Source organism: Ranitomeya imitator, chromosome 3 (assembly GCF_032444005.1).
Source record: "Ranitomeya imitator isolate aRanImi1 chromosome 3, aRanImi1.pri, whole genome shotgun sequence".
NCBI classification, from domain to species: Eukaryota; Metazoa; Chordata; class Amphibia; order Anura; family Dendrobatidae; genus Ranitomeya; species Ranitomeya imitator.
In genome coordinates this window covers 184,878,241-185,151,346 of record NC_091284.1, presented here as the reverse complement: position 1 = coordinate 185,151,346, position 273,106 = coordinate 184,878,241, and the positions used below count along the sequence as shown (strand labels likewise).

General features: G+C 43.7%; 4 protein-coding genes across 7 annotated transcripts in view; 1 reads left to right on the top strand and 3 right to left on the bottom strand.

The window, feature by feature from the left end:
- Window positions 1-41,006: 41,006 nt before the first annotated feature.
- On the bottom strand, window positions 41,007-169,192 carry LOC138673093 (ras and Rab interactor 3-like). Of its 4 annotated transcripts, none has more exons than XM_069761693.1 (6): window positions 169,129-169,192; window positions 132,272-132,549; window positions 104,079-104,864; window positions 62,443-62,754; window positions 62,212-62,340; window positions 41,007-46,033 (listed from the first exon to the last, which is right to left on the bottom strand). In XM_069761693.1, exons 2-6 carry the CDS (start codon window positions 132,498-132,500, stop codon window positions 45,858-45,860), a joined length of 1,632 nt encoding a protein of 543 aa, XP_069617794.1. In that variant the 5' UTR covers window positions 132,501-132,549; window positions 169,129-169,192; the 3' UTR covers window positions 41,007-45,857. The 4 variants fall into 4 exon arrangements, with proteins under 4 accessions (XP_069617794.1, XP_069617795.1, XP_069617793.1 ...); XM_069761694.1 differs by lacking the exon at window positions 169,129-169,192 and adding an exon at window positions 158,140-158,183 and having other exon boundaries at window positions 45,217-46,033; XM_069761692.1 differs by lacking the exon at window positions 169,129-169,192 and adding an exon at window positions 142,949-143,115 and having other exon boundaries at window positions 45,217-46,033.
- A 1,714-nt stretch (window positions 169,193-170,906) lies between these two features.
- Window positions 170,907-216,206, bottom strand: SIRT2 (sirtuin 2). Its single transcript, XM_069761691.1, has 16 exons — window positions 216,073-216,206; window positions 212,754-212,800; window positions 212,269-212,308; window positions 209,954-210,064; window positions 209,494-209,535; window positions 208,525-208,631; window positions 208,049-208,105; window positions 207,252-207,320; window positions 207,051-207,180; window positions 203,987-204,046; window positions 202,333-202,388; window positions 199,305-199,381; window positions 188,083-188,134; window positions 187,919-187,986; window positions 187,575-187,641; window positions 170,907-173,918 (listed from the first exon to the last, which is right to left on the bottom strand). Exons 1-16 carry the CDS (start codon window positions 216,080-216,082, stop codon window positions 173,796-173,798), a joined length of 1,116 nt encoding a protein of 371 aa, XP_069617792.1. The 5' UTR covers window positions 216,083-216,206; the 3' UTR covers window positions 170,907-173,795.
- An 83-nt stretch (window positions 216,207-216,289) lies between these two features.
- On the top strand, window positions 216,290-235,908 carry GPR161 (G protein-coupled receptor 161). The gene is made up of 6 exons (XM_069761690.1): window positions 216,290-216,384; window positions 219,110-219,512; window positions 229,856-230,577; window positions 230,690-230,794; window positions 232,255-232,371; window positions 235,541-235,908. Exons 2-6 carry the CDS (start codon window positions 219,151-219,153, stop codon window positions 235,783-235,785), a joined length of 1,551 nt encoding a protein of 516 aa, XP_069617791.1. The 5' UTR covers window positions 216,290-216,384; window positions 219,110-219,150; the 3' UTR covers window positions 235,786-235,908.
- Window positions 235,909-259,839: 23,931 nt separating this feature from the next.
- Window positions 259,840-273,106, bottom strand: part of DPT (dermatopontin) — a 143,608-nt gene continuing 130,341 nt past the window's right edge. The window contains exon 4 of the mRNA XM_069761688.1: window positions 259,840-260,538. Within this exon, the coding sequence (XP_069617789.1) occupies window positions 260,472-260,538 (67 nt within the window). The 3' untranslated portion in view covers window positions 259,840-260,471. The remainder of the gene's footprint in view (window positions 260,539-273,106) is intronic.

Genomic DNA, 273,106 nt, shown 5'->3' with positions numbered 1-273,106 from the left:
GAAAAACCAGAGCCAGGGCTATCAGAGTCCATGTGTCGCATCAGTGAGACAGCTACCGGTACCTGGGAAAAGCAGAACAGTTTGCGTCCTTCTCAGGTGCTAAAGACCGCTCGGATCATTGTTGCCTGGTCTCCCTGAGATCAGACCGAACAGGCAACAGTGATGGGAGTTATATTCACCTTCTGTGTACATCGTGCTTAACCCTGCTGTTGTCTTCGGTCAAAAATGACCGACCTTGAACTTCAATATTCTTTAAAATATTCAAGATGCGGCTCTGAAACCCGTGGACAGGATCATAGAGAGGTTAAAAGGACCCTCCCACCTCCACCCTCCAATGTATTTTCAAAGTACCACCGAAGGATGGAAATAAATGGTCTAAATGTGCCCTTACAAACACGTGTATAATAAACCATTTAATGGCTTCATCTTAATTTCGAGCCATGGTGACCCAAAGGATGAACGATCTGCCGGTAGATTAATCCCGTGCAAGCCTAAAAAGAGAAACATAAGGGAGGGAACTATGGGTGCTATCCTGAGGGACTACTTGGAAACTGAATTACCAGTAGGTCTAATTCCCTTTTTCCATTACGTCCCTCAGGACAGCACCATGGAGAATACCAAAGCAACTCTCCCAGGGTGGGTACAGAAGCCCAGGAATCAAAGTCCCAGGCAAAAACCAGACTAGATATATAAATGATATGAAAGATTGGAAAAAAACATATCTAAAGAGATCCGCAAAGAAAATCACCGTAGTGAGTGTCTGATATACATCTATAATGGACAATTTCAGTATGAATGTGGTAAACGAAATAAGCATCAGAAGCAGAGAGTGAAATACTCCCATTGTACTCCAATACCAATAATGAACCGCAGCAAGTTATTTATTGTGATAGATACTTATAGACATCACCGCCCCAGAATAGGGTTAGAAAACCTTATTGCCCAGCAAAATATGGTGAAAGACACAGCCACCACACAATGAGGACTGTACCGACCAATAATAAGCTGATACATAAGAAGAGACTGAAAGCGCACTCACCGGTATATGAACAATCAAAGCGGTTTATTCACATGAGATCATGCGGTGCAAGGAGGGTATGTGAATACAAAAGAGGATGACAGCTGTTTCGTGCTAGGTGAGCACTTCAACAGATCCAATTGGATAAACCGCTTTGATTGTTCATATACCGGTGAGTGTGCTTTCAGTCTCTTCTTATGTATCAGCTTATTATTGGTCGGTACAGTCCTCATTGTGTGGTGGCTGTGTCTTTCACCATATTTTGCTGGGCAATAAGGTTTTCTAACCCTATTCTGGGGCGGTGATGTCTATAAGTATCTATCACAATAAATAACTTGCTGCGGTTCATTATTGGTATTGGAGTACAATGGGAGTATTTCACTCTCTGCTTCTCCAATTGGATCTGTTGAAGTGCTCACCTAGCACGAAACAGCTGTCATCCTCTTTTGTATTCACATACCCTCCTTGCACCGCATGATCTCATGTGAATAAACCGCTTTGATTGTTCATATACCGGTGAGTGTGCTTTCAGTCTCTTCTTATGTATCATGTTGGATCTGTTTTTCTTAAGCAGCACCAAGGTATAATCTTTTTTTAGCGTTTTTTTTGTTTAGTTTGTTTTCTGACAAAAGGCTTTAATAATGCATTTTTCTGCCCCTGGAGCAGTAAGGGTCTAGCGTATAGCGGCTGTGCGATTGCATTTTTTTCTCTTTATTCTGGACAATAATAAGCTGCATGTGCTTATAACACAGGACTGTTCCTTCATCGGTCCTTCTGGGCTCAAGTTAAGCCTTGGTTACAGACCAGCTTACCATTCTACTAGGAGACCTGCAGGACAGAAGCCCTGGACTGCGGGAATATCAAACCAATAACAGTTAGTACATGGATAATGGCAGAGCATTGGGATGTAAGCACATTACTCATCCAGGAGATCATGTCTATTCCAAATCCTTAGATGTCTAACCCCAAGTAAGGGTTATATATTATTGAAACTAAGGAATACACCATCCGGCAGGTAATATCCCCGCCATTACCGACGTCGGGCTTCTCATTAGAAGCGCTGAAAGAGAAACGTGGATCATCACTCCTGTTTTACTGATGTTAGGCTAGGTTCATATTGCGTTAGTGCAGTCCGTTCAACGCATACGTTAAATGGACTGCGCTAACGCAAGTGCTGACTTTGGCACAGCGCTAGTGCAGATGGAGCATCTGTTAGCTCCTTCTGCGCTAGCAGTGACGGACCCAGAAATGCTGCAGCCCGCGTCTTGGGTCCGTCACTCAATGATGGCACATCGCTAGCACATGCCCATTGTGGGCGTGCGCTAGCGATGCGTCCAACATTGCAGTCTATGGCAGCGTTAGCGGACTACGTTACACTGAGTTATGCCGCGGTGTAACGTAGTCCGTTAAATGTACCACCATAACGCAATGTGAACCCCAGCCTAAGAGTCTGGACTCTAAATCGATGAAGGTGGTGGTAGTGGTGCTAGTAAAAATCTTCCGACACTTGAAATTATTCGAAACTGCATTTATACGAGTCATTAGCCCAGACATTATAAGTATGTCAACTTATTTGTCCATATATACACATATACGCACATACATATCCCAAGAGGCCAATCTTCTCAGGGATCTTTATACACTCAGACTGCCATTGTAGGAGTAACCATATTCCATGGCTAGAGAAAAAGTAGGTTTCTTCCTCACAGAGGGAGATTATCTACTGTGAGGCAGTGAGACTATGGGGTCTTAAAAAGTAAGAGCCCTGGGTACAGTTTCATTTATCTTAAGAGCCGTGACTGCGGTAAGAGCCGCGAGTATGGGATCCTCTGCCATACAACACAGTGCTGCTGCAGAGTTTGGGAAGGATTAATAATAACGATAATAAATAATAAACTATATAGCGCCTACATATTCCGCAGCGTTTTGACAGTTTCAACACAACAGTCATAAGTAACAACCATATAATAATTAAAACGACCCTGCTCATGAGAGCTTACAATCTACAATGAGGTGGGGGAGATACAATGTACAAGTGTGTTTCAACAATGTTTTATTTACAATGATGGCACAGCCATCTTCAGGGGGTGGGGGATAGATGGAGGTAATAGGCTACACACAAACATAAAATGACTGATTAGGGAACGTGATAGGCCGCTCTGAACAAATTTGTTTTGAGGGAGCACCTAAAACTATGCAAATTGTAGATGGTCCTAGTATCTTAGGGCAAAGCATTCCGAGGCGGAAGGAATACTTCCTTTCAACTCGTGGGATTTTCCGCTCCCAGTACAGAAGTATGTCCTTTTATAGGATGTACCAAAATAACGTAAGTCATCTTTTAAAGCTAATTATGTAATAGACTTGCCTTTAGCACTCAAGGTAGAACCTACCTGAGAGATCTGTTCCAACCAGAAGAAATGCAAATTTTACTAAGCCAATTCAAGCATATCTGTTTGCTTGACTAAGCCTTGTTTAAAGAATGAAGTAAAGGTACCTTCACACATAACGATATCGTTAACGATATCGTTGCTTTTTGTGACGTAGCAACGATATCGTTAAGGGAATCGTTCTGTGTGACAGCGACCAACGATCAGGCCCCTGCTGGGAGATCGTTGGTCGCTGAGGAAAGTCCAGAACTTTATTTCGTCGCTGGACTCCCTGCAGACATCGCTGGATCGGCGTGTGTGACACCGATCCAGCGATGTCTTCACTGGTAACTAGGGTAAACATCGGGTTACTAGGCGCAGGGCCGCGCTTAGTAACCCGATGTTTACCCTGTTTACCAGCGTAAAAGTAAAAAAAAAAAAAAACACTACATACTTGCCTACCGCTGTCTGTCCCCGGCGCTCAGCTTCTCTGCACTCCTTCACTGGCTGTGAGCGTCGGTCAGCCGGAAAGCAGAGCGGTGACGTCACTGCTCTGCTTTCTGGCCGCTGTGCTCACAGTCAGTGCAGGAGGAGTGCAGAGAAGCTGAGTGCCGGGGACAGACAGCGGTAGGTAAGTATGTAGTGTTTGTTTGTTTTTTTACTTTTACGCTGGTAAACAGGGTAAACATCGGGTTACTAAGCGCAGCCCTGCGCTTAGTAACCCGATGTTTACCCTGGTTACCCGGGGACCTCGGGATCGTTGGTCGCTGGAGAGCTGTCTGTGTGACAGCTCTCCAGCGACCAAACAGCGACGCAGCGATCGACATCGTCGGTATCGCTGCAGCGTCGCTGAGTGTGAAGGTACCTTAACAGAAGCTGGATCTGGGTCCAAAAACACAAGGACTCCATGTCCAGAGTTGAGGCCCAAGACAAAATGTGAAGTGGTAGGCCGATGATACAATGTGCGGCCACACAACAAGGCACCAGACAGAAGGTCTAACCCAGTGGCTCACAGCCAGAAGTGAAAAAGGCACCAAGCCCGACACACTAATGATACCCCCTGAGGCGCAGGGCACTGAAACCCTATGATGCATATAGGAACTATGAAGCAATATAAAGCAATATGTCCAAAGGCACTATTAAGTATTCTGATACAATACGTTGCAATATGATGCACAAAGTAACTATGAAGCGCTATGATGCATATAGCAACTATGAAGAAACTAGATGGTGGCCCGATTCTAACGCATCGGGTAGTGCAGAGGCACTCAATATGATGCATAGAAGCAGTATGATGCAGTATTATGCATGGAGGCTCTCGATATGATGCATAGAGGCACTATGATGCACAGTAAAACTAAGCCATGCTTGAAGGTGCCAAACAAGAGGCTAGACTTACACGTTTAAACAAAAGAGGAATCTATCAGAGTTCCAGATAAATCTCCACTCTGAACAGTACATGTCATTTGTCAGACTGACTCCAACCAAGGAGCTAATTAATGAGCCGCAGCTGGAGGGCAGTCTTCATGGAGACAATGTGCTGAATTAACACCTTGTGTCCTCCTATGGATGGAGTAGTTAAGTTGCAAAGAAAAAAGTGAAACACTTGTTTATTGAACCAGAAAATGGAAAGCATGCTTCCAAAAAAAACACTCTGAAGCCCAATCATAAGGCTCTGTGCAGACCAGACCTGCAACTAACTGAAGTCCAGTAATGAGATGTAGCCTGGACATATGGCCCCACCACAGCCTAGAGGTCCAAGGTCTAGCTGCAAATGGGTTACAAGGTACAGCTGTGGTACAAAGGCCTGAGACTACAGTCAGCCCAGGCCATCAATGCAACATTAAACCATGCACTCACCTGTGCTGGCTCCATACCTGCTAGAAGACAGGGAGCTGGTAACGCCGAGAGCCTACTGTGTAAGGAAGCGGCGTCCCGTCAGGAATGCTGCATTACTGTCAATGATTTCCTCTCCTGTGCCCCCTTCCGTGTTCCATCGTGGAATGCACGCTGATCCTATGTGCCGGTGCCCCTCTCTGACGTCACCGGAAGCGCAACAGCCTTCACACGACTTTCAGAAGTAGTGGTCTTTTGCCGGTTGGCGTCCGAGCCGAGAGCCCCCACCGGGAGGAAGCGGCTCTACCCAGGAGCCCATCGCTCGACTGGTCTCTGGGGCTGAGGGACTCCCCACTGGGGAGTTTCCACCCTGGGCTACTTGACAGGGGGAAGGATTGGACCTGCCGCATGATCCCCCTAAGCCCATTGCACAGGCTGACTGTTGGCTGAAGAACCTCTCAAAGAGGAGTCGGCCACGGTCCGTCTGATCGGGGAAAGGGAAGGCTGAGACCCCCGAACTCTAAGTCCATCTGGTACAGCACTGATAGCTGAGGGACCTCTACCCAGTGAGGTGTCTGCCACGGACCACTTGACAGGGGGAAGAGAATCCACAGGCTATCTTCGCTCTAGGAGCAACCTCTCATACAACCGTCCCTGTAGGGACAGGAAAAACACTGGAGGGTGGAGGTGGGAGGGTCCTTTTAACCTCTCTATGATCCTGCCCCGCTATAGGTAAAGGAAGGACGTCCTCCATGGTGCTGTCCTGAGGGACGTAATGGAAAAATGAGTTACCATGTATACTCGAGTATAAGCCGACCCCCTAATTTTGCCACAAAAAACTGGGAAAACGTAATGACTCGAATATAAGCCTAGGGAGGGAAATGCAGCAGCTACCGGTAAATGTCAAAAGTAAAAATAGATACCAATAAAAGTAAAATTAATTGAGACATCAGTAGGTTACGTGTTTTTGAATATCCGTATTGAATCAGGAGCCCCATATAATGCTCCATAAAAATTATGATGGCCCCATAAGATGCTCCATATTAAAATATGCCCCATATAATCCTGCATAAAGGTTAATAATGGCCCCATAAGATGCTCCATAGACACACTTGCCCTATATAATGCTGCACAAATGTTGATTATGGCCCCATAAGATGCTCCGTACAGACACTTGCCCCATATAATGCTCCACAAGCGTTAATTATGGCCCCATAAGATGCTCCATAAAGATATTTGCCCCATATAGTGCTGCACAAACGTTGATTATGGCCTCATACAGACACTTGCCCCATATAGTGCTGCACAAACGTTATGGCCCCACAAGATGCTACATACAGACACTTGCCCCATTTGCTGTTGCTGCAATTAAAAAAAAAATCACATACTCACCTCTCCGTCGCTTAGGCCCCTGGCACTTTCAATATTCACCTGACTTAGTTCCGGCGCCGCTCACATCTTCAGCGTCTTCTGCACTGACGTTCAGGCAGAGGGCGCACACTAACCACGTCACCGCGCCCTCTGACCTGAGCGTCACTGCAGAAGACGCTGAAAACGGAGCGGCGCCCAGAACGGGGAGCAGGTGAATATCGTGCAGCGCTCCCCCTCCCTATTATACTCACCTGCTCCTGGCGTTGTGTAGTCCCTGCTTCCCGGCGCCGCAGCTTCTTGCTGTACTGAGCGGTCACCGTTACCGCTCATTACAGTAATGAATATCCGGCTCCACCCCTACGGGAGGTGGAGCCACATATTCATTACTGTAATGAGCTGTACCATGTTACCGCTCAGTGCAGGAAGAAGCTGGGGCGCCGGGAAGCCAGGGACCGTGCCAGGAGCAGATGAGTATTATTAGACAGCCCCCACTCCCCCTCCCCTGCTTACCACTGGGTATGACTCGAGTATAAGCCGAGAGGGTGACTTTCAGCCCCTAAAAATGGGCTGAAAATCTTGGCTTATACTCGAGTATATACGGTAAGTATAATTTCAAAGGTGTAAAGTGCAGTGCAAAATGATATAGATAATCACTATTATTACGTTTTAGCTTAGAAGTTCATATTATAGATCTATTCAATCCTTATATGCAATATTACCAGCAAGAAAAGTGCATAGTGCGATATAATATACAAATATGACTCGATGATCACTCCCTGACGAAGCAACGTGTGAAACGGGCATTGGAGTGTGGTGTTGGCAGTGCCAGCACATGCAACATGAACTCCGGTAAGTATTATGATTCTAAAAGAGAAAAATATGTACCGCATTTACTGCAACAGATGCACCACACGCGTCCTTCAGGAACAGCTGATTAGTTGCTTAATGTTGCCACAGAGGGATCCGGGTGCTCAATCATGTAAAACAGTGCAGTCCAAAGTAACAAAGAAAGTTGAGAGCACTCACCATCCATAAAATTTTCAATCCTTTATTGTGGCAGTCAGCAGCAGGGAGACAAGGGAGAACGTGTACTGCAATCAGACGATGGCCGTTTTGCGCACCTGCGCTTCAGCGGGTCCTATTGAGCCTGTTGAAGCGCAGGTGCGCGAAATGGCTGTCGTCCGATTGCAGTACATGTTCTCCCTTGTCTCTATGCTGCTGACTTTTATGTCACAATCAAGGATTGAAAATGTTATGGATGGTGAGTGCTCTTAACTTTCTTTGTTACTTTGGACAGTATTATGATTCTGTTCTCTTATTAATCAAGTTATATTTGTGTATTACATCGCAGTATGCACTTTTCTTGCTGGTAATATTGTATATAAGGATTATTGAATAGATCTATAATATGAACTTCTAAGAATACTTGAGTGATTATCTATATAACTGCACTGCACTTTATACCTTTGAAATTATACTTAACTCATTTGTACCGGTACATATTGTGGATCTCAATTTTCCAACATTTTATATAGATACATACTGTTTATAAACAGTGCTGACCTGCTCCCTGTGGTTTTTATTATATGTTCTCCATTTCATCATGTCATGTCAATTGTTTTCAAATATTTTTGTCTTGTTTGGTGTCTCTAATGAAATTTGTGTCAGGGTGGTTTCACACTTGCGTTTTTGTCTGCAGCGTTTTTTTTTTTTTCAAAAAAACGCATGCAGTTTTTTTCCCTATATTTAACATTGAAAATGCATGCGTTTTTTTTGTACGCATTTGGTCGCGTTTTGAAACGCATGCGTTTTTTTACTGCATGCGTTCATTTTCATAAATGCAACTTGTAGTGTTTTTGAGAGGCGTTTTTTGGACCAAAAAAAACGCATGCATTTTCATGCGGTTTTTTTGGGTCAAAAAATACATTGGAGTCAATAGGGACGCATGCATTTTTTTGTGCATGCGTTTTTTTGCGTTAAAAACGCATGCGTTTTTCTATTAAAAAACCAGAAAACACACTGATATGCCACCCCCCAACATAAAGGTGATAAAGGGATCCTAACCCTACCCCTAACCCTAACCTTACCCCTAACCCTAAACCCTAAGGGATCCTAACCCTAACCCTACCCCTAACCCTAAGGGATCCTAACCCTACCCCTAACCCTAATCCCTTTAGGGATAGGGGTAGGGTTAGGGTTAGGATCCCTTAGGGTTAGAGGTAGGGTTAGGGGTAGGGTTAGGGTTAGGATCCCTTAGGGGTAGGGTTAGGGGTAGGGTTAGGGTTAGGATCCCTTAGGGTTAGAGGTAGGGTTAGGGGTAGGGTTAGGGTTAGGATCCCTTAGGGGTAGGGTTAGGGGTAGGGTTAGGGTTAGGATCCCTTAGGGTTAGAGGTAGGGGTAGGGGTAGGGTTAGGGTTAGGATCCCTTAGGGTTAGCGGTAGGGTTAGGGTTAGGATCCCTTTAGGGTTAGGGTTATGATCCCTACCCCTAACTATTTCTGTTTATAGTGGGTTTTTTACTTTATTTTGATGATTGGCAGCTGTCACACATTTCTCAGCATGCGTTTAAAAAACGCAAACGCATGAAAAAACGCATGTAAACGCGTCAAAACGCCGCGTTTTTTTCACCACATGCAAAAACGCATGCGTCAAAAAACGCAGCGTTTGTACGCGTTTACATGTGTTTTTTCACCATGCGTTTTTTTGCGTTTTTACCGCAAAACGCACCCAAAAAAACGCAAATGTGAAACCAGCCTAAATTAGGTTTTTTTTTTCTTATTGACTTCTTGATAAAGTGTTTTTTTTCCTATATTTGTTGTTTTGTCTACTTGAGCCTTATATGATGCACAGGTACATATTTGGGTACAATCCTCTCCTTATTTTTGGTTTACAATATCCCAAGTTTCCCAGGTTATTAATAACAGCTCACAGCTATTTGCTTAACCTTCACTGGTTAGTTTATGGTGGACCCCAGAAACAAAGAAAAATTCCTCGAGTCCCCCTATAAATTCTAACCGGCAAAGGCTAGACAGTTGTGGGCTAATATTAACAGCCTGGGATGGGCTTATCTACGTGTCTGGGTCAGCCTCCACCGAGCCGGGGCATAATGGATGCCAACTGTCATGATGGGCTCGCTGGCCATCCTCAGCAAAATTAAAAGGGGAAACTTGTGGAAGGGATGCAGGATCAGACGGTCTCAGTAAGCAATAGCAAAACAGCCCCTCATGGTGCGATGACCCCAGCTCTTTTCCCGCTGCACATAGCGCTATATGTGCACTAAAACTTCTCCTCTTAGCCTGGACCTTGGCATCCACCGCACCTCAGACTTATAGGAGAGTACCTCAGCTCTCTTCCCACCGCTGACCACTAAGGATCGTGTTAAGACATCCACCCTAACTGGGTTGGGCACTATGTCCCATGTGGCTGCACAGATTTCACTGTAGTCCCGACAACGACCACAGCAAAGGCACTGGCTGTCCTCCTTGATCTCTAGCACCACTCAATCCTCTGTCTTTACAGGGTGACACGTGCACGTATCAATTTCTTGTTTTGAAAGTTGATTCAGTTATGTACACTTGGAATGAATAGGGAGAATATTTTAGTACTGGAGGAGGCTGGATGTAAAGGGTATCTCCCAGCATCTGTGAGGGAGGCTATTATAGTGGTTATTCCGAAGGAGGATAAGGATCTGGGGAAGCCTGAGTCATATCGGCCAATCTCTCTGTTAACCATTGATGTCAAACTCTTGGCCAAGGTGTTAGCTACCCGTCTGTCTAGTGTCATTACTAACCTTGTGCATCCGGATCAGTCTGGTTTTATGCCTGACAGGTCTACAGCGGTTAATCTGCGGAGGCTGCATATGAACCTGCAGCTGAAGTCTGACAATTGTGGCCGAAGGGTTATTGCATCCTTGGACGCCCATAAGGCGTTTGACAGTGTGGAGTGGGGATATCTCTGGCGGGTGTTGAAATGTATGGGTATTGGTCCGCAATTTGTGGCGTGGACTCAACTGTTATATTCACTACCAACAGCTAGAATTAGAGTGAATGGGGAACTTTCTCAGCCTATAAAGCTGGCCAGAGGTACGAGGCAGGGTTGCCCACTGTCGCCCCTTCTGTTTGCCTTAGCTGTGGAGCCATTGGCCGCCAAGATCCGACAGTCGGATGAAGTCCCTGGGTTCAGTTATGGGAGTGTTGAGGAGAAGATTGCGTTATATGCAGACGACATCCTACTGTTCCTAGCGGACCCGGATGAAGCCTTGAATGGGGCTATCGAGATCGTTGGGAAATTTGGAGACTTATCGGGATTGAGGATAAACTGGGATAAATCGGTCCTCTTTGAGGTGGATGGGGTGGAGGAGAGCAGAAGTGAGCCATTGGGAGAGGGGCGGCTTAGGGTAGTGTCCCTTTTCAGATACCTGGGAATATGGATCTCGATGCCAGTTACAGAGTTTCTGTATAGGAATTTGACACCTCTCGTGGGCGCCCTTAAAGCAAAAGTGGATGCATGGAATAAATTGCACTTATCGGTGGTGGGGAGGGTTAATCTAATTAAAATGGTTCTGATGCCCAAATTACTCTACGTCCTACATAACGCGCCAGTTTGGATTCCACGTGGGAAATTCCGGCAGATTAATGCTCTATTTAGAAGTCTGATATGGGGGAGGCGGTACCCACGTATTCGCCTGGAGACGCTTCAGCGACCCAAGGAAGATGGAGGATTGGCTTTACCCAATCCTGAGTTATATTTTCTTGCAGCCCAGAGCCAACATTTGAAGGGCTGGGCACGGGAGGTGTCCTCCAGTGCGGTACAGCACTTGAGGAGAGGGTGACAGACCGACGACCGGTAGCGCAGTGTCTGGAGGATGGTTCCTTGGGAGTATTGGGGAAATTATACCCAACTATGTTTTTGATATATAAATTATGGACCAGACTGCGACAGATTCGGGGGGTTACGGGGCTGACTAAATTTACACCGATATGGTTTAATAATAATTTGGTTGAGTTTGCGGCCCTTGGAGTGCTGGCGGAGTGGAGGGCCAAAGGAATCCACTTGGTGGCTCAGATAGTTCAACAACGAGGATTAAAGTCCTTTTCGCAGCTGCAAGGGGAGTTTGGACTGAGACCGACTGGGGAGTATCAATATGCTCAGATGAAACATGCTTTTAAAGCTCAAAACAGGGGCGGTGGTGTTGAGATCCAAGAGGACATAGTTCTGGAATACGTGTGTGGGGAAGGGTCCACAAGGGGAGTCATTACCACCCTTTATAAGGACCTTCTACATGCATATTTGCTAGACTTCCCTTTAAAAGCGAGAGCGAAATGGGAAAGAGATTTAGGCCCAATGGAGGATGAAACCTGGGAGTCGGTGTTGGAGTCGGTTCCACGAGTGTCGCTGAGCGAGCCGTATAGACTATCGCAGCTGTACATCTTGCACAGAGTCTATAAATCACCGGAAGTGTTGTGCAGAGCGGGGTTGCGTGCTGACTCTGAATGCCCGAGATGTAAGACTGGGAATGCAGGAATATACCACATGATGTGGACATGTCCAAGACTGGTTGCTTTCTGGTTGGTGGTAATGAGCCGTGTGGAAGGGGCGTATAAATGCAGAGTGCCGAGAGATCCGATAGTGTGTATACTAGGACATGTAGAGGAAATTAGAGTGGATAACATCTGGAAGATAGCAATAGCTAGGCTATTATATATGGCAAGGAAGGTAATAGCAAGGAACTGGATCAAGGAGGAACCGCCTACGAGGGGTGAATTCCTGAATTATGTTAAACATGGTCTCAATCTGGAACAGGGGGTCTATAAAAGACGTGGGAAAATAGAAACGTTTGACAAAATGTGGTCTCCGTGGCTCGAGCTGGGATGAGTAGTTATGGGAAATGGGAGAGTGAGAGCCTCTGAAAGGAAGAGAGTGCTAGAGGAACAAGCGAACATAAGTGAGTCAAATGGCTCAAGGAACCATCAATACTGGTAACAAAAGTATAACTGGGAAGGAGCTGTCAGGGGAGGGGGAGGTTTGGGTATGGTTGGGATTGTTGGGGGTTTGGAAAATGTTAAAATTTTTGTAAAATACTGGACAGTGCATAAATTGTATTGTGCATGTTTGCTTTCAATAAAAAACTATTTAAACAAAAAAAAAGAATAGGGAGAATATTTGATACTGCTTCGTGCGTTAGATCTACCTATCCCCATTCCTAAATCATTCCACGTTCCTTGGTTGAACTTGATGAACTTGTGTCCATTCATTTGTACTATGTAACATAAGACGACCTAAATCACTGAGTGCAGTTGACTTTGCTCTAATGTGTGCGTGGGCCTTTCCATATACCAGATTGCATCACAACACTCATTCAGATAAAACCGGATTAGCGGAGATGTATATCGGTGAGACCTGCGGTGTACAAACACAGCCTGCCTACACCTCTTAGTTTTCTTGGAAACCAGCAGTCTCCTATTTCTTGGTTAGCGTTTCAGCCATCTTGCCGGCCCTGGTCCAGTGATTGGTGAATCATTAACTGCCTCTTTATTGTTTTTGTGTTTACAGAGGTATATTACATATTGCAATTTGATGAAATACATGATAAGAGAGGTAATAGACTATGTTTCTAGTATACATTGCAGCAGCAGATCATTATAAAGACCAGTAAAGCATCACTTCCAGCAGCTAATGTCTTTCCTGCCGCACAATGAAGAATGAGCACTGGATGATAACCTTGCAGAAAGTGTTCTATCCAGTCTTGGCCATTATCGGGATCCCGTGTAAGTAAATTAATATTGATTTTTGCCAGGCTGGTTTGGACCTACTACTATTTTGGATCACTAATTAGGTTATTTGTACTTTACTGGACCTTGGTTGCTCATGTATTGAGGATGAGTTTTGAGGCTGGGGCTATATGGCGACATGTCTCACAACATCATGGTGTTGCATCGCGACATTGCCTTTAATGATTTCCTATAGCGTCGCATTGCAACCTACAGCAACTGCGACACGTGTCCAAGTGTGTTGTATTTTCGGCTGCTGGTCACAAATTGCTTGAAACTTATTTGCCATAAACTTCAAGGCAAGACACGTGACTGCAGCTTGTCTGTGATTCTCCATTTCTTTGATGCAAAATCGCAATTCTAATGTAGCGTCACAACATGAACAGTTGATCATCTGTTACCCAGAGGTTTTTTCCCGCGTGACATATGTTGTCATATAACTGCAGCCTCAGGTAGAGACCGCGGATGAAACTAGCAGTAAAGTATTCAATTATCTTAGTGTCATATACAAAACTGAGGCTAGCATTCGGGGGATTTATTCTAACAGGTGCAAGAATGGCCATTTCACTCAAGCGGCACGTTTCTTTGCCCAAATTTTGGTCATAAATCCCAGACAAAATTTCATCACCTGAGTTTGGTCCTTACAATGGCATATAAAAGTTTGGACACCCTTGGTCAAAATTATTGTAATTGTGGACAGTTAAGCAAGTTGAAGATGAAATGACCTCTAAAAAGCCTAATGTTAAAAATTACACATTTCCTTTGTATTTTAGGCAAAATAAATATATTTTCATCTGATACATTTTAAAAACTACAAAAAGGAAAACAGGCTGATGCAAAAGTTTGTGCACCCTGCATGGTTAGTACCCAGTATCACCCACTTTTGAAAGTTTGCAAGCACTTTTTTTTAGCCAAACAAGAGTCTTTCAATTATTGTTAGAGGGATTTTCATCTATTCTTCCTTTTTGGGGATCATTTCATCTTCAACTTGCTTAACTGCTCACAATAACAATAATTTTGACCGGGGGTGTCCAAACTTTTTTGAATGCCCACAGTATATTGGTGGCCAGGATTTGATGCCATAAAGCTGCATCCTGATAACACTCATATTTAATTGATCAACCGGGTAAACCGAACATTAGCACCTAGTTTAAAGAAAAAGTACCCAATCTCTTCCTTTTCATAGATTGAACTAACCCCCAGATTTGTAATAAAACATAGGCATTACCTTATGAGAGTTGATTGGCATATCAATAGTACATGCCATAAATATCAGATTGCTGGTCCCATTTTTAGGACACCCATCCATTAGGGAGATAGTGGTCCCATTCTCCTCCACTTGTAATTCAGAAAGGAAGAGATATTGAATGCTGCTTTCTTTATTCTAATTTATGCAAGAAATTCCAGTGGTTCCCTAAACTACCATGAATGTAGCAGCACTTGTGCATGGCCCCTTCTCCAACTCGTCTACGTCCACACAAGTCATTCCGCCATAATATAATAATAATAATAATAATAATCTTTATTTTTATATAGCGCTAACATATTCCGCAGCGCTTTACAGTTTGCACACATTATCATCACTGTCCCCGATGGGGCTCACAATCTGGAATCCCTATCAGTATGTCTTTGGAATGTGGGAGGAAACCGGAGTGCCCGGAGGAAACCCACGCAAACACGGAGAGAACATACAAACTCTTTGCAGATGTTGTCCTGAGTGGGATTAGAACCCAGGACCCCAGCGCTGCAAGGCTGCTGTGCTAACCACTGCGCCACCATGCTGCCCACTGCGCCACCGTGCGGATCCTAGCACAGTGCACTATTAATACTTAGCCATCCGTTCTCCAGTCCACTTACTGACATGGAAAATGCATGTGAGCATCCACCAGACACTGACAATCATGTTGCCCGTGGCCATAAGTTGTACACCCTGGTCTAAAGAATATATACTGTATAATAACAATTGTTCTCTTTTAAAGATATTGTGTGGCAGATTTATTAAGCTTATTAGAAAGTCTGAAAACACACCAAATTTATCATAGTTGCTCTTGTTGGATGAGAAATTTTGCAAACCTTTAGACCCATTTTGTCATATTTTAAACCTGTCCGCAAAACATGTCCTCTTTCTGTTAAGCCTTGCCCTTTTGATGGCCGAGTCCCAAAAAGTGGGTCAACTTTTTTTTAGTTCTTTTAATAAATGTACCTCATTGTCTTAGTTTCCATTATTATATTTTTGCTTTTGAATTTTGCAGCAAACCTACTAACTATTTTCATTTTCTGGAGAAGAAATTGTGGACTTTCACCCTCTTGTCGTTGTTACATGATGGCAATCGCTGTGGCTGACACAATGGTCCTTGTCCAGATTGTCATTCTTGAGGTAATATTAAAGTACTACACTTTACAGCCCTTCTGGAATCGAAATCCTTGGTGCATGATACGAGATGTCCTAAGCTATGGCGCTTACAACACTTCCGTCTGGCTAGTTGTTTTCTTCACCATTGAACGATTTGTTGCAATCCGAGCTGTTGGTGTCAGACCCAAGATTTGCACTAGAAGATACGCACTCTACCTAATAACAGCAGTCTTTATCTGTTGCCACCTGTTGTCTATTCCCTATTTTTGGTCAAATGAGTCAAAGCCACTTAATGGAACTAATGGATATGTTTGTGTTTACAACGCTCAGCTGTCAAAACTCTACGTGGATTGTTTGGTATGGTTTCAGTACACCCTTGTATACATCATACCATTCATTGTCATCTTTACTCTCAATGGGTTTATTTTAAGGCAGATCTGCCAAAGTAACAAAGTGCACAGTGAAATGCAGCGAAACCGCAAGAGTTTTTCGGCATTTATTATGGTGAAGACTCAGCGGCTAAAATCAATGGTGCTATTAGTGACCATTTCCATGACCTTTTGCTACCTGTGCACCACACGATTTGTTACTCAGATCGTTATCAAAACAATGCACTATGATATAGACAGAGGAGACTACGGCAAAAGCATTAACATTGCTGCAGACATTGGTACCATGCTTGACCTTACCAACTCCGCAGTCAACATGTACCTTTATGCTTGTACACAATCAAGATTTCGAAAGGAAATTATTCAATTCGTGAAATGCTCAATAATTCCTTGTAAAAATGACAAGTTACAACCTAATATTCCTGTTGCAACGATTGAATCACGGACGATGTCTTTTTGATTGAACAGGTAAAATCTGTTGCTGTACATACAATCCGCCAAGAACACACCCAAGTTTGGTGATTTTACAGATTTTATCTGTTATGTTCAATCAAAAAGGCATAGTCCGTGATTCAATTGTGGCAACAGAAGGCATCTCTGATCCTGGTATCCATTTCTGATACTTCCACTGTGGGAAACTCCCGGAAGCGGTTTCCCCTGTCTCTCTGGGAATAGCTGTAGTCTATCACTTTTGAATCCAAACCAAAACGAGACGTGTGCCTCAGGCAGGACAACTATATCAGGTAGGTTCTTTTACAACTCCCCTTTTACAACTTGACATAAACTTACTATGGTTAGATAGCACCACATCTTTTTTCCTCTTTTTGGATATTCCATACAAATAGAAACTAATTTTCCTGTGATATCTCGTATGCTTTCCTAGAACTATGTGCCAAGTCTGGGGCGACCACACAATGTAAATTATCTTTTAAGGCTCTATGCACACAGCATTCGAGCATTCTGAGGTTTACTCTTCTGACATACACCTCCAATATCTTGCCATACCTGGCATTTGACACTAGTATTGGTATGAAGGTTTTTGGATGGTCTTTTTCAAAATTCCAACAGATACTGTATGACACAATCTAGAAAACTAAAGAGTATGTCAATTATAATGATGAGAGGGGTTCTCCACTACTTGGACAAGAGCGTCTTAAATGCGAGCTCCCTAAGTAAAATAAGAAAAATTTACACACCTCCGGGACTGATGTCCACGTTGGGTCTCCCGACACTCACGTGACATTTTTATATCATGGGAGTACTGCAGCCAATCAGCAGTCACTAATCGGCAGCTGCTAATCAATATTCCATCAGAGCATACATCCGTTCCGATAAAATAGTACATTCTGCAGTTGGTTAGCAATCACTGTTTGGCTGCAGTATTCAATGGACATAATGTCACACAAGTATCAGGAGACCCGATGCCGACATCACTGACATGGTGAAATTGAGAAAGGTGAATATAGGTTTTTCTTGTTTTACTTGTGGGACTTGGACATTTGAATATCAATTCTCCAAGTAGTGGAGAACCCTTTTAAAGTTACCCTCTATTGAAAAAAATAACATGTTTTAAACTGGGTGGTTACATTTACCAATTTCTAAAAGCCAGATTTGATTTGAGAGGAGATAAGCCAGTGGCAAAAAGAGTCTGGTAGAGACTTTCTCCCCTCTTTCCATTTAAAATGAGTAAGTCACAACAGACAGTGTTGGCCAATCAAGTGTTTGGCCAACAGCTGTCTCATAAGTAGTGATGAGCGAGTGTACTTGTTGCTCGAGATTTCCTGAGCACGCTAGGGTGACCTCTGAGTATTTGACTGCTTGGAGATTTCGTTTTTGTTGACTCAGCTGCTTGATTTATAGCTGGTAGCCAGCCTAAGTACATGTGGGGATTCCCTAGCAACCAGGCAACCCCCACATGTACTCAGCCTGGCTAGTAGCTGTAAATCATTCAGCTGCCGTGATGAAAACTAAATCTCCGAGCAGTCATAAATACTAGGAGGTCACCCGGGAAATCTCGAGCAACGAGTATACTCGCTCATCACTACTCATAAGTTATAATCCTAAAAGGACAAGGAAGCTTATGCCAAATAAAATAATGCAAACTTTATTGAGACGTACTTTAAACAAGGAAAATTTAGCAGGGATACAAATGCAAAATTAAGCTACATTCATGGGGTGTATACTAATTATAATAGGACCAGTGTCCAAATACAAAGAGTCATTCTAAACCTGTGCACTTAGATGTGAAATGAAGTTATATAGAGACTAATAGTTGAGTAGTGTAAATACAGTGTGTCAACAAGGAGAGGAGTTACATACCCTGAAAGTAGTGAGCGGACTCACAAGAACTACTGAGTCTGGAATAATTTGAATATATGTAAAAGAGACCAAAAAGCTCAAAATCTAATGACCGAGCATGGACATCCACCCAAAAGTATTACAATTGGTATACACCTCATTAATATAGCTCAATTTTGCATTTGTATCTCCGCTAAATTTTACTTGTTTAATATACGTTTCAATAAAGTTTGTATTTTATTTGGCAAAAGCTGAAGAGCCCGGCCTTGCCTGGGCATAGTAAATATCTGTGGTTAGTTATAGCACCTCACTTCTCTTATTTTCCCCCTCACATCTCTCATTTTCTCCCTTACACCTCTCATTTTCTCCCTTACACCTCTCATTTTCCCCCTCACTCCTCTTATTTTCCCCCTCACTCCTCTCATTCCCCCTAACACTTGTCATTTCGACCTCACATCTGTCATTTTCCGATCACTCCACTATTTTCCCTCACTCCTCTCATTTTGCACTCACACCTTTTCATTTTCACCTCACACCCCTCATTTTCACCTCAGTATATACATGTTTGTCATCTCCCTTATATATAGTATACACCTGTATGTCATCTCCTGTATATAGTATATACCCGTATGTCATCTCCCCTGTAAATAGTATATACCTGCTGTATGTCATCTCCTCCGGTATATTGTATATACCTATATGTCATCTCCTCCTGCATATAGTATATACCTGTATGTCATCTCTTCTGTATATACTATATACCTGTATGTAATCTCCTCCTATAGATAGTATATACCTGTATGTCATCTCCTGTATATAGTATATACCTGTATGTCATTTCTCCTGTATATAGTATATACCTGCTGTATGTCATCTCCTCCTGTATATAGTATATACGTGTGTCATCTCCCCTGTATATAGTATATACCTGTTTCATCTCCCCTGTATATAGTATGTACCTGTATGTCATCTCCTCTGTATATAGTATATACCAGTGTGTCATCTCCTCCTGTATATAGTATATATCTGTGTGTCATCTCCTCCTGTATATAGTATATACGTGTCATCTCCCCTGTATATAGTATATACGTGTGTCATCTCCTCCTGTATATACCTGTGTCATCTCCTCCTGTATATAGTATATATCTGTGTATCATCTCCTCCTGTATATAGTATGTACCTGTATGTCATCTCCTCCTGTATATAGTATATACCTGTGTCATCTCTCCTGCATATTGTATATACCTGTGTCATCTCCCCTGTATATAGTATATACCTGTGTCATCTCCCCTGTATATAGTATATACCTGTGTCATCTCCCCTGTATATAGTATGTACCTGTATGTCATCTCCTCTGTATATAGTATATACCAGTGTGTCATCTCCTCCTGTATATAGTATATATCTGTGTCATCTCCTCCTGTATATAGTATATACCTGTGTCATCTCCCCTGTATATAGTATGTACCTGTATGTCATCTCACCCGGAATATAGTATGTACCTGTATGTCATCTCCCCTGTATATAGTATATACCTGTGTCATCTCCCCTGTATATAGTATGTACCTGTATGTCATATCCCCTGTATATAGTATATACCAGTGTGTCATCTCCTCCTGTATATAGCATACTGTATACCTGTATGTCATCTCCTCCTGTATATAGTATATACCTGTGTCATCTCCTGTATATAGTATATGCCTGTGTCATCTCCTCCTGTATATAGTATATAATTGTGTCATCTCTCCTGTATATAGTATATATCTGTCATCTCCCCTGTATATAGTATATACCTGTATGTCATCTCCTCCTGTGTATATATATATATATATATATATATATATGTGTGTGTCATCTCCTCCTGTATATAGTATATAGTATATACATGTGTCATCTCTCCTATATATAGTATATATCTGTGTTTCATCTCCTCCTGTATATAGTATATACCTGTGTCATCTCCCCTGTATATAGTATATACCTGTGTCATCTCCCCTGTATTTAGTATGTACCTGTATGTCATCTCCTCCTGTATTAGACTGCTTTCACACGTTATTCGGTCAGTATTTTTACCTCAGTATTTGTAAGCTAAATTGGCAGCCTGATAAATCCCCAGCCAACAGGAAGCCCTCCCCCTGGCAGTATATATTAGCTCACACACACACATAATAGACAGGTCATGTGACTGACAGCTGCCGTATTTCCTATATGATACATTTGTTGCTTTTGTAGTTTGTCTGCTTATTAATCAGATTTTTATTTTTGAAGGATAATACCAGACTTGTGTGTGTGTTTTAGGGCGAGTTTCATGTGTCAAGTTGTGTGTGTTGAGTTGCGTGTGGCGACATGCATGTAGCGACTTTTGTGTGATGAGTTTTGTGTGGCAACATGCGTGTAGCAACTTTTTGTGTGTCGAGTTGCATGTGACAGGTTAGTGTAGCAAGTGGTATGCAGCAAGTTTTGCTCATGGCTAGTTTGCACGTGGCGAGTTTTATGTGTGGTGCGTTTTGAGTATGTGCAAGTTTTGTGTGAGGCACTTTTTGCATGTGTTGCAACTTTTGTGCATGTGGCAATTTTTCCGCATGTGCAAGTTTTGCGTGTGGCGAGTTTTCCATGAGGTGAGTTTTGCACGTGTGGCGAGTTTTGCGTGAGCCTAGTTTTGCATGTGGCGAGTTTTGTGCGTGGCGAGTTTTGAGTGGCGACTTTTGTGTTTCGACTTTTATGTGGCGAGGTTGGTGTATGTGTGGTGAAATGTGTGCTGAGGGTGGTATATGTGCTCAAGCACGTGGTAGTGTGTGGCACATTTTGTGTGTGTGTTCATATCCCCGTGTGTGGTGAGTACCCCATGTCGGGGCCCCACCTTAGCAACTGTACAGTATATACTCTTTGGCGCCATCGCTCTCACACTTTAAGTCCCCCTTGTTCACATCTGGCAGCTGTCAATTTGCCTCCAACACTTTTCCTTTCACTTTTTCCCCATTATGTAGATAGGGGCAAAATTGTTTTGTGAATTGGAAAGCGCGGGGTTAAAATTTCGCCTCACAACATAGCCTATGACGCTCTCAGGGTCCAGACGTGTGACTGTGCAAAATGTTGTGGCTGTAGCTGCGACGGTACAGATGCCAATCCCGGACATACATACATACATACATACATACATACACACACACATTCAGCTTTATATATTAGATAAGCTTCCTTGTTCTTGTAGGATTATAATGTTGGTGGAAGTGCCATAAACCTAGGCCTCCTATGGGTTTATTCAGCTCTCTCATAGCTATGGATTGTAATAACCCGATATTGCCTCTGCCTTCCATAGACGTAACTTGAAGTTTCTGGATTCCAGTACAAAATTCCTAACAGGGATCTAGCGTCTGCCATGTGACGTTTGTGAAGTTGGTGTCTCTGTAACACAAATGCTGCCTCCACCCTCTTGTGTTATCTATTGGATGCAGCTTGTTCTTTACAGAGAGGTATAGACCAGGAAAATGGCCGTCATCACACACAATTAGTGCAAAAAACAATGAAGCAGAAAGGTTGTGGCAGCGATGTACTTATATATTTCCTTTTATAGTTTTGCTAAGCAATTAGTAGAGCTGGAAACGGAAATAAGCACAAATGAGATGTGTGTACAGAAATTATCTATTCTTACCGTTAGATTTCTACTTTTAGGACCCAGGCTATTATTTTCTCTACATAATCTGTTTGTTTCAATCATTTGTACTAGGAAAATCTCAGACAAATCATTATAGCTTGATTTTGATTGTTCAGTATTTCTATAAAGACATACACTGTCGTTGAAAAGGAAAAAGTCCCCCACCTGTCAGTTCTGTATTCATTCGGGCCTAAAGCCCCCGTCACACAAAGCGAGATCGCTGCTGAGTCACAAGATTTGTGACGCAACAGCAACCTCAGTAGCGATCTCGCTTTGTGTGACACGTAGCAGCGACCAGGCCCCTGCTGTGAGATCGCTGGTCGTGTCGGAATGGCCTGGACCTTTTTTTGATCGTTGAGGTCCCGCTGGGTAGCACACATCGCTGTGTTTGACACCTTACCAACGACCTTGTTGACAGGACGTCCCTCATTGAGGTCTGAATCGTCATGAAATAGCTGCCATGTGACATCGTTCTACAGGTCGCTACAGGTCGCCGCATCGCTGCTGCGTCGTTGGGGAGATCTCACAGTTTGACATCTCACCAGCGACCACATAGCGACGCAGCAACGATCCCTGACAGGTCGTATCGTTGTCGGGATCGCTTTAGCGTCGCTAAGTGTGACGGGGCCTTTAATCACAATTGTTATCACTAACTTCTACATAAGGAATATATAACCTCTGGCAACAAAACAGGTTTTAAAATGTGGTGATTTAAAAAAATTAAAAAAAAACACCACCAAGGAATCAGAATGAAAAAAAACCGAGCAAATATTTATGTTTAGCCTTTTCTATACCTTTTATCTTTTAGTGGCTCAGGTTTATTTGAAGATATGTGTAGGATTGCCTGCTGCATTTCTAATTTTTGACCCACCTTAAAGGAGTTGTCCTCCACTTAAGGTATCTATTTTAAAAATAGGCTCATAGTGGTCTGGAAAGAAAAAAGAAAAAAAAATACATAGTCCCTTACAGGACCTTCTCCCCATTCTGCTGTGGCCCCCACCAATTGTAGTAGTCACATTCTGTCCAAGCCAGACTAGACCGTGATGAGAGAAGGGGCTTTTTCACAGTTCAACACCAAATCTTGAACAACTATCTGAAAGGCTTTCCATTCATTAGCAGGCTGCCTCACTTCACAATTTTGATTTCGAACATCATTCTCCAATTGATTGATTTCTATTAACCTTTTCCAGATTGACCAGCAGCAACCAATACTTGTTCGAGGTCATAGCTGATGTCATAGCTTTTGCTTGCCACAATATAGACATATGCAGAAGTGCTCACAAATATCAAACTGGCCAAAGTTCAGAAGGTATAGTCTGATATAAGTGGTCGCAATACAAATAACAATTGAGCGGCCATGCAAATTGGCTCGGTTTTCTAATTGACTATTTATAGGGTGCCCGGTTTTGCAGATTGATCCTCAATATTGTGCCACTATTAAGAATCATTTACTAATGGCTTTTAAACAACCGATTAGAATACCTGACAGATTTGTAAAGCCGCCCACTTCTGGCTGCTGATTGCGACTAAAACCTTAAATCCACATGGGTAGTAAATTTTGTGAACAAAATCAGTTTGAAACCCGGAACAGAAACCTCACCAGATTCATCTGAATTTGTTGTGGATTTGCCAGAGATTTCACCCTACAATGGTCCTCCTATGGTAATGGTAATATGCATCCGGACCATGTGGCCATAGCCTAATTCAGGTAGTCATAGATTTCAATTTTAAGTTTATGGAGGTTAGTGCAGACCACAAAGTTGTTATTTAAGCATAGAAGGAAGTGTAATCATAAGTTTCAATTCTGTTTGCTATGACGATAAGTCGGAATTTAGGCAATACACTGTATGTCCTCATTACTGAGCGATGCAGTGTTACACTTTGCATGAGTTTAGCAAACTGTTCAGCTTATTGTTTCTCCATATTGCATTGTCAGATATGATGGTGACCAAGAAAATTGACATTTGTTTACAATTTGTGCCACATCTTGTTTCTTTACATTGTGCTGTATTAAGTTGTTCTTTTACATTGTATTGAAATCTACAATTTCCTCTTCCCTTCCCAATAAAGATCGTTTGCTTCCCTTTCCCCCTCTCACTCCCTTTCCATCAACTTCCATTTACCCAGTTATTCCCCTGTTCTACTTATATTTCAGTTAACTGTTTTGAATGTAAAATTTTTGAAAAATTCAATAAAAATAATCTGATAAAATCTACAATTATAAGGGTTTGGGTCACACTGTTCAGTTATCCTGATCAGAGTTTGATCAGAGTTCGATAAACGTGACATCAGCGTTTCTTGGACATGGAGAAAAAAAGCAAAGTTTCTCCACCTTCTCCATTCTGCTACTCTGAAAATTATACTTTTTTCAAAGACCCATAAAATTGCATTGCCAATATTGATCCGACACTGGGCTCAAACTCAGACATGTCTCCGATTTTACTCACGGACCACTCGCACAGTCCCGTGGAATATCATAGGTACGAGTGCTATCCATGAAAACCATGGATAGCACAGGTCTGAGAAAATCGTCCATGTGCACGGGCCCTAAGAGCCAGGTATTTGTAAGCCTGTAGTATTTCTGTGATTATGCTATAATCAAATGTCATATGAAACGTAATAGCGCAGATAAGAAATAGTTAGAAATGAACTATCATACTATGTGAATATTCGAGAAAGGATTTACTTACACTGGATAAAAAATATACATATTTAATTAAGTCTTTATTTTAATTGACTTTCTTATACTCCTATATTTTCTTATTTTGGATAGTCTAAAAGTTACAGATGAATTGTAAATATTGGCTTGTGTTCTAATTGTAAATTTGAAATGTTGAAATAATGTTTCTGTATCATTCCACCAAAATAAAATGTTGTCACAGTGATCTGGTTTTACTTTTTATCTTTTGTTGTATTTATTTACAGTTACCGTAATTAGGCTACATTCACACACTCAGGTTTTTGATGCAGTTTTTGAAGCCAAAAGTAGATTCAAAAGACCGAGATGTCTTTTCTTTACAGATTCTCTCTATTTATCATCTGTTTCTGCTTCTGACTTCAAAAACTGCATGAAAAAGCCTGAATGTGGAGCCCAAGACCAAAAGCCTAAAGGTATCTCCCCACGGCATCTTTAAAGGGCATCTGTCAGCGGATTTTTGCTATAGAATCTGAGAACAGCATGAGGTAGCACCTGAGACACAGATTTTAGGGATGCGTCACTTATTAGACTGAAATTTAAAACAAAATATAAAATAACATGTTATAATACCATATAATAATGGAAAGAACATTACACCCAGCCCCATAACCTGCAAAAGGAAATGAAGCTGCTGCATGTACGTGTATGACCTCTTTTGTTTTTTTTTTGGTGGTTCAGAGCCACTCTTGCCATGTTGTTGCTTATCTAGCTGATACTGATCATAAAAGCTGCACCAACATTTCTAACATAATCATCTGTATATGGAAATTGAAAAAAAATAAGTACACATCTACAATTGAAACATTTTTTAGGGTCATAAAGATAAAAAAACAGGACATATAAAAAATTTGATATTTTTCTGCAAGCAGCTCCTAGGATGGCACAGATCAATAACTTGTATATCATGGATTTTTTAGGGACGTATTCAGAGTAAACGCCCTGACAAATGTTGGCCCAGTTTCCTTCTTGTGCTTGTTGGAGCAGAAGGGGTCACGGACATCCCATGAAACACGCCTGTCCTTGACCAAAACGATCAGTTGCTTGACATCCAGTGGCGTTATCATGGCTTCTGTAGACATTTAAATCTCACGTCAGGATTTGTTTCACCTAACAAATTCCTGGGACAATACCCAGTTCTCTGTGTCATTTCTATACAGAGCCATAAATATTGGATGCTATATGGATGATGCGCATGAGATCCATTTTTTTTTTTTTTGCAGGTCGACAGGTTGATTGGGTGAGTCTCATCCAATATACGGAAGGGAATAGTGCATACTGCAATTTTTTTTTTCACATGGACACTGAGAAAATGCTGTCATCTGAACAGCCCTATTGAATAACTTTGGTCAGTATGCTGTCCGTGAGATATCCGGTTTAAACTCTGACAACACACATCCATATAATCTCATCTAAGAGAGCCCTAAAGATCAGGAGTTTGGACTCTGCTTGATGGATGAGGAAGATATAATCTACTGAATGGATCAGGATGAAATGACAGATTCTATCCATCTATTGGTGTCAGTTTATGTTATGTATGAGTGTCAGTACGGGTTTTGGGATGTAACTAGTGAAGAGCGAATATACTCGTTACTCGAGATTTCCAGAGCACGCTCGGGGGTCCTCCGAGTATTTTTTTAGTGCTCAGAGATTTAGTTTTTCTTGCAGCTGAATGATTTACATCTGCTAGCCAGCATAAGTACATGTGGGGGTTCCCTAGCAACCAGGAAATCTCGAGTAACGAGTATATTTGCTCATCACTAGATGTAACTAAAGTGGGGAATGAAGGAGAAAATTAGATTTAAAGCCGTCTGTCATGCCATACATCAGAATATCGGTTTACAGACTGTTAGCCATTTACCACAGATGAGGGAGATTCTTTTTAGTATGCTAACTTTGACATGACAACATAACTTTGTGTAGTAGCCATAATGATAGCCATATATTGACCATGAATAATCATAAACTGTCCAAGTATTATCAGACCAATAGTATGAATATTTGTTTAAAATTAGAGATGCACAGATCGATCCGCGGAGGATTGAGTTTGAGTCGAATTTCCTGAAATCAGCGGTTTCATGCGAATTTGAACATCTTTTGGATGGTCCCTAACTATTGTATATATAGTGAATGTAAAAAGTCAGCACACCTCTGTTAACATCTTAGTGATCGTTGATACACAATGGCAGCCACGAAGGGTAGTTATTGCTTCAACACCGTTTTAAAACGGCTATAGGGAATAAGACTGTAGCGCTCCCCAAAGTCGGAAAATCTCTGGGGTCTCGGCTACCGGGGGTACCTGAGACCACAGAGAACGTGACCAGGGCCAGATTTTTTGGTGCCCGATCATGTGATCGCCATTATTCAGTGAATAACGGTGATCACAAAAAAAAAAGTGTGCCCGCTGTTTCAATTATTTCTCTCTCTTCTGATATGATATACATGAGGAATGATGCCCTCTGAGGCCCCCTGGTACCTCCACCATCCCCAGGCCCTCCTGAATCGCCGGCCTGGTATCATCTTCCTGGAAAAAAAATGTCTGGTGCCATTTTTCCTATTGGTTCCCTTTGATTACTGTGATAGACCCAATTGCAGTGACCAAAATTTTAAAAAAATTATCAATTACATCCTCCTTTGTCACCACCTTAGTTAAATAGAAAAATATAAAATATTCCTTGCACTTAGGGTTAGGGTTGCGGTTAGGATTGGGTTAGTGTCGGGTTAGGGTTGGGTTTAGGATTGTTTTAGGGTTGGGGTTAGACTTGGGTTTTTTTTTTTCAAAGGTAAAAAAATGACGATATGGCAAGTGTTGAGCGCAAGTGCTCGCTACTAGAGTTTGCATCAGGTGCTTGGGTATGCATGGAGTATCGCGGATCCTTGCATTTTTTTGGGGGTGTCTAACTGCCATGAAGCATGCTGGGCAGGAACTTAAGTATGTCACTTGAGTACCCACGATATTGAGTGCATACCTGAGCACCCGCTGCAAACTGATGACATATTCAATATGACAACCTAATGTTATCAAATTCTGTGTCGTACCTGTGAGTTCAAAATGCTCACTGTACCCCTGGATAAAATCCTTAAGGGGTATGGTTTCCAAATTTTGGGGTCCATTTTCTACTGTTACCCTTGTAAAAAAGTAAAAAAGTTGGGGTCTAAAGTAAATTTTTTGTGAATTTTTTTTTTTTTCCTTCCACGTTACTTCAGTTCCTGTGAAGCATCTGAAGACTTAATAAACTTCTTGAATGTGGTTTTGAGCACTTTGAGGGGTGCAGTTCTTAGAATGGTGTCACATTTGGGCATTTTCTATCATATAGACCCCTCAAAGTCACTTAAAATGTGACGTGGTCCCTAAAAAAACAGTTTTGTACATTTTGTTGAAAAAATGGGAAATCGTTGGTCAACTTTAAACCCTGTTTCAAAAATTGTGCTGATGTAAAGTAGACTGTATAAATATGTGCACTCTTAAACTAATATTTTGTTTAGGAATTTACAGCATGACAGCATTCAGTGTTTTAGCGTTCTAATCTATCAGCAAGAAACTTCTAGGAAAGGCAATCTTTTACCACTTTTCCTTGCAGTAGCTTTCCAAATCTGTCTGATTGGAAGGGCATCTCCTATGTACAGCTCCATCTTCAAGTCAACCCACAGAATTTTAATTGAAATAAGGACTGGGCTCTGGATGGGCCAGTCCAAACCTATGACCTTCTTCTGGTGAATTAGTTTTTTTTCTTGATTTAGAGGTACAGTGGGGCAAAAAAGTATTTAGTCAGTCAGCAATAGTGCAAGTTCCACCACTTAAAAAGATGAGAGGCGTCTGTAATTTACATCATAGGTAGACCTCAACTATGGGAGACAAACTGAGAAAAAAAAATCCAGAAAATCACATTGTCTGTTTTTTTAACATTTTATTTGCATATTATGGTGGAAAATAAGTATTTGGTCAGAAACAAAATTTCATCTCAATACTTTGTAACATATCCTTTGTTGGCAATGACAGAGGTCAAACGTTTTCTGTAAGTCTTCACAAGGTTGCCACACACTGTTGTTGGTATGTTGGCCCATTCCTCCATGCAGATCTCCTCTAGAGCAGTGATGTTTTTGGCTTTTCGCTTGGCAACACGGACTTTCAACTCCCTCCAAAGGTTTTCTATAGGGTTGAGATCTGGAGACTGGCTAGGCCACTCCAGGACCTTGAAATGCTTCTTACGAAGCCACTCCTTCGTTGCCCTGGCGGTGTGCTTTGGATCATTGTCATGTTGAAAGACCCAGCCACGTTTCATCTTCAATGCCCTTGCTGATGGAAGGAGGTTTGCACTCAAAATCTCACGATACATGGCCCCATTCATTCTTTCATGTACCCGGATCAGTCGTCCTGGCCCCTTTGCAGAGAAACAGCCCCAAAGCATGATGTTTCCACCACCATGCTTTACAGTAGGTATGGTGTTTGATGGATGCAACTCAGTATTCTTTTTCCTCCAAACATGACAAGTTGTGTTTCTACCAAACAGTTCCAGTTTGGTTTCATCAGACCATAAGACATTCTCCCAAAACTCCTCTGGATCATCCAAATGCTCTCTAGCAAACTTCAGACGGGCCCGGACATGTACTGGCTTAAGCAGTGGGACACGTCTGGCACTGCAGGATCTGAGTCCATGGTGGCGTAGTGTGTTACTTATGGTAGGCCTTGTTACATTGGTCCCAGCAGGGCTGCCACTAGAAATTTCGGGGCCCCATACTGGCAAAATTTTCGGGGCCCCCTTGAAACTCCGCCCAGGCTCCACCCCAGCCCCGCCTCCAGGCTCCACCCCACGAACTGTCCACAGTCCCACCACTCTCTCTTGGAAAATCTCCACTTCTCACCTATCACACATTAACAGTTCCCATCACCAGATCACACATATAGCCGGCAGCTTTTGTTTTGGCCAAAAGATTTTTTAAGCCGCCACCACAACAAGGTAGACACTTTTGGCCGGGCCCTACTCTAATGTAACCTACTAAATATTTGTTAAAATATGCAATACAATTTAGGTATATTTTTATTTATTTTTCAATTTTTAAAATGACCTATAATACTACATACAAGGAACAAATACCACAGCACTATGACCAGATGACATATTACCACCACAGTGATCGAATAATATAAAATACAAGGAACAAATACCGCTACACCATGACCAGACCACATATTACCTCCACATCATGACCAGACCACATATTACCAACAATGACTGAATACTACAATACTGATCAGTAATACAAAAAAAACCCACAATACTATCACCATCAGTGCCATTATGCACAGGAGATCTGTAATTAGTAAGCAGTGTCTGTGTACAGGTAATACAGTGATCACTGGTGACATTACACACAGGAGCTCTGTATATAATGTATAGATAATACAGTGATCACTGGTGACATTGTACACAGGACCTCTGTATATAGTATACAGTGTATAGTGTAAGTGTATAGGTAACACTGACTCACCAGTGACGTCTCTAGGTGAAGTCCTTCATCTTTCATCCAGCACAGACCGCCATCACTTTATCCAGCCAGGACTCGTCTCTGCAGGAAATAAAACAGTTATCTCGAGTTCCGCTTGTAGAACACATTACTTAATTTTCCCAACTTCTACATTACACCACATGAAGAAGGCAACATAGTATCACTCTACACAGTAACAGGACCGCCCCCCCATTTAAAACAGTATACTCAAAAAATAAAATAAATACATCACTGCAATAATAATATCCCTTAATTAGCCCCTATGGTAATATTCGCCATCCTGGCCACCGTGTGTCTCATTTCAGGCTCCAGCCATATGTTCTCTCATCCTGCCCTCATGAGTATCCATTCTACCCCATATGATCTCCCCATCCTGCCCCATCTGTCTCCATCGTATCCATCCTGCCCCATCTGTTTCCAATCCTGCACCATCTCTGTCCAGCACTCTGCCCCATCTCTGTCCAGCACTCTGCCCCATCTCTGTCCAGCACTCTGCCCCATCTCTGTCCAGCACTCTGCCCCATCTCTGTCCAGCACTCTGCCCCATCTCTGTCCAGCACTCTGCCCAGCACTCTGCCCCATCTCTGTCCAGTACTCTGCCCCATCTCTGTCCAGCACTCTGCCCCATCTCTGTCCAGCACTCTGCCCCATCTCTGTCCAGCACTCTGCCCCATCTCTGTCCGGCACTCTGCCCCATCTCTGTCCAGCACTCTGCCCCATCTCTGTCCAGCTTTCTGCCCCCCATGTGTCCAGCTTTCTGCCCCCCATGTGTCCAGCTCTCTGCCCCCCCCGTGTCCAGCTTTCTGCCCCGCCCCCCCCTGTCCAGCTTTCTGCCCCCCCCCCCGTGTCCAGCTTTCTGCCCCCCCCCCGTGTCCAGCTTTCTGCCCCCCCCCGTGTCCAGCTTTACTGCCCCCTCTGTGTCCAGATTTACTGCCCCCTCTGTGTCCAGATTTACTGCCCCCTCTGTGTCCAGATTTACTGCCCCCTCTGTGTCCAGATTTACTGCCCCCTCTGTGTCCAGATTTACTGCCCCCTCTGTGTCCAGATTTACTGCCCCCTCTGTGTCCAGATTTACTGCCCCCTGTGTCCAGCCTTCTGCCCCCCCGTGTCCAGCCTTCTGCCCCCCCATGTCCAGCTGCCTTCTGCCCCCCCGTGTCCAGCTGCCTTCTGCCCCCCTGTGTCCAGCTGCCTTCTGCCCCCTCTGTGTCCAGCTGCCTTCTGCCCCCCTGTGTCCAGCTGCCTTCTGCCCCCGTGTCCAGCTGCCTTCTGCCCCCTCTGTGTCCAGCTGCCTTCTGCCCCCCTGTGTCCAGCTGCCTTCTGCCCCCCTGTGTCCAGCTGCCTTCTGCCCCCTCTGTGTCCAGCTGCCTTCTGCCCCCTCTGTGTCCAGCTGCCTTCTGCCCCCCTGTGTCCAGCTGCCTTCTGCCCCCCTGTGTCCAGCTGCCTTCTGCCCCCCTGTGTCCAGCTGCCTTCTGCCCCCTCTGTGTCCAGCTTTACTGCCCCCCTGTGTCCAGCTGCCTTCTGCCCCCTCTGTGTCCAGCTTTACTGCCCCCCTGTGTCCAGCTGCCTTCTGCCCCCCTGTGTCCAGCTGCCTTCTGCCCCCCTGTGTCCAGCTGCCTTCTGCCCCCGTGTCCAGCTGCCTTCTGCCCCCTCTGTGTCCAGCTGCCTTCTGCCCCCTCTGTGTCCAGCTGCCTTCTGCCCCCTCTGTGTCCAGCTGCCTTCTGCCCCCTCTGTGTCCAGCTGCCTTCTGCCCCCTCTGTGTCCAGCTGCCTTCTGCCCCCTCTGTGTCCAGCTGCCTTCTGCCCCCTCTGTGTCCAGCTGTCTTCTGCCCCCTCTGTGTCCAGCTGCCTTCTGCCCCCTCTGTGTCCAGCTGCCTTCTGCCCCCTCTGTGTCCAGCTGCCTTCTGCCCCCTCTGTGTCCAGCTGCCTTCTGCCCCCTCTGTGTCCAGCTGCCTTCTGCCCCCCTGTGTCCAGCTGCCTTCTGCCCCCTCTGTGTCCAGCTGCCTTCTGCCCCCTCTGTGTCCAGCTGCCTTCTGCCCCCCTGTGTCCAGCTGCCTTCTGCCCCCTCTGTGTCCAGCTTTACTGCCCCCCTGTGTCCAGCTGCCTTCTGCCCCCTCTGTGTCCAGCTTTACTGCCCCCGTGTCCAGCTGCCTTCTGCCCCCTCTGTGTCCAGCTGCCTTCTGCCCCCGTGTCCAGCTGCCTTCTGCCCCCTCTGTGTCCAGCTGCCTTCTGCCCCCCTGTGTCCAGCTGCCTTCTGCCCCCTCTGTGTCCAGCTGCCTTCTGCCCCCCTGTGTCCAGCTGCCTTCTGCCCCCTCTGTGTCCAGCTTTACTGCCCCCCTGTGTCCAGCTGCCTTCTGCCCCCTCTGTGTCCAGCTGCCTTCTGCCCCCTCTGTGTCCAGCTGCCTTCTGCCCCCCTGTGTCCAGCTGCCTTCTGCCCCCGTGTCCAGCTGCCTTCTGCCCCCCTGTGTCCAGCTGCCTTCTGCCCCCTCTGTGTCCAGCTGCCTTCTGCCCCCTCTGTGTCCAGCTGCCTTCTGCCCCCTCTGTGTCCAGCTGCCTTCTGCCCCCTCTGTGTCCAGCTGCCTTCTGCCCCCTCTGTGTCCAGCTGCCTTCTGCCCCCTCTGTGTCCAGCTGCCTTCTGCCCAAACCTCCCCCCCCCGATCGCCGCTCTCCGCTCTTAATAGAAAAAAAAAAAGTTCTACTTACCTGCCGCGCTCCTGATCTCTCCACGCAGCTGCACTGTGCACTCGCCGGCGACTGACAATGACGTCAGACGCCGGCGACCTGCACGCTGCGGCTGGCGGCTGTTAACTATTGACGTGCGGGCGCGGGCCCGCATGTCAATAGCGTACAGCTGCAGCGCCGGCCGCCGCTAAGGGCCCGGTTCAGCCTGCGGCTGCCGGTAGGGGCCCGGTGAGCAGGTAAGAGGGGGCCCGATGCGGGCCCCCTCTGCTCACCGGGCCCCTTACGCCAGTCACGGCTGTAATGCCCTGATGGCGGCCCTGGGTCCCAGCTCTCTGCAGTTCATTCACTAGGTCCCCCCGCGTGGTTCTGGGATTTTTGCTCACCGTTCTTGTGATCATTCTGACCCCACGGTGTGGGATTTTGCGTGGAGCCCCAGATCGATGGAGATTATCAGTGGTCTTGTATGTCTTCCATTTTCTAATTATTGCTCCCACTGTTGATTTCTTCACTCCAAGCTGGTTGGCTATTGCAGATTCAGCCTTCCCAGCCTGGTGCAGGGCTACAATTTTGTTTCTGGTGTCCTTTGACAGCTCTTTGGTCTTCACCATAGTGGAGTTTGGAGTCAGACTGTTTGAGGGTGTGCACAGGTGTCTTTTTATACTGATAACAAGTTTAAACAGGTGCCATTATTACAGGTAATGAGTGGAGGAAAGAGGAGACTCTTAAAGAAGAAGTTACAGGTCTGTGAGAGCCAGAAATCTTGATTGTTTGTTTCTGACCAAATACTTATTTTCCATCATAAAATGCAAAAAAAATGATAAAAAAACAGACAATGTGATTTTCTGGATTTTTTTTTCTCAGTTTGTCTCCCATAGTTGAGGTCTACCTATGATGTAAATTACAGACGCCTCTCATCTTTTTAAGTGGTGGAACTTGCACTATTGCTGACTGACTAAATACTTTTTTGCCCCACTGTATGTTTAGGTTCATTGTTGTGCTGAAAGGTGAAATTCATCTTCACCTTTTTAGCAAGGCCTGATTTTTTTTGTGTGCAAAATTGACTGTTATTTGAAACTATTCCTAATTGCCTCCACTTTGACAAAAGCTCCAGTTCCTGCAGCCAAGAACAGCCCCAAAGCATAATGCTGCCTCCACTGTAGTTCACTGTTGTATCACATTATTTTGGTAATGCTTTGTATTGGCTTTGCACCAAACATACCTGTCATGATCCCACCACGGGGTCCGTAAGCAGGCGGCATGACACACACAACGGGATGGAAATGGGGAGAGGAAGGCCCTACCAATAGGGAATGATGGACGGAACACCTCCTGAGCTCCAACCTGAGTTTGTCCCTGCACTCCCCTAAAGTCCTAAGCTGGTCATTCCCCCTGCCGCGGTAACGAACCTTGTCCCTCACTGTCACTTCACACTGCCCTGGCTAGTGCACTGGCCGTCAAGGGCGCTAGCCTCACCACTGCAGATGGTATGATACAAGAACCACTCATCTTTCCCAGAAAGGTTGTAATTAGGAGATAAGCCTGGTTCCTACATCTCCCCAGTTCAGTTGAAGTCTGGCCAACCCGGCAGAAGACCCATTCTCAGGTAGGTCTGAACCTACTATGTATAACATTTCCTCATAGAACATAAAATTTGGTGAGTTGTTGTTGCAAAAAGGTCTTTCCTTTTGTCCCACTTCAATATATTTATTTTGGACCAGGACCTACAGTATTGTTCTTATAGACAAAACCTATTACTTACATGAGATTTATCCTCAACTCAGAAGTAATAATACCTACACTGTGTTCCAAATTATTATGCACAAAGAGTTTAGGAGTGATAAGGTTAGAATTTTTTTGTTTGTAATTTAAACTCATTGATGGTGATGTGTGTCAGGGCTCTTTATATCACTGAAAGCAATTGCAGATACCTGTGCAAATTAGTTTGGCAGGTGTGTCCAAATAAAGGCAAGACTACTTAAGAAGGCTGTTCTACATTATTAAGCAGCTTACATTTTTGGCCAAAATGGGAAAGAAAAAGGATGTGTCGGCTGCTGAGAAGCAACAAATTGTGGAGTATTTAGGTGAAGGCATGACTACAATCAACGTTGCCAAGACACTTCATCGTGATCATCGCACAATCAAGAAGTATGTAGCTGATTCCCAGCACACACGTGTGCGTGCTGATAAGCAAAAATTGAGGACTCTTTCCAACAGGCAATTGCGTAAGATTAAAAGAGCAACTGCAAAAATGCCTTGTCATAGCAGCAGACAAGTTTAGAAGCTGCTGGTGCCTCCAACGTGCCCAGAACAATAAGATGCAGGGTCCTTCAGAGGTTTGCAGCTGTGCGTAAGCCATCCTGTCACACTGCACACAAGCAGAAACGGCTCCAGTGGGCCAAACGATACATGAAGACTGACTTCCAAACGGTTTTGTTCACCGATGAGTGCTGTGCAACGCTCGATGGTCCAGATGGATGGAGTGGAGGATGGCTGATTGATGGACACCCCATGAAAACACAGCTAAGGCGCCAACAAGGAGGAGGTGGAGTAATGTTTTGGGCTGGAATCATGGGGAGAGAGATTGTCGGCCCCTTTATGATCCCTGAAGGGGTAAAGATGAACTCCATAATCTATGTGGAGTTTCTAAAACAACACTTCCTGCCATGGTTCATGAGGAAGAACCGTGATTTCCGCAGCAAGATCATTTTCATGCATGATAATGCACCATCTCATGCTGCAAAAAACACATCTGCATCTCTGGCTGCTATGGGCATAAAAGAAGACAAACTTATGGTGTGGCCACCATCTTCCCCTGACCTCAACCCCATTGAGAACCTCTGGAGCATCATCAAAAGGAGTGTCTATGATGGCGGGAGGCAGTTCACATCTAAGCAACAGCTCTGGAAGGGTATTCTATCCACATGCAAAACAATTGAAGCAGAAACCATCCAAAAACTGCAAATTCAATGGACAAGAGAGTTCAGAAGCTTCTTTCAAACAAGGGGTCCTATGTGCAAATGTAACATCACCTAGAATAAAGTTTTCACTTGAAAACTGTTTGATTTCATTTTGTAATAAGCCGATAAAGCTTAGAACTTCACAATTGACCATTTTTTTGTTCAAAATTAAATAAAAAAGTTGAAAACTTTGCTGTGCATAATAATTTGGAACATGCATTTTGAGTGTTTATTATTTTTTTTTTAAAAGATACTGTTTTCATAGGGAGTTTGTTCCAAAACATTGCAGTTATACTAGAATAGTAGATGACTGGAAAATAACAATGACTGCAATTCAGGTAGGTAGTTTAGAGAAAATATGAGGAACTATTATTTGCATAATAATTTGGAACACAGTGTACACTGCAATCTCTAGTGATCCCATATCTAAAATAACAAGGGACATAAAAACCTTTCTTGATGAGTAAATCATATAATAATAGGGACATTGTATCTTACAATCTCATTTTCTGAGGGTTTTATTAGGAATATTCAAGTATACCACAAAAAGAGACGTTTTAATGTTTTTAAGTAACTTAATGTAGGGAGATATCAGTTTAGCAAGCATGAAGTTCCATTTAGTACTCAATATTGCAGCTTTTTTCCCGACTTATGGAAGATCAGTGCATTTTTTGTACTTGAGCTGCGCATGTTTCACAATATTAGTATTCTATTAATGTCTTTCATCACACAGCCTTATTCATTCTGTCTGTAAAAGGCAGCAAAATAAGAGCAATTTGAAAAATGAAATATGTCATAGACCAAAGTTATTGCACCATCCAAGTTACCTGTTACATTAGAACTGGTTTTGGGAAAGTAGAAGATAAAGCATCCCTCCTGAGTGTCTTTCTGTAACCATTATGAATTTAGCATGATTCCTGAAAAGAGCAACTCCTGTATGGAGCTGTTTTTGTGGCAACCAATACTTTATCTACCATTTGATCAGTATTATTTGTACAATGAGCAGTTTGTACAAGCCCTTTATGTATTATTATCTGGATCCCAAAGAATGGAATGAAGAATAAGATGATGGTCATTTATTTTCCAAGTACATACACAGCCATGCACTACACGTGACGGCATTGTGAAAACTGATTGTTACAGCAAAACAAATATTTGCTGTACTCTACATGCTAGGAAAGAATTGTATCTACAATGTAGCTTTATACTGAAATTAGTTCTTTCACCTCTGGCCCACATTCTTGCACAAACATTTCAGAGAGTAACCTACTTGTATATAACCACACATCCAGGGCCGGGGCCCTGTGAAAAAGATTAAAATGGAGCCCCAAATGCTCACATATTGCACCATCACACAGAAACATTTCTGTTGTATTTAGTGGCCTGAGATCAGTGCATCTAAACGAGCGTGATTGACAATATTGAAGTCGTTCGACGCTTGTTTCGCGGCCTCTTTCCAATGGCTGAGGAAGAATGATGGGGACAGTACGATCAATCTAGTAGATCAATCTGTCCCCATACAGTGTCATGTTATCAGCAGCACATCTGCAGTTTTCACTGGTTGATGTGCTGCTGAGAACAATGATTTTTGTTCCAGCATAAACAATCCAATCACTTGATGATTAGGCATTTTGCTTGTTTTGATTAATGCACCCCATAGTCCTCCATATATTATAATGTGCACCACAGTCCTCCATATTGTATAATGCACACCCCATAGTCCTCCATATAGTATAATGCACTCCTCATAGTCCTCTATATAGTATAATACACTCCGCATAGTCCTCCATATAATGTAATACACTCCCCATAGTCCTCCATATAGTATAATAAACTCCCACATATTCCCAATATAGTATAATACACTCCTCATAATCCTCCATATAGCATAATACATTACTCATAGTCCTATATATATTCAAATACACTCCTCAGTCCTCCATATAGTACAATACACTCCCCATAGTCCTCCGCATAGTATAATACACTCCTCATACTCCTCCATATAGCATAATACACTCCTCATAATAGTCCTAGATATATTAAAATACACTCCTCAGTCTTCCATATAGTATAATACACTCCCCATAGTCCTCCGCATAGTACAATACACTACTTATAGTCCTTCATATATTAAAACATACTCCTCAGTCCTCCATATAGTATAATACACTCCTCAGTCCTCCATATAGTATAATGCATCCCCCATATTTCTCCATGTAGTACAATTAATTTCCCATAGCATAATGCACCCCATAGTTCTTCATATAGTATAATGTATTCCCCATAGTCCTCAATACAGTATAACGCAGGTCCCATGTAGTACATATAGTATAAAGCACTGCTCATAGTCCTATAGAGTATATATAATGCAGCCCCCATATAGTATACACGTGGTCAAAATTGTTGGTACTCCTCGTTTAATGACAGAAAAACCCACCATGGTCACAGAAATAACTTGAATCTGACAAAAGTAATAATAAATAAAAGATCTATGAAAATGAACAAATGAAAGTCAGACATTGCTTTTCAACCATGCTTCCACAGATTAAAAAAAAAAATAAAACTCGTTAAATAGGCCTGGACAGAAATGATGGCACCCCTGAAAATATTGTGACAAAAGAGACATGTTAACTCAAGGTGTGTCCACTAACTAGCATCACAGGTGTCTACAATCTTGGAATCAGTGAGTGAGCCTGTGTATAGGGCTATAGGTACCACACTCAACATGGGCCAGAGGAAGCACTATAATGCAGCCCCCTCATAGAATATAATGTAGTCCCCTCATATAGTATAATGCAGTCCCTCCATATAAAATAATGTAGCCCCCTCATATAGTGTAATGCAGCCCCCATAGAATATAATGTAGCCCCCTCATATACAGTAGTATAATGCAGCCCCCCATAGAATACATTGTAGCCCCCTCATAAAGTAGAATGCAGCCCCATAGAATATAATTTAGCCCTCTCATGTAGTATAATGCAGCCCCCATAGAATACATTGTAGCCCCCTCATATAGTAGAATGCAACCCCCTCACAAAACTTGTCTTATCTATTGCCTTCTTTCTCTCTGTGCTGTGTTGTGTATAAGTATGTGATTCTTCAGAATGTGAATTAGTCTTTACCCAATGAAGGGACCTGCGTAGTCTCGAAACCTTGCAATTTGTTACCATCTTTTCAGTTAGCCATTAAAAGGTATCAACCACTGAAGCCTCTCAAGTCAAAATATTTTTCCATCCTTCTTGGACATTTCTGTCCTTTAACCCTGCTGTTCTGTTCGGTCTGGGGAGACCTATTTTGAACTTTGGTATTTTTTGGGGTGTTCAAGATGCGGTTCTGAAACTTGTGGTTGATTGACTTAAATGAGGATGGGTCGGTCGGCCACGGGTTTCAGAGCCGCATCTTGAATATTTTAAAGAATATTGAAGTTCAAAGTCGGTCATTTTTGACCAACAGAACAGCAGGGTTAAAACATCCAGCCATTGGATCTTTCCTACCCTCTTTTTGAGTCCATTAAAATCTGCCTCTCTGAAGTCCAATATAGAAAAATCAGCCGCACTCTTATGGTATATCTTTGCAAAAATGTGATGTATTTATTCACATGTGTTGAGACAAAAATTATATATATATACACACACACAGCAGGGAGTATAAATGGAGTAGTAACATTTCGACCCTGCCTCGGGTCTTTCTCAAACTGCGTCTTCTAGATAGTGTGCAAAATTAGATGTGTGGTCCCTTTAAGGGCTCCAATTGTTGTGGCGTCAGGACGTCCTGCTTGTGTGGTCGTGTGTCTCTGAAGTCCAACCTTAAAGTCTGAGTCCTCTCTGGTTTTCCTCCTCTTGTAATCCAAAATTCGACGATAGCTTGATGGCCGCCACCTAAATTCTTAGCCACCATTACTTCCTCATCCATGTACTCCCTGTTGGTAAGAATAAGGTCCAAGATTGCAGATCCTCTTGTTCTCTCTTCTACCGTTTGAAAGATAAAGTTGTCAGCAAGAGAAGATAAGAATTTTCTGGACTCATTACTTTTGCCTGAGAGAGATTCCCAACAAATATCTTTAGGCCAGGGTCACACTTGCGAGTTCAATGCGAGAAACTCGTACATCAAGTCCCAGCAGCAGGGACTGGAGTGTGCGGCTGTATGAATTTCTATGCAGCTGAACGCTCCTGTCCCGAGTGCCGGCAGCAGGGCCAGGACTTGATGCGAGAGACTCTTTCTCGCATTGAAATCGCAAGTGTGACCCCAGCCTTATAGTTAAAATTACCCATGATCACTATGTTGCACTTTTTTGAGAACAGAACAGTGACTAGCAAATGTGCTCAGATAACGTCTTAACCGAGCATGTTCGGGTGTTGTTTGAGTATTTTGTGAGTGCTCATATATTATGTTCAAGTCCCTGTGGCTGCATGATTTGCGGCTGTTAGGGAATCCCCACATGCGTTGATGCTGTCTAACAGACAATCCCTACATGTGTTGTGTCTAACAGCTGCAAATCATGCAGCCACGGGGACTCGAACATAATATAGGAGCACATCCAAGGTACTTGGATAACAACCGAGCAATCTTGGATAAGACGTTATCCGAGCATGTTCGATCATCACTAGGATAGAGACATCTGGTTTAAGAAGAGTTCATCCATATCTTCACTGTGTCCATGTGACCCATAGTAAACTCCTACAATAGTGTTCTTTCTGATCTTCTCTCCTTGCATTCTTACCCAAACAATTTCTGCAGAGCTACCGTGCTCTGAAGCCTGGATCTCTGTAGATATACGTTTTCCTAATATGCAATGCAACACCTCCTCCCTTTTGTTAATCCTGTTTCTAATAAATAAGTTTAGCCTTCAAGGTTTGAATTCCTATCATGTATCATCCCACCAAGTTCGCTGATGCTTATGACATCATATCTCTCTTCCTGTGTTAGCTACTCTTATTCTCCTTGTTTGTTACCCATGCTTTGTTCATTTATATGGATACAGTGCCTTGCGAAAGTATTTGGCTCCCTGGAACTTTTCAGCCTATTCCCACATATCATGCTTCAAACATAAAGATACCAAATGTAAATTTTTGACGAAGAATCAACAACAAGTGGAACAAAATTGTGAAGTTGAATGAAAATTTATTAATTATTTTAAATTTTTGTGAAAATTCAAAAACTGAAAAGAGGGGCGTGCAATATTATTCGGACCCTTGAATTTAATACTTTGTTGGGCCACCTTTTGCTGCGATTACAGCTGCAAGTCACTTGGGGTATGTCTCTATCAGTTTTGTACATCGTGAGACTGAAATTCTTGCCCATTCTTCCTTAGCAAATAGCTGGAGCTCAGTGAGGTTTGATGGAGATAGTTTGTGAACAGCAGTTTTCAGCTCACCCGACCAAGGCACTAAACTTCAACTACCTGCACCTCTGACCGCACACGCACCCATCAGATAATGATGGCCTATACTAAGGATAGTCTATCAGTGTAAAAGTCCTAGACAACCATTTTAAAAATGGATTTGTAAACGTGTTTGTTTTTACAAGCACTTTGTGAAAATACCCATATTGGAAAACATGAAGACTGTATTGCAGAGTTTCACTTAGATGTAATTGTAAATATATGTGAAATATTATAGGACACTTGAAGGGGTTGCATCTTCCAATGAAAAAACTTTGCAGAGTGTTTGTAAAGACAAACAACTTTTCACTTTTAAAACTTGTCCCATTCACCTAGTTGATAAGCAGTGTGATCCTGAAATAAAAAGAGGGCACCACCATTAGGCTGGAATCTCGCTAGCATTTAAAAATTCAGTCCAATGATGATCCATGATGAGTGTCTTGCAAGTTGCATGCGATTTTCACGTGAGTACAATGCGATTTTTCTCACTTAGCATCCAAATGACATTCAAATTACATGCAAATGCAATCTGTACACAATGCGATTTTAACATTAGCTTTTACATAAAGTTTTTCTCTGTTATTTAAAGATAGTTTTCAAAGGAAATATTCTTCAATGCATATATACACTGCTCAAAAAAATAAAGGGAATACTTGTATAACACAATATATAACTCCAAGTCAATCACAGTTCTGTGAAATCAACCTGTCCAGTTATGAAGCAACTTTGACTGTGAATCAATTTCTCCTGCTGTTGTGCAAATGGAACAGACAACATGGAGCAATGATAGGCAATCAGCAAGACAACCCCTATAAAGGAGTGGTTCTGCAGAGGGTGACCACAGACCATTTCTCTGTTCTCATCCTTTTTGGATGTAGTTTTGGTCACATGCATTTTGTTATTGTACTGTACAGTAGCATGAGGAGGGGTCTACAACCTACAGAAGTTGCTAAGGTAGTGCAGCTCATCTAGGATGGCCCATCAATGTGAGCTGTGGCAAGAAAGGTAGCTGTCTGTCAGCACAGTGTCCAGAGCATGGAGCAGATACCAGGAGACAGGCCAATACACCAGAAGATGTGGAGGGGGCATAGGAGGGCAACAACCAAGCAGCAGGACCACTAGCTCCTCCTTTGTGCAAAGAGGAAAAGGAGGAGCAGGCCAGAGCCATGCAAAATGACCTCCATCATGCCAATAACATCCATGTGTCTGCTCAAACTGTCAGAAACAGACTCCTTGAGGGTGGTATGAGGGCCCGTGGGGTCTTATGCTTACAGCATATAATGTAGTAAAAAAATAGCTCACCCTCGATCCGAGAGTCCGTGAACAGCAATGTTGCAGGCACTCAATGGCACAATTTAAAAACCAATAAGTATCCCAGCGATATTCATGTGTAATTCATATTAGAAGACCGGGGAAACATGGGGAGAGACATGTGATCACAAGACACGTTTCAAACACAGCCTGTTCTTAATCTTGGTGGGCTTACAGCTCAACACCATGCAGGGTGATTGGCATTTATCCGATTTCATCAAAAGTGTGAACGAGCCATATAAGTCGTCGTTATTCTCTCTGTAGCACCTCAGGGGCAGGGCCAAATCTCTTCTCCCACATAGATTGATTAAACAATTTTTTTCTCTGGTCTCTTCAATAATCGAACCCATAACCTCCTTGATCATAGGCAGTAGCTCTAGCTATGAGCCACAGCCCACAATTATAAACATAGGAGAATTTGATCATCTTGAGCTGTATTGTAGGAGATGCCCCCAGAAACAGATGATACAGATAAACAGATACATTGTACATAGCAGCAAATCTCTATGTCGCTGTATTCTAGAGATGAAGAAAGTCAGATTTTTTGTTCCTATAAAACTGCTAAAAAAAAATCCAAAAATGTAATTTTCCTTTTTTTCATGAGTCTTTCTGGGACTTGAATTCACAACCTCTATAATTGCGCAAAACAGCTAAAGCCATAAGCCACAGGTCCCGTTGATGTCACTAGGAACATTTTGTGTACTGGTACACAGAGACACATCTGTATATTGCAGTGTATTTCTATGTCCCTGTGTCCTAAAGGGAGACTAAAAGAGATTTTTTTCCTTCCTTAAAATGTAAAAATAAAAAAACAATTACAATAATGTAATTTTTAATGTGCTTTTTAAAACAATAATAAACATCACAAATCAGAAAAAATATATATATTTGTTGTCCCTGTAGTCGTAACGACCGCACAACATAGCAAAATCAAATTATTTATGGTGATTGGTAAATGGTGTAAAAAATGGTGCAATTGTTTTTCTGTCTATTAAGCCCATAAAAATGTCATAAAAGTCTAACGCTAAGGCCAAGTTCACACGTAGCTTAAAGGGAATCTGTCACCCAAAATTTCACCTATAAGCTAAGGCCACTGCCATTAGGGGCTTATCTACAGCATTCTGTATTGCTGTAGATAAGCCCCCGATGTAACCTGAAAGATAGGAAAAAAACTTAGATTACACTCACCCAGGGGCGGTCCCATCCGATGGGCGTCGCGGTCTGGGTCCGGCGCCTCCCATCTTCATAGGATGACATCCTCTTCTTTGCTTCCTGTCGCGGCTCCTACGCAGGCGTACTTTATCTGCCCTGTTGAGGGCAGAGCAAAGTACTGCAGGGCACAGGCGCTGGGAAAGGTCAGAAAATGCTGTAGATAAGCCCCTGATGGCAGTGGCCTTAGCTGATAGGCGAAATTTGGTGTGACAGATTCCCTTTAAGTGCTGTGGTTTTTTAACTGCTTTTTTCTGCTCTGTTAAACCCAGCTTAAATGCTTCATTTTTTAACTGTTTTTTTTCTGCAGGTTTTCTGCAGTTGTCCACACCACACAACGCAATTACAATCTTCTCCGATTATTGTGTTTGCTAAATTTCTTTTATACATTTTCACCCATATTTGATGCTTTTTTTTGGGTTAAGATGTGAATCTGCATTTTTAATAAGTCAGAAAAGCTTTGATTCTGTGTTTAACAATGCAATGGCGGTTTATTTTTTACATGTGTTTTTTTCAGACTTCACAAAGAAGCATATAGAGAAAAAAATGCATCAAAACTGCACAGTTTCGCAGAGTTTTTAGTTGCACTTTTTTATGGTCACCATTGAGTTGTATAATAATTCTACACATTAATAATTACCTAATAATTCTGCACACATAGATATGCTCCTAAAAAAGACAAAAACTTACTCAACCGTCCTTTGTATACAGGTTACTGTCTGATGTCCATGATGATAATTGCACCAATTATTGTAAGGTACATAGTCCAAATTATAGGACGCCAGAATACGCATGGGTAAAAAGTGCATATCAGTTATGGTTTGAGTGTCATAACCAATACCCCGTCATACACCGACTGTGGGCTGTTGGTACTGGTACACTGAGTTCATTTATAAGTACCCTATTGAACGCCATATTGTGTTACTTTGAACATTAATGATGAATGTAAGCATAAGGATACAAAATTGTCAAAGTGCAATAATAGAAATCGAAGAGAAATCCAGGCGTCTGGTGTATTTCTTCAGAACTTCTAGTAGTCAAACAGCACAATATCTTTATTCCATTTTGCCTACTAGGAATATGGAAATTTAGCTGGAATATGTTGCCCTTACATAGAGGAGCATGTTAAGCTGACATATTGGCTTTAAAGGAAAAACCAGGTCAAAATGGAAAATAATTTCACTTTAAAGGGACACTGTCACCTGAATTTGGAGGGAACAATCTTCAGCCATGGAGGCGGGGTTTTGGGTGTTTGATTCACCCTTTCCTTACCCGCTGGCTGCAATATTGGATTGAAGTTCATTCTCTGTCCTCCATAGTACACACCTGCGCAAGGCATGATTGCCTTGTGCAGGCATGTACTACGGAGGACAGAGAATGAACTTCAATCCAATATTGCAGCCAGCGGGTAAGGAAAGGGTGAATCAAACACCCAAAACCCCGCCTCCATGGCTGAAGATTGTTCCCTCCAAATTCAGGTGACAGTGTCCCTTTAATGGAGCGCTACTAATTGACCGTGAAAAAGTTCTCTCTGCTCCGTCAAACTTGGTTAATCCATACAAAAGCTGGAACGCCCTTAATTTTTCATGCTAATTTCCGCAGTAATAACAGATTGGTGGGGGAATGAAACCAGACCCATGACAACCAGCTCTTTGGTCATGCCAGCTTCTTTTTTTTATAAAGGGTTGCCTTTGCAGTAAAGGGATAAAAAAGACAATCCAGGATCACTCACCCTTCCACACACACTTTATGTCTCACGCTGTTAATTAATAACCTGGACCTATATACACAAATATTTAGGAATGCATTGAAGAAGAAGCATCAATTTATAAACAATGTTTGAAGTGTTTTAAAAAAAAGAAGAAAAACACGGGTTTTTCGGAGCAGAATGGTTTGTGTCCTGGATTGCACTCCGTTTTCTTCTAGCTTGATCTTGTCTTGGTCCTAAAATGCTTCAAGACTTAGTTCTAGTCATTTAGCTCAAGCTCAGATATTGCGGTAACAGCTGATCATTATATGATAATGAGAACTGGAAGCCACTTAATGGTCCATGTGTTATTTTTATGTGTCCATGCTAAATTTCCTAGGTTTTTGAAAATGGTGTCTGTGATGAATAGTCCGTCTACGTTGCCACTGGCGAATAGAGTTCTGGGCCTCCACACTAAGCTGTCGTGATACTGTGTTAAAGCTGCTGATATGATAGAGGGCTCCAAACAGAGTAGTAAGATAGTAACCTCCTGAGAAAAAAAGAAAAAAATTGCTGTTAAAAAAAAACATTATTCGCACATTAGTCCTTATTAACCCTACATGTAAAATCCGCACGTCACAAGATCACATATTAGCAGACAAATGCATAATAGTCTGTATTGAACCCTTTAAATATGATTATAGCACTACATTCTGGAGTTTTGAGTCTATATCACCAGAAATATGAAAAAGGTGGGGACGGTCTCTAGCTTATTAACTGAATTTGTAACATGCTGCATTATTTGCAGCTTGTAATACATACTAAGAATATACAAACCCTGTACAGAGGCCCACAGAGGATGCATCAGAGTGCTACCATCCAGACCCCATCAGGTGCAAAGTCTATGGAGACATTCTTACATAGGAGCAAGGCATTTATTAGTGAATACCTCATCATACATACAGTGTGGGTAATAAGTATTTGATACACTGCCAATTTTGTAAGTTTTCACACCTACAAAGAATGGAAGGGGTCTGTAATTTTTATCATAGGTACACTACAACTGTGAGAGACAGAATCTAAAAATAAACACCAGAAAATCACACAGTATGATTTTTCAATAATTCAATTGCATTTAATTGCATGAAATAAGTATTTGATCACCTACCAACCAGCAGAATTCTAGCTCTCATAGACCTGTTTGTTTTTCTTTAAGAAGCCCTCTTACTCTGCACTCATTACCTGTATTAATTGCACCTGTTTGAACTCATTACCTGTATAAAAAACACCTGTTCACGCAATCAATCACACGCTAACCTCTCCACCATGGCTAAGACCAAAGAGCTGTCTAACGACACCAGGGACAAAATTGTAGACCTGCACAAGGCTGGGATGTGCATAGGCAAGCGATATGGTGAGAAGGCAACAACTGTTGAAGCAATTATTAGAAAATGGAAGAAACACAAGCTGACTGTCAATCTTCCTCGGTCTGAGGCTCCATGTGGGATCTCGTCTTCTGGGGTAAGGATGGTATGAGGAAAGGTCAGCTTAGAACTACATGGGAAGACCTGGTCAATGACCTGAAAGGAGCTGGCAATGCGGTCTCAAACATTACAGTTAGTAACACACTACACCTTCATGGATTAAAATGCCGCAGGGCACACAGTGTCCCCCTGCTCACATCAGCATATGTCAAAGTAAATTTGAAGTTCACCAATGACCATATGGATAATCCAGAGGAGGCAGGAGAGAAGGGCATGTGGTCAGATGAGACCAAAATAGAACTTTTCGGTATCAACTCCACTCGCTGTGTTTGGATGAAGAAGAATGATAAGTACAACCCCAAGAACACTGTCCCAGCTGTGAAGCATGGTGGGGAAAACATCATACTTTTGGGAAGCTTTTCTGTAAAGGGGACAGGACAATTACATTGTATTAAGGGGAGGATGGATGGGGTCATGTATCTTAAGATTTTGGTCAACAACCTCCTTCCCCCAGTATGTGCATTGAAGATTGGTCGTGGCTGGGTCTTCCAGTATGACAATGGCCCAAAACCCACAGCCAGGGCAACTAAGGATTAGCTCCCTAAGAAGCATTTCAAGGTCCTGGAGTGGCCTAGCCAGTCTCCAGACTTGAATCCAATAGAAAATCTTTGGAGGGATTGGAAACTCACTGAAAGAGTGAAAACCTGAAAGATCTGGAGTAGATCTGTATGGATGAATGTGCCAAAATCCCTGCTGCTGTGTGTGCAAACTTGGCCAAGAACTACAGGAAACATCTGACCTCTGTAACTGCAAACAAAGATTTATGTACCAAATATTAAGTTCTGTTTTTCTATTGTATCAAATGCTTATTTCATGCAATAAAATAAAAAATAATCATGTAAAAATCATAGAATGTGGTTTTCTGGATTTTTTTTCAGATTCTGTCTTTCACAGTTGAAGGGTACCCACAATAAAAGTTACAGACCTCGCCATTCTTTGTAGGTGGAAAAACTTGCAAAATTGTCAGTGTATCAAATACTTATTTCCCCTACTGTACAAGACCAATGATCAGTATCACATATCTACTATATAAAGCTGAATGTGTGTGTGTATATGTGTGTATGTCCGGGATTGGCATCTGCACCGTCGCAGCTACAGCCACAAAATTTTGCACAGTCACACGTCTGGACCCCGAGAGCGTCATAGGCTATGTTGTGAGGTGAAATTTTAACCCCGCGCTTTCCAATTCACCAAACAATTTTGCCCCTATCTACATAATGGGAAAAAATGAAAGGAAAAGTGTAGGAGGCAAATTGACAGCTGCCAGATGTGAACAAGGGGGACTTAAAGGGAAGGTACCGCATTTGTAGATCATTAATTAATCAATGTAATGTAGCATAACATGCTGTTATAACCCAGATTTGAATGCATGTAAAACATATTTTGTGTGTTATATGAGTAGAAAGAAGGCACTGGGGGCTGACATCTTGGTTTTGCAGCAGTAGCACGTCACTATCAGTGTCAGATTACGGCACCCCATGGACATAGGAGATAATAGACCGGCTCGGACCCTATCTGTAACATTGCAGCAGCATTAGCAGTGAGCTGGGCACGCCTCTGTGGGCTGCACAACTCACTGCTGTAGGTGTGACTAGCTGCCATTTTATTAGAGCCCTGTGCTATCTGCCGAGCTCCACTTACTCTCTATCACAGGAGAGAAGCCCTCACTTCTCCTCTGTACTCCAGGCACTGCAGGTTCTGGGCAGACATCCTCTGCTCTCACACTCTGCCATGTGTGCTTCCCCCTGCTCTGTCTCCGCCTCCCCACAATCCCAGTGATCTCCGGTAAACTGCACTCTCCCCCTGTGTCGCTCTCCCTCTCTGTGCGGTGTGGGGGGGTCTCTGTGTGGCGTGGGGGGGGTCTCTGTGCGGCGTTGGGGGGTCTCTGTGCGGCGTGGGGGGGTCTCTGTGGCGTGGGGGGTCTCTGTGCGGCGTGGGGGGTCTCTGTGCGGCGTGGGGGGGGTCTCTGCGGCGTTGGGGGGTCTCTGTGCGGCGTGGGGGGTCTCTGTGCGGCGTTGGGGGGTCTCTGTGCGGCGTTGGGGGGTCTCTGTGCGGCGTGGGGGGTCTCTGTGCAGCATGGGGGGTCTCTGTGCAGCGTGGGGGGTCTCTGTGCGGCGTGGGGGCGTCTCTGTGCGGCGTGGGGGGGTCTGTGCGGCGTGGGGGGGTCTCTGTGCGGCGTGGGGGGTCTCTGTGCGGCGTGGGGGGTCTCTGTGCGGCGTGGGGGGGTCTCTGCGGCGTTGGGGGGTCTCTGTGCGGCGTGGGGGGGGTCTCTGTGCGGCGTTGGGGGGTCTCTGTGCGGCGTGGGGGGTCTCTGTGCGGCGTGGGGGGGGTCTCTGTGCGGCGTTGGGGGGTCTCTGTGCGGCGTGGGGGGTCTCTGTGCAGCATGGGGGGGTCTCTGTGCGGCGTGGGGGGTCTCTGTGCGGCGTGGGGGCGTCTGTGCGGCGTGGGGGGGTCTCTGTGCGGCGTGGGGGGTCTCTGTGCGGCGTGGGGGGGTCTCTGTGCGCCGTGGGGGGGTCTCTGTGCGGCATGGGGGGTCTCTGTGCGGCGTGTGGGGGGGTCTCTGTGCAGCATGGGGGGGTCTCTGTGCGGCGTGGGGGGGGTCTCTGTGCGGCGTGGGGGGGGTCTCTGTGCGGCGTGGGGGGGTCTCTGTGCGGCGTGGGGGGGTCTCTGCGGCATGGGGGGGGTCTCTGTGCGGCCTGGGGGGGTCTCTGTGCGGCCTGGGGGGGTCTCTGTGCGGCGTGGGGGGTCTCTATGCGTGTATGCAAGCATCGTCTGATGGGACTACAAGTCCCATCGGACGATGCCTGCTACAATGACAGTGATTGACACATTAGCCAATTATGGGACAGTAATAGTCCCATCATCCGGCTAATGTGTTGAATGAAAAAAAAAAAAATACTCCATACATGCTACATACAATACATTACATACTTATAGACATACAGTACATTAAACATAGATTTCATACTCACTATTACTTGTCATTTTGTTCCCCGAAGCCAATATCATCTGTAAAAAAATATGAAAAAAACCAAACAACCAATATACTCCCTGTCCGCAGAAATCCACGAGTGTCCCACGACGATCTCCCGTGGAGAACAGCAGCATCAGATAATGCGACTGCTCTCTAGGGGCTCCAGGAACACAAAGACGGCAGGAAGGTATCCTTCCACCACTGTATTCCTCCGCCGCTGTAAAAAAAAAAGTCCCTAGTCTCACTTTATGCCATTGCTGTATGAGAAATTTTCCCAGGCAGCAATTGCCATAAAGTCAGACCTTGTCCTAAGGTAACCTCTCAGTGATGCACTGTAGGAGCCATTGTCTCCTGTCAGTGTGTCACTGAGGGTCCTATAGAGCAGTGACATCACCCGACTACGGCGGACAGGTAGTATACGGTTTATTATTTTACGTTTTTTGCAGGCGCTGAAGTATGGTAAGTATGGTGAAATGAAGAATATTAAAATACTTTTTTCCTAATGTGTGCGTGTTTTTTTTAACCCTTTCTTACTATTGGATTAATAACGGATAGGCGTCTTATTGACGCCTCTCCGTTATTAACCCGGCTTAATGTCACCTTACAATAGCAAGGTGACATTAACCCTTCATTACCCCATATCCCACCGCTACACGGGAGTGGGAAGAGAGGGGCTAAGTGCCGGAATTGGCGCATCTTTAAAATTCGCCATTTCTGGGGCGGCTGTGGTCTGGTATTTGTAGCCCGGGGGGGGGGGGGGGGGCAATATCCATGGCCCCTCTCTAGGCTATGAATATCAGCCTGCAGTTGTCTGCGTAGCCTTTCTGGCTATAAAATATAGGGGGACCCCACGCAATTTTTTTTTGGGGGGGGTCCCCCTATTTTAATAGCCAGTAAAGGCTATACAGACAGCTGCGGGCTGATATTCATTACAGGCTACAGATATTGGCCCCCGGCCGTCGGCTTTCCCCCTCTGGCGCAGAAAATTGCACGGGCGCCCACGCGTTTTTTTTTTTAATTCAACCCTCGTAAAGGCCTCTTTCACACTTGCATCAGTACGAGTCCGTCGCTATGCGTCGGGCCGACGTACCGACGCACGTTGTGAAATTTGTGCCCGACGTGGGCAGCGGATGCAGTTTTTCAACACATCCACTGCCCATTCTGAAGTCTGGAAGGAGGGGGTGGAGTTTTGGCAGCGCATGCGAGGTAGAAAATGGCGGACACGCTGGACAAAAAAAGTTCACTTGAACGTTTTTTCGTGCCGACGGTCCGCCAAAACACGACGGATCCGTTGCACGACGGACGCGACCACGCGACGTGTGGCCATCCGTCATGATCCGTCGCTAATACTAGTTTATGGGGAAAAAAACGCATCCTGCAGGCACATTTGCAGAATCCGTTTTTTTCCGCCAGATCCGTTTTTTCCGCCGGATCGTTTTTTTCCCGCCGGATCCATTTTTTCCTGCTGGATCCGTTAATTCCCGCCGGATCCGTTTTTTTCCACAATTTCCTTTTTTTTCTGTCAGATCAGTTTTTTTTCCATCGGATCCTTTTTTTTCCCGCCTGATCTGTTTTTTCCCGCCGGATCCATTTTTTCCTGCTGGATCCGTTAATTCCCGCCGGATCCACTTTTTTCCTGCCGGATCCGTTTTTTCCCGCCTGATCTGTTTTTTTCCACAATTTCCTATTTTTTTCTGTCAGATCAGTTTTTTTCCATCGGATCCTTTTTTTCCCGCCTGATCCGTTTTTTCCCGCCGGATCAGTTTTTTCCCGCCTGATCCGTTTTTTTCCACAATTTCCTATTTTTTCTGCCAGATCAGTTTTTTTCCATCGGATCCTTTTTTTTTTTCCCCGCCTGATCCGTTTTTTCCCGCCGGATCAGTTTTTTTCCACAATTTCCTATTTTTTTCTGTCAGATCAGTTTTTTTCCATCGGATCCTTTTTTTTCCCGCCTGATCCGTTTTTTCCCGCCGGATCAGTTTTTTTCCACAATTTCCTTTTTTTTCTGCCAGATCAGGTTTTTTTTCCATCGGATCCTTTTTTTCCCGCCTGATCTGTTTTTTTCCACAATTTCCTTTTTTTTTCCTGCCAGATCAGTTTTTTTTTCCATCGGATCCTTTTTTTCCTGCCTGATCCGTTTTTTCCCGCCGGATCCGTTTTTTCCCGCCGGATCCATTTTTTTCCACAATTTCCTTTTTTTTCTGCCAGATCAGGTTTTTTTTCCATCGGATCCTTTTTTTCCCGCCTGATCCGTTTTTTTCCACAATTTCCTATTTTTTCTGTCAGATCAGTTTTTTTTCCATCGGATCCTTTTTTTTCCCGCCTGATCAGTTTTTTCCCGCCGGATCCACTTTTTTCCTGCCGGATCCGTTTTTTCCCGCCTGATCCGTTTTTTTCCACAATTTCCTATTTTTTCTGTCAGATCAGTTTTTTTTTCATTGGATCCTTTTTTTCCCGCCTGATCCGTTTTTTCTCACCGGATCCATTTTTTCCCGCCGGATCCATTTTTTTTCCACAAGTTCTTTTTTTTATCTGCCAGTTCCGTTTTTTCCCGCCGGATCCGTTTTTTCCCGCCGGATCCATTTATTTCCACAAGTTCTTTTTTTTATCTGCCAGTTCCGTTTTTTCCCGCCGGATCCGTTTTTTTCCACAATTTCCTTTTTTTTCTGCCAGATCAGTTTTTTTTCCATCGGATCCTTTTTTTCCCGCCTGATCCGTTTTTTTCCGCCGGATCCGTTTTTTTTCCACAAGTTCCTTTTATTTATCTGCCAGTTCCGTTTTTTCCCGCCTGATCCGTTTTTTTCCGCCTTATCCATTTTTTTTCCACAATTTCCTTTTTTTTTCTGCCAGATCAGTTTTTTTTCCATCGGATCCTTTTTTTCCCGCCTGATGTTTTTTTCCGCCGGATCCGATTTTTTTCCACAAGTTCCTTTTTTTTCAGCCAGATCAGTTTTTTCCGCCAGATCCGTTTTTTCCCGCCAGATCCGTTTTTTTCCACAAGTTCCTTTTTTTTCTGCCAGATCAGTTTTTTTTTCGCCGGATCCGTTATTTTCTCATTGAGTTGTATTAGCGCCGGATGGCAACACGTTTCATCCGTTTTTTGCAGGATCCGTCAAAACAGCTGTTTCCGCCGGACGGAAAACACATACAGAGGAACGGTTGAATCGCGATTTCACCCGCCGCTATTGCAGGCACATGTCAGTCATGTTGGTTTTTTTTTGACAGATCGGGCGATTCTGAACGCGGCGATACTAAATATGTGTAGGTTTGATTTTTTTATTGTTTTATTTTTGATGGGGCAAAAGGGGGGTGATTTAAACTTTAATTTTTTTTTTCCATATTTTTAAAAACCTTTTTTTTTTACATTTGCCATGCTTCAATAGCCTCCATGGGAAACTAGAAGCTGGCACAACTCGATCGGCTCAGCTACATAGCAGCGATCATCAGATTGCTGCTCCGTAGCTGAATTACAGGCTTGCTATGAGTGCCGACCACAGGGGGGCGCTCACAGCAGGCTGGCATCAGTAACTATAGAGGTCTCAAGGACCTCTATGGTTACCATCCTGACGCATCGCCAACCCCTGATCATGTGACGGGGGTGGACGATGCGCTCATTTCTGGCCGCGCGGCTGGAAGCGGTAGTTAAATGCCGCTGTCAGCATTTGACAGCGGCATTTAACAGGTTAATAGCGGCGGGTGAATTGCGATTTCACCTGCCGCTATTGCGCGCACATGTCAGCTGTACAAAACAGCCGACATGTCGTGACTTTGATGTGGGCTCAGCGCCGGAGCCCACATCAAAGGAGACACGACATGCGCAGAACATGTTGCGTTTTTTACTGCGATGCGTTTTTCCCCAGAAAAAATTGCGGAATGCATTATAAATGATGGGATGAATATGTATGCATTTTTAAATTGTTTTTATCACATTTTTATAGCGAACAACTCCGCTGCAGTAACTGCTGGTGATAGCAGGTCACAGGGCAGTCACACACAAAATGGCTCTGCCCTGTGATGCTGCTCTTCATTCTTACTGTTGGGGCAGTAACTGCTGACATCACCATTTCCCTCCCCTTTTGGGTGGTCTAATATCCCTGGGGCAGAGCTGCTAAATCTTACTATAGCTGCTTGAGGTCTAAAACGGAAAATGCTCCCCCTAGTGGTAAATATGTATATTTGTAGAAAAATATATAATATTTTTCATATAGAAATGTTTGCAAACAGTGCAAACATTGCATTAATACATTTTAATTACTATTTTAAGCTTAATTTCACAAAAAAAAAACAAAATACAAGAAAACTGGTGGCACTTTCCCTTTAAAGAATGAGAGCGATGGCGCCAAAGAGTATATACCGTACAGTTGCTAAGGTGGGGCCTCGACATGGGATACTCACCACACACGGGGATATGAACACACACACAAAATGCGCCACACACTACCACGTGCTTGAACACATATTACCCTCAGCACACATTTCACCACAAATACACCAACCTCGCCACATAAAAGTCGAAACACAAAAGTCGCCGCTCAAAACTCGCCACGCGCAGAACTCGCCACATGCAAAAACTAGGCTCTTGCAAAACTCGCCACAAGTGCAAAACTCACCTCATGGAAAACTCGCCACACGCAAAACTTGCACACACGGAAATAACGCCACATGCACAAAAGTTGCAACACATGCAAAAGTTGCCTCACACAAAACTTGCACATACTCAAAAGGCACCACAAATAAAACTCGCCACGCGCAAAACTCGCCATGCGCAAAACTTGCTGCACACAACTTGCTACACTAACCTGTCACATGCAACTCGACACACAAAAAGTTGCTACACGCATGTTGCCTTACAAAACTCATCTCACAAAAGTCGCTACATGCATGTCGCCACACGCAACTCAACACACACAACTTGACAAACAAAACTCGCCCTAAAACACACACAAGTCTGGTATTATCCTTCAAAAATAAAAATCTGAGTAATAAGCAGACAAACTACAACAAATATACCATATAGGAAATATGGCAGCTGTCAGTCACATGACCTGTCTATTATGTGTATGTGTGAGCTAATATATACTGCCAGGGGGGAGGGCTTCCTCTTGGCTGGGGATTTATCAGGCTGCCAATTTAGCTTACAAATATTGAGGTAAAAATACTGAGCAAATAACGTGTGAACGAGGTCTCATACAGGAGGAGATGACAGACAGATATATACTTGTTATGATCTGGTGGTTTAGGAGCAACATGGGACGAGCTCTGAAGGAGGTGGTACCTGTACTGACCGTAGTCCCTAAGCTCAACACAACACTAGAAGTAGCCGTGGGATGCTCCTGTCACTCCCTAGGCACCTCGTCACAGCCTGAGAACTAACTACCCCTAAATATAGAAACAGGAAAACTATCTTGCCTCAGAGAAAATCCCCAAAGGATAGATAGCCCCCTCACAAGTAATGACTGTGAGTGGAGAGGGAAAAGACATACACAGAATGAAACCAGGATGTAGCACAGGAGGCCAGTCTAGCTAGATAGATAGGACAGGATAGAATACTGTGCGGTCAGTATAAAAACTACAAAAATCCACACAGAGTTTACAAAAATCTCCACACCTGACTAAAGGTGTGGAGGGTAAATCTGCTTCCCAGAGCTTCCAGCTTAACCGAATTAATCCATACTGACAAGCTGGACAAAACATAGAATGCACAGAACGAATAAGTCCACAACATGTGGACAGAAAAGAGCAAAGCAAGGACTTATCTTTGCTGAACTGGTCAGGATATCAGGGAAATCCAAGAGAGATGTGAATCCAACCAGGAACCATTGACAAGTGGCACTGGCTGAAGGGAAGAGCCAGGCATAAATAGCCGAGCAGAAAGACAATCAGTGGAAGCAGCTGCAGACTGCTAAATCCAAGGAGCAGCCATACCACTTAAAACCACCGGAGGGAGCCCAAGAGCAGAACTCACAAAAGTGCCACTTACAACCACCGGAGGGAGCCCAAGAGCGGAATTCACAACAGTACCCCCCCTTGAGGAGGGGTCACCGAACCCTCACCAGAGCCTCCAGGCCGATCAGGACGAGCCAAGTGAAAAGCACGAACCAAATCGGCAGCATGGACATCAGAGGCAACAACCCAAGAATTATCCACCTGGCCATAACCCTTCCACTTGACAAGATACTGAAGCCTCCGCCTCGAAAAACGAGAATCCAAAATTTTCTCAACCTCATATTCCAACTCTCCCTCAACCAACACCGGGACAGGAGGATCAACCGAGGGAACAACGGGCACCACATATCTCCGCAACAAAGATCTATGGAAAACATTATGAATGGCAAAAGAGGCTGGAAGAGCCAAACGAAAAGACACCGGATTGATAATTTCAGAAATCTTATAAGGACCAATAAACCGAGGCTTAAACTTAGGGGAAGAAACCTTCATAGGAACATGACGAGAAGACAACCAAACCAAATCCCCCACACGAAGCCGAGGACCAACACACCGACGGCGGTTAGCAAAACGTTGAGCCTTTTCCTGAGACAACGTCAAATTGTCCACCACATGAGTCCAAATCTGCTGCAGCCTGTCCACCACAGAATCCACACCAGGACAATCAGAAGGCTCAACCTGCCCCGAAGAAAAACGAGGATGAAAAGCAAAATTACAAAAGAAAGGTGAGACCAAAGTAGCCGAACTAGCCCTATTATTAAGGGCAAACTCGGCCAACGGCAAGAAAGCCACCCAATCATCCTGATCAGCAGACACAAAGCATCTCAAATAGGTTTCCAAGGTCTGATTAGTTCGCTCAGTTTGGCCATTAGTCTGAGGATGAAACGCCGAAGAAAAAGACAAATCAATGCCCATCCTAGCACAAAAGGCCCGCCAAAACCTAGAGACAAACTGAGAACCTCTGTCAGACACAATATTCTCCGGAATGCCATGCAAATGAACTACATGTTGAAAAAACAATGGAACCAAATCTGAGGAGGAAGGCAACTTAGGCAAAGGTACCAGATGGACCATTTTAGAGAACCGGTCACAAACAACCCAGATAACAGACATCTCTGGGAAACAGGAAGATCCGAAATAAAATCCATGGAAATATGTGTCCAGGGCCTCTCAGGGACCGGCAAAGGCAAAAGCAACCCACTAGCGCGGGAACAGCAAGGCTTGGCCCGGGCGCAAGTCCCACAGGACTGCACAAAAGCACGCACATCGCGCGACAAGGAAGGCCACCAAAAGGACCTAGCAACCAAATCTCTGGTACCAAAAATCCCAGGATGACCAGCCAACACTGAGCAATGAACATCAGAAATTACCTTACTTGTCCATCTATCAGGAACAAACAGCTTCCCCACTGGACAGCGGTCAGGCTTATCAGCCTGAAATTCCCGAAGCACCCGCCGCAAATCAGGGGAGATGGCAGAAAGAATCACCCCTTCCTTAAGAATGCCAACCGGCTCAAGGCCTCCAGGAGAATCAGGCAAAAAACTCCTAGAGAGGGCATCAGCCTTAACATTCTTAGATCCCGGAAGATACGAGACCACAAAATTAAAACGGGAGAAAAACAGGGACCATCGAGCCTGTCTAGGATTCAGCCGCTTGGCCGACTAGAGGTAAATCAGATTCTTATGATCAGTCAAGACCACAACGCGGTGCTTAGCTCCCTCAAGCCAATGTCGCCACTCCTCAAACGCCCACTTCATAGCCAACAACTTCCGATTGCCGACATCATAATTGCGTTCCGCAGGCGAAAACTTTCTGGAAAAAAAAGCACACGGTTTCATCAAAGAACCATCAGAATCCCTCTGAGACAAAACGGCCTTTGCCCCAATCTCAGAAGCGTCAACCTCAACCTGAAAAGGAAGAGAAACATCCGGCTGACGCAACACAGAGGCAGAAGTAAATCGGCGTTTAAGCTCCCGAAAGGCCTCAGCAGCCGCAGAGGACCAATTCGTCACATCAGTGCCTTTCTTTGTCAAATCAGTAAGGGGCTTAACCACACTGGAAAAGTTAGCAATGAAACGGCGATAGAAATTAGCAAAGCCCCAAAATTTTTGAAGCCTCTTCACAGATGTGGGTTGAATCCAGTCATGAATAGCCTGGACCTTAACAGGATCCATTTCCATAGACGAGGGAGAAAAAATAAAACCCAAAAAAGAGACCTTCTGAACTCCGAATAGGCACTTAGACCCCTTCACAAATAAAGCATTATCACGAAGAATCTGGAATACCATCCTGACCTGCTTCACATGAGACTCCCAATCATCGGAAAAAATCAAAATATCATCCAAATATACAACCATGAATTTATCAAGATAATTGCGGAAAATATCATGCATGAAAGATTGGAACACAGATGGAGCATTAGAGAGCCCGAAAGGCATCACGAGGTATTCAAAATGGCCTTCGGGCGCATTAAATGCAGTTTTCCATTCGTCACCCTGCTTGATACGAATAAGATTATATGCCCCTCGGAGGTCAATCTTAGTGAACCAACTAGCCCCCTTAATCTGAGCAAACAAATCAGAAAGCAAAGGCAAGGGGTATTGGAATTTGACCGTGATCTTATTAAGAAGACGATAATCTATACAGGGTCTCAAGGAGCCATCCTTCTTAGCAACAAAAAAGAAACCCGCTCCCAATGGTGACGAAGACGGCCGAATATGCCCCTTCTCCAAAGATTCCTTAACATAACTCCGCATGGCGGCATGCTCTGGCACAGACAGATTGAAAAGTCGGCCCTTAGGGAACTTACAACCTGGAATCAAGTTAATAGCACAATCACAGTCCCTATGTGGAGGAAGGGAACTGGACTTGGGCTCATCAAATACATCCTGGAAATCCGACAAAAACTCAGGGACCTCAGAAGAGGGGGAAGAGGAAATTGACATCAAAGGAGCGTCACTATGTACCCCTTGACAACCCCAACTAGTCACAGACATAGTTTTCCAATCCAGCACCGGATTTTGTTCCTGTAACCATGGAAAACCCAGCACAACAACATCATGCAGGTTATGCAACACCAGAAAACGACAATCTTCCTGATGTGCTAGAGCCATGTACATGGTCATCTGCGTCCAGTACTGAGGTTTATCCTTGGCCAATGGTGTAGCATCAATGCCCCTCAAAGGAATAGGGCTCTGCAAAGGCTGCAAGGAAAAACCACAGCGCCTGGCGAATTCTAAGTCCATTAAGTTCAGGGCAGCGCCTGAATCCACAAATGCCATGACAGAAAAGGACGACAATGAGCAAATCAGGGTCACAGATAAAAGAAATTTAGGCTGTACAGTACTGATGGTAACAGACCTAGCGACCCTCTTAGTACGCTTAGGGGAATCAGAAATAACATGAGCAGAATCACCACAGTAAAAACACAGCCTATTCTGACGTCTGAATTCCAGCCGTTCAGTTCTAGTCAAAATCCTATCACATTGCATAGGCTCAGGACTCTGCTCAGAGGACACTGCCATATGGTGCACAGCTTTGCGCTCGCACAGACGCCGATCAATCTGAATGGCTAGAGACATAGACTCGCTCAAACCAGCAGGCATAGGGAAGCCCACCATAACATCTTTAAGGGCTTCAGAAAGACCTTTTCTGAAAATAGCAGCCAGAGCACCCTCATTCCATTTAGTGAGCACAGACCATTTCCTAAATTTCTGGCAGTATAATTCTGCCGCTCCCTGACCTTGACACAGGGCCAACAGGGTTTTCTCTGCATGATCCACAGAATTAGGTTCGTCGTACAATAATCCGAGCGCTTGAAAAAATGCGTCAACATTCAGCAACGCCGGATCCCCTGATTCAAGGGAGAATGCCCAGTCCTGAGGGTCACCACGCAGCAAGGATATGATGATTTTAACTTGCTGAATGGGATCACCAGAAGAACGGGGTTTCAAAGCAAAAAACAATTTGCAGTTATTTTTAAAGTTCAAAAACTTGGATCTGTCCCCAAAAAACAAATCAGCAGTAGGAATTTTAGGCTCCAAAGCCGGAGTCTGGACAACATAATCTTGGATACTCTGTACTCTTGCAGCAAGTTGATCCACACGAGAAAACAAACCCTGAACATCCATGCCAGAGCATAAATCCTGAACCACCCAGAGATCAAGAGGAAAAAAAAGACAAAACAGAGCACAGAAAAAAAATGGCTCAGAATTTTTTTTTCCTTCTTTTGAGATGCATTTAATTCATTTTTGGTCACTTGTACTGTTATGATCTGGTGGTTTAGGAGCAACATGGGACGAGCTCTGAAGGAGGTGGTACCTGTACTGACCGCAGTCCCTAAGCTCAACACAACACTAGAAGTAGCCGTGGGATGCTCCTGTCACTCCCTAGGCACCTCGTCACAGCCTGAGACCTAACTACCCCTAAAGATAGAAACAGGAAAACTATCTTGCCTCAGAGAAAATCCCCAAAGGATAGATAGCCCCCTCACAAGTAATGACTGTGAGTGGAGAGAGAAAAGACATACACAGAATGAAACCAGGATGTAGCACAGGAGGCCAGTCTAGCTAGATAGATAGGACAGGATAGAATACTGTGCGGTCAGTATAAAAACTACAAAAATCCACACAGAGTTTACAAAAATCTCCACACCTGACTAAAGGTGTGGAGGGTAAATCTGCTTCCCAGAGCTTCCAGCTTAACTGAATTAATCCATACTGACAAGCTGGACAAAACATAGAATGCACAGAATGAATAAGTCCACAACATGTGGACAGAAAAGAGCAAAGCAAGGACTTATCTTTGCTGAACTGGTCAGGATATCAGGGAAATCCAAGAGAGATGTGAATCCAACCAGGAACCATTGACAAGTGGCACTGGCTGAAGGGAAGAGCCAGGCATAAATAGCCGAGCAGAAAGACAATCAATGGAAGCAGCTGCAGACTGCTAAATCCAAGGAGCAGCCATACCACTTAAAACCACCGGAGGGAGCCCAAGAGCAGAACTCACAAAAGTGCCACTTACAACCACCGGAGGGAGCCCAAGAGCGGAATTCACAACATATACTATATACAGGAGAGATGACACACAGATATATACTATATAGAGGAGGAGATGACATACAGGTACATATACAGGAGGAGATGACATACAGGTATATACTATATACAGGAGGAGATGACACACAGGTATATACTATATACAGGAGCAGATGACCTACAGGTATATACTATATACAGGAGGAGATGACATACAGGTATATGCTATATATAGAAGATGACATGCAGGTATATACTATATACAGGAGGAGATGACACACAGATATATACTATATACAGGAGGAGATGACATACAGGTATATACTATATATAGAAGGAGATGACATTCAGGTATATACTATATATAGGGGAGATGACACACAGCAGGTATATACTATATACAGGGGAGATGACATACAGGTATATACTATATACAGAAGATGACATACAGATGTATACTATATATAAGGGAGATGACAAACATGTATATACTGAGGTGATGAAGTGAAAATGAGAGGTGTGAGGTGAAAATGAAAAGGTGTGAGTGCAAAATGAGAGGAGTGAGGAAAAATAGTGGAGTGATCAGAAAATGACAGATGTGAGGTTGAAATGACAAGTGGTAGGGGGGAATGAGAGGAGTGAGGGAGAAAATGAGAGGTGTGAGGGAGAAAATGAGAGATGTGAGGGGGAAAATGAAAGATGTGATTGGGAAAATGAGAGGCGTGATGGGAAAATAAGAGAAGTGAGGTGCTATAACTAACCACAGATATTTACTATGCCCAGGCAACGCCGGGCGCTTCAGCTAGTTACAATATATTGTGTGATGGGTCATACACAATCTGACAGAAAAGAACCACTGTTGCCATCAGAAGCACATTAGAGACCTCATGTACCACTATCTATAAAACCCCAACTTTAATGTAAGGAACCATATATACAAATTCCTAATGCTGATCATATACCTATGTACATTAGATATCCATCAGTTAAGAGCAGTCATCTCTCTCAAGTCAGACAGTTGGGCTGCTGTCACAGACACAAGAGTTTAAGCAAATTCTATCAATGACAGAGTCTCAAGTCCATGATTAAGGAAATGTAAGCCATTGATTTGCAATTGGCAGTTATCAAAATTTCAGTAACAGTCGTATCTCCTTCTATAAAGAATAGGTGGAAGCATCTTCCCATTTTTGGTGAAAGTGATCCATCCACCATAATCTAAACATACCTTCTCCCTGAAGCTGCATAGGATCCAGAAGTTCCATCATGTACTCTACATCTAGCTGCACAGAGGTTAGGTCACAGCCCAGCAAAACATGGATAAGAACTGGTAAGAAGTCATCCGCACCAAAGGCTTCTAGAAAATGGAAATATTAAATTTTATCAAACCAATCACCAAAATGTATATAAAGAAAAGGAAATAATTCCTCTTTGTAGTCTCATGCTACAGTTAACACACCTTTCTTTCCACTGCATGTCTCCATTGCTTCATAGATCAGCTTGCAAACTTTCAGCAAAAGCAGTTTCTTCTTCTCTGGAGAGTAAGCGGTATGCATGAGGGACAACTTCTGCTGAATTTTCTCCATAATGCTGGGCCCAGGTACTCCTGCACGTGGTCTCTGTTCACTACTACTAGCCTTCATCTTCTTCTGATTACCTAGTAACTTGGCCAAGGAACCATCTCTATCGTGCATTTCCAGAAGTCGTGAGTAAATCACATTTTTAAGAGGTTTCAGTAAACACTTGTATAATGATTTTTCGATGACCAAAGCTAAGAGAAATAGATATGGCATTGGAATTTAGTCATTATTGGCACACTAAAGGGACTCTGTCACCTGAATTTGGCGGGACTGGTTTTGGGTCATATGGGCGGAGTTTTCGGGTGTTTGATTCACCCTTTCCTTACCTGCTGGCTGCATGCTGGCTGCAATATTGGATTGAAGTTCATTCTCTGTCCTCCGTAGTACACACCTGTGCAAAGTAATCTTACCTAGCGCAGGCGTGTACTATGGAGGACAGAGAATGAACTTCAATCCAATATTTCGGCCAGCATGCAGCCAGCAGGTAAGGAAAGGGTGAATCAAACACCCGAAAACTCCGCCCATATGACCCAAAACCAGTCCCGCCAAATTCAGGTGACAGGTTCCCTTTAAAAGCTGAAAATAAAACAGTCTTTGTCCTGAATTGCTAAAAAGCTTCTGTCAAGTGATACCCAACGTAGTGGTAAATATTGAAGACATAATGGAAAGAGCAATGGCAACATCTTTGTAAGTATCATGACATAATTATAAAAAGAAATAAACCATCACTTTAGCCTTCTTTACTAATATACGGTGGGTACGGGAAGTATTCTGACACCTTTAAATTGTTCACTCTTTGTTTCATTGCAGCCATTTGCTAAATTCAGAAAAGTTCATTTTTTTCACATGAATGTACACTCTGAACCCCTTCTTGACTGAAAAAAAAACAGAAGTGTAGCAATTTTTGCAAATTTATTAAAAAAGAAAAACTGAAATATCACATGGTCATAAGTAGTGTTGAGCATTCCGATACTGCAAATATCGGGTATCAGCTGATATTCGCTGTATCGGAATTCCGATACCGAGTTCCGATACTTTTGCAATATTGGATACCGGAATCAGAAGTATAGATGCACTATAATGGAGTGTGGGCGGTGCGTGGGCAGAGATTGCGTCTGTGTGTGTGCAGGCGGGGTCTGTGTGTGACCGTGGGGGGTCTGTGCAGGCCTGCTGGGGGTCTGTGAGTGCCTGCCGGGGGTCTGTGCGTGCTTCCGGGGGTCCGTGCGTGCCAGCCGGGGTCTGTGCGGGCATGCCGTGGGTCTGTGCGGGCATGCCGGGGGTCTCTGCGGGCATGCCGGGGGTCTGTGCCGGATGCCAGGGGTCTGTGCGGGCCTGCCGGGGCTCTGTGCGGGCTTCCGGGGGTCTGTGCGGGCTGCTGGGGGTCTGTGCGGGCCTGCCGGGGATCTGTGCGGGCTACCGGGGCTCTGTTCGGGCTGCCAGGGGTCTGTGCGTGTGTGCAGGTATCGTCCGATGGATGGCCAGGTCTAGGAAGACATCTGGTGGTCCCAAACTTCTTCCATTTAAGGCTTATGGAGGCCACTGTGCTCATAGGAACCTTGAGTACTGCAGAAATTCTTTTGTAACCTTGGCCAGATCTGTGCCTTCCCACAATTCTGTCTCTGAGCTCCTTGGCCAGTTCCTTTGACCTCATGATTCTCATTTGGTCTGACATGCACTGTGAGCTGTGAGGTCTTATATAGACAGGTATGTGCCTTTCCAAATCAAGTTCTATCAGTTTAATTAAACACAGCTGGACTCCAATGAAGGAGAAGAACCATCTCAAGGAGGATCACAAGGAAATGAACAGCATGTGACTTAAATATGAGTGTCTGAGCAAAGGGTCTGAATACTTATGGCCATGTGATATTTCAGTTTTTTTCTTTTTTATTAAATTTGCAAAATTTTCTAAATTTCTGTTTTTTTTCAGTCAAGATGGGGTGCAGAGTGTACATTAATGTGAAAAAAATGAAATTTTTGGAATTTACCAAATGGTTGCACTGAAACAGAGTGAAAAATTTAAAGGGGTCTGAATACTTTCCGTACCCACTGTATCATTGCAATACCTAGACAAGCTGTCAAACTTGGGGTTATTCAGTTTGGAAGAACAAAGTCTTAGGGAACGATCTTATTACAATGTAGAAATATATGATCTTTTTACACCTAAGCCTGCAACGGTGACAAGGGAGCATCATGTGCGTCAAGTAGCGAGATTATGGAACTCTCTGCTACAACATGTTGTGATGGTCTATTAACCCCTTTCTGCCATTCAACATACTATTCCATCAATGTGACCTGGGCCCTAATTCCCATGGATGGAATAGTACATCCCATGTGATTAGCCGCGGTCACAAGGGGACGAGGGGAGCACGTCTGATCGCAGGCAGGTGTCAGCTGATTATCACAGCTGACACCCGATACTAAGTGCCAGGAGCGGTCACGGACCACTACCGGCAATTTAATCCCTGGAACACTGCGATCAAACAAGATCGCAGTCTTCCGGTGGCATAGAGAAGCATCGCACAGGGAGAGGGCCCCTGCGTTCTTCCCTGAGACCCTCAGAACAACGCGATGTGATCGCATTGTTCCGAGGGCCTCCTCCCTGCAGGCCTCTGGATCCAAGATGGTCGCGGGGTCCTTCCGGGTCCTGCAGGGAGGTGGCTTGACAGCGCCTACTGAGAGCAGGACCTGAGAATCCTCCTCCACTGCCCGTCAGATTGCTGATCTGACACAGTGCTGTGCAAAGTGTCAGATCAGCGATCTGACTTCATACAGTGATGTCCCACCCTGGGACAATGTAAGAAAGTAAATAATATATATATTATACTGTATGAAAATATATTTTTTTTAAATTCCTAAATAAAGAAAAAAAATTGTTCCAATAAATACATTACTTTATGTAAATAAAAAACAAAACAATAAAAGTACACATTTAGTATTGCCACATCCGTTATGACCTGACCTATAAAACTGTCCCACTAGTTAACCCCTTAAGTGAACACCATGAAAAAATAAAAAACGAGGCAAAAAACAATGCTTTATCATCATACCGCCGAACAAAAAGTGGAATAACACCTGATCAAAAAGATGAATATAAATAAACATGGTACCGCTCAAAACGTCATCTTGTCCCGCAAAAAATGAGCTACCATACAGCATCATCAGCGAAAAAATAAAAAAGTTATACCTCTCAGAATAAAGCGATGCAAAACAATTATTTTTTTAAATAAAATAGTTTTTATTGTATAAAAGCGGCAAACAGAAAAAAATGATATAAATGATGTATCACTGTAATTGTACTGACCCGAAGAATAAAACTGCCTTATCAATTTTACCAAAAGCATAACGGTATAAACGTCCCACCCAAAAGAAATTCATGAATTGCTAGTTTTTGTTCACTCTGCCCCCCAAAAATCGTAATAAAAGCAATTAAAAAATGTCATGTGCCTGAAAATGGTACCAATAAAAACGTCAACTCTTCCCGCAAAAAAAGACCTCACATGACTCTGTGGGCTAAAATATGGAAAAATTATAGCTCTCAAAATGTGGTGATGCAAAAACTATTTTTTGCAATAAAAAGCATATTTTAGCGTGTGACAGCTGCCAAACATAAAAACCTGCTATAAATAGTAAATCAAACCCCCCTTTATCACCCCCTTAGTAACGCAAAAATAATTAAATAAAAAAAATGTATTTATTTCCATTTTCCCATTAGGGTTAGGGTTGGGGCTAAAGTTAGTGTTAGGGTTTGGATTAGGGTTAGGGTTGGGATTAAGGGTGTGTCAGGGTTAAGGGTGTGGTTAGGGTTATGGTTAGGGGTGTGTGGGCTTAGTGTTGTGGTTAGGGTTGGGATTAAGGTTAAGGGTGTGTTTGGGTTAGGGGTGTGGTTAGGGTTAGGGTTGGGATTAGGGTTAGGGGTTTGTTGGGGTTAGGGTTGGAGCTAAAATTGGGGGGGTACATCAGGGGCTCTCCAAACACGACATGGCGTCCGATCTCAAATCCAGCCAATTCTGCATTGAAAAAGTCAAACGTTGCTCCTTCCCTTCCGAGCTCTGCCATGCGCCCAAACAGTAATTTACCCCCACATATGGGGTATCAGCATACTCAGGACAAATTGGACAACAACTTTTGGGGTCCAATTTCTCCTGTTCACCTTGTGAAAATAAAAATTTTGGGGCTAAAAATCATTTTTATGGGGAAAAAATTATTTTTTATTTTCACGGCTCTGCGTTATAAACTTTAGTGAAACAATTGGGAGCTCAAAGTTCTCGCAACACATCTAGGTAAGTTCCTTGGGGGGTCTAGCTTCCAAAATGGCATTACTTGTGGGGAGTTTCTATTGTTTAGGTACATCAGGGGCTCTGCAAATGCTACGTGACACCCACAGACCATTCCATCAAAGTCTGCATTCCAAAACGGCGCTCCTTTTCTTCTGAGCTCCGCCATGCGCCCAAACGGTGGTTCCCCCCAAATACGGGGTATCAACGTACTCCGGACAAATTGTACAACAACTTTTGGTGTCTGTTTAGGCACACCAGGGGCTCTCCAAACGCGACATGGGGTCTGATCTCAATTCCAGCCAATTCTGCATTGAAAAAGTCAAACGGTGCTCCTTCCCTTCCGAGCTCTGCCATGCGCACAAATGGTGGTTTACTCCCACATATGGGGTATCAGCATACTCAGGACAAATTGCACAATAACTTTTTGGGTCCAATTTCTCCTTTTACCCTTGTGAAAAAAATTGGGGGCAAAAAGATCATTTTTGTTAAAAAAAAATATGATTTTTTATTTTTACGGCTCTACATTATAAACTTCTGTGAAGCACTTGGGGGTTCAAAGTGCTCACCACACATTTAGATTAGATCCTTAGGGGGTCTACTCTCCAAAATGGTGTCACTTGTGAGGGGTTTCCACTGTTTAGGCACATTAGGGGCTCTCCAAACGCAACATGGCATCCGATCTCAATTCCAGCCAATTTTGCATTGAAAAGTCAAACGAAGCTCCTTCTCTTCCAAGCTCTGCCATGCGCCCAAACAGTAGTTCCCCCCACATATGGGGTATCTGCATACTCAGGACAAATTGCACAATAACTTTTGGGTTCCAATTTCTTCTGTTAACCATGGGAAAATAAAAAATTTGGATCTGAAGTAATTTTTTTGTGAAAAAAAGTTAAATGTTCATTTTTTTTAAACATTCCAAAAATTCCTGTGAAATACTTGAAGGGTTAATAAACTTCTTGAATGTAGTTTTGAGCACCTTGAGGAGTGAAGCTTTTAGGATGGTATCACGTTAGGGTATTTTCTATCATATAGACTCGTCAAAGTGACTTCAAATGTGATGTGGTTCCTAAAAAAATGGTGTTGTAGAAAGGAGAAATTGCTGGTCAACTTTTAACCCTTATAACTCCCTAACAAAAAAAAAATTTGGTTCCAAAATTGTGCTGATGTAAATTAGACATGTGGGAAATGTTACTTATCAAGTATTTTGTGTGACATATCTGTGTGATTTAAGGTCATGAAAATTCAAAGTTGGAAAATTGCAAAATTTTCAAAAATTTTGCCAAATTTCCATTTTTTTCACAAATAAATGCAAGTCATATCAAATAAATTTCACAACTATCATGAAGTACAATATGTCATGAGAAAACAATGTCAGAATCACTGGGATCCATGGAAGCATTCCAGAGTTATAACCTCATAAAATGACAGTGGTCAGAATTGTAAAAATTGGCCTGGTCATTAACATGCAAACCACCCTTGGGGGGTAAAGGGGTTAAATGGGTTGTCCGGTCTTAGGCTACAAGTTTGCAGTGACTCTAGGTCTCTCTACTGCATGCTGTGACCACAATTATTTGCTGTGAGGATTCACAAGTCTGTTGTCACATAAAGAAGCCTAAGGCTGGATAACTCCTTTAATCCCTTCATGACCCGAGGTATTTTCGTTTTTTGCATTTTCGTTTTTCACTCCCCTCCTTACCAGAGCCATAACTTTTTTATTTTTCCATCAATATGGCCATGTGAGGGCTTATTGTTTGCGGGACGAGCTGTACTTTTGAACGACATCATTGGTTTTCAAATGTTATGCACTAAAAAACGGGGAAAAAATTCCACGTACGGTGAAATTACAAAAAAAGGGCAATCCCACACTTGTTTTTTGTTTGGCTTTTAGCTAGGTTCATTGTTGTGAATTCCGTTCTGGAGCTCCCTCCTGTGGTTGCTAATGGTATTTTTGTGAGTTCTGCCCTTGGGCGCCCTCTGGTGGTTTCGAGTGGAACTGCTGCTCCTTTAGGTAGCTGTAGCAGCTGCCTTCACTAATCACCTTGCCTGGGTTTGTTATTTAAACCTGCTCTGGGCTTTAGTCCATGCCTGCTGTCAATGTTCTTGGTTGGATTTGGTTCTTTCCTTGTAATTCTCATATGGCCAGTCCTTGTCTGCAAAAGATAAGTTTTTGCTAGTTTTTGTTTGTCCATTTGTTTGGACTCTATTGTTTTGCAAATATGTCTCTTTTTGTCCAGCTTGTCACTATGTGTTATTCAGGCTAGCTGGAAGCTCTGGGAAAGCAGATTTGCCCCTCCACACCGTGAGTCAGTGTGGAGTTCATTTTTGTATACTCTGCGTGGATTTTGTAGCTTTTATACTGACCGCACAGTATCCTTTTCTCTCTGTCTATCTAGTTTAGTATTGGCCTCCTTTGCTGAATTCTGATTTCATTTCTTTGTATGTCATTTCCCTCTCCATTCACAGTCAATATTTGTGGGGGGCTATCTTTCCTTTTGGGGGTTTTCTCTGAGGCAAGATAGCTTTCTATTTCCTTCTTTAGGAGTAGTTATTTCTTAGGCTGTGAAGAGGTGTCTAGGGAGAGTCAGGAACATCCCACGGCTATTTCTAGTGTTGTTGTTAGGATTAGGGACTGCGGTCAGTAGAGATACCACCTTCTCAGAGCTCGCTCCATGTTGCGTTTTAGCCACCAGGTCATATCAGTGTGGCCTCTTAACCACCAGGTCATAACAGTTCATTAAATGCCAAAACTGACCTAACATTATGATTCTCCAGGTCATTATGAGTTCATAGACGCCAAACATGTATAGGTTATTTTTTATCTAAGTGGTGAAAAAAAAATTAAAACTTTGCTAAAAAAACCAAAAACAATTGCACCATTTTCCAATACCCGTAGCGTCTCCATTTTTTGTGATCTGGCGATGGTTGAGGGCTTATTTTTTGCGTGCGGAGCTGATGTTTTTAATTATACCATTTTGATGCAGATGCGTTCTTTTGATTGCCCATTATTGCATTTTAATGCAATGTCGCGGCGACCAAAAAAAACGTAATTCTGGCATTTTCGATTTTTTTCTCACTACACCGTTTAGCGATCAGGTTAATCTTTTTTTATTGATAGATCGGGCGATTCTGAACGCGGTGATACCAAATATGTGTATATTTGATTTTTTTATTGTTTTATTTTGAATGGGGCGAAAGAGGGGTGATTTAAACTTTTATTTATTTATTTTTTTTAAATGTTTTTTAAAACATATTTTTTTTTTTTACTTTTGCCATGCTTCAATAGCCTCCATGGGAGACTAGAAGCTGGCATAGCCTGATCGGCTCTGCTACATAGAAGCAAAGCTCAGATCGCTCCTATGTAGTAGAATTGCTGCATTGCTATGAGCGCCGACCACAGTTCACCTCAAAGCAGGGGATATGACCTCAGACGTACTATCCCCTCCGAGGTCCGAAAGGGGTTAATTAAAAAAGCACAAGGAGGGCCTGGATGCCTTTCATGAAAAATATAGCATTGCAGGTTATGGGTACTAAATTAATTGATGGGACGTTCATCCAAGGATTTTTGTATGTGGAGTCGAGAAGGAATATTCCCCTTATATGGGGAAATTAGCATCTGCCTAATGGGATTTTTGCCTTCCTCTGGATCAACACGTTAGGCTATAGGTTAGCTTAATGGATTTATGTCTATATGCAACCTTGCAAACTATGACTACATTTTGGGTGGAATCATCTTGATATGAACATATTGAAATTTAAACACTGGAAAACTATATCAATGGTGCTAGCATCAGAATCTGACAAACTTGCTATAGAGGGAAATATAGGAAATGCTGATATGAAACTCCTCAGCATTAAAGGGAACCTGACAGCTGATGCTTGCTGCCTGAACCATGGGCAGCATGCATCCGACACTGGCTGTATGATTTCAGCCATGTATGTTTGACTCTGAAAGGCAGCAGCATTTCAAAGAAAAACATATGGTACTTTAACCCCTTAGTGACAGAGCCAATTTGGTACTTAATGAGCAAGCCAATTTTTACAATTCTGACCACTGTCCCTTTATGAGGTTATAACTCTGGAACGCTTTAACGGATCACGCTGATTCTGAGATTGTTTTTTTGTGAAATATTGTACTGCATGTTAGTGGTAACATTTCATCGATATTACTTGCGATTATTTATGAAAAAAACGGAAATATGGCGAAAATTTTTTAAATTTTGCAATTTTCAAACTTTGTATTTTTATGTCCTTAAACAGAGAGATATGTCACAAAAATAGGTAATAAATAACATGTCCCACATGTCTACTTTACATCAGCACAATTTTGGAAGCAAAAATTTTTTTTGTTAGGGAGTTATAAGGGTTAAAAGTTGCCCAGCAATTTCTCATTTTTATAACACCATTTTTTTTTTAGGGACCACATCACATTTGAAGTCATTTTGAGGGGTCTATATGATAGAAAATAACCAAGTGTGACACCATTCTAAAAACTGCACCCCTCAAGGTGCTCAAAACCACATTCAAGAAGTTTATTAACCCTTTACGTGCTTCACAGGAACTGAAACAATGTGGAAGGAAAAAATGAACATTTAACTTTTTTTTGCAAACATTTTAATTCAGAACCATTTTTTTTATTTTCACATGTGTAAAAACAAAAATGTAACCATAAATTTTGTAATGCAATTTCTCCTGAACACGCCAATACCCCGTATGTGGGGGTAAACCACTTTTTGGGCGCACCGCAGAGCTTGGAAGTGAAGTAGCGCCGTTTGACTTTTTCAATGCAGAATTGGCTGGAATTGAGATCGGACGCCATGTCACGTTTGGAGAGCCCCTGATGTGCCTAAACAGTGGAAACCCCCCACAAGTGACACCATTTTGGAAACTAGACCCCTTAAGGAACTTATCTAGATGTGTGGTGAGCACTTTGAACCCCCAAGTGCTTCACAGAACTTTATAACGTAGAGCCGTGAAAATAAAAAATCACATTTTTTCTACAAAAATGATCTTTTTGCCCCCCAATTTTTATTTTCACACGAGTAACAGGAGAAATTAGACTACAAAAGTTGTTGTGCAATTTCTCCTGAGTACGTCGATACCCCATATGTGGGGGTAAACCACTGTTTGGGCGCACCGCAGAGCTTGGAAGAGAAGGAGTGCCGTTTTACTTTTTCAATGTAGAATTGGCTGGAATTGAGATCGGACGCCATGTCGCGTTTGGAGAGCCCCTGATGTGCCTAAACAGTGGAAACCCCCCACAAGTGACCCCATTTTGTAAACTAGAGCCCTTAAGGAACTTATTTAGATGTGTGGCGAGAACTTTAAACCCCCAGGTGCTTCACAGAAGTTTGTAACGTAGAGTCGTGAAAATAAAAAATCGCATTTGTTTACACAAAAATGATCTTTTTGCCCACAAAATCTTATTTTCACAAGGGTAACAGGAGAAATTATACCATAAAAGTTGTTGTGCAATTTCTCCCGAATACGTTGATACCCCATATGTTGGGGTAAACCACTTTTTGGGCGCACCGCAGAGCTTGGAAGTGAAGGAGCGCCGTTTGACTTTTTCAATGCAGAATTGGCTGGAATTGAGATCGGACGCCATGTCACGTTTGGAGAGCCCCTGATGTGCCTAAACAGTGGAAACCCCCCACAAGTGACATCATTTTGGAAACTAGACCCCTTAAGGAACTTATCTAGATGTGTGGTGAGCACTTTGAACCCCCAAGTGCTTCACAGAACTTTATAACGTAGAGCCGTGAAAATAAAAAATCACATTTTTTCTACAAAAATGATTTTTTTGCCCCCCAATTTTTATTTTCACAAGAGTAACAGGAGAAATTAGACCACAAAAGTTGTTGTGCAATTTCTCCTGAGTGCGTCGATACCCCATATGTGGGGGTAAACCACTGTTTGGGCGCACCGCAGAGCTTGGAAGAGAAGGAGTGCCGTTTTACTTTTTCAATGTAGAATTGGCTGGAATTGAGATCGGACGTCATGTCGCGTTTGGAGAGCCCCTGATGTGCCTAAACAGTGGAAACCCCCACAAGTGACCCCATTTTGTAAACTAGACCCCTTAAGGAACTTATTTAGATGTGTGGTGAGAACTTTAAACCCCCAGGTGCTTCACAGAAGTTTGTAACGTAGAGCCGTGAAAATAAAAAATCGCATTTGTTTACACAAAAATGATCTTTTTGCCCACAAAATCTTATTTTCACAAGGGTAACAGGAAAAATTAGACCACAAAAGTTGTTGTGCAATTTCTCCTATGTACGTCAATACCCCATATGTGGGGGTAAACCACTGTTTGGGCACACCGCAGAGCTTGGAAGAGAAGGAGTGCCGTTTCACTTTTTCAATGTAGAATTGGCTGGAATTGAGATCGGATCGGAATGGAGAGCCCCTGATGTGCCTAAACAGTAGAAACCCTCCACAAGTGACCCCATTTTGGAAACTAGACCCCCCATGGAACTTATCTAGATGTGTGGTGAGAACTTTGAATGCCCAAGTGCTTCACAGAAGTTTAGAGTGCAGAGTCATGAAAATAAAAAAATATTTTTGTTTTCCACAAAAAAGATATTGTAGCCCCAAGTTTTTATTTTAACAAAGGTAACAGGAGAAATTGGACAGCAATAGTTGTTGTCCAATTTATCCCGAGTACGCTGATGCACCATATGTGGGGGTAAACCACTGTTTGGGTGCACAGCAGAGCTCGAAAGGGAAGGAGCGCCGTTTTGGAATGCAGACTTTGATAGAATGGTCTGTGGGCGTTAGGTTGCGATTGCAGAGCCCCTGATGTACCTAAACTGTAGTAACCCCCCACAAGTGACCCCATTTTGGAAACTAAACCCCCCAAGGAACTTATCTAGATGTGTGGTGAGAACTTTGAATGCCCAAGTGCTTCACAGAAGTTTAGAATGCAGAGTCGTGAAAATAAAAAAAAAAAATTTTTCCACAAACAAGATTTTGTAGCCCCCAAGTTTTTATTTTCACAAGGGTAACAGTAGAAATTGGACCACTAACGTTGTTGTCCAATTTATCCCGAGAACGCTGATGCCCCATATGTGGGGGTAAACCACTGTTTGGGCGTACGGCAGAGCTCGGAAGGGAAGGAGCGCCGTTTTAGAATGCAGACTTAGATAGAATGGTCCGTGGGCGTTATGTTGCGTTTGCAGAGCCCCTGATGTACCTAAACAGTAGTAACCCCCCACAAGTGACCCCATTTTGGAAACTAGGCCCCCCAAGGAACTTATCTAGATGTGTGGTGAGACCTTTGAATGCCCAAGTGCTTCACAGAAGTTTAGAATGCAGAGTCGTGAAAATAAAAAATATTTTTTTTTCCACAAAAAAGATTTTGTAGCCCCCAAGTTTTTATTTTCACAAAAGTAACAGGAGAAATTGGACCACTAACGTTGTTGTCCAATTTATCCCGAGTACGCTGATGCCCCATATGTGGGGGTAAACCACTGTTTGGGCGCACGGCAGAGCTCGGAAAGGAAGGAGCGCCGTTTTGGAATGCAGACTTAGATAGAATGGTCTGTGGGTGTTATGTTGCATTTGCAGAGCCCCTGATGTACCTAAACAGTAGTAACCCCCCACAAGTGAACCCATTTTGGAAACTAGACCCCCCAAGGAACTTATCTAGATGTGTGGTGAGAACTTTGAATGCCCAAGTGCTTCACAGAACTTTATAATGCAGAGTCGTTAAAATAACAAATATTTTTTTTTCCACAAAAAAGATTTTGTAGCCCCTAAGTTTTTATTTTTACAAGGGTAGCAGGAGATATTGGACCCTAAAAGTTGTTGTCCAATTTATCCCGAGTACGCTGATGCCCCATATGTGGGGGTAACCCACTGTTTGGGTGCACGGCAGAGCTCAGAAGGGAGGGAGCACCATTTGACTTTTTGAGCGCAAAATTGGCTGTCGTGTTTGGAGACCCCCTGATGTACCTAAATAGTGGAAACCCCCCAATTCTAACTCCAACCCTAACCCCAACACACCCCTATCCCTAATCCCAACCCGATCCATAAACCTAATCCCAACCCTAACGATAATCACAACCCTTACTCCAAAACAACCCTAATGTCAACCCTAACCATAAGAGAAAAGTATAGTATCATATGATCAAATTAGTATTAATCAAAAAAGAAGAATTCCAAAACTAATATAAGCAATAACTTTAATCTTTAAAGTTATTGCTTATATTAGTTTTGGAATTCTTCTTTTTTTACCCTAACCATAACCCTAATCAAAACCCTAAATCCAACACACCCCTAATCCTAATCTCAACCCTAACCTCAAACCTAACCCTAATCCCAATACACCCCTAATCACAACCCTAACCTTAACTCTAATCCCAAACCTAACCCTAATCCCAAGCGTAACCCTAATGCCAAACCTAATCCAAACCCTAACCTTAATCTCAACTCTAACCCTAACTTTAGCCGCAACCCTAGCCCTAACTTTAGCTGCAACCCTAGCCCTAACTTTAGCCCCAACCCTAACCCTAGCCCTAAGGCTACTTTCACACTTACGTCGTTTGGCATCCGTCGCAATCCGTCGTTTTGGACAAAAACGGATCCTACAAATGTGCCCGCAGGATGCGTTTTTTGCCCATAGACTTGTATTGCTGACAAATCGCGACGTGCACTGGATCAGTTGTGTTTTGGCGGACCGTCGGCACAAACAATCGTTCAATGTAACTTTTTTTGTACGTCGCGTCCGCCATTTCCGACCGCGCATGCGTGGCCGTAACTCCGCCCCCTCCTCCCCAGGACATAGATTGGGCAGCGGATGCATTGAAAAACTGCATCCACTGCCCACGTTGTGCACAATTTTCACAACGTACGTCGGTATGTCGGGCCAACGCATTGCGACGGCCCCGTACCGACGCAAGTGTGAAAGCCTAACCCTATATTTAGCCCCAACCCTAACCCTAACCCTAACCCTAGCCCTAACCTTAACCCTAGCCCTAGCCCTAACCTTAACCCTAGCCCTAACCCTAACCCTAGCCCTAATTTTAGCCCCAACTGCTTTCTCCTGCCGGCTGGCAGATGGCGACAGATGGCGGGCGCACTGCGCATGCGCCCGCCATTTTGTTTCCCAAAGAAGATGCCGGCGGGCAGGAGAGGACGCAGGAGGACCCCAGGGACACCGGTAAGTATAATAGGGTCGCCGAATCCCCCTATTTCTCTGTCCTCTGATGTGCGATCACATCAGAGGACAGAGAATTACACACCACTTTTTTTTTTGCGATCGCCGGTAAACAGTTAATTACCGGCGATCGCAAAACAGGGGTCGGTATAACTGACCCCGATCATTTTCTTTGGGGTCTCGGCTACCCCTGGCAGCCGAGACCCCAAAGATCCTCCCGGTGCCGGCCGGCGGGCGCACTGCGCATGCGCCCGCCGGAAAAAGATGGTGGCGCCCATCGGGAGCCACGAGGAGCACGGGGGAGACAGGTGAGTATTGGGGGGCTATCTGGGACCCCATTTCTCTGTCCTCTGATGTGCGATCACATCAGAGGACAGAGAAATTAAAAGGGAAATCGCGTTTTGTTTTGTTTTTGCGATCGCCGGTAAACGGTTAATTACCGGCGATCGCAAAAGCGGGGTCGGTAAAAAAAAACCCGAATCATGTTCTCTGGGGTCTCAGCTACCCCCGGCAGCCGAGACCCCGGAGAAAATCGGACTCTGTGGGGCGCTATTTACTTTTTCCACAGCGCCATTAATTAACGGCGCTGTGGTTTAAGTACCCTTAACTGCCGCCGTTAAAAGGCGTATTGGCGGTCGTTAAGGGGTTAAAAGCTGCCAGGGACCAAGCTGCAGGAGAGACTAGTCAGAGAAGGCGGGTCCCCGATGGCTACTCCCCGCCCACTGCCAATGACTGACAGGTCTCTCCCTATGCATACATGAAGGGAAAGACCTGTCACTCAAAGGGAGCGATTTGGAAGAATTTCAAATAATTTCCCATGTGGCATTTAAAGTATGTACTTCTCTGAAGTGTTGCAACATGTCAGAGGAACACATACCTTGTTGAGATCATACAGCCAGTGTCTTATACATGTTGCATCTATCCACTGTCAGGATTCCTTTAAAATTGTATGAAGTTGATTTATGATGACACAGAGAACAGATTCAGGAAGGATGAGGAAATAGAAACATTGACAGATGTAGTAGAATTTAGTGTAACATTGCTTGTAAGACACAAAAAATAATTTTACTCAGCCACTTCCTATTTTGTTCTAGCACGTGAGTTATTTTTGGGAGGTTGCTATAAAAAAGAAGAAAAAACTCCACCATCATTATGAATTTCTTAACCTTAAAACAAATCTAACCTGAATGTGTAACCTGACTTATACTTGCCATATTGTTGCAGAATTCCCATTCGTTTATCACAGTGCTTAGAATAGGGCAGTATTTCCTTTGTGAGGGTAAGATCTCTTCAGTGAGGAGGGAGGTACATGTCTATATAGTAATAGCCCATGATTATTTACTGGTGACAGGAAGGGGGTAAATATGGAAATCTAGATGGAGATCTGATGCGTTCACCGGATATGCAATGGCCAAAGCATGTTACAGGGGAAACCAAAATGGCATCAGAAATCATGACTATAGATACAGCAGGAGAAATAAGCATTGAACAAGTCACACGTTGTCAAAGTAAATATATTTCTAAGAGTGCTATTGACATGAAATTCTCACCAGATGTTGGTAACAACCCATGCAATCCACACAGGCAAATAAATCAAACCATAGATGTTAGGGGTCGAGTTCCCGCTTCTGCACAGGGGGAATCTCGAGCCACCTCCGCTGCGGTCTCCCATTCTTGTCCAGCCGCAGTGGAGTCTGCTCAGCAAAGACGTCGGTCCCAGCGTCTTGCTCATTCTCACTCTGTTCTGAGAGTTACTGCTGCTTCTCCAGTCTCTGCCATTAAAGTCAGTGCTGGTCAGCAGCGAGCGGACTTCTCTGGGACTAAGTCCTTGTCTGCACGTACTGAGCATGTCCAGGGTAAGATCTCCCGTTGGAGATCGAGGGTCAGGTGCTCAGGCTCTGCAGCACATTCCATTGGTCCTTTTGGCAGGTCTTGGAAGGGCAAAGGTACTGTAGCCACTTCCTGTGCTGCTGCTATATAAACTGCGCATGACCGCACGGCCATGCGCTAGTATTGTCTTACAATTGAATACGTGTGTTTGTTGTGAGTGCAAGTCGTTCATTAAATACCCCTACCCTATTGTATGACTGTTCGCGTATGGAGTATGGCTGCTATCTAGCGCCCGACTAATCACTCAACGTGTCACACACGTATCAGCGTCTATTGCTGTGACCGCCAGTGCGGCGCCACGCGCCAGTAGTGCGCTTCCTGACCCACGTCTGGGTGCTTAGTGGTGCCTGCCAGCACGGCACAGTTCGCACTTCGGTGCTCTAATTATAAGAGTTGCCTAACACACCCTGTTGCGGTGTTGTGTCAGCAAGTGGTCTAATCGGACTTCAATCCTGAGTCTTGGGGTTGTGTTCGCTGACTCCTTGCTTGCACTCTTTAGTGCGGTATTGCGGACCTGTGGTTTTACCGGGTTCGCTTCCACCGCCATATTACGCTGCCATTCACTAGCAGCAGGTTTTTACCTGCACGGTGGACCCCGGACTGCGAACGCATCTATTACATCTTTCTTGGTGCGTTCCGCCAGTCCTAACAGAATACTAGCGCCAGGGTCTGGCTAGTAAATGGCAGACGATCAGCGTTTACAGCGGTACATCCAGCAGCTGGAGGGAAGGTTGGCGGCTCTAGAGCGTTCAACCTCAGCTGTGGATGTCACTGCTGTCGCTGTTCAGGCTGCAAGTGTAGCCGCAGCCAGTTTGTCCGCTGCCACCTCTGCCCCGACTTTATCCCGTCTCCCGCTTCCTGACAAGTTTGCTGGTGACAGTAAACAATGTCGCGGATTCGTAAGCCAGTGCTCCATACACCTTGAGCTCCTGGCGGCGCGTTTCCCTACGGAACGGGCGAAAGTGGGATTTATTTTATCTCTCTTGTCGGGCAGGGCGTTGGAGTGGGCAACGCCACTTTGGCAGCGTGATGACCGTGTGGTACAGAGTGCTCCGCTCTTTCTGGACACTCTGAAGCAGGTCTTTTTGGGACCCCGTATTACACACGATACCGCGCTCCAGTTATTGACAATCACTCAGGGTTCGTCCGTGGTCAGTCAGTTTGCCATCCAGTTCCGGACTCTAGCTTCGGAGTTAGAGTGGTCGGATAAAGTTCTAATTCCGGTGTTCTGGAGGGGACTGGCAGACCACGTGAAGGACGCCTAAAGGTACCTTCACACATAACGATATTGTTAACGATATCGTTGCTATTTGTGACGTAGCAACGATATCGTTAATGAAATCGTTATGTGTGACAGCGACCAACGATCAGGCCCCTGCTGGGAGATCGTTGGTCGCTGAGGAAAGTCCAGAACTTTATTTGGTCGCTGGACTCCTGCTGACATCGCTGGATCGGCGTGTGTGACACCGATCCACCGATGTCTTCACTGGTAACCAGGGTAAACATCGGGTAACTAAGCGCAGGGCCGCGCTTAGTAACCCGATGTTTACCCTGGTTACCATGCTGAAAGTAAAAAAAAACAAACACTAGATACTTACCTAACGCTGTCTGTCCTCCAGCGCTGCGCTCTGCACTCCTCCTGCTCTGGCTGTGAGCCGGAAAGCAGAGCGGTGACGTCACCGCTCTGCTTTCCGGCTCCCAGACAGTACAGGAGGAGAGCAGAGAAGCAGAGCGCAGCGCTGGAGGACAGACGGCTGTAGGTAAGTATCTAGTGTTTGTTTTTTTTTACTTTTAGCATGGTAACCAGGGTAAACATCGGGTTACTAAGCGCGGCCCTGCGCTTAGTTACCCGATGTTTACCCTGGTTACCGGCATCGTTGGTCGCTGGAGAGCGGTCTGTGTGACAGCTCTCCAGCGACCAAACAGCGACGCTGCAGCGATTCGGATCGTTGTCGGTATCGCTGCAGCGTCGCTAAATGTGAAGGGGCCTTTAGCCACCAGGGAGATACCCGCCACACTGGAGGAGCTTATTTCTCTATCTACCCGCATCGACCTCCGTTTTCACGAACGAAGGTTAGAGCAGACCCAGTGTAGGCAGAGGTTTAAACTGGCTCCCACCTTCGCCAGACCTCTTGAATCTTCCGTTTTGGCGTCCGACTCCCATGAGCCCATGAAGGTTTCTCGAGCGGGACCTAAGTCTCAGGCCGCTCGAGTACCCATGGTTTGTAAAAATTGTCACCAACGAGGACATTACACTAATGAATGCCCACGGCGGTCGGGAAAACGATCGCGTCTAGTAACCTTAGGGGGAGGTTCACTAGACACAGCGGCTTTTTCCTCCAAACTGTCCTTTAAAGGGACAATCCTGTTTGACTCATCCACTCTACCAGTAGAGCTTTGTGTGGATTCAGGAGCAGAGGGAAATTTCATGTCCTCTGCTTTTGCTCTGCGCCACGCTGTACCACTTGTTATGCTCGCCAAACCTGTAACTGTTAGAGTTGTGAATGGGTCGACACTTCCACAACAAATCACACACCAGACTGTTCCATTCTCGTTGTCCATGTCCCCTTCCCACCAGGAGATTATTTCCCTTCTAGTCCTACCCGAGGGAGTGGATGAGATTTTACTGGGAATACCCTGGCTCCGTTACCACTCCCCACATATTGAGTGGTCCTCTGGGAGAATATTGGGTTGGAGTAAATCTTGTATGGGCAGGTGTGTGAGTGAGTGTGTACAGGTCTCTACTACCGAGGTACCCGCAGACCTTTCATCTCTTCCAAGGTACTATTGGTGCTATGCGGATGTATTCTCTAAAAAGGCAGCAGAGACTCTACCGCCTCATCGCCCCTATGACTGTCCTATTGACCTCTTGCCTGGAGCTGAACCTCCTCGGGGAAGGGTATATCCCCTCTCTCTCCCTGAGACGGAGGCTATGTCTCAATACATCCAGGAGAATTTGGCAAGAGGATTCATTAGGAAGTCAGTGTCTCCTGCAGGGGCGGGATTCTTCTTCGTACAGAAGAAGAACGGGGAATTACGTCCTTGCATTGATTACAGGGGTCTCAATGCTATCACCATTAAAAATAAGTACCCATTGCCCCTGATATCGGAGCTCTTTGACAGGCTAAGGGGAGCAAAGATATTCACCAAACTAGATCTGCGGGGTGCCTACAACTTAATTCGCATCCGTGAGGGGGACGAATGGAAAACGGCTTTCAATACCAGGGATGGGCACTATGAGTACCTGGTGATGCCCTTCAGGCTCTGTAATGCCCCAGCCGTTTTTCAGGACTTTGTCAACGATATCTTCCGGGATATGCTTTCCACCTCGGTTGTAGTCTATCTGGATGATATTCTCATCTTCTCTCCAGATGTTGACTCCCACCGGAGAGATGTTGGCAGAGTCTTCGAACTCTTACGGGCGAATTCCTTATATGCAAAGTTGGAGAAGTGTGTGTTTGAACAGGAGTCCTTGCCTTTCCTGGGCTATCTCATCTCGGCCCAGGGATTGGCTATGGATCCTGCCAAACTACAAGCAGTGATGCTAGGGAGATACATGCTGAGCCGAGATAGGGATGAGATAATAAACCTGCTCAATGAACTGCGCAGAATAATAATGTGACTGGATGGAACCAAGCACCGCTATAAAACGGTCAGAAATCCAGTTTGTCCCACACAGCCATACTCATTACAAGGTATATACAAAACCACACAGAAGAATGTCTTCACTTACAATCAGCAGCTGGAATATCCAGGGTCTCAACGCCTCAACCTTTGGATCTAAAACAAAGGACCCTGATTTTATACAAAGTATGAAAAATATAGACATTCAGATCCTCCTGGAAACATGGACCAGAGCCGAAAACGAATCCCTGGTGCCTATTTGATACAAGGAATTCTTGGTCCATGCCCAGAAAAATAAAAACATCAAACAGGGCCGGGGCTCAGGAGGAGTAGTGATCTGGTATAAAGAGGAGCTCCACCAGTACATCAAACCGGTGAAGAAAGGAGACAGCCACATATGGATCAGAATCAGCAGCTCCATCCTCACCTGTCAGTCTGATGTCCACCTCTGTGCCACCTATATACCACCGCCAGAGTCCCCCTACTTCAATCCAGACTGCTTCGAGATCTTACAAAGAGAAGCCGCCCATTATCAGGCCCTGGGCAAAGTTCTCATCTTTGGAGACCTCAATGCAAGAACAGGGAGAGAGAGAGACTTCCTGACCACGGATGGAAACATCTACATACTTGGAGCAGAGAATGACGGCCAAGACCCTGTACACACTGAGAGAAACAGCTATGACAGTACAGTCAACAAAAGTGGCAGAAAGCTCCTGAACGTATGTAAAAGTTTAGGACTTCATATCCTCAATGGACGAAGCAAGGGTGACTCCTTAGGAAGGTATACACTAAACTCCCATGTAGGGAGGAGTGTAGTTGATTACGCCATTACAGACCTGAACCTGGCAGATGTCAGCGCCTTCATAGTCACCCCACAAACGCACCTGTCAGACCACAGCCAACTTCTTCTGTACATGAAATCTACAGAGAAACCATCCACTCAGAAGCCACAGCAGAGCGGCCTCTTCACCCGGCCTCCATCCTATAAATGGTCCAAAATGTCGGCACTAAGATATAAAGAAGCTTCCAGCAGACCTGAAATACAGCGGATGCTCCACCACTTCTACAACCTTGAGTACATGCCAAACCCAGAGGGAGTGAGCCAAGCAGCAAAGGACCTCAACAATATATTCTACGCAATGGCCAGACTGTCCGACCTTAAAAAAGTCGACTACAAGAGACCAAAAGAAACACAGGTCAATGGCTGGTTTGACAGAGAATGTAAAGCTGTACGGAAGACCCTGAGAACAGCCTCCAACAAGAAACACAGAGACCCCAACCACCTGGGTCTGAGGGAAGCCTATGACTCCATACAAAAGCAGTACAAAACCATCCTCAGGAGGAAGAAGCAGAGTTACATCTCTACCAAGCTCAATCAACTCCAAGACGCCCTCCAAGACAACTCCTTCTGGGAACTATGGAACCACATGGGCACCAAAGACAAGAAAAACAACAACCATATCCAAAATGGCAACCTCTGGCTCCAATACTTCAGAGACCTCTATAAAGACATTCCAAAGGAAGGACTAAGCCAAGAACAGGAAAACATAATGGCGAAACTAAAAGCAATGGAGGAAAAAATCAAAAACTTCCAAAACCCGGTGGATACACCTATAAGACTACAGGAAGTAACCGAGAGACTCTCCTCCATAAGATGTAGAAAAGCCGGCGGCCTGGATGGAATCCTACCAGAAATGCTGAAGTACAGCCCACCAGAAATACAGGCTGCAATGGTTAAACTCTTCAATATCGTACTGAGTGCCGGCTACTTCCCTCGTACCTGGAACCAATGCCTCATCACACCCATCCACAAGAGTGGGGACAGGTATGACCCAGCCAACTACAGAGGCATATGCGTCAGCAGCAACCTGGGAAAACTGTTCAACAGTATCCTGAACAAGAGGATCCTCACCTTCCTCACCGAGCACAACGTCCTCAGCAAGAGCCAAGCAGGGTTCATGCCGAACCACCGCACCACTGACCACATCTATACTCTGCACAGCCTCATTCAGAGACACGTCTACAATACAAAGAATGGGAAGATATACGCCTGCTTTGTGGACTTTAAAAAGGCCTTTGATTCAGTGTGGCACCCGGGCTTATTCCTGAAACTGCTGGAGAGTGGAATAGGAGGAAAGGCCTACGATGTCATCAAAAGCTCCTACACCGAGAACAGCTGCAGCGTGAGTGTGAGCGGCAAAAGAACGGCTTTTTTCCAGCAGAGCCGTGGAGTAAGACAAGGCTGCAGCCTAAGCCCAACGCTCTTCAACATCTACATCAACGAGCTGGCTACCGCCCTGGAATCCTCCTCAGCACCAGGTCTCACCCTCCACGACGCCCAGGTGAAATTCCTGCTGTATGCAGATGACCTGCTGCTGCTGTCACCAACCGAGAAAGGCCTCCAGGACAACCTGAAAATCCTAGAGAAATTCAGCTCCACCTGGGCCCTACCGGTAAACCTAAAGAAAACCAACACCATGGTGTTCCAGAGGAGAAAGAGAAGATCAGACCAACACCCATCATTTATCCTCAACAACTGCGACCTCACAGGAACGGACAAATATACCTACCTGGGCCTAGAGATTCACCGGTCAGGGAACTTCAAACAAGCCATAGAGACCCTGAAAGACAAGGCCTGCAAAACCTTCTATGCCATCCGAAGGACACTCTACCATCTGAAGCCACCAGTGAGGGTCTGGCTAAAAATCTTCGACTCCATCATCGCCCCAATCCTCCTGTATGGCAGCGAAGTCTGGGGTCCTCACACCTACCCAGACTGGTCAAAGTGGGATTCCAGTCCAACAGAAATATTCCACCTGGAATTCTGCAAGCACCTTCTCCAGGTCCATCGGAGCACCTCCAACAGTGCTTGTCGGGCCGAGCTGGGCAGATTCCCTCTACACCTAACAGTTCTAAAGAGGGCGCTGTCATTCCGGGTTCACCTGCATAGGAGCAATCCAAGCTCCCATCACCATAAAGCCCTGATACATGAAGGTGAAACAGAAAAACCAGAACCCACGGAACAGCCCAGCCAAACCCAACCGGAGCAGAACACCAATCACAACAACCTGACAAAAGCCGGAATTAGGAAGATGGCAGATGAAGGCCAGGAGAGGTATGTCAGTGACTGGAAGAATGATATCATCAGCTCACAGAAACTGACCATGTACTGGAGCCTACAGAGAGACTACAGACTGGCCCCATATCTGGAGAAACTCCCGGACCCCAGAGACCGCCAGATCCTGAGCCGATATAGACTCAGTGCCCACAGTCTGGCCATCGAATGTGGCCGACACAGGCAGAGCTACAAGCCCAGGGAGGAAAGACTGTGCCAACACTGTGATCAGGAGGCCATAGAGGACGAAACCCACTTCCTGCTACACTGCTCCAAATACTCAGCAGTGAGGGACACTCACTTCAGGAGACTCTCACATCTCTTCCCAGACTTCATCACCATGAAGGAGGAAGAGAAAACATATATCTTGCTGGGAGAAGAAGAGAGAGCAGTGGAGATAGCAGCGCGGTATGTGAGCGAATGTCATAGACTGCGAGAAAGAGAACTATGATGCCATGGACTATAGCCCCCAACCTGGACCTGCCCCATCCACCTCCCCTAGGCCATGGACTATAGCCCCCACAATGGACCTGCCCTATCCACCTCCCCTATGCCATGGACTATAGCCCCCACCCTGGATCTGCCCCATCCACCTCCCCCACAGCTCCTACCCAACATCCCCACAGTCCCTATCCCTATTGCCTCTATACACTTGCTTTGGCAAAACTGATGTGTATTTGGTCCTGCCAATAAAGCTTCTTTGAATCTTGAATCTTGAATCTTGATGGACTGGCAGGAACCCCATTCTCTTAAAGCGGTGCAGCGCTTTATGGGGTTCATAAATTACTATCGCCAGTTCATTCCCCACTTCTCAACTTTGGTAGCTCCCTTGGTATCTCTCACTAAGAAGGGAGCGAATCCCAAATCGTGGTCCGAAGAGGTCTCCAAGGCCTTCTCTTCTATAAAGTCCCATTTTGCCAGTGCTCCTATCTTACATCGTCCCGATGTGGGTAAGCCATTCCTTTTGGAAGTGGATGCCTCATCCGTTGGTGCTGGAGCAGTCCTCTATCAAAAGGATGCTCAGGGTCGGAAGCACCCATGCTTCTTTTTCTCAAAGACCTTCACACCAGCGGAGAGAAATTACTCCATCGGGGATAGAGAGTTGCTGGCAATGAAGTTGGCCTTTTCGGAGTGGAGACATCTCTTGGAGGGTGCTCGGTTCCCATTCCAAGTTTTCACGGATCACAAGAATTTGGTCTATTTACAAACAGCCCAGCGGCTGAATTCTCGTCAGGCCAGATGGTCCTTGTTTTTCTCCCGGTTCCACTTTACCCTACATTATCTCGCCGGGGAGAAGAACATTCGTGCTGACGCTCTCTCTCGCTCCTTCGTGTCAGCTGAGGAGGAGGAGGATGAGCCTCGGCTCGTTGTCCCTTCGGAGAGTCTGAGAACTGTAGCTCCGGTTTCGCTGGAGTCTGTGCCCCCGGGTAAGACTTTTGTTCCCATCAATTTGCGTCCGGAGGTTCTCGCTTGGGCTCATTCATCCAGAGTGGGTGGACACTTTGGGGCAAAAAGGACATCTGAGCTACTGGCGAGGACGTACTGGTGGCCACATATGGTTCGTGACGTCGGAGACTACGTTCAGGCATGTGTCTCTTGTGCCAAGAATAAGTCTTCCCGACAACGGCCAGCTGGTTTGTTATACCCTCTGCCGGTGGCAGACAGGCCCTGGGAGATGGTCGGGATGGATTTTGTTGTGGGTCTGCCCAAGTCTCGTGGCTGTACCATTATTTGGGTAATAACCGACCATTTTTCTAAAATGGTGCATTTGGTGCCGCTTCCCCGGTTACCTTCTGCACGGGCCTTGGCAGCGTTGTTTGTCAAACACATCTTTCGTCTTCACGGTATGCCAGACAAAATTGTCAGTGACCGAGGTCCCCAGTTTGCGTCTCGGTTCTGGAGAGAGCTTTGTCGTCTTCTCAGTATCGAGTTGAATCTCTCTTCGGCTTATCATCCCGAGACGAATGGGTTGGTAGAGAGAGCCAACCAGACCTTGGTCACATATCTGCGACATTTTGTTTCGGCTAAGCAGGATGACTGGGCGGAGTTTGCTCTTAACAATGCCGTCGCTGATTCCACTGGACAGACTCCATTTCTCTTTAACTATGGTCAGCATCCGCGGGTACCTGTGCCCATGCCCGTGTCTTCCGCCGATTCCAGGGTGGCAGACTGGGCTGTGGAGGCACGGGACATTTGGGATCGCACTCAGGATGCCATTCAGGCTTCCAAGGAGAGAATGAGGTCCTCCACCGACGCACATCGGCGCCCCGCTCCAACCTTTGCTCCTGGCGACTTAGTGTGGCTCTCCGCCCGTAACATCAGGCTGCGAGTTGAGTCTACCAAGTTTGCAGCTCGCTACTTAGGTCCTTTTAAGTTCCTCGAACAGGTTAATCCTGTGGTTTACCGTCTGGCCCTTCCTCCACGCCTAGGTATCACCGACACCTTTCACGTGTCCCTCCTTAAGCCCGTCTACATGTCCCGGTTTTCTGAGTCATCTTCTGGGACGTCGGGTTCGTCTACGGACGATTACGAGGTGAACGCTATCTTGGGGCACAAGGTGGTTCGTGGCAAAAAAATTTATTTGGTGGATTGGAGGGGTTACGGCCCTGAGGATAGATCCTGGGAGCCTGCTGAGCACATTCAGGCTCCGCAGCTCATTGCTGCCTTCGAACGTAGTGAGGCCCATGGAGGGGGGGGGGGGCCATGTTAGGGGTCGAGTTCCCGCTTCTGCACAGGGGGAATCTCGAGCCACCTCCGCTGCGGTCTCCCATTCTTGTCCAGCCGCAGTGGAGTCTGCTCAGCAAAGACGTCGGTCCCAGCGTCTTGCTCATTCTCACTCTGTTCTGAGAGTTACTGCTGCTTCTCCAGTCTCTGCCATTAAAGTCAGTGCTGGTCAGCAGCGAGCGGACTTCTCTGGGACTAAGTCCTTGTCTGCACGTACTGAGCATGTCCAGGGTAAGATCTCCCGTTGGAGATCGAGGGTCATGTGCTCAGGCTCTGCAGCACATTCCATTGGTCCTTTTGGCAGGTCTTGGAAGGGCAAAGGTACTGTAGCCACTTCCTGTGCTGCTGCTATATAAACTGCGCATGACCGCACGGCCATGCGCTAGTATTGTCTTACAATTGAATACGTGTGTTTGTTGTGAGTGCAAGTCGTTCATTAAATACCCCTACCCTATTGTATGACTGTTCGCGTATGGAGTATGGCTGCTATCTAGCGCCCGACTAATCACTCAACGTGTCACACACGTATCAGCGTCTATTGCTGTGACCGCCAGTGCGGCGCCACGCGCCAGTAGTGCGCTTCCTGACCCACGTCTGGGTGCTTAGTGGTGCCTGCCAGCACGTTACAGTTCGCACTTCGGTGCTCTAATTATAAGAGTTGCCTAACACACCCTGTTGTGGTGTTGTGTCAGCAAGTGGTCTAATCGGACTTCAACCCTGTGTCTTGGGGTTGTGTTCGCTGACTCCTTGCTTGCACTCTTTAGTGCGGTATTGCGTACCTGTGGTTTTACCGGGTTCGCTTCCACCGCCATATTACGCTGCCATTCACTAGCAGCAGGTTTTTGCCTGCACGGTGGACCCCGGACTGCGAACGCATCTATTACATCTTTCTTGGTGCGTTCCGCCAGTCCTAACAATAGATGTCCATAAATTCAGTTATGTGTACTACTGAGAAATGACACTGGGAAAGAGAGGTGCAAAAAAGAAACATGGAAAGTCTTGACACCAGCTGAAATCTATCAGTAATTAGAAAGCAATCCTGCCACTTAATGAAAAAAAAATATCAGCTGGTTCAATTGATGGCCTAAAAAAGTGTCTCCTTACCAAGGTGCCACACAAGAAACATCTCTGATGGGTAAAACCAGTAAGAACTGTATCAAGACCTTCGCAACCTTACTGTTAAAAAACATACTGATGACACTGGTTACAGAAGAATTTCTAAACTACTGAAGGTTCCAGTGACCACTATTGGAGCCATAATACAGAAGTGGAAAGAACATATTTTCCCATATACCGGACCCAACCAGATCATCCATGCAAGATTTCAGACAGAGGAGTGAAAAGAATTATCAGAAGAGCTACAGAAAGAACTGGAATCAGCAGGTACAATTGTTTCAAAGAAAATATTAAGTAATGCACTCAACCTGAATGGCCTGTGTGCACACTCACCATGCAAGACTCCATTGATGAACAAAGTGTGTTTAAAGTTCACTCAACCACATTCAGATAAGCCTGTGAAATACTGGGAGAATAGAGTCTGGTCAGAAGAAACCAATATTGAACTCTATGAATGCCATAATACACACCATGTTTGGAGTCTAAAAAAAACACTGCATATCACCCTGAAACACAATACCAACAGTGAAGTTTGGAGGTGGGAACATCATGGTGTGAGGCTGTTTTTGAGCATATGGCACTGGCAAACTTCATGTTATTGAAGGAAGGATGAATGGACAAATGTGCTGAGACATTCTTGATAAAAATCCCGCGCCTTCTACCAGGATGATGCAGATGAAACGAGGGTGGACACTTCAGCAAGACAACGATTACAAACACACAGCCAGGGAAATTCTCAATTGATTTCAGAGAAATAAAATAAAACAGCTAGAATGGTCGAACCAATCACCTAACCTAGATCCAATAGAGAGTTTATGGAAGGAAATAAAGCTTAGAATTCATAGAAGAAGCCCACAGAACCTTCAGAATTTGAAGAATGGACCAAAATCACACCTGAGCAATGCATGCGACTTGTTGCTCCATACAGGAGGCATCATGAAGCGGTCATCACCTACAAAGGCTTTTGTACAAAGTATTACTTAAATTTCAGTAACCATGCTGACTACTTTTTCCTTGTGACCTTTCACATTATTACACATAACTTAATTTATGGACAATTATGGTTTGATTTCTTTGCTTGTGTGGATTGGATGGGTTGCGCCAGACATCTGGTGAAAATTTAATGTCAATAGCACCTTTAAAAGCATATTTACTTAGAACATTGGTGATGTGTTCAATACTTATTTCACTCTATGCATGTGCCAGTATTAGATTTTTTTTAACCCCTTCGCGACCTTGGGTTTTTCCATTTTGGAGCTTCCTTTTTTTGCTCCCCTTCTTCCCAGAGTCATAACTTTCTTATTTGTTTGCCAATATGGCCATGTGAGGGCTTGTTTTTTGTGGGACGAGTTGTAAATTTGAACGACATCATTGATTTTACCACATAGTGTACTGGAAAACGGGAAAAAAATCAAAGTGCTGTGAAATAGCAAAAAAGTGCAATTCCACAATAGTTTTTTTTTTTTTTTTTACCATGTCCACCAAATGCTAAAACTGACCTGCCATTATGATTCTCCATGTCATTAAAAGTTGGTAGATACCAAACATGTCTAGGTTCTTTTTTATTTGAGTTGTAAAAAAAAAAATACAAAAAATTGCCATTTTCTGAGACCCATGGTGTCATAATTTTTCGTGATCTGGGGCTGGGTGAGGGTTTATTTTTTGTGCATCAAGTTGACTTTTTTATTGCTACCATTTTGGGGTAGATACGATCTTTTGATCACCCGTTATTGCATTTTAACGCAATGTTTCAGCAACCAAAAAAACGTAATTCTGGCATTTTGACTTTTTTTCTTGTTATGCCAATTATGGATCGGATTAATTCTTTTTCATATATTGATAGATTGGTTGATTCTGAATGTGGCGATACCAAATATGTGTATTTTTTTCTTTTTTAAATTGTTTTATTTTGAATGGGGCAAATGGGGGGGTGATTTGATCTTTTATCTTTTAAAATTTTTTAAAACTTTTTTTTTACTTTTTACTTGCTTCAATAGTCTTCATGGGAGACTAGAAGCTGTGATCATCCGATCGCTTGTGCTACACAGAGAAGGGCTGCATCCCTGCTCTATGTAGCTAAAATGCTCACTTGCTATGAGTGCCGACCGCTGAGCCGTGCTCATAGCAAACAGGCAGTGACAACCACAAGGGTGTCCCTGCCAAACCTGCCAACCCATCAGCAACCCTTGGTCACATGGTATGGGTGCCGATGGGTGGGGCTTGTGACTCACTTCCGGCGCGAGCATGTTAAATACCGCTGTTCACAGCTGAGGGTGGATCGCAATTCCACCCGCGTTGGTTAGGGACACATGTCAGCTGAGCAAATCAGCTGCAAGATGCCTGAAAAGTCGTGGGCTCATCGCTGGAACCTAAAGCAAAAAGGGGGAGCCCATCTTAAACGTAACTATACATCTAAGGTGGTAAAACAGTTAAAATGCCTAGAAATATCTCGACTTTTTAGTATTTAAAAGGATCATATCAAAAACACAATATATTACGTATAGAATAGGTAACAGGTATCTGATCAGTTTGGAAGTCCCATCAAACTGATGAGGATAGGTCACGAATGCATTATGCCTCTCCTTTCAATCCTGCCTCTCCTTGCAATTAATTGGCAGTAACATTTTTTTTTTACTTTTATATACGTGTACTTTATAGTTACTTATACTATGGATTAAAAAAATGGCAGCACTCAAACATCCTCCCTAAAAAAGAGTTGGAAAGCTTTTATTTAATCGACGAAATCCAGATACAAACAGTGAGGATACCTTTATTTAATCCATCTTTTCTTCAGCTATATTTAGCGATGACCTGGACAAGGCCCTTGAATTTGCACCAACTACTACTGTGTTGATTCCCCTCAATTTTTTTTAAACTACGTTTCCTATGACTGTATGTGGTACAATCCACTATTGCACAGTGGCCGGTAAAAGTTTGGGCACCCCTGGTTAAAATGACTATATATATATATATATATATATATATATATATATATATATATATATATATATATATATGTATATATACACACACAAACACACACACACACAGTACAGATTTTCTGTATTTCCATGACTATGAAAATTGTACATTCACACTGAAGGCATCAAAACTATGAATTAGCACATGTGGAACTATATACTTAACAAAAAAGTGTGAAACAACTGAAATTATGTCTTATATTCTAGGTTCTTCAAAGTAGAAAGTAGCCACCTGCTTGCACACTCTTGGCATTCTCTTGATGAGCTTCAAGAGGTAGTCACCGGGAATGGTTTTCACTTCACAGGTGTGCCCTGTCAGGTTTAATAAGTGGGATTTCTTGCCTTATAAACGGGGTTGAGACCATCAGTTGTGTTGAGCAGAAGTCTGGTGGATACACAGCTGATAGTCCTACTGAGTAGACTGTTAGAATTTGTATTATGGCAAGAAAAAAGCAGCTAAGTAAAGAAAAACAAGTGGCCATCATTACTTTAAGAAATGAAGGTCAGTCAGTCTGAAAAAATTGGGAAAACTTTGAAAGTTTCCCCAAGTGCAGTTGCAAAAACCATCAAGCGCTACAAAGAAACTGGCTCACATGAGGACCGCCCCAGGAAAGGAAGACCAAGAGTCACCTCTGCTTCTGAGGATAAGTTTATCTGAGTCACCAGCCTCAGAAATCGCAGGTTAACAGCAGCTCAGATTAGAGACCAGGTCAATGCCACACAGAGTTCTAACAGCAGAAACATCTCTACACCAACTGTTAAGAGGAGACTTTGTGCAGCAGGCCTTCATGGTAAAACAGCTGCTAGGAAACCACTGCTAAGGACAGACAACAAGCACAAGAGACTTGTTTGGTCTAAAGAACACAAGGAATGGACATTAGACCAGTGGAAATCTATGCTTTGGTCTGATGATTCCAAATTTGAGATCTTTGGTTCCAACCACCGTGTCTTTGTGCGACGCAGAAAAGGTGAACAGATGGACTCTACATGCCTGGTTCCCACCGTGAGGCATGGAGGAGAAGTTGTGATAGTGTGGGGGTGCTTTGCTTGTGACACTGTTGGGGATTTATTCAAAATTGAAGGCATACTGAACCAGCATGACTACCACAGCATCTTGCAGCAGCATTTATTTTTCAACAGGACAATGACCCCAAACACACCTCCAGGCAGTGTAAGGGCTTTTTGACCAAGAAGGAGAGTGATGGGGTGCTACGCCAGATGACCTGGCCTCCACAGTCACCAGACCGGAACCCAATCGAGATTGTTTGGGGTGAGCTGGACCGCAGAGTGAAGGCAAAAGGGACAACAAGTGCTAAGCATCTCTGGGAACTCCTTCAAAATTGTTGGAAGACCATTCCTGGTGACTACCTCTTGAAGCTCATCAAGAGAATGCCAAGAGTGTGCGAAGCAGTCATCAAAGCAAAAGGTGGCTACTTTGAAGAACCTAAAATATAAGACATATTTTCAGTTGTTTCACACTTTTTTTTGTTAAGTATATAATTCCACAGTTTTGATGCCTTCAGTGTGAATGTACAATTTTCATAGTCATGAAAATACAGAAAAATCTTTAAATGAGAAGGTGTGTCCAAACTTTTGGTCTGTACTGTACATATAAATATATACTTTTGTGGCCAAAAGTATTGACACTCCTGCAATTCTGTCAGATAATACTCAGTTTCTTCCTGAAAAGGATTGCAAACACAAATTCTTTGTTATTATTATCTTCATTTAATTTGTCTTAAATGAAAAAACACAAAAAGAATTGCCCTAAAGCCAAATTGGATATAATTCCACACCAAACATAAAAAAGGGGGTGGACAAAAGTATTGGCACTGTTCGAAAAATCATGTGATGCTTCTCTAATTTGTGTAATTAACAGCACCTGTAACTTACCTGTGGCACCTAACAGGTGTTGGCAATAACTAAATCACACTTGCAGCCAGTTGACATGGATTAAAGTTGACTCAACCTCTGTCCTGTGTCCTTATGTGTACCACATTGAGCATGGTGAAAAGAAAGAAGACCAAAGAACTGTCTGAGGACTTGAGAAACCAAATTGTGAGGAAGCATGAGCAATCGCAAGGCTACAAGTCCATCTCCAAAGACCTGAATGTTCCTGTGTCTACCGTGCGCAGTGTCATCAAGAAGTTTAAAGCCCATTGCACTGTGGCTAACCTCCCTAGATGTGGACGGAAAAGACAAATTGACAAGAGATTTCAATGCAAGATTGTGCGGATGTTGGATAAAGAACCTCGACTAACATTCAAACAAGTTCAAGCTGCCCTGCAGTCCGATGGTACAACAGTGTCAACCCGTACTATCCGTCGGCGTCTGAATGAAAAGGGACTGTATGGTAGGAGACCCAGGAAGACACCACTAAATCCCGAGACATAAAAAAGCCAGGCTGGAGTTTGCCAAAACTTACCTGAAAAAGCCTAAATTGTTTTGGAAGAATGTTCTCTGGTCAGATGAGACAAAAGTAGAGCTTTTTGGCAAAGGCATCAACATAGAGTTTACAGGGGAAAAAAAGAGGCATTCAAAGAAAAGAACACGGTCCCTACAGTCAAACATGGCGGAGGTTCCCTGATGTTTTGGGGTTGCTTTGCTGCCTCTGGCACTGGACTGCTTGACCGTATGCAAGGCATTATGAAGTCTGAAGACTACCAACAAATTTTGCAGCATAATGTAGTGCCCAGTGTGAGAAAGCTGGGTCTCCCTCAGAGGTCATGGGTCTTCGAGCAGGACAATGACCCAAAACACACTTCAAAAAGCACTAGAAATGGTTTGAGAGAAAGCACTGGAGACTTCTAAGGTGGCCAGCAATGAGTCCAGACCTGAATCCCATAGAATGCCTGTGGAGAGATCTAAAAATGGCAGTTTGGAGAAGGCACCCTTCAAATATCAGGGACCTGTAGCAGTTTGCCAAAGAAGAATGGTCTAAAATTCCAGCAGAGCATTGTAAGAAACTCATTGATGGTTACTGGAAGCGGTTGGTCGCAGTTATTTTGGCTAAAGGTTGTGCAACCAAGTATTAGGCTGAAAGTGCCAATACTTTTGTCTGGCCCATTTTTGGAGTTTTGTGTGAAATGATCAATGTTTTGCTCTTTGCTTCATTCTCTTTTGTGTTTTTTCATTTAAAACTAATTAAATGAAGATAATAATACCAAAGAATTTGTGATTGCAATCTTTTTCAGGAAGAAAATGAGTATTATCTGACAGAATTGCAGGGGTGTCAATACTTTTGGCCACAACTGTATAAATACTGCTCAAAAAAATTAAAGGGAACTCTAAAATACCACATCCTAGATATCACTGAATAAAATATTCCAGTTGTAAATCTTTATTCACTACATAGTGGAAAACGTTGAGAACAATAAAACAAACATTTTCAATGTAAATCAAAATTAATATCTCACGGAAGCCTGTAATTCGAACGATACTCAAAATCAAAGTGGGAAATCAAATTACAGGCTGATGCAACTTCAGTGGAAATGCCTCAAGACAAGGAAATGATGCTCAGTAGTGTTTGTGTGGCCTCCATGCGCCTGTATGATCTCCATACAATGCCTGGGCATGCTCCTGATGAGGCGGCGAATGGTCTCCTGAGGGATCTCCTCCCAGACCTGGACTAAAGCATCCGCCAACTCCTGGACGGTCTGTGGTGCAGCGTGACGTTCATGGATGGTGCGAGACATGATGTCCCAGATGTGTTCAATCGGATTCAGGTCTGGGGAACGAGCGGGCCAGTCCTTAGCGTCAATGCCTTCATCTTGCAGGAATTGCTGACACACTCCAGCCACATGAGGTCTGGCATTATCCTGCATTAGGATGAACCCAGGGCCAACCGCACCAGCATAAGGTCTCACAAGGGGTCTGAGGATCTAATCTCGGTACCTAATGGCAGTCAGGCTACATCTGGTGGGCACATGGAGGGCTGTGCGGCCTTCCAAAGAATTGCCACCCCACACCATTACTGACCCACTGCCAAACCGGTCATGCTGAAGGATGTTGCAGGCAGCAGAGCGCTCTCCACGGTGTGAACCTGCTTTCATCTGTGAAGAGCACAGGGCGCCAGTGGTGAGTTTGCCAATCCTGGTGTTCTGTGGCAAACGACAAATGTCCTGCACGGTGTTGGGCTGTGAGCACAACCCCCATCTGTGGACATCGGGCACTCAGACCATCCTCATGGAGTCGGTTTCTAACCATTTGTGCAGACACATGTACCTTTGTGGCCTGCTGGAGGTAATTTTGCAAGGCTCTGGCAGTGCTCCTCCTGTTCCTCCTTGCACAAAGGCTGAGGTAGCTGTCCTGCTGCTGGATTGTTGCCCTCCTACGGCCCCCTCCACATCTCCTGGTGTAATCAACTGTCTCCTGGTAGCACCTCCAGCCTCTGGACACTACGCTGACAGACACAGCAAACCTTCTTGCCACAGCTCGCATTGATGTGCCATCCCGGATGAGACATACTACCTAAGCCACTTGGGTGGGTTGTAGAGTCCGTCTCATGCTACCACGAGTGTGAAAGCACAACGAACATTCAAAAGTGACCAAAACATCAGCCAGAAAGCATTGGTACTGAGATGTGGTCTGTGGTCCCCACCTGCAGGACCACTCCTTTATTGAGTGTGTCTTGATAATTGCCAATAATTTCCATCTGTTGTCTATTCCATTTGCACAACAGCATGTGAACTTGATTGTGAAACAGTGTTGCTTCCTAAGTGGACAGTTTGATTTCACAGAAGTTTTATTTACTTGGAGTTATATTCTGTTGTTTAAGTGTTCCCTTTATTTTTTTGAGCAGTGTATACATTATATAAATATATATATATATTTTTTTTTTTAAATTTATTTATTTATTTTCTTGTTTTTTTTTTCAGAGAATATGAATGATAACACCAAAACCTTCTCCACTCATAGTTAGCGGTTGGGTGATGCCATTTATTGTCAAACTACTTTTTTTATTTCTCTTTTTAAATCATAACAACCCAAAACATCCAAATGACCCCGATCAAAAGTTCACATACCCCATTACTTAATGCCATGTATTGCCCCCCCTCTAACATCAATGACAGCTTGAAGCCTTTTGTGGTAGTTGTGGATGAGGTTCTTTATTTTCTCAGAAGGTAAAGCTGCTCACTCTTCTTGGCAAAAAGCCTCCAGGTCTTGTAAATTCCTGGGCTCTTTAGCATAAACTGCACGCTTGAGATCTCCCCAGAGTGGCTCAATGATATTGAGGTCAGGAGACTGAGATGGCCAATCCAGAACCGTCACTTTTTTCAGCTGTAGCCAATGACAGGTCCATTTGGCCTTGTGTTTTGGATCATTGACATGTTGGAATGTCCAAGTATGTACCAAGTGCAGCTTTTGGGCTGATTATTGCCAATTTGCCTCTATTATTTGCTGATAAAGTTCTTCATTCATCTTTCCTTCAACTTTGACCAAGTTTCTTGTGCCTTTGTAGCTCACGCATCCCCAAAACATCAGCCATCCACCTCCATGCTTTACAGTGGGAATGGTGATCCTTTCATCATAGGCCTTGTTGAATGTAACATTTATGGTTGTTGCCAAAAAGTTCAATTTCGGTATCATCGCTCCAAATTACCTTGTTTCTGAAGTTTGGAGGCTTGTTTCTGTGCTGTTTTGAACCTTGTAGGCGAGATACTTTGTGGCATTTGCGCCGTAATGGCTTTCTTCTGGCGACTCAACCATGCAACCCATGGTCAAGTGCCTCCTTATTGTGCATCTTGTAACAGCCACACCATTAGTTATCAGAGAGTCCCGTATTTCAGCTGATGTTATTTGTGGGATTTTCTTTGCATCCCGAACAATTTTCCTGGCAGTTTTGGATGACATTTTTGTTGGTCTGCCTGACCATGGTTTTGTTTTTACAGAGCCCCTGATTTTCCATTTGTTAATCACAGTTTGAATGCTGCTGACTGGCATTATCAATCCCTTGGATATCTTTTTGTATCCTGTTTTATACAGTTCAACTACCTTTTTCCGCAGATCCGTGGACAATTCTTTTTCTTTCCCCATGAATCACAATCCAAAAACATCAGTGGCTGGATGAAAGATGCAAGAGTCTGTCTGGATCCCAGAAACTCACTCAGTTTTTATGCACAGACACTGATTACAAGCAAACAGGTCACAGGTGAGATCAGCTTCTGTGCATGTTATCTGACCAAAATCACCAGGGTAGGTGAACTTTTGATGAGGGTCATTTGCATGTTTTGGGTTGTCATTATGATTTAAAAAGAGAAAACACAGTAGTCTGGCAATAAATGGCTTTACCCAACTACTAACCATGAGTGGAAAAAAAGTGTTGGTGTTATCAGTCATATTCTCTGAAAAAAGGCCAAGAAAGCAAAAATTCTGCTGTGGTATGTAAACTTTTGAGCACAACTGTACTTTGGAATTTTGTACATTTTACGGTTATGTGCACACGCTCAGAAATGTCTGCAGAATTTACCTGAACAAAACTGGACTTTTTCTGCAGGAAATCCGCTCGCGTTTTTATCGCGTTTTTTTGCGTTTTTTTCTGGAGCTTCCCAATGCAATAATATAGCGGTGAAAAATCCACAAAATTAATGAACATGCTGCGTTTTTTACCGCGATTAGTTTTTTTCGCGGAAACAAATGCAGCATGTGCACAAAAACTGCGGAATGCATTGAAATGATGGGATGCTTAATGTAAGCATTTCTTAGCGTTTTTTTCTGTGGAAAACAGCCGAAAAAAGTGAAAAAAAAAAACATGAAAAATCCTGAACGTGTGCACATAGCCTAAAAGTTACAAAAAGGAAAATGGGCTGATGCAAAAGTTTGGGCACCCTTGGAGATTTGTGTGCTCAGATAACTTTGACCAAGGTTTCAGTCTTTAATTAGCCTGTTAGGGTTTTCACTTTTTCACTATCATCGTTAGGAAAGGCAAGGTGATGAAATTTTCCCAGATTTAAAAAAACCGAGCTGCAACTAACCTTGTGCGAAAAAACAGCAGCCATGGATTCTTCGAGCTGCCTAGCACTCTGAAAATAAAAATGGTGGAGGCCCACAAGGCAGAAGACTAAAAGAAGATAGCAAAGTGTTTTCAAGTTGCCTTTTCCTCAGTTCTAAATGTACCGTATATACTCGAGTATAAGCCGAGATTTTCAGCCCAAATTTTTGGGCTGAAAGTGCCCCCCTCGGCTTATACTCGAGTCACGGTAGCGGTGGGGTCGGCGGGTGAGGGGGAGAGGGCGCTGAGGTATACTTACCTAGTCCCAGTGATCCTTGCGCTGTCCCTGCCGTCCCACGGGCTTCGGCGCTGCAGCTTCTTTCTCTCTTCAGCGGTCACGTGGGACCGCTCATTAGAGAAATGAATAAGCGGCTCCACCTCCCATAGGGGTGGAGCCGCCTATTCATTTCTCTAATCAGCGGTGCCGGTGACCGCTGATAGAGAAAGAAGCTGCAGCACCGAAGACAGCTGTGACAGGCGGGGACAGCGCGAGGATCGCCAGGACTAGGTGAGTATGTAATATTCACCTGTCCACGTTCCAGCCGCCGGGCGTCGCTCCATCTTCCCGGCGTCTATCTGCGCTCTGACTGTTCAGGCAGAGGGCGCGATGATGCATATAGTGTGCGCGGCGCCCTCTGCCTGATCAGTCAGTGCAGAGAGACGCCGGGACGGACGCTGGGAGCTGCAATCAGCGAAGTGAGTATGGCTTTTTTTTTTTTTATTGCAGCAGCAGCGGCCATGGCACAGACTTATACCGAGCATCTATGGGGCAATATGAACGCAGCAGAGCACAGTATGGGGCAGATATGGGGATATATGAAGGCAGCAGAGCACAGTATGGGGCAGATATGGGGATATATGAAGGCAGCAGAGCACAGTATGGGGCAGATATGGGGATATATGAACGCAGCAGAGCACAGTATGGGGCAGATATGGGGATATATGAACGCAGCAGAGCACAGTATGGGGCAGATATGGGGATATATGAACGCAGCAGAGCACAGTATGGGGCAGATATGGGGATATATGAACGCAGCTACTGATGTCTCAATTAATTTTACTTTTATTGGTATCTATTTTTATTTTTGAAATTCACCGGTAGTTGCTGCATTTCCACCCTAGGCTTATACTCGAGTCAATAAGTTTTCCCAGTTTTTTGTGGCAAAATTAGGGGGGTCGGCTTATACTCGGGTCGGCTTATACTCGAGTATATACGGTAATTAAGAAAGGCATTTAGCAGGAACAGTGGAGGTCAAGATAAGGTCTGGAAGACGAAGCAAAATTTCAGTGAGAGCTGTTTGTAGGATTGCAAGAGAGACAAATCAGAACCCCCGCTTGACTGTAAAGGACATTCAGGAATATTTAGCAGACTCTGGAGTTCTGGTACATTGTTCTACTGTTCAGAGACACCTGGAAAAATATGGCCTTCATGGAAGAGTCATCAGAAGAAATCCTTCCCTGCTTCCTCACCATAAAATTCAGTTTCAGTATTATGCAAAAGAACATCTAAATAAGCTACAAAAAGCATTTACAAGCTGTGATACTTTCAAATGGGGGTGCTACTGGTTATTAATCATGCAGGGTGCCCAGACTATTGCATCTGACCATTTTCTTTTTTGTAATTTTTAAAATGTAAAAAATGACAATATATCTATTTTTCATAGACTACAAAGGAAATGTGTCACCTTTATCTTTAGGCCTTATAGAAATCATTTCATCTTCAACTTGCTTAACTGTTCACAATAACAGTCATTTTGTCCAGGGGTTCCCAAACTTTACATGCCGCTTGTATGTACAGTTATATGAAAAAGTTTGGGCACCCCTATTAATCTTAAGCTTAATGTTTTATAAAAATTGTTTTTTTTTGCAACAGCTATTTCAGTTTCATATATCTAATGACTGTTGGACACATTAATGTTTCTGCCTTGAAATGAGGTTTATTGTACTAACAGAAAATGTGCAATCTGCATTCAAACAAAATTTGACAGGTGCATAAGTATGGGCACCCTTATCATTTTCTTGTTTTAAATACTCCTACCTACTTTTTGCTGACTTACTAAAGCACTTTTTTTGGTTTTCTAACCTCATTGAGCTTTGAACTTCATAACCAGGTGTATGCAATCATGAGAAAAGCTACTTAAAGTGGCCACTTGCAAGTTGTTCTCCTGTTTGAATCTCCTCTGAAGAGTGGCATCATGGGCTCCTCAAAACAACTGTCTAATGATCTGAAAACAAAGATTATTCAACATAGTTGTTCAGGGGAAAGATAAAAAAAAGCGGTCTCAGAGATTTAACCTTTCAATTTCCACTGTGAGGAACATAGTAAGGAAATGGAAGAACACAGGTACAGTTCTTGTTAAGGCCAGAAGTGGCAGGTCAAGAAAAACATCAGAAAGGCAGAGAAGAAGAATGGTGAGATCAGTCAAGGACAATCCTCAGACCACCTCCAGAGAGCTGCAGCATCAACTTGCTGCAGATGGTGTCACTGTGCATCGGTCAACTATACAACGCACTTTGCACAAGGAGAAGCTGTATGGGAGAGTGATGCGAAAGAAGCCGTTTCTGCAAGCACGCCACAAACAGAGTCGGCTAAGGTATGCAAAAGCACATTTGGAAAAGCCAATTTCTTTTTGGAAAAAGGTCCTGTGGACTGATGAAACCAAGATTGAGTTGTTTGGTCATACAAAAAGACGTTATGCATGGCGGCCAAAAAACACACCAAGAAAAACACTTGCTACCCACAGTAAAATTTGGTGGAGGTTCCATCATGCTTTGGGGCTGTGTGGCCAATGCCGGCATCGGGAATCTTGTTAGAGTTGAGGGACGCATGGATTCCTCTCAGTATCAGCAGATTCTTGACAATAATGTTCATGAATCAGTGACAATGTTGAAGTTACACAGGGGATGGATCTTTCAGCAAGAAAATGATCCAAAACACCTCTCCAAATCTACTCAGGCATTCATGCAGAGGAACAATTACACTGTTCTGGAATGGCCATCCCAGTCCCCAGACCTGAATATCATTGAACATCTGTGGGATCATTTGAAGAGGGCTGTCCATGCTCGGCAACCATCAAACTTAACTGAACTGGAATTGTTTTGTAAAGAGGAATGGTCAAAAATACCTTCATCCAGGATCCAGGAACTCATTAAAAGCTACAGGAAGCGACTAGAGGCTGTTATTTTTGCAAAAGGAGGATCTACTAAATATTAATGTCACTTTTCTGGTGGGGTGCCCATACTTATGCACCTGTCAAATTTTGTTTGAATGCAGATTGCACATTTTCTGTTAGTACAATTAACCTCATTTCAAGGCAGAAACATTACTGTGTCCAACAGTTATTAGATATATGAAACTGAAATAGCTGTTGCAAAAAAAAACAATTTTTATAAAACATTAAGCTTAAGATTAATAGCGGTACCCAACCTTTTTCATGTAACTGTATTTTCTAAATAGGGGCAGCATGCGCTTTCCTGCACATTTAGGCATTTATGTGGCTAGTACTGGCATTTTGAGATGATGCTTTGAATGAGAAAGGAAGTCTCAGTTTGCATTGGTAAACCACAGTAAAACACACATATGTTTCTGAGAAAAAGCTTCCTGACGTTACATGTAGTCTACACTACAATTAACCAGAGCAGACATTTATTGTTCTTGTGAAATGCTATCTATAATTGACTCATTCAGAATTTAACGTCCTAAAATGAGAATGGGAAGCATGTATCATTTATCCCATTCCTGTAGACCCAACATAACCCATGCACTGTACAAACACTATCACCATTCACATCAATCCTGGTCTCAATCTAAATTAGATATCTCAACGATACTAATACACACTAGGGGCAATAGAAAGTCAATGAATCTGTATTTTATCATGTGGGAGTAATATGCAAACTTCTTGAGGTTCATGTTGAGTGGACTTAAAACCCAAGACACCAGTGCTGCAATGCAACAGTGACAACCACTGCGTAATTCATGAAGAAATCAAATCTTCAGAATTGTCTGTCACCAATCCTGGCAGAATATAGCATAATAATAGTCTACAGCACCTATACTCTTTATCTGTATATAGATGATATGTCACCTAACTTTCCCAGGAACAGATACAGGTTGCCCACCACTAGGACAACCCGTTCTTCATCTAAATGTTTGGCCCCAACAAAATAAAAAAACCTATACTCACCTCCCTTACTGGCGCCATTCCAGCGGTGTCATCACTTGCTGTACTGGGACTCTCGTGAGGTTGTTGTGACACGTGACCCCGTTTGCCCATTCAGCGCTGGTGTCACTATCCCCGCCTTCAGACAAATCGAACATGAAGAGGAAGTTTGGGCTGCAGCTGCTCTCACTTCCCTTCATGTTCAATTCGATGGGAGGTAGGGACAGTGACGCCAGCGCTGATTGGGTGGCGGAGTCATGTGTCACAACAACAGCACAGAAGCCCCATTTCCATTTCAGATATATTATCAAACAAAGTTTTTGCATCTAATGAGTTAACTTTTTAATTCCAAATGGTGTTATCATAGTTTTCACTGGGGGGTGGGCATTCTCCTTGTATGATGTTGACCAAGGATAAGCAGGCAGCAAAACTCAATGAAAAGAAGAACACGCCCCACCATTCCTCTGAGTACACTGAGAAATCTGCTCTGTGTATGAGATGTAATGATGCAGCCCTGATCTCCTGGTCTAACTTCCTGCATGAGTCAGTGTGGGGAGAGGGGTAGTACAGCTGAGTTTAGTTGTGTCACATTACTAACCATTCTATCAGTTCTTCTCCTTTCTTCTTTATCAGCTGTGCTGTACTGCTCCTACACCCCACTGCCTATCTGGAGGTGAGTCACGCGTCTGCTGTACTCAAGCAACTTGAACTTGCCCTGCAGTGAGGTCAAAGCTATCATTTACATCTCACACAGAAGAAACCTGCTTGTTCTGGACTATTCCTGTGTGAGATGTACCCTGCTCTGATTTCACTGAAGAGTGATCACAAGTTAAGCTCAACAGATAGAAGTGTGACAATGATACATCAGTGGACAGGCAGTTTGGGGGAGGGGTAATACAGCAGAGCTGACAGTTCTATGAAAGGAGAAGAGATAAAAGAAGGGTTTGTAACTTGACACCTCTAAGACCGGCTGTCAATCTTCATTTTTTAATTATGCAGGAGGTTAGACCTTGAGATCAGGATGCCTGCCATACATAACATACACTGATAAACTTGCACTAAGCTATGATGGGAGAGTGTTCTTTACTTTAGAGTGCTGCTACTTGCTTATGATTGGTCAGTTTTGTGCAGGGGAAAGTAATATACGCCCACAATGAAAACATCTACATGTTTAACACCCACTAGGACTAAAAAAAAGTTAACTAATTAGGTGCCAAAAACTTTAATAGCTAATATCTCTGCAATGAAGATGAAAAATGTAAACAAATATATATTATACTCTGCTCTGCAGCCACTCTTACATCCTGTGTAAGAGGCGACATGAAATAGTGAAATGTTCTGTTTAATAGAGGACTGCAGTGATAAGTTTTCTTTTAAAATATGCACAAAATAAATACTCGAAAAATATGCTGCTATTCATACTTTCCCAGCAAATATCCTGAAGTAAGAAATTATATGTAAATATATTAATTTCTCATACCAATTGTTGAATCATCAATTTCTTGATGTTCCACAAGTTCCCAGATTTCATTGCTCACAAGCAGATAGCTCTTGATATTGGTGATCTCCTGACGTAGGGCTTGTAGCATTTCCATGGTGGAGGTGTACTGTACAGACCCCTTTTTCATTTGGCATATGAATGTTTGCACAGTATTTCCAAAATAAGTTGATGAGTCTTCAGCAAGCATCTGGATTCTGCTTCCAAGATGTTTCTCGGTAGAGACAAGTCCGGTCAATGCAGCACTAACAGCAAAAAGGCTATGTCTAACCATGTCCCCAAGACCATGTGAATGCTTCCTATTCTGCCTTAAGGAGCTGCACTCTCCTTCTTCTTCAATACTGCTGACAGAGACAGAGTCCAGTTCTGGCAAAGGTGGCAGTAAAAAGCTGTCTGATGAGTTTAGCGAAGAGTCCGAGCTTGATTTTGTCAAATTGCTAACTCTTTGGTCTTCAATCCAGGAAACTCTGTGTGGAATGAGTGAATGTCTCTTTTCATGGGCTTTAAAAAGTGTTCCATCTGCATTTGTTGAGCCTTCCTCTGTGTTTTGTAATAGTTTTACTTGTTCTTTGTTGGATCTGCTTCGTATTCTTACAACAGATTTCCTATAAAACACTGAATTCTGTAAAGGTGGCTCTGAATTGTCTTGGGCTTCACCACTCTCCTCCGCTGCCTTCTCATTTATTAATATGTTTACGTCTTCTCTGATGGGTTCTTCATAGACATTTGATGGCTCTTCTGTGTCACTGTGACGACGGCCATTTATATCTGTAGAATTAATATTAAAATAATATTTAGCTCTCAAGGATACTAATTTTAGTAGAGATATCCTACTAAATATTTAACAAGACCGCTTACACCGTTTCGATATTCAGTCATATAATATCAGGTAATGTACCAGAAGTCAAAGAAAAATCCTTAGAAAAGAAAACAAATTTAGAGATGTTGAGCAATTCGATTTGAGCTCTGTGGTAGCCATTCTTCACTTCTGCATTTGGCATTCTTGGCGACAGCAGAACAAATCAAATTGCTCATCTACACTCACAATTATTTGTTATTATGGTATTCTATCAGCAATACTAGCTGAAATGGCAATTTCAGGTAGCATATCGTGGAATTATTATTAGAGTATAGTATTATATTAGTACATAGCACAATATGATAGTACTTCATCACTATGGGGTACATTTATCAAAACTGTCTAATCCTCAGACAGTGCAAACTTAGACTAGACAGTCTTAAAATGCCTTTCGTAGTGGCTCATGCGGTTTGATAAATATGGTGAATTTATAGTGTATAGTAGAAGTTTACATCACTTATTAGTTGGCTTATATTGTGCCTGAAATTTAAGCCAAAATTTTGGCAAATTTTTTTACCCTACGGTATCATATGAGGTCATGGTGCTTGTTGGACAAGATGCAGTAGGTTATTTAAATCAATTTTAATAAATATTACATAATAAAGAGTCCAGCTCACCACATTCGCACAAATCTCTAGACTCATCCATTCGGCACACGGATCCATACACAAGGGTATGTCAATAAGTAGAATATAGAAACAAGTGGTCCAGCACTCTGTCTATTTCACAAAAAGTGGTCCCAAGATTTCATCCATTGTAAGGCAACACATACAGTCCAGTGTGAGAAGACCAACGCTTTTCCAATTCTCGGTTCTTAATCTGAGCTTAAAAGTGGAACGGTACTTTCAACAAACTTTGCATACATAGTACAGGGAAGTATAAGAACATTGTAATATTTTTTTATCAGAGAAGTCCTTCCTTCTACACTTATGAGGTCCTTTTTCCTCTTCCCCGTACCTCCTAAACTTAACATACACTCTGAAAAAAATAGCTCAAACAGACTGCCAGCTCACTGTAGTGTCATGCTACATAGCCCACTCTGTAGATTGAGGAGTGGGAGAGAGGATCGCAGTGAGGAAAAGAGGTGGAGAGAGACACAGAAAGATCATGCTGAATTTCCTAACAAGTCTTTTAGCTCACCCCAGTGCTAAAGTCACATCAAGACATCTCAGACTATAACATTTAATCCAAGTTGATGCACCTGGTCTCTGTGCTAAAGAGAAATGAAGAACAGGAATCCCTCTGTGTGTTTTGCTTTGTATAGGAGAGATCATAACACCTAGTTTTCTCCCAACAGCTCACAGTTGATTGCAAAGTAGGACATAGAGCTTGTAGAGAGGAAAACTGGTGAAAATACAGGATAAAAATTATTTAGTGGCCAGAAATGGTGTTGGAATGCCCACCAGGGCCATGGGGTACTCGGTATTGGGTCCGGTGCTTAAGGGATGTGTCATGGCGGTGGTGACCCAGTCTGTGGGCCTGGGCACCCAAGTAAAAGGGACAGTCTTTAAAGGGGTTTGTGAAATAATAAAATTTTGTGACGCCACCTGTGGTACTTGGTCAGGGGTGACTGACGCTGCTTAAAGGGGTCCTCTGGGGTGATCTTATGGCAGCAGGGATGTCATTGCTTCCCACAGGTGAAGCTGGGTCCCCAGGGATGTCAGAGTGTTTGGCAAGGATGGTGTGGTGCTAGAAAATAAACGGAGGACACAGGGTTGCAGTCTCTTTAATTGGTTTACTGATGGTAGACAGCCACAGTCCAGAGTACCAGCAACAGGTGTTGGTGAGGTTCGGTCAGCCTGGAAGTAGCTACAGATCCCCTTTCCAGGTGAGGTTCGTAAGCCTTCCGTCTCGCGCTTTTAAGCGAGTTTCTTGCTGCCTGTGGCTTCTGTCAAGGTCCTCTCTCCTGTCCTGGGACAGTACCTGCATGGTAGGCGACTCGAGCCTGTTTACAGAGTCGCTATCATGACTCTGGCTCTGTGTGTTGCTGTACCTTCAGGTTGGGGTGCGGACAGTCGACTTAAAATCGACTGTCCTCCGGTTCTGCTGTGGGACATAAAGTACTACACAGCTTCGGTCTCCCAGTGCTCGGTTTCTGTGCTTCAGCTTGGAAGGAGCGCAACCACAGCTCCCTTCCAGATCCCTCGTTCTCCTGTGCCTCTCCCCTCAGGCACTTGCTATCAGTGCAACGTTCCTGCTTTTTCTCTCTGGCCTGGAGCTGCAGCACCACACGTGGCTGCACGGCCCCAGCTCTGCTCACACTCCTCTCTCATCTACTGTCTCTCACAATCTCTCCACTCAACTAACTAACTCCTCCTCCAGACCAGAATATATATATACAGTGGGGCAAAAAAGTATTTAGTCAGTCAGCAATCGTGCAAGTTCCACCACTTAAAAAGATGAGAGGCGTCTGTAATTTACATCATAGGTAGACCTCAACTATGGGAGACAAACTGAGAAAAAAAAATCCAGAAAATCACATTGTCTGTTTTTTTAACATTTTATTTGCATATTATGGTGGAAAATAAGTATTTGGTCAGAAACAAACAATCAAGATTTCTGGCTCTCACAGACCTGTAACTTCTTCTTTAAGAGTCTCCTCTTTCCCCCACTCATTACCTGTAGTAATGGCACCTGTTTAAACTTGTTATCAGTATAAAAAGACACCTGTGCACACCCTCAAACAGTCTGACTCCAAACTCCACTATGGTGAAGACCAAAGAGCTGTCAAAGGACACCAGAAACAAAATTGTAGCCCTGCACCAGGCTGGGAAGACTGAATCTGCAATAGCCAACCAGCTTGGAGTGAAGAAATCAACAGTGGGAGCAATAATTAGAAAATGGAAGACATACAAGACCACTGATAATCTCCCTCGATCTGGGGCTCCACGCAAAATCCCACCCCGTGGGATCAGAATGATCACAAGAACGGTGAGCAAAAATCCCAGAACCACGCGGGGGGACCTAGTGAATGAAATGCAGAGAGCTGGGACCAATGTAACAAGGCCTACCATAAGTAACACACTACGCCACCATGGACTCAGATCCTGCAGTGCCAGACGTGTCCCACTGCTTAAGCCAGTACATGTCCGGGCCCGTCTGAAGTTTGCTAGAGAGCATTTGGATGATCCAGAGGAGTTTTGGGAGAAAGTCCTATGGTCTGAGGAAACCAAACTGGAACTGTTTGGTAGAAACACAACTTGTCGTGTTTGGAGGAAAAAGAATACTGAGTTGCATCCATCAAACACCATACCTACTGTAAAGCATGGTGGTGGAAACATCATGCTTTGGGGCTGTTTCTCTGCAAAGGGGCCAGGACGACTGATCCGGGTACATGAAAGAATGAATGGGGCCATGTATCGTGAGATTTTGAGTGCAAACCTCCTTCCATCAGCAAGGGCATTGAAGATGAAACGTGGCTGGGTCTTTCAACATGACAATGATCCAAAGCACACCGCCAGGGCAACGAAGGAGTGGCTTCGTAAGAAGCATTTCAAGGTCCTGGAGTGGCCTAGCCAGTCTCCAGATGTCAACCCTATAGAAAACCTTTGGAGGGAGTTGAAAGTCCGTGTTGCCAAGCGAAAAGCCAAAAACATCACTGCTCTAGAGGAGATCTGCATGGAGGAATGGGCCAACATACCAACAACAGTGTGTGGCAACCTTGTGAAGACTTACAGAAAACGTTTGACCTCTGTCATTGCCAACAAAGGATATATTACAAAGTATTGAGATGAAATTTTGTTTCTGACCAAATACTTATTTTCCACCATAATATGCAAATAAAATGTTAAAAAAACAGACAATGTGATTTTCTGGATTTTTTTTTCTCAGTTTGTCTCCCATAGTTGAGGTCTACCTATGATGTAAATTACAGACGCCTCTTATCTTTTTAAGTGGTGGAACTTGCACTATTGCTGACTGACTAAATACTTTTTTGCCCCACTGTATATATATATATATATATATATATATCTGGGGGAAGCTCCCCTGAAACCAGGCTCAAAGCTTCCCCTTCTGGCCTGGAATCAGAATGTGCTGCACATAGATGTACTACCTGTTAAAGGGATCTTCCTTGGTTCCAGGCATGATATCACCCTCCCCCAAAAGGAAGGCAACATCACTGTAACCACCAGTTACCTGGGATGTTACTCTGTTATTCTTCACTAGATGGTAGCCCGATTCTAATGCATTGAGTATTTTAGAATATGTATGCGTAGTGTATAGCACAGCCCACGTAGTATATTGCGCAGCCCACGCAGTACATTGCGCAGCCCACGCAGTACATTGCGCAGCCCACGCAGTACATTGCGCAGCCCACGTAGTATATTGCGCAGCCCACATAGCATATTGCGCAGCCCACGTTGTATATTGCGCAGCCCACGTTGTATATTGCGCAGCCCACGTAGTATATTGCGCAGCCCACGTAGTATATTGCCCAGCCCACGTTGTACATTGCACAGCCCATGTAGTATATTGCGCAGCCCACGTTGTATATTGCGCAGCCCACGTTGTATATTGCGCAGCCCACGTTACATATTGCGCAGCACATGTTACATATTGTGCAGCCCGCGTTGTATATTGCGCAGCTCGCGTAGTATATTGCCTAGCCCGCGTAGTATATTGCACAGCCCATGTTGTATATTGCGCAGCCCACATTGTATATTGCGCAGCCCACATTGTATATTGCGCAGCCCACATTGTATATTGCGCAGCCCACGTCGTATATTGCCCAGCCCACGTAGTATATTGCCCAGCCCGCGTAGTATATTGTGCAGCCCATGTTGTATATTGCGCAGCCCACGTTGTATATTGCGCAGCCCACATTGTATATTGCCCAGCCCACGTAGTATATTGCCCAGCCCATGTAGTATATTGCCCAGCCCACTTAGTATATTGCCCAGCCCACGCAGTCTATAGCAATGTGGACACCATATCCCTGTTAAAAAAAAAGAATTAAAATAAAAAATAGTGATATACTCACCCTTCGTTGGTCCCCGAATCGAAGCAGTTACCGATGCTCCTCGCGCGCTCTGGTCTGAAGAGTGCATTGCGGTCTCGCGAGATGATGACGTAGCGGTTTCGCGCGACCGCTACATCATCATCTCGCGAGATCACAGCATGGACCGGTTACCGGAGCGTCGCGAGTGGGAAAGGCCTGTTCTGGATCCGAGGGGCCGACGGAGTATATAACGATTTTTTATTTTTTAAATTATTTTTAACATTAGATCTTTTTACTATTCATGCTGCATAGGCAGCATGAATAGTAAAAAGTTGGTCACACAGGGTTAATAGCAGCGTTAATGGAGTGCGTGACACTGCGGTCAACGCTGCCATTAACCCTGTGTGAGCGCTGACCAGAGGGGAGTATGCGGGCGCCGGGCACTGACTGCGGGGAGGAAGGAGCGGCCATTTTCTTCTGGACTGTGCCCGTCGCTGATTGGTCGTGGCTGTTTTGCCGCGACCAATCAGCGACTTGGATTTCCATGACAGACAGAGGCTGCGACCAATGAATATCTGTGACAGAAAGACAGACAGACAGACAGACAGACGGAAGTGACCCTTAGACAATTATATAGTAGATGCTAATCAGTAAAAAGAAATATGAATGGCACTGAGAAAAACCGCTCTTAGTACTCACTGATAAAGGATGAATGAGCTCTGAATCACGGACACATTCCAGAAACCTTCACCTTGCTGGAGGTGCTTGCTATGAAGAAGGTGCATACAGGGTCCAATGCAATATCTGGACCCGTAGAAGCGCATATTGCGTGAAACGGCCGTCGTCCTGCTTCATTTGCCTGCATAACCTGCACTTGTTTTACCCGTAATACCGTGTCCATGATCTTTATTATGCAATAAAGGACTAAGTTGTTTTTTCACCAATAAGTGGAGTGTTGCTGCTTTTTTCTTGTTTTATTGGATATAGTAGATGTTTACAACACAGGCTATTCTGAAAAGTTACTTGAAAGTACATTTACCCTTTAAGAACTAAGCATTCGAAGAGCATTGGCCAGTTCACATTGGGCTGTATCTGTTGCATTACTATTGAATAAAGCTTGGAGTCACTTATGAAACAGAGTGCTGGACCGTTTGCAACTACATTTTTCATAATAAATATGATACAACTCATTAAAGACAGTTGGGGATTTTTTTTGCCCCAACTTATGCCAAAATTCAGGTGAATTTATCTTGATAAATATGGCCCTGTGCCAAATTATCTTTCTGCTCTTATAGGTACTTTATAATAGATTATTGTTGTTACGTCCGTATGTAGAAAACAGATCACAAAATGCTAAAAACTAGAAGTTACATCTCAGAGCATTCTACTAGTTATAATTTTTTTTTGGTGTCTAGATAAGCAGACATGCATGTGTCATAGTATATACAGTATAAGCAGACATGCATGTGTTATATTATATATGTGTTAAGCATGGGCTGCATTGTAATATTTCTCCTACCGTAATACCACTTCCCGCTTTACAGTTTAACCTCTGCTGATTTCACATGAAATTAACCGAGTTACTGTTTTATTTTTAACTAGCTGAAGAGCCCGGCGTTGCCTGGGCATAGTAAATATCTGTGGTTAGTTATAGCACCTCACTTCTCTTATTTTCCCATCACGCCTCTCATTTTCTTAAAGGGAACCTGTCACCCCGTTTTTTCAGTAGGAGATAAAAATACCGTTAAATAGGGCCTGAGCTGTGCTTTACAATAGGGTATTTTTTGTCCCCTGATTCCCTACCTATGCTGCCGAAATACCTTACAAAAGTGGCCTTTTTCGCCTGTCAATCAGGCTGGTCAGGTCGGATGGGCGTGGTCACAGCACTGTTTCTTCCCCCAGATCTTGCTTATGTTCCCGTTGGTGGCGTAGTGCTTCTCGCATGCGCAAGTGCCGAATGCACTGCGCAGCTGTAGAAAAAGAGCGCGCTCACCACTATTCGGCGGTTTCTCGGTGGGCGCGGCCATCTTCCTGAGGCCGCGCGTGCGCAGATGGAGTCTCCTGCTTACCGGGGCTTCAGGAAAATGGCCGCGGGATGCCGCGCGTGCGCAGATGGATATCGCGGCGGCCATTTTCCTGAAGCCGAGATTACTCATCCGACCTGACCAGCCTGATTGACAAGCGAAAAAGGCCACTTTTTCGCTTGTAGGGAATCAAAAAATACCCTATTGTAAAGCACAGCTCAGGCCCTATTTAACGGTATTTTTATCTCCTACTGAAAAAACGGGGGTGACAGGTTCCCTTTAATCACATTTTTCATTTTCCCCCTCACATCTCTCATTTTCCCCCTCACACCTCTCATTTTCTCCCTCACTCCTCTCATTCCCCCCTAACACTTGTCATTTCGATCTCACATCTGTCATTTTCCGATCACTCCACTATTTTCCCTCACTCCCCTCATTTTGCACTCACACCTTTTCATTTTCACCTCACACCTCTCATTTTCACCTCAGTATATACATGTTTGTCATCTCCCTTATATATAGTATACACCTGTATGCCATCTCCTGTATATAGTATATACCTGTATGTCATCTCCCCTGTATATAGTATATACCTGCTGTGTGTCATCTCCCCTGTATATAGTATATACCTGTATGTCATCTCCTCCTATATATAGTATATACCTGTATGTCATCTCCTTCTATATATATAGTATATACCTGTATGTCATCTCCTCCTGTATATAGTATATACCTGTGTGTCATCTCCCTTGCATATAGTATATATCTGTGTGTCATCTCCTCCTGTATATAGTATATACCTGTATGTCATCTTCTATATATAGCATATACCTGTATGTCATCTCCTCCTGTATATAGTATATACCTGTAGGTCATCTGCTCCTGTATATAGTATATACCTGTGTGTCATCTCCTCCTGTATATAGTATATACCTGTATGTCATCTCCTCCTGTATATAGTATGTACCTGTATGTCATCTCCTCCTCTATATAGTATATATCTGTGTGTCATCTCTCCTGTATATAGTATATACCTGTGTGTCATCTCCCCTGTATATAGTATATTTCTGTGTGTCATCTCTCCCTGTATTAGACCTTGTTCACACGTTATTTGCTCAGTATTTTTACCTCAGTATTTGTAAGCTAAATTGGCAGCCTGATAAATCCCCAGCCAACAGGAAGCCCTTCCCCTGGCAGTATATATTAGCTCACACATACACATAATAGACAGGTCATGTGACTGACAGCTGCCGTATTTCCTATATGGTACATTTGTTGCTCTTGTAGTTTGTCTGCTTATTAATCAGATTTTTATTTTTGAAGGATAATACCAGACTTGTGTGTGTTTTAGGGCGAGTTTCGTTTGTCAAGTTGTGTGTGTTGAGTTGTGTGTGGCGACATGCATGTAGCGACTTTTTGTGTGTCGAGTTGCATGTGACAGGTTAGTGTAGCAAGTTGTGTGCAACAAGTTTTGCGCATGGCGAGTTTTGCGCGTGGCGAGTATTATATGTGTAGTGCCTTTTGAGTATGTGCAAGTTTTGTGTGAGGCAACTTTTGCATGTGTTGCAACTTTTGTGCATGTGGCAATTTTTCCGCGTGTGCAAGTTTTGCGTGTGGCGAGTTTTCCATGAGGTGAGTTTTGCACTTGTGGTGAGCTTTGCGTGAGCCTAGTTTTTGCATGTGGTGAGTTTTGCGCGTGGCGAGTTTTGAGAGGTGTGGCGAGGTTGGTGTATGTGTGGTGAAATGTGTGCTGAGGGTAATATGTGTTCGAGCACGTGGTAGTGTGTGGCGCATTTTGTGTGTGCATTCATATCCCCATGTGTGGTGAGTATCCCATGTCGGGGCCCCACCTTAGCAACTGTACGGTATATACTCTTTGGCGCTATCGCTCTCATTCTTTAAAGGGAAGGTGCCGCAATTTTGTTTTTGTATTAATAATGATTGTTTATATAAACAATTATTTTTAATACAAAATTATTTTTTTAACTTTAATATATTTTTTATTATTAATTATTTTTGCAGCCACTGGGCGCCGCCATTTTGCTTTGCAGAAGTGTAAGAGTCCCAGCACGACACTTACACTCTGCAAATACGGCAGCCCTGGACATAGGAGACTGCAGTCGGGAGGCGACCCCATACCTAGCATTATAAGCTGCTCTCTGCTCTGATGTGGCCACGCCTCCTGGGCTGTCTCCACATCACAGCAGAGGCAGGAGATCGGCGCCATCTTGCTTCAGCCCACAGTGGAGTGTACCTGACTGTGAGCTCCACTGTGACTGAGAGCTGCGCTGTTGGAGGGGCAGCTCCATCTGTCTCCCCTCACACTATCAGCGGCCGTTCCCTGTCCTCTGCTGCCTGTAATCTCTAGAATCGCTAGAGAGGGTGAAGGAATGCTGCCGTCTGATGTCCTCTATGAGGAGCTGCAGAGAAGTAACAGAGGGAGGATGGGGGAGGCTCTGTGCTGCTCCGACCCTGCTCTCACTGCAGCTCCTCACAGGACATCAGACCGTGCATCTATCACTATATTGTGCTGACCTGTGTCTCTAATCCTCTCCTGTGTGATAGTGTCTGCTGGCCCGTGTATCTAATCCTCTCATGTGATACTATGCTGAGCCATGCATCTAATCCTCTCCTGAGTGATACTATGCTGAGCCATGTATCTAATCCTCTCCTGTGTTATACTATGCTGAGCCATGCATCTAATCCTCTCCTGTGTGATACTATGCTGAGCCATGCATCTAATCCTCTCCTGTGTGATACTGTCTGCTGAGCCGTGTATCTAATCCTCTCCTGTGTGATACTGTCTGCTGAGCCGTGTATCTAATCCTCTCCTGTGTGATACTGTCTGCTGAGCCGTGTATCTAATCCTATACTGTGTGATATGCTGAGCCGTGTATCTAATCCTCTCTTGTGTGATACTGTCTTGTGAACCGTGTATCTAATCCTCTCCTATGCACTCCTCTCCCCCCTGCATATCTTTCCCCATTGCACACACAACTCAATGCGTGCGATAACAGGAGCTGCGGGCGTCATGCTGTATTATGGCATTATGTGAGATCTATATAACGGTATAATGGGATCTGTATGCAGTGGCGTAGGAAGGGGGGTGCGAGGGGTGCGGGGGGGCGGGCCGCCACGGGCGGCACACTGCGAGGGCGGGTCACCGGGCCGCGGCCGGCGCTGCAAGAGGAGAAAAAAAAAAAAAAAGACGTGGGCCCTTTAAGTCTTTGAGTCCTGAGCGTTGCAGAGTCGGAGAGACGCTGAGTGCACTGGACCTGCGCTGGGAACGGGAGAGGTGAGGATTTTACTTTCTTTTTTTTCTTTGTCTGACTCTGTCTGTCTGGGGGCAATGCTGGAGACCCTGGGGCAGATTTCTGGACACACTGGGGCAGATTTCTGGACACACTGGGGCAGATTTCTGGACAGACTGGGGCAGATTTCTGGACAGACTGGGGCAGATTTCTGGACAGAATGGGGAAGATTTCTGGACAGACTGGGGCAGATTTCTGGACACACTGGGGCAGATTTCTGGACAGACTGGGGCAGATTTCTGGACAGACTGGGGCAGATTTCTGGACACACTGGGGCAATGCTGGAGACCCTGGGGCAGATTTCTGGACACTGGGGCAATGCTGGACACTGGTGCAGATTGCTGGACACGCTGGGGCAATGCTGGACACTGGGGCAGATTGCTGGACGCACTGGGGGCAATGCTGGACACACTGGGGGCAATGCTGGACACACTGGGGGCAATGCTGGACACACTGGGGCAATGCTGGAGACCCTGGGGCAGATTGCTGGGCACACTGGGGGCAGATTGCTGGACACAATGGGGGCAATGCTGGACACACTGGGGCAATGCTGGAGACCCTGGGGCAGATTTCTGGACACACTGGGACAGATTTCTGGACACACTGGGGCAGATTTCTGGACACACTGGGGCAGATTTCTGGACAGACTGGGGCAGATTTCTGGACAGACTGGGGCAGATTTCTGGACAGACTGGGGCAGATTTCTAGACACACTGGGGCAGATTTCTGGACAGAATGGGGAAGATTTCTGGACAGACTGGGGCAGATTTCTGGACAGACTGGGGCAGATTTCTGGACAGACTGGGGCAATGCTGGAGACCCTGGGGCAGATTTCTGGACACTGGGGCAATGCTGGACACTGGGGCAGATTGCTGGACACGCTGGGGCAATGCTGGACACTGGGGCAGATTGCTGGACACACTGGGGGCAATGCTGGACACACTGGGGGCAATGCTGGACACACTGGGGCAATGCTGGAGACCCTGGGGCAGATTTCTGGACACTGGGGCAATGCTGGACACTGGGGCAGATTGCTGGACACACTGGGGGCAATGCTGGACACACTGGGGCAATGCTGGAGACCCTGGGGCAGATTTCTGGACACACTGGGAGCAATGGTGGACACTGGGGCAGATTGCTGGACATACTGGAGCCGATTGCTGGACACACTGGGGGTAATATGCTGGACACACTGGGGCAGATTGCTGGGCACACTGGGGGCAGATTGCTGGACACACTGGGGGCAATGCTGGACACACTGGGGGCAATGCTGGAGACCCTGGGGCAGATTTCTGGACACACTGGGGCAATGCTGGACACTGGGGCAGATTGCTGGACACACTGGGGCAATGCTGGACACTGGGGCAGATTGCTGGACATACTGGGGCAGATTGCTGGACACACTGGGGGTAATATGCTGGACACACTGGGGCAGATTGCTGGGCACACTGGGGGCAGATTGCTGGACACACTGGGGGCAATGCTGGACACACTGGGGCAATGCTGGAGACCCTGGGACAGATTTCTGGACACACTGGGGCAATGGTGGACACTGGGGCAGATTGCTGGACACACTGGGGCAATGCTGGACACTGGGGCAGATTGCTGGACACACTGGGGGCAATGCTGGACACACTGGGGGCAATGCTGGACACACTGGGGCAATGCTGTAGACCCTGGGGCAGATTGCTGGACACACTGGGGCAATGCTGGACACTGGGGCAGATTGCTGGACACACTGGGGGCAATGCTGGACACACTGGGGCAATGCTGGAGACCCTGGGGCAGATTTCTGGACACACTGGGAGCAATGGTGGACACACTGGGGCAATGCTGGACACTGGGGCAGATTGCTGGACATACTGGGGCAGATTGCTGGACACACTGGAGGTAATATGCTGGACACACTGGGGGTAATATGCTGGAAACACTCGGGCAGATTGCTGGACACACTGGGGCAGATTGCTGGACACACTGGGGGCAGGACTTGAGGCATGGGCAGAATGTAGATACGGGGCATGATTGGAGACACAGGGCAGAATCAAAGACATGGGGCAGGATTGGATCATGGGGCAGGATGGATACGATGGAGACTGATGGGGCAGGATGGGGAGATCATATGGGGTAGAATGGATACTCATGAGGGCAGGATGCGAGAACATATGGCTGGAGCCAGGAATGAGATAAATGGGGCCAGGGTGGGGAATAGTATTACCATAGGGGCTTATTAAGGGATATTATTACTGCAGTGATGTATTTATTTTATTTTTTGAGTATACTGTTTTAAATGGGGGGGCGGTCCTGTTACTGTGTAGAGTGACACTATATCACCTTTTTTTCTTCATGTGGTGTAATGTAGAAGTTGTTAAAAATTAAGTAATGTGTTCTGCAAGCGGAGCTCGGGATAACTGTGTTATTTCCTGCAGAAACGAGTCCTGGCTGGAAGAAATGATGGCGGTCTGTGCTGGATGAAAGATGAAGGACTTCATCTAGAGACGTCACTGGTGAGTCAGTGTTACCTATACACTGACACTATACAATATATACTATATACAGCAGTCCTGTGTACAATGTCACCAGTGATCACTGTATTACCTATACATTATATACAGAGCTCCTGTGTATAATACCACCACCAGTGATCACTGTATTACCTATACATTATATACAGAGCTCCTGTGTATAATACCACCAGTGATCTCTGTATTACCTCTACACAGACACTGCATGCTAAGTACAGATCCCCTGTGAATACTGGCACTTATGGTGATAGTATTGTGTTTTTTTTTATTATTACTGATCAGTATTGTAGTATTCAGTCACTATGTGGTGGTAATATGTGGTCTGGAAATGGTGTTGTGGTATTTGTCCCTTGTATGTGCTATTTGGTTACCAAGTGGTGGTAATATGTGATCTGGTCATGGTGAGGCGGTATTTGTCCCTTGTATATAGTATTATTCGGTCACTATGTGGTCTGGTCATGGTGTGGTGGTGTTTCTTCCTGTATGTGATATTATTGGTCTTGGTATAGTGGATTCTGTTGTGTATGGTGGTCATTTGTTCTCTCTGATATTAATTAATTAAAAGTCACAGGTTTGGCATGTGGGGGTGACACCATTAGGCCCAGTTTAAGTTCTACAAAACAGGAAAACTATTTTTGGTAACCTTTGTGTGTATTGAGCGGGGTGGGGTGGGGGCGCCAAACTCGGGAGCAGCCCTGGGCGGCAAAAGCTCTAGCTATGCCTCTGTCTGTATGGTGGTATTATGCTTGATTAGTATTGTGATAATTATATGGTGGTATTGTGTGTGATCTATATGGCGGTATTATGTGAGAACACTGGCAGTAATATGTGTGATCTATATGGCGGTATGTGAGAACACTGGTGGTATTATGTGTGATCTATATGGTGGTATGTGAGAACACTGGTGGTATTATGTGTGATCTATATGGCAGTATGTGAGAACATTGGTGGTATTATGTGTGATCTAAATGGCGGTATGTGAGAACACTGGTGGTATTATGTGTGATCTATATGGCGGTATTATGTGAGAACACTGGTGGTATTATGTGTGATCTATATGGCGGTATTATGTGAGAACACTGGTGGTATTATGTGTGATCTATATGGCGGTATTATGTGAGAACACTGGTGGTATTGTGTGATCTATATGGCGGTATTATGTGAGAACACTATGGCAGTATTATCTTCAGAAAGCGGACCCATTCTATGGTGGTTCTGGCTGAGCACCTGCACGCGGGTCTGGGGTAATAGAGGGGGCAGCATGACCTCCAGTTAGGTGCAGTCAGGGGAAGGCTGATGAGGCAGCTGAAGTGAGGGGTCTCATTTTTATCGTTACTATATGGCTACATTTCCTTCCCAGCATCACCCCGACTGCGCCTGTCACCTCGCTTTCACACATCGCCAGGACAGGATGGAGAAGACAGGATCTGAGGAGGGGAATGGGGTCTGCATGCAAAGTCTGGATCAGAACAGGCCATCAATCAGCAGAAATGTTTCCTGGATTTTTGTGGAGCAGACGGTCCATCCATGTGTATAAAAGACAGCGCTCTATGTACAATCCCTGGCTGCTCCGCGCACCAAACAGGGTGCCCCCCCCATAGACCTGCACACTGCTCTCCTGAAATACTCTGTGCTGCTGTCACCCTGCTCCCTCCACCACATATCTCCCAGAATCCTTGCTGCCTACCATCCTCGGTGACTGTCTACATGTCAGTATAAGGCTGCTTTCACAATAGCGTCGGTACAGGCCCATCGCAGTGCGTCGGGCCGACGTACCGACGCATGCTGTGAAATAAATTTCCGACGTGGGCAGCGGAAGCAGTCTTACGACGCTTCCGCTGCCCCATTGTAAGGTCTGGGGAGGATGGGGCAGAGTTTCGGCCGTGCATGTGCGGTCGAAAATGGCGGACTCGACACACAAACAAACGTTACATGTAACATTTTTTGTGGCGGCGGTCCACGAAAACATGACACAACCGTCACACGACAGTTGCGAAGTGTGGCAATACGTCGCAATGCGTCGGTAATGTTAGTCTATGGGGAAAAAACGCATCCTGCAGACAACTTTGCAGGATGTGTTTTGTCTCCTGAACGACGCATTGCAATGTACAGCCAACAACGCTAGTGTGAAAGTAGCCTAAGGCTGCCGTCCACTATCAGTATTTGGTCAGTATTTTACATCAGTATTTGTAGCCAAAACCAGGAGTGGGTGATAAATGCAGGAGTGGTGCATATGTTTCTATTATACTTTTCCTCTAATTGTTCCACTCCTGGTTTTGGCTTACAAATACTGAGGTAAAATACTGACCAAATACTGCTAGTGTGACGGCAGCCATACTCTGCAGTCACCAACAAAATGGCTGCTCACTGGGTCCCTGAATATCATCCTCTCTAATCCCTTAGCAAACACCCAGGAGGGGAGGAGAGGAGACATCACACACGTCAGCAGACTCCGCCCATAATTACTGCAGTGCTGTAATGTGAGCTATTTGTACACTAGGTTTTTCTGAAATTTCAGCAGCTGCTCCCCCTAGTGTTTAAAAGTGGAAATTCCAAAAACTTTTCAAATTATTTTTCATATTTTACTAAATTATAAACAAATGATAATATTTTTTAAGAAAATGTAATCATAAATTCTTTACATTTTTACAATTTCTGCAAAAAAATTTTTTTTGATGGCACCTTCCTTTTAACCCCTTCATGACCCAGCCTATTTTGACCTTAATGACCTGGCCGTTTTTTGCAATTCTGACCAGTGTCCCTTTATGAGGTAATAACTCAGGAACGCTTCAACGGATTCTAACGATTCTGAGATTGTATTTTCGTGACATATTGGGCTTCATGTTAGTGGTAAATTTAGGTCAATAAATTCTGCGTTTATTTGTGATAAAAACGGAAATTTGGTGAAAATTTTGAAAATTTCGCAATTTTCACATTTTGAATTTTTATTCTGTTAAACTAGAGAGTTATGTGACACAAAATAGTTAATAAATAACATTTCCCACATGTCTACTTTACACCAGCACAATTTTGGAAACAAAATTTTTTTTTGCTAGGAAGTTATAAGAGTTAAAATTTGACCAGCGATTTCTCATTTTTACAACGAAATTTACAAAACCATTTTTTTTAGGGACCACCTCACATTTGAAGTCAGTTTGAGGGGTCTATATGGCTGAAAATACCCAAAAGTGACACCATTCTAAAAAATGCACCCCTCAAGGTGCTCAAAACCACATTCAAGAAGTTTTTTAACCCTTCAGGTGCTTCACAGCAGCAGAAGCAACATGGAAGGAAAAAATGAACATTTAACTTTTTAGTCACAAAAATTATCTTTTAGCAACATTTTTTTTATTTTCCCAATGGTACAAGGAGAAACTGAACCACGAAAGTTGTTGTCCAATTTGTCCTGAGTACGCTGATACCTCATATGTGGGGGTAAACCACTGTTTGGGCGCACGGCAGGGCTTGGAAGGGAAGGAGCGCCATTTGACTTTTTGAATGAAAAATTGGCTCCACTCTTTAGCGGACACCATGTCACGTTTGGAGAGCCCCCGTGTGCCTAAAAATTGGAGCTCCCCCACACGTGACCCCATTTTGGAAACTAGACGCCCCAAGGAACTTATCTAGATGCATAGTGAGAACTTTGAACCCCCGGGGGCTTCACAAATTGATCCGTAAAAATGAAAAAGTACTTTTTTTTCACAAAAAAATTCTTTTAGCCTCAATTTTTTTCATTTTCACATGGGCAACAGGATAAAATGGATCCTAAAATTTGTTGGGCAATTTCTCATGAGTACACCGATACCTCACATGTGGGGGTAAACCACTGTTTGGGCACATGGTAAGGTTCGGAAGGGAAGGAGCGCCATTTGACTTTTTGAATGAAAAATTATCTCCATCGTTAGCGGACACCATGTCGTGTTTGGAGAGCCCCCGTGTGCCTAAACATTGGAGCTCCCCCACAAATGACCCCATTTTGGAAACTAGACCCCCCAAGGAACTTATCTAGATGCATATTGAGCACTTTCAACCCTCAGGTGCTTCACAAATTGATCTGTAAAAATGAAAAAGTACTTTTTTTTTCACAAAAAAATTCTTTTCGCCTCAGTTTTTCATTTTCACATGGGCAATAGGATAAAATGAATCCTAAAATTTGTTGGGCAATTTCTCCCGAGTACGCCGATACCTCATATGTGGGGGTAAACCACTGTTTGGGCACACGGCAGGGCTCGGAAGGGAAGGCGCGCCATTTGACTTTTTGAATGGAAAATTAGCTCCAATTGTTAGCGGACACCATGTCGCGTTTGGAGAGCCCCTGTGTGCCTATGCATTGGAGCTCCCCCACAAGTGACCCCATTTTGGAAACTAGACCCCCCAAGGAACTTATCTAGATGCATATTGAGCACTTTAAACCCCCAGGTGCTTCACAGAAGTTTATAATGCAGAGCCATGAAAATAAAAAATAATTTTTCTTTCCTCAAAAATGATTTTTAGCCTGGAATTTCCTATTTTGCCAAGGGTAATAGGAGAAATTGGACCGCAAATGTTGTTGTCCAGTTTGTCCTGAGTACGCTGATACCCCATATGTGGGGGTAAACCACTGTTTGGGCGCACGGCAGGGCTCGGAAGGGAAGGCACGCCAATTGGCTTTTTAAATGGAAAATTAGCTCCAATCATTAGCGGACACCATGTCAAGTTTGGAGAGCCCCTGTGTGCCTAAACATTGGAGATCCCCCACATATGACCCCATTTTGGAAACTAGACCCCCAAAGGAACTAATCTAGATGTGTGGTGAGGACTTTGAACTTCCAAGTGCTTCACAGAAGTTTATAACGCAGAGCCATGAAAATAAAATAAAAATTTTATTTTCTCTAAAATGATTTTTTAGCCTGCAATTTATTATTTTCCCAAGGGTAACAGGAGAAATTTGACCCCAAAAGTTGTTGTCCAGTTTCTCCTGAGTACGCTGATACCCCATATGTGGGGGTAAACCACAGTTTGGGCACATGTCGGGGCTCGGAAGTCAAGTAGTGACGTTTTGAAATGCAGACTTTGATGGAATGGTCTGCGGGCGTCACGTTGCGTTTGCAGAGCCCCTGGTGTGCCTAAACAGTAGAAACCCCCCACAAGTGACCCCATTTTGGAAACTAGACCCCCCAAGGAACTTATCTAGATATGTGGTGAGCACTTTGAACCCCCAAGTGCTTCACAGACGTTTACAACGCAGAGCCGTGAAAATAAAAAATCATTTTTCTTTCCTCAAAAATGATGTTTTAGCAAGCAATTTTTTATTTTCTCAAGGGTAACAGGAGAAATTGGACCCCAGTAATTGTTGCCCAGTTTGTCCTGAGTACACTGATACCCCATATGTGGGGGTAAACCACTGTTTGGGCACACGTCGGGGCTCGGAAGGGAAGGAGCACCATTTGACTTTTTGAATAAAAGATTGGCTGGAATCAATGGTGGCGCCATGTTGCGTTTGGAGACCCCCTGATGTGCCTAAACAGTGGAAACCCCTCAATTCTAACGCCAACACACCCCTAACCCTTATCCCAACTGTAGCCGTAACCCTAACCACAACCCTAACCGCAACACACCCCTAACCACAACCCTAACCCCAACACACCCCTAACCCTAACCACAACCCTAATTCCAACCCAACCCTAACCCTAAGGCTATGTACCCACGTTGCGGATTCGTGTGAGATTTTTCCGCACCATTTTTGAAAAATCCGCGGGTAAAAGGCACTGCGTTTTACCTGCGGATTTACTGCGGATTTCACCTGCGGATTCCTATTGAGGAATAGGTGTAAAACGCTGCGGAATCCGCACAAAGAATTGACATGCTGCGGAAAATACAACGCAGCGTTTCCGTGCGGTATTTTCCGCACCATGGGCACAGCGGATTTGGTTTTCCATAGGTTTACATGGTACTGTAAACCTGATGGAACACTGCTGCGGATCCGCAGCGGCCAATCCGCTGCGGATCCGCAGCCAAATCCGCACCGTGTGCACATAGCCTAATTCTAAAGGTATGTGCACACGCTTCGGAAAACGCTGCGGATCCGCAGCAGTTTCCCATGAGTTTACATTTCAATGTAAACCTATGGGAAACAAAAATCGCTGTGCCCATGCTGCGGAAAAACTGCACGGAAACGCAGCGGTTTACATTCCGCAGCATGTCACTTCTTTCTGCGGATTCCACAGCGGTTTTACAACTGCTCCAATAGAAAATCGCAGTTGTAAAACCGCAGTGAAATGCGCAGAAAAACCGCGGTAAATCTGCCATAAATCCGCAGCGGTTTAGCACTGCGGATTTATCAAATCCGCTGCGGAAAAATCCGCAGAGGACCAGAATACGTGTGCACATACCGAAACCCTACCCCTAACCCTACCCCTAACCCTACCCCTAACCCTACCCCTACCCCTACCCCTAACCCTACCCCTACCCCTACCCCTAACCCTACCCCTAACCCTAACCCTAGTTCTAACTCCAACCTTAGTGGAAAAAAAAAAAAATTCTTTATTTTATTATTGTCCCTATCTATGGGGGACAAATGGGGGGGGTCATTTACTGTTTTTTTTATTTTGACCACTGTGATAGATTATATCACAGTGATCAAAATTCACATTGGAACGAATCTGCCGGCCGGCAGATTCGGCGGGCGCACTGCGCATGCGCCCGCCATTTTGGAACATGGCGGCGCTCGGGGAAGAAGACGGACGGACCCCGCCAGGATCGGTAAGTATAAGGGGGGGAGATCAGGGCACGGGGGGGGAGATCAGGGCACGGGGGGGCGTCGGAGCACGGGGGGGGAGGGATCGGAGCATGGGTGAGAGTGATCGGTGTGCGGGCGGGTGGATCGGTGTGCAGGGGGGGTGGATCGGTGTGCAGGGGGGGTGGATCGGAGCACGGGGGGGGATCGGAGTGCGGGGGGGGTTTGATTGGAGCACGGGGGGGTGTAATTGGAGCACGGGGGGAGCGGACAGGAGGACGGGGGAGCGGAGCACAGGACGGAGGGGAGCGGAGCACAGATCGGGGGGCTGGGGGGGCGATCGGTGGGGTGGGGTGGGTGCACATAAGTGTTTCCAGCCATGGCCGATGATATTGCAGCATCGGCCATGGCTGGATTGTAATATTTCACCATTTTTTTAGGTGAAATATTACAAATCGCTCTGATTGGCAGTTTCACTTTCAACAGCCAATCAGAGCGATCGTAGCCACGAGGGGGTGAAGCCACCCCCCCTGGGCTAAACTACCACTCCCCCTGTCCCTGCAGATCGGGTGAAATGGGAGTTAACCCTTTCACCCGATCTGCAGGGACGCGATCTTTCTGTGACATAGCATATGCGTCACAGGTCGGATTGGCACCGACTTTCATGACGCATACGCTGTGTCACAGGTCGGGAAGGGGTTAAGTCCCCCTTGTTCACATCTGGCAGCTGTCAATTTGTCTCCAACACTTTTACTTTCACTTTTCCCCATTATGTAGATAGGGGCAAAATTGTTTGGTGAATTGGAAAGCGCGGGGTTAAAATTTCACCTCACAACATAGCCTATGACGCTCTCGGGGTGCAGACGTGTGACTGTGCAAAATTTTGTGGCTGTAGCTGCGACGCCTCCAACACTTTTCCTTTCACTTTTTTCCCCATTATGTAGATAGGGGCAAAATTCTTTGGTGAATTGGAACGTGCGGGGTTAAAATCTTCATTCAGTGATACTTCACTGAATTCAGTGTCTCAGCGCCTACCTCATGCCGTCCTCAGATTACATAGCAAAAACCTGCTATCAGATTCCCTTTAATGCTTTGAAATTTACATTGCCCGTGTAAAGGAAAAATGTTGTCTACGGACTTATTTGGTCACTAGATTTTCCTAAGTGAAGCATTTGTTGGTTTGTATTAATGACTGTTTGTTATACATCTAATATATAAAGCTGAATGTGTGTGTGTGTATGTATGTATGTATGTCCGGGATTGGCATCTGCACCGTCGCAGCTAGCGGTGATCTCACCGATGTCACTGCAGTTCAGACTTTATTCTGGCTGTGTGTTTATTTACAATACAACTATAGGATTAGTAATGGATAGGTGTATTATAGACGCAGCTCCATTACTAATCTGTGGGCTTGATGTCACCGAACAATATAAAGGTGACATCAACCCCACAAATATGAACCCCACTTGCCACCGCTACAGGGCAAGTGGGAAGAGCCCGGGCAAAGCACCAGAACTGGCGCTTCTAATAGATGCGCCTTTTCTGGGTGGCTGCTGGCTGTTATTTTTAGGCTGGGGGGTCAGTATCCATGGCCCCTTACTAGCCTGAGAATACCAGACCCCAGCTGTCTGCTTTAACTTGGCTGGTTGTCAAAAATTGAGGGGACCGCAAGCCATCTTTTTATTATTTATTATTTTTTTAAATCAGACAACTGGGGGCTGGTATTCTCAGGCTGGTAGTAACAGTGTTGAACCTTGGTTCTGGCAGCTCTCTCTCTTTTTTCCTTTTTCATATACTTATTCATGGGAACCTCAACTATATGGTATGATAATAATTTGGGCTATTTGAGATTTATTTGATTTCCTTGATAATGATAAGTAATAATAAACATTTGTGCTTATTGTAACCATTAAAGGGAACCTGTCACGTTCTCTGACTGTTCTCAAACTCTTATACACTAATGGACTAAATTGTTGACACCCTTGAAATTGTTCTAGAAAATGAAGCATTTCTCCCAGAAAATTATTGCAATTACACGTTTTGTTGTACACATATTTATTTACTTTGTGTGTATTAGAACACCACAAAAAAACAGAACTATAAAGGCAAATTGAACATAATTTCACACAAGACCAACAAAGTGGGTAGGACAAAATTGTTGGAACCCTCAGCTTAATACTTCAAGGGTGCTAACACTTTTGGCCATGACTGTATAGCAGTAAGCATGGAGATTTATTTGATTTGAAACGATCTTTTATGGGGCTTAATAATGTTGCAATCTTTGAAAAGTTAGCATATCCATGCTGAAGGATTAAAGCTAATAAGACAGAACTAGTCCAGCTGGTCATCTATTCCCTGGACTAGTCCTGCCTCAAATCTTCTAATCACACCTCCTTACATGTGACTGACAGCCTGCATACATTACTCACTATGGGGACACAGTTATGGAGGCTGTCAATCATGCTCAGGGAACAGTTATTAGAAGATTAGAAATATACTGTATACTAATGAGGCAGGATGTCTACGATGCTGAAGGATTTAGGTTCAGTTTTTAAAGACTTGCAGCATTAGTAAACCCCATGAAACGCGTTATCAGATTAAAGCACTCCAAATGCTATATTAGCTGCTAGGAACAGTCAGGAGACTTAACAAGCCCCCTTATAAATGTTGTGCCTCCACTGAAGTCTGTAAATAACAAGCATTCAGTACAACTGACTGTGAAGAAGAGAAAAGTAAAGGCTCATGCAGAAGTCTGTGGATCTCTGTCCGATCACGCACCACAATATAAGGATTGGTTGCGGTCTCCCAAGCGTGAACAGTACACCTCATAGAAATACAGTGGGTATGGAAAGTATTCATACCCCTTTACATTTTTCACCCTTTGTTTCATTGCAGCCATTTGGTAAAATAAAAGTTCATTTCTTTCTCATTAATGTACTCTGCACCCCAACTTGACTAAAAAAAATAACAGAAATGTAGTAATTTTTGCAAATGTATTAAAAAAGAAAAACTGAAATATCACATGGTCATAAGTATTCAGACCCTTTGCTCAGTATTGAGTAGAAGCATCTTTTTGTGCTAGTGCAGCCATGAGTCTTCTTGGGAATGATGCAACAAGGTTTTCACACCTGGATTTGGGGATCCTCTGCCATTCTTCCTTGCAAATCCTCTCCATGTCCATCAATTGGGTTTAGGTCAGGGCTCTGGCTGGGCCAGTCGAGAATGGTCACAGAGTTGTTCTGAAGCCACTCCTTTGTTATTTTAGCTGTGAGCTTAGGGTCATTGTCTTGTTGGAAGGTGAACCTTTGGTCAAGTCTAAGGTCCAGAGCTTTCTGGAAGATGTTTTCATACAGGATATCTCTGTACTTGGCCGCATTCATGTTTCCTTCAATGACAACCAGCCATCCTGTCTCTGCAGCTGAAAAACACCCCCATAGTATAATAGTGCCACCACCATGTTTCACTGTTGGGATTGTATTGGGCAGGTGATGACACTGCCTGGTTTGCTCCACACATACCACTTAGAATCTTACCAAAAAGGTGTAGCTCCGTCTCATCAGACGAGAGAATCTTATTTCTCATAGTCTGGGAGTCCTTCATCTGTTTTTTTAGCAAACTCTATGCGGGCTTTCATATGTCTTGCACTGAGGAGAGGCTTCCGTCAGGGCTGGAGGGCTGCAGTGATAGTTGACTTTGTGGAACTTTCTCCCATCTCCCTACTGCATCTCTGGACTTCAGCCACAGTGATCCTGGGGTTCTTATTTACCTCTCTCTCTCACCAAGGCTCTTCTCCCAGGATTGCTCAGTTTGGCTGGACGCCAGGTCTAGGAAGACTTCTGGTAGTCCCAAACTTCTTCCATTTAAGGATTATGGAGGCCACTGTGCTCTTAGTAATATTGAGTACTGCAAAAATTCTGTTGTAACTTTGGCCAGATCTGTGCCTTGCCTCGCATCATGTTCTCATACACTTTATGCAGTATTAGCCCTCTGTGTCTGTACTGCTACCTACTTAGGCAGTTAACTGGTTCATGCAGCTTTACATGAACACCTGAGCCTTACACTATAGCTGGTCCGAATAACTAAAGCAATTGTTACCATCCACCTCTCGTGTCTCCCCTTTTCCCCATAGTTTGTAAGCTTGCGAGCAGGGCCCTCACTCCTCCTGGTATCTGTTTTGAACTGTATTTCTGTTATGCTGTAATGTCTATTGTCTGTACAAGTCCCCTCTATAATTTGTAAAGCGCTGCGGAATATGTTGGCGCTATATAAATAAAAATTATTATTATTATATAATGCTGTCTCTGAGCTCCTTGGCCAGTTTCTTTGACCTCATGATTCTCATTTGGTCTGACATGCACTGTGAGCTGTGAGGTCTTATATAGACAGGTGTGTGCCTTTCCAAATCAAGTCCTATCAGTTTAATGAAACACAGCTGGACTCCAATGAAGGAGTAGAACCATCTCAGGGAGGATCACAAGAAAATGGACAGCATGTGACTTAAATATGAGTGTCTGAGCAGAGGGTCTGAATACTTATGACCATCCCATGTGATATTTCAGTTTTTCTTTTTTATTAAATTTGCAAAAATTTCTACATTTTTTTTTCAGTCAAGATGGGATGCAAAGTGTACATTAATGAGAGAAAAAAATGAACTTTTTTGAATTTACCAAATGGCTGCAATAAAGGAGAGTGAAAAATTTAAAGGGGTCTGAATACTTTCCTTACCCAATGTATCACTGCAATACCTAGACAAGCCATCAAACTTGGGGTTATTTAGTTTGGAAAAATGGAGTATTAGGGGGCCATCTTATTACAATGTAGAAATATATGATCTTTTTACACCTAAGCTTGCAACGGTGACAAGAGAGCATCATGTGCGTCTAACAGCGAGATTATGGAACTCTCTGCCACAACATGTTGAGATGGTCTATTAACCCCTTTCTGCCATCCGACGTATTATTCTGTCCATGAGAACCTGGGCCCTAATTCACATGGACGGAATAGTACATCACATGCGATCAGCCGCGGTCACGGGGAAGCGCGGCTGATCGCAGCCGGGTGTCAGCTGATTATCACAGCTGACACCCGGTACTAAGTGCAAGGAGCGGTCACGGACCGCTCCTGGCATTTTAATCCCCACTTTAATCAAACAAGATCGCAACGTTCCGGTGGCATAGAGAAGCATCATACAGGGAGGGGGCTCCCTGCGTGCTTCCCTGAGACCCTCAGAACAACGCAATGTGATCGCGTTGTTCCGAGGGTCTCCTCCCTGCAGGCCCCTGGATCCAATATGGCCGCAGGGTTAATGTGTAAAAAATGATTTTTTTTTTTATTTACCAAATGGCTGCAATGAAACAAAGAGTGAAAAAATTAAAGGGATATGAATACTTTCCGTACCCACTGTATATAAAGAGGTCATGCTCTGGTCGAAGACCCGTAACCAGTCCGGTCATAGAGGTCTGTGATTCGACAGAGATCCACGAACTTCTGCATGACTACTAAGGTTGAACTGTTTGTACTAAATTCAGGCTGCATTTTTGTAAGGAAATTTGTCAATAGGATCTACCCTCCTAAGCCATCTATACTGACATGCTAATCATAGAAAGATTAATAAAATGATACCTTTATATTGAATATTTGTTGTGTTATCCCAGAGAAATTCCCATCTACAAATCTTAAATGTAAATTTGCTGTTAAGATCTATAGGCCGGGCATTGGCCTGATATGCATAAGAAGCTGCCTCCAGAGTTACCAGTGTGACATGTAATGGCTGACAGTCTGTGTTCATAATAACATACAGGTCTGTAGTGAGACCAGAACTAACGCAGTACAGCAGAAGTAAACTTTGCCTAATTACAAACATATGCAGCCGCAATTGTCCTCTCATAGTGTTGGCAGCTCTGCAGCAGAGCTGTGCCTGATCATAATCAACACAGCGCAGCAGAGTATAACTTTGTCTCATTGCAAACAAATTTGCAGGGATATCAGCTCTGTTACACTGGCCTTCCCTCTACACTTGCTGCTTGTGAGATGGTACATGAAGTACTATAAGATGAATGCAGTGCGGATGTGTTAGTACCACAGAGGTGAACAATTTCTCATTAGAGTGTTAGCTCAGCTTTACTCTGCTGGTTCTGATCTCACCGTAGAGCTGTATGTAAGCATGAGAGCAAAGTGTCAGCCATTACATATCACATTCCTAACTCTCCCTTTAATTGAAAATAATCCCTGGAGGCAGATTCTCATTCAGATCAGTGTCCGGCCCACAGATCTGAACATCTCATTTGCATCTAAGAAAAACATGAATTTCTCTAGAATAAGACATCGGATGGCAGATATCAAGCTATCATTTTATTCAGCTTCTTATGACCTACATGTCCATATAGACGGCTTAGGAGGGTTTATCTTACTAACAGATTCCCTTTAAAGGGTAACCACTTGAGAACCCACCGTTACAACAGTATTAAGGTCCATAGTTAGATTCACAATTGTTCAGGCTGCATGTTTTCTTAAATGATGTACTTTGTACAACTGATTTATCGCCTTTCTGATGTCACCTACATTATAGAAACTGAGCTGGTAGTGATGTGGCTGATGATAAACTTTATCTTTCTGATAAAACCCAGTAGACTCGCAAATGCAGCTCTACGAGGTTATATAACGGGCTGTAACTTGGGATCAAAACAAGCGAAGTAAAAAGCTGCTAAACTCATATCAGCATCTGTTGTGTCTGACAATAAACAATAAAATGTGTTCAAAATGGCTCTCTCTTTTAAATATAATATTATTGGTCATAAATGAAAGCAAACATCGTTACTATACAATAAAGTGTGCAAATATGTGGAAAATAGATGCCTTTCTATGAACGTATCCTTGAACTTCAGGTTTACACTGTCAATAGTTGTAGATTCTTCTAGAGGACCCAATATACATTAAAATTTGATAACACTACTGATTTCGGCAGGACTGGACAACCATCTGATCCATATGGGGGCCTCCCTCCCAACTCTCCTCCGACAATTGATGTTGGAGGATCGTCATATTGAATGTAGACAGGTGATCATTTTGATATCCCTTGAAGTAACCGGCTGTCAGAGGCGTCTGCACTTTATTCCCTCTACATAACTCACGAGTTATATGTGCAATAGTATGGGTTCGGTAGAGATAGCTGCTAGACTATCAACCTCATTTGGCCTACAGCTATTTGATAAGGATTGTCAAATTTGAAGAATTTAAATTAACTGTCTTATGCTCTGAAGTAGAAGTTTGCTTCCGCGAAGCCTCCAAGCAGTGTGCTACTGCTTGACTGAGAGGTTGAAACAGCAATCATTGCACAGAGTTCTTTGATGCTGTATATGAAGCAGCTTTGCCTATGAAGATAAGTAGCCCAATGGCACTGACGACGCCCAGATCTTGAGCTAAAAGTGAAATCATACTACCCCTGCTTAGTTTCCCGTTATGTCCATGAATGAAGATGGGAATAACCCTATTAATCAAAGTCTAGTCTTATAAAAAGTTTCTATTGTAGTTTTCAATGCACTGTTTTGTTACTTAGTTCATTTAACATCTCAAAATTGTTCCTGGGAATGGTCCACAGAGCATGGAATATAGAGTCAGTGGGACAATATATACATGTTTTTTTCCCCCATTTGTCATGCATTACCATTCCAGCCACTAATAATTAAAACTGGCATTATCAATTGTGTATATAGCTGAATAATTTGGACTATCTTCAGAAATGTTACGAAAGAATTCTCTATTATTATTATTATACATCTAATGTATCTCATTGGGGATCCACCTACCTTCCATACTTGGTTCATGGTTCATGATTTCAAGTTTTCTTTGAAAACACCAGGGCAAACTCTTTCTTTTCTCTTTGATGGATTTGTCCGACACGTGCGTGAGCCATTTGTCTCCATGTTCATGCAAAAAAAGTGGATTGATGATGAAGAGGGCGCCATTCTCTGATGTCACCTGTATAGAACAGAACTGCAGTTCTGGTTTAGCGCTCTGTGTCAGATCCAGTTTCATGCTCTATGTGTAAAATTCTTCATGTACTTCATACACGCTCTCCAGATTCCTGAAATTAAGGACAACTTCTTAACAGCTAAATATTAATTTATTTTGAACAATATTTATTACTTCTCCTTTCCCAGTTTAAGGAAGTATTAAATGACTTATGTGTTGAGCAATCTCACATTATACCCTATATCTATCATTTAGTTGGAAAAACAAATGACAATGAAAAGTGCACCCGCTCTGCAGGAGAACCGCAACAGAGTCCAATTCACAGCGGTGGACAAGAATACAACTGTGCAAGAAAAACATTGAAAAAGTTGTCTATCAGCACAGAATGACTGTTCAAACCAAGAACAAGAGCTTGGCGCTTTACAGCGGGGCTAATCATTTATATACATCTTCCCACTTCCTTGTTTTCCATCCATCTCTGCCATTGTTGAACTGGGCGGATAAAAGCCCACCAATAACATGGACTCTTGGGGCCCACTGTTCAGCTGGAAGCAAAAAAGACCTGACCCTAGTATGCAAAGTTACTTTTACTTCTATGTAATATTAAAGTTGGCAAGCTTATTAACTGAATGATTAGATGATACTTTATCAGCAAATAGTGCCTAAAGTGCAATAGAACTGCTCTTTGGCACTCCTTCACAGGGCCTACCAGAGGATTCTCCTGTTCCCCTTAGGGCCAGTCCAAGCCTGATCTCTGCCGTCCCCTGGCTCTATGAAGCCAGAGCTGTCAATCAAAGAAGACAGGAGGGAGGAGACAGAGGGAAACCAAGAAGGTGGGAAGGTGCACCTAAATGTTTGGCCACACCAAGGGAGCAACGAGCACCTGTACTTAGTTTTTACAGTCATTCTGTGCTGACAAAGTCTTTTTAAAGGTGCCATAGCACTTAATATGCAATGTGTCCCCTTCTGTCTCAGGATTGGTGGGAATCACAGAGGTTGATCAAAAATTAATTACATTTCTTAACGGTATGCTATGACTTCATGAGATGGGAATAATACCCCTTCAAAAAATAAAGAAAGCTTCTAAGCCATTATTTATTCTCTTAAACATATTTTTGGCTAAAAATAATTGTTGCCATTGAGTTTCACTAAATTTTAAAATCTGTATGACGGTGCATAGCAAAAGGCGTTAACAGTCGAGTCTGCCAGTGAAACAAACAATCACTTTTAATGAAACCATATTACATAGTTACATAGTTATTAAGGTTGAAGGAAGACTATAAGTCCATCTAGTTGTCCATATTGCAAAATTCATCAAGCTATAGCAAAAAATAACACCAAATACTTAACATCTAATTATATATTTAAAATGTTAAAACATTTACAAGAGATTACAACAATAAAGACACATAGATAATCTGAATAAACTCACAGTTCAGATTCAAGAACAATTATGTCCCTACACCGCATGTATTGTGGGCTCCCTCACTAGCATAGCCTTTCACATGTACCTTGAACTGGTAAAAAATATCACTGAAAAAATTGGCGTGGGCTCCCGCGCAATTTTCTCCGCCAGAGTAGTGAGTGGAAGATGCACCTATTCTGGCACTTGGCCACTCTCTTCCCATTCCCGTGTAGCAGTGGGATATGGAGTAATGAAGGGTTAATGTCACCTTGCTATTGTAAGGTGACATTAAGCCAGATTAATAATGGAGAGGCATCAATTCTGACACCTATCCATTATTAATCCATTTGCATTAAATGGTTAAAAAAAACACACACACATTATTAAAAAGTATTTTAATGAAATAAAAACACAGGTTGTTTTAATATTTTATTGTACGCTCAATCCACTCGCTGAAGACCCTCGCTCTGTAACAAATAAAAAATAATAAACCAACAATATCCATACCTTCCGTAGATCTGTAACGTCCCACGTTGTAAATCCATCTGAAGGGGTTAAAATATTTTACAGCCACAAGCTCTGCTAATGCAGCTGTGCTTGTGGCTGTAAACCCCAGTGAATGAAGGTAATGTAGGTAAATGACCTGTAGTTACCTTCATTCGCGGTGATGCACCCCCTGCTGGATGTCCTCATATGACCTCGAGCCTGGGAACTTTTCCCACGCTCCAGGGACATCCAGCAGGGGGCGCATCACCGCGAATGAAGGTAACTACAGGTCATTGACCTACATTACCTTCATTCGCTGGGGTTTACAGCCACGAGCAGCGCTGCATTAGCAGAGCTCCTGGATGTAAAATATTTTAACCCCTTCAGATGGATTTACAACGTGGGACGTTACAGATCTACGGAAGGTATGGATATTGTTGGTTTATTATTTTTTATTTGTTACAGAGCGAGGGTCTTCAGCGAGTGGATTGAGCGTACAATAAAATATTACAACAAACGGTGTGTTTATTTCATTAAAATACTTTTTAATATTGTGTGTGTGTTTTTTTTAACTCTTTCATACAATTGGATTAATAATGGATAGGTGTCATAATTGACGCCTCTCCATTATTAATCTGGCTTAATGTCACCTTACAATAGCAAGGTGACATTAACCCTTCATTACCCCATATCCCACCACTACACGGGAATGGGAAGAGAGTGGCCAAGTGCCAGAATAGGCGCATCTCACAGATGTGCCTTTTCTGGGGTGGCTGGGGGCAAGTGTTTTTAGCCAGGGGGGCCAATAACCGTGGACCCTCTCCAGGCTATTTGCCCTCAGTCACTGGCTTTACTACTCTGGCGGAGAAAATGGCACGGGAGCGCCATTTTTTTCCGCGATTTAACCCCTAAATTTAAGTGCTAGAGCGCTGAAATTTTGCACATACACACTACTAACATTAGTAGTGTGGAATATGCAAAAAAAAGGGGGATATGAGATGGTTTACTGTATGTAAACCATGTCTCATATCATGTCGGGTTTTGGCAGGAGAAATGAAAAGCCGGTAATTGAATTACTGGCTTTTCTGCTATATCGCCCTGAAGGAAATGTAAAAAAAAAAAAAAAAACCCATAGACTTACATTGGGTTTCGAGTTTCGGCCGATCCCCGACCCCGACTTTTCAATAGGATCGGCCGATTTCACTCGACCCGACTTTTGAAAAAGTCGGGTTTCGTGAAACCCGACTCGACCCTGAAAAACTAAAAGTTGCTCAACTCTAGTCTTCATAGTAGGGCGAGGACATGACATCACCATCCATCTACCATCCTTCTTCTATAGATAGGAGACCACACCGATTATCCCGAAAAGTTTCCTCCTTTAAATAGATTCATCAGGGGAGGTTTTTATTTCATAATTCTTCTGGGGCCAAATAAACAAGGTCTCCATCGCTTACCGCGGACATACAGAGCCTCCTGCCTCTATCTTCTCCTTACCCAGGTGTAATGCCATACGCCTACACTGGGTAAAAACTCCATCAATTCCAGGTGCCCCGCTGTGTCATATGCGCTGGTTGTAAGTAACGCTTACTATAGTAGTGGTGAACCGCACGTGTCACTTCCGGAGCGTCCCTCACAGCCACTGATGTCACCCCGCGGAACGCACGCTAATCCACAGCTGTATTCCCCTAACAGAAGCCCACTTATGGGGGGAGTGTAAATATATAAATACTTTGTGAAGCTGACATTGTGTCTTATAGGAGCTCACTGTATTATTACTCCATTATAACACTCCCCGATTTGCTCCCAAAGATGTCGGTGAGCATAAAGCATTCACCCATCATAATAAATACATTTACATTAATTGATACAATTACGAGTTTTAGACAGGTATATTCTAAATTACAAGGAAATAGAAAAAACTGGTATATGAATTATAGTGATAAATATCTTATTATGAGAGAGACTGGAGATTGGTAGAGATGGCTGATCTATTTGTGCTTGAAAGGTTAATGCAATCAGTCGTGCATCACAGTTGTCAAAGTAAGGTCCAAATCAAGAGTATACAATGGGTGAGATTGTGGTGCCCAGTGTTGGACTGGGGTGCTAAGGGCCCACCAGTAACTGACTTTGGGGGCCCACTTTTCACCTGCATTCAAATATTACACTACCTTCGTTCACAAATTTACCTAGATCTCTATATAATAAACTGGGTAGTTTGGGTAATGAATGATGAGATGCTGCTTTTTATGTACATTCCTAACTAACATACTATCCCTGCCGTACTGCAGGGTACCCTAATAATCTGCGCAGTTAATGGGCATTTTGGTGGCTCAGTGGTTAGCACTGCAGCCTTGCAGAGCTGAAGGGCTGGGTTCAAATCCTACCAAGGACAACATCTGTAAAGTACCATAGTTTGTATGTTCTCCCTGTGTTTGTGTGGGCTTCGTCCGGGTGCTCCCACACTTATAAGTCATACCAATAGGGAATTTAGATTGTGAACCCCACTCGGGACAGTGATGATAATGTGGAATATGATGGTGCTATATAAGCAAAGCATAATAATTACGTCATTGTATGGTGACATTTTTTAAATCCCTTTGCATAGTTCGCTATAACAATATGTCTGAAGAACTCAAAAAGCTCCTTGGATCTAGCCACAGTGACAGCACAGTGTAACAACAGACTCACAAAAGTTTCATTATGAACAATATTTATTACTTCTCCTTTCATAGTGAGTTCAATATCCAGTTATAAATTTTATATCCAATCTCATAATAAACTCCATATCCATTATGTAGGTGCAAAAAGAAAATACCGTTCTGTGTCTCGAATGCAAAACAGTAGATTTTGCTACACATTTCAGTGTACTGAATATTTTGGCTGAAACTATTTGATAATAATTAGTGATGAGCGAATATACTCGTTACTCGAGATTTCCCGAGCACGCTCGGGGGTCCTCCAAGTATTTTTTAGTGCTCGGAGATTTAGTTTTTCTTGCCGCAGCTGAATGATTTACATCTGTTAACCAGCATAAGTACATGTGGAGGTTGCCTGGCTGCTAGGGAATCCCCACATGTACTTATGCTGGCTAACAGATGTAAATCATTCAGTAAAAGAGAAGAAACTAATGCGGCACTCACCCCGAATTTGCTGTGAAGATTGTGATCTTTAATGGAGAAAGATGAAAATTACATCCATCAGGACATCAGGTACATATGGAACTGTAGAAGCACCTGTGTGTGCGAAACGGCCGTGTCCGTGCTCCTATACCGCACCCTCATATGTACCTGATGTCCTGATGGATGTCATTTTCATCTTTCTCCATTAAAGATCACAATCTTCACAGCAAATTCGGGGTGAGTGCCGCATTAGTTTCTTCTCTTTTACTGCATACCGATTACTCTCTGGACATTCATGCAGAGCACCATTACCCTTTACGATTGTGACGCCTGAATACACAGCTGTCCATTAACAGTCCTGCATGCTTGGAAACATTCTGCTCTAGTGCCGTTCTGCTCCCTATACTATTGTAAATCATTCAGCTGCGGCAAGAAAAACTAAATCTCCGAGCACTAAAAAATACTCGGAGGACCCCTGAGCGTGCTCGGGAAATCTCGAGTAACGAGTATATTCGCTCATCACTAATAATAAGAAATTATTGTTTTTTATTCCCTGAAGCGCTGTTTTTGTATGCCTTATCAGTAGTGTTGAGCATTCCGATACCGCAAGTATTGGGTATCGGCCGATACTTGCGGTATCGGAATTCCGATACCGAGTTCTGATACTTTTGTGGTATCGGGAATCGGTATCGGATCCATAGTGATGTGTAAAATAAAGAATTAAAATAAAAAATATTGATATATTCACCTCTCCGGCGGCCCCTGGACATCACCGCGGGTAACCGGCAGGCTTCTTTGTTTAAAATGAGCGCGTTTAGGACCTGAGAATGACGTCGCGGCTTCTGATTGGTGGTCACGTGCCGCTCATGTGACCGCCACGCGACCAATCACAAGCTGCGACGTCATTCTCAGGCACTAAACTCCTCTTTCTAGGAATTTAGGACCTGCGAATGACGTCGCGCTCATTTTAAACAAAGAAGCCTGCCGGTTACCCGCGGTGATGTCCAGGGGCCGCCGGAGAGGTGAATATATCAATATTTTTTATTTTAATTCTTTATTTTACACATTAATATGGATCCCATGGCCTGAAGGAGAGTTTCCTCTCCTTCAGACCCTGGGAACCATCAGGAACCAGGAACCATTGACTTGTATTGGTATCGGATATCGGTATCGGCGATATCCGATACTTTTCGGGTATCGGCCGATACTATCCGATACCGATACTTTCAAGTATCGGACGGTATCGCTCAACACTACTTATCAGACAATAAAGCTCTGCAACACCTGTCTAAAGGGAATCTGTCAGCAGGATATCTCCCCCCAAACTATTTGTATGCATGTAGCTCTTACCTTTACATGGACAGTCCCTTCCTGCATTCCTCAGAAATCAGTATTTCAATTGATATGCAAATGAGGCTGTAGATCTGAAGCCTCTGTCACTCCAGCTTTCTTTTCCCCGCCCATTGGCTTCAGATCTATAGCCTCATTTGCATATCATTTTAAACAGTCATTACTTAGTAACCAAGGAACAGACTGGACATGGAAAGGTATTGCTAGACTTGTCTTTTAAAGAGCTACGTATGCATATAAATGGTATGGGGGATGAAATACTGCTGACAGATTTCCTTTTCAGGGGCTCATTAACCCTTTCACACCGCAGCCCATTTTTGTTTTTGCATTTCTGTTTTTTGTTACCCTGCTTCCCAGAGCCATAACTTTTTTTATTTTTCCATGAATATGGCCATGTGAGGGCTTATTTTTTGCAGAACGAGTTGTACTTTTGAACAACACCATTGGTTTTAGCATATAGTGTATGGGAAATCGAGAAATAAATTCCAAGTGCGGTGAAATTGCAAAAAAAGTGCAATCCCACAACTGTTTTTGTGGTTTTTACCATTTTCAGCAAATGCTAAAACTGACCTGCCATTATGATTCTCCAGGTCATTAGGAGTTGGTAGAAACCAAACATGTCTAGGATCTTGTTTATTTAAGTGGTGAAAACAAATTCCATAGTTTAAAAAAGAAAAAAAGCATCATTTTCCAAGACCCATAGAGTCTCAGTTTTTCATGATCTGGGGCTGGGTGAGGGCTTATTTTTTGTGTGTCATGCTGACGTTTTTATTGATACCATTTTGGTGTGGATACGATCTTTTGATTGGCCATTATTGCATTCTAATGCAATGTTGCGGTGACCAAAAAAACGTAATTCTGGCGTTTTGACTTTTTTTTGCACTACTCTGTTTACTGATCGTATTCTTTTTATATCTTGATAGATCGGGCGATTCTGAATGCAGTGATACAAAATATGTGTTTTTTTCTTTAATTGTTTTATTTTAAATGGGGCGAATGGGAGATGATTAAAACTTTTATATATACATTTTTTTTACTTTTCACTTGCTTCTACAGTCTCCATGGGAGACTAGAAGCTGCAATCTTCTAATCGCCTCTGCTACATACAGGCGATGATCAGATTACCTGTATGTAGCAGAAATGTTCACTTGCTATGAGCGCCGACCGCTGGGGACCCGCGGTCATGTGACATGGGAGCCGACGGGCGGGATTAGTGATGCGCTTCCACTGCAATCACATTAAATGCCGCCGTCAGAAATTGACAGCGGGATTTAACAGTTTAACAGCCTTGGGTGGATCGCGATTCCACCCGCGGCTCTTAGGGTTACATGTCAGCGGTTCACAACAACTGACATGTGCCGGTAAAGATGTGGGTTCAGCGTCGGAGCCCACATCAAAGGGAGAGATAAGACATGCACAGCACATGTACGGCGCATGTCGTGAAGGGGTTAAAGGGTCACAGGGTTTGTACTCCCTTGTCTGAGGGCAGCATAATGTAGTAAAAGATACCCTGATTCCAAAGATATATCACTTACTGGGTGCAGCAGTTGTGACACAATCAGAGTTCTTTAGAAGCAGCATGAAGCAGAGCTCATAAAGTTGCCCTCACCCACCCAACAACTCTCTACCTACATAGTCTATTGACAGTGAGCTGCTTATCACATGAGGGGGCAGAATAGGACTAGCAGTTGTGTGAGCATCAGACCTGGCAGTGATAATATCCTAGTGATAAAACCTTCACTGTAAGTAAACAGCACACAGCCTAATAAATGACAAAATCTGCTGGCAGATACCCTTTAAATTTTGTAATAATTGAAAACCACCAAAAATACTCTTGACCCTCTGTCATTCAACAATACGTTGGTAGTGCTAATCTGCCTTTTATTGTAGGCAGCACAGGGAGGGGGTTTCTACTATATGAATCTGCCTTCTTGTCAAAATATGATCCGATCTAAAAGCTGTGAAAGAGGGGGGACAAGGCAGAATGAAAGAAGAGAATAATATAGGATAGTACCCGCTCCTATTTATATTCATGCTTATCTTCTGTATTTAGCGTTTCTTTAAGAGAAAAAACAACTAGATAAACTGTCGTAACAAAGTCAAATGTCACAAGCAATATGTCAAAATAAAGAAATTCTTCAGAAACGTGACGTGGCTTGAACTAATTATAAAGGAAGTCTTTTGGTTTAAAATAAAAGGGTCTTACACGTCTTGATCACTGTCGGTCCGCACCCAACAACAGATAATGAAATATACTGTATATCCTATTCTGACCTTCTATTGAAACAAGACTTATATCTATTAAGTTTAGCCAGAGAGAAAAGAAGAGGGACAACTCTTTAATCCAGGGGTGCACAACCTGTAGCCTGGGGCTACATGCAGCCCACGATGCCATTCTATGTGGCCCCCAAGCATATGGACAGATAAATGCTTGTCTGACTGGTTAACTATATGTGTGTACCCACCCACGGAAGAATACTGCCAAGCAACAGAGCAGCAGGGACAGGCAAGTATTAATGGTGCCTGTGTAGACATCTCTGGATGCCGCATACATCAGGGGTATTTTAGCCCATTTGACACTCCAGAAAGTAGTATGTGAGTTAGACAGGGGGCTTTCAGTGTCTGGGGCTCGCTCCACTGAAGTTTATGGGGGATCTGAGACATTAGGCAGCTTGCAAAATACCCATAATCTACAGTAGAGAGCTATGTGCATGCCCTCTTCTTCTTTTGGACCTATTCACACACTTTTTTTATGAGGATTTAGAAGAGTATTTTACTGCAAAATGAACATTAAAAATGCCTCAAATTCTCTTTGAATACGTTTTCTTATTAGTTTTACTGGGAAATAATGTGGAAAAAAAGCAGTACTCTGTGCACTGCGGAAGCTTTTCCCATTAAAATCAGTTGCAAACTTGTTCAAAGAGTATTTGATGCGGGTTTTGATATGGATTTAGGAGCAGAATCAATTTTGTAAATCCATGCAAACAAACTCAGTTTCAACGTACCATTAAAGTGCAGATTTGTGGAGGTAAGAGTCCTGTAAGTGGAACTTGTGCCCATTTAAAGTATATACTTTCCATATGCCACAAAGGTCACGGAAGGGAATACCCCTTTAATTTGTAGTGTGGCCCCCCTGGATTAGTTCAGTTTGACAACGTGACCCTTGGAACAAAAAAAAAAGGTTGTGAATCCCTGCTTTGAACCATGTTTCCCTCTATTGGTCAAGGTAAAGGAAAAAAAGAACAAAAAAGAAACAAGAAAACAAAAAACAGAAGGCGTGTGCTAAAAGGGAAAAAGAAAATCTTTCTGACCCTTAGTGGTGATCAGACTGCATCTCCATGAAAAAAAACAAGAATTTTAGAAATGTACACAGGCACTGATATTTTATTTCAAGTCTGTATTAAAGGCATCAACTTTTTATGCCAAAACCAGGAAAGTCTCAGCTTTTCCGACTTGTAGACAAACTACTTCTAATGTGCCATTCTGATGCATATGTGAACCCCTCATTCCAAGAATCAGTGGGGTAAAAGGACCCCTTCTATCATTATATTAATTTTCCTATGATACATCTGAGGATACCATCAAGGGCTTATGTCAATCTTAGGGGAAGTTCACCTTTCTGTTTGCACTTTCCGTTTGTCTGTCCCTATTAGGTAACGTTCACACTAGCGTTATGCAACAAGTTGCATTTTTCTTGCGTCCAAATTTCGGCAAAAACTGACGAATGCGTCGCAAAACGCAGCGTTTTTGCGTGCGTTTGTGCGTTGCATCGCCGACGCAGCGGCGCACAACGCTAGTGTGAACGTAGCCAAACTTATACTGGTGCTACTTGTGCGGAGATGATTATTCTAAAATTGGCAAGCATTTTTCTGAGGCCGAGGACCCCAAAACTGATCCTACTGTATAAGACATTTGAGAGTAGACGTTCACTTCTACCAGGGACCTTACAGGGGGTCTGTCAGCACAAACAAAGCAATCGGACCATCTTTGGAGAGAACAAATAGTTCAGTGCACCCAACTACTCAATGTAAAATCATATGATAGAAACATCTAAAAAAGGCACAAAGTAACCGTATACATAAAGAATGCCATAAATAAAGCACAATTTAGCGCTAACCATAACTAACGAGAACATAAGTGCTGGCAGTTACCTACTCCTGGACTGGCTCCACATTTTGTCCTAATGAGTGGTGGCTTGGTCTTGCTCCAGGTTTGTGCTCTGCTCCGAGTTGTCCCCATATGCAGATACTGAAGTGTCACTGGGAAACATGACAAAGATTACTTGCTGCAATGTATTCTGGCCCCAGCAGTCCCTCCTATCTGCAGACATGTGTGCAGATGGAGCAGCGGAAAACGTGTTAATAAATCCTGCCTGAAGCTACATACCTAATGCTGACAGATCACTAGGAGGAGAACCCAATGCCTCATTCCTCAATCTGTGCATGCTCAACGTTAACTGTTTACTAAGAGACGGTGAACTGAGGCACAAGGTGCAGCGGGCCCCATGTCAGGTCACTGGTATTGATTTCGCAAGCTGAACATTTACTACATGTACTAAGTGCTGAGTGTTCTTTTAGGCTATGTCTCTTTCCTCACGTGCAGGCATTGCAGTAACTTAGGTATCCATGGTTACGACCACTGATATAGTGACAGTTAGTTAGCTGCTAGTGGTCGTCGTAACCATGGATACCCAAGGTCCTGCAATGCCTGCACATGAGGAAAGAGACCTAGCGAATCAGAAAAACTATACCATATTTCTAATTGTAGGCATTTGCTAATATTATTATTACACCTACTACATATTGGGACAGGATCTTGGAGATGGGATCTGTGATTTTTTTGGGGAAGCTGAAAAACATATGCAGATTAATTTGACTGTAATTATTTTACAGTTCACAGTGAATACAGCTGATATCTTCATATCAGAATTATGGGCTGTAGACTAGACATCACTTATAATAATAATTATGGTTTTCTAATGGGTCTGTAAAAAATATTGTCTGTCCGTGATTTTGTCCCGTTCAGAAAAAATAAAAAAAAGTAAAGCTGGCAACTCTGGTTGCGAGTAACTGTACTATGTATGTGAATTATATACTGACCTCTAGCATAATGAAGATATATTTTTCTCTTAAGTTTTGGCACTCCAGAAATTGTGAAGCCCCAGCTCTATAACTACATTTGGACAATATACAGCTGTCCAGACATGCTAGAAGGAAAAATTTGCACTAGTTGGAGAATAATTCTGTATACACTTTGTTCTTGCCTTAGGATACAGTGATTGAAATAAAGCTGTGTAAGCAGCGTGAAATGTATGCATCATCACACGTAGGCAGCTCGTACTACAGGGCTGCACATAAGTGGCTTAGATACACCAGTTCACTGCCACAGTATCATGATGCAATTAAATACATCAACTCTGTTGACCAGTGTTGCCCACGAAAGACAGAACATATCCAGGTTTGTCAACACAGTGTCACACATCATAGGCTTAGGCTGGTTTCACATTTGAGTTTTTTGCCGCTGCGTTTGTAACGCATATAAACGCATGCGTCGTGTTTTCCTATATTTAACATTAAAAACGCATGCGTTTTTTTTGTATGCGTTTTGCCGCGTTTGACGACACGTGTCGTTTCGATGCTTGTGTCTTGGTGCAGAAATGCAACATGTAGTAATTTCTAGAGGCGTTTTTTTGCCGCAAAAAACGTATGTGTTCGATTGCGTCAAAAAAACGTATTGCTGTCTATGTAAACGCATACGTTTTGTTAACACATGCATTTGGCTGCGTTTTTGAACGCATGCGTTTCCATAGAGAAAAACAAGTCTAGACACTGATAAGCCACCCTGTTGTGAATTCCGCTCTTGGGCTCCCTCTGGTGGTTGTAAGTGGCACTTTTGTGAGTTCTGCTCTTGGGCTCCCTCTTGTGGTTTCTAGTGGTATGGCTGCTCCTTGGAGTTAGCTGTCATCAGCTGCCTCCACTTATTGTCCGCTATTTAAGTCTGGCTCTTTATTCAGCCTGTGCCACTTGTCAATGTTCCTAGCTGGATTCACATCTCTGCTTGGATTCTCCTGGTTTCCTGACCAGTTCTGCAAAGATAAGTTCTGGCTTTGCTCATTTCAGTCCACATGTTGTGGACTTATTGTTCTGTGCATTCTATATTTGTCCAGTTGTCAGTATGGATTTTTTCTGTTAGCTGGAAGCTCTGGGAAGCAGATTTACTCTCCACACCTTTAGTCAGGTGTGGAGATTTTGTAAACTCTGTGTGGATTGTTTTTGTAGTTTTTATACTGACCGCACAGTATCCTTTCCTGTCTTGTCTATCAAGCTAGACTGGCCTCCTGTGCTAAAATCTGATTTCATTTCTGCGTATGTTATTTTCCCCTCCTCTCACCGTCAATATTTGTGGGGGGCTATCTTTCCTTTGGGGATTTTCTCTGAGGCAAGATAGGTTTCCTGTTTCCATCTTTAGGGTAAGTTAGATCTTAGGCTGTGTCGAGGGGTCTAGGGAGCGTCAGGTACCCCCCACGGCTATTTTTAGTTGCGCTGCTAGGTTCAGGGTTTGCGGTCAGTACAGATACCACCTCCTTCAGAGCTTGTCTCATGTTGTTCCTAAACCACCAGATCATAACAGTACAAGTGGCCAAAAATGAATTAAATGTATCTTAAAAGAAGGAAAAGAAAGTTCTAAACCATTTTTTTTTCTGTGCTTTGGTTTGTCTTTTTTTTTTTCCTCTTTGATATCTGGGTGGTTCAGGATATATGTTTGGGCATGGATGTTCAGGGTTTGTTTTCTCGTGTGGATCAACTTGCTGCAAGAGTACAGAATATCCAGGACTATGTTGTCCAGACTCCGGCTTTAGAGCCCAGAATTCCTACTCCCAATTTGTTTTTTGGGGACAGATCCAAGTTTTTGAACTTTAAAAATAACTGCAAATTGTTTTTTGCTTTGAAACCCCGTTCTTCTGGTGATCCCATTCAGCAGGTGAAAATCATCATATCCTTGCTGCGTGGTGATCCTCAAGACTGTGCTTTTTCTCTTGAAACAGGGGATCCGGCATTATTGAATGTAGATGCATTTTTTCAAGCGCTCGGATTATTGTATGACGAACCTAATTCTGTGGATCATGCAGAAAAGACCCTGTTGGCCTTGTGTCAAGGTCAGGAAGCGGCAGAGTTATACTGCCAGAAATTAAGAAAATGGTCTGTGCTCACTAAATGGAATGAAGAGGCTCTGGCTGCTATTTTCAGAAAAGGTCTTTCTGAAACCCTTAAAGATGTTATGGTGGACTTTCCTACGCCTGCCGGTTTGAGCGAATCTATGTCTCTAGCCATTCAGATTGATCGGCATCTGCGTGAGCGCAAAGCTGTGCACCATATGGCAGTATCCTCTTAGCATAGTCCTGAACCTATGCAATGTGATAGGATTTTGACTAGAATAGAACGGCAGGAATTCAGACGTCAGAATAGGCTGTGCTTTTACTGTGGTGATTCGGCTCATGTTATCTCTGATTGCCCTAAGCGTACTAAGAGAGTCGCTAGGTCTGTTACCATTAGTACAATACAGCCTAAATTTCTCTTATCTGTGACCCTGATTTGCTCATTGTCATCCTTTTCTGTCATGGCATTTGTGGATTCAGGCGCTGCCCTGAACTTAATGGACTTAGAATTCGCCAGGCGCTGTGGTTTTTCCTTGCAGCCTTTGCAGAGCCCTATTCCTTTGAGGGGCATTGATGCTACACCCTTGGCCAGGGATAAACCTCAGTACTGGACACAGATGACTATGTACATGGCTCCTGCACATCAGGAAGATTGCCGTTTTCTGGTGTTGCATAACCTGCATGATGTTGTTGTGCTGGGATTTCCATGGTTACAGGAACATAATCCGGTGCTGGATTGGAAAACTATGTCGGTGACTAGTTGGGGTTGTCGAGGAGTACATAGTGACGTTCCTTTGATGTCAATTTCCTCTTCCCCCTCTTCTGAGATCCCTGAGTTTTTGTTGGATTTCCAGGATGTATTTGATGAGCCCAAGTCCAGTTCCCTTCCTCCACATAGGGACTGTGATTGTGCTATTAACTTGATTCCTGGTTGTAAGTTCCCTAAGGGCCGACTTTTCAATCTGTCTGTGCCAGAGCATGCCGCCATGCGGAGCTATGTTAAGGAATCTTTGGAGAAAGGGCATATTCGGCCCTCTTCGTCACCATTGGGAGCGGGTTTCTTTTTTGTTGCTAAGAAGGATGGCTCCTTGAGACCCTGTATTGATTATGGTCTTCTTAATAAGATCACGGTTAAATTCCAATACCCCTTGCCTCTGTTTACTGATTTGTTTGCTCAGATTAAGGGGCCTAGTTGGTTTACTAAGATTGACCTCCGAGGGGCATATAATCTTGTTCGTATTAAACAGGGTGACGAATGGAAAACTGCATTTAATACGCCCGAAGGCCATTTTGAATACCTTGTGATGCCATTTGGGCTCTCTAATGCTCCATCTGTGTTCCAGTCTTTCATGCATGATATTTTCCGCAATTATCTTGATAAATTCATGGTCGTATATTTGGATGATATTTTGATTTTTTCCAATGATTGGGAGTCTCATGTGAAGCAGGTCAGGATGGTGTTCCAGATCCTTCGTGATAATGCTTTATTTGTGAAGGGGTCTAAGTGCCTATTCGGAGTTCAGAAGGTCTCTTTTTTGGGTTTTATTTTTTCTCCCTCGTCTATAGAAATGGATCCTGTTAAGGTCCAAGCTATTCATGACTGGATCCAACCCACATCTGTGAAGGGACTTCAAAAATTTTTGGGTTTTTCTAATTTCTATCGCCGTTTCATTGCCAACTTTTCCAGTGTGGTTAAGCCTCTTACTGATTTGACGAAGAAAGGCACTGATGTGACTAATTGGTCCTCTGAGGCTGTTGAGGCCTTTATGGAGCTTAAACGCCGATTTACTTCTGCCCCTGTATTGCGTCAACCGGATGTTTCTCTTCCTTTTCAGGTTGAGGTCGACGCTTCTGAGATTGGGGCAGGGGCCGTTTTGTCTCAGAGGGACTCTGATGGTTCTTTGATGAAACCGTGTGCTTTTTTTTCCAGAAAGTTTTCGCCTGCGGAACGCAATTATGATGCCGGCAATCGGGAGTTGTTGGCTATGAAGTGGGCGTTTGAGGAGTGGCGACATTGGCTTGAGGGAGCTAAACACCGTGTAGTGGTCCTGACCGATCATAAGAATCTGATTTACCTCGAGTCGGCCAAGCGGCTGAATCCTAGACAGGCTCGATGGTCCCTGTTTTTCTCCCGTTTTGATTTTGTGGTCTCGTATCTTCAGGGATCTAAGAATGTTAAGGCTGATGCCCTCTCTAGGAGTTTTTCGCCTGATTCTCCTGGAGTCCTGGAGCCGGTTGGCATTCTTAAGGAGGGGGTGATTCTTTCTGCTATCTCCCCTGATTTGTGGCGGGTGCTTCAGGAATTTCAGGCTGATAGGCCTGACCGCTGTCCAGTGGGAAGCTGTTTGTTCCTGATAGATGGACAAGTAAGGTAATTTCTGAGGTTCATTGTTCAGTGTTGGCTGGTCATCCTGGGATTTTTGGTACCAGAGATTTGGTTGCTAGGTCCTTTTGGTGGCCTTCCTTGTCTCGCGATGTGCGTGCTTTTGTGCAGTCCTGTGGGACTTGCGCCCGGGCCAAGCCTTGCTGTTCCCGCGCTAGTGGGTTGCTTTTGCCTTTGCCGGTCCCTGAGAGGCCCTGGATTTCCATGGATTTTATTTCGGATCTTCCTGTTTCCCAGAAGATGTCTGTTATCTGGGTTGTTTGTGACTGGTTCTCTAAAATGGTCCATCTGGTACCTTTGCCTAAGTTGCCTTCCTCCTCAGATCTGGTTCCATTGCTTTTTCAGCATGTGGTTCGTTTGCATGGCATTCCGGAGAATATTGTGTCTGACAGAGGTTCTCAGTTTGTCTCTAGATTTTGGCGGGCCTTTTGTGCTAGGATGGGCATTGATTTGTCTTTTTCTTCGGCGTTTCATCCTCAGACTAATGGCCAAACTGAGCGAACTAATCAGACCTTGGAGACCTATTTGAGATGCTTTGTGTCTGCTGATCAGGATGATTGGGTGTCTTTCTTGCCGTTGGCCGAGTTTGCCCTTAATAATTGGGCTAGTTCGGCTACTTTGGTTTCACCTTTCTTTTGTAATTTTGGGTTTCATCCTCGTTTTTCTTCTGGGCAGGTTGAGCCTTCTGATTGTCCTGGTGTTAATTTTGTGGTGGACAGGCTGCAGCAGATTTGGACTCATGTGGTGGACAATTTGACGTTGTCTCAGGAAAGGGCTCAACGTTTTGCAAACCGCCGTCGGCGTGTTGGTCCCCGGCTTCGTGTGGGGGATTTGGTTTGGTTGTCTTCTCGTCATGTTCCTATGAAGGTTTCTTCTCCTAAGTTTAAGCCTCGGTTTATTGGTCCTTATAAAATTTCTGAAATTATTAATCTGGTGTCTTTTCGTTTGGCTCTTCCAGCCACTTTTGCTATTCATGATGTTTTCCATAGATCTTTGTTGCGGAGATATGTGGTGCCCGGTGTTGGTTGAGGGAGAGTTAGAATATGAGGTTGAGAAGATTTTGGATTCCCGTTTTTCGAGGCGGAGGCTTCAGTATCTTGTCAAGTGGAAGGGTTATGGCTAGGAGGATAATTCTTGGGTTGTTGCCTCCGATGTTCATGCTACCGATTTGGTTCGTGCTTTTCACTTGGCTCGTCCTGATCGGCCTGGGGGCTCTGGTGAGGGTTCGGTGACCCCTCCTCAAGTAGGGGGGGTACTGTTGTGAATTCCGCTCTTGGGCTCCCTCTGGTCGTTGTAAGTGGCACTTTTGTGAGTTCTGCTCTTGGGCTCCCTCTTGTGGTTTCTAGTGGTATGGCTGCTCCTTGGAGTTAGCTGTCATCAGCTGCCTCCACTTATTGTCCGCTATTTAAGTCTGGCTCTTTATTCAGCCTGTGCCACTTGTCAATGTTCCTAGCTGGATTCACTTCTCTGCTTGGATTCTCCTGGTTTCCTGACCAGTTCTGCAAAGATAAGTTCTGGCTTTGCTCATTTCAGTCCACATGTTGTGGACTTATTGTTCTGTGCATTCTATATTTGTCCAGTTGTCAGTATGGATTTTTTCTGTTAGCTGGAAGCTCTGGGAAGCAGATTTACCCTCCACACCTTTAGTCAGGTGTGGAGATTTTGTAAACTCTGTGTGGATTGTTTTTGTAGTTTTTATACTGACCGCACAGTATCCTTTCCTGTCTATAAAGCTAGACTGGCCTCCTGTGCTAAAATCTGATTTCATTTCTGCGTATGTTATCCCCTTCAAGACCCAGCCTATTTTGACCTTAAAGACCTTGCCGTTTTTTGCAATTCTGACCAGTGTCCCTTTATGAGGTAATAACTCAGGAACGCTTCAACGGATCCTAGCGGTTCTGAGATTGTTTTTTCGTGACATATTGGGCTTCATGTTGGTGGTAAATTTAGGTCAATAAATTCTGCATTTATTTGTGATAAACACGGAAATTTGGCGAAAATTTTGAAAATTTCGCAATTTTCACATTTTGAATTTTTATTCTGTTAAACCAGAGAGATATGTGACACAAAATAGTTAATAAATAACATTTCCCACATGTTTACTTTACATCAGCACAATTTTGGAAACAAAATTTTTTTTTGTTAGGAAGTTATAAGGGTTAAAATTCGACCAGCGATTTGTCATTTTTACAACGAAATTTACAAAACCATTTTTTTTAGGGACCACCTCACATTTGAAGTCAGTTTGAGGGGTCTATATGGCTGAAAATACCCAAAAGTGACACCATTCTAAAAACTGCACCCCTCAAGGTACTCAAAACCACATTCAAGAAGAAGTTTATTAACCCTTCAGGTGCTTCACAGCAGCAGAAGCAACATGGAAGGAAAAAATGAACATTTAACTTTTTAGTCACAAAAATTATCTTTTAGCAACAATTTTTTTATTTTCCCAATGGTAAAAGGAGAAACTGAACCACGAAAGTTGTTGTCCAATTTGTCCTGAGTACGCTGATACCTCATATGTGGGGGTAAACCACTGTTTTGGCGCACGGCAGGGCTTGGAAGGGAAGGAGCGCCATTTGACTTTTTGAATCAAAAATTGGCTCCACTCTTTAGCGGACACCATGTCACGTTTGGAGAGCCCCCGTGTGCCTAAAAATTGGAGCTCCCCCACAAGTGACCCCATTTTGGAAACTAGACGCCCCAAGGAACTTATCTAGATGCATAGTGAGCACTTTGAACCCCCAGGTGCTTCACAAATTGATCCGTAAAAATGAAAAAGTACTTTTTTTTCACAAAAAAATTCTTTTAGCCTCAATTTTTTCATTTTCACATGGGCAACAGGATAAAATGGATCCTAAAATGTGTTGGGCAATTTCTCCTGAGTACACCAATACCTCACATGTGGAGGTAAACCACTGTTTGGGCACATGGTAAGGCTCGGAAGGGAAGGAGCGCCATTTGACTTTTTGAATGAAAAATTATTTCCATCGTTAGCGGACACCATGTCGCGTTTGGATAGCTCCTGTGTGCCTAAACATTGGCGCTCCCCCACAAGTGACCCCATTTTGGAAACTAGACCCCCCAAGGAACTAATTTAGATGCCTAGTGAGCACTTTAAACCCTCAGGTGCTTCACAAATTGATCTGTAAAAATGAAAAAGTAATTTTTTTTTCACAAAAAAATTCTTTTCGCCTCAATTTTTTCATTTTCACATGGGCAGTAGGATAAAATGGATCATAAAATTTGTTGGGCAATTTCTCCCGAGTACGCCGATACCTCATATGTGGGGGTAAACCACTGTTTGGGCACTCGGCAGGGCTCGGAAGAGAAGGCGCGCCATTTGACTTTTTGAATGGAAAATTAGCTCCAATTGTTAGCGGACACCATGTCACGTTTGGAGAGCCCCTGTGTGCCTAAACATTGGAGATCCCCCAGAAATGACACCATTTTAGAAACTAGACCCCCAAAGGAACTAATCTAGATGTGTGGTGAGGACTTTGAACCCCCAAGTGCTTCACAGAAGTTTATAACGCAGAGCCATGAAAATAAAAAAAAAAATTATTTTCTCAAAAATGATCTTTTAGCCTGCAATTTTTTATTTTCCCAAGGGTAACAGGAGAAATTTGACCCCAAAAGTTGTTGTCCAGTTTCTCCTGAGTACGCTGATACCCCATATGTGGGGGTAAATCACTGTTTGGGCACATGCCGGGGCTCGGAAGTGAAGTAGTGACGTTTTGAAATGCAGACTTTGATGGAATGCTCTGTGGGCGTCACGTTGCGTTTGCAGAGCCCCTGATGTGGCTTAACAGTAGAAACCCCCCACAAGTGACCCCATTTTGGAAACTAGACCCCCAAAGGAACTTATCTAGATGTGTGGTGAGCACTTTGAACCCCCAAGTGCTTCATAGAAGTTTATAATGCAGAGCCGTGAAAATAATAAATACGTTTTCTTTCCTGAAAAATAATTATTTAGCCCAGAATTTTTTAATTTTCCCAAGGGTAACAGGAGAAATTTGACCCCAATATTTGTTGTCCAGTTTCTCCTGAGTACGGTGATACCCCATATGTGGGGGTAAACTACTGTTTGGGCACATGCCGGGGCTTGGAATTGAAGTAGTGACGTTTTGAAATGCAGACTTTGATGGAATGCTCTGCGGGCGTCACGTTGCGTTTGCAGAGCCCCTGATGTGCCTAAACAGTAGAAACCCCCCACAAGTGACCCCATTTTGGAAACTAGACCCTGAAAGGAACTTATCTAGATGTGTGGTGAGCACTTTGAACCCCCAAGTGCTTCATAGAAGTTTATAATGCAGAGCCGTGAAAATAATAAATACGTTTTCTTTCCTCAAAAATAATTATTTAGCCCAGAATTTTTTATTTTCCCAAGGGTTACAGGAGAAATTGGACCCCAAAAGTTGTTGTCCAGTTTCTCCTGAGTACGCTGATACCCCATATGTGGGGGTAAACCACTGTTTGGGCACACGTCGGGGCTCAGAAGGGAAGTAGTGACTTTTGAAATGCAGACTTTGATGGAATGGTCTGCGGGTGTCACGTTGCGTTTGCAGAGCCCCTGGTGTGCCTAAACAGTAGAAACCCCCCACAAGTGACCCCATTTTAGAAACTAGACCCCCCAAGGAACTTATCTAGATATGTGGTGAGCACTTTGAACCCCCAAGTGCTTCACAGACGTTTACAACGCAGAGCCGTGAAAATAAAAAATCATTTTTCTTTCCTCAAAAATTATGTTTTAGCAAGCATTTTTTTAGATTCACAAGGGTAACAGGAGAAATTGGACCCCAGTAATTGTTGCGCAGTTTGTCCTGAGTATGCTGGTACCCCATATGTGGGGGTAAACCACTGTTTGGGCACACGTCAGGGCTCGGAAGTGAGGGAGCACCATTTGACTTTTTGAATACGAGATTGGCTGGAATCAATGGTGGCGCCATGTTGCGTTTGGAGACCCCTGATGTGCCTAAACAGTGGTAACCCCTCAATTCTAACTCCAACACTAACCCCAACACACCCCTAACCCTAATCCCAACTGTAGCCATAATCCTAATCACAACCCTAACCCCAACACACCCCTAACCACAACACTAACCCCAACACACCCCTAACCCTAACCACAACCCTAATTCCAACCCTAACCCTAAGGCTATGTGCCCACGTTGCGGATTCGTGTGAGATATTTCCGCACCATTTTTGAAAAATCTGCGGGTAAAAGGCACTGTGTTTTACCTGCGGATTTTCCGCGGATTTCCAGTGTTTTTTGTGCGGATTTCACCTGCGGATTCCTATTGAGGAACAGGTGTAAAACGCTGCGGAATCCGCACAAAGAATTGACATGCTGCGGAAAATACAACGCAGCGTTCCCGCGCGGTATTTTCCGCACCATGGGCACAGCGGATTTGGTTTTTCATATGTTTACATGGTACTGTAAACCTGATGGAACACTGCTGCGAATCCGCAGCCAAATCCGCACCGTGTGCACATAGCCTAATTCTAAAGGTATGTGCACACGCTGCGGAAAACGCTGCGGATCCGCAGCAGTTTCCCATGAGTGTACAGTTCAATGTAAACCTATGGGAAACAAAAATCGCTGTACACATGCTGCGGAAAAACTGCACGGAAACGCAGCGGTTTACATTCCGCAGCATGTCACTTCTTTGTGCGGATTCCGCAGCGGTTCTACAACTGCTCCAATAGAAAATCGCAATTGTAAAACAGCAGTGAAATGCGCAGAAAAAAACGCGGTAAATCCGCCATAAATCCGCAGCGGTTTAGCACTGCGGATTTATCAAATCCGCAGCGGAAAAATCCGCAGAGGACCAGAATACGTGTGCACATTCCTAACCCTAACCCTAGCCCTAACCCTAGCCCTAACCCTACCCCTAACCCTACCACTAACCCTACCCCTACCCCTATTCTAACATTAGTGGAAAAAAAAAAATTTCTTTATTTTTTTATTGTCCCTACCTATGGGGGTGACAAAGGGGGGGGGGTCATTTATTATTTTTTTTATTTTGATCACTGAGATAGATTATATCTCAGTGATCAAAATGCACTTTGGAACGAATCTGCCGGCCGGCAGATTCGGCGGGCGCACTGCGCATGCGCCCGCCATTTTGGAAGATGGCGGCGCCCGGGAGAAGACGGACGGGACCACGGCTGGATCGGTAAGTATGATAGGGTGGGGGGGGACCACGGGGGGGGGGATCGGAGCACGGGGGGGGGGGGAATCGGAGCGCGGGAGGGGTGGAACGGAGCGCGGGGGGCGTGGAACGGAGCACGGGGGGGCTGGAATGGAGCACGGGGGGGTGGAACGGAGCATGGGGGGGTGGATCGGAGTGCAGGGGGGGTGATTGGAGCACGGGGGGGTGATTGGAGCACGGGGGGAGCGGACACGAGCACGGGGGGGAGCGGAGCACAGGGCGGAGGGGTGGGGCGGCGATCGGAGGGGTGGGGTGGGGGCACACTAGTATTTCCAGCCATGGCCGATGATATTTCAGCATCGGCCATGGCTGGATTGTAATATTTCACCCGTTATAATGGGTGAAATATTACAAATCGCTCTGATTGGCAGTTTCACTTTCAACAGCCAATCAGAGCGATCGTAGCCACGAGGGGGTGAAGCCACCCCCCCTGGGCTAAACTACCACTCCCCCTGTCCCTGCAGATCGGGTGAAATGGGAGTTAACCCTTTCACCCGATCTGCAGGGACGCGATCTTTCCATGACGCCGCATAGGCGTCATGGGTCGGAATGGCACCGACTTTCATGACGCCTACGTGGCGTCATGGGTCGGGAAGGGGTTATTTTCCCCTCCTCTCACCGTCAATATTTGTGGGGGGCTATCTTTCCTTTGGGAATTTTCTCTGAGGCAAGATAGGTTTCCTGTTTCCATCTTTAGGGGAAGTTAGATCTTAGGCTGTGTCGAGGGGTCTAGGGAGCGTCAGGTACCCCCCACGGCTATTTTTAGTTGCGCTGCTAGGTTCAGGGTTTGCGGTCAGTACAGATACCACCTCCTTCAGAGTTTGTGTCATGTTGTTCCTAAACCACCAGATCATAACACCTCCCCCCACCATCAAGGTGATAAAGGGATCCAAACCCGAACCCTAGCCCTAACCCCAAAGGGATCCAAACCCTAACCCTAGCCCTAACCTTAACTCTAACCCCAAAGGGATCCAAACACTAACCCTAACCCCAAAGGGATCCAAACCCTAACCTTAACCCCAAAGGAATCCAAACCCTAACCCTAGCCCTAACCCCAAAGGGATCCAAACCCTAACCCTAACCTTAGCCCTAACCTCAAAGGGATCCAAACCCTAACCCCAACCCCAAAGGGATCCAAACCCTAACCCTAACCCCAAAGGGATCCAAACCCTAACCCTAGCCCTAACTCTAACCCTAGCCCTATCCCTAACCCTAATGGGAAAATGGAAATAAAAACATTTTTTTAATTTTTTAATTTTTCCCTAACTAAGGAGTTGATGAAGGGGGTTTGATTTCTACTTATAAGGGGTTTTCTAGTGGGTTTTTATGATTGGCAGCGGTCACACACTGAAAGACGCTTTTTATTCCAAAAAATATTTTTTGCGTTACCACATTTTGAGAGCTACAATTTTTCCATATTTTGGTCCACAGAGTCATGTGAGGTCTTGTTTTTTGCGGGACGAGTTGACATTTTTATTGCTAACATTTTCGGGCACGTGACATTTTTGATCGCTTTTTATTCCGATTTTTGTGAAGCAGAATGAACAAAAACCAGCTTGTGAAATTTCTCATTATGTGTACCAAAAGCGCAAACGCAGGAAAAAACGCATGTAAACGCTTTTGTACGCGTTTACATGCATTTTTTTCACCACTTGCGGATGCGTTTAAAACGCTGCGGATTTAAACGCAAATGTGAAACCAGCCTTAGATACACAAGATTACCACTATGCATGACAGGCTTAGATATACCAAATAGAATTATCAGAAGCTACGGTAATAGAAATTTGCCTTTTTATTCTGCTTTTCTGCTTAGTTTCTAAGGCCAATCTCACACGTCCAGATAATTCTGGTACCGGAGTTATCAGTGTCTGTGTGTTCGTGTGCTCACGTAGGCCATCCGTGAAGGATCCGTGTGATGTCCGTGAGTACGTTTTTAGGGTCTGTGTGATGTCTGTGTGCTGTATGTGTGTCCGTGTCTTGCAATAATTTTTACAATTTTAACCCTATGACAGGAAAAACGCACACGGACAGCATCCGTGTGCGGTACGTGTTTACATGGACCCATTGACTTTAATGGGTCCGTGTGATCCGTGCGCTCCCACGAACACTGACATGTCTCCGTGTTTTGCAAACGGACACACGGTCTGTGAAAACACGCTGACATGTGCAGAGACACATTTATTTTAATGTGTCTGCGTGAGTCAGTGTCTCCGGTGCGTGAGGAAACTTGTCACCACACGTACCGGAGCCACTGATGTGTGAAACTGGCGCAAGGGAGTACATACAATTGATATCATACACACTCACTATTCTGTAGTCTATAACATTTAGAGTATCTGCGGGAAAAGTAAAGAGGTTATACTGAGATGCCAGGAGGGGAAGGAGACTGATTTTGCTCATATGATGCTGTAAGCAACAAAAATCAGCAGTTGCCCCAAAAAGGACACATTAAAATTGAAAAATGGGGGAAAACATTAGGCCTACAAATAGATGATGAGCAGTGGGAAGAAGCATTAAAAACACTTATGCCTCTAATATCTCCCTTCCACTCCACGAGACATATTACAAATTAGTTACAAGGTGGTATCTTACACCAGATAGAATTTCTCATTTCGGTGGAAGCTCTTCACTGCTGTGTTGGAGGGGATGTAGAAACAGGGGGGACTTACTTCACATATTTTGGTCATGTCCAAAGTTAACAAACCTGTGGAAGCAGGTCTCCAAATACATTAGTACTCTGCTCAGTGAGGACTTTGTCCTGACTCCCCAGACGGCTCTCCTCTCAGTGGACGTCGAAAAATTCCATTACTCAAGGAGGTTTGTAATAATCCATATCTTGTTGATGGTTAAAAACAAAATTGCAGCGATGTGGAAAAGCTCTGAGGCTCCGAGTTTCCCTGACGTTGTGGACAATCTTAATCTGCACAATTCTTTAGATCTTAAATTCGCTATAGCGAATGGATGTTTACAAAAATATGAAAAAAAATGGAATAAATGGAACACCAGATTCCAAAATCAGTAATCTTTTCGGTTGATTGTGGTGCTGTTGACAATCATGTTAAGACGAGTAACTAAGTTAAAAGTTTTCTTTCTTTTTAGGGCAAATTTTTTCTGGCCTAATTAGGTCAGTGGCCCAAAAGGCAAGGTTATTGCTTATCTGTTGGTTTTGTTATTTTTTGTTTTGTTATGTTCCCCCTGCCCCTTCCTCTTCCCCTCCTGTTTCCCTTTTCCCTTTCCCTCCCTTCTCCCAACCACTCTCTTGCTTTTTAATGTAGACGCATACTAATACTTTACAAATGCACTATATTGGTTTTGTTGAAAGAAAATTGTTAATAAAAATTATTTGAAAAACATTAAAATTGAAAAATAAAATTAAAATCGGTATTTTAATGCCATAAAAAAGCATTTTTAAGTCAGTTATTAACAACCTTTTAGGACTTTTTGGTATAAAATTGATTAATAGAATATTACACTGCTGGCCGTACACGGTTTTTCAAAATAGTTATTCAGTAGCAAATAGAATATTTTAGATCACAGAAAATGCATTAACTATATCGATATGCATATATAAAATGCTTCTTCACTCACCTAAGACTCTCACGTTGATGTGTCTGGGCAAAACCCAAAGTGGATGCTGCACGAAGAAAGAACAATGCTCGACTTCCTAAAACTCTTTAACAGGAAGGGGTCCGTTCGTGAAGTCCACTCTCCCCCCTCCCTGTATTTCCTTCTACAATACATTACACTTCTCTATGCGGCCCAACTCTTTGCTTCTGTTTGTTGATATCATGTTTGTCCACAGCATAACTGGAAACAGTACGTTACTTATTTGCCGGCATTCTCTCCAAACATTAACCAGGTAATTGGTTACTACCAACAGCTGTGTACAATAAATATGTTACCTACAATCATGATTTTTTTACAGTGCTTAAAGCATAACCATTGCATCCAGTTTCATTTCAGAAATCAGCAGAATATATGAAAAATAAGCAATTTTCTAATAAATCTTATCTGAGAATCCTGCTTCTTTTTACTACTGTATTGATCTTTCACTCAATTAATGGGTAATATCTGTAATATCTGTATTATGTGAACACAGACTTTCCCAATACTGAGTTAGGAGATGGCAGTTGCTTTTAGTAAAGTTCTCGGGAGCTAGAGGCAAACAAAGACATTCTGCTGCAAGTTCTCCGGAAACAACAGTTTTATTTTACAATATGTCATCCTAGAGAGAACTTGCAGCAGAATGTCTGGTCTGCCTCTAGCTCCCTTTCCCCATAGAATCTTAGGAGTTGTAACTGTCATTTCCAATCTTACCAATGGAAAAAAAATCTATATTCACGTTATTCACTTTACCAATAAAATTAAAAATCAGTCCTGGAGTAAAAAAAAAAAAAAAAGAAGCAGATTTATCTGATGAGATATAGTACAAAATTGCTTATTTTCGTATGTACTATCGGTTTACGAAATAAAAGTTAAAATGCCGGGTACGCATTAATGCTGTGTATATTATCTTCTGTTCTCTATACGGTCTGCAGGCACATTCATCTATATAGCTTATACACAACTTTGTCCATTCAGAAGTGTAAGAGGTGACTGACGTTATTATGTTATGTACAGCCAGGGCTGCATTATGTTGGAGTCAGCCAAACAGCTGTCTTTCCCAAACACAGGTACAGACTGGGGCTGTTGAAATCACACAGGCCCATGCTGTAACCTGTCCCCAAGCACCAGATGGGATATATTACTAATATTACCCTGGATGGAGGAAAACAAGATTTACCAATATTTGTGATGATACCCGTGGCCTGCTGGGGTTAGTGACTGAGTCACCGACTTTGTGCTTCTTCACAACTCTTAACAATATGGGTATCTTGAGAACACCAATTTCGCTAACAACATAGCAGACAAGATGGCCCACGACCAGACAGGCCCTTCTGGCATTTGCCAGAATTGACAGATGGGCACTCTGGCTCTGCACATGCACGCACAGGGTGGCAAAGGGTGCATATGTTTTTCATAAGGCAAGTGGAGTAAGCCATTGTCAGACACACTGGTGGTGGTTTACCGTTAGTAAGACTACAGAAAAGGGAGCTGGAACTCAACATGTCTAGTCTTCTCTCCTCCGACACAATCTGTTGGGGTACAAACGCTTTTCCAGCCGAAATCGGCCTGTGGTACTTAACACTAATTTGAATATGGAGGCTGTACAGTCATGGCCAAAAGTTTTGAGAATGAGACAAATATTAATTTTTCCAAAGTCTACTGCTTCATTTTTTCTAATGGCAATTTGCATATACTCCTGAATGTCAGAGTGATCAGCTTAACAGCAATTACTGTACTTGCAAAGTCAATATTTGCACAGAAAATGAACTTTAACCCCCAAAACACATTTCAACATCATTGCAGTCCTGCCTTAAAAGGAGCAGCTAACATCGTTTTAGTGATTGATCCATTAACACAGGTGTGGGTGTTGATGAGGACGGGGCTGGCGATCAGTCATGATTAAGTAAGAATGACATCACTGGACACTTTAAAAGAGGCTGGTATCATTGTTTCTCTTCAGTTACCCATGGTTATCTCTAAAGAAACACGTGCAGCCATCATTGCACTGCACAAAAATGGCCTAACAGGGAAGAGTATCGCAGCTACAAAGATTGCACCTCAGTCAACAATCTATCGCATCAAGAACTTCAAGGAGAGAGCTTCCATTGTTGTCAAAAAGGCTCCAGGGCGCCCAAGAAAGACCAGCAAGCGCCAGGACCGTTTCTTAAAACTGTTTCAGCTGCAGGATCGGATGACCAGCCGTGCCGAGCTTGCTCAGGAATGGCAGCAGGCTGGTGTGAGTGCTTCTGCACGCACTGTGAGGTGGAGACTCTTTGAGCAAGGCCTGGTTTCAAGGAGGGCAGCAAAGAAGCCACTTCTCTCCAGAAAAAACATCAGGGACCGACTGATATTCTGCAAAAGGTACAGGGAGTGGACTGCTGAGGACTGGGGCAAAGTCATTTTCTCTGATGAATCCTCTTTTCGATTGTTTGGGACATCTGGAAAACAGCTTATTCGGAGAAGAAGTGAGCGCTACCACCAGTCTTGTCTCATGCCAACTGTAAAGCATCCTGAAACCATTCATGTGTGGGGTTGCTTCTCAGCCAAGGGAATCGGCTCACTCACAGTCTTGCCTAAAAACACAGCCATGAATAAAGAATGGTACCAGAATGTCCTCCAAGAGCAACTTCTCCCAACCGTCCAAGAGCAGTTTGGTGCCAAACAATGCCTTTTCCAGCATGATGGAGCACCTTGCCATAAAGCAAAGGCGATAACTAAATGGCTCATGGAACAAAACAGAGATTTTGGGTCCATGGCCTGGAAACTCCCCAGATCTTAATCCCATTGAGAACTTGTGGTCAATCATCAAGAGACGGTTGGACAAACAAAAACCAACAAATTCTGGCAAAATGCAAGCATTGATTATGCAAGAATGGACTGCTATCAGTCAGGATTTGGTCCAGAAGTTGATTGAGAGCATGCCAGGGAGAATTGCAGAGGTCTTGAAGAAGAAGGGTCAACACTGCAAATATTGACTTGCTGCATTAACTCATTCTAACTGTCAATATAACCTATTGGTACTCATAATGTGATTGCAATTATATTTCTGTATGTGATATAAACATCAGACAAACACTAATAAAAACCAGAGGGCAGCAGGTCATGTGAAAATATAATTTTGGTGTCATTCTCAAAACTTTTGGCCATGACTGTAGATGGGTGGCAGATGTTACATTACAAGTGTAAGCTGCCCTGTGCCTGCCATTGAGACAGGGTCCGCTGTGAGATATCTCGCGTGCGCAGTATGCTTTGCCCAACTGCTGGCAAAGCCGAAAAGCAGAAGTGCACACGCGCGAGATCCCATTTGACTGCGCAGGCGCGATATCTCACAGTGATCTGCGTCATCCACGTCAAGGACTGCGTGCAGCAGCCGAGGAGAGGGGTGGAGTGAGTGAACTGACACCACACCCATCGGACCGGATGGGCCCTATTAGCATACATCGCAGGAGAAATATAAAAGGTTTCTATGGGTGATAAATGGGGAGTCAGGCATAGCTGACACTGAATAAAATTATGTTTTTAGCTGGTAGGACAGAAAAGTGGTGGCAGGTTCCCTTTAATCACAACATTTTTATAATAGTTTTTATTTTCATGCATTGGGAACATTGCACACTGTAACTGAAAACATGAAGCGAAATGTAAATAATGTTTAACTATTTTATAGAAAACTAGCTGAAGAGCCCAGCGTTGCCTGGGCATAGTAAATATCTGTGGTTAGTTATAGCTCCTCACTTCTCTTATTTTCCCATCACGCCTCTCATTTTCCCCCTCACATCTCTCATTTTCTCTCTTACACCTCTAATTTTCCCCCCTCACTCCTCTTATTTTCCCCCTCACTCCTCTCATTCCCCCCTAACACTTGTCATTTCGACCTCACATCTATTATTTTCCGATGACTCCACTATTTTCCCTCACTCCTCTCATTTTGCACTCATACCTTTTCATTTTCACCTCACACCCCTCATTTTCACCTCAGTATATACATGTTTGTCATCTCCCTTATATATAGTATACACCTGTATGTCATCTCCTGTATATAGTATATACCTGTATGTCATCTCCCCTGTAAATAGTATATACCTGCTGTATGTCATCTCCTCCTGTATATTGAAAACCCAGATCACAGACACACCAGGGATAAGCACCATACAAGAATTCAAATTTTAAAGATCTGCCTTTATTACACAATCAAAGTGGCAACAAAAAATGTTAAAAATATTTTTATATTATATAAGTATAAAAACTAATTAATGCGTACCACTAGACAATTATATATAAAAAAAATTATATATATAAAAAAATGACATTACAGCACACCCTTTATTACATCAGTTGATCCCCATCAAGATAAAACATGTGCAATAGCTATTTCATAATTTTGCACACAATGAGGTGTAAGATTTTATAAAGATTGTATTTACAAGAAAAAATATACAAATCTGAATAGCAGAAAATAGGCAAAAAGAGGCCAGCTTACAGAGTGCTATGTGCCAAAGAACATTAAAAATACATATGCTCCAAAAAAGTGTTAACTCATTCCAGAAAAAAGTGCTAAGTGCTATACAAATGCATATCAGTAAAAAAGCCTAATACATCAGAAAAGTGCTATGTGCATAGATGAATAAATAGCAAGAATACCAATAAATGCTAGTGTGCACCCACGTGCGAGGATCACTTAATTATATAAGTGCTGGGTGTTAATTTTATCCAGCTGAGAATGTCTCAAATAACCCACAATAAGGTGCTATGTGTGAGGGATCGTGTGTGCTCCTAAAAGTGCTTCAATGCATCAACAGCAGTAGGTGCATACAAAGTGCACAACAAAGGGGGATCAACTCTAATATTGATGTCGGTAAATACCTTACCTGGCTGAATCCAGTGGTAACGCACCCCAACGCGCGTTTCGGATTATTCCTTCGTCTTCGTCCTTTTTTACTGATATGCATTTGCATATGTATATAGTATATACCTGTGTGTCATCTGCTCCTGTATATAGTATATACCTGTGTGTTATTTCCTCCTGTATATAGTATGTACTTGTATGCCATCTCCACCTGTATATATCTGTGTCATCTCCTCCTGTATATAGTATATACCTGTGTGTCATCTGCTCCTGTATATAGCATATATCTGTGTGTCATCTCCTCCTGTATATATTATATACGTGTGTCATCTCCCCTGTATATAGTATATACCTCTGTGTCATCTCCTCCTGTATATAGTATGTACCTGTGTGTCATCTCCTCCTGTATATAGTATGTACCTGTGTGTCATCTCCTCCTGTATATAGTATATACCTGTGTGTCATCTGCTCCTGTATATAGTATATACCTGTGTGTCATTTCCTCCTGTATATAGTATGTACCTGTATGCCATCTCCTCCTGTATATACCTGCGTGTCATCTCCTCCTGTATATAGTATATACCTGTGTGTCATCTGCTCCTGTATATAGCATATATGTGTGTCATCTCCTCCTGTATATAGCATATATGTGTGTCATCTCCTCCTGTATATATTATATACGTGTGTCATCTCCCCTGTATATAGTATATACCTGTGTGTCATCTCCTCCTGTATATAGTATGTACCTGTGTGTCATCTCCTCCTGTATATAGTATGTACCTGTGTGTCATCTCCTCCTGTATATAGTATGTACCTGTGTGTCATCTCCCCTGTATATAGTATATACCTGTGTGTCATCTCTTCCTGTATATATATATACACCTGTATGTCATCTCCCCTGTATATAGTATATACCAGTGTCATCTCCTCCTGTATATAGTATATACCTGTGTCATCTCCTCCTGTATATAGTATATATGTGTGTGTCATCTCCTCCTGTATATAGTATATACCTGTATGTCATCTCATCCTGTATATAGTATATATGTGTGTGTCATCTCCCCTGTATATAGTACAGGTCCTTCTCAAAAAATTAGCATATAGTGTTAAATTTCATTATTTACCATAATGTAATGATTACAATTAAACTTTCATATATTATAGATTCATTATCCACCAACTGAAATTTGTCAGGTCTTTTATTGTTTTAATACTGATGATTTTGGCATACAACTCCTGATAACCCAAAAAACCTGTCTCAATAAATTAGCATATTTCACCCATCCAATCAAATAAAAGTGTTTTTTAATAACAAACAAAAAAACCATCAAATAATAATGTTCAGTTATGCACTCAATACTTGGTCGGGAATCCTTTGGCAGAAATGACTGCTTCAATGCGGCGTGGCATGGAGGCAATCAGCCTGTGACACTGCTGAGATGTTATGGAGGCCCAGGATGCTTCAATAGCGGCCTTAAGCTCATACAGAGTGTTGGGTCTTGTGTCTCTCAACTTTCTCTTCACAATATCCCACAGATTCTCTATGGGGTTCAGGTCAGGAGAGTTGGCAGGCCAATTGAGCACAGTAATACCATGGTCAGTAAACCATTTACCAGTGGTTTTGGCACTGTGAGCAGGTGCCAGGTCGTGCTGAAAAATGAAATCTTCATCTCCATAAAGCATTTCAGCCGATGGAAGCATGAAGTGCTCCAAAATCTCCTGATAGCTAGCTGCATTGACCCTGCCCTTGATGAAACACAGTGGACCAACACCAGCAGCTGACATGGCACCCCACACCATCACTGACTGTGGGTACTTGACACTGGACTTCAGGCATTTTGGCATTTCCTTCTCCCCAGTCTTCCTCCAGACTCTGGCACCTTGATTTCCGAATGACATGCAAAATTTGCTTTCATCAGAAAAAAGTACTTGGGACCACTTAGCAACAGTCCAGTGCTGCTTCTCTGTAGCCCAGGTCAGGCGCCTCTGCCGCTGTTTATGGTTCAAAAGTGGCTTTACCTGGGGAATGCGGCACCTGTTTCCACACCAGACTCAGTCCACTGCTTCCTCAGGTTCCCCAAGGTCTGGAATCGGTCCTTCTCCACAATCTTCCTCAGGGTCCGGTCTCCTCTTCTCGTTGTACAGCGTTTTCTGCCACATTGTTTCCTTCCAACAGACTTACCATTGAGGTGCCTTGATACAGCACTCTGGGAACAGCCTATTTGTTGAGAAATTTCTTTCTGGGTCTTACCCTCTTGCTTGAGGGTGTCAATGATGGCCTTCTTGACATCTGTCAGGTCGCTAGTCTTACCCATGATGGGGGTTTTGAGTAATGAACCAGGCAGGGAGTTTATAAAAGCCTCAGGTATCTTTTGCATGTGTTTAGAGTTAATTAGTTGATTCAGAAGATTAGGGTAATAGGTCGTTTAGAGAACCTTTTCTTGATATGCTAATTTATTGAGACAGGTTTTTTGGGTTATCAGGAGTTGTATGCCAAAATCATCAGTATTAAAACAATAAAAGACCTGACAAATTTAAGTTGGTGGATAATGAATCTATAATATATGAAAGTTTAATTGTAATCATTACATTATGGTAAATAATGAAATTTAACACTATATGCTAATTTTTTGAGAAGGACCTGTATATACCTGTGTGTCATCTCCTCCTGTATATAGTATATACCTGTGTGTCATCTCCCCTGTATATATGTGTGTGTCATCTCTTCCTTTATATAGTATATACCTGTGTGTCATCTCCCCTGTATATAGTATATATGTGTGTCATCTCCTCCTGTATATAGTATATACCTGTGTGTCATCTCCTCCTGTATATAGTATATACCTGTGTATTCTCTCCTGTATATAGTATATGTGTGTCATCTCCCCTGTAAATAGTATATATCTGTGTCTCATCTCCTCCTGTATATAGTATATATCTGTGTCATCTCCTCCTGCATTAGACCTCGTTCACATGTTATTTGGTCAGTATTTTTACCTCAGTATTTGTAAGCTAAATTGGCAGCCTGATAAATTCCCAGCCAACAGGAAACCCTCCCCCGGCAGTATATATTAGCTCACACATACACATAATAGACAGGTCATGTGACTGACAGCTGCCATATTTCCCATATGTGTGGCGACATGCGTGTAGCAACTTTTTGTGTGTCGCGTTGCATGTGACAGGTTAGTGTAGCAAGTTGTGTGCAGCAAGTTTTGCGCATGGCGAGTTTTGCGCATGGCGAATTTTATGTGTTGTGCGTTTTGAGTATGTGCAAGTTTTGTGTGAGGCAACTTTTGCATGTGTTGCAACTTTTGTGCATGTGGCAATTTTTCTGTGTGTGCAATTTTTCCACCTGTGGCGAGTTTTCCATGAGGTGAGTTTTGCACGTGTGGCGAGTTTTGCATGAGCCTAGTTTTGCATGTGGCGAGTTTTGCGCGTGGCGAGTTTTGAGCGGCGACTTTTGTGTTTCGACTTTTATGTGGCGAGGTTGGTGTATGTGTGGTGAAATGTGTGCTGAGGGTGGTATGTGTTCAAGCACGTGGTAGTGTGTGGCGCATTTTGTGTGTGTGTTCATATCCCCGTGTGTGGCGAGTATCCCATGTCGGGGCCCCACCTTAGCAACTGTACGGTATATACTCTTTGGTGCCATCGCTCCCACTCTTTAAGTCCCCCTTGGTCACATCTGGCAGCTGTCAATTTGCCTCCAACACTTTTCCTTTCACTTTTTCCCCATTATGTAGATAGGGGCAACATTGTTTGGTGAATTGGAACGCGCAGGGTTAAAATTTCGCCTCACAACATAGCCTATGACGCTCTCGGGTCCAGACGTGTGACTGTGCAAAATTTTGTGGCTGTAGCTGCGACGGTGCAGATGCCAATCCTGGATATACACACACACACATTCAGCTTTATATATTAGATTACAAAAAAATGAACATTGGGCTGTTCTAAAAAAAATAGCAGTGTCTGCATTTGTCTTTACAAACTCACAATATGTAGGATTTAACATTCCTGTGAATCACTAACCTAATATTTAGTTGTATACCCAGTTTTTTAGAACCGCTTCTGGGACCTGTCAACTGTTATTCCAGCCCAGTATGCTTGGATTACATCCCACAATTTTATGGTCATTTGATGGCTTCGCCTCAGAAAATGCATTTTTGTTGGACTGGAACCAAGATTTTGCTTGATTACTGGTGTGTTTATTGTTGTTGTCTTGTTGAAACACCCATTTCAAGGGCATATCCTCTTCAGCGTAAGGCAACATGACCTCTTCATGTATTTTAATATATGCAAACTGGTCCATGATCCCTGGTATATGGTAGATACGGTAGGTCCGGTACCATAGTAAGAGAAACTGCCCATATCATGAGGCTTGCACCACCGTGCGTCACTGACTTCAGAGTGTACTGTGGCTTGAATGCAGAGCTTGGGGGTCATCTGACAAATTGTCTGCGGTCCCTGGACCCAAAAAGAATAATTTTACTTTCATCAGTCCACAAAATTCTTCTCCATTTCTCTTTAGGCCAGTTGATGTGTTCTTTGGCAAATTGCACCCGCTTCAGTGCATTTTTTTTTTTTTAACAGTGGGACTTTGCGGGGACTTTTAGCCTCACACAGGCGTCTTCTAGCTGTCACAGTCCTCACAGGTAACTTGACACTGTCTTTGATCATCCTGGAGCGGATCATCGGCTGAGCCTTTGCCGTTCTGGCTATTCTTCCATCCATTCCAATGGTATTCTTCTGTTTTCATCCACATCTCTCTGGTTTTGCTTTCCATTTTAAAGCATTGGAGATCATTTTAGCTGAACAGCCTATCACTGTCTGCATTTTCTTCTTTATAAGTTTTACGCTTTCCAATCACCTTTCTAATCAAAAGTACGCTGTTCTTCTGAACAGTGTCTCGAACAACCCATTTTTCTCAAGCTTTCAATGAGAAATGCATGTACAACATGTCCTGGCTTCACCCTTAAATAAGGTCCAGCTGACTCACACCTCTTACTTCACAGAATGATTGATGTCACTAATTAAACTCCACATTGGTATTATTTTTAACACACCCTCTTTCAATTAATTGTTGTAATACACAGACTGAAAAACCTGCAGATCATGAATGTGGAGTCTTCTGGTTTTCTTAGAATCTACCGCACCAACTGGTAAATTGTTTGGCATGTTGACATGTGGTAATATAATTTATACCAAAAGCAGTGAGTAATCTTTTTAGTCATATTGGACTGCTATTATTTTGAACAATACTGTATGTGTGAACTTCCGTATCAGCCGCTGCATGCAGAACTATAGACAGTTATCAACCTTACAACACAAATTTATCAGTGCACTGCCCATTGTAGATGTCTGTATTTGTAATTGAGGGTCAGCTAAAATAATTTATCTTTTTTACATTCAAATAGAAGGAATTTTTAACAAATGTGTGAAGATTGGGGCATAAAAAACACTGTAGGTCCAAAATGGCCTAATTTTAAGACAACGATGAACTGATCAACAGGGTGTGCGTCTTATTGATGAATGTTGTGCCATGGGGATGAGCCTGGAACCATATTTGTATGGTGGTGCAGGAATTACAAATCTTCCACACTTAATGCAGTGCTCCAAAATCAGAGCTACCGATGTTTTATATTTAGGAATTTGTTTTTTTTTTATCTCCATTTCTGATATGTTCCAAATTTCACCATGTAGATGGTTGCAGAATGGAGATGGCAGTCTCCGGTAGTGCCATGTAGTGCTACGACTGATGCTGATTACATTATGTCTTTTCCTTGTCACCAAACTGAAAACATGACAACTTACCATATATCCAGGAGAATCCTCTGGGGCTCTCGATTTGTGCTGTTCCGATTGTCCGAATACAAGGAAAACAAAAATGCAACTTTGGGACCAATCACAGAATATATATGACTTGTCTCAGCCCACACAGGGTTCTTAGTCATAATTGTGCTAATTGTAGCCAAAGAAATGATAGACTATACAAAGCTAGGAGAGCTACATAGGTAAAATACCAGGCTGTGCGACTTCAACGACACATCCTATAAATCATAATTATATAATAATGGCAATATATGAACCTAGAGTCCTGTAATGACTACCAACACACGAAAAATGATTACCTTGTGGGACCAGGAGCGCGGCATGAATGGGTAGTGTGGGCTCCTTTACTGGCATCTACAAGCTGCATTTCCGCCTTCTCATTTCCTATGTTGTTTAGTGTAAAGTGCAGGCTGTACAATAACCACATAGACACACAAAGAATACAAAGGCGTAGTAAACCTCAAGGTAGATTTCCACTGATACATAATATGAGCTCAGGGGGTTAACAAGAAGACCTGTTAGCGCTTTACACATCTTTTAGAATTTAGAACAATATTTGTATTCTTCCAGCATTGTTGTCATTCTTCTATTAACCTTGATTGAAAAATATGAAACCGTTGCCAACTGGATGTTACCATTAGATATATCCAAGGAATGCAATAAACAGGAGCCACTCAGGACAGAATCACAGGTTAGAGTTAAACGGGACCTCCACGATCATCGTGCCGACCCCCTGCTCAATGCAGGATTCACTAAACCATCTCGCACAGATGTTTGTCCAGGCTCTATTTGAAGACTTCTGTAAGGATTCCAGACTTTCCTGGTGTCTGTTCGCCCTGATCCAAGATGGAGTCTTGGATCTTGCCCTGTCATGGAACTTCCTGTCTGTCCTGACTATTTAAGTCCGAGTCTTGTGTTCACCTGTGCCTGAGTATTTTGTGCTGCTGGCTCCTGAGCATCTGCCTGTTTGCTGGTTAACTCCTTGCTTCTGCTGCTCACTACTCAGTGGTCTGCCTCACCCCATCCTGCTACCTCTCTCCTCTGGAACTGCTGTGATGTGCAGCGCACCAGTGGAAGGATTTGCTTTGTGTACAAAATTTTTTCCCAGTGTTGTGCCTCTTTGCACAACCACACCAGGTGAGCAAGATTCAAGCTGTGCTTTTCTCTCCAAGAAAGATCTACTCATCTACTACGCTTAGATAGTGCTCTCCCTCTTTCTCCCCTCGTCCTCTCTTTTCCAGGACATCATTCACATGACGCACTATCTGTGAACAATTGGACTCCTACTAACAAGTACTGTGCACACGTGTGAGCAAGTCTTGCTGGACTTCATCATGTAAGTACTGTGTGCATTCGCACTATAACTTTATTGGACTTCCTCGTTCAAGTGTCTTGTTTGCTTCCACATCATTTCCTTGCTGGACTGGTTCACATTAGCGGTCGCGACCCGCTACTCAGTTTGCTGTGATTTTCTATATAGAGCTGAGGACCTCGTTACAATTGCAGAAATATCTATTAGTTCTGTTTACATTTCTGTTTTTGAGTAAATACATCTTTTGTTGCAACTTTGCTCTCAGACTGGCTTTATCCCATGCTATCAGGTTCCGTAGTACCCATATAATTATTACAACTTCCTTTGAAGGAGAACTCACCACCTCTCCTGGCAGCCTGTTCCAGGATGGGTGCTGATGAAGCGCTGGAACTTATAATCTGACAGTTAATTCTCCAATACACATTTAGCATTAAACACTAGCTTATGGAGCTTCTCAATATAAGAAATATACGTGTCAGCTCCCTCTGAGGTCTTCATCAGACTTGAGGTCTACTCTCGACTATTGGGGGGGACAACAGTTACCAGATATAGCGTAATAATGAAAGACAGAGGCCGCAACCAATGAATATCCATGACAGACAGATAGACAGAAGGACAGAAAAACAGAACTGACCCTTAGACAATTATATAGTAGATACACGTTTCAGCTTCCGCTGAGGTCTTCATCAGACTTATAGAGGTCTACTCTTGACTATTGGGGTGGGACAACAGTTACCAGATATAGCGTAATAATGACAGACAATATAAAGTTTACAGTATTTTAATACAACAAATAATGAAATGACGCAATCATTTAGATCACTTTCCCCTCACACAATTGGCGCCGTATGCGCTATAACATAAGCTTTTGATTTTAATGGCCTAATAATAAATTCATGAAGACAATTAAATAGCTGAACTATTCTCATAGAATCAAGATCTCGTATGCGGAAGTTCTGAAAACCAAGAATAATAACAGTAAGTGGTTTATTACTTACAGTGATCAGTGGTAGAGGGTAAGAAAGGAATACCCCCCAAGATGCTACTGACCAGACTTGGATATGTATTCTACATTTAAAACAAATCTAGAAATCACAGGTTTTCCAGATAAGAAATCCCCAATTATTATTATATTGTAATGTATAGAGCTCTGTTGGCAGAATACACATGTCAGTCCTACATTGGTAGAACCTATAAACCTACATTCAGGGCTGCATATATTACAGCTACCTAATATACCTTGGATAAAGAGAGGGATCCATATTAGTGTGAACCTGCAGTCAGAAAGTCAAATGCGCTACAATTGCCCCACATCACAATATGAACCACAATAATGTTGGGAAATGTACTAAATTGTAGCCCGTATTGTAACTACGACACAACGACAAACCTAGGCCATCAGAGATCTGAGCTGTTGGGTTGCAGAATAAAACATTGGAAAAATTGCACACCAGAAGAACCTTGTTCTTAAAACCACACAACCCACTGCACTTGAAATATATAATCTATTATAAAGACAAATATATTAGCATAAATGTTGCATTCTTCATGAAAAAAATTAATTCTGGAGAATCCGGTCTTAAAGCTCTAAAAGGAGCCGTTCCTCAGATATTCCTTCTGGAAACATAATTATATTGAGAATTAAGTGTTACCCTATCAATAGGGTATATCTCACAATGTTCAATCAGTTCTGACACGTTTGTCTGTCATTTCTTTATCATCCTTATTCAATGTATAAATTGGTAAAGGTCTCCGGAAACAGTAATACCATCTTAGGGTATTAACACGGTAACAGCAGAAAAGATGGTTCCATAATCTTAATAATCAATGTCCGCACTGGAGTTCCTGCTGGTCACATTTATCTTAGTATTGAAGTAAACTGAGGCTGATGTTATTTAAGAGGAGTTCATCAGTAAGAAATAACAGCGATAATATGCGCTTAGAAGATGTGGAAATGACCTACGGCGCTGCATTATAAATGCTGGGACTGCGATACAAGGCCAGTCCTTATTTTCCCAGACTGACTAGTATGGAATATATTTCCATATTGTGCAGTGGGTACAAAACTATAAACCAGGATGTGTACTATCTGAAGCAATTAGGGCTTCACTAATAATCTAGCAATGCAATTTCCCTTTTGACAATAAAGTTCTCCCTTAAAGGGGATTTCCACCTGAAACGTAACATTTGAAAATCAAATGTTACATCAGCAGCCTAACTCATCATCATCATAAGAAACAGTAGTATCCTATGGATAGATAATTGTTGGGGGCTTTAAAGGTGCATTCTCAAGTTTGAAAGTTATTTGATAGGGGATAACTTTCTGATCGCCAGGTGTCCGACCACTGTGACCCTCACCGATCTCAAGGACAGGGCTAAGACTGGAGCTGTGGTCGATTACGCACATCGCCGCTTCATTCATTATTATGGGAGTCCTGAAGACCAGCTGAGTGGGCAGCGATTAGACATCTCTGCCAGTAACATTAAGAATGAATGGAACTGAAGAGCACATAATCGACCACAACTAAATTCACACAAAGCTGTTGAGATCTGTGGCGGTCACTATGGCTGGACCCCTAGCGATTAGGAATTTGCCCCCTTTCCATAGGATGGAGAGGATAACTTCCAAATTTGAGAACACCTCTATAAGGACTCAGCATGTCTACTTCAGACTCCTGATCCTTTTGTGCAACCCGATATGTGCCGCCACAGATGTTTGGCAGCGGCTCTCATAAACAATGGTTGGAGTGGTTGGCCAAGTGAGCCCTCCAATTTATGGGAGAGGCGGCGGAGATAGCTGCAGGCCGAATGATCGGCAGAAAGATTGTTCGGCCATTAGTCATCTAAGGTGTATGGGAATTTAAGAATGAGCTCAAAGGCTAATTCTATATTTCAAACAGTATGGAGGCACATTCTGCTCTCCGGTTTTGGAAATAGCAGCTGTAATCGAGTAGAAAGTGCCAATAACTTTACAATATAATTGCCACAGATTTGACTTGTGCTGCAATATGGAGAATTTTGTGTTATAGGAAGACGGCCTCTTAAATAGAGCTTCCCTTAATATGCATTAATAGCATCATGACTAGATATTATGTCCGACAGATAAAGCCCTTTTTGACCAGATGCTGGGATAGTAATCATTACACAAGCCCAGTCCATTTTGTGATGCTGGACTGCATTATCCCAAGAGGCACGGTTTTGGCGATAAATGATAAAAGGGTCACCGTATTTTCTAAGCACCACAGCTCTAAACACTGGTGGTATATCTATCACTACATTTACTATAAAATGTTTATTGGTAAAGGATGTCCATGAATATGACGAGTACGAGGCCTCACAGCATCATATGGTCCTATGATTCTGTGGTAGCGTCAAACCTATGGCCTGCCAAGTGATGCCGGAATTTGGAATTACCAATGTTTGGTTACATATGATCCAGCAGTGACCGCTATGTGCTGAATGTCACTATTAGGAGGCAGAAGGTATTAGATGGTATTTATAAAATCTAATTAAGGTGCACTATTTCTCTATAATTCAGTACAAAGTGCCAGTAAAACTTCCCAGGCAGTGCCCAGAATAAAGAGCCAGAACTGTGGCAGCAGCCGCCGCGTAAAAGGTGCATTTATGAAGATGAGAGAGTTCACTTTAATGCAATTACTTGGCTGATTTTTCATCCTCCTTTTTTTCAGGGGACTCCTCTGTCTTTTTAGGGGCGCTCTTCTGTGCGTCTGCATCAATCGCTGCGTGTTCTTTTTTTACCATTTCTTCCAACTCGGCCTAAAACACAAGAAACTCAATCAAGCAATCGTTGCCTGAAGAAAGGACGTGCTGTCACAATCATCCAGTACTCATAGAAGCCAGCAAAAACCCTTAGTCGGACCCTTAGTAGTGGCCAATACAAGAGTGGGTTCATGATCTACTCATTCCAAGAAATGGACAATGTGCAATCTATAACTGCCGAGGAGCCATATTATAAGATCTTCTAAAACGTTGTGGCCCTACAAGCACATTGTAACGATGGTGCTAACTTACTCCCAAAGGGTTTTTCCAGGTGAAGACAAATTTTTGGCAGGCAGTTTGCCAGTGTGTAATACTGTGTGTGAGGATTCAGCTCTGCTTGCAGATTCAAGCGGTCAAGTGACCGTAAATATGTGATTTGCGGCCACAATCGGACTAGCTTCTTTTCCTGACTCTATCAATGTCCAAGTGCATACTTGTGGTCATTTAACAACCACTAGAACTGGAAAGCAGAGCCGAATCCTAACAAATACAGTATTACACACTGATAGGATTCAATATGGTGCAGTGCTTGCTGAAAATTTGCCTGGAAAAAACTATGAAAATCCCAGAAAACTACAAAAATGGTGGCAACTGCAAAGTGCTTGTAAAAACAAACAACTGTGCAACTTACCCCTTAGTAAAAATTGTCTCCGTTCTCAAAAACAGACGGACTTTTAGGCTATGTGCACACGTTGCGGAATCGTGTGCGGATTTTTCCGCACCGTTTTTGCAAAATCCACAGGTAAAACGCACTGCGTTTTACCTGCTGATTTACCGCGGAATTCATGCGGGTTTTGTGCAGATTCCACCTGCGGTTTAACACCTGCGGATTCCTATACAGGAACAGGTGTAAAACGCTGCAGAATCCGCACAAAGAATTGACATGCTGCGGAAAATACAAAGCAGCATTCCCACGCGGTATTTTCCGCAGCATGTGCACAGCGGACTTAGTTTTCTATAGGTTTACATGGTACTGTAAAGCGCATGGAAAAGAGCTGCAGATCTGCAGCGTCAAATCCGTTGTGGATCCGCAGCAAAATCCGCAATGTGTGCACATAGCCTTAAGGTTCGTGCAGATGTCCGAGGATTTTGGTCTAATTTCGACCTGCAATGCAAGGACTGACAGCTGCTCTCCTGACCGTGGCCGCTTCATATATTTCTAAGATTTTCACGGACATTTGAATGAGCCTTTAATTTTATATTATACAGCTCATTGTCAAATTACCAGCCGCCTTGCAGGCACAATGACGCAGCCTGGCCAGGTACCTAGGTAAGGAGTGTGCAGAATGGGCAGCCTCCATGCTGTACAGCCTGCTCGCACCACTCTGAAGCTGGTGGGATCGCTAGATCTGATCAGCCTCAGTCACTCTGCACGTCTCTCGTGCTGCAGAAGCAAAGCTACGGCTGCTGGCAGTCTGGATGAGAGCTCAGGTAAAACCAGTTGCACAACCATGTTGCTGGACCCAATAGTCAATCTTCAGGAGCACACTGCCCCCAGCAAAACAGGAAGCTAGGAGGCAGGGGAGCAGTGAGCTCCTGAAGATCCAGGTTGAGAAAAAAAAATGGAGCCACTTCTAGTCATGTTGTATCCGAAAATTCTTGGGGAGGTTGATGCTCTCTTTTGCTACTCTCAGTAAAACATGAAAGGAAATGGGCGACTTCAGTGCTAGAAAGGAAAGTAAAACTGGTTGTGCTGAAAATGAAGTTCAGAAATAATGTGTGGCAGACAAATTATCCTAGACTGCACCACTGAAATTGCTGTAGAGCCAAAGTACCACAAATTGCAATGTTTATTCTGCCTTCTGCCTCTTGTGATATATAGATGCAATTTTCTAGTACTGCACAGTCAGTATAGAAACCTATAAAACTGACTGCCACAAACAATGTAAAACTATAATAAGGATTGGTTGTTTGTATTAGTTACATGATTAAAACCAATTAAATATACAGAGAAACAACGTTACCAGAAAAAAAAGGATATGCACTTATTGTTCATACACGAAACATAGATAAATATAAGTGCTTAGTGCCTAGATACATAAGGCCCATACAAGAGATGCAGGGCGATATGTGCCACAATGGTAGCTTAGGAATAAATCGCTACATAAGCATCGTGTTTGACATCAGACTTTGTAGTACAATCCATATAATGCTTAGGTAATTATTATACTCCTTGTCTACCTTGCCTGTGAGTCTTTTGTGCCTGGCTTTGATGTTAAACAGGATCCATATGTAGTGATTTATTCCTAAGCTACCATTGTGGCACATATCTCCCTGCATCTTCTGAATGGGTCTCTGTGTATTCAAGCACTAAGCACCAATATTCAGATGTTTCTTCATGGATTATACTATATTTAATCATTTACATGTGCAAGCAGGCCCCGGTTTATGAAGGAGAAGTCCTGTAGGTTTGTTAGTAACCCAAATTTGTGTGCAAGTTGGAACAGGGCAAGCAAAAAAAGGAAAAGACCAATACTTATCTCTTTGCTGACTTTTTAGGCCACCCTGTTGATTACAATCCGATCCTCTTCTTTCCGTTCCCACGTGCCACATCTCCAACCTCTTCACTATAGGCCTGGATTTACAGATGCGTCCAAGCCCGAGAGGTCATCGCCTATAAAAAGGTTGTGACATTAACGATCATGCGAAGTGACCTCCAGGGCCTGAACGTGGCTAGAAGTCCTGGCCTATAGTGAAGAAGACAGAGATGTGGTGCATGATGGCAGCAGAAAGAAGAGGACCGGATGGTGGGTCAACAGAAAAAGGAGTATTAGTTTTTTCCGTTTGTTCTCTTTTAACATCCGACATTTGGAACTAGGGGTGGTACATAAGTCGTGTGTTCGTTAGTTGGGAATTGCCCATATGCATCTCTACTTACACGCCGCTGAGAAAGCTCTTAACTACAGACATCCCCAGTATATTTATCACCAATGGAGGCCCTGATATATGAACTTCATTACCATGTATGAGCAAGAAGTGCCCTTTGATTTCTCTAACATGACGACTTGCCGTATTTTTATTTAGTGCTTATCACATAACTAATAGTATAATAAAGATTATTCAGATTACACTTTATTGCAGAACTTTTTATAGGTTTATATATTTCCTTTTTGTGACTCCACTAATAGTACATATTTAGTCACGGGCCGTTCTGCGGCTTAGGGCATTTATTGTAGGGGATTACTGCAGTCACGTAGTAGCGTGCTTTACAACACTCAGATGATGCTTGGACAGTGATAGAAATCCATTTCATAGAGTTTCCAAGTTTTTATATTCAGAAGAAACAAAAAATAGAACTCCGGACTAATAATGTACAGTCGGAAAAAAAAAAAGTATTTTAGATATATTTACTATATTAAATGAAAGACACACAGAGGACACATCACTGCCCCGAAATTACAGAAATTAAAAAGGCTTTTGTTGTTGAATTAACGTGCTGTGAGAAAAATAGGTGGAAATGTTAGAACATCAGACATTTTTCAGGAAGTTGCACAAACATTTCAGTTTGTAAAACCAAACACCTACAGGATAGTTACACTATGACAGTTTAAGTGTCGCAGTTACAAACTTATCTTCCAGTAACCACTGCCCACAAAAATAACCACAATCTTCCATAAAAATTACGTGAAATCCTGTAATTTACTATATTTTTCTGCTACCTGTAAATTATTAGAGTAGATAACACATAAGAGTCAGTATTTTTGTCTCCGAACCAAAAATTAGTAAATTAAATGGAATCTGTCAGCAGGATTTTACCCACCAAATTATTTATATGGGCATGTAACTCTTCCAAAAACAAGTCCAGCAATATCCTTACATGGCCGGTCTGTTCCTCCATTACTGAGAAATCAGCATTTGAATTGATATGCAAATGAGGCTGTAGATCTGAAGCCTCAGTTAAGGTACCTTCACACATAACGATATTGTTAACGATATCGTTGCTATTTGTGACGTAGCAACGATATCGTTAATGAAATCGTTATGTGTGACAGCGACCAACGATCAGGCCCCTGCTGGGAGATCGTTGGTCGCTGAATAAAGTCCAGAACTTTATTTCGTCGCTGGACTCCCTGGAGACATCGCTGGATCGGCGTGTGTGACACCGATCCAGCGATGTCTTCACTGGTAACCAGGGTAAACATCGGGTAACTAAGCGCAGGGCCGCGCTTAGTAACCCGATGTTTACCCTGGTTACCATGCTAAAAGTAAAAAAAAACAAACAGTACATACTTACCTACCGCTGTCTGTCCTCCAGCGCTGCGCTCTGCACTCCTCCTGTACTGGCTGTGAGCCGGAAAGCAGAGCGGTGACGTCACCGCTCTGCTTTCCGGCTCCCAGACAGTACAGGAGGAGAGCAGAGAAGCAGAGCCCAGCGCTGGAGGACAGACAGCGGTAGGTAAGTATGTACTGTTTGTTTTTTTTTACTTTTAGCATGGTAACCAGGGTAAACATCGGGTTACTAAGCGCGGCCCTGCGCTTAGTTACCCGATGTTTACCCTGGTTACCGGCATCGTTGGTCGCTGGAGAGCGGTCTGTGTGACAGCTCTCCAGCGACCAAACAGCGACGCTGCAGCGATCCGGATCGTTGTCGGTATCGCTGCAGCGTCGCTAAATGTGAAGGGGCCTTTACCCCAGCTCTATCTTCCACCTCCTGCTTGATTGATTGCTCCTTTGCCTGAAGTCACACAGCATAGAGCAAGTCAATCAAACTTACCACGACGGTAACGCAAAACGGCTGTCGTCCTCCTTCCTCTCTCCCTGCACGCCTCTGCCCGCTGATGCACCTTACCATCCAAGATGATAGTCCCAAAATAAAGGACTGTTCATTCAAGCTGTCATGAGGAGTGCTGCATACTTTTTATTGAAATCATTCATGTTTACATATATGTATAATATACCAGAACAAGTCACTGTAAATCACTGATGGCAGCACTTAAATTATCTGCTTGCTGATGCATGCATGAGCCAGATCTCATCACCCCCTCCAAGATTAAGGGGCACTGATGGGCTGTCACTGCAGCCAAGGGTCTGATGAAACCCTAAGTTGTTTGCATCTTAGGCCGGTGTCACACACAGCGTAAAACAATACGGTCCGTATATTACGGCCGTAATACGCTGAAAAGTCCCCAAAATAGTGGTCCGTAGCTCCTCTGTAGGCAGGGTGTGTCACCGTTTTTTGTGCATGGCATCCTCCGTATGTAATCCGTATGGCAGCCGTAATGCGTGTTTTTATCGCAGGCTTGCAAAACCGACATACGGATATACAAGGGATCCATGTATTAAAAAAACCCAAAAACATATATACTGTCTCTCTCTATATATATATATGTCAGGGAGACACATATATGTATATATATTATTACTTCATACAGCGCGAGATAGCAGAAAGCCGGTAATTCAATTACCGGCTTTTGCTTTCTCCTTCCTAAAACCCGACATGATATGAGACCTGGTTTACATACAGTAAACCATCTCATATCCCCCTTTTTTTTGCATATTCCACACTACTAATGTTAGTAGTGTGTATATGCAAAATCTGGCTGTTCTAGCTAGTAAAATAAGGGGTTAAATGGCGGAAAAAATTGGCGTGGGCTCCCACGCAATTTTCTCCGCCAGAGTGGTAAAGCCAGTGACTGAGGGCAGATATTAATAGCCTGGAGAGGGTCCATGGTTATTGGCGGAGAAAATTGTGCGGGAGCCCACGCCAATTTTTTCCGCTATTTAACCCCTTAATTTACTAGCTAGAACGGCCAAATTTTGCATAGACACACTACTAACATTAGTAGTGTGGAATATGCAAACAAAAATGGTGATATGAGATGGTTTACTGTATGTAAACCAGGTCTCATATCATGTCGGGTTTTAGGAAGGAGAAAGCAAAAGCCGGTAATTGAATTACTGGCTTTAAAGCTGTCTAGCGCTGGAAGAAATATTAATATATATACATATATGTGTCTCACTGACATATATATATATATATATCTATTCTATGTGTACACATTTATTATACCTATTCTACTGTAAGCTGTCAGTGTGATTTTACTGTACACCGCAATGAATTGCCGGCTTTTCTCGCTAACACCGCTGCGTATTTCTCGCAAGTCACACTGCTGGTCCGTGTGTAATCCGTATTTTTGGGGCTTCCATAGACTTTCATTGACGTTTTATTTGCGCAATACGGTGACAAACGCAGCATGCTGCGATTTTCTACGGCCGTAGAAAGCCGTATAATACTGATCAGTAAAATACGGCAGATAGGAGCAGGGGCATAGAGAATAATTGTGCCGTATTTTTTGCGAGTTTTACGGACGTAGTTTCTGCGCTCATACGTCCGTAAAACTCGCAAGTGTGACGCCGGCCTTAGTCCTCCTATGAAGCCCAGTTCAGTTATTATTACTTGCATGGGGCGTGACAAAGCAATTAACAAACCTCTGCCTCCTCAGATTGTTTTCCCACTGAGCACCAGTCTCACCATCAGATTTCTTTGCCTGGTGCCTGACATCACTATCAATTAACCTAAAGAGGCTGGTGATGAAAGGAGAAACAACCTTGGGAGGCCAGGCCAAGAAAATTTAGCATTTTCATTTACATGCAAATTAGGTATTAATTGCTCTTGAATGAAGCAGTAGATTTTACTTATTATTGACAGCCTTCAGCCTGATCTTGAGCCATGGTGACTTGATGGATGAACACGCTGTAGGAAGATGAATCTTGTGCAAGCCTAGATAGGTCCACCAGGGTCTTCGCCGCCGTTATCTTGATTGTATCAAGCCATCAGGTTGCTGGTCTTCCTCTACGCCTTGTTCCTTCTATTCTTCGACTATGATGTTTTTCTCTAGTGATTGCTCTCTTTGTATGGGTTATGCCTAGGGGTTTGATCCAGTGACCCTTTTGTTCTGTGGTCTGAATCCATCCATGTTCAGCTACAGCTCGGTCAGTTCCTGTCCAAACGCTGAATTTCTAGTTATCTTCACATTTGCTTTTCTTATGGGGTGCGGTTATCACCTGTGTTCTATTGCTCATTATCTCTGTCCAATCACATTCTGGGTGTTGCTATACACTCCCCTTTTCGAGCTATTGACTGCTAGTTATATTCATTCCTGGTGGATTCTTCTAAGGAGTATCAGCCCAGATGCTAAGGATTACCTGTTGCACAGAGACCAGACTAAACCTGAACCTAGCATCCCTTTTGGATTCACTTTGCTGTAGTTTATGTTGGCTGCACCTGTTTTGTGTGTGATTCCTTTATTTCATAGGGAATTACTACTCTAGCGATACTAGGAGCTGCTAAGGGCATTCAGAGTGAACAGCAGTGAGTGCACCATTGCGTTATCTTAGCGTGCCAGCCTCTGCGGTCATCTAGGGACAGAACAGATCAGAGTAGGACTTTTACCAGTCTGAACAAGGATCTGCAGGTTTAGATATTACCGTATTTTTCGGACCATAAGACACACTTTTTTGCTCAAAAAAATTGGGGGAAAATGGGGGTGCGTCTTATGGTCGGAATATACTTAAAAATACTATGGCGGCGATCCCGGTCCGACACTGCAGGGCGATGCAGCCTCCCTTCCCAGGCTGGAGCGGCGACGATGGTGATGCTCTGTTCGGAGGCGGGGCTCCGCCGGCATTTTGTGAAAGCCCGGATGCCCACGCAGATCCAGTGCTGCGACGCGGTAGTCTCCGGGAAAATAACGGCCGGGGGCGGCGTATGCTCATATTCAGATCTCGGCATCCCATGCCATCTCGAGATCTCGTCTCCCATGATCTTGGGACGAGATCTCATTGCCAAGATCTGAATCCGAGCATGCGCCGTCCCCGGCGGCCATTTTCCAGGAGGCCACAACATGCTCAGATTCACATCTCGTTGCCGAGATCTGAATCTGAGCATACGCTGCCCCACACCCCTGTGACGACTCCTCCACCTGTGCCGATCCCCCCGGTAAACTGAATTTGAACTGTAAGACAGACCCCCATTTGACACATTTTTTTTCCTATTTTCCTTCTGAAAATTTAGGGTGAGTCTTATGGTTCGATGCATCTTATAGTCCGAAAAATACGGTAGTCTCCCTGGATTATACGTTGCCCGTGTGTATGTGCCTGTGCAGTCATAACAGTATGATGTGCTCAAAGTAGGCAAGTCATAGCTTGGTGATCCTTGCTTCGAGTGACATGTCTTTCCTGGATTTGTTCAAAAATTAATTTGTTTGTTCTTCTTGCCATCCATGGTATTGATAGCATCCTCCTCCAGCACTGATTCTGTCTTGTTTCTTTATCGTCCAGGTTTTGCATACATATGTTACTATAGAAAAGACCAGACTATCTCGGAGGCTGTCCAGTGACTTCATTGTTAATTTACCTATAGGTATTCTCCTACTGACTTTCGGTGTCGCTGCTGCAGTGAGTGATCATTGATCCGAGCAGGATGAGTCCTTTACAATTTCCATTTCATTGCCATCCATCCATCTCAAATGTGTCCTTGTTTTACCTGGCAGTAGTCAATATCTTTGTCTTCTTTTTATTGAGTAGGAGTCCCATGCTCAATTTAAAAAAGAAAAAATGAAAATGTGGCACTCACCTGGTTGTGTTGCAATAAAAGTCCTTTTATTTACCCATCATGGGATGAGGACATTGTACATAGGCGGCAGGTACATCTGAGGGTGCAACGGTGATAAAATAGGACGACGGCCGTTTCGCGCCGGCTGCGCTTCATCGGGTCCAGGTGCGTGATTAAAAATGATGTAATTTCCTTCATAGGGTAATACCGATCATCACATAATAAATAAAAACCTTCTCCTTACGTAAAACATACAGAATTACATAATACAAGTCAATAGTTATAATCACTCTAAGGATGCAAAATCATTTTATATCAAAATTACAAAAAGACTGACATATCCAATTTATCATTCAATCCTGTTGGACCTTGAGCATTACTTCTCATTATCCACCTAGCCTCATGTTGCAAGAGGATCCTGTTGTGGTTTCCACCTTGCGGTGGGTACTTAACTATTTCTATACCAGCAAATTTTAAGAGTCTAGGATTTGCATTATGTTCCTCCTGCATATGTTTTATAAGCCTTAATGACCCTTTTCCAGACGTTATCGAATTAAAATGTTCTCTAAATCTAATTGACATGGGCCGAATAGTTTTCCCTATATAATAAAACTGGCAGGGGCAGAATAGTATATACACCACATATTTCGTCTTACATGAGATAAAATCCCTAGTCCTATGCCGAATCGGACCGATTTTTAGAGGGTTCTCCGTAGTATGAAACTGCCAGAAATTACAGCCACCACATTTATAATTGCCCTCAGGAGAGGTAACTTTTAGCCAATTACTTTCCACCGGCAAGAGTCGGTTATGTACCAGAATATCGGATAAATTTTGTGTTCGTTTGTATGCGAATTGTGGTTTATTTATTTTCGATAAATCTTTATCTGTCTGCAAAACATGCCAGTTTTTTCTTATGGCCTGAATTATTTTGTCCATAGGACTGTGTTTAAAGCTAAAAATAAATTTCTGCTCCGAATTTTCTGTTTTGGAAAATGTATTATTATGTCTGATTTTCTGTTTTTTGAGCAGATCCATTTGTGTAAAGTTTTCCACCCGTTTTTCTGCTTCCTCTATTAGAGGTTTTGGATAGCCTCTGCTCAAAAAACTAGCTTTCAAATCATCCATTTGTTTTTTATAATTCTTCTGATTGTTGATAATTTTTCGATATCTCATCATTTGACTATAAGGTAGTCCCTTTTTTGTGTGTATGGGGTGGGCACTATCGTAACGCAACATATTATTTGTGGTAGTAGGTTTTTTATGCACTTGAGTGTTAATTTCCCTATCCACAATGTCGATTTTTACATCTAAAAACTCTAAACTATTTCCACCGAAACATGATGTGAATTGCATATTCTCATTATTCACTTTGTTTAAATATTCCACAAAGTCCTCAAATACCTCTTTTGGGCCATCCCATATGATAAATACATTATCCACAAACCTCAAATAGGTCTGGATGTACCTTAGATATGGGTTGGACATGTTATTGATGTATTTTTCCTCGAAAACCGCAAGGAACAGATTCGCAAAAACGCATGCAACTGGGAGGTCAGGGACCCATCAGATTAATGAGGCCACCTTGACGATGGTTGATGGGCTCACACTATTTGGCCAAATTCTGTGCAAAGCATCTCATAAATATTTTTCCTAATGTTCAAAAAGCCATTTTGCTATTCCTATTTCATGTATTTCATATTCAACATGCTTTGGCACGATAGAGTGCAACTTTTTTTGTATATTGTATATGGAGGTAGCTGCTCCTGGTATGCACCTATTCACACTAGTTTGGATGTGCCAGTCGTTTTTCTGTCATTACGTAAGAAGGTTTTTATTTATTATGTGATGATCGGTATTACCCTATAAAGGAAATGACATAATTTTTAATCACGCACCTGGACCCGTTGAAGCGTAGCCGACGCGAAACAGCCGTCGTCCTATTTTATCACCGTTGCACCCTCAGATGTACCTGCTGCCTATGTACAATGTCCTCATCCCATGATGGGTAAATAAAAGGACTTTTATTGCAACACAACCGGGTGAGTGCCACATTTTCATTTTTTCTTTTTTAAATGGATTACCTAAATTGACATATAATGTTGAGCACCACGTTGCCGGTGTGAATTGCCACCAAGGAAACGGTTAAAACAGACACTTCATAGTCGGATTGCCATTTATCCTAGTGCTGTTTTACTATCTCTCTTATTAAATTAGTCCCATGCTCAAGCTTTCCATCTCGATACTCCGCAATAAGTCTTTCATTCCATCTACGCTTTGCTATCCACGTTATATGGTCATCCAGCGTTTTCGGTTCCTTCTTCTTCATCAAGTACAGCCTTCCTGAAAAAAGAGCTTCTGCATATAAATTGAAGAGAAATAGTGGCAGGATGCAGCCTTGGCTGACGCCTCGCCCTACTTTAAACTATACCGTGTCCCGTTCAAAATGTTGCTTCTTGGTGAATGTAAAGGTTTCTAATGCAACTGATCAGATGGTTTGGCACACCCAAGACTGTTTACGGTATTCCATCTATTCTGCTGATTAACACAGTTAAAGGCTTTGCTGTAGTCAATGAAGCAAAAATAGATCTTGCTGTATGTTTTGGCCTCTTCCATTATACATCTAATGTTAGCGATCACATCTCATGTTCCTCTGCCTTTTCTGAATTCTGCTGTTCCTCTGGCAGCTCAATTAATCTTCCTCCAGCCTCATTTTGTTCACCAAGTTCAAAGTTTCTAACAACAGTTCCATCCTTGCCATGGCCCACTTTGGCATTCTAGTCTTTCTTCTAGAACTTGATTACATAATAGCCAACGGCCTCCTCCTCCTCGGCATCTGTTGCTGGTGAGTAAACTTGTATAACTGTGAAATGAATTAGCACTAGTGATGAGCGAATATACTCGTTACTCGAGATTTCCCGAGCACGCTCGGGTGTCCTCTGAGTATTTTTTAGTGCTTGGAGATTTACTTTTTTTCGCCACAGCTGGATGATTTACAGCTACTAGCCTGCTTGATTACATGTGGGGATTCCCTAGCAACCAGGCAACCCCCACATGTACTTATGCTGGCTAAAAGCTGTAAATCATTCAGCTGAGGCGATGAAAACTAAATCTCAGAGCACTAAAAAATATTCGGAGGACACCCAAGCGTGCTCAGGAAATCTCGAGTAACGAGTATACTCGCTCATCACTAATTAGCACTCCTCATATTAGTACTGAGATGACTATCACTGACTGGCTTGTATTTTAGGGCAGTCCTGGCTAATCTTCGATTGAGAATAAAAGTGACACCATTTCTTCTTCTGTTATTATTACCATAGTAATGTTCATTTGAATGAAAATGTCCGGATTGAGTCCATCTTGGTTCGCTAATACCAAGTAAGTCGAGTTCTGTTCTGTCCACTTCGGCTTCGACGATGTTGAGTTTGCCTTGGTTCATTGTTCATACATTCCAAGTTCCGAACTTTATGATATTTCTGCAGCTTTTGATGCTCCTTTTCAACCACGGAATATCAGCACCAAGAAATCCTTGAGTCTTTCATCCTGGCCAATCATGAGCATTGGTCATACTCAGGTTGACCATCGGCTCTTTCTCAGTAGCTTGTTTAGTGCTTTCTAGCCTAGGGGTGCATCTTCCAGCACTATATTGAATTCCATTATTTGCATTTTCCATCAAATTTTCTTGGCATAATACGTAAGTAGATGGCCAGGTGTTTCTTCTGCGCAGTAATGTGGCACCCATGAAGGAGCCACACTGAATCAGAGTTAAATGATATCAATACAAACCGCCTCATCAAGCAACGTCCTGGCACTGGGCAGTATGCTTAGTTTGGTTCCTCAACTGAAACCTGTTTGCTTGGGGTATCCCTGATGGCAAAATACTTTGCCAAACAACTTTTTGCAATTGCTACACATGAGTGGTGGTCTCGTGGTTCCGTGCACACTGGACTCCCATAAACTTTAACGGTGAGCTGGCATTATCTTGTTTTCTGCAAAATACCTTGCCGACAGCATGGCTTTCAACATCACTGATCCACACAAATATACACATTACAGACATGAAAAACACTATACATTCAACAAATACATAGTACAGATATCAGATACACAATACAGACAACAAGTACAGAAAACACAACAAATACAAAGTAACACTGTATAGTGATGTGTTACTGCAGCAACAGAAAGAAGATATAAAGATGTTGATAGTTACATTTCTATGATCTCCATGCCCAGACATGTGCTTTGGGGATGTTGATCTTACTGACAAATTTCATTCCTCCTTTTACAGAGGAAGGAATTCCGGTGGATTGGAATAGCAGCCAGAGTACTAGCAAAGCCCTCTGTTCAGCCTAGTACGCCATCCTATTAGGGCCCAATGGACTCCCTGTCAATGACACACTGACAGGCATACTTCACTGCAATATAGTAGTGATCAGAATCACATTTCCAAAACTGACAATAGGACTTAAAAATATGTGAAGAAAAATACATAAAAACAAACTGCAGATAGATGTACTAATGCCATCTTGTTGTTATTTATTGAAATGCACAAACTTTCAGACTGGTCCTTTATCATACATAGTACTCAAGTGCCACATATCCACTAGGGCAACAATGTCAGAATGTCTAAGGTCATCCTACCTACTATTCAGAGGTGTTTGTCCACTACTGGAAAAGCCCAGCTTAATCAGTTCAGGACCTGGATTAAAATGAAAACAAAGTATTCTCGCCTCCTGCAGTGTCGCCATTCCTGCAATCTTGGCGCCATTGTTCTCAGTGGTGATGTGACATTGTGATGTGACAAGCTGGCTGCAAGCACTGAGTGGCCGCTCGTCAGCTGCAACTCATCAATAATCCGCCAGGGGGAACGTTCGGCAAGACAAAGTAGTAAGGGCTGCAGCAGAGAATGCATTGTTTTGATTTTCATCCAGGTCCTGAATTGGTTAAGCCGAATCCAGCTGAAATCAGTATTTTAAAAAACGGACTAAAAAGTTGTGTCTGCACAACTTTTTTGCTAACGAATTGCTGCTGTATCCATTCTAATGAATGATTACTGAACATGTGAACATAGCCGTAGATATTATACTTTACCATACCTTCCATCCTAAGAAATCAGCCAGAGCAAGACACCCATCATCACAATTCCCAAGCCAAGCCACGTCCCTTAAGGCAAGCAAAGGTAATAACTAGAGTTGCAAAGATACAATGAAAGCCATCAATCAAAAGAAGAAGTAGAGGACAGCTCTTTGGGCTTATATAGGACAACCTGGAAAAATGAATACAAGCATTCGCCTCGGAGTGCAAATTTTTGGCATGTTGAACTCAGAAGCCCACAATAAAAATAATATGGGCATTCTATCGGACTCATCAGGTCTCCTCTCTGGCTTAGTGAGGCGTATGTGCAGCGAATACTGCAGGATGATATAAAATGTTGCATTACCTGTAAGCTTTTTCTGAGTCAAAGTCCATGCCACCTCCAAGACCGAGGAGTCCAAAAAAGGAATCTCCCTGAGGGGTCAAAAAAAAAAGTCAAGACACTAAAAATAAATTATGATAAATGTATGAAATTGGAGAGTGGAGAATGTCATGTTTCCGTTTGCCTACCTCTCCAGTCTTTTCTTTATTGATTAGAAGGCGCGGGGTTTTACTAGGAGCCCTGGAAATAGAAAACAGTTGTTACTTCTGATTACGGGATTTTTTCCTATAATCTCAGTGCTTATTTGTTCATGCAATTAATGTAACGATGTAATTGTAGTCAGATGGGAGCGTTTCATTACAAGTAATGCTTGTTGCCGGTGCCCTATGGCCGTTTTGGCGTGACCACCACGCACACCCGGGCAAGTGTCCCAGATGGGCTTGGGGCATACACTCGCGCCGGGAACACCAACACGCTATGGGGCCCGTGAGTCGGGGGAGCCTGGCTTCAGTACTTGCACCGGCCCTCCTCAAATACTCACCTCTCCCCTTTCCCCACAGCTCCAGTATCTTCAGCGTCTTCTGACTCTCTGTGACGTCTCTATGCTGAGCAGTGCAGAGGGTCAGAAGATGCTGAGGAAACCGGAGCTGAGGGGAATGAGGAGAGGCGAATATTTGATTATTTTTTTAATGTATGCAGCAATATATGGGGCCCATTATACTGTAGGAAGCACTATATGGGGTCATAATACTGTATGGAGCATTATATGGGGTCATTATTATTGTATGGAGCAATATATGGGGCCCATTACACTGTATGGAGCATTATATGGGGTCATTATATACTGTATGGCGCAATATATGGGGCCACTATATACTATCAGAAGCATTATAGGGGCCATTATATACTATATGGAGCATTGGGGCCCATTATACTGTACTAGATGGGGGCCAGATTCTAACACATCGGGTATTCTAGAATATGTATGTATGTATGTATGTGTATAGCAGCCTCATAGTGTATAGCACAGGCCACATAGTATATAGTAGCCATGTATTATATAGCAGACAAATACTACGTGGCCTATGCTATATACTATGTGGCTGCTATATACATACATACATACATATTGCAGAATACCCGATGCGTTAATACAGGCCACGCAATATATAACAGTGGCCGCGCAGTATATAACACACCCCAAACAGTATATAACACAGCCCACGCAGTATATAGCAGCCACGCAGTATATAGCACAGGCGACGTAGTATATAACACAGGCCATGCAGTATATAACAGTGTCCACGTAATATATAACACAGCCCACGCAGTACATAACACAGCCCACATAGTATCTAACACTGGCCACGTAGTATATAGCAGCCACGCAGTATATAACACAGCCCACGTAATATATAACACAGCCCACGTAGTATACAGCAGTGTGGGCACATATCCCTGTTAAAAAAATAATTAAAATAAAAAATAGTTATATACTCACCCGCCGGGATCCAGCGAAGCTCTGGCGATGCGCGTGCGGCTGCCGCCATCTTCCGTTCCCAGGATGCATTGCGAAATTACCCAGATGACTTAGCGGTCTCGCAAGACCGCTAAGTCTTCTGGGTAATTTTGCAATGCATCTCTGGGAACGAAAGCTGGCGGCAGGCGCGAGCGCATCGTCGGACTACGGAAGGTGAGAATAGCAGGTTTTTTGTTTTTTTATTATTTTTAACATTACATCTTTTTACTATTGATGCTGCATAGGCAGCATCAATAGTAAAAAGTTGGGGACACACAGGGTTAATAGCAGCGTTAACGGAGTGCGTTACCCGCGGCATAATGCGGTCCGTTACCGCTGGCATTAACCCTGTGTGAGCGGTGACTGGAGGGGAGTATGGAGCGGGTGCCGGGCACTGACTGCAGGGGAGTAGGGAGGGACTAATTGGACTGTGCCCTTCGCTGATTGGTTGTGGCAGCCATGACAGGCAGCTGGCGAGACCAATCAGCGACGCGGGATTTCCGTTACGGAAGTGACAGACAGACAGACGGAAGTACCCCTTAGACAATTATATATATAGATGGAGCATTATATGAGGCCTATGGAGACACGGGGGTCAGCAGTTGCTCTCTAAAGACAGCTGGGCCAGCACATGAAAGATCACATGGACCAGAGCTCATCCGACTGAATGCCGACTCTCTTTTCCCAAGGGCAGAATACTACTCAGAAAACAACACAGGGTGAGGGTAAAACAGTGTGGCAATACTTTGTTGAACCACAAAACAGATAACATATAGATTATAGAATAGTTCCAGCAAAATACCCAAGATGGTGGAAAATTACAGAGTCTCACTCTTCCGCTGACTCGCCGGGATTATAGCAGCTGCGACTTCGAAGCTTCCAGGGCCAACTACCCCCACCTATGGCATGCACAACAACAAGCGTAGGAAGCTATCAGAGAGAAGATAGGTATATGGCTAGGTGACCTGATTATCCCAACCTGGATTCTTCAAGACGTCTCTGAGGGTTCAGTAATGGTCAATAGAGCAGATCTGTGTTCTTCCAGCTGGGGCCGTGGTCACTAAACTGACATCCTGCAGGATGTTCCTGGTGGTGGTTTTGTAAAGTCTCTCTGGATCTCTTTTTACAAAAGCATATCTACCTTATATAGTTCACAACTGTTGTTCTTCAAGCCATCATCCAGAAGTCAAGAGGAAGGTGTGATGAGATTAACTTGCATTGCTTGAGTATTTAATCAATTTGCAAAGTTTTTCCTTTTGCAAGTCAACAGGCCACAGGGTCCCACACAGTGGTCAATGAACAGATTATCAAACATCTATTGTTCAATTACCCTATGTCTCTATCCCTCACAGATAGCAGACAATGAGCTAGCAGCAAATAGCAACTCCAGAGTCACATTCAGGGTAGAATAAACAATAGTCTTTGTTTCTTGACCATCCAACGAACAAACGTAAATTAAAAAAATCAACATAAAGCCTCCTGGCTTGCTGAAAATAGAAGTCTGGATAATTAAGATTAAATGCTGTGTTGTCAATTTGCTCCCCCACCTTAATTAGCTAGACGTGACAGGCTTTCAATCATCCTTTTCCACTTATTAGGGATATTCCATCAGCATGATTTTACCCACAGACACGAATGTAAGAGGTCTCACCTGTAGAAGAGCAAAACCCTGTATCATCCAGTTTTCCCAGAGCAAATTCCATGTTTTCCTTGTGAATAAACTCCTCACGCAATTGACTGGTATCGACTCATATCCATCAAATCCACACATGGTGTCCTCCGCATCCCTTGGTTCCTGGATTAAATCCGATCAAGTGTTGGTGGCCTGCTATACAATCCGTTAAAGCTGGCACAGTTCCTGTTGCAGTTTCTTGTTGGGGTTATACATCCACTCTGGACCTCTTTCCCAAGGCAGAGCTGGTGGGGTTGGACATGGTAGAGTGAGAATCCTGCTGTGTATGCCACACCTATGGTCTGCTGAGACTGTCTATATGCCTCCCTAGTTGTGGAGCCCTGGACGGTGTCTATGAACACCAGTCCCCTGCAGCTCCCCACGGATCCACCGGGCTGAGTAGTATCCCAATGCTGCCACCAAGTGTGGAGACACGGGGGTCAGTGGGTGCTCTCATCTGCTGGCCCAGCTGTCTTTAGAAAGACCACATGGACCAGGGGTCATCCAACTGAACGACCACTCTCTTTTAACATGGGCAAAACTCTACTCAGACAACACAGAGTGAGTTTAAAACAGTTTGGCAATACTTTGTTGAACTAAAAAAACAGATAGCTTATAGAATAGACCCAGCAAATACAGAAGATGGTGCAAAATTAGAGTCTCACCCTCCCGCTGACTCGCCGAGATTAAAGCAACTATTTCTTCAGAGCTTCCAGGGCCGACTACCCCCACTTGTGGCATGCACAGAGAAGAGGTCACAACAAGCGTAAGAAGCTGACCGAGAGCAGTGAGGTAAGTGGCCAGGTGACCCGATTATCCCAACCTGGATTCTTCAAGACGTCTCTGAGGGTTCAGCAATAGTCAATAGAGCAGATCTGTGTTCTTCCAGCTGGCGCTGTGGTCGACTAAGCTGACATTCTGTAGAATATTCCTGGCTGTGACTTTGTAAAGTCTCTCTGGATCTCCGGATCTCTTATTACAGAGGCATATCCACCTTATATAGTTCACAACTGTTGTCCTTTAAGCCATCATCCAGAGGTCAAGAAGGAGTGATGAGATTAACTTGCATTGTTTGAGTACTTAATCTACAGTATTTGCATAGTTTTTCCTCCTCTGTTTTGCAAGTCAACAAGCCACAGGGTCCCACACAATGATCAATGAACATATTATCAAATATCTATTGTTCAATTACCCTATGTCTCTATCCCTCAAATATAGCAATGAGCTTGCAGCAAACAGCAACTCCAGAGTCACATTCAGGCTAGTATGAACAATAGCCTGTGTTTCAATCAAGGAACAAACACATACCTAGAAAAGTCAACATACAGATAACAGTCTATGCCTCCTGTCTTACTGAAAATAGACGTCTGGATAATTAACATTAAAAGCTGTGTCGTCACAGGGCTTATTATACTGTATGGAGCAATATATGGGGTCTATCTACTATATAATTGTCTAAGGGGTGCTTCCGTCTGTCTGTCTGTCCTTCTGTCACGGTTATTCATTCGCTGATTGGTCTCGGCAGCTGCCTGTCATGGCTGCCGCGACCAATCAGCGACGGGCACAGTCCGGAAGAAAATGGCCGCTCCTTACTCCCCGCAGTCAGTGCCTGTCGCCCGCATACTCCCCTCCGGTCACCGCTAACACAGGGTTAATGCCGGCGGTAACGGACGGCGTTATGCCGTGGGTAACGCACTCCGTTACCGCCGCTATTAACCCTGTGTGTCCCCAACTTTTTACTATTGATGCTGTGTATACAGCATCAATAGAAAAACGATCTAATGTTAAAAAATAATAATAATAATAATAATAAAAAAAAAAACCTTATTCTCACATTCCACCGTCGCGTCCTCTCCTCGGCACTGCAAGCGGCAGGTTCTGCTTCCAAAGATGCTATGGGAGAAGGACCTTCCATGATGTCACGGTCATGTGACCGCAACGTCATGGAAGGTCCTGCGCTCATACCAATCCTGGGACCGGACACCGCACACAAGCGCCGGAACTACAACGGGCTCATCGGATGGTGAGTATGTTTCTTTTTTATTTTTTAACCTGTTACATACGTGACTGGGCAATATACTACCTGGCTGGGCAATATACTACGTGTCTGTGCTGCATACTACGTGACTGGGCAATATACTACATGGCTCTGTGCTGTATACTACATCGCTGTGCAATATACTACGTCGCTGTGCAATATACTACGTGGCTGGGCAATATACTACATGGCTCTGTGCTGTATATTACGTGGCTGTGCAATATACTAAGTGACTGGGCAATATACTACGTGGCTGGGCAATATACTACGTGGCTGGGCAATATACTACGTGGCTGGGCAATATACTACGTGGCTGGGCAATATACTACGTGGCTGGGCAATATACTACGTGGCTGGGCAATATACTACGTGGCTGGGCAATATACTACGTGGCTGTGCAATATACTACATCGCTGTGCAATATACTACGTGGCTGAGCAATACTCTACGTGGCTGGGCAATACTCTACGTGGCTGGGCAATACTCTACGTGGCTGGGCAATACTCTACGTGGCTGGGCAATATAGTACGTGGCTGGGCAATATACTATGTGTCTGGACAATATACTATGAGGACATGCATATTCTAGAATACCCGATGCGTTAGAATCGGGCCACCATCTAGTAATACTATATGGAGCATTATATGGGGCCTATTATACTGTATGGAACATTATATGGTGTTGATAGTAGCATATGGAGCAATATATGGGGCCCATAATACTGGACAGAGGACTATGTTGTGCCCAAAATACTATAAGGAGCACTATGTAGCGCAAATAATACTGTACAGCGGACTATGTGGTTCCCATAATACTGTACCGAGGACTATGTGGTGCCCATAATACTGTACAGAGGACTATGTGGTGCCCATAATACAGTATGGAGGAGTCTGTGGGGTCAATAATACTGTATGGAGGATTATGTAGTGCCAATAATATTGTATGGAGGACTATACTGTCAGGTCTAAATAAAAAGTCATCCAGCCTCGCTTATAGTAGTGACATCTAGCTTCCCTTATAGTAGTGACACCCAGCCCCTTATACTAGTGACACTCAGTCCCATTATATTAGTAACATTCAGCCTCCTTTATAATAGTGACATCCAACCTCCCTTATAGTAGTGACATCTAGCCTCCCTTATAGTATTGGCATTCAGACTCCCTTATAAGTGACATCCAGCACCCGTATACTAGTGACATCCATCCGATTTATATTAGTAACATCCAGCCCCCTTATAATAGTGACATCCAACCTCCCTTAAAATAATGATATCCAGCCCCCTTATATTAGTAACATCCAGCCCCTTTATATTAGTAGCATCCATCCCTTTATATTAGTAACATCCAGCACCCCTTATATTAGTAACATCCAACTCCTCCTTATAGCAGTGACATCCTGTCCCTCCCCCAAACTAGGGACATCCAGCCTCCATTATACTGGGGACATCCATAGCCCGCCAATCCTTGCATAATGACAGTCAATGCATCCCTTAGTGATTAAACCCAAGAGCATGTACCTTCCTTTGCCATCCACGTTCTTTATGTACATCCACGCCTTCCCACCTTAATCCTGCGCGTTATTCTTGCCATTCCCTCTATCCAGCAGCATAATCCCATCTCCAGCTCTTATCCCGACACCCCCAACAATCCAGAGCTGCTCTTCTGTGGTGGACAGCAGCAAACTAGGCCAGTCTTCAAGCAGATGCGCATGACATGCTGAGCCTCTGCTAGAGAATACAGGGAGTTTTTTTTTTGTTTGCTTTTAAAAGGACAGGACAGAGAGGGCTACTTGTAAAAGTCCCCATCTGAATCCCTGCTTTTTTATTGATTGTGGCTAGACCTGGTCCTACTGTACCGAGCTGGAGGACAACTGTAATCCGTACATAAGGGGCCTATAAAACAAGGGTCGGGGACCCATGCGTTACAGTATTTGAGAGATTGTCTCTTTTCATTTCGTAGATCGCTGGACAATACCTTCAAGTACTAAAAATGAAAATAAATATTTGATGCAATAGAAAAACAGAACTTAATATTTGGTAGATAAACCTTTGTTTGCAATTACAGAGATCAGATGTTTCCTGTAGTTCTTGACTATGTTTGCACACACTGCAGCAGGGATTTTGGCCCACTCCTCCATACAGATCTTCTCTAGGTCTTTCACTTTTTGGGGCTGTCGCTGGGCAACATTGAGTTTCGGCTCCCGCCAAAGATTTTCTATCGGGTTTAGGCCTGGAGACCGGCTAGGCCACTCCAAGACATTGAAATGCTTCTTACAGAGCCACTCCTTAGTTACCATGGCTGTGTGTTTTGGGTCATTGTCAAGCTGTGAGAACCACAATTATTGCTGGTTGGTAGGTGATCAAATACTTATTTCATGCAATAAAATTCAAATTAATTATGTAAAATCATACAATGTGATTTTCTGTTTTTTATTTTTAAATTCTGCTTCTCACAGTTGAAGTGTACCTACGCTAAAATTTACAGGCCTCTCCATTCTTTGTAGGTGGGAAAACTTGCAAAATCAGCAGTGCATCAAATTCTTATTTTCCCCCACTGTATGTGTCTATCTATTTATCTATCTATATATATATATATATATATATACACACACTAGATGGCGGCCCGATTCTAACGCATCAGGTATTCTAGAATATGCATGTCCACGTAGTATATTGCCCAGCCACGTAGTATATTGTCCAGCCACGTAGTATATTGTCCAGCCACGTAGTATATTGCAGTCACGTAGTATACAGCACAGAGCCACGTAGTATATTGCCCAGCCCACATAGTATATTGCCCAGCCACGTAGTATATTGCCCAGTCACGTACTGCCCAGCCACATAGTATATAGCACAGCCCACGTAGTACGGTATATTGCCCAGTCACGTAGTATATTGCCCAGCCACATAGTATATTGCCCAGTGACGTAGTATATTGCACAGCCCACGTAGTATATTGCCCAGCCACGTAGTATATTGCACAGCCACGTAGTATATTGCCCAGCCACGTAGTATATTGCCCAGTCACGTACTGCCCAGCCACATAGTATATAGCACAGCCCACGTAGTACGGTATATTGCCCAGTCACGTAGTATATTGCCCAGCCACATAGTATATTGCCCAGTGACGTAGTATATTGCACAGCCCACGTAGTATATTGCCCAGCCACGTAGTATATTGCACAGCCACGTAGTATATTGCCCAGCCACTTAGTATATTGCCCAGCCACTTAGTATATTGCCCAGCCACTTAGTATATTGCCCAGCCACTTAGTATATTGCCCAGCCACATAGTATATTGCCCAGCCACATAGTATATTGCCTAGCCACGTAGTATATTGCACAGCCCACGTAGTATATTGCCCAGCCACGTAGTATATTGCCCAGCCACGTAGTATATTGCCCAGCCACGTAGTATATAGCCCAGCCACGTAGTATATTGCCCAGCCACGTAGTATATTGCCCAGCGACATAGTATGTTGTCCAGCGACATAGTATATTGCCCAGCCACGTAGTATATTGCCCAGCCACGTAGTATATTGTCCAGCCACGTAGTATATTGCAGTCACGTAGTATATTGCAGTCACGTAGTATACAGCACAGAGCGACGTAGTATATTGCCCAGCCCACGTAGTATATTGCCCAGTCACGTATTGCCTAGCCACATAGTATATAGCACAGCCCACGTAGTACGGTATATTTCCCAGTCACGTAGTATATTGCCCAGCCACATAGTATATTGCCCAGTGACGTAGTATATTGCACAGCCCACGTAGTATATTGCCCAGCCACGTAATATATTCCACAGCCACGTAGTATATTGCCCAGCCACGTAGTATATTGCCCAGCCACGTAGTATATTGCCCAGCCACGTAGTATATTGCCCAACCACGTAGTATATTGCACAGCCACGTAGTATATTGCCCAGCCACGTAGTATATTGCCCAGCCACGTAGTATATTGCACAGCCACGTAATATATTGCCCAGCCACGTAGTATATTGCCCAACCACGTAGTATATTGCACAGCCACGTAATATATTGCCCAGCGACGGAGTATATTGCTCAGTCACGTAGTATATTGGCCAGCACAGAGCCACGTAGTATAGACTTAAAAAAAAAAATAAACATATACTCACCTACAGCCCGTTGAAGTCCTGCTATACTTACCATCCGCCGCCTTTGCCTCTCCTCGCCACGTTCCTGGGAGCGCTCCATTGCAAGCGGCAGCTTGCAGTCCCAGGGCTGGTGTGAGCAGGACCTATGATGACGTCGCGGTCACATGACCGTGATGTCACAGCAGGTCCTTGCCGCACACCAGCCCTGGGACGGGACCGGAAGCTGCCGATTGCAATGGAGCGGTCACAGGAGCGCGGCGAGGAGCGAGAAAAGCGGCGGAGGGTGAGTATACCAGGTTTTGTTTTTTTCTTATTATTTTTTTTTTTTACTATTGATGCTGCACAGGCAGCATCAATAGTAAATAGTTGGGGACACACAGGGTTAATAGCAGCGGTAAAGTAGTGCGTTACACCGCGGGCCGTTACCGCTGCCATTAACCCTGTGTGAGCGGTGGGGATTACGGAGCGGGCGCCGGGCAGTGAGTGCAGGGGAGTAGGGGAGGGACTAATCGGACTGTGGCCGTCGCTGATTGGTCGCGGCAGCCATGACAGGCAGCTGCCGAGACCAATCAGTGAACGAATAACCATGACAGAAGGACAGACAGACAGACGGAAGCACCCCTTAGACAATTATATATATACTAGATGGCAGCCCGATTCTAAAGAATCGGGAGTCTAGAATCCATATATACTTTATTTATTCAAATGTAAGAATAATACAATTAATAAATAATAGTAAGAAAGAACAAAAACAATAGGCAGTATATGGAGAAAACACCAAACAAAAGTTCAAAATTGGTGTGAAAATGTCACTGAACCACTTCACAACTAAATATATATAGTTTTGGTAAATGGTATTATCATTTTTTTGACGAAATTCGGCAGGAGCTTGAAGAGCAACGTCACTGGGCCCGCCTCCACGCAGTAGAAACTTGCTGTGAGGTAAAAATTCAAAAATCACACCAAAATGGCGGGCGGAGTGTGTCACAGTACGGCACGTTTCTGATTGGTCGCTCGCAGCAGGCGGCAACCAATCAGACACTGGACACTGTTGACGTCACTTAGCTCCGGACATTAGCTCCGGACATTAGCTCCGGACATTAGCTCCGGACAAAGCCACGGAAGTTGGCACAAATTGCAGGAAGTAGTATTCTAGGCAATTAATCTCCGGACATTAGCTCCGGACATTAGCTCCGGACAAAGCCACGGAAGTTGGCACAAATTGCAGGAAGTAGTATTCTAGGCAATTATATATTAGATATATATATATATACTAGATTGTGGCCCGATTCTAACGCATCGGGTATTCTAGAATATGCATGTCCCCGTAGTATATGGACAATGATGATTCCAGAATGCGCGGCAGACTGTGCCCGTCGCTGATTGGTCGAGGCAACCTTTATGACATCATCGTCGCCATGGCAACCATTATGACATCTACGTCGATACTGTGCCCATTGCTGAATCAGAAACGTGAGATGTCTACGTCCTTTATGACATCATCGTCGCTGTGCCCGTTGCTGATTGGTCGAGGCCTGGCGGCCTCGACCAATCAGACGCGGGATTTCTACGTCCTTTATGACATCATCGTCGCTGTGCCCGTTGCTGATTGGTCGAGGCCTGGCGGCCTCGACCAATCAGAGACGCGGGATTTCTACGTCGATGCTGTGCTGGTCTCTGATTGGTCGAGGCCGCCAGGCCCGATTCTAACGCATCGGGTATTCTAGAATATGCATGTCCCCGTAGTATATGGACAATGATGATTCCAGAATTCGCGGCAGACTGTGCCCGTCGCTGATTGGTCGAGGCAACCTTTATTACATCATCGTCGCCATGGCAACCATTATGACATCATCGTCGCTGTGCCCGTTGCTGATTGGTCGAGGCCTGGTGGCCTCGACCAATCAGAGAGCCGGGATTTCCAGGACAGACAGACAGAAAGACAGACAGACAGACAGACGGAAAAACCCTTAGGCAATTATATATATAGATATATATATATATAAATATTTAAGAAAAGAAAGATAGAGACAGAAACAGTGAGAAATAGCGAGAACAGTACTTACTTGCCTACAAGTGAGGCAAAAGGCTGCACCTGAAGTGACGTTCCCATCACAATAAGGAGATCAACTTTTTGGAAATCCTAGAAAGACAAGGAGGACTTAATCATTTCATATCGTACAAACAATTGTAACAATGATCTACTGTAAGGCTACTTTCACACATCAGGTTTTTACCGTTAGGCAGGATCCGGCAAATCTGTAAAAAAACGGATCCGTTGCAAATTGTGAAAAACTAGTATTACAGCTTTTTAAGGCCTCTTTCACACATCAGTTTTTTAGAATCAGTCACAATCTGTCAAAGTGTTGAAAAGACAGATCCTGTGCAGATTGTAAAAAACTGATGCACTGGGCCCGTTTTTTTTACGGATCCGTCGAAGCAGCTGCTGCCGGAAATTAGGAATATAGGTAGAGAGAGAGAGAAATTGATTTTCTCTGAATTGAAAAATGGGTTAAATTACAGGAATTAGAAATTCTTCCAGGCATGCTCAGTTTCAAAAAACGGAATCCGTCGTTGTCTGTTACTATGTCTGTTGTCTCCGGGCGACGGACACAGAATTTACGATGGATCCGTCAAACGACGGATGAAACGGAAGGCCATCCGTCACAATCTGTCACTAATACAAGTCTATGAGAAAAAAAAGGGATCCAGCAGCAATATTTGTTTGTTCCACAAATCGATGGATGGGATGACGGAAACCAAAAGACTGAAGTGTGAAAGAGGCCTAAGAGGTTAAAAAAGTTGTCTCTTTGTCAGAAAATTCAGGTTTCCTAAAGCCTCAGTTGGCACTCTCAAGTCCAATAATTTCTATACAGCAGTTAGCTGCTCCCCTCACTCACCCTCTTAGCTCCTGATGGTTCTCTTATCTGTCCTGCAGAATGACAATCCCACCCCCCAGCATCAGAAGCTTCTACAGAAGTTCTCCTAATCACTGCTCTCAAGTTACTGAGCCCTGTGCTTGTTCACAGTACCTGTTATCTACTGTATATATGTAAACAGAACAAGCACGGACAAACTGTCATCCCTCTCAGCGCTGTGTCACTAATTTGTCACGTACCTGCTCTCAGCACATGACTTGGGGGTTGTGCCTGCAAGGGTAAATCTATCTCCCCTCTCTCAGTCCAGCATTCAACCTCTGTCCTATGCTGTAATGGGAGCATAAATCACACACCCGCTCATACACGCTGCCACCACTCACCAAATACACGGGCGATGAGTCCCGGAAATTACTAATACTGTCTACCACTCATACGGATCATACAGTTTAAGGCTATGGATTCTTTTAGAACATTCAAGGTTCAACTTGTTAAAGTTTTATGCTTTAATACAAAAAAGATTCAGGGCTTACAGTAAAGAAAAAGGTATAAAAATATGATAAAAAGACATACAAATATGCAAAAACAGTTATAAAATAAAGGGAGAAAACTTACAGAAATCCTAACTTTGCAGTCTGCTTTCTGCTCCCTGAGGGTAGGATGAATATAGACTGGATCACATCAGCTTCCCAGGCTGCCCTCACATGTGAACACGATTCTATGTATACAGGCCTAATTTATAGCTTTACTCTGGAGGTCAGATTTCTAGGCCAGCCCCCAAGGTTAATATCATAATTGCTTGTTTTTGATTGGACCGCGGCCACCGCTACAATGAATATATTACACTGGGGAACACAATTTTTTAGGAGTTAGGTCAGACAACTGTTCTTAACTAATTTTTGGATGCTGAATCCAGAAATGATCTCAGTTTTTCTCTATCACGTCAAGCTTTTGAACTATAGGATTTTTGTCTTCTCAAAAATATGTAAACTACTGTACCTAAAAAGTGTTTTTTTTTTAAAATAGTACAAATAGGCATTTACGACGAGAGGAAGAAGGAGCAGACATGATCTGAAACAAAGGAAATATGTACATATGTAAATAAAACACTGAGATGGAAAGTTACAAGCTTTGAAAACTAACAAAGAAAAAAAATCATAAAAGATATATAAATTACAACTAAGCACCCAATGTAAAGAGAAAAGCTATCACAAATCCTATTTATTCCTACTATGATAAATTTTTTGTGTAAAGATATTGATAATTATGACGTATTGGGAGCTACACACACCTCTCACCACACTGTCTTAGTTGTGACTACTCTTACAAGTTGCCACGTAGCTCTATATGAGTCGAATTGTAATCAGATAACAAGTCTTATTACAGATATCAGTGCAATTGTGCTTCTCTGGCAGGTAAGTTGTGGAGGAAAAACTTGACGTGCTAGAAAAAAAACTGACTACATTTTTGGAATCAGCATGCCAATTTTAGTATAAATCAGCTCAAAAACCTAACTCAACAGAAAATGTTTTTCAAATTGTTCCCCAGTGTTATTTGCGCTGAGATTCCCTGTGTAAAGGTTCTCACAGATAGATGGTGTCAGGCTGTAATTGACATCTCTCTTCAAAGAGCTAGAAGGTGTCAAATGTTTCCCTTCATCTTGGTTCACAGCACGACCGCCTGGCGAGAGTGGAGACAGTAGTCTGCCTTCTCAAGATATGTATGCTGTGACCTTTGTGAGGCCTGCAGGTTCAGGACAGATGTTCAACTACTGCTAGTTACACATATAACCCTATATCACTACACACATATAGATATATACATATTTCACCACACAAACCAATAATGTTCAACAGATGAATGAAGCTGCTCACCACAACCACCAAGCAGTCAGGGAGTAAGGACACTGTAAGACAACTGCATACCTCTTAGCTACTCAAGAGACAACTTGAGAATACTCTTTAATGGGGTTGTTCAGGATCATCAGAAAATGGTCTGTTTTTTCTTCCAGAAACAGCGCCATGTCTGTGTATTGGCTGTGAACGATACTGCAGCTCAGATTTAATTGCTTGAACGAAGGTGAAACACCAGAGTCCATAAACATACATGGTGCTGTTTCAGAACATAAAGTTGACCTCCTTTTCTTATAGAAAGCTGTATACTGTATGTGAGTGTCTCTCTCCTTTTTTACATATTATACCCAGAACTATCAACTTACAGATTTTAAGGCAGAGAAGAATCGGGGTGGCAAGCTTTCTCCAAAAAACACAATATCTGAAAGGAAGCATTCAGAATCATTAAACAAGCTCGTCTAAGCCCAAAGTTTACTTCTGTATGTTTGTTATTGGGGAACATTTTAGCATCATATTGAGTCAATTCTGCAGAAGCAGAAACATCTCTGTAATCAATTAGGCCATACTGGTGAATTTCATTCCCTTCATTGACGGGCCCATCTCTTTGAAGGGGTTGTCCCCTTTCAAATATTTTTACCAGAGGGTCATTGATGTATAAAATAAGAAACTGAGTTTTACTTAAACACACACTTCCCAAACCCCACCACCACCCGCCACCCAGATCCAGTGCTTCCAATGCACTGCTGCCCTGGTCATTGATGATTGGCTGCAGGGTAAAATTATATTGAAAGAGCTGCTGCCAATCATTAAGCTCAATGGCTCTGATGATACTGGTTGGCACAAGCCGCTAAGCTCAGTGACTGGCTGCAGTGCTGACAATAACACATTACCACTGAAGCCATTCAACAAAGACTAGACCAGTAACACAGAGACAGTAGTTGGCCTGGGGAGAGCAAGTGTAGATCAGTTTCTAATTTTTTACAACACTGAGCTTGTAGGATCAAAATAAATGAAAGGGGGTCAACATTTTTAAAAAATCCTTACATTAGGGGATAACTTACTGATCCCTGTTGTTCAAATTGCTGAGAACACCGATTCCAAGAAATGTGCTCTGTCTGAATGGAGCCGAGCTGAAGCATGTGCACCACCATTCTATTCATTCCTTATGGGACTGCTTAGACTAGTACAGAGCTCAGCAAATTTTTATCCAACGGTCCCATAGAGAATGAATGAAGCAGCGGTACATAAGGCAGACCAACACTCCATTCAGATGACGTTCAGGATCCCTGGAACCTCCAGTAATTAAAAAGTTACACCCTGTGAATACAGAATTACTTATATATTTTGCATAATGCCACTGATTTGTTATAGTGTGTTAATACATGCCAGTTTTAATATATTCTCACAGCAATATTTTGTCTTTACTTTTGTAGAACCTGCACATATGAATACATACATAGGTGTTTCCAAGACTTTCATTGATAACCTACTCATGGGATATAAGATCGTTGGGTCTGTGACGCCCGATACCCCTATTAATCAGGTCATATCTGCCGCCACAGAGGCCGGATATAAGCAATGCACGGAACAGAACACTGAAGCTTTGTACTTTGTTTTGTGGCCACTGCTGAATATTGTAGTTTAAAGCTTCATGCACTCAGTAGCACTTTGTATCATACAGATCCTGGCTGGTGACAGCTTCATGCAGCCCTATTTATTATCATAACCATATCCTACAAGCACTTTGTACCTATTATGTCCCCCCTATTTCTTTACAGATTGCTAGCTCTCGTGAGCAGGACCCTCAATCCTGTTTGAATTGAGTTGTGTTACTCTGTAATATCTGATCTTGTTTTGTACATGTAAATTCTGAATAGTAAAGTGCTGCGGAACATGTTAGCGCTATAGAAATATAATTATTATGTAGTGTTCCACCAATCTCATATTTATAACCTATCCTACACACATCCCCTTTAAAAGGTAGATAATGCCTTTAAACGTGCATCTGAAAAGTCTTACCTGGTTTAACCAAGCTGTTACACTTATCACATTTCGGGATCAGATCAGAGAAGATCTTTTCTGAAAGAAAGCATCAAAATCCTTATTTTCCAGGGCTTCAGACATAAGCCCCGACTGAGCCACTAAGAGTAGTCTAAAACACAATGTGAACACAGCCGTAGTCCTTTAGTACTGCATGTGTTTTGGAGTATAACCTCTTAACCCCTTAATGACCGCAGATACACCTTTTCACGGCGGCAATTAAGGGTACTTAAACCACAGCGCTGTTAATGAATTAGCTAATTTTCCCCCAAAGTCAGAATTTCTCTGGGGTCTCGGCTACATGATTTGGGTCGGTTTTTACCGACCCCGGTGTTGCGATTGCCGTTATTAATGGTATAACGGCAACTGTCAAAAAAAAAAAAAATCAGATTCTCCATTTAATTTCTCTCTCCTCTGATGTGATTGCACACTAGAGGAGAAATAGGATCCCCCAATTGTGCCCCCCCTGTACCTCTGGAGTCCAGGAATCCCCCCGTGATGCCCCCCTTGTGTCTTCTTCTGGGAGAAAATGGCGGGCGCATGCGCAGTGCGCCCACTGCGATCTGCCGGCTGGCATCAATAGGAAAATTTCCTATTGGTTAATTTTTATCACTGTGATGCACACTATCACAGTGATCAAAATAAAAAAATAGTAAATAAACCCCCCCTTTATCACTCCCTTAGTTAGGGAAAAATAATTATATTAAAAAAATAAATTTATTTCCATTTTTTCCATTAGGGTTAGAGTTGGGCTAAAGTGAGTTGGGTTAGGGATAGAAGTGTGTTGGGGTTAAGGTTGTGGTTAGGGTTAGGATTAGGGTTAGGGGTGTGTTGTGCTTAGGGTTGTGGTTAGGGTTGGTATTAGGGTTAGGGGTGTGTTGTGCTTAGGGTTATGGCTAGGGTTGGGATTAGGGTTATGGTTGGGATTAGGGTTAGGTGTGTGTTGGGGTTAGGGTTGGAGTTAGAATTGGTGAGTTTCCACTGTTTAGGTACATCAGGGGGTTTCCAAACGCGACATGGCGCCATCATTGATTCCAGCCAATTTTACGTTCAAAAAGTCAAACGGCACTCCTCCCCTTCTGAGCTCTGCCATGCGCTCAAACATGTGGCTTTCCCCCACATATGGGGTATTGGTGTACTCAGGAGAAATTGCCCAAACAAATTTTGTGGTCCATTTTCTCCTGATACCCTTGTGAAAATTAATGGTTATATTATTGGTTATATTAATGTTAATGGTTATATTAACTAATTATTAATTAATAATATATTATTAATTAATATAATAATTAATAATATATTAATTAACTAATATATTAATTAATTACATTAATTAAAATTAATGGTTATATTAAATAATTAATTAATTAATTAATATAAGTCATATCAAAGAATTTTTACCAATAACATGAAGCATAATACAGTATGTCACAAATAAACAATCTCAGAATCACCGGGATCCGTTGAAGCGTTCCAGAGTTATAACCACATAAAGTGACAGTGGTCAGAATTGTAAAAACTGGTCATTAAAGGGAGTCTGTCACCTCAAATATCTTATATGAGCTAAGGCCAGCAGCATCAGGGGCTTATCTACAGGAGACAACAGGAGATTATATTATACTCACCCAGGGGCGGTCCCGCTGCGGTCCGGTCCGATGGGCGTCACGGTCCAGGTCCGGCGCCTCCTATCTTCATACGATGACGTCCTCTTCTTGTCTCTCTGACCTTTCCCGGCGCCTGCGCGCACTGCAGTACGCAGTGCCCTCAACAGAGCAGACAAAGTACGCCTGCTCCAGAGCCGTAGACAAGAAGAGGACGTCATTGTATGAAGATGGGAGGCCCCGGACCGCAACGCCCATCGGACCCGGACCGCCCCTGGGTGAGTATAATATAACTTGTTTTTCTTATCTTTCAGGTTACATCGGGGCTTATCTACAGCATTACAGAATACTGTAGATAAGCCCCTGATGCCGGTGGCCTTAGCTCATATACGATTTTTGGGGTGACAGATTCCCTTTAAGCAGCAAATTGGCTCTGTCACTAAGGGGTTAAAGACTGGGAAAAATTTTTATTTTTTCCTCCCCTTCTGTCGAGGGGTAACCTTTTTTCATTTCCTCGTCCACATAGTAGTAGTATGAAGGCTTGTTTTTTATGCAGGACAAGATGTAGTTTTGAATGACTGCATTCATTTTAACACCCAATGTACTTGTAAAATTGTGAAGAGAATGCAATTCTGCTGTTATATTTTTACAGTGTTCATTCTCTGGTAAAAATGACTTTGAAACAAGATTTTCTGGGTCACAACAATTATAACAGTAGCGAACTTGCATAGTTTAAGTAGTAAAAAACAAATTCAAAAGCTTGCAAAAAAAAAAAAAAAAATTGGGGAGAGCCATGTCGTCATTTTCAGGGAGGTGTGGTGGCCATAAAACTGTAAATCTGCAGTTTTGATCTTTTTGTTATTACTCCTTTTACCCTACAGGTTAATCATTAAGTTTTGATAAATCGAACTTTAACATACATGGCAATAACAAATAGTTTTTTTCGTAATTTCTTTATTTTTAATGGGGAAAAAGCGGGGCAATTCGAATTTTTAGATTTTTATATTTTTTTTTTAGAAAGTCTTTGTACGGCGCTTGATCAGATCACTTATAAAACATACTGCGATACCACATATTGAAGTATATGGTGAAAATCTCCTTTGAAGAGCAGCCTGTGACTTAGGTTCATAGGAGTACCAAGATGGCAGTGATGTAGGCCTTCAGCAGGTCTATTGGAGCAGGGGCATGCGAACACTGCTGTCAGAGATTGATATTGGTGTAAAAATGGTTAACAGCAGCGGACAGAGCTCCGCTCTGATACGTAGACACAGAAGTCAGCTACATAATGTAGCCGGAATCTGACAAGTATGGGGACAGCTCAGAACTGCGATCACTCCCAGAACTACATACATGTGTGCGATTTTGTCTTAAGGGGTTAAAGACAAAGAAATATTTTGGACTCTGTGTGGTTTATAGACAACTTAGATGAGGAGATAATAAAATACCTTTCATCCAGGAAAGTGGATACTCGGCTCTACATAATGTCCCAATGCAGTGGGAGGTGTGGAAAGTTCCATGAGCCTCGACTAGGTCATCAGAAGACAGGCCGGCCACTCTCTCCAAAGTATCGATGTTCTGTGCGAAGAGGAAAAAATTATTGGGTCTGTGCAGTCATCCATCAGTAATGAGCGCAGCAGTGAGAATACCTGAGTGTAGCAGCGAAGAAACAGACCCTTTTCTTTCATTAGTCGCATGAAATAATGGCAAATAGTTGGCTGAAAGGGAAGAAAACGCGTTAGTGGCAGTTGTAAGGTAAATTAAGGAATAACATGGATGTGCAGGGCATTTACCTCCGTTTCATCCACATTTTAGGAGATTCCATTAGCCACGGCATGCTACCCACAAGGGATGATACTTACAATATACCAGGACTGGTTACCCATAAAGTAAACTGTACATACCATACAGACACCGGCTGCCATAAGAACAGGATTTAATTCATCATCTTAACATTTTGCTTCCTTAGTCACAGGAATCATCGTGTACAAACACACTAAATTTTGTGTGGGCAAAAATGGTGACTGCAGAGAGATGATAGACCAGCCATAGGCTGCCAGTCGTGGGTCCTGGTGGCAGCAGGGCGTCATATGATCAAATTGTATTGAGCGTTTCTACTCATACAGAAGCACTAACTAGCACCACCTAGGGGTCTGATTAGAGAAGGTAGATCAGAAATGATCGTTTTCACCTACAATTCTACCAGATGAGATATAAATTGGAAGATTTGGGCAGATTTATGGGCACATTACTATACTAATTAATATTGAATCAGCCGTCATTTTAGATACAAATATAATATATACAGTATAAGTGTCCGATATGGATCTGTCAGATAGGAAAGGAAGTGAGTGTGGATGCTACACACCCGGTACGATAGTGGTTATACTACATAGTAAACCGTCACTCCCTACTGATTAGTACTGGAAGGCTCACATGGACTGACCTTGAATTGTCCTGGGTACAGCTCTCTAGCCAAAGCAAAGAATGGTTCTGGGTTTTGCTGCAAGAAAGAGAACATATAAGTTTAACAGAAGTATAAAGATCTCACATTGGCGACTTTACCCTAACCCCTGGAGATATTGATGTCATAGAGGGGCTTCTACTCTTGGGACAATGAATCAGAGCAGAGATTCACAGGCACATGTTCGCAGCTACACTGGCAGATCTAAACAGATGGATCCCTAAACATTTAATGATTTAGAGAGCAAGTTGTCCTCATTAGTTCAATATAATGACAACTGATCTGTGACTTATACATAAGCCTTCATCTAGCGCTTATCCACGAGTGTTGCTATGGTCATGATCACAACTATCATTTAGGGGAGACCGTAAATGATCCCACGTATAAAAAAGTGACACAAGACACTAACATTTAACCATCTTATTCTCTGCGACACAGCAATTATTTGATGTCATTACCTTGAAATATCCTATTTCAAATATGGCCTCTGGATATGGCAAGTTGTATTTTTGTAGGTTGGAGTACAACCCACTACCTGGCGAACGAAAATCGGGAATTCCTGCAGCTACAGCAAGAGAGGGAAAAAGGGCAGGTTAAAAGGAAGAGATTGGTCTCCAATGAGTTGTCATCATCATTAGTGACAGTAAAATAAAAATAAAATATTAATGATGTTTCATACATACATTTCAGAAGTGTAAAGGGAACCTGTCACCAGAAAAACACTATTAACCTGCAGATCAGATATGGGGTTAATATGTAGGTTAATAACGTTCTTATCTTGTCCGACGCCTACACTTAGCTAGACGCTGTGGGGAGAAAATTTACTGTATTAACCTCGGCACCGTTTCAGTTTCGTGGGCAGCACTGGTGCGGGATCAGTCACTGTTCTGAGTATACAGAGCGACGATTGAAGCCGCACTGACTGACAGCAAGATCAACATTTACAGCAGTTACAGCCGCTTCTTTGTATACTCAGAGCGGTGACTGAACGTGCGCCAGCACCACCCCGTGACTGAAACCAGAATGCTGCCAGTAGAAATAAAGTTAATTTTCTCCCAGCAGTGTTCAGGTAAGTGCGGGTACAGGTAAAGTTAATAACACTATTTTTCTGGTGACAGGTTGCCTTTAATTGGTGAGGTTCCAAGAGATGATACCCCAACCAATTGCTAAAAAGTAAGGGCAGAAGCTTAGAAGAGTAAGTTAAACTGTAGATGTGCTCATAGACAGTCTATCACACACGTTATACTAAGCATCTTGTACCTAAATAAGATGGAAAATGTGGCCCGAGTATTTCCTCCCCTTAGTTTCAGCAATTGGTCAGGTCGAAGTGTCTTGACCCCACTGGTTAAATTTGGAATGTTATTGTGTGAGGAGCATTTTTTTTCTTTCAACCTTTGGTGGAGGAACTGAAAAAAAAATCTACTCACATGTTGAGATGCCCGCTCCAACCATAAACACCACATTCTTACCTGCAACATATAGAAAATACAGATTAAAAAATTGGAAAAAAAGAGTTGAAATGGTTGTCTCCTTTCAGAAACTATTGGCCCTTGGCTGCAGTTTGTAATTAAAAAAAATACCAGATCCAGCGCTCAGTGTCGACTGACAGTCCCGGGGGTCTTGTATTGGCTGTAGTGATGACGTCATGTCAACAGCACGGCAGCCAGTCAGTGAGCTCAGAAAGTAGCGCTCCTACTACACGGGCAGAGTCGTTAAACTCACTGGCTGCTGCGCTGTAGACGTGATGTCAGTCCTGCAAACAATAACAGGAACTCCCCTGAAAATACAACCCCTTTAAAAACTCCAGACATGACCACTGATGGCTGTATAATAATGCTATAATAAAACAGGGCTAAAAAATATTATATAATATATAACTTGACTTACATTTACCACTGAGCAAGAACCTGCCCACTCCATCCAGGCTCAGTTCATCAAGGACTTTTTCTGGGGTTCCTATGCCCAATGTCCGTGAGAAAAGATCACGTAGGAAATCCACTGCAAAGTCATAAACAATAACATGAACATGGAACGAAACGTGGCAGTGAAAAAATGGTCAAAACTTGGAGATAATAAAAATTAGCAGCGGCTTCTAGAAGCCAACGATGTTACACGTCTACATTTTTCCAATGATAGTAGGCATCTAATAGGTCGCTAAGGGCAATGGCTGTACTTTTTTACCTCAGGTTTTCGAATCTTATCTTTTTATAAGGAACATTTCCTTTTAAGAAAGATATGGTCACGAGGAGAACGACATGCCGTGCACCTGATCTACGTCCACGTGAACGCTGCCCTGACTAACGTCAGCTTGGTACTCAGAAGCAAGGAGCCAATCCTGGCAGCAAAGAAGCATGAACAAAGCTGTATTTAATATCAGATAGAGTTGATCAAAAAGATTCACAGGACGCTGGTCCAGTAGCCATGTCAGTAGTCCAAGGCCACTGGACAGAGCAGAGCCCTGGGAAGCTCCTCCTAGTTTCGGCATCCCCGGTGTTTCTTCTGATTAGTAGGCCCTGCAATGTGTTTACATTGTGGCCACCTGCGCACATGACATCTCAAGGGCTTACTAATCAGAAGAGGTCATGCCATAGGAAGGAGGAGGGTCATGGTTCTCTGATCTGGACCGCGATTACGGGCTACTGACATGATGGACCATGGTCTTGCGTATCTTTTTGCTCAACTGTAATATTAGACTTTACATTGGGATAGACTCAGCTAAATCATCTTCATAGGACTTCAGTATAGGGCTCATTCTGACGTCTGCATTTTTTTTTTTCCACACGAGAAAAAAACGTCCTGGTTTCACTAATTATTTTGTTCAGAGTGTCATCAAATTGCTCTCTGATTTCCATCCATTTTATCAGTGGTTGAGGTAAAAGAAAGATAGGTGAAAGTCGAGAAACTATCTAGCGGTTTTGAAAACCGAACAGCAGTCAGATGTCATCCAACTGCTGTCAGACCGATTCACGGACCCACAGACTGGCATTGATACTTGGATCAATATCAGACATTTCCCCGCAATTTTGCACGGACCACTCAGTCCACAAAGAAAAGAAAAAGGGTAACGTGAAAAGCCCCATAGTCTATTCCAGGTATGAGCTTTTTCCGTGAAAAATCCTTGAGGTGCAGCATTTACATCAAAACACTATCATGAGGACTTATTCATTGGAATGCTAGTTTCATGATATTCATGCAGGGTAAACAGGCTGCAGAACAAGAAAAACACTCATTTGTCAGATAAAATCATCTTTTGGTTTCAATAAAAGAACATTGTTCTCGGCAGCGCCTTGTCTTGTTTAAACAGGACATGTGCTGCCGAGATCAATGGCAGCCAATGAGCACTGAAAGCAATGTTAAGCATGTTCTGTCTGTGTGTAAACAGGCTATTAAATGACTGCCAGTCAGGAAATATTTAGACCACGCTTAATGATGCATACATCTGTAACAGACTGTTCTGTGCCCATAGGATGTCAAGGTTCTCGGCAGCACAAATCCTGTTTACACAGGACGATTCTTTGATGAGAATGATGATCACTTATGCAGCCCAAAGATCATTTTACCCAATGAATGAGCATCTTACTCCTTTGTCGAGTGATCGGCAGCCTGTTTAGACTGCAAGATTAGTGTGAAATGAGTGTTCCTAGGAACTCGTTTACGATCATCTTTCAGTGTAAGTGGATCTTGAAATCAGCAGGGGCGGATGTGCTGTACCTGGTTGCAGGCCACTATGCCGTTGACTGAGCTGTGCTGTACAGCTCTGAAACTGAGCGCGTGGCCACCAGTAGCACTGGGAACAGCGTATGGGTGTACAACCACCATGGATCAGATATTGGTGACTATCAATGTGAATGCCCCGGACAACCATTGTCAGACAACTCTGGATGCAGTTCATCTTCCAAGAGAACAAAGGACCAGGATGTTGAAATTCTGTTCTTCCGTGATACCTGCCCTTGAGGTGGTCACAGGGACACCCCATAAAGAAATGTGGGGTGTAATACATAGACAACTAAAGTCCACCAGGGTGTAGGGCACTGTACAGACAGAGGTCCTCTAATAAACCACATACACCTGCCATGACTACCTGGCAATATATGTGCCGTTTCAACAATAATCTAGATAATCATATAAAAAAATACGGTATGAAAACCTTTTCCTACTGTTGTATTGAACATGCAATTGTGATCCTGAAACAGACATCTTACTTTCTGATGTGCCGCTGTTATCTTCACTGGAATCTGAATCCTAGAACAGAAAAAAGGCGTTACATTTCCATCTGATCACACAATGATGGTTAGGGGTTGTCCAGCCCCATGAAACTAATAAGCTGCCCTTAAGATAGGTCATCAGTATCAGATTAAGGGGGTCCAACACACGGTGCCCCCAAATGATCAGCAGGTTTCAGCCCCGACACCGACAGAACAGTTCTGCCCTCTGTGTAGCAGACACTCCCAGGTCCTGCAGATCAGCTCCTATTCAATGCAATAATCCCCACCACCGGCCACCACACGCTGCGAGGAGCTGAGCAGTCCTGGCTCTGTTCAATGCTCATTTCCGGCCCAAGTTGAAAAGCAGCTGATCGGTGGAGATGTTGGACCCCCACTAATCTGATATTGGTGACAAATCCTAAAGGCAGGCCATCAATCAGAAGGCCAAATAACCCATTTAATGAACATTTTAAACAATTTACCTCTGAATCGTCCAACTTGGTGGGAGGCTCCTTCACTTCTTTTGCTTCTAAATCCAGAAATAATAATGTTAGTATAATATTCATGTACTTGAAGACATGTTAATTAAAATGTACTTTCATTTGAATAATTTCATTTTTGCCCCAGGCCTGTTAGTTTCTAGCTAAAGGACTTATGCAATTTCATAAAAAAAAACATATACAACATGGTCACGATTGGTCAGTAAAATGGGTGATGGACCCATTTGCTTGTGATGTTGTTGATGCCCCTCCATACTCTTCTCAGCCCCCCTTACAAACTTACAACAGGGGCTAACGTCATATAATCTGAGACAGTTCATATTCTTGGCGATGAGGGGTCTGCTATCAGCACCTCTCCATTATACACCTGTAGGCAGTGGTCTTACAACCAGAGGACCACAGAGTAACCCAGCAGTTATTACCACTCCAATTGATGAATGATGACTTTTATTCAGCTGCAAGGTCCCTGTCAGGGTATGTGCACACGTCCGGATTTTTAGCGTTTTTTTTGCGGAATTTCGCCATAAAAACGCTATAATTCCGCATCAAAAACGCTAAAAATATGCATCCTATCATTTAGAATGCATTCCGGAATTTTTGTGCAGATGGATGCGTTTTTTTCCGCAAAAAAAATGCAATCCGCAAATAAAATGAACATGCTCATTCTTTTTGCGGATTTTTTGCGGATTCCCTGATAAAAGGACATTCAGGAAAAAAAAAAAAAAAACGCAAAAAATCCGCAAAAATTCCGCGCAAAATCCGCGCAAAAACCGCGAAAAATCCGCGTGGAAAAAAACGCAAATTTCTGCCAGAAAACTCCGGATTTTGTCAGGAAAATAACCTGACGTGTGCACATAGCCTCAAGGGTTATTCCCATATTAATAGATGAGTGCTACTGGACAATGCTGATAAAAACAAGCAATTTATTGCTTATGAAAATGTAGTCGCTCTTGAGATACTAGCACTTTTCTGTTGTTCTAAGCTTGTTGCCTAGGAGACCGACCACCACTGCAGTCTATCTTGTAAGCACCGCACTGAAGGTGGCAGAATTTAGATGGTAACAGTGCTCTCCAGCTTCAAAACAATACAAAGGAGCCTGTAAGTGCTGTACATAATTGGCCACCACCGCAAGACAGTAGTGGTGGTCAGTCGCTAAGGCAACGAGCTGTATACAAGAGAAGAGAAAAGTGTAAGGCTATATTCACACTTTGCGGATTTTGCTGCGGGTCCGCAGCGGATTTGACCGCTGCGGATCTGCAGCAGTTTCCCATGAGTTTACAGTACAATGTAAACCGATGGGAAACAAAAAACGCAGTGCACATGCTGCGGAAAAAAACGCGCGGAAACGCTGCGGATTACATTCCGCAGCATGTCACTTCTTTTCTGCGGATTTTCACCTGCTCCAATAGAAAACTGCAGATGAAAATCCGCAGAAGAAACCGCAGTAAAAACCGCGATAAATCCGCAGTAAAAACCGTGACGGGTTTTCACTGCGGATTTTGGAATTCTGCTGCGGAAAAATCCGCAGTGGAATCTGCAAAGTGTGAACATAGCCTTAGTATTTTGAGAATAGCTGCAAATTTTAACAAGCAGGAAATTGCAAAAGTGCTTGTTTTTAGGGGCAGTATCCAGCAACACTCATCTGGGGTAATTCATGTGAATGTATTTTGATACTCTAACCGGAACGGGGTCTCGGGACCTGATCTATGTGTATGATGCTGGGATTTACAGCTGCAATATGGATCAATAAATAATGCTGCTCTATAGCCATGTGATTCAGATCTTACCTGCACTGCTCCATGGCAGCAAAACAACAGGATTGACCCCTGTGCTGTCACTATGAGCACGGAGCCGGATATATAGCGGAAAGCCTCAATATTAGGCCGGAGTCACACTAGTGTATAATACAGACGAGTGCTATGCAATAAAAAACATCACATAGCACTCCGACCAGTATTCATCTATGGGGCAGCTCACATCGCCGTATTTTTTCTCGGCCGTTTTCAGGGTGCAAGTGAAATAGCAGTATGCCCGGCCGAGTCTCAGCTCAGTCGCACCCATATAAGCCTATGGGTGCGAGTGAGACAGCGCCCACCACTCAGATATCATCCGAGTGATGTGCGTTATACGCTGACCCCAGCAATGGAGGAGATGGAGAAATTAGTTTCTCTGCCTCCTCCACTGCTGCGCGAGAGGCTCAGAGCACAGACACTCGGCTCCCGCTCACAGCAGAACAAGAACCGAGGGTCATTAGCATATCGCATCCGATGCCATACGCTAGTGTGACTCCAGCCATATTGGGGAAGTTCATAGTCTCCGGTTATTTACACCAGTCCTGATGAAGAGCCGCGAGCTGCCGAGTGCCAGACTCACAATGTGCTGCAGCCATTCATCTGGTGGAAGTGGTGGGGAATGATGGGCGGAGCTTGACCACACCACTTATAGGTAAGCCCCTCCTACTTTTCAGAATTTTTTTAAAATTTTTGGCTCAACAGTTTGTTGTACAAGAATTAGTGCCTTTTGAGCAGCGCTCTTCTGTATAAAGTGTCTGATGATATTCCCTGTATATTTACATGCAGAGAAGAGAGATGTGATGGGAGTGATACTCTGTGTACTGCGCTGCCGACCATGTTGGTGCAATACGCAACACATTTCATGTGAGGAGAGTCGTCAGGGGCCCCGTCGGGCTCAGACAGTGGCGTGGCCCGCGCTCCTCCGGCCACATCAGTATATGCACTAGGCTCAGCAGAAGGTACCGGAGACCGACCGCTGCCGCCAGAAGACGGGGCATTGATGCCCACAGGACCTCCAGGGAAACGATACCGCGCAGCTGTGGTCGGTGCTACCCATTTCATGGACCTAGGAATCATTGACTCTCATCAAACCTGCCGTTACTATCACCGCCATTCTTCACCTCACCATATCCATTGCCAGTGAACTGTTTTATCCCGTTACCTCCCTGCGAGGAGTAAACCCCGTTACATTAAAACTGTTATATTTGTTAACCCCTGCTCTGCCTCCTGTCCGTCAATGCATCACGCAACCTGCTTACAACTACATACTAATGTCTTGGCCCTATAGCCAGACACGTGATATACCGGCATTACTCCGTCCATATAGTGATGGCAGACTCCAGTATCCGCCTGTCTGCAGCTAATCATCCACCAGAGAGGTATACAGCCAGCTGTCTGCTACACCTCTGTACACATGTAGCTGCGGAACCGCAGTGACCCCCTGCACAGTGCTGCCCCCTGTGTGCACACATTGGTACCGTCCATGTCCCCCCCATACACTGTGGTACCTGCAGCCATATAGACTCCTGCAGCGTCCGACTCTTGATCAGCTGATCAGCGGAAGCCCCGCCCCGCCAGTGTCACAGGCTGAGAGGGCGCCGCTCTTGATTGGCTGAGCAATGTGATTGGCAGCTGGCTTGTGTAATAGCCGGGCTGAGCTAGAACGTTTGGGTTCCTGCTAGGTCCTAGCTGCACGCACTCGTTGAAACGCACTCGTTGCGTTCCACCCACAGGAAGCTATTCTTAGACCAAGCCTGTGGTTCCGGGGTCTTGCAGAAGGCAGCGCTCGCTGTGGATATGTAGTATATGAGGGACAGAAGGTACGAAGATCTGGGCTGCTCCCTGTATACTAGTCAGCTGGTGTGGGCCATGTGTGAGAAGGATACGAGAGCAGTACAATTCCTGTACAACAACGGCGTGCCAGGCATTCCCCACTGTACAGTCTCCATAATACAGAGCAGGGTGGGTGAGAGAACCCGGTGCGGGAGGAGGGAGGGAGAGAACCCCGGTGCATAGCGGGGGGGAGGGGGAGCTTGAGGATCCCGGTGCAGAAGAGTGCGGGTGGGGGGGACCCTGGTGCAGAAGAGTGCGGGTGGGGGGGACCCTGGTGCAGAAGAGCGCGGGTGGGGGGGACCCTGGTGCAGAAGAGCGCGGGTGGGGGGGACCCTGGTGCAGAAGAGTGCGGGTGGGGGGGACCCCGGTGCAGAAGAGTGCGGGTGGGGGGGGACCCCGGTGCAGAAGAGTGCGGGTGGGGGGGACCCCGGTGCAGAAGAGTGCGGGTGGGGGGGACCCCGGTGCAGAAGAGTGCGGGTGGGGGGGACCCCGGTGCAGAAGAGTGCGGGTGGGGGGGACCCCGGTGCAGAAGAGCGCGGGTGGGGGGGACCCCGGTGCAGAAGAGCGCGGGTGGGGGGGACCCTGGTGCAGAAGAGCGCGGGTGGGGGGGACCCTGGTGCAGAAGAGCGCGGGTGGGGGGGACCCTGGTGCAGAAGAGCGCGGGTGGGGGGGACCCTGGTGCAGAAGAGCGCGGGTGGGGGGGACCCTGGTGCAGAAGAGCGCGGGTGGGGGGGACCCTGGTGCAGAAGAGCGCGGGTGGGGGGGACCCTGGTGCAGAAGAGCGCGGGTGGGGGGGACCCTGGTGCAGAAGAGCGCGGGTGGGGGGGACCCTGGTGCAGAAGAGCGCGGGTGGGGGGGACCCTGGTGCAGAAGAGTGCGGGTGGGGGGGACCCTGGTGCAGAAGAGTGCGGGTGGGGGGGACCCTGGTGCAGAAGAGCGCGGGTGGGGGGGACCCTGGTGCAGAAGAGCGCGGGTGGGGGGGACCCTGGTGCAGAAGAGTGCGGGTGGGGGGGACCCCGGTGCAGAAGAGTGCGGGTGGGGGGGGACCCCGGTGCAGAAGAGTGCGGGTGGGGGGGACCCTGGTGCAGAAGAGTGCGGGCGGGGGGGACCCTGGTGCAGAAGAGTGCGGGCGGGGGGGACCCTGGTGCAGAAGAGTGCGGGCGGGGGGGACCCTGGTGCAGAAGAGTGCGGGCGGGGGGGACCCTGGTGCAGAAGAGTGCGGGCGGGGGGGACCCTGGTGCAGAAGAGTGCGGGCGGGGGGGACCCTGGTGCAGAAGAGTGCGGGCGGGGGGGACCCTGGTGCAGAAGAGCGCGGGCGGGGGGGACCCTGGTGCAGAAGAGCGCGGGCGGGGGGGACCCTGGTGCAGAAGAGCGCGGGCGGGGGGGACCCTGGTGCAGAAGAGCGCGGGCGGGGGGGACCCTGGTGCAGAAGAGTGGGGGGGAGAGGACCCTGGTGCAGAGGTCTGACCATTATGCATCATATTACTCCTACACTTAGCAAGTTGACAAGACAATTCGTGAAATCTCGTGTTACGAGTTGGCAGATATCTTCATATGACATGCCTGCCTTTCTGTTCTACATCATCTTTCACAGTGTTCAAACAGGTTTTCAGCCATTCCGAACTCTTCACCTTAAACCTACACGCAAAGTTCTTTCCAATTACTGTATACATGAGCAAGTTCCCCGTTATCTGCACATTACTATAGATTATTAGCTCCTGAGAAGCCATAGTTCACATTATATATAAGGCTATGTTCAAGACGTACGCCAGGGAGATTGCCCAAGACGTGCGTCAGATAATAGGCTGCACCGTATAAACACAGGGGCTCCATCACATGCAGGCTACCCGTGTAAAATGACTGATTTCACAAATGTAAAGGTAAATGGCATGTAATGGGTAACCCAGGCTCCTACAGGTTACTGCTGTGTTCTAGCGCCATACACTGCCGCAGTTACTTCTAATAGCTGGTTGGTTGGCGTCCTGAGTCTGAGACTGCCACCAATCTGATAGTGATGTCCTCCACAAATCATAGGTCATTAATATTGTAGTCCTGGAAAATCTCTTTAATATTGAAAAAATAACAAAGAAATGTTGTTTTTTTGTCTGTGATGGTCTTCTACAACATAAATATTGGCCAAAGTTACCGAGGAACTGAAGCCTGACGTGTACTACTGTGCATGATGGCGACTTATACTGTTAGTTCCAGTAGTAAAACCTGTGACCAGGCCAGGAGTAGTGGATGGAAAAATAGCAACTTTGTGATAGCCTAGGTCTTATATTCTGAGACTTGGCAACTACCTGGCCATTATGTGATATCGGGGACTTGAGCCACAATTCACCCAATGTCTAATCTTGTTTGGTGGTTTTTAGACGGTTAAACCACGATCACACTAGCAGTATTTGGTCAGTATTTTACATCAGTATTGGTAAGCCTAAACCAGGAGTGGAACAGAGGAAAAGTATAATAGAAACATATGCACCACTTCTGTATTTATCACCCACTCCTGGTTTTGGCTTACAAATACTGATGTAAAATCCTGACCAAATACTCAGCATGTGAACGTGGCCTTGATGTCATCTTCATTTATGTTAAACAGAAATTCTTGCATTTAAGTGACTGTGATTTTTTTTTTTTTAGAATCCTCACATTCCAGAGAATAATTCTACAATTATTTAAGACACAATAATTCAATTTTTTTTTCCCCCACAGGTTCCAAGCATGATTCAGATAAGATTTCATTGTGATTGACAATGAGCATCAACTCCTCTGAAGGAAATGGCGTGGAAACAGAGTCTACCCCAGAAAACGGAGCGACCATTGTAGCGGAGTCTATTGCCATAATCATTATTGACATTCTCATCTGTCTCGGGAACCTCGTCATCGTGATCACACTGTACAAGAAGTCCTACTTGCTGTCTCTCAGTAATAAGTTTGTGTTCAGCTTGACACTTTCCAACCTCCTCCTGTCTATGCTGGTGCTTCCATTTGTCGTTGTGAGCTCAATCCTGAGAGAATGGATCTTTGGGGTGGTGTGGTGCAATTTTTCTGGCCTCCTTTACATGCTGATCAGTTCTGCCAGTATGCTTACCTTGGGAATTATAGCCATTGACAGGTCAGTAATGCTTATGTGCAATTAACTCTTCGTCTCTGTATCTGATGAGCAAAATCATTGCTACCTGTCTGGTTCAGGTTGTGCCGATAAGAAAATAACTGAGAAGGGCTGTCCACTACTCTGCAAGCCATTCTCAATCACTGTGTTCCCCCGGCACACACACCTGGCACCGGAGGTGTGAACGGGGCGCTGTTATTTTACACGGGAAAATATAGCAATTGAGACGGAGCTGTCCAAGTAGCGGATAACCCCTCTGACCTCTTTATGCGATTTAATGTGTATATGTATGTATATATATATATATATATATATATATATATATGTATATATATATATATATACGGTATATATATATATATATATATATATATCTCCGTCATGAACATATCCATTATACTGATTGCCCATCAATATCGGCTGCAGGAGCCTGTCTGATATACACAGTTGGGCTCCTGCAGTAACTAGTAGGATCTTTGTTTTCAGGGATCCCAGCAGTTTAACCCCTCATGTGCCCCTGTGAGAAGTGAGCAAGAGGATCACACGTCAAAGTCCCTTTGGGAAAATAGGTATTGAAAAAAAAAAATCCTCCATAAAATCCTGGTTTTTCAAATAAAACATTTATTTAATCGGAAAAAAAATGTTCCCCAAAATACACATATTTGGTATCGCTGCACGTGTGACAACACACCCTATAGCCGTGTATCATGACTTACCCTGCCGCCAAACAATCTGATAAACAATGCCAAAATTGCTCATCCAGTCTCACAAAAAAATGAAATCAAAGTGCTAAATGTGGTCATACCCAGAGATTGTAAAACCTAAAGCTTTAAGAGTTTGACAACATGAGAAATATGCGTGCATTGTCTAAAAGTCATGGACCTAAAACGCCGCATGTGGCATCTCCATGTGTGCTGACCCCCAGGATACAATGTGTGCATACAATGGAATGCAGAATTGCTGTTTTTGTTTTTCTTCCCATTAAGCGTTGATAAAAATCTTTTTATATGCACCCCAATATTGCCACTCACTAGTACAATTTATTTTTCAAAATAACAAGCTATCTTTAAGCTTTGTTGACAAAAAATAAAATATTATGGCTCCTGGAATGCGGCGATTATAGGGAAGGGGCAAAAGCTTTGTCCTGAAGGCCCAAAATAGGCCAGTCCTTAAGGTGTTAATGTGCTGATTGCTATTGATTTCTTACTTTGGAATATTTATTGCACTTCATACTTCTGTGTTCATATAAGATAATGTTTTCGTCAAATCTCACATAAAAATGCCCACTTGGTGACGCAGGCATGTTATTTCTATGGAGATAAAGAGATGACATACTGTGAAAAGGGGGACCCGGTGTGTTTATTATAGGGGGACATCTATCTTTTTTGATGTCACATCGCTGGGGGTTGAACCCCTGGGGCTGTCGCCTACACAGAGAACACAGAGAACACAGTGGCTGCTGTAGCCCTGTGTCCTCCTCGCAGGTCTTCCCTGTAGACCATTACTGCGGGCCGTCCAGCTGTGCAGAGAACTGCAGCTGAGGATACAGCAGGTAATAATAATAATATAATAATAATTTTTATTTATATAGCGCCAACATATTCCGCAGCGCTTTACAAGTTATAGAGGGGACTTGTACAGGCAATAGACATTACAGCATAACAGAAATACAGTTCAAAACAGATACCAGGAGGAATGAGGGCCCTGCTCGCAAGCTTACAAACTATGGGGAAAAGGGGAGACACGAGAGGTGGATGGTAACAATTGCTTTAGTTATTCGGACCAGCTATAGTGTAAGGCTCAGGTGTTCATGTAAAGCTGCATGAACCAGTATGTAGCAGTACAGACACAGAGGGCTAATACTGCATAAAGTGTATGAGAACATGATGCAAGGAACCTTTTTTTTTTTTTTTTTTATTTATTATAAATAGGCCACACAGGGATCGTTAGGTTAATGCATTGAGGCGGTAGGCCAGTCTGAACAAATGAGTTTTTAGGGTACGCTTAAAACTGTGGGGATTGGGGATTAATCGTATTAACCTAGGTAGTGCATTCCAAAAAATCGGCGCAGCACGTGTAAAGTCTTGGAGACGGGAGTGGGAGGTTCTGATTATTGAGGATGCTAACCTGAGGTCATTAGCGGAGCGGAGGGCACGAGTAGGGTGGTAGACTGAGACCAGAGAGGAGATGTAGGGTGGTGCTGAACCATGGAGTGCTTTGTGGATGAGGGTAGTAGTTTTGTACTGGATTCTGGAGTGGATGGGTAGCCAGTGTAATGACTGGCACAGGGTAGAGGCATCGGTGTAACGGCTGGTGAGGAATATGATCCTGGCTGCAGCATTCAGGACAGATTGGAGCGGGGAGAGTTTGGTAAGAGGGAGGCCGATTAGTAGAGAGTTACAATAGTCCAGACGAGAATGAATAAGTGAAACAGTAAGAGTTTTTGCAGAGTCGAAAGTAAGAAAAGGGCGAATTCTAGAAATGTTTTTGAGATGCAGGTAAGAAGAGCGAGCCAGTGATCGGATGTAGGGGGTGAATGAAAGGTCATCTACTACTTGGACAGCCCCTTCTAGCGATGCTGGCATCAGGCCTGGCGCTCGTGTCCAATGGTTGCTGATGGGCTTCTTCACTCAGGCGGCCACGTCTCATTGAGGGAAGTGTGAGTGCTGCAGCCTGTCTGCGGCGTGACGATGGCACGTGAGCTCTGGGACACCGGATCTGGCATGGCTTGAATAGTGCCAGTGTGGGAGGGGATTATATGGTATTTTTCTTTTACACGGAAGACTACGGCATTTAAGAAGGGTGTGTACAAGTAGTGGGCAACCCCTGTAAGTGATGGCATATCCTAGTGTATGCAATTATTCATAGAGATGGAGATACACCTTTTAAATATTTGTTTTTATTTTGTTCACAAGTTCAGAACTGAATGGATTTCCAATGTTTATATTCTGTTTTTTCCTAAGTAAATTGTACACATATTGGCACTGTAATCCTGATTAAAACGAGGAGCAGCGCAAGGGCCGTGGCAGGGCTGAAGACACGTAAGATTCTAAGAAAACTTCAAACCCTGATTACACAAAAATCCAGATTTCTTCACCACGGGTATAGTCTCAATCAGTTTCATTGCACCAATATGGCCATGTGTGCACTTCACTTAGCAAAATCCTGCTGACAGATTGTTTCTTTAAGTCCTGTCAACGCTTGTTGTGCCGGTAAAATGGTCAGCCGACATGGCAGCTGTCTCATAGAGAACACAGGATCGCTCTGCTCTGTGTACGAGAGCTGAGACGACCGACGGCTGAGCCATTGGCGGACACACAGTTCGTCCGACAGATATCTAATATGTATGGCTGGATTTGTTGGCTCCATCTTTCACCTATGGTCACAGATGGAGATGTTAGCCTGAACCACTGCTTGTGAACAGGCTTCTACCTTTTACACTAGAATTGAAATATGCAATTCTCCTTATGAATCCTGGGAAAAGCATGTATGGTAAATAATTTTTAGGGTCATATACAGACAGCTGCTGACGGCCCTAGTAAGGCGTGAGCTTATGCGACAGCAGGGAGACCTATATGTTCCTAGGCACGTCTAGGGCCTATGATCGGACTTTTGGAGGCTTCCTATGCAGTACTGATGCCCATGTATCCCGCAAGCAGGACCTACTGATTGGCCGGGATCACACTTGCGAGAAACTCGCACGAGTCGCGCATCTCAATACAAGGCACTGCCGCCGGCACTCGGGACCAGTGCGTGCGGTTGCATGTATTTCTATGTAGCTGAATGCTCCGGTCTGAGTGCCAGCTGCAGTGCCCAGTATTTAGATGCGAGACTCGTGCGAGTTTCTCGCAAGTGTCATCCCGGCCATTGAGTGAGACAAAATGTTTCGACCCACACATGATCTTTGTCAGATTGTAGGGATTAACGTGTAATTCATACCTGACCTTTCTTCCACTGAGAGTACGTTCCCAAGGTCAGTAAACCTTGCGGGTTGGACGCTCCGTACATCCTCAGTGTCCAACCCACAGCGTCCAGATGTTACAGCATAGTGGATGGGATTTCAAGAAATCCCATGTCCACTATGCGTGCACTGACTCCCACGGCTCACCTGCAGAGCCGGACATGTGACGCGTCTTTCCAAACCGCAACATGTCTTTGGGTATGTGCACACGCTGAGGATCCACAGCGGATTTGACGTTGCGTATCTGCATCAGTTTTGCATGAGTTTACAGCACCATGTGAACCTATGGAAAACAAAATCCACAGTGCACATGCTGCTGAAAAAAATGCGCGGAAATACAGCGGTTTATATTCCGCAGAATGTCAATTCTTTACACCTGCTCCTCAATAGGAATCCGCAGGTGGAATCCACACAAAAAAACGCGATAAATCCACAGTGCGGTTTACCTGCGGATTTACCAAAATCAGTGCGGAAAAATCCACACACCATTCCGCAGCGTGTGCACATACCCTTTATCTTTTGAAATGCATCTTCTGTTAATGGCACCTGAACCAATGCCGGGTGTGATCCTTCTTCTTTTGTTGTCAAACTAGTAATTGTTGTCTTTCTTCATGATTAGATGGTGCTAGTCTCTTGTAGAATTCTGACTTCCGCATACAAAGTAGTGTGAATATAACATGATTTTGTCAATATTGGTTGGTCATTGACTATTCACATTCTGATGTATGGTTTCATTGCCAATTTTATGATTTTGTTGCTTTTCTTTTTTTTTGTTTCTATTACAAGTTGTTATCCCCTTAGTGACAGAGCCAATTTGGTACTTAATGACCAAGCCAATTTTTCCAATTCTGGCCACTGTCACTTTATGAGGTTATAACTCTGGAACGCTTTAACGGATCCCGCTGATTCTGAGATTGTTTTTTCGTGACATATTGTACTTCATGGTAGTGGTAACATTTCTTCGATATTACTTACGATCATTTATGAAGAAAACGGAAATATGGCGAAAATTTTTTAAATTTTGCAGTTTTTAAACTTTGAATTTTTATGCCCTTAAATCAGAGAGATATGTCACACAAAATGGTTAATAAATAAAAAATTTTAGCCCCAAAATTTTTATTTTCCCAAGGGTAACAGGAGAAATTGGACCCCAAAAGTTGTTTTTCCAATTTGTCCTGAGTACGCTGATAACCCCATGTGTGGGAGGGACCACTGTTTGGGCACACGTCGGGGCTCAGAAGGGAAGTAGTGACGTTTTAAAATGCAGACTTTGATGGAATGGTCTGCGGGTGTCATGCTGCATTTTCAGAGCCCCTGATGTACCTAAACAGTAGAAACCCCCCACAAGTGACACCATTTTGGAAACTAGATGCCCCAAGGAACTTATCTAGATATGTGGTGAGCACTTTGAACCCCCCAAGTGCTTCACAGAAGTTTATAATGCAGAGTTGTGAAAATAAAAAATATTTTTTTTCCACAAAAATGATTTTTTAGCACAAATTTTTTTTTTTATTTTCGCAAGGGTAATAGGAGAAACTGGACCCCAAAAGTTGTTGTCCAATTAGTCCTGAGTACGCTGATGCCCCATATGTGGGGGTAAACCACTGTTTGGGCGCACGGCAGAGCTCAGAAGGGAGGAAGCACCATTTGACTTTTTGAGCACAAAATTGGCTGTCACGTTTGGAACCCCCTGATGTACCTAAACAGTGGAAAGCCCCCAATTCTAACTCCAAACTTAACCCCAACACATCACTATCCCTAATCCCAATCCATAATCCTAATCAGAACCCTAACCATAACCCCAAAACACCCCTAACCCTAAGCCCAACACACCCCTAATCCTAATCACACCCTTAACCCTAATGCCAACCCTAATCCCAACCCTAACTTTAGCCCAACTCAGTTTAGCCCAACTGTAACCCTAATTGGAAATGCATCCCCTTTTTTTATTTTACTATTTTTTTCCTAACTAAGGGGGTGATAAAGGGGGGTTATTTACTGTTTTTTTTTATTTGGATCACTATGATAGGATTTATCACAGTGACCAAAATGAAACAAGAGGAAGAATCTTCCTCAGCCGGCCGGCAGATCACGGCGGGCGCACTGCGCATGCGCCCGCCATGTTCTCACCGGAGGAAGAAGCCTTCAGCCAGGAGCGGACGCAGGAGGACCCAGGGACACCGGTAAGTATGACCGGGTCCCCGAATCCCCATATTTCTCTGTCCTCTGATGTGCTATCACATCAGAGGATAGAGAATGACAAATCACAATTTTTTTTGCGGTTGCCGGTAAACGTTTAATTACCGGCTATCACAAAACGGGGTCGGTAAAAACCGACCCCGATCATGTTCTTTGGGGTCTTGGCTACCCCCGGCAGCCAATACCCCAAAGATGTGCCGGCGGGCGCACTGCGCATGCGCCCGCCATTTTTTTGCCGGGAGAAGATGGCGGCGCCCATGGGGACCACGAGGAGCACCGGGGGACACGGGTAAGTATCGGGGGGCGATCGGGGACCCCATTTCTCTGTCCTCTGATGTGCGATCACATCAGAGTACAGAGAAATGAAATGGCAAATCTCGTTTGTTTTTTTGCGGCCGCCGGTAAACGGTTAATTACCATCGATCGCAACCAGGGGGTTGGTAAAAAATGACCCGAATCATGTTCATGTTCCTGGCAACCGAGACCCCAGAGAAAATCTGACTCTGGGGGGCGCTATGCACTTTGTTTAAACCACTTTTTTCTGTGGTTTAAGTACCCTTAACTACCGCCATTAAAAGGCGTATCGGCGGTTGTTAAGGGGTTAAACCTCTTACAATATTATTATTTATTTCTATAGCACCATTGATTCCATGGTGCTGTACATGAGAAGGGGTTACATACAAATTACAGATATCACTTACAGTAAACAAACTAACAATGACAGACTGATACAGAGGGGCGAGGACCCTGCCCTTGTGGGCTTACAATATACAGGATGGTGGGGAAGAAGACAGTAGGTTGGGGGTTGCAGCAGCTCCAGTGTTGGTGAGGTGGTAGCTCCGGTAGTGGTGAGGAGGCAGGGTTACATTATTGCTGCATTCTAAAAACTGTATACCACTTTTGGGCTGGGCTCACATCTGGGTCTTGAATTTCATTATTATCGTCCGCATTAGGCACAGAGTAGTGGAATTAATTCTCAATTCTGGCCCATTCCCTGACAATCTACTATATAATTGTCTAAGGGTCACTTTCGTCTGTCTTTCTGTCTGTCACGGATATTCATTGGTCGCGGCCTCTATCTGTCATAGAAATCCAAGTCGCTGATTGGTCATTGCCACGACCAATCAACGACGGGCACAGTCCGGCGGCAAAATGGCCGCTCCTTCCTCCCCGCAGTCAGTGCCTGCTCCTTACTCCCCTCCAGTCAGCCCTCACACAGGGTTAATGGACCGCGTTACGCCGCGGTGTAACGCACTCCATTAACGCAGCTATTAACCCTGTGTGACCAACTTTTTACTATTGATGCTGTATATGCAGCATCAATAGTAAAAAGATCTAATGTTACAAATAATAAAAAAAGGTTTTTCTCACCCTCCGACGTGCACGCTGTCCTCGGCAGTGCAAGCGGCAGGTTCCGGTGCCAAGGATGCTGTGCGAGAAGGACCTGCCATGACGTCACGGTCATGTGACCGCGACGTCATCACAGGTCCTGCGCTCATACCAACCCTGGGACCGGAAGCTGCCGCATGCACCGCACACAGGCACCATAACTACAAGGGGCCCTCGGAAGGTGAGTAAATGTTTTATTTTAAGTCTTTTTTTTAACCACGCATATAGTGCCCACATTTCAATATACTACGTGGGCTGTGTTACATACTGCGTAGGCTGCGTTATATACTACATGGCTGCTATGTACTACGTGGGTAGTGTTATATACTATGTGGGCAATGTTATATACTGCGTGGGCTGTTATACACTGTTTGGGCTGTGTTATATACTGCGTGGCCACTGTTATATACTGCGTGGCCTGTATTAATGCATCGGGTATTCAAGAATATGTCGTGGCCTGTGCTATATACTGTGTGGCTGCTATATACATACATATTCATCTAGAATACCTGATGCGTTAGAATCGGGCCACCATCTAGTCATTATATAATGGGGAAGGGGGGCCTCAGGTTTCTGTTATGGTGGCTGTCACTTCCCCAGAAACAAATAACTCTGCATGGGCCAAGCGGAATATATAAATCTATGTCCTGTGATTTTCTGTGAGACTGGTGTACGTGTATGACTGCAGCAGTCTTTCTCTGTACAGGCCGGCCATTGCTCCACTCTTACTGCAGGACTAGGAGATGGACCGTATGTTGCCTCCAGCTGTTCTATCTCAGCCTTTGACACGTTCGCTTGTTTTTCTCTGCAACTTTTAAAAGGCAAAGCTTATTTTGTAGGGGTTCAGCTGTCAAGTTTTGGCCAGAGCTGACGACCAGACGTGGTTATTGGCTTTAAGCACTTAAGACATGGCTCACAGCCCAGAAAATGTAAAGGACGCTCTTACGAGGAACAAGTGTTCCTTTGTGCCATACATTTCTTAAAAACCCTTCTTGTCTGGTGCTAGAACTGTAATTATCACATACAGAAGATGGTGGTGTGCCCCGTACAGTGATATTCCTGTTATCCAATGGAACTAATGACCAGATTAGGAAATGTTTTGGAATATTGGCTAATCATAGTCTCAAGAGATTCTAGTTTTCTCTCCTGTCCAGCGCTAATAGCTAGTCTGTTTCAATACTCCGGAAAAATGGTATAATCTCAAAGGGGTAATGATGAAAATCTAGGTTGAGACATGATGTTTAAGACTTAACGACTCCGCAACCAAATGACGCAAGTTGAACCTGTCTTATACACAGCGGTGACCGGCTGTGTTGTACAGCCAGCGCCTGGACTTGGCTCCAATTGCTGATATTTAACCACTTAGCCTATGCGCCCACCATCAGAAAATAGCAGCGTTTTGGACACATGGTATTTTTACTGCGTTCTAATCACGCAGGTAAATCCCCATGTGTTCATTGAACCATGCACATTTACCACATCTAATGACAGGCTATGGGTGAGACTGGCGTCTCCGCTGCAGATATGACATGCTGAGGGTCCTAAACCTGCATCGGGGGGAGTTTACGCATCGTTAAATTGAAGCACAGTGGGCATGGGATTTCTACATATCCCATCCACTGTGCTTCTAATGTAGACCGCAGCGTTTTGGACACAGTGCAGGGGAGATCTGTCCAAATCGCTGCTCTTCCTGAACCTTAAAGAGAATCAGCAGGTTTTTGCTATCTAATCTAAAAACAGCATGATGTTGGGGCCAAAAATCTGATTAAAGCAATATGTCACTTGCTCGCCTGCATGTGGTCATTTTGATACAATTACTGTTTTATGTACTGCCGATCTAGCAGTGCTGTGAATGCTGAGCTTTGTATATCCCTGCCCACATCACTGATTGGTAGCTGATTTGCGTACATTGAAAAGAAAGCTGCTAGTCATTGGTGGAGGTGGGGTTACACCAAGCAGTTGAGGCACAAGACACCTAGTACTGTTGTGATAATAGGATGTTTCAACACTAACTTTATTGAATCAGCGACATACACCATAGTAAATAATTCATAACTGGAATCGGTCTCTCTGCCCCTACAGGATGCTGCTCTCAGATTACATAACAAAACCTGCTGACATATTCCCTTTAAATGCTGCAGTCAGTCGCTGTCAGCGTCACTTGACTGTTGACTACTACTGGAGTATTGCATCATATAGTTCGTGATCGTGGGGAAAATAAAAAAAGTTGTTAAAAAATGTCATAGTTTATCATTCAAAAATAGGAAAATGAATGATCAACATATTTGGTATCATCTCATCCTTGAAAGTCCAATGTATGAATAATAATAATAATTATTATTATTAGAGCGTCATTTATTCCATGGCGCTTTGCATGTGAAAAGGGGTATACAAATATACAAGTAAATTTATACAAACTATAAATTGAAAAAATTGAGACTATAGAATTGTTGTTTTCCAGCCAACGCATCACCCAAAAATAGGCAATAAAGAGATATCAAAACGCTGTGTGTATTACAAAATCTATAAAATCATCTCGCCACGCAAAAAATAACTTCTCAAACAGATCTATAAATGGAAAAATAAACCTTAGAGGTCCTAAAAAAAATGGCGACACAAACCCTATTTGTAACTTTTTCTTTTACTGCTTTAAAGCTCAGTATTTTTTAAAAAGTTTGGCATTGCCATGATCGTACTGCCCTGACTCCATACATACATTCTTGGCAATGTGACACTAATTTGTCGATATATGATGCCAAGAAAGTGAGCAGTAATTTTCCTTCTGTGTTTCCTGTAGGTATTATGCGGTTCTTTATCCAATGGTATATCCTATGAAGATAACCGGAAACCGGGCAGTATTGGCTATAGCGTACGTGTGGCTTCATTCCCTCATCGGATGCCTTCCACCTCTTTTTGGCTGGTCTTCACTGGAGTTTGATCACTTTAAGTGGATGTGTGTAGCAGCGTGGCACAAGGAAGCTGGGTACACCGCCTTTTGGCAGATATGGTGTGCTTTGCTACCCTTTATCACTATGATGATTTGCTATGGGTTCATTTTTCGAGTGGCTCGCATAAAAGCTCGGAAGATCCACTGTGGAACTGTTATAATTGTACAGGAAGCGGCCCAGAAGAACGGGAGGAAGAATTCCAGCACTTCTACGTCGTCTTCAGGAAGCAGAAGGAATGGATTCTCCAGTGTTGTCTATTCAGCTAACCAGTGCAAAGCCTTCATAACAATACTGGTTGTAATGGGGGCCTTTGTGCTTACCTGGGGGCCTTATATGATTGTTATAAGCACCGAGGCCTTATGGGGGCAAAACAGTGTTTCTCCAGTCTTAGAGACTATGGCTACATGGCTATCCTTCACAAGTGCAATTTGCCATCCTCTTATTTATGGACTGTGGAACAAAACTGTGCGCAGGGAGCTTCTCGGCATGTGTTTTGGCAATCGGTACAGAGATCCATTCCATCAGCAGCACCGAACGTCACGAATGTTCAGCATTTCTAATAGGATCACAGGTAAAAGCGACTGAAGAACCATTTACGACATACAGAACATATAAGACTGCTGCAGCTGTCAGGTTGGGTTTTCTATGTGCATTTTTCCTAATGTTCCCTTTTTATTTGATAGATCTTGGTTTATCCCCACATCTGACTGCTCTGATTGCCAGTGGGAAGGATTCGGGTCACCCAAGCACTACGACAAACACTAATTTCAGCTATTCCAATGATTCAGGTAACTTGTTTGTGCATAGTCTTAGGTTATGATGTCAGGTGGACATTCCTAGAAGGGGGTACCAAAAAGTAACAGGAATTCTCTGGAAGGCGGGGCGCTTGTAGTACAGGCTTCCGTCATTGGTATGGTAGCCAACGTTGTTGGGGAAAGTTTTGCCTCCAGTGATTTTTATTTTTTCAACAATAACCTTTGGCTGTTTTGTGATTGGCGATTCACACGAACAGCGGTCAGCTATGAAGTTTTGTTTCATTTTGTGGGAAAAAACATTGTAAACGGTGGTTTTGAGACAATTTTTCTGCAATTTATTTCATGCCCAAATCAACGTCACGAGTTCATCAATGGTCCAGCTGTAATCTTCCAGAATGGCTTGACAAATTTCCATCAGTTCAGGCGTCTCCAAGGACATCTGGAATGGACCAAGGTTGATCATCAATTCCCATTGCACCTTGTCTAAATTGGGAGAGGCATTCTTTATCAGTCATTTGTAGGCTGTTTTAAAGCATGACAAATGTTGCCGATGCTTTTTTGGAGCCAAACGCAAAATTCGCCATCAATGTTGGCTGGTATCACGAATAGGAAGAATTTTGTGAGCATTTACCGTGCAGAAACCAGAACTAAAACTGTCCACCAGTAGATTCCTGGTTTTTTTTGTTGTTGTTTTTTTTTTTTTGTGGTATCCCCTCAAATACCACTGAAATGTTTTATAGGACTGTCTGACTCCATGATTAAAATAAAACCTTAAATGGTGTCATCCACTTGGTGATCCATAATGAGAAATATTGTTGGCTCTCTTTGTATCTGGAAGTCATTAATCAAAAAAAAAAAACAGGTGCCTCCAGGTTTTCGGAACTTGGCTTCAAACCAGATTTCCTGAAGCAATTAATTTCCCCTGGAAATCCTGTGCTCTGTTTAATATCAAGCTTGAAGCTGCAATTTTCATTGATCCATATTCCAGTAATAACATTTGAGCGCCCGCTTGTTTAGAACGTTGGCTACAGATAAGCCCTAGAAGGGAACGTACCCACAGCTAGCAATGCACATCACATGTGATTACTGGCTGCCATAGTCCTCCTCTATGTACGCCATGTGATTGCTGGGCGTTGTCCAGAATATGAGATGTCCCCACAGCAGTCAAGGTAAACTACACCGGCGGGAGGAATAATGGCCCAACGCTAGAATGGTGTGGAGTAAAATGGTGAATATCATTTAGTTTAGTTAGATTTGTGGATGTGGGCACATTTTATTGATCTTGGAAGAACATTTTTAAGGAGGGTTTACTCACTCTCAATTATTAGCTTTCCACAGGAGAGATGATGAAACCCTGCCTGTACCTAGTATAGGAAGCTATGGTTGGTATTGAAAGGTGGTCAGTGAAGTTCCAGCAAACTGAGAGTAAAGGAGAGATCATAGTAAGTATCCCACACTAGTAATCAATACGTTTTCTTCCCTCCTCTGGATAGGCACTGACGTCATGCTACTAGATGACTGCAGCTCTGACAGTGCCCAGCACACTCGTATCCTCTATTCTAGAAGGAAAAGTTCAGTCACCTTCGAAGATGAAGTGGAGCAGAAAAATGGTAAGGCTATCACATAAGGTGTTTTCATTGTCTACAACAGAGGTCCCCAACGTTTCTGACCTTAAGGCCATGTTCACACAGTGCGTTTTTTACTGCGGAACCGCAGCGGTTTTGCCGCTGCGGTTCCGCAGCTGTTTTCCATGCAGGGTACATAACAATGTAACCCTATGGAAAACAGTCACTGCTGTGCACATGATCCGTAATTTCGTTTAAAAAGCCGCGCAGAATAGCTGCGGCAAAAAAGAAGGAGCATGTCACTTCTTTTTCCTGAACTGCAGCGGTTCTGCACCCATAGACCTCCATTGTGAGGTCAAAATCGCAGTAAAACCCGCAGATCAAAAATATATCTGTGGGTTTTACTGCGATTTGATGTGCAGAACCGCTGCAGCAGGAAGTGCGGGGGAGCGGGCGGAAGTGCGTGGGCGGAGTGTGGCTGCCCCCCCATGCTCCGATCCCGCCCCCCCGTGCTCCGATGCCCCCCCCCCCCCCGTGCTCCGATGCCCCCCCCAGTGCTCCGATGCCCCCCCCCCCCCCCGTGCCCTAATCTCCCCCCCTTATACTTACCCGGCGTCCCGGTGTCCGTCCGGCCGTCTTCTCCCTGGGCGCCGCCATCTTGCAAAATGGCGGGCGCATGCGCAGTGCGCCCGCCGAATCTGCCGGCCGGCAGATTCGCTTCAAAGTGCATTTTGATCACTGAGATAGGTTATATCTCAGTGATCAAAATAAAAAAATAGTAAATGACACCCCCCCCACTTTGTCACCCCCATTGGTAGGGACAATAAAAAAATTAAGAATTTTTTTTTTTTTTTTTTTCACTAAGGTTAGAATAGGGGTAGGGGTAGGGTTAGGGTATTTTCAGCCATTTTAGCCCTAAAAAGCTTCCTAGGAAACACACAGTCTCTGCATAGAAAACTGCATAAAAAAAGGATAAAAAAACGCATCAAAAAACGCATCAAAAAAAGGACCAAAAAAAGGACCTGCGTTTTCTGCCAAGAGCTGCAGTTTTTTAAAAAAACTGTCCTGAAAAAAAAAGGATGGAAATCCTGAACGTGTGAACATACCCTAAGAGCCACATTCAGCTCTGAGAGAGGGTCGCGAGCCACATTCAGTTCCCGTCCCCCACACAATACTGGTAACCAAAGCTTTTCCACAAAAATCAATCACCCCAAAGCAGTATACAAAGATCCATGGGTTCCTACAATACCCCAATTCAGTATCCTCCTATAAAGCATTCCCAAGACCGTCACATCCAGCTTCAAACACCACCTCTTAAATCATCTCAAAACCCTTATGTGCATCCAGATCTTCTTTTTTGTGCAGGTCACAAAATTCACCATTTTCAGATGTTCTCTTCCTAACGGTTTGCTACAACTGGAGCTAATGCACCAAGCTGACAGACAGCCGCGAGCCACAATTCATGGGACCGCCAGCCACATGTGGCTCCCAAGCTACAGGTTGGGGACCCCTGGTCTACAAAGTAGAGACTTCTATGCTGGAGCGATTCGTTTTCACTGGCTAACTTGCGTAATGAGTTGTGCTAAATTTGACAGAATATACCATTTTTCATGACTTAAACCAGTGTTCAGAAGTGCTTACTACTGCACGTATAAGTCAGGAAAGCTGGACAACATCTGAGGATTCCAGAAGGCCATGTTTATTGTTTTCAGTGGCATATCTGAGATTGGGACTGCTTAGGATTTTTCATCTATATCAGTGGGAGTCTGGGACCTGGCACCTTCAATGATAAGCTGACACCTGGAGCGCCAGCCAGCGGAAGTTCTTGGCGCTAAGTTGGGACAACAGAGAGGTCAGCAGCTCAGATCACATTTGCTTTAAGGCTAGGTTCACATCGCGTTACAGCATTCCGTTTAACAGTTCCGGCATGCGTTGGCAGTAGAGTGCAATGCACAGCGAATGCTTCCGTTTGCTGTGCGTTCGTCATAACGTAACAAAAAACGCAGTAGTCCGCGGTCGAGGGTGCGTCACAAAGTAACGGACCATCGCTAATGCATGCAGATTTTGACATGCATTAGGATGCGTTACGCTAATTGAAGTCTATGGGCGCGTTAACGGATCCGTTACATAGCGCTAGTGCCGCTTAGAAACGGTCCGTTAAACGGAATTCCCTAACGCAATGTGAACCTAGCCTTACAGTAGCTGAGCTGCATTATTGGGGAACGGCCTTTACAAAAGTAAACCTAGTTCTGCTCTTCAACACAGTTCACTGTTCACGTCTGTCGCCACTGCTAAAAGCAGCTGATCCACTTGGGTTGACAAGTGTTGGACCACCACATGATAACATTGCACTTGGCTTAAGTCCACAATCTTCTGTCCTTCATACAACTTACCTTACACCATGATGCAAGTTTCAGATTTTTCTCTCTAGAGTTTCCCTTTAAGTAATTCAGGGTTTGAGCTTATGAGCGTTGTGTATCCAAGGTGCTGCTGTACTGGCAGCTAATATACATGCACTCCTTTGCTCTCTATGTGCTTACCTCCTTATCAGTTGCTTTATTTTCTCTACCCTCCCCGTAACTGTAGATACTTTCCGCTCTCTCCACTCTGGGGAGTCTTGTGCGTAATCTCCTTTCTGTTATTTTCCCATACTGAGGAAAGGGAGTGGTAAGCACAGAGATCAGCCAAGAGCAGGCGCTATGATGGATTTGTATTTTGCTTTTTTTTTTTGCTAATTACTCAGCTACATTAAGGACTTGGACACACTGCAGCAACAATTTGTGGGATTTTTTAGCGAAGACAATTTATAAAGTGTCTTAACTTTGCAAATAAGCAATAAAAGGCAAACAACAAAAATGTTGTGTAAAGGTGTACATGGCTTTTAAAGCTCAATGATAAAGATTTTAATATGGGATCTGTGCCAGAATTCACTTATTATATGCGTGTAATTTATTCAAATGGCAGAACGCCTTTTGTTAGCTTAGCGCTTCTTTTCTGCGTAAAAAAGAAAACGTTTTGTTTCAGTTCTTTGCACCAGATTTCCTTTTGAAATGGAATGCAAGCTAAAAAAAAAAAGCCCCATATTAATTTATTTTTTCACCATGGATTTTTCAGCCTAACACATCCTGGTAAGCAAAAATTGGATGATCATGCCCTGAGACACCTATGGTTAACTGTAGAAAACATGTAATGTGTGATGTACTTGTCTCCACAGATGTTAGAAAAGCTCAAGAAGACGAAGCAGCCTCATCTGCAGTGTCCTTAGATTGCTATGCCTTCAGTTTGGCCAAAACCATTGAGATGGATGCAAAACTCAGCTTGTTTGGAGAAGAAGCGTTCCGTAAGCCGTCCACTGCACAGCCCCTGCCAGGCACCTCTGGGTTAAACCGAGGAACCAGAAGCCTCGCCATCCAGAAGCCAAGGGTTGTGCTGCAAAGCATTGAGGAAGGGACCACGTGACAGTCTATACCGTAATGTGGAGGCTTCCGGATCCAGGGAGAGTGTCCATACAGCGTGCAGCTCATGTAAGGGAATGCGGTGCCACCTGCCGCTGCCTATTCTCAACCACTGCCATAACTTACAGATGGCGTCTGCTTTTGGCCACACTTAGTAGTATTATTACCAGTAGTATTGTTTTTGATACTTTGATCCATTTTGTATGGCTTTTTTTTTTACTCTTTTTTTTGGTACTGGGTGTTGTTTTCTAGATATAAACACGTTTAGTTTATAAATGACTGCAGCACACGTTTTTATCTATTTTTATAGCACTAGAGCTTTTGTTTACATTTATTTATTTTTTGTATTACTACTTTGTTTTTTATTATTTTTGTATTTTCTGCTCTGAAAGTACTTTTTGTTACTTTTTAGAGCATTTTTCATGCATGTGCCTACCTATGCCTTCATGGTACTTTCAGTGATTTTGTTAGGCTGATAAAATATGCAAAGAATTAACTTTCTATGTCAGTAACCAACATTTGGATGCAATAAGCCTCAAAAGCGATTGGATAATTATAATTTTTATGAAAAATGAGAATCTCTGTATGTAACTACTGCTTTGAGTGTAGTGAGACGGACTCCATGAGCATTTCTTGGCAAGGCAATGTTAAAGTTAAGTTTAATATAAAAGATATTCACATCTCGGAAGGTGGTGGCAGATCGCTGGGATGCGTTATCACTTTACGCTTAGTGGTGGGCTGACCCCTGGGACCCTGATGGACCTTGTGATCGAAGCTTCAGCAATGCTCTTTCGACAGTCGTGCCCTATTAAAGGGAATGAGTCTGGCTGTGGTTCTCTGCACAGTGGGTTGGCCAAGAGCTTAGCGATGCAGGCAGAATCTTTCAAGGGGCCGATGCACTGTGGACTCTTTGGTTCCCAGAGGATGGACCCCACCCATTATACAGTGATGGGCTTTCCCAGTGATATGCCATCATGTTGAGATGAGGAATACTCCTTTTAAATTCCCACATAGCTAGTTTTTTTTTTTTAGCAAAAATTATTCCTTTTTGTCATCTTGCCACAGAGCGCCAGCCTTTTAGATCTAGTAAAACTCATCAGGTCGGCAGTGTCTTTTGCACCTGTCCGATGATTTCTTCTTTTTGATGGGATTTTTAATCTAATCAGTATTGAATCAGATGAAACCAAAATTAATGGTTGATAAATTTCATATTTGTTAAGAGCGTAAAGTATGTTAACACTAATCTCTCCCACATTTCATGGGTGCCCAGAAAAAATCTGATCCCATATGCACCATCTGTTTATCATCCAGTTTTTATGGATACATTGCAGTTCTTAGCATCTTCAGAAAACTGTAAAATAACTAGCTCACCAGGTACTCGCCCTCTCTGGGTCCAGCTCCTCGCCGCTGCTCCATTTCCAGTGTTTTGCTACGGTGGTGACGTCGCTGCTCTAACCAATCGTTGAGCACAGTGCTCATGCTCTCACGTTGGCGTCTTGTGACACTGGGCTAGCGCGGACTGGCTAGAGAGCTGACCTGACATCACCCTTATCGGAGCAGCGGTGGGAAATCGGCGCTGGACCCAGGGAGTCTGAGCATCTCAATTTGGACAAAACCTTTATCACAGAAAGCTGTATTTCATCTCATAAACTTTATTAACAAGCATATGGCTGCCAGCTGACCTTATATATGAAAAGAAAAATCACGTGTTTTTTTTTTTTTTTTTTTATGAAAATTGGAATTTTTTTTCAGTTTTTTTTTTTACACCCTCTTGTGAGCACAGCCGAAGTGTAGCTTTACACAATCGTATAAAAAAAATCGTTTAGCGCTTTATCCAGAAAAGTGGGACGATTTTTTTTTCTCACTTGTTATCCGTGTGCTGTCCATATATCTGCTTTTTTTTTTTTTTTTTTTTTTACATCATCTGTTAATCATTTGCAAGACCATTTACAGTATCCTGTTACAGATGTGCAATGTATCTGTAGAAATCTGATGCTATGCTGTGGCTCTGTATGGTATCCGAATCTTTTTTTTTTTTTTCTTTCTTGTACCCATAGACTTGAATGGGTGAGTCGTGCATACTGCATTTTTTTTATTTTCACTAACAGATTTCAGTTAAGAAAAAAAGTTAATCTGCGCTGCTTCCTTGAATAACATAGGTCCAAGTGTGATTCAGTTTTTTTTTTTTTTTTAATGAGTAGCACTCAGACCGAAAATATGGTCGTGTGAACAAGTCCTAATAGAAACTACATGTCTAGACATGGTGGATAATTTGCGTTGTAAATTGACATCTAAATCGACATGTTATCTGCAGGTTTTAAAAGAACACAGCTGACCGCACTACCGCTGCAGCTGACTGCCTCCACTCCAGGCTTATCGGCCACAGCTGATCCACAGATCTCGGGTGCTTCAATCCAGAAAGCCAGATATCATGGATATGAGAACAAGAACATGGCAGCACTCGCCGATCTTCTTAAGCAGGTATCTTTATTGATTAAAAATCTTCACGGCATGGGGGTGTCTGTACATGAGGATGCGGGAGCAGAACGACGGCCGTTTCGCGCCGGTCTGGCACTTCAACGGGTTCGTTGGCGCTTCAACGGCCGTCGTTCTGCTCCCGTATCCTCATGTACAGACACCCCCGTGCCGTGAAGATTTTTAATCAATAAAGATACCTGCTTAAGAAGATCGGTGAGTGCAGCCATGTTCTTGTTCTCATATCTGCAGGTTTTTTCTACAGTGGTTTGCAAAAGTATTTACTACCTCACAACTTGGAATTTCACTGTGTTTTGTTTTTTTTTTTTAGGGTTTGCATCAGTTTATGTAATGATCACGCCTACAACTTTGAACTTTTGTTTTTTTCCTTTTATTGTGAAGCAAACAACAAATAGGGCTAAACTGAACACTTCAGTGTGCATAACTGTTCACCCTCCTAAATTCAGTACTTTGTAGAGCCTCCTTTTGCGGCAATTACAGTTGCAAGTCACTTTGAATAAGTCTCTATGAGCTTTCCACATCCTGCCATGGGGATATTTGCCCATTCCTCAATGCAAAACTGCTCCAGCTCCTTCAAGTTAGATGTTTTCCTATGGTGAACAGCAATCTTCAAGTCTGACCACAGTCTGGGCTTTGACCAGGCCACTCCAAAACATTTACACATTTCCCCTTAAACCACTAATGTTGCTTTAGCAATATACTTTGCGTCATTGTCATGTTGGGATGTGAACCTCTGTCCAAGTCTCAAATCACTGACAGACTGAAACAGGTTTTGCTCAAGAATATCACTGTATTTCGCATTATCCATCTTCCCTCTTGACTTGGACAATTTTCCCTGATTCTGCCGAAATACATCCCTGCAGCATGATGCTGCCACCACCATGTTTCACTGTGGGGATGGTGTTCTTGGGGGTGATGAGCTGTGTTGGTTTGGCGCCAGATGTAGCGTTTACCTTTGGATGGCCAGAAAATTCAGTTTTGGTCTCCTCTTGCCACAGGACCTTCCTCCATATATTTGCGGAGTCTCCCACATGTCTTTTGGCAAACCCAAAACAAGCCTTACAATTTTTTGTGTGTAAATAAATGTTTTTTTCTGCTCACTATTCCATAAAGGCCACCTCTATAGAATGTATGGCTTGTGGTCATATGGACAAGGTACTTCAGTATCTGCTTGGGATCTCTGCAGCTCCTTCAGGGTTACCTTTGGTCTCTTTGCTCCCTCTTAGATTAATGCCCTCCTTGCCCGGGCTGAGAGTTTTGGTAGATGGCATCTCTTGGAGGTTTGTTGTTGTACCATGTTCTTCCCATTTGATGATAACAGATTGGATGGTTCTCCATGGAATCACCAGAGATTGGGATATTTTTTTTTTTTATAACCAAACCCTGACTTCTACTTCTCAACAACTCTGTCCCCAACTTGTTTGGAGATATCCTTGGTCTTCATGGTGATTGGTTAGTGGTGCCTCTTGCTTAATGGTGTTGCAGTCTCTGTGGCTTTTCAGAAAAGGTGTGTATATACTGTCAAGACCATGGGACACTTAGATTGCACACAGGCGGACTTCCTTTCACCAAGCATGTGGCTTATGTAGGTAATTGCTTGCACCAGGAATTTTTAGCGGTTTCATAGCAAAAGGGGTGAATACATATGCTGCCAATTCTTAGTTGTTTGATCCCAGAAATTTAATGTATACCTATATTTTTCTCACTTCGCCAACTTAGATTATTGCTGATGCATCACACAAAAATCGGAATGCAAAAATAAGACAGGTTGAAATGTAACGAAATGGGTGAAAATCCAAAAGGGTGAATACTTTCACACGCCACTGTACAGTATGGAGTGCTTTCCAGAGCTTGCTGTGCATGTTCTTGGGCATGCAGAATATTTGGAATTGCTATGATCATGCACATTTTTTCCACTTTTGTGGTTTTTACAAACCTCGTATACATTTATTGTAATGTAAATTGCTGCAGGTTTGTGGCGTGGAGTCTGCTGATCCTCCAGGACATAGTGCAGTGTCTGTTTCCAGCGTGGTAGGCAGACAGTAATGATTATAATGAAAACAAGACAGCTCAAAATGTGTGTATCAGTACTGACTTTATTTTCCTATTTTCACAATTGGCTCTGTTAACGTAGTCTCTGGGCATTTTGTTTGTTTGGCATATAAGTTGTCCTTTGCATGCTTTTTAGTACAGGTGAAAAAAATGCTGTACTGGCTAACATCAGTTAAACAGGCCCAGTGTGATTATAACAATCTAATATATAAAGCTGAATGTGTGTATGTGTGTGTGTGTGTATGTGTGTGTGTGTGTATGTCCGGGATTGGCATCTGCACCGTCGCAGCTACAGCCACAAAATTTTGCACAGTTAGACGTCTGGACCCTGAGAGCATCATAGGCTATGTTGTGAGGTGAAATTTTAACCCCGCGCTTTCCAATTCACCAAACCATTTTGCCCCTATCTACATAATGGGGAAAAAGTGAAAGGAAAAGTGTTGGAGGCAAATTGACAGATGCCAGATGTGAACAAGGGGGACTTAAAGAGTGAGAGCGATGGCACCAAAGAGTATATACCGTACAGATGCTAAGGTGGGGCCCCGACACGGGATACTCACCACACACGGGGATATGAGCACACACACAAAAGGCGCCACAAACTACCACGTGCTTGAACGCATATACCACCCTCAGCACACATTTCACCACCCATACACCAACCTCGCCACATAAAAGTCGAAACACAAAAGTCGCCGCTCAAAACTCGCCACATGCAAAACTAGGCTCACGCAAAACTCGCCACACGTGCAAAACTCACCTCATGGAAAACTCGCCACACGCAAAACTTGCACACGCCGAAAAATTGCTACAGGCACAAAAGTTGCAACACATGCAAAAGTTGCCTCACTCAAAACTTGCACATACTCAAAACGCACCACACATAAAACTCGCCATGCGCAAAACTTGCTGCACACAACTTGCTACACTAACCTGTCACATGCAACTTGACACACAAAAAGTTGCTACACGCATGTCGCCACACAAAACTCATCTCACAAAAGTCGCTACATGCATGTCGCCACATGCAACTCAACACACACAACTTGACACATGAAACTCGCCCTAAAACACACACAAGTCTGGTATTATCCTTCAAAAATAAAAATCTGATTAATAAGCAGACAAACTACAAGAGCAACAAATGTACCATATAGGAAATACGGCAGCTGTCAGTCACATGACCTGTCTATTATGTGTATGTGTGAGCTAATATATACTGCCAGGGGGGAGGGCTTCCTGTTGGCTGGGGATTTATCAGGCTGCCAATTTAGTACTATATACAGGAGGAGATGACACACAGGTATATACTTTATACAGGAGCAGATGATATACAGGTATATACTATATACAGGAGGAGATGACTTACAGGTACATACTATATACAGGAGGAGATGACACACGTATATACTATATACAGGAGGAGATGACCTACAGGTATATACTATATAAAAGAGGAGATGACACATGTATAGAGGAAAAGAGGACATACAGCAGGTATATACTATATACAGGGGAGATGACATACAGGTATATACTATATATAGGAGGAGATGACATACAGGTATATAGTATATACAGAAGAGATGACATACAGGTATATAATATATACAGGAGGAGATGACACATGGGTATATACAATATACAGGAGGAGATGACATACAGCAGGTATATACTATTTACAGGGGAGATGGCATACAGGTATATACTATATACAAGAGAAGACATACAGGTGTATACTATATGTAAGGGAGATAACAAACATGTATATACTGAGGTGAAATGAGGGGTGTGAGGTGAAAATGAAAAGGTGTGAGTTCAAAATGAGAGGAGTGAGGGAAAATAGTGGAGTGATCGGAAAATGACAGATGTGAGGTCGAAATGACAAGTGTTGAGGGGGAAAATGAGAGGTGTAAGGGAGAAAATGAGAGGTGTAAGGGAGAAAATGAGAGGCATGATGGGAAAATTAGAGACGTGAGGTGCTATAACTAACCACAGATATTTACTATGCCCAGGCAACGCCGGGCTCTTCAGCTAGTCTAATATATAAAGATGAATGTGTGTGTGTGTGTGTGTATATGTGTGTATGTCCGGGATTGGCATCTGAACCGTCGCATCTACAGCCACAAAATTTTGCACAGTCACACGTCTGGAGCCCAAGAGCGTCATATGCTATGTTGTGAGGTGAAATTTTAACCCCGCGCTTTCCAATTCACCAAACAATTTTGCCCCTATCTACATAATGGGGAAAAAGTGAAAGGAAAAGTGTTGGAGGCAAATTGACAGCTGCCAGATGTGAACAAGGGGGACTTAAAGAATGAGAGCGATGGCGCCAAAGAGTATATACCGTACAGTTGGTAAGGTGGGGCCCCGACATGGGATACTCACCACACACGGGGATGTGAACACGCACACAAAATGCGCCACACACCACCACGTGCTTGAACACATATACCACCCTCAGCACACATTTCACCACACATACACCAACCTCGCCACATAAAAGTCGAAACACAAAAGTCGCCGCTCAAAACTCGCCACATGCAAAACTAGGCTCACGCAAAACTCGCCACACGTGCAAAACTCACCTCATGGGAATACTCGCCACACGCAAAACTTGCACCCGCGGAAAAATTGCCACATGCACAAAAGTTGCAACACATGCAAAAGTTGCCTCACACAAAACTTGCACATACTCAAAAGGCACCACACATAAAACTCGCCACGCGCAAAACTTGCCATGCGCAAAACTTGCTGCACACAACTTACTACACTAACCTGTCACATGCAGCTCGACACACAAAAAGTTGCTACACGCATGTCTCCACACAAAACTCATCTCACAAAAGTCGCTACATGCATGTCGCCACACGCAACTCAACACACACAACTTGACACACGAAACTCGCCCTAGAGCACACACAAGTCTGGTATTATCCTTCAAAAATAAAAATCTGATTAATAAGCAGACAAACTACAAGAGCAACAAATATACCATATAGGAAATACGCCAGCTGTCAGTCACATGACCTGTCTATTATGTGTATGTGTGAGCTAATATATACTGCCAAGGGGAGGGTTTCCTGTTGGCAGGGGATTTATCAGGCTGCCCATTTAGCTTACAAATACTGAGGTAAAAATACTGACCAAATAACGTGTGAACGAGGTCTAATACAGGAGGAGATGACATACAGATATATACTATGTACAGGGGAGATAACACACAGGTATATACTATATACAGGAGAGATGACACAGGTATATACTATATAGAGGAGGAGATGACATACAGGTACATACTATATACAGGAGGAGATGACATACAAGTATATACTATATACAGGAGGAGATGATACACAGGTATATACTATATACAGGAGCAGATGACCTACAGGTATATACTATATACAGGAGGAGATGACTTATAGGTATATATTATATACAGGGGAGATGACACACAGGTATATACTATATACAGGAGGAGATGACATACAGGTATATACTATATATAGGAGGAGATGACATACAGGTATATACTATATACAGGAGATGACATACAGGTGTATACTATATATAAGGGAGATGACAACCATGTATATACTGCAGTGAAAATGAGAGGTGTGAGGTGAACATGAAAAGGTGTGAGTGCAAAATGAGAGGAGTGAGGGAAAATAGTGGAGTGATCGGAAAATGACAGATGTGAGGTCGATATGACAAGTGTTAGGGGGGAATGAGAGGAGTGAGGGGGAAAATAAGAGGAGTGAGGGGGAAAATGAGAGGTGTGAGGGAGAAAATGAGAGATGTGAGAGGGAAAATGAAAGATGTGATGGGGAAAATGAGAGGCGTGATGGGAAAATAAGAGAAGTGAGGTGCTATAACTAACCACAGATATTTACTATGCCCAGGCAGCGCCGGGCTCTTCAGCTAGTTATTAAATAAAATGGTTATCTCTTTTTTCCAGTATCCCAGTCTCCAAGCTTGCTGCTTGCATGTGAGCGGCAGAGAAGCACAAGGGCAATGATAGGGCACACTCTTCGCCTAAGAGACTGACCATCTTTGATAGACAGCAGAGGTGGCCGGTAACCTAGACAAGAATCCATAACCTAGGGATTTTTAACTCCATATGTTCTTGAGAAGAGGTATTGTTTTAGCATATAGTGTACTGGAAAACGGGGGGAAAAATTCCAAGTGCAGTGAAATTGCAAAAAAATTGCAATTCCACATTTGTTTTTTTTTTTATATACCATGTTCACTAAATGCTAAAACTGACCTGCCGTTATGATTCTCCAGGTCACTACGAGTTCATAGACACCAAACATGTCTAGGTTCTTTTTTATTTAAGTGGTGAAAACAAATCCAAACTTTAGTTAATAAAAAAAACACCATCTTCCGAGACCTGTCTTTTAGATTGATACCATTTTGCTGTAGACTCGATCCTTTGATTATTGCATTTTATTGCAAAGTAGCAGCGACCAAAAAAAGTAATTCTGGCATTTAGAATTTTTTTTTTTCGTCAAGCCATTTAGCGATTGGGTTAATCCTCTCTCTTTTTTTTTTTTTTTTTTTTTTTTTTAAATATTGATAGATCGGGCGATTCTGAATGCGGCGATACCAAATGTGTATACTTGATTTTTATTTTGAATGGGGCGAAAGGTGGGTGATTTGAACTTTTATATATTTTTTTAACTTTTTTGCATGCTTCAATAGTCTGCAGTTATCTGATCGTCTTACCTGTGCAGCTGTTGCCCATCTGTGGTTGGATGGGGTTTTTGGACCCAGTAACAGCAGGACCATGTGCTTAAGATGGGAACCTGCATCAGAAGGATAACTTGGGGCCGGGACTAAGCACTACCTTTCTTCCTTACTAAGTAACTACATATAGGACCCAAATGATATTACTCATGTGATGACAAATTCTGTGTAAAACATAACCACAGCACATGTAGACATCTGGCCAATTCCATGACGTGTAAGCCCTGTAGACATTTGGCCTATATCACGACGTGTAAGCCCTGTAGACATATGGCCTATATCACGACTTGTAAGCCCTGTAGACACTTGGTCTATATCACGACGTGTAAGCCCCATATACATTTGGCCTACATCACGATGTGTAAGCCCTGTAGACACTTGGTCTATATCATGACGTGTAAGCCCTGTAGACATTTGGCCTATATCACGACGTGTAGGCCCCATAGACATTTGGCCTATATCACGACGTGTAAGGCCCATAGACATTTGGCCTACATCACGACGTGTAAGCCCTGTAGACCAGAGGTCCCCAACTCCAGGCCTCAAGGGCCGCCAACAGTGCAGGTTTATAGGATTTATTTAGTATTGCATCGGTGGTAATGTGATCATCTGCACAGGTGATGATTCCAACTCCTGTGCAATACTAAGGAAATCCTGAAAACCTGCACTGTTGGCGGGCCTGGAGTTGGGGACCACTACTGTAGACATTTGCCTATATCCCGACATGTAAGCACCGTAGACATTTGGCCTATATCATGACGTGTAAGCCCCGTAGACATCAGGGCTTACATCATGATGTGTAAGCCCTGTAGACATCTGGCCTATATGATGTTGTGTTAGACCTGTAGACATCTGGCCTATATCATGATGTGTAAGCCCCGTAGACATTTGGCCTATATCACGACGTGTAAGCCCTGTAGACATCTGGCCTACATCATGATTTGTAAGCCCTGTAGACATCTGGCCTATATCACGTTGTGTTAGCCCTGTAGACATTTGGCCTATATCACGACGTGTAAGCCCTGTAGACATTTGGCCTATATCATGATGTGTAAGCCCTGTAGACATCTGGCCTATATCACGTTGTGTTAGCCCTGTAGACATTTGGCCTATATCACGACGTGTAAGCCCTGTAGACATCTGGCCTATATCACGTTGTTAGCCCTGTAGACATTTGGCCTATATCACGACGCATAAGCCCCGTAGACAATTGGTCAATATCACAATGTGTAATCCCTGTAGACATCTGCCCTGTATCACGACGTGTAAGCTCTGTAGCAGTTTGTTATATGACATACATATTGCATGGCACGCCAACTCCTGCTGTAGCTTATTGCCAAGCAATGCGTTTCAGAAGAACATGCCTTTTCTCAGTGGAGACGTTTTACCAGATGGGCTGCTATTTGGCTTCTAATTTCTCATTGGTCCTGGACCAGTATTACACTATCTGTACATTAGCTGCATTGTTATATTTTTGGCAATATCTAGTATAGATTTGCACACAGCTCTTCACTGTATTACCACGTGTTCTAAGCTCAGAAATGGTTTCATTATTTAAAGTGTTCATAATGCAGATATTGTACTTTTGTGATTCAGAATTGAACTAGTAATCGCCTTTTTATAACCTTTGCCTTACAATGCTGCTGCCTATTTCACAAGGCGTTGGATTATCTATATACTATGGTTTTATTTTTATTATTTTTCTATTCTAATAATGTGAGACGCTTTGGCCCACATGTCTGATCTCGCTTTCTCCATTCACATGAAATAGCTGAAATCAACAGGTCCAGGCAACGTTTTTCTTAAATGTGTGACCAACTGTACAATGTAAATCAACTTTTCTCTGTACCCTTCTATACTGTATATTGAGTGGGACAAACAGTTAACTCTGCATTTGGCATTGGTTAGGTCCAATACATAGGTCTATTTTTTTGTGTGTGTATATACTATAGATTTTTTTTACTTGTGTCAGACATTTGTCAGAAAATCCCCCAGATATATCTCTCCAATGTGCCCTGCAGCGTAAATATGAATACTTCTATACACAGATATGGTAATTGAAGCTGGAAACAGAAAATGATGATCCAGGTCACCTTAATGTAGCATCCAAATATAGTAATTGTTAATCTTGCATTGCTGTTCCCATCTGGTTTGGGAGATATCTGTGCACCCCAACATACCATTGGTTGTAGTATATCCATGTTTGATTTAAGACCAGTGACGCCACACAAGTGTTTGTCGAATTATGGTAACTGGCAGACCTGTACCAGTATAAGGCTGACTTTACATGGTGCTATTTTTGCAGAGTCCAATGAGTAACGCGGACCATTTCAGACTGATTAAATAGACCAAGACAGATATTGTCCATGGCGGGCAATGGATGTCTAAAAGTGCACTTAATAACAATAAAAAATAAATTTTAATCGTTAAGCGATCTTTCTCTGTTCTCGTAAAATGTTAACTCCTATGCAAAAAGTAGCCTTGAAGTATTCAAATGCAGGGGTGAATGTTGTAAGTGCCAGTTACCTCTTCAGATCACTTTGACCAGTTATTTTATTTTTTTGTGGCCCATCAATAGATTTAGAGGGCATCCCAACATGGTGACATGTTGGCTACTTGGCTAATTAGTTTTGGCCAGCCTCCAAATGTTTGGTTTAGGAATATGAAAGATGTTTCCTCCTCCCTCGGTGATACAGATGTTCTACGTGCCTATATACATTCCCCTCTTACTACATGTTGCATTATGTCTCTGTTGGTGAGTTCTATAGTGGACTTCTATAGTGCCATCATTCGCGGTCATAGTATAGATTGCAATGTCCAGAAGGGCTGCACGTTAAACTCCGCAGCCTCATGGGCATATATGGAGACCGGCGGCTGATCCAGACATTGCAGTCTGTGCCCGGGATGGGAATGCCAATTGGGTGTCATCGGTCTTAAACCTACCATAATCGGTCTTTGATTTTAACTCCTGCTCCTACCTCCAAAGAAATTTTCAGACTATGCTGGACCACTTCCTCTTCTGTCAATGGCAGCCACTCCAATACCAATTTCCAAATGGTGCTGTAGGCCTTTAAACATGCAGGTACCACTAAGACGTTGTTTTTCATGTGACCTTCAAGGGAGGAACGATGGTGGTCTGGGAGGCAGGTATTGAAATTATTTTATGCTGTGCTCTGGGGACGTTTAAAAAGGTGTACTAAGCTGGAGGACACATTACTAAGCACATTTGTCTACACCAAGGGAACATAGATCCTAAACTAGAACTACATTGAACATGATTCTTGATGAATTGTTGTAAAAACTGATAAATCAAATATAAGAAAAGCATTGGAGAAAGGCAAGTGTTGTCCATCTTGATCCTGTCATTTAAAAATCACTCCTTTATTCACTTGCACTTCTCAAACACTCCATACGTCCTTGGTCATGATGTTACAAGTGTATGGATTCCATTTTTTTTTTTTTTAATTAAAAGTGCCCAGATCAATGAGTATGTTATTACTGCCTTATACTTTATAGGTACATCCACATTGCACGGTGTGAGTGTTTTGTATTCCATTTGTTAGCATGTACTGTAGTTTGTTTTCTATGTATCTGTAAATTTGTGCACATTCCAAGTGCATTTTTCATCTGTTAATAAAACATGTTTTGTACTTTAAAAATTGTTAAATCTTTATTGGAAACTTGAGTTTGGTGTTAAAGTATTTTGTTGAAATTCGTTTCTATGTTTAAATTAGCATCCCACAATTGCACGCTTTTTTTTTTTTTTTCTACTTTTTTCACATTCTCATTTAATATTCGATTTTGGCAATACACATAAGCCTCAGCCCCCAAAAACCTGAAGCTATTACACTATTGCATGTTAGTTAACCTGCCTGTACACATTACATACAGTACCTTGAAAAAGTGTTCACACCTTGTGACCTTTTCCACATTTCCCCACATCAGTTGCTTTCCTGTCCTTGACAAGGGAATCTTGTTAGTATGGTGTCAGAACACAAGAAGACAGAAGAGAAGTTTGTTCCCAGACCTGGACTGGTTGGTTTTCTGGCAGGGCACAGTCTCTGCTGTGGTCGGGGATCTGGAAGTGCTGCGGTGGGGGAGCTCTTCAGTCGGGCAGATGTGAGCAGTGGTACTATTACCTTATGGTTGCCCAGCAGCACCTTCCAATCGGCCCAGTACGCGATCCAGGAAGTCGCTTGGGGGGAGTACGAGAGGCTGGAAATTCCAGGTCGAGGCAGCACAGCTTCAACAGAATGGAGGAATCCGCTCTCCAAAGGGGAGATTTAACGGAGTCATTCTGCCTCCTGATCTGATACACTTGAAATCTTCTGAGTGGTGAGTGATCTTTGTAAAAGTTCAACCTCTAAGGCAGTGTTCCCCAACTCCGGTCCTCAAGAGCCACCAACAGGTCATGGATCCTTCAAAAGAAACCTGAAAACCCACCTCTTCAAGGAAGCTTACAGCCTGTAAAGACCACACGGCCAGCTCAACACCATTGGAGCTACTGCAACCCTCGACCTACTGTCTCCTTCCCCATAATCCTGTAGAATGTAAGCCCGCAAGGGCAGGGTCCTCGCCCCTCTGTATCAGTCTGTCATTGTTAGTTTTGTTTACTGTAAGTGATATTTGTATTTTGATGTAACCCCTTCTCATGTACAGCACCATGGAAATAATGGTGCTATATAAATAAATAATAATTAATAATAATAATGTTTCCAGGATTTCCTTAGTATTTCCCAGGTGATAATTGCATTACCTGGAAAGGCAAGAATTCCATCACCTGTGCAATACTAAGAAAATCCTGAATACATGACCTGTTGGTGGCTCTTGAGGAACGGAGTTGGGGAGCACTGGTCTAGGGCAAAGAAAGACTGCCGTATTTCTCCTGCGAGAATCGCATGGTAAACCTCGTACTGGCTGTCTGCTCTCCTGACCTGACCTGAGCTTGACCGCTACAAAGAAATACTTCTCGCTTTCAAGCGAAACATTCCCAGATCCTTTAACCCCTTCCCGATCTATTCACTTTCAACAGCCAATCAGAGCAATTTGTAATATTTCACCTTTGAAAAGTGGTGAAATATTACAATCCAGCCATGGCCGATGCTGCAATATCATCGGCCATGGCTGGAAACCCTGATCTGCCCCCCACCGCCACCGATCTCCCCAGTCCTCCATTCTGTGGTCCGCTCCCCTCCGTCCTCCTGTCCGCTCCCCTCCGTCCTCCTGTCCGCTCCCTCCGTCCTCCTGTCCGCTCCCACTGTGCTCATCCCCCCGTGCTTCCCCTCATACTTACCGAGCCTCTCGGTGTCCGTCCGTGTTCTCCATGGGCGCCCCATCTTCCAAAATGGCGGGCGTATGCGCAGTGCGCCCGCTGAATCGGCCGGCAGATTCGTTCCATGTAAGGTTTTATCACAGTGATCAAAATAAAAAAATAGTAAATGAACCCCCCCTTTATCACCCCCAAAGGTAGGGACAATAATAAAATAAAATATATATATATTTTTTTTCCACTAGGGTTAGGGTAAGGCTATGTGCACACGTATTCTGGTACTCTGTGGATTTTTACGCAGCGGATTTGATAAATCCGCAGTGCAAAACCGCTGCGGATTTACCGCGGTTTTTCTGCGGATTTCACTGCGGTTTTACAACTGCAGATTTCTATAGAAGCAGTTGTAAAACCGCTGCGTAATCCGCAGAAAGAAGTGACATGCTGCGGAATGTAAACCGCTGCGTTTCCAGGCAGTTTTTTCCGCAGCATGTGCACAGCGTTTTTTTGTTTCCCATAGGTTTACATTGAACTGTAAACTCATGGGATCCGCAGCATTTTCCGCAGCGTGTGCACATACCCTTAAAATTAGGCCATGTGCACACGGTGCAGATTTGGCTGCGGATCCGCAGTGGATTGGCCGCTGCGGATTCGTAGCAGTTTTCCATCAGGTTTAGGCTGCCGTCACACATTCAGTATTTGGTCAGTATTTTACATCAGTATTTGTAAGCCAAAACCAGGAGTGGGTGATAAATACAGAAGTGGTGACGTGTTTCTATTATACTTTTCCTCTGACTGCTCTACTCCTGGTTTTGGCTTACAAATACTGATGTAAAATACTGACCAAATACTGAACGTGTGATGGCAGCCTTAGGCCATGTTCACACGTTCCTGATTTCCCTGCTGTTTTTTCTGCACTAAAAACCGCAGCTCTTGGCAGAAAACGCAGGTGCGTTTTTTGGTGCGTTTTTTGGTGCGTTTTTTTATGTGGTTTTTAGTGCAGTTTCTGTGTGTTTTCTAGGAAGTTTTTTTTATGGTTAAAATGGCTGAAAATACCCTATCCCTAACCCTACCTCTAACCCTACCCCTAACCCTAACCCTAGTTCTAACTGTAGTGGGGGGGAAAAAAAAAATTCTTTATTTTATTATTGTTATTACCTATGGGGGTGATAAAGGGGGGGGCATTTACCTTTTTTTTATTTTGATCTCTGTGAGGTTATCACAGTGATCAAAATGTGCCTGGAACGAATCTGCCAGCCGGCAGATTCGGCGGGCGCACTGCGCATGCGCCCGCCATTTTGGAAGATGGCGGCGCCCAGGGAGAAGACGGCCAGACGGACACCGGGAGGCCCGGTAAGTATAAGGGGGAGATTAGGGCACGGGGGGGGGCGTCGGAGCACGGGGGGGTGGCATCGGAGCATGGGGGGGTGGGATTGGGGCACGGGGGGGCAGCCACACTCCACCCACGCACTTCCTGCTGCAGCGGTTCTGCACCACAAACCGCAGAAAACCCGCAGATATTTTTTTTGTCTGCGGGTTTTACTGCGGGTTTGACCTCACAATGGAGGTCAATGGGTGCAGAACCACTGCAGTTCCGCAAAAAGAAGTGACATGGTACTTCTTTTTTACCGCAGCTATTCAGCGCGGCTTTTTTCGCAATTTTCCGCAATGTGGGCACAGCAGTTCCTGTTTTCCATAGGGTACATTGTAATGTACCCTGCATGGAAAACAGCTGCGGACCCGCAGCGGCAAAATCGCGGCGGTTCTGCATTAAAAAAAGGATTGTGTGAACATGGCCTTACAGTTCCATACTCTGAACCTGGTTTTCTCCCAGCTCGCTGTACGACTTTACTAACTCCCTTCTCCCGCTCTGGGACCACAACCTTCTTTCCTTCTCTGTCAAGAATTGTCTCCTCACATGGGACACCCCCACTTGCCACACTTATCGGAATACACGTACCTTTAAAACCCAGCAGCTTATGGACAATCTCCACACATCTTTAGGCCCCATCTCCTCCCTCTCCTGTCCAGACTTAGCATTGTCACACTTCAATAATAAATATAGGATAACTGAACAGCAATCTAGTCTGAACTGGTGCATAACCAAAAAAGTCATATAGCAAATAGATCAATGGCTGCACTCAAAATTTTCTGTGCTAAAGCAAGGAAATGTGCGAACATTTCCTTGCTTTAGCACAGAAAATTTTGAGTGCAGCCATTGATCTATTTGCTACACTTCAATAATACACTGACGAATGCCCTAGATGAAGCAGCATCTTCTACACGCAGAAAGACCTGACACAGACAGCGGCAGCCCTGGCACACTATAAAAACACGCTTTCTTCAGCGTTGCTCAAGGTGTGCAGAGCGGCAGTGGAGAAAATCTCTCGTAGCAGAAGACTTCATCCGCCATAAGTTCATGCTCAAAACCTATAACTCTGCTCTTCATCTGGCCAAACAATCCTACTTCACCACACTCATCACCTCACTATCCAACAACCCAAAACGACTATTTGAAACCTTAAACTCCCTCCTGAAACCAAAAGTACAGGCCCCCATCACCAACCTCAGTGGTGAGGATCTGGCCACTTATTTCCTAGAAAAAATCAACCACATCCATCAGGATATCTCATCCCAATCTCCTCAGTGCCTGGATCCCCTGCCCTGCTGCACCTCAAGCTCACTAGACATCTTTGAGCCTGTTTCAGAAGAAGAAGTTTCCAAGCTCCTCGCTTCTGCTCGGCCTGCAACCTGCAACAGTGACCCCATTCTTTCACATCTCCTGCAGTCTCTCTCCCCAGTGGTCACCACTCACCTGACTAAAATATTTAACTTCTCTCTTTCTTCAGGTATCTTTCCCTCCTCATTTAAATATGCCATCATAACCCCTTAACTTAAAAAGCCATCCCTGGACCAGAACTGCACTGCTAACTACAGAACTGTCTCTAACCTTTCCTTCATCTCTAAACTCCTGGAACGCTTGGTCCACTCCCGTCTAATCCGCTATCTCTCGGATAACTCTCTTCTCGACCCCTTACAATCTGGTTTCCGCTCTTTACACTCCACTGAAACTGCCCTCACTAAAGTCTCTAATGAGCTAATAACAGCTAAATCCAAAGGTCATTGTTCCCTGCTGATTCTCCTGGATCTCTCCGCAGTATTCGACGCTGTGGATCATCAGCTCCTCCTCTCTATGCTCCGCTCTATAGGCCTCAAGGACACAGCCCTCTCCTGGTTCTCCTCTTACCTCTGACCGCTCTGTCACTGTATCTTTTGCCGGCTCTTCTTCCTCTCCTCGTCCCCTTACTATCGGGTTCCGCAGGGCTCAGTCCTAGGCCCTCTCCTCTCTATACACTGCCCCTATTGGACAAACAATCAGCAGATTTGGGTTCCAGTACCATCTCTATGCTGACGACACCCAATTATGCACTTCTTCCCCTGACATCACCCCTACCCTATTCAAAATACCAAGGATTGTCTGTCTGTTGTCTCTAACGTCATGTCCTCCCTCTATCTGAAACTAAATCTCTCCAAAACGGAACTTCTAGTGTTTGTCCCTTCTACTAACCTCACTCTACCTAACATCGAAATTACCCTGGAGGGTTCAACTATAACTCCCAAGCAGCATGCCAGCTGTCTTGGGGTCACATGTGACACCGAACTTTCCTTTACTCCCTATATCCGATCACTCACTTGCTCTTGTCACCTGCATCTTAAAAACATCTCCAGAATCCGACCTTTTCTCACCTTTGAAACGGCTAAAGGCCCCTTCACATTAAGCGACGCTGCAGCGATACCGACAACGATCCGGATCGCTGCAGCGTCGCTGTTTGGTCGCTGGAGAGCTGTCACACAGACAGCTCTCCAGCGACCAACGATGCCGGTAACCAGGGTAAACATCGGGTAACTAAGCGCAGGGCCGCGCTTAGTAACCCGATGTTTACCCTGGTTACCGTCCTAAAAGTAAAAAAAACAAACACTACATACTTACCTACCGCTGTCTGTCCCCGGCGCTCAGCTTCTCTGCACTCCTCCTGCACTGACTGAGCACAGCGGCCGGAAAGCAGAGCGGTGACGTCACCGCTCTGCTTTCCGGCTGACCGACGCTCACAGCCAGTACAGGAGGAGTGCAGAGCACAGCGCCGGGGACAGACAGCGGTAGGTAAGTATGTAGTGTTTGTTTTTTTTACTTTTAGGATGGTAACCAGGGTAAACATCGGGTTACTAAGCGCGGCCCTACGCTTAGTTACCCGATGTTTACCCTGGTTACCAGTGAAGACATCGCTGGATCGGTGTCACACACGCCGATCCAGCGATGTCCGTGGGAGATCCAGCGACGAAATAAAGTTCTGGACTTTGTTCAGCGACCAACGATCTCCCAGCAGGGGCCTGATCGTTGGTCGCTGTCACACATAACGATTTCCTTAACGATATCGTTGCTACGTCACAAAAAGCAACGATATCGTTAACGATATCGTTATGTGTGAAGGTACCTTAAGACTCTTAAGGCCCCTTCACATTAAGCGACGCTGCAGCGATACCAACAACGATCCGGATCGCTGCAGCGTCGCTGGAGAGCTGCCACACAGACAGCTCTCCAGCGACCAACGATGCCGGTAACCAGGGTAAACATCGGGTTACTAAGCGCAGGGCCGCGCTTAGTAACCCGATGTTTACCCTGGTTACCAGCGTAAAAGTAAAAAAAAAAAACAAACACTACATACTTACCTACCGCTGTCTGTCCCCGGCGCTCTGCTTCTCTGCACTCCTCCTGTACTGGCTGTGAGCACAGCGGCCGGAAAGCAGAGCGGTGACGTCACCGCTCTGCTTTCCGGCTGACCAACGCTTACAGCCAGTACAGGAGGAGTGCAGAGCACAGCGCCGGGGACAGACAGCGGTAGGTAAGTATGTAGTGTTTGGTTTTTTTTTTTTACTTTTACGCTGGTAACCAGGGTAAACATCGGGTTACTAAGCGCGGCCCTGCGCTTAGTAACCCGATGTTTACCCTGGTTACCAGTGAAGACATCGCTGGATCGGTGTCACACACGCCGATCCAGCGATGTCAGCGGGAGATCCAGCGACGAAATAAAGTCCTGGACTTTCTTCAGCGACCAACGATCTCCCAGCAGGGGCCTGATCGTTGGTCGCTGTCACACATAACGATTTCCTTAACGATATCGTTGCTATGTCACAAAAAGCAACGATATCGTTAACGATATCGTTATGTGTGAAGGTACCTTTACTGTCGCTCTTATTCATTCCCGTCTGGACTACTGCAATTCTTTTCTGATCGGTCTCCCTCTTACCAAACTTTCTCCTCTCCAATCCATCTTGAATGCAGCAGCCAGGGTCATATCTGTCCAGCCGCTTCACCGATGCCTCCCTCTTGTGCCAGTCATTACACTGGCTACCCATTTGCTACAGCATCCAGTATAAACTCATCTCTTACCCACAAAGCTCTCCACAGTTCTGCACCGCCTTATATCTCCTCTCTCATCTCTGTCTATCACCCTACACGTGCCCTCCGTTCTACAGATAACCTAAGACTAGCATCCCCCGTAATCCGAACCTCGCACCTCCGTCTCCAAGACTTCTCTCGTGCTGCGCCAGCTCTCTGGAATGCACTTCCCCAGACGATCAGACTGATACCTAGCCCTGACCTATTCAAGCGCACTTTAAAAACCCATCTCTTCAAACAAGCCTACCACATCAACTACTCCGTAAACTAACTTTGCCCTGTTGCCTCCTTCCAAATATTATTCTGAATCTGCACCCTACTATTCATCTGTCTCCACACCCTCCATGCACATAACTGCACTTGACTTGATACTTGACTATTGCACTTTAAACACACGGACTGATGACCGGTTCATGCAGCTTTATATGAAAATTCCTATTTATTATAATTGCCAGACCTGAAATAACCTGCACTTTTCACCTATTGTGTTCCCCCCATTTCCTTGTAGATTGTAAGCTTGCAAGCAAGGACCTCACTCCTAATGTCACTGTTTAAATTGTCTTAACTTGTATTGAATTTATTGTCTTTACATGTCCCCGCTTAATTGTAAAGTGCTGCGGAATATGTTGGCGCTATATAAATAAAAATTATTATTATGAAGTGTGCTTAAAATAAGATATGATAAGGTGATGGCTAATGGCATGCATTACAGTGCAGAAAAAGGTTGTTACATATTTTGGTACAAACTATGATACGTTTAGAAAACTGTCAAGTTGAGTCTCGAATACTATGTTTTTATCACATTATGTAACAATCCACGCAAGATTATTTTTTTTTTTACTTACCAGAGATTTGAATTACATGCCCTCCAAAAATGAAGGCATAAGGGCTCATGTAGCCATCCATGAAACTTGGTCGGAGCACAGACCACAATGCATGGACAGTCCATGGATCTCACGACCCAACTACGCCATCTTCATAGGCATATCTGTGGCTGTGGTGTTTGCGTTAGAGGACCCACGGACAGCTTGTGCATTGCAGTCTTGCTGGGGCCGAGTTTCACATATATCTGCATTTACCCATTTTAAAGGGAACATTTTAGGTGATGCACACATAGGGAGAGACCTGAGGAAGAAGTATACAAGCACTGCCTCCTTGATTTGCAATAAGGGAGTTTGTCATTCTTTTTGATCGTGGTTGGAGCAGCATAAATCACCTTACAGGTACTCTTAATATATGACTAATGTCTGTATCGTCACTGTTGCCGTGAGAGTGTTGCCAGCAGAATGCAACACTGCAGCTACATTTACTTGTGTCAAAAGGAATTCTAATTATGTAAAGGGGAAATAATAAACTTTTCTTTATTAAAATGGTTCATCAGATTGAATAATGGAGCAATGGTTTCTCCAAATTCCACACAAAATGTCATTTTTACTGGAGTCTCAGACTTATTCTCACCCCTTCATGGCAAACATTTTTAGTACTTAAGAGCCTGCCTTTGGCTGTTATGACCTGCTGCAAACATAATACATAGAAGCTGGTGTCTGGCTAACAGTGTCCTTGCCTATTCCTCATGGGCAATGGCCTCTGGTTCACGAATATTCATGGATTGGCAAGAGAATAGGTTAAGAGTGTTGATGAGCGAGTATACTCGTTGTTGGCTTTTCCCAAGCACACTCAGGTGGTCTCCGAGTATTTGTTAGTGTTCATGGCAGCTGAATGATTTACAGCTACTACCCAGCCTGAGTACATGTGAGGGTTGCTAGGGAATCCCCACATGTAATCAAGCTGGCTAGCAGCTGTAAATCATTCAGCTGAGGCGATGAAAACTAAATCTCCAAGCAGTCACAAATACTCGGAGAACACCCGAGCGTGCTCGGGGAAAACCTGAGCAACGAGCATACTTGCTCATAACTAGTTAAGAGATCATTGCCTTGTGCAAACAAGGAAAACAATACAGAAAGATAGAAAAGGCATTGAATATTCCTACAGGTGGAAGCAAATATCGCAAGTTAAAGGAACACTAACTACACTCGCTGTGTGTAGGAGGAAGACAAAGCTATTACCAGCTGCCACCAGATACCTGAGAGGGCAGATGGTTGAATATCATTGAGTGACTGCAAAAAAACTGTCAGCAACGACTTAAGGTACCGTCACATTTAGCGACGCTGCAGCGATATAGACAACGATGCCGATCGCTGCAGCGTCGCTGTTTAGGTCGTTGTGTGGTCGCTGGAGAGCTGTCACACAGACAGCTCTCCAGCGACCAATGATGCCGAAGTCCCCGGGTAACCAGGGTAAACATCGGGTTACTAAGCGCAGGGCCGCGCTTTGTAACCTGATGTTTACCCTGGTTACCATTGTAAAAGTTAAAAAAAACAAACACTACATACTTACATTCCGGTGTCTGTCCCCCGGCGTCAGCTTCCCTGCACTGTGTCAGCGCCGGCCGGCCGTAAAGCAGAGCACAGCGGTGACGTCACCGCTGTGCTCTACTTTACAGCCGGCGGGCCTGACACAGTCAGTGCGGGAAGCTGACGCTGGGGGACGTGACAGACACCGGAATGTGAGTATGTACTGTTTGGTTTTTTTTAAATTTACAATGGCAACCAGGGTAAACATCGGGTTACTAAGCGCGGCCCTGCAGGGCCGCGCTTAGTAACCCGATATTTACCCTGGTTACCAGTGAACACATCGCTGGATCGGCGTCACACACGCCGATCCAGCGATGACAGCGGGTGATCAGCGACCAAAAAAAAGGTCCTGATCATTCCCAGCGACCAACGATCTGTCAGCAGGGGCCTGATCGTTGGTCGCTGTTACGCATAACGATTTCGTTAACGATATCGTTGCTATGTCACAAAAAGCAACGACATCGTTAACGAAATCGTTATGTGTGAAGGTACCTCTAGATTTCAGTTTGCACAGTAGGGTGCAAACTACATGCTGAAGGTCTCGATGCCCAAACTCCAAGACATACAGCTCTATTGATCCAAAAACACAAAAAAATCAGCTTCAAATAAATAACAGAAGCTTGGGGATTCTGTTCTGTGGAGCGATGAAACAGAAGTTGATCTTTTTGGGCCTATAACTCAGTGGTGTAGAAGAATGAAGAATGATGCAAATGCTAATAAGAACACCCTGCCTACGAATCTTTGCTGTGGCTCGGTGATCCTTTGGGGCTGGGTTTCTTCCAATGGCACTGGAAATCTGCAGTGTGTGGAGGGCAAGATGGAGTCAATCATGTATCAGGAAATCCTGGGAGGAAATGTCATGCGTTCTGTTAGGAAGCTAAAGCTAAGGCATCATTGTTCTTGTCTGATTTGGTTTATTCATAACAGCAAACATTTGTAGATTTTGATGACCTAATTTGCAAGGTCGTTGAATAATTTTAACAGCAGCTTTAATGGAAGCTTGTCATGTCCGATAATCCTATTATCCTGTAGATATAGGGTTGTCAACAGGTTAATAGCGTTTTGAATGTGCCTGGCCGCTGTACTGAAAGTGACGCACAGAAGAAAATTAAATCTATTCTCCCTGGAGCTGCCGGCTTTCAGTCATGGAGGTGTGCCTGGAGCTATTACAGGCACCGCTCACAGCACTGAGAATGGCGTCTGTAAGCACACCTGGCACTGATTGACCTCCGCCTCTGCATTACATCACTGTGTAGACTGCTGTCAGTCGCTCTCTGCCGAAACTCAGTGTAGTGATTTGTGACTGTAATTGCCCCAGGCACAACTGTATGACTGAAAGCTGGCAGCTCCCAAGAGAAATAAAGTTAACTTTCTTCCAAGTACCACACTTTCAGTACAGAGGCCGGGCGCCTGCTTAATGCTATTAACCCTAGATCTGCCGGTTAATAGTTTAATTGGACCTGACAGGTTCCATTTATCTCTGGCATGCCCCAGCATGCTGGAGGTTTTAGTGTAGAACCGGATGGAGACCATGTTACACAATAGAGGATACTGCCAGGAGAAACTGGAAATTAGCTTTAAATTTATTTGTTATCTAATAAAAGAAATAAGACAAAAAAGTGTGAAAAGGCCATACATAGCATTTTATTTCAGCTAATACAGTTGTGTGCATTCATAAATTGTTGTCTTTCTTACAGATCACAAATAAAACATAAACTAATGTAAAAAGTGATGTGCAAGAACATCATTGTGTTTCGATACATTAAAAAACGAAAAATACAGTAAAGACAAAAAGTGAAAAAGCTGTTCAACAAATCACTATTTTCATATTTGTGTTTGCTAAATGGAAATCTAAACTCCGGAAACTGATTGGTTTCTGAACATCGCTTGGTAGTAACACATCTGCGTAAAAACTGAGCTGGCATTTACTTCTGACATCATACAACATAATGGCATTCACTCTTTAGCTTGTATGTACCTAACATGGTAAGCAGGCATTGCCGTGAGTTGAAAATACACATTTTTATATGTACTTTTGGCATAAGAATATTTCTTATTTTGTCACAGTGAAGCTATAAGCAGCTGCTGTGATGACGGCCACTGCAGATATAATGGCACCTGTCAATGTAGCCATAGGGAACGGATATTATAACATCTGCCAAACGAACATACTAGCAAAAGCAGAAACAAATACAAACCAGGTTTTGTTTTTTAATATCACATTTTCATAGTGCACAGGGTCAGGGCTTTCTCTAGAAGTTTTCAAATTCGCAGTCAAAATCTGTCATTCTGCAGACTATGTATTTCCATTGACGATCCCTAGAAAATAGTATTTAGGTAAGAGGTTACTATGAGGGAAAAGTACCAACAGGAAAATGTGATATGGTTTAGATTGTGAGCCCCATTTGTGGACAGTGATGATAATGTCTGTAAAGCGCTGCGGAATATGTTAGCGCTATATAAAAATAAAGATTTATTATTATTATTATTATTATATGGTTCTAAATTACAGTCCCAAAGCGTGAGGCTGCACCACTGACAGATTCTGATGGTGTCACTTTATTACATTTAACTATTTGATTAATTAAGAAAACAACAGTAAAAAACAATGAGAGAAAATGGTGCTTAAATATGAATCTGTTCATAAATGGAAAGGAATTAAAAAATACAGTTGTGTTCAAAGGTTTACATACCCTGGAAGAATTTTTGCTTTCTTGGCCTTTATTCGGAGAATATGAATGATAACACCTATCCTTTTTCTCCACTCATGGTTAGTGGTTGGGTGAAGCCATTTATAGTCAAACTACTGGGTTTTCTCTTTTTAAATCATAATGACAACCCAAAGCATCCAAATTATCCTGATCAAAAGTTCACATACCCTGGTGATTTTGGCCTGATAACATGCACAGAATTTGACACAAATGGGTTTGAATGGCTACTAAAGGTAACATCTAGGGTTGAGTGACTTTTACTTTTTTAGGGTCGAGTCGGGTTTCGCGAAACCCGACTATCTCAAAAGTCGAGTCGAGTGAAATCGGCCGATTATGGCGAAAAGTCGGGGATCGACCAAAACACGAAACCCAATGCAAAGTCAATGGGAAATCTAACTTTTTTCTCTCTCTCTCTCTCTCTCTCTCTCTCTCCTCCATCCCTGAACAGACAAGCTGGTGTTACACATTGAAAATCGCTACAGCGCACAAGCGACAAGATGGCGATAGGCGTCCACGCCCCTAAGACCTATGTCATCACTCTGCCCACGCTCCTTCATTGGCTGAAAAGATGGCGCCAAACGCGTCATACGAAACGCGACTTTGGCGCCAAGGCCTATGATGAAAGGAACACTGTTCCTACTGTAAAGCACGGAGGTGGATCGCTGATGTTTTGGGGATGTGTGAGCTACGAAGGCACAGGAAACTTGGTCAAAGTTGAAGGAAAGATGAATACAGCACGTTATTAGCAGATAGTGGAGGCAAATTTGCACCCATCAGCCTGGATGCTGCACATGGGACGTACTTGGACATTCCAACATGACAGCAATCCAAAACACAAGGCCAAGTCGACCTGTCATTGGCTACAGCAGGACAAAGTGAAGGTTCTGGAGTGGCCATCTCAGTCTCCTGACCTCAATATCACTGAGGCACTCTGGGGAGATCTCAAGCACGCAGTTCATACTAGACAGCCCAGGTATTTACCGGAACTGGAGGCTTTTTGCCAAGAAGAGTGGGCAGCTTTACCATCTGAGAAAATATATAGCCTCATCCACAACAACCACAAAAAACTTCAACCTGTCATTGATGTTAGAGGGGGTAATACACGGTATTAAGAAATGGGGTATGTGAACTTTTGATCCGGGTCATTTGGATGTTTTGGGCTGTCATTATAATTTAAAAAGAGAAAACACAGTAGTTTGACAATAAATGGCTTCACTCAACCACTAACCATGAGTGGAGAAAAAGATTTGGTGTTACCATTCATATTCTGTGAAAAAAGGCCAAGAAAGCAAAAATTCTGCCTTGGTATGTAAACTTTTGAGCACAACTGTATCTCCTTTTACCTGATTCCAGTGTCCACATCCCTTGCACAATTGATAAATTCTGTTCTTGCCTCCCACTAGGCCCCAAAACATATTGGAATTATTGGAGTTTATTTTACATCATAATTATTTTGTGTTTAAGGACAGATTCTACTTGCAATTACAAGGCACTGCAATGGGTGCGGCGTGTGCTCCGTCATATGCAAACCTATTCTTGGGTTACTGGGAGAGACACATCTTCCAGGGGGACGGAGCCACGCCGCAGACCCAGTGGTGGGCTGGTTTCGCTACATCGATGATGTTTTGATGATCTGGAATGGTGGCGAGGCCAGCCTACCCAAATTCATGCAGGATTTGAACAATAATGATTTCAACTTAAAATTCACCTATGCCTGGCATGCAAGTAGAATCAATTTCCTGGATATTACTTTGTGTGTTGCCGAGGATGGCTCAGTTGAAACTGATCTATACCGTAAAGAATCTTCAGTCAACTCTTTGTTGCATGCCTCCTCGGCACACAACTACTCTATTATTAAAGCCATCCTAGTTGGGCAGTTTTTGAGGATGAGGCGGTTATGCTCTACGGAGGCCCGCTTCGACAGTCCGCTATCCTTACGGAGCGCTTCCAGGCTCGGGGATACAGCCGCAGATGTATTAGGGCAGGGTATGGAAGGGCTAGGTCCACACGGAGGGAGGATTTGCTTTCACAACCAAAGAGGCCCAGATCGGGCAATGAGTCAGAGGTAAGGTTTATCTCAACCTCAAATTGTCAGTGGGGTCGTATCCGGGAGGCACTTAATAAACACTGGTCTGTTTTACAGACAGATGGAATTCTGGCCTCACATTTAACAGAGTCCCTTCTGATGATACAACGGAGGGGTAGGAACCTGAGGGACACAGCCGGGACCAGCTGCTTGGAAGGAATCACCAAATTTTTGCCTGTAGGACATTAATGCAAGAGAGCTTGGCTGAGTAGATTACACAAGAAGGAAAACACACAGCAAGTCAGCAGGATCTAGGAGCAACATGGCAGATGTGACAACCTACATGGTGAGCTGCAGCATGTGCTACATGTTCACAGATCGACCAGAAGAAGAATTAAATTTCACCTGTCAGAAGTGTAGACTAGTGGCCCTTTTAGAAGAAAAGGTGCGGGGTCTGGAAGAAAGAATAGCAACTTTGAAACTCATCAAAGAGAATGAAGACTTTCTAGACAGAACAGAAGCATCTCTACTGGTCACAGAAGGTGAAAAAAGTGTCAGAGAACCTCCAAAAGCAGATGAGTGGAAGCATGTGACCAAAAGAAGCAAGAAGACCATGGAGAAATCACCAACCACACAACTGAAGAACCGATATCAAATCTTTGTAGAGGATGAAGATGGCACACCTAAGGATGAAGCAATACCAGCAAACAAAAAAGAAAAGGGCACACAGCAATAAGTGACAGCAAAAAGTACAGCCAAGAAGCAACGAAGAGTGGTGGTGGTGGGAGACTCACTACTGAGAGGCACAGAAGCAGCCATCTGCAGACCGGACATAACTGCAAGAGAAGTATGCTGCCTTCCAGGTGCGATGATCAAGGATGTGACCGATAGGATACCAAAGCTCTTCAACTCCAAGGACGTCCACCCATTTCTTCTGATACATGTTGGCACCAATGACACGGCAAGGAAGGACCTACCGACAATCTGCAAAGACTTTGAAGAGTTGGGGAAGAAAGTAAAGGAACTGGATCCACAGGTAGTTTTTTCTTCTATCCTTCCAGTAGACGGGCATGGCACCAGGAGATGGAACAGGATCCTTGATGCAAACAACTGGCTAAGACGATGGTGCAGACAACAAGGATTTGGATTCCTGGACCACGGTGTGAATTACTTGTACGATGGACTCCTCGCCAAAGACGGACTACACCTCAACAAACCTGGGAAACACACATTCGCCAGAAGACTCGCTACACTCATCAGGAGGGCGTTAAACTAGAAGAAGAGGGGACAGGAAGAAAAACATTAGACTTGAACAAAGAAGATCCAGGAAAACATACTCAGAAGGGAGGTAAGAACATTTCTAAAACAATCCACAGCGAGGAGATTGGAACAAAACAAAATCCTCTAAACTGCATGCTCGCAAACGCCAGAAGCCTGACAAACAAGATGGAAGAACTAGAAGCAGAAATATCTACAGGTAACTTTGACATAGTGGGAATAATCTAGACATGGTTAGATGAAAGCTATGACTGGGCAGTTAACTTACAGGGTTACAGTCTGTTTAGAAAGGATCGTAAAAATCGGAGAGGAGGAGGGGTTTGTCTCTATGTAAAGTCTTGTCTAAAGTCCACTTTAAGGGAGGATATTAGCGAAGGGAATGAGGATGTCGAGTCCATATGGGTGGAAATTCATGGAGGGAAAAATGGTAACAAAATTCTCATTGGGGTCTGTTACAAACCCCCAAATATAACAGAAACCATGGAAAGTATACTTCTAAAGCAGATAGATGAAGCTGCAACCCATAATGAGGTCCTGGTTATGGGGGACTTTAACTACCCGGATATTAACTGGGAAACAGAAACCTGTGAAACCCATAAAGGCAACAGGTTTCTGCTAATAACCAAGAAAAATTATCTTTCACAATTGGTGCAGAATCCAACCAGAGGAGCAGCACTTTTAGACCTAATACTATCTAATAGACCTGACAGAATAACAAATCTGCAGGTGGTCGGGCATCTAGGAAATAGCGACCACAATATTGTAGAGTTTCACCTGTCTTTCACTAGGGGGACTTGTCAGGGAGTCACAAAAACACTGAACTTTAGGAAGGCAAAGTTTGACCAGCTTAGAGATGCCCTTAATCTGGTAGACTGGGACAATATCCTCAGAAATAAGAATACAGATAATAAATGGGAAATGTTTAAGAACATCCTAAATAGGCAGTGTAAGCGGTTTATACCTTGTGGGAATAAAAGGACTAGAAATAGGAAAAACCCAATGTGGCTAAACAAAGAAGTAAGACAGGCAATTAACCCCTTTACCCCCAAGGGTGGTTTGCACGTTAATGACCAGGCCAATTTTTACAATTCTGACCACTGTCCCTTTATGAGGTTATAACTCCGAAACGCTTCAACGGATCCTGGTGATTCTGACATTGTTTTCTCGTGACATATTGTACTTCATGATAGTGGTAAAATTTCTTTGATAGTACCTGCGTTTATTTGTGAAAAAAACGGAAATTTGGCGAAAATTTTGAAAATTTTGCAATTTTCAAACTTTGAATTTTTATGCAATTAAATCACAGAGATATGTCACACAAAATACTTAATAAGTAACATTTCCCACATGTCTCCTTTACATCAGCATAATTTTGGAACCAATTTTTTTTTTTGTTAGGGAGTTATAAGGGTTAAAAGTTGACCAGCAATTTCTCATTTTTACAACACCATTTTTTTTTAGGGACCACGTCTCATTTGAAGTCATTTTGAGGGGTCTATATGATAGAAAATGCCCAAGTGTGACACCATTCTAAAAACTGCACCCCTCAAGGTGCTCAAAACCACATTCAAGAAGTTTATTAACCCTTCAGGTGTTTAATAGGAATTTTTGGAATGTTTAAATAAAAATGAACATTTAACTTTTTTACACAAAAAATTTACTTCAGCTCCAATTTGTTTTATTTTACCAAGGGTAACAGGAGAAATTGGACCCAAAAAGTTGTTGTCCAATTTGTCCTGAGTACGCTGATACCCCATATGTGGCAGTAAACCACTGTTTGGGCGCATGGGAGAGCTCGGAAGGGAAGGAGCGCTATTTGACTTTTCAATGCAAACTTGACAGGAATTGAGATGGGACGCCATGTTGCGTTTGGAGAGCCACTGATGTGCCTAAACATTGAAACCCCCCACAAGTGACACCATTTTGGAAAGTAGACCCCCTAAGGAACTTATCTGGATGTGTGGTGAGCACTTTGACCCACCAAGTGCTTCACAGAAGTTTATAATGCAGAACCGTAAAAATAAAAAATCATATTTTTTCACAAAAATTATATTTTTGCCCCCAATTTTTTATTTTTCCAAGGGTAAGAGAAGAAATTGGACCTCAAAAGTTGTTGTCCAATTTGTCCTGAGTACGCTGATACCCCATATGTGGCAGTAAACCACTGTTTGGGCGCATGGGAGAGCTCGGAAGGGAAGGAGCGCAGTTTGACTTTTCAATGCAAAATTGACAGAAATTGAGATGGGACGCCATGTTGCGTTTGGAGAGCCACTGATGTGCCTAAACATTGAAACCCCCCACAAGTGACACCATTTTGGAAAGTAGACCCCCTAAGGAACTTATCTAGAGGTGTGGTGAGCACTTTGACCCACCAAGTGCTTCACAGAAGTTTATAATGCAGAACCGTAAAAATAAAAAATCATATTTTTTCACAAAAATTATATTTTTGCCCCCAATTTTTTATTTTTCCAAGGGTAAGAGAAGAAATTGGACCTCAAAAGTTGTTGTCCAATTTGTCCCGAGTACGCTGATACCCCATATGTGGCAGTAAACCACTGTTTGGGCGCATGGGAGAGCTCGGAAGGGAAGGAGCGCCGTTTGACTTTTCAATGCAAAATTGACAGGAATTGAGATGGGACGCCATGTTGCGTTTGGAGAGCCACTGATGTGCCTAAACATTGAAACCCCCCACAAGTGACACCATTTTGGAAAGTAGACCCCCTAAGGAACTTATCTGGATGTGTGGTGAGCACTTTGACCCACCAAGGGCTTCACAGAAGTTTATAATGCAGAGCCATAAAAATAAAACAAAATTTTTTTCCCACAAAAATTATTTTTTAGCCCCCAGTTTTGTATTTTCTCTAGGGTAAGAGGAGAAATTGGACCACAAAAGTTGTTGTCCAATTTGTCCTGAGTACGCTGATACCCCATATGTGGGGGGGAACCACCGTTTGGGCGCATGGGAGGGTTCGGAAGGGAAGGAGCGCCATTTGGAATGCAGACTTAGATGGAATGGTCTGCAGGCGTCACATTGCGTTTGCAGAGCCCCTAATGTACCTAAACAGTAGAAACCCCCCACAAGTGACACCATTTTGGAAAGTAGACCCCCTAAGGAACTCATCTTGATGTGTTGTGAGAGCTTTGAACCCCCAAGTATTTCACTACAGTTTATAACGCAGAGCCATGCAAATAAAAAATATTTTTTTTTCCACAAAAATTATATTTTAGCCCCCAGTTTTGTATTTTTCCAAGGTTAGCAGGAGAAATTGGACCCTAAATGTTGTTGTCCAATTTGTCCTGAGTACGCTGATACCCGATATGTGGGGGGGAACCACCGTTTGGGCGCATGGGAGGGCTCGGAAGGGAAGGAGCATCATTTGGAATGCAGACTTAGATGGATTGGTCTGCAGGCGTCACATTGCGTTTGCAGAGCCCCTAATGTACCTAAACAGTAGAAACCCCCCACAAGTGACCCCATATTGGAAACTAGACCCCTCAATGAACTTATCTAGATGTGTTGTGAGAACTTTGAACCCCCAAGTGTTTCACTACAGTTTATAACGCAGAGCCGTGAAAATAAAAAATCTTTTTGTTTTCCCACAAAAATTATTTTTTAGCCCCCAGTTTTGTATTTTCCCAAGGGTAACAGGAGAAATTGGTCCACAAAAGTTGTTGTCCAATTTGTCCTGAGTACGCTGATACCCCATATGTTGGGGTAAACCCCTGTTTGGGCACACAGGAGAGCTCGGAAGGGAAGGAGCACTGTTTTACTTTTTCAACGCAGAATTGGCTGGAATTGAGATCGGACGCCATGTCGTGTTTGGAGAGCCCCTGATGTGCCGAAACAGTGGAAACCCCCCAATTATAACTGAAACCCTAATCTAAACACACCCCTAACCCTAATTCCAACGGTAACCCTAACCACACCTCTAACCCTGACACACCCCTAACCCTAATCCCAACCCTATTCCCAACTGTAAATGTAATCTAAACCCTAACCCTAACTTTAGCCCCAACCCAAACTGTAGCCCCAACCCTAACCCTAGCCCTAACCCTAACCCTAGCCCTAATCCTAGCCCTAACCCTAGCCCTAACCCTAGCCCTAACCCTAGCCCTAACCCTAGCCCTAACCCTAGCCCTAACCCTAGCCCTAACCCTAGCCCTAACCCTAACCCTAGCCCTAACCCTAGCCCTAACCCTAGCCCTAACCCTAGCCCTAGCCCTAACCCTAGCCCTAACCCTAGCCCTAATGGGAAAATGGAAATAAATACATTTTTTTTTATTTTTCCCTAACTAAGGGGGTGATGAAGGGGGGTTTGATTTACTTTTATAGCGAGTTTTTTAGCGGATTTTTATGATTGGCAGCCGTCACACACTGAAAGACCCTTTTTATTGCAAAAAATATTTTTTGCAATACCACATTTTGAGAGCTATAATTTTTCCATATTTTGGTCCACAGAGTCATGTGAGGTCTTGTTTTTTGCGGGACGAGTTGACGTTTTTATTGAAAACATTTTTGGGCACGTGACATTTTTTTATCGCTTTTTATTCCGATTTTTGTGAGGAAGAATGACCAAAAGCCAGCTATTCATGAATTTCTATTGGGGGAGGCGTTTATACCGTTCCGCGTTTGGTAAAATTGATAAATCAGTTTTATTCTTCGGGTCAGTACGATTACAGCGATACCTCATTTATATCATTTTTTTATGGTTTGGTGCTTTTATACGATAAAAACTATTTTACAGAAAAAATAATTATTTTTGCATCGCTTTATTCTCAGGACTATAACTTTTTTATTTTTTTGCTGATGATGCTGTATGGCGGCTCTTTTTTTGCGGGACAATATGACGCTTTCAGCGGTACCATGGTTATTTATATCTGTCCTTTTGATCGCGTGTTATTCCACTTTTTGTTCGGCGGTATGATAATAAAGCGTTGTTTTTTGCCTCGTTTTTTTTTTTTTTTTCTTACGGTGTTTACTGAAGGGGTTAACTAGTGGGCCAGTTTTATAGGTCGGGCCGTTACGGACGCGGCGATACTAAATATGTGTACTTTTATTGGTTTTTTTTTTTTATTTAGATGAAGAAATGTATTTATGGGAATAATATATTTTTTTTTTTTTCATTATTTTGGAATATTTTTTTTTATTTTTTTTACACATTTGGAAATTTTTTTTTTTACTTTTTTACTTTGTCCCAGGGGGGGACATCACAGATCAGTGATCTGACAGTTTGCACAGCACTCTGTCAGATCACTGATCTGATAGGAGTGCAGGCTGCTTCACAGTGCCTGCTCTGAGCAGGCTCTGTGAAGCCACCTCCCTCCCTGCAGGACCCGGATCCGCGGCCATCTTGGATCCGGGGCTCGAGCAGGGAGGGAGGTGAGGAGACCCTCGCAGCAACGCGATCACATCGCGTTGCTGCGGGGGGCTCAGGGAAGCCCGCAGGGAGCCCCCTCCCTGCGCGGTGCTTCCCTGTACCGCCGGCACATCGCGATCATCTTTGATCGCGGTGTGCCAGGGGTTAATGTGCCGGGGGCGGTCCGTGACCGCTCCTGGCACATAGTGCCGGATGTCAGCTGCGATAAGCAGCTGACACCCGGCCGCGATCGGCCGCGCTCCCCCCGTGAGCGCGGCCGATCGGCTATGACGTACTATCCCGTCCAGGGTCAGATAAGCCCAGGGCACCTCGACGGGATAGTACGTCTAAGGTCACAGAGGGGTTAACAGTAAAAAGAAAGCATTTGCACTACTAAAGCAGGATGGCACCATTGAAGCTCTAAAAAACTATAGGGAGAAAAATACTTTATCTAAAAAACTAATTAAAGCTGCCAAAAAGGAAACAGAGAAGCACATTGCTAAGGAGAGTAAAACTAATCCCAAACTGTTCTTCAACTATATCAATAGTAAAAGAATAAAAACTGAAAATGTAGGCCCCTTAAAAAATAGTGAGGAAAGAATGGTTGTAGATGACGAGGAAAAAGCTAACATATTAAACACCTTCTTCTCCACGGTATTCACGGTGGAAAATGAAATGCTAGGTGAAATCCCAAGAAACAATGAAAACCCTATATTAAGGGTCACCAATCTAACCCAAGAAGAGGTGCGAAACCGGCTAAATAAGATTAAAATAGATAAATCTCCGGGTCCGGATGGCATACACCCACGAGTACTAAGAGAACTAAGTAATGTAATAGATAAACCATTATTTCTTATTTTTAGGGACTCTATAGCGACAGGGTCTGTTCCGCAGGATTGGCGCATAGCAAATGTGGTGCCAATATTCAAAAAGGGCTCTAAAAGTGAACCTGGAAATTATAGGCCAGTAAGTCTAACCTCTATTGTTGGTAAAATATTTGAAGGGTTTCTGAGGGATGTTATTCTGGATTATCTCAATGAGAATAACTGTTTAACTCCATATCAGCATGGGTTTATGAGAAATCGCTCCTGTCAAACCAATCTAATCAGTTTTTATGAAGAGGTAAGCTATAGGCTGGACCACGGTGAGTCATTGGACGTGGTATATCTCGATTTTTCCAAAGCGTTTGATACCGTGCCGCACAAGAGGTTGGTACACAAAATGAGAATGCTTGGTCTGGGGGAAATTGTGTGTAAATGGGTTAGTAGCTGGCTTAGTGATAGAAAGCAGAGGGTGATTATAAATGGTATAGTCTCTAACTGGGTCGCTGTGACCAGTGGGGTACCGCAGGGGTCGGTATTGGGACCTGTTCTCTTCAACATATTCATTAATGATCTGGTAGAAGGTTTACACAGTAAAATATCGATATTTGCAGATGATACAAAACTATGTAAAGCAGTTAATACAAGAGAAGATAGTATTCTGCTACAGATGGATCTGGATAAGTTGGAAACTTGGGCTGAAAGGTGGCAGATGAGGTTTAACAATGATAAATGTAAGGTTATACACATGGGAAGAAGGAATCAATATCACCATTACACACTGAATGGGAAACCACTGGGTAAATCTGACAGGGAGAAGGACTTGGGGATCCTAGTTAATGATAAACTTACCTGGAGCAGCCAGTGCCAGGCAGCAGCTGCCAAGGCAAACAGGATCATGGGGTGCATTAAAAGAGGTCTGGATACACATGATGAGAGCATTATACTGCCTCTGTACAAATCCCTAGTTAGACCGCACATGGAGTACTGTGTCCAGTTTTGGGCACCGGTGCTCAGGAAGGATATAATGGAACTAGAGAGAGTACAAAGGAGGGCAACAAAATTAATAAAGGGGATGGGAGAACTACAATACCCAGATAGATTAGCGAAATTAGGATTATTTAGTCTAGAAAAAAGACGACTGAGGGGCGATCTAATAACCATGTATAAGTATATAAGGGGACAATACAAATATCTCGCTGAGGATCTGTTTATACCAAGGAAGGTGACGGGCACAAGGGGGCATTCTTTGCGTCTGGAGGAGAGAAGGTTTTTCCACCAACATAGAAGAGGATTCTTTACTGTTAGGGCAGTGAGAATCTGGAATTGCTTGCCTGAGGAGGTGGTGATGGCGAACTCAGTTGAGGGGTTCAAGAGAGGCCTGGATGTCTTCCTGGAGCAGAACAATATTGTATCATACAATTATTAGGTTCTGTAGAAGGACGTAGATCTGGGGATTTATTATGATGGAATATAGGCTGAACTGGATGGACAAATGTCTTTTTTCGGCCTTACTAACTATGTTACTATGTTACTATGTTACTATGTTACTCTGGTGAGAAGTCATTATGTGACAAAAAACATTGATAGAAGCCTCCTGGGTTCCTACTAGCCCAAGACAGGGCTGTTTCCCTTGCGGCTCATGTGTCGCATGTCCAAACATTCTCAGATGTGGGACCTTCAAGACCTCAGATGGGAGCAGAGAATTTAAAATACGGGAATATATTTCATGTAGTACAACCTTTGTTATATATTATGCTACCTGCCCCTGTTCTTTGGTCTATGTCGGTCTCACGTCTAGGGAACTCAAAGTTCGGACACGCGAACATGTAAGAGACATTCTAGCCGCAAGGGAAGCAGTAGACGTATCAAGTCTAAAAACCTTACCAAAACATTTCCGGCTCTTTCATGGCTCGGATCCTCGAGGCCTCAAAGTTAGAGGCATAGATAGGATACACGGAGGCATAAGGGGTGGCAACATGACTAAATTACTAGCACAACGAGAGTGTAAGTGGATCTTCACTCTCAATACCATGACTCCGAAAGGTCTAAATGAAAAATTAAGCTTTGCCCCTTTTCTCTGACTGATCTGGCCCTGTTGTACTGAGGTATCAGGTTCCACCATTTTGTTGCCTCGCCGTGCCTGTGTGACATAGATATTATGGGGGACCTGTCTACTCTCTCTTCCCTTTTCTCTCCCTGGAGTCAATATATCCGCCATTCTGTTTTATTATATGTCGTTAGTAATTGTCTCATGTGTGTTTTTTATTTTTAGTTCATTTTCTTCCATGACCACGGCTTTTGGATGTTATAAGGCTACATAGAAGTCCTTTTACCACAGATGAATGCCACAAGACATTGAAGCCGTCATTTTCATCTATTTCGGCCGAATATTTTAGCACTTTAATTGTTGCACTGTCACTTTAAATATTTATCTTATTGCTCACCATTGTATTAGCGCCTGTATACTATGAGGGGTAGTTTTTAAGACTCCTGTTTGTTATATAGATTAATCATTATGTTTCACAATGTAATACACGTATTAATCTCACTGCTTCTTACCTTGAGCACTTATATAAATATGTAGCGCTTCTATCTTCTTAAAAATGGCCGCTACCGTGGTCTTCTTAAAGATGGCCGCCGACAGTGCGCATGCCCGGTGTGGTCTGGGCCGCCCATCTTCGCTGCCGCCGC

Excerpts from the sequence above, each read along its gene's own strand:
- LOC138673093 (XM_069761693.1), bottom strand. The coding sequence starts at position 132,500 with ATGAAACTGGATCTGACACAGAGCGCTAAACCAGAACTGCAGTTCTGT. Across the intron at positions 104,865-132,271 it reads CCATGAACCAAGTATGGAAG|ATATAAATGGCCGTCGTCAC; the intron begins GTAGGTGGATCC and ends TTAATTCTACAG. Across the intron at positions 62,755-104,078 it reads AATTGATGATTCAACAATTG|CTTTGGTCATCGAAAAATCA; the intron begins GTATGAGAAATT and ends TATTTCTCTTAG.
- SIRT2 (XM_069761691.1), bottom strand. Across the intron at positions 212,309-212,753 it reads CCAAGTTGGACGATTCAGAG|GATTCAGATTCCAGTGAAGA; the intron begins GTAAATTGTTTA and ends TTTCTGTTCTAG. Across the intron at positions 202,389-203,986 it reads TAACAGCTTGGTTAAACCAG|ATATTGTGTTTTTTGGAGAA; the intron begins GTAAGACTTTTC and ends GCTTCCTTTCAG.
- GPR161 (XM_069761690.1), top strand. The coding sequence starts at position 219,151 with ATGAGCATCAACTCCTCTGAAGGAAATGGCGTGGAAACAGAGTCTACC. Across the intron at positions 230,578-230,689 it reads CATTTCTAATAGGATCACAG|ATCTTGGTTTATCCCCACAT; the intron begins GTAAAAGCGACT and ends TTTATTTGATAG. Across the intron at positions 230,795-232,254 it reads CAGCTATTCCAATGATTCAG|GCACTGACGTCATGCTACTA; the intron begins GTAACTTGTTTG and ends TCCTCTGGATAG.